This window comes from Topomyia yanbarensis, unplaced genomic scaffold, assembly GCF_030247195.1.
Source record: "Topomyia yanbarensis strain Yona2022 unplaced genomic scaffold, ASM3024719v1 HiC_scaffold_4, whole genome shotgun sequence".
NCBI lineage: Eukaryota > Metazoa > Arthropoda > Insecta > Diptera > Culicidae > Topomyia > Topomyia yanbarensis.
In genome coordinates this window covers 764-208,809 of record NW_026683602.1, presented here as the reverse complement: position 1 = coordinate 208,809, position 208,046 = coordinate 764, and the positions used below count along the sequence as shown (strand labels likewise).

The 208,046-nt window shown below is 40.3% G+C and overlaps 15 protein-coding genes across 23 annotated transcripts; 10 read left to right on the top strand and 5 right to left on the bottom strand.

Annotated features, from left to right (window-relative positions):
• Positions 1-5,175: 5,175 nt before the first annotated feature.
• Positions 5,176-7,805, top strand: LOC131695469 (aspartate aminotransferase, cytoplasmic-like). Its single transcript, XM_058983985.1, has 5 exons — positions 5,176-5,321; positions 5,389-5,678; positions 6,180-6,839; positions 6,904-7,212; positions 7,275-7,805. The coding sequence occupies exons 2-5, from the start codon at positions 5,570-5,572 to the stop codon at positions 7,427-7,429; spliced, it is 1,233 nt and encodes a 410-aa protein (XP_058839968.1). The 5' UTR covers positions 5,176-5,321; positions 5,389-5,569; the 3' UTR covers positions 7,430-7,805.
• A 429-nt stretch (positions 7,806-8,234) lies between these two features.
• On the top strand, positions 8,235-12,777 carry LOC131695466 (synaptic vesicle glycoprotein 2B-like). The gene is made up of 5 exons (XM_058983982.1): positions 8,235-9,396; positions 9,461-9,502; positions 9,556-9,880; positions 9,939-10,916; positions 10,972-12,777. Exons 1-5 carry the CDS (start codon positions 9,366-9,368, stop codon positions 11,258-11,260), a joined length of 1,665 nt encoding a protein of 554 aa, XP_058839965.1. The 5' UTR covers positions 8,235-9,365; the 3' UTR covers positions 11,261-12,777.
• Positions 12,778-37,861, bottom strand: LOC131695465 (probable Rho GTPase-activating protein CG5521). Of its 2 annotated transcripts, XM_058983980.1 has the most exons (7): positions 37,412-37,861; positions 32,531-32,641; positions 31,865-31,882; positions 21,244-22,634; positions 17,103-21,154; positions 16,822-17,039; positions 12,778-14,300 (listed from the first exon to the last, which is right to left on the bottom strand). In XM_058983980.1, exons 1-7 carry the CDS (start codon positions 37,515-37,517, stop codon positions 13,999-14,001), a joined length of 6,198 nt encoding a protein of 2,065 aa, XP_058839963.1. In that variant the 5' UTR covers positions 37,518-37,861; the 3' UTR covers positions 12,778-13,998. The 2 variants fall into 2 exon arrangements, with proteins under 2 accessions (XP_058839963.1, XP_058839964.1); XM_058983981.1 differs by lacking the exon at positions 31,865-31,882.
• LOC131695467 (synaptic vesicle glycoprotein 2B-like) lies at positions 31,696-74,449 on the top strand. 2 transcript variants are annotated; one of them, XM_058983984.1, is made up of 5 exons: positions 31,696-31,711; positions 72,452-72,499; positions 72,562-72,723; positions 72,780-72,942; positions 73,002-74,449. In XM_058983984.1, exons 2-5 carry the CDS (start codon positions 72,493-72,495, stop codon positions 74,194-74,196), a joined length of 1,527 nt encoding a protein of 508 aa, XP_058839967.1. In that variant the 5' UTR covers positions 31,696-31,711; positions 72,452-72,492; the 3' UTR covers positions 74,197-74,449. The 2 variants fall into 2 exon arrangements, with proteins under 2 accessions (XP_058839967.1, XP_058839966.1); XM_058983983.1 differs by lacking the exon at positions 31,696-31,711 and adding an exon at positions 71,988-72,393.
• On the bottom strand, positions 63,841-68,597 carry LOC131695470 (uncharacterized). 2 transcript variants are annotated; one of them, XM_058983986.1, is made up of 4 exons: positions 68,110-68,597; positions 67,806-67,945; positions 67,641-67,737; positions 63,841-64,239 (listed from the first exon to the last, which is right to left on the bottom strand). In XM_058983986.1, the coding sequence occupies exons 1-4, from the start codon at positions 68,222-68,224 to the stop codon at positions 63,899-63,901; spliced, it is 693 nt and encodes a 230-aa protein (XP_058839969.1). In that variant the 5' UTR covers positions 68,225-68,597; the 3' UTR covers positions 63,841-63,898. The 2 variants fall into 2 exon arrangements, with proteins under 2 accessions (XP_058839969.1, XP_058839970.1); XM_058983987.1 differs by having other exon boundaries at positions 67,806-67,927; positions 68,110-68,589.
• Positions 74,450-76,803: 2,354 nt separating the features above from the next.
• Positions 76,804-78,245, top strand: LOC131695461 (uncharacterized). The gene is made up of 3 exons (XM_058983975.1): positions 76,804-77,042; positions 77,430-77,526; positions 77,582-78,245. The coding sequence occupies exons 1-3, from the start codon at positions 76,908-76,910 to the stop codon at positions 78,001-78,003; spliced, it is 654 nt and encodes a 217-aa protein (XP_058839958.1). The 5' UTR covers positions 76,804-76,907; the 3' UTR covers positions 78,004-78,245.
• Positions 78,246-82,371: 4,126 nt separating this feature from the next.
• Positions 82,372-84,096, top strand: LOC131695433 (dimethyladenosine transferase 2, mitochondrial-like). The gene is made up of 3 exons (XM_058983926.1): positions 82,372-83,187; positions 83,253-83,572; positions 83,627-84,096. Exons 1-3 carry the CDS (start codon positions 82,459-82,461, stop codon positions 84,033-84,035), a joined length of 1,458 nt encoding a protein of 485 aa, XP_058839909.1. The 5' UTR covers positions 82,372-82,458; the 3' UTR covers positions 84,036-84,096.
• Positions 84,097-84,103: 7 nt separating this feature from the next.
• On the bottom strand, positions 84,104-86,868 carry LOC131695432 (wee1-like protein kinase). Its single transcript, XM_058983925.1, has 4 exons — positions 86,764-86,868; positions 85,178-86,710; positions 84,965-85,107; positions 84,104-84,898 (listed from the first exon to the last, which is right to left on the bottom strand). The coding sequence occupies exons 2-4, from the start codon at positions 86,704-86,706 to the stop codon at positions 84,759-84,761; spliced, it is 1,812 nt and encodes a 603-aa protein (XP_058839908.1). The 5' UTR covers positions 86,707-86,710; positions 86,764-86,868; the 3' UTR covers positions 84,104-84,758.
• Positions 86,869-89,177: 2,309 nt separating this feature from the next.
• On the bottom strand, positions 89,178-89,913 carry LOC131695425 (huntingtin-interacting protein K-like). Its single transcript, XM_058983918.1, has 3 exons — positions 89,654-89,913; positions 89,469-89,576; positions 89,178-89,413 (listed from the first exon to the last, which is right to left on the bottom strand). Exons 1-3 carry the CDS (start codon positions 89,801-89,803, stop codon positions 89,318-89,320), a joined length of 354 nt encoding a protein of 117 aa, XP_058839901.1. The 5' UTR covers positions 89,804-89,913; the 3' UTR covers positions 89,178-89,317.
• Positions 89,914-92,008: 2,095 nt separating this feature from the next.
• On the top strand, positions 92,009-93,471 carry LOC131695459 (zinc finger protein 830-like). The gene is made up of 2 exons (XM_058983973.1): positions 92,009-92,278; positions 92,538-93,471. Exons 1-2 carry the CDS (start codon positions 92,145-92,147, stop codon positions 93,394-93,396), a joined length of 993 nt encoding a protein of 330 aa, XP_058839956.1. The 5' UTR covers positions 92,009-92,144; the 3' UTR covers positions 93,397-93,471.
• A 7,629-nt stretch (positions 93,472-101,100) lies between these two features.
• On the bottom strand, positions 101,101-202,018 carry LOC131695493 (uncharacterized). The gene is made up of 5 exons (XM_058984033.1): positions 201,967-202,018; positions 197,772-197,912; positions 197,068-197,185; positions 105,270-105,457; positions 101,101-104,416 (listed from the first exon to the last, which is right to left on the bottom strand). The coding sequence occupies exons 1-5, from the start codon at positions 202,016-202,018 to the stop codon at positions 104,274-104,276; spliced, it is 642 nt and encodes a 213-aa protein (XP_058840016.1). The 3' UTR covers positions 101,101-104,273.
• LOC131695474 (ATP-binding cassette sub-family C member 4-like) lies at positions 110,042-119,107 on the top strand. Its single transcript, XM_058983996.1, has 6 exons — positions 110,042-110,150; positions 114,537-115,088; positions 115,253-115,478; positions 115,539-117,445; positions 117,507-118,606; positions 118,667-119,107. The coding sequence occupies exons 2-6, from the start codon at positions 114,567-114,569 to the stop codon at positions 118,932-118,934; spliced, it is 4,023 nt and encodes a 1,340-aa protein (XP_058839979.1). The 5' UTR covers positions 110,042-110,150; positions 114,537-114,566; the 3' UTR covers positions 118,935-119,107.
• LOC131695473 (probable multidrug resistance-associated protein lethal(2)03659) lies at positions 121,853-129,030 on the top strand. Of its 3 annotated transcripts, none has more exons than XM_058983994.1 (6): positions 121,853-121,987; positions 123,940-124,500; positions 124,673-124,898; positions 125,458-127,370; positions 127,432-128,531; positions 128,592-129,030. In XM_058983994.1, exons 2-6 carry the CDS (start codon positions 123,979-123,981, stop codon positions 128,857-128,859), a joined length of 4,029 nt encoding a protein of 1,342 aa, XP_058839977.1. In that variant the 5' UTR covers positions 121,853-121,987; positions 123,940-123,978; the 3' UTR covers positions 128,860-129,030. The 3 variants fall into 3 exon arrangements, with proteins under 3 accessions (XP_058839977.1, XP_058839978.1, XP_058839976.1); XM_058983995.1 differs by lacking the exon at positions 121,853-121,987 and adding an exon at positions 122,571-122,743; XM_058983993.1 differs by lacking the exon at positions 121,853-121,987 and adding an exon at positions 123,163-123,331.
• On the top strand, positions 138,887-176,874 carry LOC131695472 (ATP-binding cassette sub-family C member 4-like). Of its 3 annotated transcripts, none has more exons than XM_058983991.1 (13): positions 138,887-139,194; positions 160,179-160,629; positions 160,700-160,907; positions 161,418-161,640; positions 165,023-165,709; positions 165,771-166,246; positions 166,507-166,737; positions 170,048-170,550; positions 171,102-171,456; positions 171,527-171,677; positions 171,803-172,033; positions 175,594-176,311; positions 176,375-176,874. In XM_058983991.1, exons 2-13 carry the CDS (start codon positions 160,298-160,300, stop codon positions 176,646-176,648), a joined length of 4,389 nt encoding a protein of 1,462 aa, XP_058839974.1. In that variant the 5' UTR covers positions 138,887-139,194; positions 160,179-160,297; the 3' UTR covers positions 176,649-176,874. The 3 variants fall into 3 exon arrangements, with proteins under 3 accessions (XP_058839974.1, XP_058839975.1, XP_058839973.1); XM_058983992.1 differs by lacking the exon at positions 138,887-139,194 and adding an exon at positions 158,849-159,023; XM_058983990.1 differs by lacking the exon at positions 138,887-139,194 and adding an exon at positions 158,849-159,275.
• On the top strand, positions 177,031-192,712 carry LOC131695475 (ATP-binding cassette sub-family C member 4-like). Of its 2 annotated transcripts, XM_058983998.1 has the most exons (12): positions 177,031-177,052; positions 181,783-181,927; positions 182,029-182,325; positions 186,254-186,509; positions 188,667-190,264; positions 190,322-190,619; positions 190,673-190,823; positions 190,881-191,111; positions 191,166-191,458; positions 191,606-191,863; positions 191,963-192,135; positions 192,237-192,712. In XM_058983998.1, the coding sequence occupies exons 2-12, from the start codon at positions 181,851-181,853 to the stop codon at positions 192,466-192,468; spliced, it is 3,864 nt and encodes a 1,287-aa protein (XP_058839981.1). In that variant the 5' UTR covers positions 177,031-177,052; positions 181,783-181,850; the 3' UTR covers positions 192,469-192,712. The 2 variants fall into 2 exon arrangements, with proteins under 2 accessions (XP_058839981.1, XP_058839980.1); XM_058983997.1 differs by lacking the exon at positions 177,031-177,052 and having other exon boundaries at positions 181,665-181,927.
• Positions 202,019-208,046: the final 6,028 nt, after the last annotated feature.

Below are 208,046 nucleotides of genomic sequence, written 5' to 3'. Positions count from 1 at the left end.
TCAAATATTGCTCCCATGTTGAAGGATGCACATGAGAACAGGGATCCCTAAGCCGAAGTGTAGCTCCGTGCCTAAGACTTATTGACTGGAGGGTCTAAAATATGCAAATCCCGAACGCAGCATGATGGGTTTGGCCCCTGTTGTTATGCGAACATGTACGCACTCCAGCCGAACACCTTTAAACGCCACAAATCCGGCTTGATGCCGAATCAGATCTCATACGGCACAGAACAAACCGATGAAGATGGCAGCCGGTTCTGAATGTGCGCCGCCGTGTTCTCCGCTTCCGCCCAAAAACGTCGAGTTAAGTCTGCATCCAACAACATAAATAATCCCATCTCGTTTAACGTCCTCTTTCCACTTTCGACAACGCTGCGAACGTTATCGAGTTGCGAATTCCGCCTTCGAATTCCTTCCGCTGCGTAGAACTTAAGCAAAGCATTTCTGGTGTACTCGCAGGTCTGAACAGATGACCATCGGCTTCCAATTCAAGTTGAGTTTCGGTGAACCTCACATACTCTCGCCGAAGACTGTTGGTAACTTCGAAATTCTCTTTAAAATTAACGACCGTGTAGCGGCTGCGATCATCGATTATCGTCATATAATATCGGCACCCACACGGATACGGCATGGGACCGCAAAAATCACTATGCACGATATTCAACACCGTTTTGGTCTTCTTTTCGGTTGCATGAGGAAACGGGGTCGTGTCATCTTGCCTTCGACGTAACACTAACTGTAGCCTAGCTGTCGGTACCACGTGTGTTAGCAGTTGGCGTTGCGCTACATATCACACCACGAGTATCGGTTTTCCGACTTCATTAAGTTGATAGAAAGCCCACCAGCGCGATCGGCCGTCGCAATTACCAATTAGTCATTAACCAACCGATACTAGTGCACTAATGCCCTATTCAGTAAGTTTGGTCATGAACACCAAATTGCTTTCAGTTTCATGAGCAAAAATTACAACAATCAACGCAATCGGCACTTCTTCATTACGCTCGTTCATGTACTTGATTTTATAGTCACCGACACCTGCCATACGAAGAACAAAATGAAAAGAAGCACTGCTGCTTCACTGCTCTGCATGTCTAACAACGGTTAACGCATACACACAAAAGAAGAAAAAATGCCAAAACCTCGAAGAGGCAGAGAACGCACAAGATAATGCTGAATGCGGATTAGCATTATTCTTTATAGCGTTGCACTACACGGACGGGAATGATCGACTTATCAATCCGAAAGTCACCGTACGAATGAAAGACAACAACATATTGTCAGATGCCTTAGTGATAAAAATGCATCACGTATATCCGATATATGTAACTTGTCTGTCAATAGGCTTATTACCCTAGGCACCTATACACCATCGAAAACTTTTTGACATCAGAATTCCATCCATCTCATCAATCGAACGCAAACACATAACCAGAAAATAATGCACAACTACCGCTTATGTGCAGCATGCACCGTCAGAAACCTATCGTTTCCAAAGCTTGTACGCATCTTACATCAATTCCATTCTTACGAGCTCCAGGCTAAGCACATCTTTGTTTGCGCTTCCTAAGTGAACATCAAAGGATTAAACGACTCTGGGAGTCTTCGCAGCAGTATCAGAGCAATCCTTGAGGCACTCTTGCATCTCGAAACCATAATTTCCGAGATGGGCATACTATTTTTCAATTTCTGCCCGGTAAGTATCCATATTATCATTCACCTTGCAGTTCCGGTTCGTGATCCACAGAAGGGCTTCACGCTGCCCTAACGTAGTTATCGCATAGTGCTCCTTCAGCGCTGTTCGAGTTGCCTTCGTCTTCATCTTGTCATGAATCAGTTCGTATTGGCTCTCATCTACCTTGGTAGTCGAAGTTACAAAAACTTCACAATTTTGGCTCACTGAATCACAGCGAGGAAAAACTCTACTCTAGCGGGGAAATTAAATAGATCAAATGTTTGTTGTATGGTAGCGGCGGTTGTGTGTGAGCTCGCTTTGGAGGCAGTGATACGATCACTGTCCACAATGTGATAATCATGTGTTTTCCTAGGTTTCCCATAGCCCCATAGAGTCCGAAGGGTTGCAGGTTCGAATCCTGCTTCTGGGGTGTTTTTTCACATGATTGCCTTTATTTAACTCACCATTTCGATCTGGTTTCTCTGTTGAATAACTTCAAAAAAGTTTACTAATGAAAAGGTTCTTCTATGTCGTTGCTTTACAGAACGTAGAACACGAAATTTTCGAAAACCTAGTTCTGGGAAGATTTAAACAAACGATGGTGTTTTTAGTAAACTCTACCGCGTGATTCAATGCATTGTATCATTAAGTACTTAATAACAATATTTCACATAGCTCTTGGCAAATCTCAATAACAAAACAGTTTCGATATTTTGAGATATTTTCATGATATTTTTAAGGTATTTTTGTAGTATTTTTATGGCATTTTGAAGGTATGGTATTTAAATAGAATTTTCATGATGCTATTACGGCATTTTTAGGGTACATAGTTTAAAGAGTGGGTCATTTGGTATAAAATTATTTGGCATAAGGTCATTTGGCATACTGAATGTTTAGCATAACGGACATCTGGCATAGCGGATCTGTGCTCCTACATCCAATTCATTATTATCAGAGTAATAGGATCTCACTGTACATACAACATAAGTTCACCATTTTACATACCAAGAAACCATTTTCTAACTCGGAACACATACCGGCGATAATATACTACTGACAAAAAGGCAATTTTGTCTTTACCACAACTACGCTGAATCAATCTGATCTAATTAGATCAGGTTTGCTTGCGAGGGACGATTGCTCAGCGGTCTATTATGCGGCAAAGCCGTATTACACTAGCTACGCCTCAAACACTACAACAGTGAAGCAACCGATGGTTTAGTAGGTGTAAATGTTAATAAATTTGGCAGAACCCATTAATAATAATGCTGTTAATTATCGTACGGGTTAAAGTATATCGTGATTGAGCTGATTGGATAGTATTTTTACACCATATATAATTTGGAAGAACGGCTCATGGCATAAAGAAGGGTAATAAGCAAATAATTTTTGTTATTGACACGCTGTTTTAAAAAGCAACAACTTGCTCTCATAAGGCAAGAGTTTTCGTGATCTGGAGATGTGATACGTTTGCCTACAGCGGGAGCGAGCCGTACGACCATTTCCTGAAGATGCAAATAATTTGCCAAATGACATTTAGTGTGATCATTTAGTAGAATTATGCCAAAAGACCGTTTTCCTTGCCGTTTTCCAGAAATTAAAAATAATTATACAAAATGTCCGTTATGCCAAATCACCCGCAGTGTAGTCACATCTCAAAATTATGCCAAATGTCCGTTATTTGCGCTTACATCCAATCCATTATCATCAGAGTAATAGGGTCCCACTGTACAGACAACATAAAAGCAAAAATTATGCCAAATAACCATTATACCAAATAACCATTATACCAATTAATCGTTATGCCAAATAATATTCTATTTATAATACTTTTGATACATGTTTTCTCAATATTTGTGGTATTTTTGTTATATATTTATGCTACTTTATGGTGTATCGATGGCATGTTTGTTGTATGGTATTTTTATCTTTCTATATTCTCTTCTCATTCAGACCACAACCTAAAAAACGTTCCGCTTGTGAACAGCAAAACAAAAGAACAAATTCTTCCTGTGCCGCTTTGTTACTTACACATTGCAAAAGCAGCAAAGTCCTGCTGCTCACCCCACTGTGAAGTTGAAATAAGCGAACCACAGCGGAAAAACGTATACCCCCTATAGAAAAATATTATTGCGATTGACTGTAAGCAAACTCGCCTTAGACCTACAATACGCGAGGTGAAAATGGAGCTTAAGGAAGTGTTCCACATACAGCTTCATAATACGCGTAATTTTATTCAATACCCTCTAAGAACGGTTGGTTTCAAAATTGTCCAATGAAGGACGTTCGTTGGACCAATTTGGACAACGTCCAAAGAACCGTTCAACGAACGTCCATCGTTGGACCCGTGTTGAACGATTTTGAAACAATTTTTTGGACTTCTCAGTGGGTAGCTTAACTGAGGCAGAGAGCCTAATTGTGAACAACAGCACGCAACACGAGGTCGAGTATGGCAGTATTAAAAGGGCTAAAACCAGGGTCCTCATATATACGAATACGATATATCAACGCGAGCTAACTCAGAGTTTATTAATGTCGTTTTTGCTTGAAGCGAAACTGAATCAGATTCTAACCCCAACTACTGTCAAAATGTATGAACTGGCGTTAGAACCTGACTCAGTTTCAGGGTCAAGCAAAAACGCCATAAAAGAGTCATTCCGAAATATGGTGAAGTGAACTCCGTTACGAAAAATATGTGAAGTCGAAAATGAAAGTTTTCTCCTAATATTGACTATCTCGAGATAATCTAGCATTTTGTCGAGATATTGCTGTATGGGAAACACTCGAGTGCGAACGAAACAAAATGAAACGTCAACATGTTTTCACACTCGCATTGGCGCAAATAGAATGAGCGCGTATTTAGGCGCACGGTCTGATGGCGTATGGCCAAAAAGTCGCAATGTGGATTTTAGAAAAGATTCTCAATAGAAATATTATTTTTTCTCTTCATAAATAATGGTATAAGAATTAGACTAAAATAATGTATATTCAAAAACATATCGAGTTAAGGAGCATATGTGAAAGCGATCGAAATATGAAAGGAAGAGAAAATAAACCAAGAGATGTTTTCAGTTGCAGTTACGCTGATTTGAAAAAAATGGGTTCCATTAGTCGCCAACTGACCAGAAGGTAAGTAGTATACATACTAAAGAATATTTTTAAGCAACCTAATTTTGACCATTTTCAGTTTCGCTAACCTATTGTGAATAGAGCAAATTGGATTTCACAAATCCATACAACCTTCTAGAGCAAATATTTCGTCTTTGTATGTTTTCCGATCTCTCATTCATAAATTCAGCGCCCGGCGTTTTCCACATAGGGTGATGTGCCTATTTTGATAATTTAGCAAGGAAAGTGCTGCACGGTTTCATTAAATACTTGGCCTACACAATTGCTTAGATTTCTAAATAACAATACAATACAATAAGTGGCACAAAAACAACAATAATAAGCTCATCACCCTATTTAGCAGATCACTAACACAATTTGAATACATATATAAATTCTCCAAATTTCGCAAAATCTGTTTTGATTTCATCGGACATTTTATGTTCCATTATAGGTACTACTTGTTATCAGTAAAGTAGCAATTTCTACATTGGTGTGATTCTCGTCATTGTTACCTCACGCTTTGTTGTTATCTAACTTGGTACTGTATAGACTCATTGCTATATACCTATAAATACCAGAGAGTTGATTTGCTTTCTTCTCACCAGTCCGTGTAAGAGCTTCGTGGTTTGGTGTACTATTGTCCGCCCGGAATGCGTACATTCTAGTAAATTTTCTGGATTACTGGAAAAGAAACTTTACTCAGCACAGGCGACCAAATATACAATAGTTTGGCATTTATTTCGATCAATTTATTACCGTCATTCAAACATCAATCTCACCGACAAGATGAGCATTTTCGCTGGAGTAGAAGTTGGGCCACCGATCGAGGTGTTCGCTCTAAATCAGGCCTGCTTAAAGGATACCAACCCGGACAAAGTTAACCTGGGAGTCGGGGGTAAGTTGTAGAAAAAATCGATTGTAAATATGTAAAAGAAAGTGGTCCATTTCTGCCGTATCATATACATATTCTTGGAGTGCGTGAAAACTGTACAAAGGTTATTCAAGGGCAAATACAGGTCAGGTTGGAGAATGAATATGTATATAATTATTATACCACTTTTGCGTAAACTTAATAGCTACTGTTTTGTCACACACTGTGACGAGTATACACAAAAGACTCGAATGCGAATAATAGTCTACCTTGTTTTAAACGAGTATAAATAAGCCAATTGAAATGCCAATAATTGCTGTGTTTAATCATAAATAGATCGGAGAAAAAAGTGACATTCTCTTATCACGCACCTAAGGCCAAACAACAAGTGGGAATTATCATACGGCTTTGACTAAATGAACTCTTCAAGTATCTCCAAATTCTCTGATAAGGTCTAAAATACTCGCACAGAATAACCATAGCAACAAGATGCACTGGATTTTTAATTGCTCTGTTTCATCACAGCTTACCGTACGAATGAAGGTAAACCGTGGATCCTGCCGGTGGTGAAGAAGGCCGAGGCTGCAATCATAGCCGACGGTAGCTTGAATCATGAGTACCTACCGGTGCTAGGAATGGAGAACGTCACGAACGGTGCCAGTACTTTGCTTTTGGGAGATGATTCGGAGGCTATCAAGAGTAAGCGTGCCTTCGGTGTGCAAACACTGTCGGGAACCGGTGCCTTGAGACTGGGCGCCGAGTTTCTGGCGCGGATTCTTCACCGAACCACTTTCTACTATTCATCGCCGACGTGGGAAAACCATCATAAGGTATTTTTGTATGCCGGGTTTACGACGCCGAAGACGTATCGCTACTGGGATCAAGAGCGGCGGGGTATCAACTTTGAAGGCATGATTGCAGATCTGGAAGCGGCACCGGAAGGAGCCGTCATTATACTGCATGCGTGTGCCCATAATCCTACCGGAATTGATCCTACGCGGGAACAGTGGAAACAGATCGCCGATGTTTGTGAACAGAAGAAGCTTTTCCCGTTCTTCGATTCAGCCTACCAAGGATTCGCTAGTGGCGACCCGAATAAGGATGCCTTCGCTGTGCGATATTTTGTGGAACGTGGGTTTGAACTATTTTGCGCTCAGAGTTTCGCCAAGAACTTTGGATTGTATAGTGAGTTATGAATTTTTGTGGTGTCCTGAATATATAATACTAACCCTTGTATCATCTATAACAGACGAACGTATCGGAAATCTTACCGTCGTCCAGAGGGACACAGCAACCAGTTCTGCGGTGGCTTCGCAAATCACACTGTTGGTTCGTGGTATGTACTCCAACCCGCCGGCCTTTGGCAGTAGAATCGTGAGCCGGGTGTTGAATGACCCAACACTACGAGCCGAATGGATGGAGTGTATCAAAACGATGAGTTCCCGTATCATCACCATGCGGCAGGCTCTGTACGATGAACTGGTGGCACTGCAAACTCCTGGAACCTGGGAGCACATCACTCAGCAGATTGGCATGTTCTCATATACGGGATTGAATGGTAGGATCTACTAGATAAATTTTAGCAAATTAATTCCAATTGGACGTATTTGTTTTCGACAGAAAAACAAGTGGAAATTCTGATCAAGGAGTACAGCATCTACCTGCTAAAGACCGGTCGGATCAGCATGTGTGGCCTGAACGAGAACAACGTCAAGTACGTTGCTAAGGCAATAAATGATGCGGTTTGTCGAGGCGGGGCAGCATCCAAGATCTAGTTTAGTTGACGGGGGATAGAGAAGATGTCGGTTTTTCTTCGGCTTCCATATAAATTTATATATCGTACCGCTTTTATTTAAGCAAGCATTTTATGTTTCACTTGTTCCTTGTTACAATTATGTATTAGATTTTTTCCCTGTAAAAACATCGGGAGTTTTGGAAGTATTTTTTAAGCACTGAAAAGCAAAGCTTTCATATCTGATTTAATCAAAGCAACCGTAACAAAAATAAACAACAAAGGTCCTCCATATTAACACTTTGAATACACGCTGAACTCATTTGCAATATGAGACCAACAACAAGTAGCGAAGTTTTATGACAAAGTGTACAAATTTTTCTATGGAAATATGATTAATAAACGTAGGCAGATCCGTTTTTCTTGTAATGCAAATATAAAACAATATCATGCTGGGGTGGGCGTAGCGTATTGGTAAAATCGATTGCTTTGTACGCAGCACACCTGGGTTCGAGTCCCGACCCCGCACATAGGGTTAGAAATTTTTCATAAGAGATTTTTCTAACCCGAAGAGGCGAATGACCATAAGGTTAAAACCTCTATAATCGAAGTAAAAAAAATATGCTGAGAGACAACGATTTATATTCCAAATAATTGCAATGAGCATTTAGATATCTCATAAATAGAAACAGACGAAGGGTAACGGTTTTGTCATTAGTAGTTTAGAGAAATTCCCTGCGCAAATACAGATTTCTTAAACCTTTCGTCATATCAGCGATTCCGCCAAAATTGAGCAAATCATACTTCAAGAGAACTTCAATTTGAGAACAATTCCACCAGAAATCTTGAGAAGCTTTTCTTCAGAATCTTGAGATATGTTTATTTTCCAGAATCCTAAACAATCCAATAGAATTCTGAGCAACAAAACGTAGATATACAGATAAGGATTCCTTCGGAATGCTGAGATAGATTTTATCGAAATGCTAAAAAGAGTCTTTAAAAAGTTTCGAATAGAATCCAAGGAAGGACTACTTCAGAATCCAAAGCAGAGCTCCGACAGAATTATAAGATACATGGTAAGTCAGAATCCTATGCGAGTATCAGAAACCGTCTTCAGAGTAAACGATTTTAAATGACATTTTCTGCGTTGAAAAGATAATATAAAACCTGCATGGAGGTGGCTTGAACCCCCTAAACCAGTCCTGGTGCACGGTTCTGATTGGAGTGATACCCGCAGAGTATAGCTTGAAACGGTTCCAAGATCCCATTTTCCAGCAAATATCCTACCGTAAAACTTCCACCATAATTTTCTTGACATACTGATTCCACAGTAATACACTGTGCACTTTACTCCCAGGTATTTTGTGTCTTCGATAGTACGTCTAGACACACTTTCAGTCTGGTGAAAAGTTTTTGTTACAGATCTTATCTGGTAGCTAGCGGCAGCTCAGCTGGATCATACAACAAGCGTGTGTTTACTATTGTAAGGTGAAAGCTTCCACCGCAGATTGTAGAAGATAATTCAAGATGATGTTGCCATGCATGTGAGTTTTTGATGTTTTGAATTACGATGTGTGTTCAAAGATATAAGAACGCGAGGGATATGAATAGAGACTGATACCTGGAACAGTTGGGAATCTTTTAACCTGGAGGTAGTCAATTTCAAATTAATTAAACAAAACACAATTACTATTGAAGGGAAATCGAATTGATCTTAACTTATGAACATGAACATTTCGAATAATACTTTCAAATCTTCTTGGCCTTGTAATCTGAAAGATTTTCTTCAAACAAATTAAACAATACCAAGTTCAAATAGGGTCAACAGAAACCAAACTCTATTCTGTACATATCCGTAAATCCAACACACAGTCACTCGTTCTAACATCCTATCTGTATGCGCCTTTCAGTAGGAATCTATCTGGAAACAAGATCAGCAAGAAATTTTGATTGGGAATCAAACTAGTTCCCAACCAACCATGGAAAGTTCCAACGATAAAACATCAGGTGGTGAGTTGGAATTTTTTCTTAAATATTTGGGACCCCTAACCAGACTAAAGATAATCCCTTTCAGTATCCAACTCGGTAACTTTCGACGATGCCCTCTCGTTGACAAGTAAGTGACAAGATTGTCATTTATTCCAAAATAATGTGTTAGTTACTTCACAGAGTTCGGCCAACTGAACTACGTTCTAATCATCATAGCGGGGACAATTCTTACAGCATTCCTGCTTGAAACTCTAGGAATCAGCTACGTCATCGCGGTGGCCGAGTGTGACCTACAGTTGTCTACCAAGGAGAAGGGAGTGCTCAGTGGGATAGCTTTCGTGGGAGTTATCATCAGTTCACACCTATGGGGATTTCTAGCGGATACTATGGGCCGCCGGAAGGTGATTGTTCCCACGCTTTGTTTGACGTTCGGGACAACTGCTTTGTCCAGTTTCGCCACAGGCTTTTGGTCGATCGTCATTTTACGTTTCTTTGCCGGCTTCTTGTAAGTTTTCGAATGTTTAGTGTATAATTTGAACTAATTCACTTTGAAAATGTCACAGTGTTTCCGGTTCATCGGCAACCATCTACGCGTATCTTGGCGAGTTTCACAACCACCGCAACCGATCTCGTGCCATTATGGGTGCTTCGTTCGTCTTCGGAATAGGTTGTCTGCTACTACCAGCGATAGCTTACGTCGTAATAAATCGGGAGTGGGCGCTTGTTGTGCCGGTGCTGAACATTGTCTACCGTCCGTGGCGATTGTTTCTCGTCGTTTGCAGTCTGCCATGTCTGGTTAGTGGTCTAGCATTGCTTTGGCTACCGGAGAGTCCTAAGTTTATGCTACATCAGGGTGATATGAAAGCAGCGATCGACACCATCCAGTGGATGCATCGTGTCAACTGTGGTAAAACAGTTTCGCCACTTTTCATTGATTTAATTCTCGCGGATGAGGAGGACAAACAATTCGAGGAACGTCGAGCTGTGCTAAGCAGCTCCAAAGGTTTCAGTGCTATGATGAAACTGGTTTGGGATCAAACTGCTCCTCTCTTTCGGAAACCTTACCTGAACATAACAGCGATTGTGTGCTTTCTTCAATTCGGAACATATTTCACCTCGCATGGGCTATACATGTTCTTTCCGGAGATTCTGAACCAATTGGTAGAATCACATGCTGCTGGTGTTGACCGGACCACCGTGTGCAATGTGGTTTATACGCAAAATAGGCTGATCAATTCGGAGGTTGTCGGTGATCAAAGCTGCACACCACAGATGCTGAATGCTACCACATACGGACTTTCGTTCATACTTGAGGTGATTTACGCACTGGGGTTCGCAGTGATAGGTGTGCTCATCAACGTGGTGGGGAAGCTATCGATTTTGGTGTTCGTTTTCGTGGGTTGTGGTTTATCCGGAGCATTGATGGTTGTAGTGGATACGCCTGTTGGTGGTATGTCACTTTACATGATACTGGTGATGGCAGGGTTTGGTGGAAGTGTGGTTACTGCCGCCACTGTAGATCTGTTTCCAACAAATTTAAGGTGAGAAGTGTTTACTGATATCGTTGCCTAGCTTTATTTTCTTCTTCTACCACAGAGCAATGGCTGTCTGTATCGCGCTAATGTTCGGCCGACTTGGAGGGGTAGTCGGGGCAAACATGCTCGGAATGTTGCTGGACACTCACTGTGAGTGGAGTTTTGGGATGTCAGGTGCTATCCTTATGATCTGTACTGTGCTGTCATTCTTCATACCGAACATCAATGTTTGCACGCGGGGGAACGAACCCCTACCGACACTGTCATCGAAACCAGAAAGCTGCGACGAAGTAGGTTACGTGACTCGCAAATCACATCCAACCTGTGAATCTGTTGAAAATATTCAATAAAAGATTTGATCAACACTTGTTTTTGGACACATTTTATTTCGTAGAAACTCAGATCCAGGAACCCTACTTCCAGAATTTATTTTTATTCATTGATTATAAAAATATTCGACATGCTTTCTTTCATATCAGGCTAATGGAACTGTAGCGTATTACTAGATAGTTTTTCGTCCGTCCAGCTAAAATCCCGGAGTTTATTTCTCTCCTGAAACCGTTGCTCGCTGTTCATCACGCCATTTTCGCTGTAAGGCGGTCATGACCTGCGTCACCAGTCTGTTGACCGCGTTCCACGTGTTTATGTCGCTTGTCATTCTGTAGACGGCATTATTCGGGTTGATATCCGGTCCTCCCGTTTCAAGCATCTCCCTGCGTGTCGCTTCGAACCTTACGCATTCGAAGACCATATGCTCCGGTGTTTCCCCGACGTTTATGCACTCCGGACAAAAGGGTGACACCGAGTGTCCGAACCGATGTAGGTACTGTTCACTATGCCTCCTATTTACCCAGGTCGAGAGAACCGGTATGAATCTTCGAGTCCACCTTCCTTATATCGGCCCCCGAGTCAACTCTCAGTGGTTTCCGTATTCCCCTGGTCTCGTTCCGCTTATAGCATTCGTTAACTTCCACTAGGATGACGCCGATCGGGATCATTCCAGCGATAACACAGACTGAGTGAGATAGTCCTGTACGCGCTTGCGACCCGCATGGCCACGAGCCTGAACGTACTACTCAGCTTTACTCCATTCCGCTGTCTACAGCGCCGCAACACAGACAGTGCCTCTGTACCTCAGTATCGATTTTGATACATTAGCCAGAAGACGCCTGCTTGGCCCGGTGTTCGGCATAATTATGGCTAAAGCATTTATAGCTTGTGTTGGAATTCAGTCGAAACTGCGACATCCATCATTACGCCCAGCTATTTCAGTGCCCGCTTAGAAACTGCGACATGGTTTTCAGGGAGCGAATTATCATTTAAGCAAAATACTCGCCTGAGAAGGAAGTTCGAAAGACCCCCTCACGAACTTCAAACGCAGGACCAGGACGACTAAACTGACAGTATGGTCGACATTAACACCAGAAAGGCGGGACAGGATTGTCAATGTCCACCTAACTTACTTATACAGTATTACGCTTGCAAAATTCGCTACAAAAGGACAGTATGCATTTCTAGACGACAGAGAACTTCGGTGGGATGCTTCCTAATGCGGATGAAGCAATACTACCTTTATTTTTGCGTTCCTTTGCCACCAGTAAAAGGATTAGACGACATGGTAAAGCACATATCTGCGACTAAAATTAGGAACGCGCAATTTGAGTAAATTCATTCTGCATATGCGGAGCCTACCATGTTACCATGAGCCTACCAAATCTGTGATAATCACATGTGAATTAACTCATTCCATAGCCAGTGAATTTGACTTACCTGAATCGATTCCATATTGGTGATATTTACTCGCAGAATATTAAGTTTGAATTCCTGCAAGTAAAAAGAAAGAAATATTAAATGAAACACTCTCCACTAACATATTCATTTGCTGGTTTATTCAGTTAATTTATAAATGTTTAGCTCTTGAAATGCATCCTAACAAACGTCTTTGATCAGTACATGTTTTGGCTGGTAGTAAAGAAGAACAAAAGAAAAAACATTCGCAACAGATTATTTTGCAAGCCGTTTGATATATTATCTTATCTTAAACTCCGTTCCAGTGTCCGACTCATATAAAAAACCACCCACTCGAGCTCATCTCTGCGTCTAACTACCAGTAGACCTCTTTTCTAGTTTCGTATCAAAAGTGCTCTTAAACCTAAATCCTGTCACCATTACCATTTATCTGTGTTAAGACGTTGTTCGTATCCTTACTTCAATGTTACGTTTCTTTAACAATCTTAGTCTATGTTTATGCGATAGAAGAAGGGAAAACATGTCTGGTCATGTAGTTTTATTAATAAATAACGATTAAAGAAAAAAGTTGGAATCAAAGCGATTCTGTTGGTTACAGCAGTTTTGCGTCTCATTCGTAATTTCACTTTTCACTTCCCTAGCAGACCCACGGGACTCCCTCAAAACAATAATAATAAATAAGTAGTAATCTAACAATACTTTTCCAGTGGAGGAAATAAGTGCCTGCAGCGCTCATATAGCATATGTGCATAACGCCGAATATTATAAGTTCTTACTTTCATAAAGGTGATCATTATATGATGTGTTAAAGTGCGTTAACTAGTACTATTTCATTAGTTATCTAACGCGAAGACAAAAGGTCCGAGCTAGCTACCAACTATAAAAAGGGACGTCGAAAAAGGCTTACTCCTAGCAAAAGAAGCATTCGTTAATAAATCAATGGTTAAATTAAATACAACAATGTTAAAAATGAGTTATAAAATCAAACAAAAAAGGACAAAATAGTAATAATAGTAATATTAATGGACGCGTTCATCTCACAATTGTGTAAGTTCTGATACTTGTTTTGATTATTTTTACTCGTGGTGCTTATCAGCAATAAATATTTTCCTTTAATTTTAAAGCTACATCTTTTACGCTTCTCAGCCGTGTCTACACTATACAGGAAGAAGGCTGGTATTCGCGTTTGATAAAAGCAAAAATGGAATCATTTCCCACAGAAGCAAACGGAAATGCCGACCTTTTCCATGATGGGGCTGCGCAGCGTCTGCTGCGTTTGCTCCGTGGCGGTGTACAGATCTTCTTCGCTACTGGTGCTGGCCAGAAGCTACCACCAGTCTCACTTGAACTTGGACCGGCCCGGAAGGGTGGGACTGTCCGGTGGCGTACCGGTGCCGGGTGTGTACTGCTGGTGGTGGGGATGATGGTGTTGATGATGATGGGCTAGCACTGGCCCGACCCCGCCGGTCGATGGAACTGGTGGCGGTGCAGTTTTCGGTGGTTTTGTCACCACCGGCTTGAAAGGGTGGTGCAACTTGCGCAGCGGACGCGGCGAAGGTTGTTCCAGGGAAACCGATGCCATCACGGTTTGTTGAGTGACCTCGCGTGCTGTGGCTACCATCTCCGGATGGTGGATCCAGGCTGATGAAGTATTAGGTTAAATGAACAACAATGCTTCTCCTTTGATTTTCTAAAGGAAACAACTTCAAATGGTTGTTATACTTCTGTCTCGAATTTTTTAATTTTAATCCAGATATTTAGCTGAGGGTGAGTGGAAATAACTAGCTTTGTATTCTGTATAGTACGTTAAAAATAAGATGCGAAGTCAACCCTAACAAAAACTCCCAATCTCACGATGGAATTTGGATCTTCAAGAAGGGTCACAAAATCGAGTGTAATAACGATCTTACATGGTCTATAAAGTACTCTTTCGTGTTCCGTTTAGCAGTCTGCGCCCGTTGGTTAAATCTTTTGTCGGCGAATGCCATAGTGAGTTTCGAGAAGGACGATCAACGAACAACCAGATGTTTACCCTATGACAAATCAGGAATATATTTCGAGAATACAACTTGCGCGCTCTCCAACTGTTTGTGGAATTCCACGCGACGTACGATTCAGTGAGAAGAAACGCACTGTGGAAGAGAATGGTTGAACATGGCTTTCGGATAAACTGATTAGACTGATTCGTGTAACGTTGGGTGAGTCAAAACCAAGCATCAAATTAGCTGGAGAGATATCCGACTTGTTTGTGACGTTAGATGGATTGAGGCAGGGTGATGCACTCTCGAATCTATTGTTCAACATAGCGATCTGATGTGCAAGAGAACGGAACATCACGAAATCTCACATGTTTCTTGGTTTCGCGGACAACATCAACATCATAAGCGTTGAGCGTAGAGCAGTGGAAGAGGCATTTGTGTCTTTAAAAAGGGAGGTTGTGAGAATTGAACTGACTATGAACTCTCAGCCAGCCCCTTTGCCCGGAGTGCGTGAATGTCTTCGAATGCCCTAGGTTCGAAGAAATTCGTATGTCTGGTGTGACAATATTGTCGAGGAGATGTGCCACAACGAGCATATCTGGGACGCTGCCAACAGAGAGTTTACGAATATACTCTCCGAGCTGCAGAGAAAGTGACGAAGGGACCAGTAGCGCCGGTGGATAGAAAGCCACCGTGAAATCACAAATTGGGTTTCGAGAGAAATTTCGCCGCCGGGAAACTCTCCGTCGGTGTAGACTAGGTCCACCGGCGGGAACCAGTTGAGTAGTACGCGACGTAGTAGCGGGTACCAGTAAACCGGACGTCAGACTTCACCAGAATTGCCGGACTGACTTCAACACCCTCCACCGCTGGGACTAGATCGAGTAAATCGGGACGAAGCGTGAAGTTAAATGGCTCACGGAAACAAACATCGATACCGGGAGAAATCTACCGCCGTGGAATTCACAGTAAAGTAGATTCACCACCGTGGATTATCCGACTATATCGCGACAAAAAGGGGAGCCAATTGCCTCACGAAACAGAAATCGTTACCGAGAGAAATTCCGCTGCCAGGGAACTCACCGCCGGATAATATACGAGTAGATCTCGATAAATCTGGGAGCCTAATTGTTCGAGGAAGCGGGTATCGATGTCGGGAGAAATTCCTCCGCCAGGGAACTCTCAGTCGGAGTAGGGTGAGTTCACAGCCGGGGTCTATCCGAGTAGATCGTCACAAGTCAGGGAGCTGAATGACTAACGGAAACAGGAGCTAAATCGCTCATGGAATTAGTTCCTAAACGGCTCATTGAAGCGAGAGCTCAACGGCGACGTAAAAGATGGCTACAAGAAGCATGTGAAGAGTCGAGAGTTAAATCGAAACGAAAAGGTCCAGCCATTTAATGGACCAAGTGAGGTTCCGAGATACAGCAGAAGAAATAGGTGCGACGAAAGCACAATGAGTACTCCCACGAAGTAATACCTCGATATAGTTCATTGAAGGAAAAGGCGAAAAAAGAGTAAGAAGTGTTTTTAGTGGTTAGGCACGAAAGTGAATCGTGAATCCCACACAGTGTCAATGCACTACGGACGAAGATCGGGTAACCAGGAAATCTAATACACTTGGTTGAAATACAGAGTACCCGACTTGCTCGGCCACGATGATGATGATGTTCACTTGCTGGAATAAACTTGCCGCGTTCGTGTCGGAAAACCAGAACGTTATCAGACCTCACTGGAATAAATTACGAAAGCTTTTTAAATCAGGATTAATCAAGACTTTAATCACCCACTCGATACTATGTTGCAATCTTGAGGACTTCCAGCAGTTGGGTCATCCATCAACGAATCGGATCCAGAGTTATAACCGAGTAACATAACGATAGAAATGTTTAAAAATCTTTTCGACCGAATTTTCAGAAGAGAAACTCCTGTACAGTTGACTTTACTCTTATCCAATCCAAATTTTTAGTATGTACTTTTACCTCTGTAGTCTGTGAATTGTACTCTATCCACAAACACGATGCCAACCAGACTTTCTGAGATTCATTTGGTTCAAGTGGTTCCAGGTTACATCCACAAGAACCACACTAGCACCCTTTTTGTACTTTACGATTATTATCTCAACTGACAGTTATTCTGGTTTACCCTGTCCTATGACAACAAACCGCGCACGAGATACTTACTCTTGGAAGATGTCCGACTGTGATGATCGATAAGGGCAGCTGCTAGCGGCGCGCCAGCGCTACTCAATCCGCCCGTGCCGGAACCTCCGATAACCCCTCCGGTCACCGCAATCTGCGGTGGAATCGGACTAAAAATCCTCGCGGTAAAGTCCTCGAAGGTGTTACTTTCTTTGTGCCGTAATGCCACCGTGTCCAACGAGCGGTTCCGTTCCTCATAACTAAAAAAAAATTAAAAACCAACGGTCAATGATCTTCAAAACCAACCAAACTATTCAACTTACTACTGCTGATACAGCGAAAGCGAAGTCCTCTTCGCTCGGCTTGCGTTGATCGCCGAAGCTCGAACCAAGCTCGCCAAACAGGAACCACCCACCACCATCTCGTCGGACAGCGGTCCGAACCATGGAACGTCCGGTTTCTTGCTAATCGTCACCCGAAAAAGACCACTTTTCATTGGATATATCACGATCAGTACATCGCAGAATTCCGTAGGCAAAATGTCTCTCCTATAGTCGCGATTGTGTTCGCTCCACACAATGTGAACCTCGTCATTGCCCAGGTGTCGGGTCTTGTTCAACATCGCCTCCGACGTATCGGATGGCATTCGTGTTGACACGTGGTAGATGACTTCCAGGAACGGTGTCGCATAGTACGGGGCAGTCTGGCCGCAGCCCTGCCTAGGTAAACCTCCGAGGAAGCCATTGTGCGATTCCAACTCCACCTCCCAGCCAAGTGCCGATACGAACATTTCATAAGTGCTACTACCGCATGCATTCCTCAAGATACTTCCTTTATCCTCCTGTCCGTTAGCAACGTAGATTACAGCCATTTTGTGCGTTTCACGACACTTCTGATTGTCCAGATTACGAAGTTCGCGCAGAAGTTTGTCCGTTCGCTGCAGCAGATGAGTTCTTTTACGCCGCTCCCAGCCAGCCAAACCCAGCTGGCTAAATAAGATTCGCCCGAACTGGAATGATTTTGTTTCGCTGGAAGAGTTCGTCGATGATCGGTCAACCGAAGTCGTATTATTGAATCTAGTCGTTAATGTTCCACTTGGTCCAAACGGTACCACAGGTAGGTTATCGTCTATGAACGAAGCGTATGCTACGGATCCTCCGAGGTTGTATGCAGGGGACTCACCTAACAGGCCTACGGATGCGTTTTGCCGGGCGATGTACTCCGTTTCAAGCGCTCGTTGATTTAGGATTATTGAGATGGTTTGTGCTTCTAATGGTGGACCAAGAGGCGAAGGGCCGGCGGTGTTTAGAGGTGAACCGCTGGCATCCAGACACTCCGGGCTAGTGTACCCAATGTATTGAAGCAAATCGTCCAGTTGATCTAGATCAGGTGCTAGGTCTTTGGCCACCGGTAATTGATGAACAGGTCTATGTCGGAGGGTATGACGAAGAGGCGCTATCGGAAGCCCCACAGTGGACATCATTGGGTCAATGGAGGCAGCTGCTCCAGCGAATATCCTTGAGAATCCTCCGTCTGTTCGGAAGGGAAATGCTGAGTTTGGCTTTTCAGTGGAAGGGGAAAAGTCTTTTATTTGTCTACTCGTATCTTCAGCGGTAGGACTTGGTTCTTTGTAGAGGATTGATGCGTCCCAACAGGCTTTACCATTTAGGTCTCGAAGCAATAAACGTACTTGTCGGTTGGCTGTGATCAGACCTGCGGTAGCTCCACCTCCTGGTAACTTGAGAGCAGATAATTCAATAAAACTTGCCACCAGTTCTGGACTTAACATCAACAATTGAAGATTCGGAGAAGCCAAGACCTGTGATGCTCCTAAATCCATTGAATCTCGATTACCCCATGAGTTTTCTCGATGCAAAGTACTGGTACTACCGCCAGTTAGATCGTCCTGTTCATCAACCATCGAGCTGAGCCGTGTCGCACCGATACCCATGGGAAAATGACCCAGATTGGTAATCAAATGCATTGCAACCGTTTTGGCACACAATCTAATCGCAGATTGACAATTGGCAATCCATTCCGAGGTTTGGTAGGTGGGCTCCGTGGGAGAATTCTGCTCCCGAACATCATCTACAGTGATTGTCATGTCGAAGTCTTCATCGGTAGTGAATAGCTTGATCCGCTCGCCGTTGTGAACACCCATGGCGATCTTGTAAAGAGCCTTGAATACTACCTGTATAAGCGGTTCGTCGGAATCGGTGCTCTTGGGTCGCTGAAGGGTTTCCACCGAGAAGGACATACAAAATTCACCAAGCGTTAGAAGCAAAGAAGTTAGTACGGTTTTGTCCGAGTCTTTCGGATATGGAACGTTTTGGATTTCCAATGACAGACATATCGTGTCAATAATCAGCTGTGGTAGGCGGTCTATTCGTTCAATGCGTTTTCCTTGTTCAGCGCAAAGTTTGAGCGTTTCAGAGGCTAGCCGGGCGATGATGCGATGCTTAAACTGAAGCGCTTGCAGAATTACTTGGAAGGCTTCACGAATACGGGGACTGAAGGCGCTTTCTTCGCGCGCTGAATTTGACCCGGAATGGTGCAAAGGAATTCGTTGCTTGAAAGAAGTTGATTCTGAAGCGGTGGAGGAATTAGATGAGGACGGATTGGTAAGGTTTTGAAGAATCCACTGGCCGAGAGAAGCTATTGCGATAGAACGAGCTTTGGCTGTAGGTTCCCGGCGTGCACAACGTAGGACAATATTTAATACGTGTTCCTGCAGATCTGGACATTCCATTAGGTCGATGTTGGGCTCCGATGGCTGCAGAACAGGTCCCGGAAGGGATGTTTTTGGAAAACAAAGCAGGGAACCGAGTAGACCTGCAACCTGGGATCTGGGAGCATGTGGTCCAGTTTCCGACGAAGTCAGAACTATCGTTGAAGCGTGAACCAAATCCAACAAGAGTAAGGAATGTCCCGGAAGTAACAAACTCAAAAATCGTGGCCCTCCGAGATATCTCAAGGCAGTGTAGGCCATCGCTCGATCCTCACCGGAAAGAGCCTGATGAAGCGCATGGTAAAACAACGGCAGCTGATTGTTTCCTAATGATGCCCCTGCCTTGACGATTGTACACAGCAACTGCATAGCGTACAGCTTACCTTGGCTGTATTGGCCATCCAGTGTTAAGGCGCCGTAACACCAAGGTGCAACAAGCGCAATTGGTGGAACAAGATTTACCGGAGTAGGGACTACCTGGCCGTCCAACGAGATTCCTTGATTTATTCGAATCTTGATCAAACTTTCCGTTATGTTTACCAGGTACTGAAAAACCTGCGCGTGTAATTTTGGATTCAAGATCTTGTTAACATCCCCCAAAGCTCCAAGCATTCTCCTCCACATAATAGCGGCCACATCCGGTAGCCAACCGCGAGCGGTTCCACCAGCCAAAATGGATCTCCTGTCAGCGGAAACTGCGCTACTCTCATCTTGAGTATCGATGCTAGAGCTATCGGCTGTCAACACATCTATTTGCATGGGAGAATCCTTGATCGAGCCACTCTCAATTCCACTCGAGGCCGTTGGTGACGGACTTCTGGATCCACACCTATAGCTGTCGCTATCATTTCCTATTGCACGACTTTTACCCGGCGTAGGACGAATGGAGTCCAACGAAAGAGCTCTTCGAATAGTTGGTGGTCCCATCATCAACGATTCGTCGCACTGAGAAAACCTTGATAGTTCCAAATTCTCGTTGCTAATGCTCAATCCACCGCCAGAATTATTGGACAGCATCCGATTCAATGAATGCTCTACCGCCATCGGAAGTGAGGCTACATGTTGCTGATTCTGTGCCTGATTCTTGCTTCTTACCCTTCGTCTTGTTCGAGACTTTCGGAATGGTGCCAAGCTACCCTCGCTGTAGCTTCTATTCAGGGACGGTGTCCCTGGAATACTCCTTACCACTTGACCGTGGCCAACGATCCTCACATCATCGCCGACGGTCTCGTCCATGGACATTTTGCCATTGTTATTGCACTGCGTCACCGAACTGTCCGGCTTGTCATTCTGATTCGCGACCGAGTTCTGAGTCCAATTGGAAGGCGTTCCCCGTTTCCTCTTACCCTTTTGTTCCGCCAACCGATCCAGCGGCAAATCCGACAGATTAATGTTGTATACCTGCCTGGCGAGAACACGCGTCAAAGTTTGCATCGTCTTGTCCCATTCAACGATTAGCTCTTCGCGGTGTGTCAACGAAGACAACACTTTCAGGAACTTGTCCCAGAGGCCCGGATTCACCACCACATTCGTGTGGGCCCGAATCCATGTGACGATCAACGTTTGGAAGATGGGTTGGGCTAACCGGCCGCCCAGGTTGTTTTTCTTTGCGTTCGGCGGTGAATTCTGGAGAATTACGGATGTTACCTACGGAGGAGGAAATGAAATGTATTCAAGAGATAACGCATATATTTCCTAGATTGCTTGTCACCCAGAGTAAACAAAATATAACTCACCTGTAACAACACTAACAGCAGTTGCTCCCACGTCTTGCCTTCCATGCGTGTCTTCATTACCATCGTCCGGTAGATGTTCAATACCCGCTTGCAGATATCGGTTTGCTCATCCAGAGGCGTAGCAAAGCCATCGCTATTTGTCTTTGATTGAAAGTGAATGTTCAAGTGCGCCGTATTGATCATGAACACATTTACCGCGTTCGTAACGAACACCTGCAGAACATTCTGTAGTCCAGCTCGGATCATTACATTTTCCTTACTGATGGCTCCCAGGTAGGAATCGGTTCGAAGCCGCTGACTGTTCGGACGTCCTCCCTGATGGAGCTCACCGGAGCTACCACTTAGCGATGCCTCGCTAGTGTCCGGTTCCAGCAGGAACGGTGGTGGCGGAATCGTACTCATCCAATCCCGGTAGACGGAGATCGCAATTCGCATAGCTTCGATTTGACTTTTAGAAGTGAAAGACATCAGGAACGCCTGCCGGTAGATCTCATGAACAAAGTTTACCGTGTCCCGGCTAGAGTAAAGAACATCTCGGACCAGCTGTGTTTGTGTATAGCCCAAGTGTCGTAGATTCGACAGAAGGGATGCATTTTCTCCAACGACTTCATCATCGATTTGTACGTTATCCAGTTTCGTACTGATGTGCCTTTCATGGGTATACTTGGCGATCCAGATTACCAGAACCACTATGCATGAACTCATTACTTCCTCTCGCTTGGAGATATTTCGCATCGCCGGTAGATCGATTTTGGGTTCGTAGATCGAAGTGGAATAGTCAAAGTTTGGGCAGAACACAGGTAGGTACTGCTCCCGAAACTTTGTCAACAGGAAGTTAAAGGTGCGGATATGTTTCTGCGGGTTGTTATCTCTCCACTTAAGACAACCACAGGACTGCACCATACAGTCCAGCAGGATTTCGAGTCCATCGCGCGGATCAGGAGCGGCCGTTCTCTCGTTCGAGCTGGGTGGAATAACGGGCTGAATCTCCGGTGACTTGACCGGATGTGCACCGGTATCGTGAAAAACGGAACCACCTAGCTCGCCCTTCATGTTCGGATGATTCAGAACATCCGTCGCGATGAACTCCGAATCCGACGACAGTGGACCGTTCTTTCCCTTCTGCGGTACCGTTAGTCCGGGAACCAGCTCGGTAAACATGCCGTGAACAAAGTCCGGTGCATTATCACCGAGTGCTTGATACCAAAGGAGAAAGTACCGGACGCCCTCTCGGCGCAGCTTGACACTGTTGCCATAGTGCAGCAGTTTGGCGAGTATTCGACCGAGCGAGTGCACCTGCCAACGGCGGGCGATCAGTTCCGGCAGCAGACAGAGGATTTTGCTCAGCAGCCATAGTGAACCATCCAGTTCCTCGCGGTGCGTTTTGTGGACTGTGTAATTGGTTGGAGTGGAGAAAAAGGAAAAAGAGATAGTTGTAGCTTAGATAGTGGAATGGTAGGCGGAAGCTTCACAATCGAAATAAAGCCCATAAATGCAAAATACTTCAAAAAATACAATTTAAAAGAATTGAATGCGTTTACGATTAATTATTATTGTGAGTGTTCAATTTAATACTAAATTTGAAGGATTTACGCCTTCAATAATATAAAAAAAACATATCCATGCAATTTTTTTGGAATTACCCATTTTGTCAATTAGGAATTTTTTGTACGAGAGGGCACAATACCTAACTTAAAGTTCGTTTTTTCTTCTTTTCCGATTCTCTTCATCAGTTACTAGCATCATTTTGGATCCAGTTAGATGACAAATTTAAACTTGGCACTATTCAGACGCTAAATTCATAAAGTTTCGTCTTGCTTGAACATAAACAACTGGCTGATTCCAAGTTAGGTCTCGGAAGGCAAACACAGAAATTGTGAACTAAAGAAAAACTAAAAAAAAAAATTAAAACGTCAATGTCATTTTTTTTAAATCAATCATTTTTTTCTAACTGGTACCAAGATCATCTTTATGTTTAGATTTATCATCTTTGGTGGGCGTAGGAGAAGACTCGAGTAAGGTGCCTCCAGATCGACCATCCTGAAAAAGGACACTACTTCCGTCCAGAACAGATATAGTTCATGAAACTTCTTTCAAAAGTATACCTAGAGTAGTCTGGAGTAATTTATGAACGAATGTAGTTTTTCATGAGCGAAATGTTTATTAATTTGGTGTTGATGGGCTTATTTGAGTATTTCAATATTAAATGTGTATTAAAAAACCCGTAAAAATCAAATGGGTCTCGGAAAACTTGAAAACTCCCATACATGAGTCAGTCTATTCCGGGCCGAGCTGCCAATAGAGAGCACCTAAGTGACTCTATTAAATACGGTGAAATTGTAAATAGAGATGCCGCGTGCTCGTTTCAATCATGAGTTGCTCGCATGTCAAGCGAGCAACATCATGACTATAACGTCCGGACGGTACAATGAGGAGTAAGGAGTTATGGATTTTCGGCAGTGGTGGCATTAGCACGCACACAGTTAAACCGTGTACGAATTTTCAGGTGCCAGTACCACTTGGGTAGGGTGGGTTGAGATTAAGTTGAACACTGCATCGTGCGGCCAGTGTAAGCTGTTTGCAGCTTGTGAATTTGCGTTGGGATTAATTAATTTATTTTTATGCTTGTGTGTACGTTGCGTTGGAAAATGGCTACTATATTAAACTGTAATGATGGATTTTTTCCGAAGCAGTAATAAGGGGAAAATGTCTATTTGACTCTATTAGGGAAGATGCCTAATTTGGATGGAATGCGTATAAATTGCCCCAATTATCGCCCTGCCATTTCAAATGGGTTGGGTGAAAATTCGTCAGTATGCGTTCTGGCCTCGTACCAGCCGCTGCGTTGTCGTAATAATCAAAAGAGAAAGTAAACAAAGAGAGGCTCTCGATGTAACTTACGTCCTATTCCAAATTTTCTCCAGAATTGATCACACTGAAGGTCATTTGGCATAATTTAATTTATCTCCAGGATAACGGTCATTTGGCATAATTTCTAATTTTGCGTGATTTCGAATTTTGCGAAGTGATTTCAGGTTATTTGGCGTAACAGGTAAAAGTGTAGTTTATCAGATGAATGACCTATAAGGTTAAAGCTGCACTAATCAATAATAATAATGTGTTGATACCCATTACCTGATATTGATTATGTTTCAAGTGAATACATTTTATAACTGATTTTATCTTCTTTTATATACGAGCAGTTCTTTTGAGTTTCATTTTCGAAATTTTTGTGTTTGTTGACATCAGCCGGTCGAGCTGGCCGCCGACCCGCCATCGGAAGCGGCGGCCCCACGCAAGCAAACCTGTGATCCAATCGTTTGCCCGGATTACTTAAACATAAGGGCTGTACATTAGTTTAAATCCGACGGAGCGACAGTGATGTCGAACATCACGCATCCTGAAGCGATATGGCGTAGCCACATTAGGCATAAATGTTATTTATTAATTGGTAAAGTAGAATAAACTAGTTAATTTTGGTTCAAGTTCAATTTTAGTATTATTGGTAAACAAACTAATTTAAATTCATTTAAATGTTTAGGTAGCAGGCATTATGCTTAAAAATTTTAGCTACATGCCAGCTGCTTACAACTGCATAAGTAACTCACCCTCGAACGATGAACATTATTACCAACATACAATCAAAATGCACAATACATACAGGAAGATATACTCAAAAAATATCCTGGTAATTAATAACGTTATGACTACCAAATGACCTTATGCCCAATGACTTTATGCTAACTGACCCAGACTCAGTATTATTTTACTATACCCGGGGAAACTACTCTGCCTTGGTGCAAACTGGAAAAACGTTTTACGTATCATCGCATACGATGTTCCAGTAATAGTTACACAATGATCCGTAGAACTAGATTAATTGAATAACAGGTAGATGTATCACGGGGATTTGGATATTCACATCTGGACCAGTTTATTTTCTAGTCTATTCTATTAAAAGTAATGTCCTGTAACTACGCTCGTTGTCGATTGTTCGGGGTTCAGGGCTTCTTTGTGCACTTTTTATCAATTATTCTATTTTGACGAATTATAACTCCTTTAATAATCGATGGATTTGTATCATATCAGCCAAGATTCAGCCGTCATCGTGTATGTATTATTGATGCCAAATATGAGCAGAATTGCTATAAAAGTGGTATAGCGTTTTTTAATATTTCATATGGACTTGCTGGCTCACAAATGGAGCTCCTTGGTAGTGGACACATCAGTTCTCAGCGTACAAAAAAGGTAAGCACAACAAAACAAAGTAACGAATCGCGGAAACGCTAAGAACAAAAAAACAATGCTAGACCGACAAACACATAATTTGACAAGAAGTAACTACGGCGAGTACCCAGCGGAAAAAGTTTCCTTTTAAGGGTCCTATCGTAACTTTGCAGGAAGTTTATAATAATTTAAATGTATTTATTTCTAGAAAAAAAATGCATTTATCAATTACTTTTATTAAAAAAATGTTAACCAATTCTTAATAAAGGAATAAGCTCTATTGGTGGTGAACGAAGTTTAAATTAAAAATTCTCTTATTTTGCTTTTAAAAATTATTTTCAATTATTCTTTAATTCGATATAAAATAAAAATTAACCAATTTTATTTACTTTTATGGAAATATCATTAATTTATACTGATATCGGAGTTTTTTTTCAACTATATCTATTTATCGTATTTTCTAAAATGAGGGATTCATTTTAATTTAATATTTATAACGGAACTTGTCAAAAAAGAGTGGGTTGATACTGCATATTGTTTTTCGTTTATCTCTAGTATATCAAAATTGGTTTCTAACAGCATTTAATGATTTTTTGTATTATCAATTCTAAAAACCTGTTTTAATCCACCTAGCGGTGCAATTGTGCCTTTCTCATTTCTCTAAACTATGGCACGGAGGCTTTTTATGTTCAACATAATTGTGGAAATGTCCATTACATTCTTAGTACACTTTGCACTTATACACAATGGCATGCCAGCCACGAACTTGATGAGCTACGTGTCGACGGTGAAACACTTGAAACAAAAAAATATCATACTCCATTAGCCTAATCAGCATTAGATCAATGTTATCTGCTTGCTAACTCATTTTGTCATGCGGGGATGGGTATGTGAGGAGGGCGAAAGTCCCATGAATGAACGACTCCCCAGCTTAAATTGGTATGCTTTGTAATATAGTGCTGGTTTAAAGATGATGGGGTTGTAAGGGAGGGGTATGAGGTGGTGGTCTGAGGGGTGATTTAAGGAGATTTTTAAAGGAGGGGAGTGAACAGTAGAGGGGGGGTGTAACCCCTCTCCGTAAACCATCAACTACGCCCCTGTTAAAATCCAGAAACCTTATGCGAGTCGAAAAAAAAATTTGGCCGGGATTAGGTTGACGTTTTTCAGAGTCATTGCATAACCTTTTCTATGAGAAAGGCAAAAATGTGCAAAATCCAAAAAAGTGAATCTTCGTCAAATTTTTTTCGTGTTTGCATCAAATCTCGACGTTTTATGCACCTTGAATACATTTAGCATCAAAAATAAAAATTCTATTTTTAATTTTTCCTATAGTTTTTATGCGAAATTTCTGTGTGGCCGCACTCTGAAACCCGTAATTCCGGAACCAGAATTCCGATCGATCCAAAATTCAATAGCAGCCGATGGGAAGGTTGCACCTTTCATTTGAGACTAAGTTTGGGCAAATCGGTCCAGCCATCTCTGAGAAAAATGAGTGACATTATTTGACACATACGCACATACATACACACACACATACACACACATACATACACACATACACACACATACAGACTTTTTCCGATCTCGACGAACTGAGTCGAATGGGATATGACACTCGGCCCTCCGGTTTTTCAGAGTGATTGCATAACCTTTCTATATGAGAAAGGCAAAAAGGTGCAAAATCGGCAAAGTCCCAAAAAGTCGATTTCTAAAAAAAAAAAATTTCGTGATAACATAAAATCTCGACGTTTCATGCATTTTAAAGATGTTTGGCATCAAAAATACGAATTCGATTTCTGAAATTTCATGGGGTCCCCCCTTTGAAAAAAATTTTGAGTTCCGGCTTATATGGGAATTTCATGTGTGACCGGACCGTTCAGTCTATATTTCCGGAACCATACAAGCGATCCGTGCGAAATTTTACAGACATCTGTGGGGATAATAGAGCTATCATTTGGGACTAAGTTTGTGAAAATCGGCCCAACCATTTCCGAGAAACTGATATGAGTTTGCTAGTTATGAAAGATGGCCGCTTTTCCCGGGCACTTCCGGAACCGTCTATGGTGGTCAATGTAGTCAACGAAAGTTTGTTTGGCCGTCGGTGACCTAGAACTGCAAAGTTAAGTTATTTGAGAGACAATTTAGCGAAATTTTTACCTTTTTTGCTTCCATCGGGGTATCGGTTTGAATCACAATTTGCTATGTGATCGCACGCCACAACCCGTAACTCCGGAACCGGAAGTCGGTTGGGGATAAAATTTAATAGCCATTTACGGGGACGCAACATCTTTCATTTGAGACTAAGTTTGGTTGATTCGGTCTAGCCACCTCCGAGAAACCGATGTGACTGTTAGTCTGAATTTGGATACTTCCGCCGGGGCTTCCGGAACCGATGATGGTGGCCAATGTGACCAAAGAGACTTTGAATGGCTGTTAATGACCTAGTACTACAAATCGAAGCAGTTGTGGTCACATTTTGGAAAATTTTTCACCATTATACATTCATTGCAGAATTTCTTAAAATCGACGTTTTCTGCGTGATCGTACTCATCACCCTGTAATTCCGGAACCGGAAGTCGGATCCATTAGAAATTCAATAGCAGCCTATGGGAACGTTGCACCTTTCATTTGGGACTAAGTTTGTAAAAATCGGTTCATCCATCTCTGAGAAAAGTGAGTGAGATTGTGTTCGCGTACACACACACACAGACGCACATACACACACACATACATACACACACACATACATACACACACAGACATTTGCCGAACTCGACGAACTGAATCGAATGGTATATGTCACTCGGCCCTCCGGGCCTCCGTTAAAAAGACGGTTTTCAGAGCAATTGCAATACCTTTCTATTGAGAAAGGCAAAACGGTGGGATTAAAAATTTTGTAAAAAAAAATTTAAATAAGGGACTATTTATGATGTTCATTTGATTGCTAACTTGATGGCGTAATTAGTACACAAGGCCACGTTCTCAAGTTATGCACTTTTTCAGTCAAGAATTCTGAAATAAAGGTTTGAAACCTTATTTTTCATGGCCAAGATCACATTATTTCGCAACCACCAACTTTGGAGGTCCAATGTATTGGAAGAATTTATACAATATAATACAGTGCATCTCTTGAAAAAAAAGTAATTTTGGTGATTAATCCTCCTGGAAATAATTGTGGAGAATAAACTCGCAACATTATTTAGAGGCTTGGCATCCTCGGTAAAATTGTTGATAATGATATTAAAACAACCTTTTTGAAGACACAAAAATCTTTAAATGCTCGTAAAAAAGCAATCTTATCGTACTAGAAAGCATTTTTCGCCATTTTTCATCATTTTTCTTCTTTCCAAAAAATAGTATGTTGTCTTAATACACTCAAGATTTTCTGTTCTGTCGAGCGGTCTCATTTTACGAGCCTCCAATCACTTTTATCGACCCTTGAAGTGTTTTGTTTTTTTTGGTAAACAGTGTTAAGAAAAATGACAAAAGTCATACGCAACATGGTTGAAAGACATAGCTCTACAAATGTCAAAAGTATAATAAAACTAATAAAAGTGCGTATGTTAGAAAATATTGAAAAACTAAAGTGTACAAAGTAACTCCACATATCCAAAGTAGCGCCGCACGATGGTACTTATCTTATTACCGTTACTAATCTTTTATCACTAGAGCATGTAGCAACATGCTTCTGTAGGATAAACAGGTCTAATACGCCCCCCTTAAGCAAAAATAGCTATATTTCACCATTCGACACTATGATCTCCGCAATAACTACTCTAATTTATTGTTATATTAGTTAGAAATTAGTACCCGTTTAATTTTTTAATTAAAAACATCCTGATACAAGTATTATTAAACATTTTTCAAAGATACCTAAATTTTTTTCTTTCACCCAGGGCAAAATGCCCCCGGTTAAAGTGTAATATGCCCCACAACAAGAGGATGGTATGCCCCACAGCAATCGGTGAGTATGCCCCACAACAATGGGTGGGGCGTTTTAGCCGGTGATGAGCTGTTGTGAATGTATCAATAATTCTACACGCATACATAGTTTTAAGCCAAGCTAAAAACTAAGATAGTAACTATAACATTCTAGTAAGCTACTTGAAATAGTTCTATCAAATCCGACTGTTTCTAATTGGTTGTAATGCTATTGTAAAAAATGGAAGCTTACGTCAAAGTAGCTCTTTTCAAACTTTTGTGTATATTGTTGTTATGCAACATATTAAAAATACCAAACTAACTTAGTACGTTGATTTCATGAAACGATACTGTTATCAGTTATTTTGACTTTTTAGATAGTTCAGGAATCCTGGGAATTGAAGAGGGGCATTTTGTCCCGGTGGAGCGTATTATACCCTTTTACCCTAGATATTTTATAAAGCACGGGCGGACAGAACTGGGGTTGCGCCTACTGAAACGCGTACGTTAGTAGGAGATTTTGGTAGGCGAGGGAATTAAGTTATATTAGAGCAGTTTTAGCAATAATTTATTAAATAGTTGCGATGCTAATGTATAGCGATTCTTGGTAGTCACACCAAAAGTAACATTAGTCAGTAGTCATTAACATTTCGCAGTGAATTTTCTTATTCATTTGGGATATCTCTTATATTTTTTGTACGCTTGCTTTGTACTGTAAACTTTGGAAATAATCATTGAAGTGTTAATAAGAAGCAATACTCCCAATTGCCGGTTGTTCGGAGTTCAAATTGCTCGTTTAGAATTATGGGAAATTGATCGCGAGCGACTTTCGTACATATTGCGATGATCATATTCCCTAGTAACAATTAAGGTTTTATGGTACTCTTGAAGCCTGCCTTAAAATTTAGATTGCACTTGTAGTGTGCTATAAAACTAGAAATGCTACTTGGGATTGTCTATAGATGAGTAGATACCTCTATTATATTCCACACGGCTTTATCCTTTTATGCAACGTCCCGCGGAATAATAATGCTTTTGATAGATTAAAATTCATTCGCGATTTGTATTGCAAGCTCTTGAAAAAAAGTTACATTTTTAATATCATCATGTCCTGTACATAAGCTTGTAATTTTTTTCGATGCTGCGAAATTTCGAGAATCGAGAATAGATGCACGGAATAGAACTTTTATTATCATTTATGCAGATAATTGAGTGATTTTATATTATATACCTACAGATGTTTGAGAAATAGCACACTGATACTTTACACTATGCAAGGTTATAGATAATATAGCTTCACTAAGAAGTTGTTCAAACAATAATACGACTCCCACCTCAATAGGACCAAAATAGGATTAGTACCCTAAATGAGTTGCGCATGGAATTGCAAACAAGAGAAAAAAAGAGTTAAGGAGCAAAGGCGGCCTACACAGAAAACTTCCATTACTTAGCAGTAGGTAATTTTAAATCTGTGCATCCTACTTCCTCCAACAAAAAACGAAAGAGAGGGAGTCCAAATTTACCCAAAAATAATGTGATCTCGAGTACTTTTGCAAATGGACGTAAGTAACATTGAGAGCCTCTCTTTGTTTATTTTCTCTTTCGTTTATTATAACGTCATTACAACACTTTGGACTAATTTTCCAGTACATATCGAAAGCCGACGGTTTTTACTACAATATTATGCAAAGAGTAGAGTAGTAAATGTTGAAATGGCCGAGTAATGAACAGAAGAGAAAGACCTCAAAGAGAATCTCTCATTGTTACTTACGTCCATTTGAAAAAGTACTCGAGAGATATTCCCCAAAGCCGACTAAACTTCATCCCATTAATTTTGAGTAAAAAAATCATTCCCTCTCGCTTGTTTTCCGGCAGTGAAATAAGGATAGCAAATTAAAATTACCTACTGGTAGGTAATAGATTTTAAGTGTGTAGTTATTGACGGAAGAGAAAGTAAACACAGAGAGGCTCTCATTTGCGACATGCCCTTTTCACATGTTTATCCAGAAGTGACAAAAACATAAATTTGCTGCACTCGTAATAACTTCAATCAACATGTGGACATAAAAATATGAAACGAAATGAATCTACCAAGAAGCGTAAGAATTTACATTTAATTTAATGCGAAGATCGGTGATGTCAAAACAGACAGAGTCAAATCAAAACAGCGAAACCATCATGCAGGCCACATTAGACACTGAAGCTGCAAGTAGCGTCGAAACGAATCATGCTATCAAACGGAACCCATCAAGCCGATGCGGCGGCGGGCAGTCGTGGTGGTGGTTTTGGTGCTGACAGGCTAGATGGATGGGATAAAACGGTAAACAAACGCCAAAAAGCGTGTGGTTCGGTATAATTGTGTGGTGCGGAAAAGAGTGGTGCTTTCAAAATGCAAAACAAAACAAAACACCTCCGCATCTCTTAAGAGACGCAGAACCGATCCGAGCGAAGTAGGTACCAATGCTGCACTTACCGATGTGGAACGATTGTTCTGCAAGGATTTTTTTTGTTTGTTTCAGTTCAATTTTGTTGTTTAGTATTTTTGTGATGCGGCGAAGGCGTTTTTATTCCGTGTTCCGTATTCGGAGTATTCGCCGGGGGCGGTACGGCCACATTTGCATAGAATATCAATTCGACCCGATTCGCCAACGTAGAATTGGTGATGGAAGGCATTTGAATTAAACACCCACGGAAGAAGCAAGAAAGAATAGAACATATAGAACGTATCGCTTCCAGATTATTCGATAAAAGTCGATTTGCGTTTACCCCAAACACATGGAAAATGATGCTGGATAGTTGCACAAATTCGATTACTATAAGAATCAAAAGACACGTTCATATAGACATGGTTTAATATCTTGGTTACTGCGATATTGAGAAAAGTTTGCTTTTTTAATTTCATCGCAGTTAAAACGAATCATGTGGTTTTTAAGTGAGAAAATCACGCATATAGCTATTCTATATGAGTGGGCAATATCAGGAATTAGGCATTAACATTGATTTGAACGGGTTGTACTTGACGCGTCAGGCTTTACAAACAGGTGCGGGACGCAAAAATCTACATCGTATCAGACTGGGGTAAAGAATCGGTTCAATTTAAAATAAACAAAACTTCATAAACTGAAATTGAGTGTCTCACCTCGCTGTCGTAGATTGGTTTCCGCCTGGACGAATGTGTCGTATAGGATGTAGTAGACATGGCTATAGTTGGCTTCAAACAGATTTTTTGCTTCCTCGCCGTCCACGTGCTCTGGGGTTGGGGGAGAGTAAATGATAGGGAAAATAAGTAAATAATTTCACTGGATAGGCAGTTATCATAATTTAATTAATGGGTTGAGGTCGTGATAAAGATTGATTACATCATTTAAAAACAAACAACGGCTCTTATCTTCCTTGTTGACATGTTGTTATCAGACGTAAGAATGTCATAAATCAAGTGTAACTAGCGTGTTCAATTATCGACATCTCCGCTGAGCTATTGATTCTATTCGCCTCACAGTGCTGGTTACAGAAATTTACATAATCACTTTCGTTAAATCAGCCGTTTTCCTTTTATTTGTAAGGCCACAGTTCCTTAAGGTTGGACAGAGAATGGGCAAAAATCGAAAACGAAAAAAGCAGTTTTTTTTCAACACCGTGTGTTAGATCTTCATGAAAATCAATCAGCTTATGCAGAATGTTGTTACAGTACTGCTGATTGATTTTTATGAAGATCTAACACACGGTGTGGAGAAACTACTTTTTTCGTTTTAGATCTTTGGCTATTCTCTGTTCAACCTTAATTCATCTCAACTCCGCAACTCATCTTACCTAACGCATTGGCGCAGATTGTAGAATAAAAAGAGAAGCATTCGATTCGAATTTTTGCTTAACTCAAACACGAGCATTCGACATTATTCACATTAGCTCAGTGCACAGTGGTCCAGGAAGGGAAATTAGCGGGAAACAATCAAAGGAGGACCGGCATGCAATCAAATCACAGATTACCATAAATCGATAGAATAAAAAAAGTTATTCGAACTGATGAGGGGGGAGGGGAAAGAGGCTCTTGGGTAAATCAGAAAAAAAACATTTATAAAGTTCTTTTTACATCAGCCGCATTTGATAGTGTCGATAAAGTAGTTTATTATACACACTCATCACATTTTGCCCATCGCATAGTGTCACTCGAAAACTATAACTGTACTATTCGAGAAATGGTTGTCTGTGGTTAAAATACACCAAATGATCGAAACGATTTGTGGTATGGTACCATGTTTGTTTTGCGTCACGATTTGTCATATTGTAAAAAACATTAAATGAATTGTGTGTAGTGTAAGATTATACTAATCGCACAGCATGGCGAAGAGATGTTTATGGTAGAATGTTTAATGTACCTTGTTATATCCAATAACAATGTAGTACCGCAAAAATGGATTATAAGATCACCATTCCCCTTATAATATACCCTAAAATTTGCTTGAGGAAATTGGCATTTTTGAATGGTAACGTTACTTAACGACCTATTTGGCAAATGGTACAAGTGGCGCTGACCATAAGTGGAATAGTCAATATGATTGCCGGTAGCGTTGGTTCATCGTTTCGCTAATGATAAGAGGAAACTTCAGGGAATGGTTTTTTAAGGTCCAAATACCATCTTACAGGAATGGTCACCAAATATTCGGATGAGAACTGACATGCAAGTAAAGTTTTCAACTTGTGTAAGAAATAAAACTGTCGCTTTGAAATGACAACAGCAAGTAGCAACTTGCCACTGGCCGGCGCTTCGATCGGCCAGCAATCGCTATACGGGACTTGTGTGCAAACTTGGATACAATGGTGACTCACGCATGCGAACCTGTATGCGAGGGTGATTTTCAACGTATTTTCACTTAAATGTTTACACAGGTTTTTCGGGAAAGTTTGTTCAAGCTTATATGTCTGTTCTCTGTGCTTAAAGTTTTCACTTTGTCTAAAATAGATGTCGAACAAGATTCGTCTTCGAATACTTACTATTGAAAATCATACAAATTGACTCCTATATGAGCTTCTTTCAAATCAAAAATAATTCACTAAGTATTCTAAAGAGTTCGAAAGAACTGACGAAAAAATACTCAGTCAAGACGGATACCTCGAAAGTTCACCCAGATAAGCTCTACGTTGTAATATCCAATCTAAAGCAAACAAATTAAATAGCTGTCGACTAGTATTTTATAAAGGGGTTTTCGTGTATATATTCCCGCCCACAAAATTAAGATCGATGGAGAGGTCACCACTTCGAGTTTGTCAGGCGTAGATCTATTGAAGCACGCTGTTTCAAGGACCCCTTCATCAAGTGAGCGAAAGGTTTCGAACGGCAAAGGCTCGGTGTGGCAAGCGCGCAGAGAATCTTTAGAAAGACTCGCATTAGGAATGTTGAAAAACCTGCACTTCTTTGGGGAAAATCCACATGATACATTACCATTCCTCGCGAGCATACACTACCCGGAGAATCTGAAACATTCCCTTAAAAGACACTCAAAGCATTCTTTTGCAGAAAAACTGCAGAATATTTTATGTAGCTAAAATATGCTGCCTTAGCTCAGGAAGAATGAAACTCTGACATCCCCTTGTGGCAACATATGTTACTGCATCTATAATGACATAATTTGATACAAAGCCTAAACAAACAGCCCCTGATCTTAGTAATTCGAAATCCAACGAGGAGTTTTCAGCGCTTCCAGGAACACCCAAAATATCAAATGGCGCAACATTTTATCAAAACATTCAACTTAGTGCAGGCCTGGGAATGCTTAGGTTGAGCTCCGGGCACTTTGTGTTATTACGGAGATTTAAATTCTCAAAGTACGGCATGGAACCTTCTTCACCATTTTTATTTCGATTATAGAAATGTTAATATTAGGGCCATTCGCCCCTTTTTCCGATTGGAAAAATCTCTAAACCCATTGTGCGGATGTGGGAATCAAACCCAGGTGAGCTTGGTACAAGGCAAGCAATTTACCAACTAGGCTATGTTTGTCTCATTTTTTCTCGATGAAGTTTAGTAGGCGGCTTGTTTTGCTGCTCTTGATTGCGGTCTGTCCCATTAGTTTCCGTGAACTTGAGAAAACGAACGATAAATGTTGCAGTAATTGTCGCTATTTTTTTATTTGAAGTCTACATTTGAAATTTTCGTGTCGCGAGACTCAACTACGTTCGTTATTTTTTGTTTATCTATTCTACATTTACATAAATCTGAATGGAAATGACAGGACCGCAACGCGGTCTCCTGGAGCCTTTGGTGGTTGCGCCTTTTTGGTGTTAACATTAGCTGTCTTTCCCAGTTCGGCTTTCGAACATTATTTTAGTGTGTACTTGGAAATGGCTCACTAATTTCGATTTTGTTTAAAACTTATTCCTATTATTATAGGAAAGAGTTTAAGTTTTCAATCAACCCAACTCGTCCCATTTTAGTAAAAATACACTTGTGTCTGTCCTTAACTCCCATTTAATCAGAGATCACTTATGGGTTGTTAACAACAATACATCAGCCGTTATTCTACTCCTCCCAAACAATGCGTATTGCCCATGCATATTAAACTCCCCGGTATCAGTTCCTAGCTTATCGAAGTGAACAACGCTGAATTGTGTACTTTGTGCAGTTGCTTATCAGGTAACTGTCAAGTAATCACTTCTCATTCACAGTTATACATATTAATTTCTATTACATGGCAGGGTGATTGAAACAGAAGATAAGCGACAACCTACCCCCCCCCCCCTCCCAACCGACGGACCACCTACTCATAATGCAAAGAAAACGCAAAAATGTATATTCATAATAAGAAATTTATATTCATAACACGAAATACCTCTAAAATTGTGATCAATCCATACCACAACAAGTTGCTTCGGCTATGACTGTATAGGCATAGCATAACAAATTGAGCAGATTGACGTGACCATCCATCGGTTGGTTGTCGAACGCGAAACATGAATTGGGTGGGTGGCTAGGTAGAGTAGGTTACAAGTATGCGATTGTCCATTCACAGTCTTCTCGTACCACCGTGTATATTTCGTTCTTTGTGTTCCGGACACTTTCAACTATGATTGAGAATTTTGCGTGTGTGCTTTCGATTAATAGTTAGCGTATTTGCGCGAATGCTGGCACTGAACATATGCACACATGAACCGTGTTGGCTATCATTGTTGCCAGTTTTGCTGAAATGATTGTGTTGTGCCCAGAAATTTTTTTTTCGAAGATTCAATCGACCCTGAGTCGATTTCTAGTCCCATTAAGAGAATTTGCTCAAAATTTGAACCATATCAAAAAAGTCGAGCTAGCGGATCAACGTGCGTCATTTGGTATTGATTATGTTCAAAATTACCCAAGCACATTCATTCGTTTCGCAGAACATGAAATACGTCGTCGAATATAATGGCAACAGCAGACACCCTCCAAAAACAATAGAGTAAAACTATGAATAATAAAATCATTAATTGGGCATTCCACGAAACGTTTGGTTTACAATTACAAGAATACATTCAATAAAATAATTTAGCAATATCTAGAAAAAAATAATTCGATTTTTTTTCAATAGATCGTGTTTAACAAAAAAAACGATAGTAATTAACAGAAGATAAACAATAGTTACCCTTACACAAGACGTTAGTAATGTAATTACTGAGCATTTTAATGATCGTGTAAGCCGGGTAATGACAGAATTACCAATGCCAAAAATTCCAGTACTTAGTAATGACACTTTTTGAACTCGTGTAAAGATCCCCTATTTTTTTGGAAAAAAATCATTAAATACGGCTACACTTCTATTCCGTACGGCATCACTGCCTCCAGTCGTTGACGGATAAACCGCGTATACATGTGTGTGTGAAACGCACGGGGAAAAAATCTACATCACAAACATTACACGGGGGCACCGAATCGACGATGCAAAGGGAAAGGTGCGAGAGCCACAATATGTAAATTTTATCCACTTTTGCCAAATATTGGTCCGGATCCGTTTCACTTCGCCCCGAAGGTTCCCCGCATACCGACATGACTCACCTAGGATCGTCTTTAGGTGTCGCAGCCGAGCGGTGGAATCTTTCTTGCTGTCCTGGATTTTCGCCGTCGACTTTTTCAGATCGATGTTTGATTTTTTGGTAAACATCTTTCTTCTCTTCACTTTTCACTGCGAAAACGATGCGTGCAAGTTTCTCAGGACCCCAAATTGCTGCTGTCGACTTTCACATCCTTAACTATCGGACTTCCTGGGTGTTACTTGCGGTTTTCATCGTTTTGCAACCAGCTGCGCGGAAAGGGCAACACAACACACCGAATGTTACGGGATTTTTCACCAGTTTGTGCCGTTTTTTCAATAACACCACTTTCTGCGAAAAAACGCGATTGACATTTTGATGAGCTGCCACACTACTATATCAATAACAGAGAAAAAATCGCTGATCAAAGAGGAGAACGTAAAAAAGTTTCACTTCACGAGTACACACAATAATGCAAGAGCAGGACGAAGACTGGATGTGCTGTCGCGGCGAGTTGTTTTACGAAAAATACTATAGTTTGACAGATCCAATCGGCAGCGATGCCAGATTTACAGACATGTCAGCATTTTTTTTCTGTACTAGACTCTATAATCAAATACAAATTTGTATTTGCCATAATTAACATTGTTTGAACGTGAGTCCTTCCTTTGAAATAGTATTTTGTAAGGGATGCTACATTGAAATCTGTGTTTCGACCAAGAAAATCTTTTTACCATCTATGATGACTAAAACAGGAAAAAAAATCTGTGATAAATTTCCAAAAAATCTGTGAAAAATCACGATAGTTCCAAAAATCTGTGAAATTTTATATTTAAGTGCCAAAAGTCTGGCATCTGTGAAAAAGAATCGTGATCAAAAATTGTGAAAAAAAATCTGCGACATTACAGAAAAATCTGTGAATATGGTAACCCTGATCAAGAGTACTGATTCGAAATGTACAGTCGTGATTCGCTGGTTGGGCCCACCCTTGGTCCAACTAACGAATTCGGTTCTTTAGTTGGACCGACTGGCAGATGTCATGACTGACCAAGGGGTGAGAGTAATAGTACACAATGTACTACAGAAGGTGGAAACATTTTTTATGCGCGTTCGAATTTTTTGTTACATAGTTGACTGTAACTATATGCCTTGAAGTTAACCTTTTTTCAAATCATAGCTAACAAATGTTAACAAACTGAGTTCATTATGCCAATTACAAGCTTTCCTTTTTATCGACTACAAATAATAGAAAAATGTTTACGTGCACATTTAATCGTAAATCCAATTATAGCGTGCTTTGCTTTGCTTCCTGTATTTTATTATCTTCTTTTTTCTTCTGGTTACAAAACTCCGGAACAACTTCCGTGTGTTTGGAACAAACCTAATACATATGTGCCATCTATAAACGGCCGTGTGCTATGTTTATATCTGGGACGATTATATCATCGTCCAATCAATACATGTAGAGGTAATGGTGAAAATAGTCTGTTACGTGCTTTAATTATTTAGTTTAAAAGTTTCATTTTGCACGCTATTTTCTCTTTTTGGTTACACTGAAACTGATAAACAAAAGAAACGAATATGCATCCATGGAAGCGTGAAATAATGTTTTTTGATGTTATGCTAGGTGGCTCGTTTAATGATACATACCAAAATCACAATAACAATGTTCTTGCCACCGACAACCCTAATCTCACTTTGTCATGGGATGTAATTTCTTGGGAATCTGACGTCACAACTTTACTAACCAACACACTTAATGTTACGAATGCTTCCAACCTTTGTCGATCCTTAAGTACAAAATGTAAACACAAATATTATTATTACGTTTTAAAATGGATCGCCCGTCGGGATCAAAGCGAAAACACACAACACTTTCGTTGGTAGAGAAATGGCGAATAATAGAAGAAGCAGAGTCTGGATTAGTTTCTCATGAACAGATTGCTGCAAAACATGGTATTGGAAGGTCATCAGTGAGCAGATTTCTGAAGAACAAAACGGCGATCCAATTTGCAATAGCTAAGTATAGAGAATGTGGACCGAGGATGCAGCGAACACTGAAGGAACAAAGTTTCCCGTTGTTAGAGGAAGCGCTATTCGTGTGGATTCTGCAGCAAAGGGAAGCAAATATCATTGTTCCGTTGGATGTAATGCGAGTGAAGGCAGATTTTTTATTCAAAGCTTTTCAGAGGCATAATTGCTATGTTGACAAGACGTTTCTTGCATCCACCGGATGGGCTCGCCGATTCAAGGATCGTCATGGTTTGCGAATGGTCACAGCTGCAGGAGAGAAAGCATCCGCCGATCTGGAAGCCTATACTAGATTTAAGCCATTGTTGATGCGAAAAATACTCGATATGGGTATTACCGCGTCACAATTATTTAATGCAGATGAATCCGCCATTTTTATTAAACTTATTGCATCTAAAACCGTGGTATTGTGGGATGAAGCAGCAGCCTCTGGTCGGAAACTGAACAGGACCAGGTACACTTTTATGCCTTGTTCCAATCTTGATGGATCCCTTAAACTGAAACTTATGTTCATCGGAAATTCAGAAAATCCTCGAAATTTTGTACGTGGGAAAAATATTGAGCTGCCGGTTTCATATTATTTTTCTAAAAAAGCATGGATGACACGAGTGTTGTTTCGGAAGTGGTTTGAAGGGGAATTTGTACCGTCGGTACGAAAGTTTTGTTGCGAAAAAGGTTTAGAACCAAAGGCGTTGCTAGTTCTTGACAACTGTTCTGCTCACCATGATGCTTGCGATTTGGCGAGTGACGATGGTTTAATTCAGGTAATGTATCTCCCACCAAACGTCACTAGTGAATGTCAACCGATGGATCAGGGTGTTATAAAAGCAATTAAAATGCGTTACAAGAAAAAACTCATGTTGAAACTAGTTTTGGAGGATGAACACTTGTCATTTGATCAGCGCGTGAAAAATATTTCATTAAAAATGTGTCTGGATTGGCTAGCTAGTTCATGGGAGGATATAAGTACTTCAACAATTCGAAATTCGTGGAACAAATTAATTGATGAATTTCCGGGACTCAATGATGAGGAGTTCAGTTTTGACGAACAAGATCTGGTAAAAGAAGATACAAATACTATAAAAGGGCTTATTGCAGCAGCTGATACACTCATTGGTACGCAAACCAGTGAAAATGACATATCTCGATGGTTGAATGACCAAGTTGCAGACTCTAATGGGAATGTGCTCTGTGGGACGAGTCAGATGTACACCGACGAAGAGATAATAAATAATGTTCTTCATGGTTGCGAAGGATCTGGGGACATAAAGGAGGAGTGGTTGGGTGATAGCGACGAGAATATTTCAGGTGACGCATTGGGTTTAGGTCTCATGGCGACCAACGAACAACCACCAACACATCAGAATTTTGGTATCGTACTGCGTTCTCTAGATAACGTTATTGAGTACGTTGAAGACGACGTTTCGGAAGTAATCAGGCTCAAATCACTCCGAAGCAAACTTGTTGAGAGGGAATGGAAAAGACGAAACGAGTAATATGAATTGTTTTTCTTATTTTTCAATAAATTTTTGATGAATTCGACTTAGATCAAATTTCCTAAAACGAAATCCTTGCAATTACTTTTCGGCATACGAAGTGTATAATGCATGTCATTACTCCTTGATATAATCTATGACCGTTCTAGTTAGCACTCCAACTCCACAGACACAACCGGATTCTAATTAAAATCGGTTTTGTCAATGGAGCCGGAATACTAACTAGATGTCAGAATTACGACTCATTTTTCGGCTGAACTTTATTGGGCCAGTTTCACATAAAATTTGGACATTATGTAACTATTAAGTTATTGAATGAGCCGAATATATGTATGTAGTGCATGACGGCGTAACGAGTGCGCATAATGACAAATCACTATGTGAATAATGCCCCCAAACATTGCATCGTTTTGCATCCGCATATAATAACAGGAAAATATATTATCGCAAGCAGAGACTTCGATTTTCAATTGCAATGAAAACAGCTTGTATCTTTGGTATCATTTTTCAATCAAAAAAATTCATCTTAATATTATACCATGTATAAGGAATCTATATATCGATTTTAACATGCAACAATTACCATAGAATATTAAATAATAAAAGGTATTCCACTTAAGGCTTTCTCTTTTCAAAACTTTTGGGTAAATCTCTCTCGGGAATCGGCAACGAATTCCTCTTAATCAGATACTTACATTAACAAGAAAAAAGCCAAGACGCTGAAAAATTATAAATGTTGATACCTTTAGTACTACATCGCGGTAGTATTCTGACATGCAATTGTGCACCCCTTGAGTTGCTGACAGCTTGTTTGTCAAAGTCAATTTGACATGAGATTTTGACATTCAGTTGCTTTTTAGTTGGACGATGGTCCAACCAGCGGAGGTCCAACTAAAAAGCAGTCCAGCTAAAAAGTGTCCAACCAGCGAATCACGACTGTAAAGGTAAACAAAGTTTTTTTTCAGCACATCATGTGATTATTGCATAACTAACGAATACCGGAAACCTGAACTCATTATGCCCTATAACAAGCATTGTACAAAAATTTTGCACTTGAGACCTTTTAAATTAAAAGGACATATGCGTGAAATATTTCAAAACTTCTCCAACTGAATGTTCCAACTCCAACTGAGCTCTATCGGTCAATGAAATAAAAGGAGAATTTTCTGCTTCATTTAATGACCCAATTGATTACTTATACCTGAAATTGCATCATAATATATTTTCAAGTTTATCTTTTAGTTTGGCCGCACTGCATACATACACGCTTAATTAGGTTTTACACAAACCGACGTAACCCCACAAAATGAGCTGGATGAACTTCGTTTGACAATTCTCGGTGGTTTGTTTACATGAAAGTTGCGTGAGTTCGAATCAGAGGGGGAACAACTTGACAGCTCCTATACAAATCGTTGAAACCACTTTTTTTGGGTCTGTGGGTCTAAAATGGCGGATTAATCTTTATTCAAGAGCAATTTCTAAAAAAAACGTAAACTTGTTCACAGTGAAAATTTTCTTGTTCAGATTTTTTTACTTCCGATAATTACGATTTTTGAAGACTTTTTGGATTTGCTGTTGTTTTATTATAAAAATAAAGTATCTTTATTCCGATGCATTATTTTTAAATGATTCATGATTTTTTGGAATCATCAGCAAACAAACAAGCGGCGCTTATGCTAGTTAGTGAGCATCTTCATTTAGTTTTAAGATATTAGGTAATAATATCTGCATTGCAATGCAAACAACACACACAATGATACTGGACTGTTTTTCTCCCTCTCCGATAGAAAATGAGCTGTCATCAGTTCTGAATTTTGTGGAAACCTTTGCACCGTAAATGTCGCATGCTGTCCGAAATAAACAATCGAAGTCAATCCCGCCTTTGTTAAATACGAAGTGAAAAATGATAATCACAAAACTAAATGTATTTAAGATTAACGACAAACTTTCGAGAATTGTCATATACGAAAGATATTTCAAGGGCGGGAGAAGAAAAAGTTCCTACTAGAAGCGCACTCAAATCAAATCATGCATTTTACATTTTACATTCGGCACAATTTGTAATCCTTTTATGAAACTCCAAAATGACGAATTAACTTGTTTGTATTTATATTAAATTATTACGCTGTTTTGAAATGATCATCTTGACTACCGCTTCCGAATATAAATACAGAAAACAAGTTCGTAAAAGACGTCACGGAATTATTTTCACGCATAGAAATTTACAGTATCGCAATTTGTGGACGGCGTTCTATGGTGGCGACATCATTCGAAACACGGTGGTTTCATGCAACTTAGGCTAAACGTCAAGTTGCGGGAGGGTTGGTTCGAATGTAATAGATGAGCACCCGTTGCACTCGCACTCACGCAACTGACAAGGTAAACAAACCACCGAGAATTGTCAAACATGAACTTTATTCACCATGAGTTCATTCGTGTCGTCATCTTGTAGAACTCAATATTGTTCTACCGAACCCCAGCTTTTTCGCAACTTTTACCGAGTTTTATACAGCCGAGCTCTCTGCCAACAAAGCTTTTACCGAGATCTCAGTAGAAGTGACGTTTGATTTGCTGTAGCTCGTAAAATATATCGCTAATAATATAATCAATAAATTAAAGCCAATTTTTACTGATAGCTGTGCGGAAAATACCGAACTGAATTGAGTGTTTATGCTTAGTTCGAAGCCAAGAGGTGCAAAACGGGGTCTCATTAGGCACTACTGCTTCAATAATGTTCAACCTTTAAAACTTCTGAATGATTTTTAATTGATTTTCTAAAAAATGTAAACACGTCTTCGTTTGACACTATCGATCTTCCTTGACAGTGAATTTAGCCACATGGGTTAGCATTTTTGACAATTATCCCAGCAAAAGGATAGAGATCAAGATAGTTTAATGGAAGGTGTTGTTGCGATAATTAAATTTTATTTAAAAAAATATTTGTAATTTTGCGCAGTTAAATTGCGTATCTTTAACGTCAGCTGCATTGGAAAAATCGAGAACAGCAGTCCGGAAGTCGCGCTTATGGCCCACTGAACGAGCAGCCGCTGATGCCTTAAGACGAGTTCGCTAGATTTTCAGAGCAGCGTGCACTCAGTGCAATAGCGCGGCTGCCGGAATGTTAATGCCCAATTATTTCAAGTTATTCAACTGATTGTTGATTGCAGAGATTTTAGTTTCATCTGTCAATAAAATTCGACTCGCGACAATATTGCGTATGCAATGTTTGATGTGAAATATTACAAGATGTTAGCCTTCGCACGATTATTTCCTGAGAGCACAATTCTGGAAGCTTTTCTTCTAACAGCTGATGAGGTTCTTTCGTGTGTGTGATTCGTTTTACAAATCAAAAGATGGTGTCCATAATCAAAGGGCATTGCGTTTCAGATTTTTTTTCGAAGCTAATGCAGGCAGAATAGATGCATAGAATAGAACATTCATTTTCGATAATGCTGAAAGTTTTGAACAATTCTGCCAAATAAGCATTGTATAGTTGTTAAACAGTACACTGATAGTTTATTCTGTGAGATTATAGATAATATAGCTGCATTTAAAAGTTGTTCAAAAAAGTTGGCCCTCTCCCTTCTAGGGTACAAATAGGCTCATTACCCATTACCCAACGTGGTTATCGGAGAGACAAGAAACCACGCATGAAAACACGCACAAGTAAAGTATGTTGGTAAAATATTGTGGATAATCTCTGGTGCCTATACTGCTAATACTAATGTCGTTCTCTTTGAAGCGGAATGAGACTAATGTTTGTTTGAGGCGAAACTGAGTCAGTTCCTAACCCCAACTGCTGTCAAAATGTATGAACTGACATCGGTTGGGGTTAGAACCTGACTCAGTTTCAGGTTCAAGCGAAATCGCCATAAGAAGAATGACATATAGATAATAAATTACAAATATAGAACGAAACGATCAGAAGAGAGTGGATTAGCTTAGGGTGTCTTCCAAAAGCACCTAGAATTAACTTACTGCACACCAAGATGCAGCTCGCATAATTGCTACCTATATATCCCAAAATTTACCAGAGCCACACGTATACAACCTCTCAAAAAAGAATGTGTCGAATGCGTGATGCTGCTGCAGAGAATGCAGGTTACTTGCTTCCTCGTGTTCAATGAAATAAAATCGCTACTTTTAGGGGGTATGGGGGTAACACAAACAGCTGAAGTATATTTTTCTTTAATACCATAGATTATCTTACTCGTCATATTCCAAGAAAAAACAGTTATGATTTAAATTTTGAAATCTATTGAAGCACGCAGCTTTGCGAGCGTCATAAAATTTAAATGATGAACAAGGTTTACTCCCCTTCATGTCATTTATACTTCGTTTACACACATTGAATGATGCAAAGTTCGGATAAGAATGCGCAATAAAAAAACTGCATGTTTATTTTTAAAGCCTTACTAAACCTGGAAATCCATCAAGGGATCATACATAAATGACGTAGCATTTTTGAAGTGATTTTTAACACCCCCTCCCCCATCGTAGCATTTCGTCACAAACCTCTAAATACCCCCCTGGCAATTACGTAGCTTGACGGTAACCCTGCCCCCCCTTGTCTCCGTATTTTTTTTTTAAATTCTATTCTATTTCCCTTTAAAAAAGCTACGTAGCATGACATGACCCCCTACCCCCTGTCGTCACACATCATCACAAAATACAAAACTCTCCCCTCCCCCATATAATGCTACGTCATTTATGGATGTCCCCAACAAAAATTAACACCCAGGCGCTCAAACGCTGTTTTAGTATGATTTTTGCCTTTCTCATATTTTTTACCAATATAAGCGTGAGTTCAATGCGTTCAATGAATCTCGACTTGTTCAAAATAATAAAACAAAAATTTCATTGAGCATCGTCATAAGATGTAGAGCTAACCCCCAGTTCCCCTATCAGAATTTTGATTCAAGTTCATGGACTACCGTAACAACTGCAATGTGGAACACAATTCTGACGAGAAAGTAAGTGAATGTTGTTTCGGCAACTTTCACAATGTGGCACTTTTCGGACGTTTCTGGTTTATTTCAAGCTGAACCGGCGCGCGGGAAAGAACGTTCCCAATTTTAAGCGTTGATATTATTTCAAACGCTAAAATTGTTGTGCATTGTGATAAGTGGATGCTGAAAACTTTTGAAAATGTATGGGAAATATTTTATATTTGTGTTTCTACTGTTCGATTGTGGACCTTTGAAATCTGCTGTGATAAAACCGGGGTTTAGACGAGGTGGACTACATTATTTTCAATATGGTCCTGGAATTCATAATTTGTTTGTATATATTCCTGCAATAACGTCAACCACAATAATGTCGACCACAACTAAGGGATCTACAACAACTGTTCTAACCACATCAACAACAATGGGTAGTACATCCACAACGGTTGCACCTACGACTACTACTGTGGCAACAACATCAACAACTGCAGGAACAACATCTACAATAGAAGAACCAACGACAACAACTGTGGCGACAACATCAACAACTGCAGAACCAACAACTACAACTGCTGGATCAACATCAACAACTGTGGTGACAACATCAACAACTGCAAAACCAACAACTACAACAGTGGCGACAACATCAACAACTGCTGGAACAACATCAACAACTGAAGGAACAACATCAATAACTGCTGGAACAACATCGACAACTGCAGGAACAACTTCAACGACTTCAGGAACAATATCAACAACTACAGAACCAACAACTACAACTGTGGCGACAACATCAACAACTGCAGGCACAACATCTACAACTGCAGGAACAACAACTACAACTGCCGGAACAGCTTCAACGACAGAACCAACCACTACATCAGTGGCGACAACATCAACAACTGCAGGAACAACATCAACGACAGCAGAACCAACGACAACAACTGTGGCGACAACATTAACAACTGCAGGAACAATATCAACGACAGCAGAACCAACAACTACAACAGTGGCGACAACATCAACAACTGCAGGCACAACATCAACAACTGCAGGCACAACATCAACAACTGCAGGCACAACATCTACAACTGCAGGAACAACAACTACAACTGCAGGAACAACAACTACAACTGCCGGAACAGCTTCAACGACAGAACCAACCACTACATCAGTGGCGACAACATCAACAACTGCAGGAACAACATCAACAACTGCAGGAACAACATCAACGACAGCAGAACCAACGACAACAACTGTGGCGACAACATCAACAACTGCAGGAACAACATCAACGACAGCAGAACCAACAACATCAACAGTGGTGACAACATCAACAACTGCAGGAACAACATCAACAACTGAAGGAACAACATCAACAACTGCTGGAACAACATCGACAACTGCAGGAACAACCTCAACGACTTCAGAAACAACATCAACTGCAGGAACAACATCAACAACTGCAGAACCAACAACTACAACTGTGGCGACAACATCAACAACTGCAGGCACAACATCTCCAACTGTAGGAACAACATCTACAACAGAACCAACCACTACAACAGTGGCGACAACATCAACAACTGCAGGAACAACATCAACGACAGCAGAACCAACGACAACAACTGTGACAACATCAACAACTGCTGGAACAACATCAACGATTGCAGAACCAACGACAACAACTGTGGCAACAACATCAACAACTGCAGGAACAACATCAACAACTGCCGGAATATCTTCAACAACAACAGAACCAACCACTACAATAGTAGCTACAACATCAACAACTGCAAGAACAACATCAACAACTGCAGAACCAACAACTACAACTGTGGCAAAAACATCAACAACTGCAGGCACAATATCTACAACTGCCGGAACAACATCTACAACAGAACCAACCACTACAACAGTGGCGACAACATCAACAACTGCAGGAACAACATCAACAACTGCAGAAACAACATCAACGACAGCAGAACCAACGACAACAACTGTGGCGACAACATCAACAACTACTGGAACAACATCAACGACAGCAGAACCAACGACAACAACTGTGGCGACAACATCAACAACTACTGGAACAACATCAACGACAGCAGAACCAACGACAACAACTGTGGCGACAACATCAACAACTACTGGAACAACATCAACGACAGCAGAACCAACGACAACAACAGTGGCGACAACATCAACAACTGCAGAAACAACATCAACGACAGCAGAACCAACGACAACAACTGTGGCGACAACATCAACAACTACTGGAACAACATCAACGACAGCAGAACCAACGACAACAACTGTGGCGACAACATCAACAACTGCTGGAACAACATTAACAACTGCCGGTATATCTTCAACAACAGAACCAACCACTACAATAGTAGCGACAACATCAACAACTGAAGGAACAACATCAACAACAGCAGAACCAACGACAACAACTGCGGTGACAACATCAACAACTGCTGGAACAACATCAACGACAGCAGAACCAACAACTACAACTGTGGCGACAACATCAACAACTGCAGGAACAACATCAAACACAGCAGAACCAATGACAACAACTGTGGCGACAACATCAACAACTTTAGGAAGTACATCAACAACAGCAGAACCAACGACAACTGTGGCGACAATATCAACAACTACAACTGCTGGATCAACATCAACAACTGCAGGAACAACATCAACAACTGAAGGAACAACATCAACAACTGCTGGAACAACATCGACAACTGCAGGAACAACCTCAACGACTTCAGAAACAACATCAACTGCAGGAACAACATCCACAACTGCCGAACCAACAACTACAACTGTGGCGACAACATCAACAACTGCAGGAACAACATCTACAACTGCCGGAACAACTTCAACAACAGAACCACCCACTACAACAGCGGTGACAACATCAACAACTGCTGGAACAACATCAACGACAGCAGAACCAACGACAACAACTGTGGCGACAACATCAACAACTGCAGGAACAACATCAACAACTGAAGGAACAACATCAATAACTGCTGGAACAACATCGACAACTGCAGGAACAACCTCAACGACTTCAGGAACAACATCAACTGCAGGAACAACATCAACAACTACAGAACCAACAACAACTACAACTGTGACGACAACATCAACAACTGCAGGCACAACATCTACAATTGCAGGAACAACAACTACAACTGCCGGAACAGCTTCAACAACAGAACCAACCACTACATCAGTGGCGACAACATCAACAACTGCAGGAACAACATCAACGACAACAGAACCAACGACAACAACTGTGGCGACAACATCAACAACTGCAGGAACAACATCAACGACAGCAGAACCAACGACAACTGTGGCGACAACATCAACAACTGCAGAAACAACATCAACAACTGCAGAACCAACTACTACTGTGGCGACAACATCAACAACTGCAGGAACAACATCTACAACTGCCGGAACAACTTCAACAACAGAACCAACCACTACAACAGTGGCGACAACATCAACAACTGCAGGAACAACATCAACAACAGCAGAACCAACGACAACAACTGTGGCGACAACATCAACAACTGCTGGAACAACATCAACGACAGCAGAACCAACAACTACAGCAGTGGAGACAACATCAACAACTGAAGGAACAACATCAACAACTACTGGAACAACATCGACAACTGCAGGAACAACCTCAACGACTTCAGGAACAACATCAACTGCAGGAACAACATCAACAACTGCAGAACCAACAACGACAACTGTGGCAACAACATCAACAGCTGCAGGCACAACATCTACAACTGCCGGAACAACATCTACAACAGAACCAACCACTACAACAGTGGCGACATCATCAACAACTGCAGAAACAACATCAACGACAGCAGAACCAACGACAACAACTGTGGCGACAACATCAACAACTACTGGAACAACATCAACGACAGCAGAACCAACGACAACAACTGTGGCGACAACATCAACAACTACTGGAACAACATCAACGACAGCAGAACCAACGACAACAACTGTGGCGACAACATCAACACCTGCTGGAACAACATCAACAACTGCCGGTATATCTTCAACAACAACAGAACCAACCACTACAATAGTAGCGACAACATCAACAACTGCAGGAACAACATCAACAACAGTAGAACCAACGACAACAACTGTGGTGACAACATCAACAACTGCAGGAACAACATCAAGCACAGCAGAACCAACGACCACATCAACAACTTCAACTGCTGGATCAACATCAACAACTGTGGTGACAACATCAACAACTGCAGAACCAACAACTACAACAGTGGCGACAACATCAACAACTGCAGGAACAACATCAACAACTGAAGGAACAACATCAACAACTGCTGGAACAACATCGACAACTGCAGGAACAACCTCAACGACTTTTGAAACAACATCAACTGCAGGAACAACATCAACAACTGCGGAACCAACAACTACAACTGTGGCGACAACATCAACAACTGCAGGAACAACATCTACAACTGCCGGAACAACTTCAACAACAGAACCACCCACTACAACAGCGGAGACAACATCAACAACTGCAGGAACAACATCAAGCACAGCAGAACCAACGACCACATCAACAACTTCAACTGCTGGATCAACATCAACAACTGTGGCGACAACATCAACAACTGCAGGAACAACATCTACAACTGCCGGAACAACTTCAACAACAGAACCACCCACTACAACAGCGGTGACAACATCAACAACTGCAGGAACAACATCAACGACAGCAGAACCAACGACAACAACTGTGGCGACATCATCAACAACTGCAGGAACAACATCAACAACAGCAGAACCAACGACAACAACTGTGGTGACAACATCAACAACTGCTGGAACAACATCAACGACAGCAGAACCAACAACTACAACAGCAACACTACAACAGCGGTGACAACATCAATAACTGCTGGAACAACATCGACAACTGCAGGAACAACCTCAACGACTTCAGGAACAACATCAACTGCAGGAACAACATCAACAACTACAGAACCAACAACTACAACTGTGACGACAACATCAACAACTGCAGGCACAACATCTACAATTGCAGGAACAACAACTACAACTGCCGGAACAGCTTCAACAACAGAACCAACCACTACATCAGTGGCGACAACATCAACAACTGCAGGAACAACATCAACGACAACAGAACCAACGACAACAACTGTGGCGACAACATCAACAACTGCAGGAACAACATCAACGACAGCAGAACCAACGACAACTGTGGCGACAACATCAACAACTGCAGAAACAACATCAACAACTGCAGAACCAACTACTACTGTGGCGACAACATCAACAACTGCAGGTAAAACATCTACAACTGCCGGAACAACTTCAACAACAGAACCAACCACTACAACAGTGGCGACAACATCAACAACTGCAGGAACAACATCAACAACAGCAGAACCAACGACAACAACTGTGGCGACAACATCAACAACTGCTGGAACAACATCAACGACAGCAGAACCAACAACTACAGCAGTGGCGACAACATCAACAACTGAAGGAACAACATCAACAACTGCTGGAACAACATCGACAACTGCAGGAACAACCTCAACGACTTCAGGAACAACATCAACTGCAGGAACAACATCAACAACTGCAGAACCAACAACGACAACTGTGGCAACAACATCAACAGCTGCAGGCACAACATCTACAACTGCCGGAACAACATCTACAACAGAACCAACCACTACAACAGTGGCGACAACATCAACAACTGCAGAAACAACATCAACGACAGCAGAACCAACGACAACAACTGTGGCGACAACATCAACAACTACTGGAACAACATCAACGACAGCAGAACCAACGACAACAACTGTGGCGACAACATCAACAACTACTGGAACAACATCAACGACAGCAGAACCAACGACAACAACTGTGGCGACAACATCAACACCTGCTGGAACAACATCAACAACTGCCGGCATATCTTCAACAACAACAGAACCAACCACTACAATAGTAGCGACAACATCAACAACTGCAGGAACAACATCAACAACAGTAGAACCAACGACAACAACTGTGGTGACAACATCAACAACTGCAGGAACAACATCAAGCACAGCAGAACCAACGACAACATCAACAACTTCAACTGCTGGATCAACATCAACAACTGTGGTGACAACATCAACAACTGCAGAACCAACAACTACAACAGTGGCGACAACATCAACAACTGCAGGAACAACATCAACAACTGAAGGAACAACATCAACAACTGCTGGAACAACATCGACAACTGCAGGAACAACCTCAACGACTTTTGAAACAACATCAACTGCAGGAACAACATCAACAACTGCGGAACCAACAACTACAACTGTGGCGACAACATCAACAACTGCAGGAACAACATCTACAACTGCCGGAACAACTTCAACAACAGAACCACCCACTACAACAGCGGTGACAACATCAACAACTGCAGGAACAACATCAACAACAGCAGAACCAACGACAACAACTGTGGTGACAACATCAACAACTGCTGGAACAACATCAACGACAGCAGAACCAACAACTACAACAGTGGCGACAACATCAACAACTGCAGGAACAACATCAAACACAGCAGAACCAATGACAACAACTGTGGCGACAACATCAACAACTTTAGGAAGTACATCAACAACAGCAGAACCAACGACAACTGTGGCGACAATATCAACAACTACAACTGCTGGATCAACAGCAACAACTGCAGGAACAACATCAACAACTGAAGGAACAACATCAACAACTGCTGGAACAACATCGACAACTGCAGGAACAACCTCAACGACTTTTGAAACAACATCAACTGCAGGAACAACATCCACAACTGCCGAACCAACAACTACGACTGTGGCGACAACATCAACAACTGCAGGAACAACATCTACAACTGCCGGAACAACTTCAACAACAGAACCACCCACTACAACAGCGGTGACAACATCAATAACTGCTGGAACAACATCGACAACTGCAGGAACAACCTCAACGACTTCAGGAACAACATCAACTGCAGGAACAACATCAACAACTACAGAACCAACAACTACAACTGTGACGACAACATCAACAACTGCAGGCACAACATCTACAATTGCAGGAACAACAACTACAACTGCCGGAACAGCTTCAACAACAGAACCAACCACTACATCAGTGGCGACAACATCAACAACTGCAGGAACAACATCAACGACAACAGAACCAACGACAACAACTGTGGCGACAACATCAACAACTGCAGGAACAACATCAACGACAGCAGAACCAACGACAACAACTGTGGCGACATCATCAACAACTGCAGGAACAACATCAACAACAGCAGAACCAACGACAACAACTGTGGTGACAACATCAACAACTGCTGGAACAACATCAACGACAGCAGAACCAACAACTACAACAGTGGCGACAACATCAACAACTGCAGGAACAACATCAAACACAGCAGAACCAATGACAACAACTGTGGCGACAACATCAACAACTTTAGGAAGTACATCAACAACAGCAGAACCAACGACAACTGTGGCGACAATATCAACAACTACAACTGCTGGATCAACAGCAACAACTGCAGGAACAACATCAACAACTGAAGGAACAACATCAACAACTGCTGGAACAACATCGACAACTGCAGGAACAACCTCAACGACTTTTGAAACAACATCAACTGCAGGAACAACATCCACAACTGCCGAACCAACAACTACGACTGTGGCGACAACATCAACAACTGCAGGAACAACATCTACAACTGCCGGAACAACTTCAACAACAGAACCACCCACTACAACAGCGGTGACAACATCAATAACTGCTGGAACAACATCGACAACTGCAGGAACAACCTCAACGACTTCAGGAACAACATCAACTGCAGGAACAACATCAACAACTACAGAACCAACAACTACAACTGTGACGACAACATCAACAACTGCAGGCACAACATCTACAATTGCAGGAACAACAACTACAACTGCCGGAACAGCTTCAACAACAGAACCAACCACTACATCAGTGGCGACAACATCAACAACTGCAGGAACAACATCAACGACAACAGAACCAACGACAACAACTGTGGCGACAACATCAACAACTGCAGGAACAACATCAACGACAGCAGAACCAACGACAACTGTGGCGACAACATCAACAACTGCAGAAACAACATCAACAACTGCAGAACCAACTACTACTGTGGCGACAACATCAACAACTGCAGGTAAAACATCTACAACTGCCGGAACAACTTCAACAACAGAACCAACCACTACAACAGTGGCGACAACATCAACAACTGCAGGAACAACATCAACAACAGCAGAACCAACGACAACAACTGTGGCGACAACATCAACAACTGCTGGAACAACATCAACGACAGCAGAACCAACAACTACAGCAGTGGCGACAACATCAACAACTGAAGGAACAACATCAACAACTGCTGGAACAACATCGACAACTGCAGGAACAACCTCAACGACTTCAGGAACAACATCAACTGCAGGAACAACATCAACAACTGCAGAACCAACAACGACAACTGTGGCAACAACATCAACAGCTGCAGGCACAACATCTACAACTGCCGGAACAACATCTACAACAGAACCAACCACTACAACAGTGGCGACAACATCAACAACTGCAGAAACAACATCAACGACAGCAGAACCAACGACAACAACTGTGGCGACAACATCAACAACTACTGGAACAACATCAACGACAGCAGAACCAACGACAACAACTGTGGCGACAACATCAACAACTACTGGAACAACATCAACGACAGCAGAACCAACGACAACAACTGTGGCGACAACATCAACACCTGCTGGAACAACATCAACAACTGCCGGCATATCTTCAACAACAACAGAACCAACCACTACAATAGTAGCGACAACATCAACAACTGCAGGAACAACATCAACAACAGTAGAACCAACGACAACAACTGTGGTGACAACATCAACAACTGCAGGAACAACATCAAGCACAGCAGAACCAACGACAACATCAACAACTTCAACTGCTGGATCAACATCAACAACTGTGGTGACAACATCAACAACTGCAGAACCAACAACTACAACAGTGGCGACAACATCAACAACTGCAGGAACAACATCAACAACTGAAGGAACAACATCAACAACTGCTGGAACAACATCGACAACTGCAGGAACAACCTCAACGACTTTTGAAACAACATCAACTGCAGGAACAACATCAACAACTGCGGAACCAACAACTACAACTGTGGCGACAACATCAACAACTGCAGGAACAACATCTACAACTGCCGGAACAACTTCAACAACAGAACCACCCACTACAACAGCGGTGACAACATCAACAACTGCAGGAACAACATCAACGACAGCAGAACCAACGACAACAACTGTGGCGACATCATCAACAACTGCAGGAACAACATCAACGACAGCAGAACCAACAACTACAACAGTGGCGACATCAACAACTGCTGGAACAACATCAACAACAGAAAGAACAACATCAATAACGGCTGGAACAACATCGACAACTGCAGGAACAACTTCAACGACTTCAGGAAAAACATCAACAACTACAGAACCAACAACTACAACTGTAGCGACAACATCAACAACTGCAGGCACAACATCTACAACTGCAGGAACAACAACTACAACTGCCGGAACAGCTTCAACAACAGAACCAACCACTACATCAGTGGCGACAACATCAACAACTGCAGGAACAACATCAACAACTGCAGGAACAACATCAACGACAGCACAACCAACGACAACAACTGTGGCGACAACATCAACAACTGCAGGCACAACATCAACAACTGCAGGCACAACATCAACAACTGCAGGAACAACATCAACAACTGAAGGAACAACATCAACAACTGCAGAACCAACAACTACAACTGTGACGACAACATCAACAACTGCAGGCACAACATCTACAACTGTAGGAACAACATCTACAACAGAACCAACCACTACAACAGTGGCGACCACATCAACAACTGCAGGAACAACATCAACGACAGCAGAACCAACGACAATAACTGTGACAACATCAACAACTGCTGGAACAACATCAACGATTGCAGAACCAACGACAACAACTGTGGCAACAACATCAACAACTGCAGGAACAACATCAACAACTGCCGGAATATCTTCAACAACAACAGAACCAACCACTACAATAGTAGCTACAACATCAACAACTGCAAGAACAACATCAACAACTGCAGAACCAACAACTACAACTGTGGCAAAAACATCAACAACTGCAGGCACAATATCTACAACTGCCGGAACAACATCTACAACAGAACCAACGACAACAACTGTGGCGACAACATCAACAACTACTGGAACAACATCAACGACAGCAGAACCAACGACAACAACTGTGGCGACAACATCAACAACTACTGGAACAACATCAACGACAGCAGAACCAACGACAACAACTGTGGCGACAACATCAACAACTGCTGGAACAACATCAACAACTGCCGGTATATCTTCAACAACAGAACCAACCACTACAATAGTAGCGACAACATCAACAACTGCAGGAACAACATCAACAACAGCAGAACCAACGACAACAACTGTGGTGACAACATCAACAACTGCTGGAACAACATCAACGACAGCAGAACCAACAACTACAACTGTGGCGACAACATCAACAACTGCAGGAACAACATCAAACACAGCAGAACCAATGACAACAACTGTGGCGACAACATCAACAACTTTAGGAAGTACATCAACAACAGCAGAACCAACGACAACTGTGGCGACAATATCAACAACTACAACTGCTGGATCAACATCAACAACTGCAGGAACAACATCAACAACTGAAGGAACAACATCAACAACTGCTGGAACAACATCGACAACTGCAGGAACAACCTCAACGACTTTTGAAACAACATCAACTGCAGGAACAACATCAACAACTGCCGAACCAACAACTACAACTGTGGCGACAACATCAACAACTGCAGGCACAACATCTACAACTGCAGGAACAACAACTACAACTGCCGGAACAGCTTCAACAACAGAACCAACCACTACATCAGTGGCGACAACATCAACAACTGCAGGAACAACATCAACGACAGCAGAACCAACGACAACAACTGTGGCGACAACATCAACAACTACAGGAACAACATCAAGGACAGCAGAACCAACAACTACAACAGTGGCGACAACATCAACAACTGCTGGACCAATATCAACAACTGAAGGAACAACATCAACAACTGCTGGAACAACATCGACTGCAGGAACAACATCAACAACTGCAGAATCAACAACTACAGCTGTGGCGACAACATCAACTGCAGGAACAACATCTACAACTGCAGGAACAATATCTACAGCTGCCGGAACAACTACAACAACAGAACCAACCACTACAACAGTGGCGACAACATCAACAACTGCAGGAACAACATCAACGACAGCAGAACCAACAACTACAACTTCATCAGTGGCGACAACATCAACAACTGCAGGAACAACATCAACAACTGAAGGAACAACAACAACTGCTGGACCAACATCGACAACTGGAGGAACAACCTCAAAGACTTCAGGAACAACATCAACTGCAGGAACAACATCAACAACTGCAGAACCAACAACTACAACTGTGGCAACAACATCAACAACTGCATGAACAACATCAACAACTGCAGGTACAACATCTACAACTGCCGGAACAACTTCAACAACAGAACCAACAACTACAACAGTGGCGACAACATCAACAACTGCAGGAACAACATCAACGACAGCAGAACCAACGACAACAACTGTGGCGACAACATCAACAACTGCAGGAACAACATCAACGACAGCAGAACCAACAACTACAACAGTGGCGACAACATCAACAATTGCAGGAACAACATCAACAACTGAAGGAACAACATCAACAACTGTTGGAACAACATCGACAACTGGAGGAACAACCTCAAAGACTTCAGGAACAACATCAACTGCAGGAACAACATCAACAACTGCAGAACCAACAACTACTACTGTGGCAACAACATCAACAACTGCAGGAACAACATCAACAACTGCAGGTACAACATCTACAACTGCCGGAACAACTTCAACAACAGAACCAACAACTACAACAGTGGCGACAACATCAACAACTGCAGGAACAACATCAACGACAGCAGAACCAACGACAACAACTGTGGCGACAACATCAACAACTGCAGGAACAACATCAACGACAGCAGAACCAACAACTACAACAGTGGCGACAACATCAACAATTGCAGGAACAACATCAACAACTGAAGGAACAACATCAACAACTGTTGGAACAACATGGACAACTGTAGGAACAACATCAACGACTTCAGGAACAACATCAACTGCAGGAACAACATCAACAACTACAGAACCAACAACTACAACTGTGGCGACAACATCAACAACTGCAGGCGCAACATCAACAACTGCAGGTACAACATCTACAACTGCCGGAACAACTTCAACAACAGAACCAACAACTACAACAGTGGCGACAACATCAACAACTGCAGGAACAACATCAACGACAGCAGAACCAACGACAACAACTGTGGCGACAACATCAACAACTGCAGGAACAACATCAACGACAGCAGAACCAACAACTACAACAGTGGCGACAACATCAACAATTGCAGGAACAACATCAACAACTGAAGGAACAACATCAACAACTGTTGGAACAACATCGACAACTGGAGGAACAACCTCAAAGACTTCAGGAACAACATCAACTGCAGGAACAACATCAACAACTGCAGAACCAACAACTACTACTGTGGCAACAACATCAACAACTGCAGGAACAACATCAACAACTGCAGGAACAACATCTACAACTGCCGGAACATCTTCAACATCAACAGAACTAACCACTACAATAGTAGCTACAACATCAACTGCAGGAACAACATCAACAACAGAAGAACCAACGATAACAACTGTGGCGACATCAACAACTGCAGAACCAACAACTACAACTGCTGGATCAACATCGACAAGTGCAGGAACAACCTCAACGACTTCAGGAACAACATCAACTGCAGGAACAACATCACCAACTGCAGAACCAACAACTACAACTGTGGCGACAACATCAACGACTGCAGGAACGACATCAACGACAGCAGAACCAACGACAACAACTGTGGCGACAACATCAACATCTGCAGGAACAACATCAACGACAGTAGAACCAACAACTACAACAGTGGCGACAACATCAACAACTGCTGGAACAACATCAACAACTGAAGGAACAACATCAACAACTGCTGGAACAACATCGACAACTGCAGGAACAACCTCAACGACTTCAGGAACAACGTCAATTGCTGGAACAACATCAACAACTGCAGAACCAACGACAACAACTGTGGCGACAACATCAACAACTGCAGGAACAACATCAACAACTGCTGGAACAACATCGACAACTGCAGGAACAACCTCAACGACTTCAGGAACAACATCAACTGCAGGAACAACATCAACAACTGCAGAACCAACAACTACAACTGTGGCGACAACATCAACGACTGCCGGAACGACATCAACGGCAGCAGAACCAACGACAACAACTGTGGCGACAACATCAATAACTTTAGGAAGTACACCAACAACAGCAGAACCAACCACTACAACAGTGGTGACAACATCTACAACTGCTGGAACAACATCAACAATAGCCGGATTAACAACAACTGTAGGAACATCAACAACAGCAGAACCAACGACAACAACTGTAGTGACAACATCAACAACTGCTGGAATAATATCAACGACAGCAGAACCAACCACTACAACTGTGGCGACAACATCAACTGCTGGAACGTTATCAACGACAGTAGAACCAACAACTACAACAGTGGCGTTAACATCAACTGCTGGAACATCATCAACAACAGCAGAACCTACAACTACAACCACACTCACAACATCAACAACTGTAGAACCGACAACTACAAGCGCAGGACCAACAACATCTGCTCAACCTACAACTACGACAACTGCTAAACCTATAACTACGACAACTGCCGAACCAACAACTACAACTTTGAGTACAACATCAACGATTGCAGAACCCACAACTACGATAACCGGTGAACCTACTACTACAACCGCAGGCGCAACATCAACGACTGCAGAACCTACAACTACAGCTGAAACAACAACATCAACGGCCGAACCTTCAACTACGACAACAGCTAAACCTACAATTACAACTGTGAGTACAACATCAACGACTGGAGAACCTACAACAACGAACGCAGGCACAACATCAACTGCAGATCCTACAACTACGACAACTTCAGAACCTACAACTACAACCACAGACGCAACCTCAACGACTGCAGAACCTACAACGACAACAGCTGAACCTGCAACTACAAGCACAGCATCAACAACTGCAGAATCTACAACTACGGCAATTGTAGAATCTACAACTGGAACTCTGAGTACAACATCAACAACTGCAGAACCTATAACAACGACAACTGCAGAACCTACGACTACAACCGCATTCACATCAACAACTGCAGAACATACAACTTCTACAACTGTAGAACCTACAACTACAACCGCAGGCACAACATCAACGACTGCAGAACCTACAACTACAACAGCAGGCACAACTTCACCAACTGCAAAACCTACAACACCAACAACTACTGAACCTACAACTACAACTACAGCCTCAACGACGACTGCAGAACCAACAACTGTGACAACTGTAGAACCTACAACTACAACTGTAGCAACACCATCATCAACGGCCGAGCCTACAACTACGACAACAGCTGGACCTACAACTACAACAGTGAGTACATCAACGACTGTAGAAACTACAACTACGACAACTGCAGCACCTACAACTACAACCGCAGGCACAACATCGATGACTGCAAAACCTACAATAACGACAACAGCAGAACTTACATCTACAACTGCAGCCGCAACCTCAACAACTGTAGAACCTACAACGACGACAACTGCAGCATTTACAACTACAGCCACAACCTCAACGACTGCAGAACCTACGACATCGACTGAAGCTATAACTACAGTAACCGGCACAACATCAACGACTGCAGAACCTACAACTACGACAACTGCAGAACCTACGACTACAACCGCATTCACATCAACAACTGCAGAACCTACTACTACTACAACTGTAGAACCTACAACTACAACCGCAGGCACAACATCAACGACTGCAGAACCTACAACTACAACAGCAGGCACAACTTCACCAACTGCAGAACCTACAACGACAACAACTACTGAACCTACAACTACAACCGCTGGTGCAACATCAACAACTGCAGAACCTACAACTACGACAACTGCAGAACCTATGACTACAACCGCAGGAACATCATCAACAACTGCAGAACCTACAACTACGACCGCAAGCGCAACATCAACAACTGCAGAAACTACGACTTCAACCGCAGGCACATCATCAACTGTTGAACCTACAACTACGAAAACTGCAGAACTTACAACTACGACCACAGAGACAACCTCAACGAGTGCAGAACCTACAACGACGATATCTGCTGAAGCTATAACTACAACCGCAGGAACAACATCAACAACTGCAGAATCTACAACTGCAGAACCTATAACTACAGCCGCAGGCACATCAACAACAACAACAGAACCTACAACTACTACAACTGTAGAACCTACAACTACAACCGCAGGCTCAACATCAACGACTGCAGAACCTACAACATCAACAACTGCGGAACCTACAACTACGACAACTGCAGAACCTACGACTACAACAGCAGGCACATCATCAACAACTGCAGAACCTACAACTACAACCGTAGGCGCAACATCAACAACTGCAGAATCTACAACTATTACAACTGTAGAACCTACGACTACAACTACAGCCGCAACAACGACTGCAGAACCAACAACTACGCCTACAACTACAACTGTAGTAACACCATAATCAAGTGCCGAGCCTACAACTACGACAACAGCTGGACCTACAACTACGACAGTGAGTACATGAACGACTGTAGAATCTACGACTACAACAAATGTAGAACTTACAACTACAACCATTGGTACAACATCAACGGCCGAACCTACAACTTCGACAACTACCGAGCCTACAACTACAACCGCAGGCACAACATCAACGACTACAGAACCTGCAACTACGATAACAGCTGAACCTTCAACTACAACCGTAGGCGCAACATCGTCGACTGCAGATCCTACAACCACAGTCACAAGCTCAACGACTGCAGAACCTACAACTAAACCATACACCGGCGCCGATAATGTCTGCTCAAATGCCTCAGGCCAAATATGAGCACATTTCGTTTTCTTGTTGTTCGCTCACCTATATTTAGTTTTCACGGTATTATGTATATAAAATCGGAATATAATCGATCAAACAATAAAAAGTTACATAGATAAAATTCACATCTTTAATCTACAATCCGGATAGTTCACATTTGTTTAACTTTGCATATTGATTCTAGACTACAGGTAAAAGTAGTTCATAACCTCCAACCTTATGTGCTGGTTTGGGAATCGGGCTTATATTTTCACTTGCAAAACAAAAACATTTGTGAGCGCACCAGCATGGTGATTGCGATTGGCACAAGATTTACAGAACCCATTTATTCTCAATTGAAAAAAATTAATGTTTGTGTCCTGCTGCAAACGCATCCTCAGACGCAACATTAACGACTACAGAACCTACAATAGCAACAACGGCGGAGCAGAAAACTGCGACAACTTTTTCATTGATAAAAATTCCAACAAGAACCACTCATACAAGTGATTTGAAAATATTGCAGTATTCACAGTTTCACCGAGTTAACCCTGTTTCATTTCGACAAAATATGTCGACAAAGATAGTAATTATTGTTTATTGCGTTGAGTATTATTTATTTAAACTTTGAAGTATGTTTGTTAGTTACCAAAACTCAGAAAAAAATAGCTGAAAATGACTATTCTCGGGTATATAAAGAATGCATCATTGAGAAAGTTTGACATCCAATGTGAACATTTATGTCGCTGTATAGTTATATGTCATAGTGTGCTCGAGCTCTACCAACATTCAGAATTTTTCGATCACTTTGAAAAATTACATACATTTCCCATACAAATCTTCAATCACTTTGGGGCACATGTTAAAATGCTCCAATTTCACACAAGGAACTCGATTCGAAACGCTTTTAAGTGCTAACACCTTGTAAAGAAGCTCGCTGAACTGTAATTTTGTTCCAATCCAGACTATTCCAATCCCAATCTTATTAATTTTTATTTTGAAGGGATTGTTTATTCAAAATAATAAATATTAAGTTTATTGCATCAGAAAATTATGGAGCGTCGTTCCCCGCGGATTGGATAGATTTGTTGTACAGTCGTGATTCGCTGGTTTGCTACGTTTTAAATGGGCCGCTTTTTAGTTGGATCATCGCTAGTTGGGCCGTTAACCAACTAACAAGCTTCTGAACGGCAAATTCATTTTGACAAGCAAATTGTTAGAGATGTGACCAGATGCATATAAACTACTAACATCCCCTTATTGCAGTGGTTGACATATCTTGGTCGGCAGCGCGAAATTAGCGAATCAAATTCATTAGTTGGACAGAGGCTGAGGCCCAACTAGGAAATCACGATTCTAAATCATATATGTAGGTTACTACCGAGGTATTACGGGGATTCTTCAAACATGTTAACGCTAAGCAATTTTCGGTAACCTCCAAATACTACAATTTTACAAAAAGGTTGCTTTATTGCACGCTAAATCTGGGCGCTTATTTGAACTTTACGATCTATCCAGGCTCGACTGACTACCGGTCGATCCCATCAGTTCTTTCACCTTGACGCCGGAAATGTTCAAACAACCCAGTTCGTGAGTCGTCTCGTTAATTCCGACGACCTGTCTAAGCTGACCGATGTTGCAACTGGGATGGTACTCGTTCAACAGGACGCAACTTCCGTTGTAGAACACCAGTGAACCGTTCGGATACCGTGGGTTGTAGCACTGGTTCGGGATGCAATCTGGATGTTTCGCTTTTGGGGCCAGATAAATCATGGTACCGTTCTCGCAGTATCCCTGGGTGTACATTTCGTAGCACTGGCGCGTCGGTGGATGGTAGACGTAGGCTGGTTGGAAAAAAGAATGATCATAGAATTAAACGTGCTATCAGGCATTCGCATGTATGTACACTCAAGAAGCTGTTCACGCGGGGAAAACATTCAAAACCTTAAAAAACAGTTCAAAAACTTTTCATTGGCTAAAAATCTAAAAAACGAAAAACTAACTCGGAAATAACCGCGTTGAAAGCAACTTGAGTATCGTACCGATGATGGAATGATAGAAATATGCCTTTATAAAAATTTCTCATGAAAATGAAGTATGTACTTGAATACCTATTATAAGAATTGGAAAAATAGGAGTGTGTGCGTAAGATTTCCACCCAATTTAACTCCATTTGTCAAAAATTCCACCTGATTTAACCTATTCTCGCACTAAAATAACTGCACGGGGATTGTCATGGCTCTAAACACGGCACACAGTAAAAGTCAATTTGTTTCGACTTATCAGTCGACATCGTCGCCATGCAAATCGATGTTTCACATTCATCCAATGCAGGTACTTTGTTCGACGTTGTGCGACTTTCAATAGATCGTTCAACAAGTCTCCATTATAGGACCTGTGTTAAACGATTTTGAAACTATTTTTCGGGCAGTGGTTACGAACTTAAGAAAATTTTCTCTACTATAGGCTCTAGCGAAAAACTAGCAAGCAACCATCGTTGCCAGAACCTTTTTGCATGCTTTTCACAATTACTGAAAATGATTGTACCTCAAAGATCGCACCTAAACCAAGGATTCATAAATCTAGCTGCATTTAAAAATCAAATTTTATTTTTATTCGTCTCTCTTAACAATATACTATGTATATCGTCGTTTAAGATTTTCATTCACTTTAAATAATATGTTAATGTGCATGAAAAGTGCCCAGAATAAATCCAGCAAAACCGTTATATAACCCTTTTGTAAATATAATCAACGCTCTTGATTGACAAAACGACCAATCAGAAACTGGTTCAATATTGAGGATAGGACTTGATCAAACTAGCTCGCGGTTGTCTTCTCTTCTCTTAGGTAGAAACAAGGCAATGTAGGCGATTATCAAAATTAGGATTGTTTACGTATTAAGAACAGTATTTCTGTTCAACACATCGACACAAATGTTTGGATGAAAAGAGAAGGTTTTAAAGTCGAATTTTCGCTTCACTCAAACAAGAGCGTTAGAAAAAAACTGCATGCGCTTAAAATCGAGCCCGTATGGGCAGATCACAGTATTGACTACTTTATTCATCCAACCATAATATCAGATAGTTATCAGTAGATAAAAGTCATATATAAACACTCGGACGATTTCACGAATAATGAAAAAAGTGATGGGACGCACACCAGATTTGAACTCATGCTCTTGCGCATCATAGCATTGACTATTGGCACTGTTCTATTCTTGCACATGAGAATGGAGTGTTAAAACTCGTACAATCAGCACATCCGCGATTCGACGCTATCTTGTGTGTAATGAATGAGCCTCAATAGTGCGATTAATGACGTTGGTGAGGAATGAATAAAAAGCAGACGGTAAATAAAAACTCGCGGTGCGTTGCTATACCAACCAGCATAGGCACGTGAATGTGGTGACAATCCTTTGACAGTTGTGTTGAAGAAACGCATATACATATAGCAAGAGATGAAGTGTTTTTATATGCTTGCAAAAATTGCTAGCGATGCTAACATTATTTATAAGTGATTGTCGCTTGCAATTATTGTAAGAGATTTTAGTGTTGGGTGTAGGGATACCAAATGGGCTAAGAGCAATCCAGAATTTTAACCGATTTTCGCCGGTATTTCGGTTCATAGGACACAGAGAAAGAGACGTTCACATTATGTGTAAAAAAATTGTGTTCTTCACTTTATTGACAAAAAAGTGCTGGAAGAAAGTGGCCAATAAAAGAACACAGAATATTGCTAATCTTTTCTAACAACCATATCGCGACTTTTTAGACATGCGCCACCGGGCTGTGCTCCGAATTACGCGCCCATGCATTTTGTATCAGTACAACCGAAAAACGTTATGACTGTGCTTTATTTCTCCTTAGTGGAGAAAAAAATTAGGTAACAAATATTACAGTTCCACTAAAGAGTGAATTGTTCTGAATCACATTTGAGATTCAAAGACACAAAGTCTATAAATAAATTAAATATGGAATTTGCGTTTCGACTTCACTAAGTTAGTGTCGGATTATGATGAGACGAAGCTTCGTCTCATCAGAACTCGCCACTTACTTTGCGACAGGACTAGACTAGTGCCGGATTGACGCTACCTCTGAAAACGAAAACACTATTAGCGATGTCCAGCAAGAAAAGGAGTTCTGATTAAGCTGATGAGCATAAATGAAGTCAAAACTTGTCCTTAGTGCGCAAATGTGGTTGAAAACAATTTTGTCCTTGGTAGAAAATAGTTTTTACATGCATTTTTCTCCGCTAAGGAGAAATATAGCATAGTGCATATTGCATTGGCTTGCTAAGCCAAACCAAGTTTCGACTTCATTAATTCTCATTAGCTTAATCGGAACTCCTTTTCTTGATGAATATCATGCAGGAGTAGGGGTTTGCTCAGAAACACAAATAGTGTTTTCGTTTTTGGAGCTAGCGTCAATCCAGCGCTAGATTAGTCCCGTCACTAGGTTAGTATCGGATTCTGATGAGACGACATTTGAATGTTTATTTTCGCTTCGCTCGCAGTCCAATCTTTCCCATACTACAAAAACTCTGTGCAATGCTAGATTCTCGCAGTGTTGACAATATTGATACCAATTTAAACGCAATCTATTGGTTAAAGGTTGAGTGGTTAATGGTAAAATAAGGCACTCCTACTGGTGAGATGAGTAAGGGACCATCTACCGTACATAACAAACATCCAACTTTTGTTGGATTTTACTTATTATTGAGAATGAAATTCATATTCGTATACGTGCCTAATCACACTGTTTACTCGGTTTACTCAAACGCCTGACTAATGCCATAAATAAATGATTCATTATGTTTTAACGTGGTCTTTTCGCAATCAATATTTCACAGCACAAACTCAAAACCAAATCAGATACCTACTCAATTAAAGTGCCAAATAGTCCTCAGTTGAAGAACTATATCAACAAAATGACTCAATATACATATAAGTATGATAGTGTTGATAATTAAGACAAACACAATTAAGTCTCGTAGCCATCGTAGCACGTTAAGATAAATTTGCTTGCGAAATGAAACATTACTATCTGCCATCCGGAATACGCTAATTTTCGTTACCCGAATCCAGGCGAACCATCTTGTTTGTAATTAACGAAATATGCGTTAAATTCCAGTACAGAATATTTCAAAGAGTAACGAAACAGAAACAATCGGAGATTACAGAGTTCAGGTCATGGTGGTATAAGCAGTCAGTCACTCAGCGGCAATGTAGTAGTGTTATTACTTACTTGGTTTGCAATCACAGACCCAGTCTCTTTCCTGGTCGCCTGGGTAAAGTATTTCATTTTTCTGACATTTGTTCGGGATATACACCGGGGTTCGATTCTGCAACAAACTTTCGTGACCTTAGCACCTCATTAGATTATCATCGATGCGAATTAATTGATACTTACTCTAGCATTGTGCATCGATTCGATCATTGACGGATCAGCAGGAAATGCAAACAATTCCGAATTCCCGTCCGGTCCCTCACGTTGTCCGTCCTTGTACGGTGATTGAGGACGGCTAGGAGTCACTAAAACATACAACAGTGCTAAAGTAAGATGCAATAAGTCAGAATATTCAACCTGAAATCGGTAGAGAAGCCACATTTCAAGGTTTAGAAAAGGTATGATATGAATCACCGCTTTGATCGCGTCTGCGATAAGAAGAGAAGGCTTCGGAGTCGTTGTTTTACTACGTCTGTTTTGCACTTACGAAAATTCCCTTGAATTTGGCCGTTAAATTGTGCTCTGGGAGCAGGCGAGACCGTGCACAAATTGATAACAACGACACAGGCTGCGATGAAGCATAATATGTCGCACCGGATCATCTCGACTTGCTTCCGTGTGTTCCGTCACTTTGCACTGACGTTGGTTGCTGACTAGAATCGATTAAGCGGTGGTATACTTGCCGCTCTGGGTTTTCCCCAAACCGATCACTACTTGCACAGTATAATTGTATTGAACTTGATCGTGCGGCGAGACGAACCTGCCTAACTTGATTCGATCGTTCGTGCTGTCGAGGATGACGGAGATGGGAAGAGAGAAAAAAAGAATGAGCGCGGACGATCGTGCGTAAAGAAAAGAGCCTTCTCCCGACTAGATCTGCGACATTACTGAAGGCCTGACCGGACTAGATCGTCCATCCACCGGACGACAAAAAAAATTCGCTCGACCGGAGCAATCGTCCCATCTTTATCAATCAATTTCTTGTCCACCGAAGTAAACAACAACAAAAACAATGCTGATGATGATGATGATCATCTATAGGGAGTCGAGAGCGTTCTTTTCGGTCGATGCTGCTGCCCGATTCCAGGTACGTCACAGTACAAACGGTTTCAGTTGTGAAAAACGAGATTTTTGATGTGGGTAGAAGAGCTATTCGGATAATTTCAATAGTAATAGTAAAAGCAACTTTTACATTCTGTCATCGAACTTGGTCTAGTGCAACAATTTTATTTACACTAAGAATACTGTCTGAGCAGAATTCGTACATATGGCGAACATTCGCAGAGTAACAGTCCGGGTGCTCCGACTCGGTGAGATTCTAATCAAATTACAAATTACAGCAGGTTTGTACACTTGACATACTACCGCTCTACGCATAATTGTCCCATGTTCTATAGGATTCCCTATATATATATATATATATATATATATATATATATATATATATATATATATATATATATATATATATATATATATATATATATATATATATATATATATATATATATATATATATATATATATATATATATATATATATATATATATATATATATATATAATTTTGAATTTTGACAACGCAAGCAATTTGATGCTATGAACAAAATGGCGCTCATTTTAATCTAAATAGTTTACAGCTTTGTTCGGTGGATATTATAACGGGTGAACGCTTTGATATGTTACTGGTTGTTCAGTAGGTATAATTTTTACTGATTTTTCTACATTACAAAAGTTATGTCAAAACATATTTGGTACTCAATAACAACGAGCTCAATTTTAGCAGAACATCCGATGTTTATCAGTTAATAAGAAAATAGCGGAAGCAGTAATTGCCGATCTGCAAAATAAAGAAAATAAGTGTGTACGCAGCTGACTAAATATAACAAAGCACATTATTTTTTTTACTGCACTTTGTTCATTACGATATTCAAAGACGCGAAATTATCGTGCTCGAAGCTGTATCTTCTCGTAGTTTCTTCATAGATTAAAAAAAAATTGGTTATTGTCCTGCTACTAATAAAGAAAAAGATGTGCGACAAACTGCTTGCCATGGTAATGGGCACAAAAACGATCAGAATTAATTGAATACAAAGAATGTAATATTTTACATGAATTACTTAGAGATGACCTAAGTGTAATTGAATCCCATATTGGCAATGCCCGTAGTTATATTTTTTCCTTATGTCCCGAAACTTAGTAGGATCTAGTACCGAATGTCAGGGTACGTAATAGCAAATAGACAATTCGTCAAGCTGGATGAGAATGGCCATTTGTTTGGAATTAGAGTATCATGGGCTTCAATAAGTGCCAATACCTTAAAATGATTTAGAAGCCAGCGTACAACGCAGAGAAGAGGCGATGAAAATGTCTATCAAAACAAGCAACGTATCGTCATAAAACCGGACTAGAAGGGATTTCTGGTTGGTAGATACGCGAGTCATGGTTATCACGTTTCCTACATTCGCTGGAAATTCACACAGACAAAGCCGAGAGAGTCATTAGTTCGGTCAGCGAGCAAGTAATATAGCTTCTCACCATAAACGATCGTTGATGACGACATGTTTGCCAGAATACCGGATTGGCGATGGATTTCGTCAGAAAGTTGTGAAGATTTGAATTTATGAATAGTTTCCAGCATCAATATGGACTTCTTTTGGAGCATCGCTCAAACAAATGCAGTGAGTTCCACAATTATTTGGAGAAAGATAAACTCGTTCCAATACAATGTTTACTAACTAGATTATCAAAATTTGTGCTTATGTGAAAATATATGGAAAATCGATGAAGAAAATTTGGTTAGAATTTGCAAGCTTAAACCGAAATTATCCGCCTATACGGAAGCACGATAATCATATACCAATAGTCGCGTGCTGTATGGAATAAATATTCTTTCAAAAATCCCTGTTACTCATTCAATTGAATAAAGGTCTATTTACACCCTCGGTGAAAACGAACGTGAACTTTATGCGCGACAAATTGTTTTTTTTAATATCTCAATTATAAGTGCATAGAAATTGATTAAAATGGAACTAAACGATATGTACTGTACACTTTGGGAATTTGATCACGCAGTTTGGGCCGGGATTTTCTGCCGGATTTTGATCGCGAACATTTTTTCGCCGTTTTCTCTCCTCGGTTGCTTCTAAAAATTACTACAGGTTTCAGGAAGACGCAGATTTTCAAATAAAATAAAAAGCAACAATTTTTCCGTTGTAAACAATTCATGTTGAATTGTTTCCGACCGGATTGTTGGTTTGGAAAAAAATTAAAATCCGTGGCGTTTGTCGCGGTTGGGTTCACACTTCGGGAATCTTAATTTTCCGTGTAGACTTTTTCCGCCACGGAAAATCGAATAATCTAAGATTCCTGAAAAGTAAATCTAATTTTGATAAATCTCCAAATTAAAATTCCGACCGGAAACAATTCAACGTGAATTATTTCCGACGGGAAAATTGTTGGATTTATTATGTTTGAAAATCTGCACTGTTCTAAATATAAAATACCTGCCTTTTTAGAAGCAGCAGAAGTTCTATTTTGACAGTTTGGAGGGATCACGGCGGAAAATTTGCCGTGATCAAAAGCCGGCACAAAGTCCTGGCCTAGGGGCAGATCACTCTAGGAATGTATAACAAATTTGCATCAAATTAATAAAAATCTCGACAAACATATTACGGTTTAAAAGCCAACTGTCAAAATTCACTTCGAGTGGAAATTCTGGACAAACCGTTACTCACCAATCACATATGTTGGTAGTAAACAAAAGAGAAACGTTTTCTCTTTCATCAACTGCTGTGAACTGTGTGTGACCAGATACTGTTTGCCCGGAATTTCCTTTCAAAGAGAATTTTGACAGTTGACTTGCAGAAATGAATTTAATTTCCATTTTTGCATCAACTTTGCACTCCCTCGCAGAAAAGTTTGTTTAACAAACGTCCTACGCTGATCCACTTTGCTCGACCCAATGTGTGGAAAGCTCTACAGTCGTAATTCGCTGGTTGGGTCACGCCTCTGTCCAACTAACGAATTTGATTCGCTAGTTGATTCGACTGTTGATTGTTAGATAGATTGTCACAGTAAATTTGACGTGAAATTTTGGCGTTCAGATACTTTTTAGTTGGACAATGGTCCAACTAGCGGAGGTCCAACTAAAAAGTGTCCAAGCAGCAAATCACGACTGTATTCTAAGTTTTATCTTTTTCAGATTGAAACTGCTCAGATTTTTTTTGCAGATTCAGATTTAATAGATTCAAATTACCTAGTACAGTCGTGGTACGCTGGTTTGGCCACAATCTCTGTCCAACGAACGAATTTCAGTCGGTAGGTGGGACAACTGATAAATGTCAAAAACTGGTATAAGGGGAGTTTAAATGTAAGCGCACGTATCAATTTGAGAAAGTCATGCAAAGCATCCGAATAATCTCGAAAGTTGCCAGTGTACATAATATTTTTTGATCATAGATACGAATATCCTGCCTATCACATGTTTGCTATGTAAATCCGTCAGATAGCACTGCATTGAATTTTCTCCACAACGAAATAAGCTAGGATCGTAAATAATCATGATAAGGCCACAGCTTGGTCAACTATTATGTTCACGATCCAAACGACAGGATGAGTGAGAGGTCAACTTTATTACGAAATCTGATGTAATTCTGAACTATTTACTGTAATAAATGCAAGTTAATGGAAAGCTCCAGAAACAGTAAGGCTTTCGACATTGCCGGAGTAACTTAGTCTAGTGTGGCAGATCACAACGTAAAGATGCCAGGCAAGTAAAAATCCGAGAGACTAATAGTCGTATTCTGTAATATGATGTTTGTTTTCAGAGGAGAAGCAGATCAGTGTAACATTCGACGAAGCCCTCTCTATGGGAAGTGAGTTTAAATACGTTTCGACAGTTATGGATACCTAAAGTTAAATGAGCTGTACATTCCAGAGTTTGGCAAGTGCAACTACATCCTTATTCTAGTTGCGGGAGCGATCGTATCTGCTGTTTTGTTCGAAACTATAGGTACAAGTTTCGTGATAGCAGTCGCAGGATGCGACCTACAAATGACTACACTACAGAAAGGAGTGCTCAGTGCCGTAGTGTTCTTAGGTTGGCATCACCTCAACTACAGTGAAGCTTGTCGATTATTAATCCCTCATTTACAGGCATCATCGTCAGCTCTCACCTCTGGGGATTTCTGGCAGATACCCAGGGCCGAAAAAAGGTTATCGTTTCAACACTATTTCTGACATTCGCTACGACTTTCGTCTCCAGTTTTGCCAACTCCTTTTGGACGATAACTGTTGGTCGATTTTTTGCTGGATTTTTGTGAGTATACACGCCGTTAGGCAGCGATCGTATAAGTAACGGAACGTTAACACAAATAGCATCTCTGGACCATCGGCAACTATTTACGCCTACCTCGGAGAATTTCACAACCATCGCAACGGGTCTCGAGCCATTATGGGGGCAGCTTTCGTATCGGGGATCGGATGCCTATTTTTGCCCGTGATCGCATGGCTCATAATCAACCAGAATTGGGAACTTCCGATTCCTTTTCTTGACATTGTTTACCGTCCGTGGCGCTTGTTTCTGGTAGCCTGTGGTCTTCTAGGTCTGATAAGTGGTTTTGCTTTACTGTGGCTACCGGAAAGTCCAAAATTTGTGTACCACCATGGTAATCTAGAGCAAACTATCCGAACTATCCAGTGGATGCATCGTATGAATTTAGGTCGGAGGGAACCATCTCTCCAGATCAACTCGATCGTAGTGGACGAAGAGGATCAACAGTTCGAGGAACGTCTACGTCAGATGAGCAACGCCAAAGGATTCCGAGCTTTTATGAAATTAATCTGGGATAAGACCGCTCCATTGTTTAGAGTCCCGTACTGGACAAAAACAGTACTCGTGTGTTTCCTTCACTTCGGTGCATATTTGACCTCTCACGGCATGTTTATGTTCTATCCGGATATAGTGAACCAGCTGATGGAAATTCACGAAACCGGTATCAATAGGACGACTGTGTGCGAAGCCGTCTACACTCGTAGGTATCTGGCTCAGTCGGAATTCGCAGAGCTAGGTTGCTCGCAGCAGTTGGACCTGGCCGCGTACGAATATACACTGATACTGGAGGTGCTATTTACTGTGCTATTCGTACTGATCTGGATGTTGATTAACGTAGTGCAGAAACTTACCATTTTGGCAGTTAGTTTCTCCTGTTGCGGTCTCGCGGGACTGATGATAATTTTTGTTGACATTCCGGTAGTTTCCATATGGTTGTACACTGTGATGCTCTTAGCTGCCGCTTGCGGGTATGTGATAAATGCCTTCATAGTGGAACTGTTCCCGACTAACATTAGGGCATTGGCCGTGTGTATTTCCTTGATGTTTGGACGGCTGGGAACTGTCGTTGGAACGAATATGCTCGGGCTGTTGCTGGACAGTTACTGCGAGTTCACTTTTGCGATTAATGGGATGTTATTGCTGGTGTGTGCTGTACTATCCTTTTGCATCTCTAAAAGTCATAATCGCAAAGAATCTGAGTTTAAGCCGAACTCGAAGCAGAATTCTTCGGGGGATTAGCAAATACATTTCAATGAGTGATCATTTAAATGCAACAATACTTAAGTGGTTTGCACTCATTCCAAATTTACTACATGTTACCGCAACGTAGATGAAATCGTTTGGAAACTTCGTCCGGCAATAAGATATCCGTGTGAATAGGGTCGTTAAGCCACGTGTTTTTGTTCATTTCCGATGCATCCAACACTAATGATATTAATCAATTTTTTGTGTATGAAGTGATAAATAATAAATATTTTTTGTAATTCAATAACCATTCAACTCCCTTGATGCCTTTGTTTTTACAGTCGTGATTCGCTGATTGGACACTTTTGAACTGGACTGCTTTTTAGTTGCACCTCCGCTAGTTAGACCATTGTCCAATTAAAAAGCATCTAAATGTCAACATCTCATGTCAAATTCAATTTGACAAGCAAACTGACGAGAGTGATCAGACACATTTAAACTACACGCAGCCATAAAATAACCTACAGAATAAGTTCTTTTAACTTAAATTTAGGTACTTTTGAGCTGTGCGTCGCTTTCGCACTTATTAGTGTTGTCAAAAACAAAACGAGAGATTCGACTCAGTCGAGGTCTTCCGTGCAATAAGGTACTTTTAAGTTGTTTGTGGTATACTCAAAATTAGGTAAATTCAACTTAAATTTAAGTAAATTAAACTCAAGGTTGAGTTATTATTTTTGCCGTAGTTAAATGGAAACTACCTTCAACACAGTTTTTACCTTCCTGCACGATACCACGAGATTGAGTCAAAAGTACTGAATTATAGGTAGTTTATCGGTGGCGTGTAGAGTCTGTGGTATTATAAGGTCTGTTCCAGTACCAGGAGAAACTGGAAGTACTCCGGAGCAAGCATGGGAAAAATCGCATCGTGAACCGATCGTTCGCGCTTCGCAAGCAAGCTTTCTTCAGTTGTGATGCATTCTGTTAGCTTCGAAAATGATACCTAGCAACCTGTCGTTACGGACACATGCGATTCAAAGCTATAACAACCAACGAAGAAGCACATCAGTTTTGCTTTAATTCTTTCCTTCCCCAACGCGGATGGCTTCGTTCGCGAAGCTCTTCTCGAGCGGTTCGCGGTTTGCATAGGATTTCCATTATACAGTTTTATTTCATTTTCATATTCGCACAATATAATTAATACTTAGAAAACCATACACCATTTTAAAACTAGCTGATAATCAATGGTTTTAAAAATTTGCAACAATGCACTGCTAACAAATAGGCCGCAAGGAACTTCAGTAGATCAAATTGCTAGTAGTGTATCACAACACTACCCATAACGCGATCTGTCAGCAAAAAATCCAGTGCAAAAATAGATACTATGTTTTAATCATGCATGAAGAAACCTTTGTGAGCTTCGCGAAGCTACGTGACAAACATTCACGAGCGAAGAATTGACGCTGCTTTTAAATTTTTTAAGCTTCACTTTTGATTCGCAGTTTGCCCATCTAGTGACCTGCTCTGAAGTTATTAGACTTCTCCCTTCGTGCGTTGATTATGGTTAATTAGTGAGCACAAAATTTTGACTACTTTGTGATCCACAGTTAGCAACAGTCGCGCGAGTGAACGAATTTTCCCATGCCTGCTCCGGAGAAAATCGTTCCTGTACTCTCTTCTTCTCTTTTTTCTTCTTCTGGTAGCAAACCGGAGTAAAAAGGAGCAAAGATTTTTTGCTCCTGTTTACTCCGGAGTGACTTCCGTGTACTGGAACAAACCTATAGAGTCCCGCGCAACAGTGCTTAAAATGATGCCCTCTTCTTTGTTCCTGGCACCCACAGTTTTTGCTGTAACTTTGAGTGACTTCACCAGAGTTAAAAAATGGAGTTAATTGAAAACCTACTGCTTCATGGCTTATAGCACTTTATTCATAATACTATTCCATGTAATTTATTTTATATTGTTACTAAAAAGTAAAATAAACTGTATACAGTTCAGGCGGTTGAAATATTTCGCCATGATATTATTTTGCTCAACACAAATACTTTTCTTGCATGTTCTCCGAAAGAAGAATGTTTGTTTACTTTGCACGATAGGTAGCCATCTGACTGTTCGATAGGTAAATCCCCTCATACCAGTTTTTGACATTTATTAGTTCTTATTACACTGAGAAATAAAAATATTCACAGTTAGCATACTTTCTATGCCCGTCTCTTTTCTTCTGCTGTGATTTTTCTGCATTCTCTAGCATATACTTCTAGTAAGCATACAATGAGTGGATAGACCGAATATGTCCAATGCATAAAATTTACAGCAGAAGAAACGAGAGGCCGATAGAAAAGTATACTATCGATGCATAAATAAAAATCAGCGTGTAGCGAATCGTCTCTACTAGTTGGACAGAGTCTGTGGCCCAACCAGCGAATAACGACTGTACTTCCTGTTCCTCCTGGTACTGGAACAAACCTATAACTACCCCATCAGCAAAGTAAATATTAAACATAAAATATTCATATTTCAAAAGCTACAAACATTTTTGGCCACACTTTTTCGAGAAGATCGGCGTTCACTGATAGCAATCGATCGACCAATGAAACAGCGATTAAATGAGAAAGAGAGAATACCACAAGAACCGATTACTTCTGATGGCTTCGTTTTCGATCGTTGCCAGCCCACCATCGTCATAATCATCATTGATGGCAACGACGATCGGTCGGGAACTTCGAATCTAATGAGGATTGTGGTAGTGCTTAGTGCATATTTGGAAGATGACCCAAAAGGAAGTGTTGCTCGCTGCCGTCGTAGTTATTCTTCTAGTCACCGGGATCGGTTTGGCATCCGGGGACGACCTATTTGGGTACAAGGAGGATCCAGAAGACAATCCTTCTCGAATTAATACCGAGGTAAGTGTAATAGATGCTAGAATTAGTACTTTTACATCTAGAACGGTGTGATGGCTGAGAACTAAAGTTCTATCTTTTCCTTTTATAAGAATGATATTCTGTTTTGTTTAAACAGTACGATCATGATCGCAAGCTCATCTGTTTAGATTGGGGTATTTACTATACGTTCAGCTAGGGATGGCGAGTTTAGCAGGCGACAAAGGTCATGCTGATAGCCCTGGTAATGATATGGTTTGACAACATCACAGATCGACAGAAGGCGCAACCGAAATCACATTAGTAAAACAGTTATGTACCTATATAATTATAAAAATGTGCCCGGCGATATTTTTTTAAACCGAAAAATCTTTATTTGAATTAAAATAAGCTCATCGCAAACATTTTCAGGGTCGAGCTCCTATCTACATTCCGAACCATTGCGGCGAAAACGAAATCCTTTATCCAGGGGACCGAGGCAATGATTGGGTCTGCGACTGCCGCCCAGGTAAAAATCCTTTTTTGTACAGAGAAAAAGCAAATTTCTATCCGTTCTATTTTAGCGCACGTTTACCATCCTGCCACGCGTTCTTGCTTTCCACTGTACACCAAAGCCTACTGCGAAAGTGGACAGTATGTTGAAATACCGAGCGGTGCTAAGTTGCCCCAGTGCACCGACAATATTTGCAAGGAGAGAGAAGTTCCGTACAATGGAAAGTGCGTCTTGTTGAACAAAAACAACGAGGGAACCTGTCCAACGGTTCAGCGAATTCGGTATGTGATCGGTGTCAACGAAACCACCCTGCAGCTAGGCTGTATCGCTCATGGTCCGATTGACCTGAAGCGAGCCACGTCACAACGTGGAGACTACACCACTATTGGCGAGCAGACGATTCTAACCAATGAGGGAACGATACTATTCCTGGCGGCGGTTAAGTGTGCCCCGGGATCAGCTGCCCGGTTTAATGGGACTTGTTCCGAGTGATTTTTAAAATTAATTTGATTGCCGTGGGCCTGGTTTGGTGTGGTGTATGTCGTACTTCCTGACAAATGAAGTCGTGGTCATAGAATTATGGTAAACTATCAATAAAGCTATAACTGAGCAAATGATCCAGACTATCCATGCAGGAGTAATATTACTGATCTTTAAACAAGTTGACATTCAAAGAGTTCAATAATCGCTAATCATTTCGATAAAGTATCAGTTCCTACTTTTACAGAAACTAACTCAACTTTTTCTCATTTTTTCATCAAACGCCCTTGAATTTATAAGTAGATATTCGCAGGAGTTTCAGTTCTTCTCAATTGTGGAACCACCACAGAACTACCACTTTTGTAACACTGGGAATTTATCTCTCCCGAGAACACATTTTCATTCGCTTCAAATACAAAGAACATACCCACAAATCGTGGTGGTTTGATTTACCCCTGTTAAATAATTTTTAGGAAAAGTACGGCGAATTCAATCGCCGCTCGTCTCTCTTTGATTAGCCTATGACAATACGATTAACTCTCCTCTAAACCGATTCTTGGAGGATTCTAAAATAACTGTGGATCCAACTAAAACGATTTTTGGAATTTATGAGATTTCAGTAACATTTTAACAACGTGGCGAATGTACCGAAAATCGAACTAATAAAATAATTATGATTCTACTTTGATCCGACTGATAAAATCATTTAGAGGGATTACAATATAATGAAGAAAACTAAGTAACATATATCTGAGGGTAAATACGCAGCCTGAGACTTTCCGTGTTTTTTGTAGAATTTTGTTTTCCCACAGGATAACAGACGTTCGATCAGCAGCGTGTGATTTTATACCAGGAATTTCACAAGTAGAACTAAAGCTTAACCCTTAAATGCATGAATTCCATTTTTATTTGGCGCCTATTTTTCACAACAAATAATACTTTTTTTTGCATTTTGGCAATTACTTTTCACCATATCCAAAATATTAATCAACATAACTGTTTTGCATGAGCATGATGACCGTACAATTTATAGTTGCTATACCTTGATTGCCCAGAATAAGAAAAAAATGTACAGCGAATCAACGAATGGAGCCTGAGAGTAGCTGTCCATACTCAATGTGCCCGGTTGGAGGGTTCTATAGGGAAGACTGAGGACACTTGATCACCGGGGAGACTTGATCCCATCATCGTAACTCAAAGGTGGATCAGAATTCATTAATAGAATATACTATAAAGTTGCGTAGTTTTATCTGAACATATATTTCATTAATTGAAAAAAAGAAATTGTATGGATCTGAAAAAGATTTATTTTCTAAATTTTCAAACTTTTATTGAATTGATTAAATCATACATACTATACTTTTGCATGCAGAATTACAGGAGAATGCCAATTATGTGAATTCGTTATGATTGAGTTGATATTTTAGTTCAACTATATTTTTACTAAAGTTTGCCGAAATAAATGCTATGGGTTCACTTGATCCCTTCAAATTCATGGATTCGCCATGATTCATACACACAACTGAACATAACGGCAAACGCTATTATAACCAAAGGCTTCAAATGGGTAGGGTGATAATAGAAGTAGGGCAAACATATACTCATTACCCTACATGCTCTTTTAAACACGTTTTCAAAGAGGAATCAAGTATCCCCAAATTATGGATCGAGTCTTCACTAATCTAAGAATTTTCCATTTGTTTGTGTTTTCCAGAAATGCTCATAGCTCCTGTCATGTGTAATATTTCCATGTAATTTTTTAATGATTATCAGTCATCGCTAGAAACTACATAAAACTACAAAAATACTTAGTTTTTTTTTATCATTTCACGGAGTTGGATTGAAAAATAAAAAAGGAGATCAAGTCTCCTCAGTCTCCTCTACAGTTTGCACTTAAAACGTATGTTTTACGCTTGAGGAATATACACGGATACGAAAAACTACCCAAAGTTAAGCTCTTTTGACTGAATCTCGGGGTATCGTGGAATAAGGTAAAATAAGGTAAACCGTGCTGAAGGTAGTTTCCCTTTAACCAAGCCAAAAATCACAACTCATTGATAGGTTTTTATACTCAACCTTGAGTTAAATATACTTAAATTTAAGTTTAATCTACCTAATTTTGAGTATACCTCAAACAACTCAAAAGTACCTTATTCCACGGAAGACCTCTGCTTTGTTTTTGACAACACTAATAAGTGCGAAAGCGATGCAAAACTCAAAAATACCTAAATTTAAGTTAAAGGAACTTATTCTGTGGGTTGTTTCATTTTTCCCTGTACAGTCTAGATTCGCTGGTTAGGGCATGTTCAGGAGCGTTTTATTTTATATAGGAGTTTCAAAGTAGAACTGGAACTGAAACTTTCACATCCCCAGCAGAGCGTTTTGTTTTATTATTTCGAACAGATTTGTTTCAAAATTTAAAACTGTTATACGACGCCGTTCTATTTGTTGCTGATTTTAAAACACGTTTAGAACTGTGTTTTAAATACATGCAAAGTTTTCAGCAGAGACACTTAGAACAGATGGACTGGGGAAAATAAATTTGAATGCAGTAACGCTGAACGCATGGCGAGCCATGAATTTTAAAGTGAATAGAACACCCGCTAAAACTGCTGCTGGGGAGAGAAAGTTCCAGTTTTAAAATTTTCAGTTTTATATTATAGAACTGTCAAAATTATAAATCTAAAACTGAGACTCTCCTGAACATGCTCTTAGGCACTTTTTAACTGGACCGCTTTTTATTTGGACCTCCGCTAGTTGGACTATTGTTCAATTAAAAAGCATTTAAATGTCAAAATCTCATGTCAAATTCACTTTGATAAGCAGACTGACAAGAGTTAGAGATGTGATCAGATACATTTAAACTAAAGTCGTAATTCGTTGACTAGGCCACAGCCTATGTTCAACTAACGAGGTTGACTCGCTAATTGGAACAATTGACAAATGTCAAAACCTGGTTTAAAGGATGTTAGTAGTTTAAATGCATCTGATTACATCTTTATCTTCTGTCAGTTTGCTTGTCAAAACGAATTTGACATGAGATTTTGACCTTCACATGCTTTTTAATTGGACAATGGAACTAGCTGAGTCCTAACTAAAAAGGGGTCCAGTTAAAAAGTTACAACCAGCGAATCAGTGCTGTACCCGAGGCGAACGACACTCCGTGATTTGTTGATGAAATAAAGTTACAATTTGATATTCTGATTGGATTGATAAAGATTGGCATTAGTTCGGAATATATTCTAATATTCTATTCTAATTACTATAAAATGGTAAACAACAATAGTAATTGTAACCATCTAGCAATTTTTAAAACACCAGTTATATAGTACTTCTGACCATTGGATGGTAATGTAGAAATTGTACAAAATACCAAAAATAGTATCACAACATAGTAAGAAATACCATGTCTCTATGCCAGAATGAGCATGGTATAAATGACAGGAATCATATTTAACCCATTCATGCCCATGTTGTTTGTGGACAACAACGTTTTTAAACAGCTATAACTTTTAATTGAGGCGAGATTTGTTCACAAAAACAAGTAAGACTCATTAATGTGATTATTGCCTTTAATTTGAGTATTAACAGTTACAAGGATCAGCTCTAGAACTGAAGTTATTGCAATTAGTCTGATTGGATTCCGATAGAGCAGTGCTGCCAGAGACAGTTTACGTTGACGACGGAAAATGATTTTTTCATATGTCTTCGTTATGATTCAATATTATTAAAAACTGATAAAACTTATCAATTTAGACTGTCGTTGGCTACGTTTTCCACGTAATTGGACTATTGTAAATATTCTATGAGAATTGTATTGAGCATTAGAAGGTAAAAATTGACCAGCTTCTAGCACTGACATGGAAGCACCTAACTTTATGAAAATAGGCTTTTCGTGTGTCTTGACCCCACCGTTTTCAAGGAAAAATAGTTTTGAAGCCCTACATGCGCTAGAAAAAAGTTGGGCATGAAAGGGTTAAGTCAAGCATGATATATTGTCTACCAAAATTCACTGGAACACCCTTTTTAATTTGAACCTCTAATATAGTAGTTTATACCATGATCTTTGTTTCAGTGTACTTTTGAGTCGAAAGAAAAACTTTTAAATTATTCTATAATAATAATCAAAATAAAAGTTTTCCTTTCAAGTTATAGCATAATAGTAATCAAAATAAACGTTTTATTTTAAAACTAAGCATGTGTTGGTTGTTTTTGCTAAGAGCAAAAAATTCTTATTTTTACTAACATTTTTTTTTCTGTGTGTAGGGAGAGCAAATTCCGAAACGCATACAAAAAAGATAAGTCCAATTGTCTGAGAATCTGTCAAACGTGTTATAAATCTGGAATCACTGCATCACATCAGCTGATTTCAAAATTTGATTGGTTATGTTCTGAGAGGTTGAAATTATGCTCAGTTATGTTTTTGTTTACATACGTATCGGCTAGTGAGGCATATTGTGCATCAAAATGCATTCTAGAATTTCGGTGGTAAAATTACTTTTCAGGATAAACGCTGTCCCTGAGAACATTCGAAGACAGCTCGCCTCGGAACCGTTGAGGCAGAAAAAGAAAAAATCATTTATAAATGAACCTGTTGATGGAACATCAACAACGACCAACGGAAGTCGTATCCTGAAGGAAATGAAAGAATATTTCAAATCCATTGGAAACATAACGATACTAGGGAAATTTCCGCCCGAGCTGCTCACAAGAAATAAAAAACACCTCGAGCGGTTTTACCTAGCACATACGGAAAGTGCGGAACTAGTAGCGAAGCACATCACCGCAGGTCTCTCCCCGGATATGCTACTGGTCGAGATAAATCCCGGTCCGGGTTTGCTTACCCGAGAGCTGCTAAAGTGCGATATCAAGAAGCTACTGCTAGTAGAAAGCGAAAGCCACTTCGAAAGTGACCTACAAAAACTGATGGCCACCAAAATGAAAAGCGAGTGGGACTTGATGCTAGCTCATTTCAATGGAAACTGTAAACTGTCGTATCAAAACAGAGGAATAAAACTAGAACAACTTTTAGCAGAACAATCACAGAAGCAAGATGAGGTGAAATTTAAGCTGTTTTCCGCCGTGGATTCACTTAAGTTTTTCAAATCGCTCACTGGTTCCGTAGCTTCCCAAACGGGACTTTTCTCGTTGGCCAGGTGGGAGATGGTGGTAGCAGTTCCACCGCTCATTTTTATGGTAGCAAACATCTAGCGTAAATTTGGGTTCAATTTAAAATTTACTGATTATTTTTACGGTTCCAGCAATTGACGTGTAGCAGAAACGCCGGTTACGGAATGTACCGCAGGCACACGGTATTGTTTCAGATATTTTTCGAGCATGAGTTGCTGGCCACAATTCCACGACGGCACATGCTTCCGTGGCCACCGAGGGCAATGAAACGAAAACCGTACACCGTTCGCATGCGATACGAGCTGGAACACGCGGATGAGTGGTATTTGGTGCGAATAATTCCTCGAGGAAATCTTCTAGATCTATGCCCACCGGATGACTTAAAAGCGCTAGTTTTTTTCATCAGTCAAAGTCTGGCCTGTCGGACGAACCGCATTATTCCGACGATGGAGTAAGAATTCATTGATTCAGTGCGCATTATTTTTTTAACTCGTTTTATTTTCAGACAATGGATCCCCTATAGCGGAGCCCGATTGATTCTGAATCAAAACTACGTTCCATCGACAACGGAGGCACCCGTCATCGAAGCGGAAGATTCGCAACCAACAGTTAATCGAAAATCGTCATTCTTTCGGAAGAATGACCTTCCCGAACGGATAACGATTTTTACCGAGTTTGGTGAACTTACTCCCTCACAGATGCTCAGCTTATTCAACGAGTTCAAAAGTTGGCCCGAATACCGACAGTCACACTTTCTAACGACGATGGAACAACACGATTCGAAAGATCATGCACTTTCGAATGTCGAAGGGGCAACTGAGACAGACACAGCGGAGGCAGCTGACGTCGAAGATACGGGGATTGTAAAGCCGTCGGTGGTTAAGCAAGCGAAAATTGAAGATCCTGACTCGTAGGAAATGTACTCGGTTGTTGCGAATAAAACGTTTAATGTTGATTACTGGTTGATTTACTCAATACGTAGTTTGATTGTATTTATGTTATTGATTTTATTTTCTTTTGCTCTTACGTAGTAAAATCACAAACTTTTTTACTTTCAACTTTCTCACTTCGGTTATCCCTTTTTGGTTTGGTTCTTGTATTTCTTTACTCTGTAGGGATTGTGTCAGTTTTTTATGTCCGTCACAAGAAATAATGGTCGATTTTTTGCTTATTCTCTTTTATATTAATGCATTAATCCGCAACATCGTGACAACGGGTTGTGTTGCAACAGTTCTAATAGTTTCGACAGGCACACGTACCGTCAACTTAATCACAGTACAGCTCGTATCTCTTATCTTGGTTTTTAAACCTTTGCATTTTTATTTTTTTTTGTTGAAAAATTCAAACATTTACCGCCATACGATAACTACACTGAAGCACTTCATTGCAATTAGGGTTAGCTCATAATGGCCAATTCAAATAAATTTAAAGTGAAAATAAAAAAAAAGAAAATAGGATGTCGAAAAATGAGTGATAAAAAATGTTTCCAAAACGTGCTTCGATATCTAAAAACCCTTAAACATAATTTCGATAGCAAAACAAAAAATAAAACCTTTTTTCTGCTTCCGGTGGTATTGGATAGGTAAAGTTTGCTGTTCGCCTGAACATTTCTTTTTTTTTCCTTAGACTTTCCAGACTCAGTAATCTTTGCTCTTCGTGTTATCCCGGATCCCCCGTCGTGTGGTAATAAGATTCGTTGAACGTTTCTTGCGAGAGTAGGACCGTAGCTTACGATCCGACACGGTTACTTCCCGCAAATTTCGAAATTTCCGAGTATCTACAACAGATTCAAAATTATTTAAAAATAACGTTATTATTCATTGGGGACGGCTAATTAACTTACTTGGGGTCTGCGCTTGCTCGTACGACTTAAGCATTTTACTTTGTTCCTTTAGTTTCCGTAAAAGAACTTCATTCTTCTGTCGCTCCATGCTAAGCTCTAGACAGAGCTGGGCTTTACTTTTGGAGTCAATGGGAGACAGAACTCTGAGAAAAAAATAAAACAGAATTACCATCACAATTCACGAACTTTTCAAAATGCAGTCGATATACTCACGAATGATTGAAAATAGTAGACGACGTTGGTCGCTTGTCCGGATCCGGATGCATCATCAACTTGATTAGTTCATTGAACTCACGACTGATCCTGGGTAAATCGGGAAAGGTCCCATTCCGCAGCACATGCCACCCGAGACCGTTTTTCGGCAGAGGACCACCACCCGCTGCTTCGTAGAGGGTGATTCCCAGCGAAAAAATATCCGCTTTCGGTAGATGGGAAAAGTCCTCCTGCAGAATTTCGTTCGGCAGGTAGCGACAATCACCCTCCTCCACCTGTGGATCGTTAACCGAGGTTACGTGGCCAAGGTCACCGATTTTAAACGTGATCAGGTACTCATTATCCAGATCTTCATAGATGTCTTCAAACCCATCGTCCGTGCTGTCAGGATGATGGACCGTTCCGGAGCAAGACGAGCGAATTGGCACTTTGGTGAGGAAAATGTTTCCTGCCTTCAGATCCATGTGAACGAGCTCATTCGAGTGAATGTATTTCAGTCCTTCGGCGACGTGCAGCAACAGCATACGGAGCTCCGATTCTTTCAAGGACCTTTCCTGTAGTAAAGTTTGTAAACTCCCTCCATTGCAGTACTCATTCTGAATTAGCATGTGATTGTTTTCCGCCCATGCTGAGTAATATCGCACGACGTTGTCATGTTTTCCCAGAACCGCATGGGCATACACTTCGTTCAAAGCCGTCTTTTCAAAGGAACTTCCTGCTACCGGTTTAATGCTTTTCTTGATTGCATAAACGCAGCCATCCAACCGATTTATACACTGGTAAACTTCTCCAAACTCTCCGACGCCGAGCAGGGACAGCTCGAGGAACTCTTTCTCATACCGGGAGATGTTCGAATCTTGAAGTGCCAATCGCTTTGGAGCCTGGCGTACTTCACCGAAATCATCCTGTAGCAAGTTGCACGTTTTAAGTGCAGTATCAACATTTTTCTCCGTCTGAAAAAAGCCCCAACTCTGCCGTGTCGATTGTCTGACAACCTTGTTGCAGGGGAAAGCTGATGGGAAGCTAACATTCATCAGATTTTCGTTCCCATCCTGACCGGAACGCGTCCGTTTTTTTGTTCTCATAAACATCCCCGGAGGCGTAAAAGGATTGACGTTTGCCGATGGAATCACATTCTCATAATTTCGGTGCAACGGAACCGCTCGAGGTTTCTCGTAAATCACTTGCCCATTAGTGTCGATTGGTTTGACCAACAAGTCCCCATCTTTGGTGGAAGCATCGGCCAGTGCTTTCGCAAAGTTACTTTCCGACTTTTGAATGATGGTTTTTGGTGTAGCTGGCGAATCGAATAGCCGCAGTGCACGAACTTTCCGGTACGGTGGTGATATTGACGGTTGCTTCCGAGGGCTGACGGCCAACGCAGTACGACGGAAATTGCCACCGTCGGGCGAAGTTCCAAAGGTTAACTTTCGGGGTATTACGGTAAATCGATCTGGGGACGGTAGCTCGACGCTTGAATTCATATCAGGCGACGAATTGACGCCTCTGCTTTCGTTAAAAATATCCATTGACCTGAAAGTAATTGTTTAGATACTTGATATTTTCCGGGTGGAGTAATTACTTACTTCTTATATTTGTGTGAATTCAGAAATTTAACAATTAACAATAATTATTATTTAACAAAGGAAGCCTGGCTACGAAGCAAGCAAAACATCTTCCGTGAACTAACCGAACAGAAAACGAAATGTTCGACGCTATCGCTAATGACGTCTAGTGGTGAGCACACAAGTTCGCCGTCTGACGACAAAACCACACACAGATGGTGCGACAACTATCCCATGATATCCCAGTCAAAAAGAAGGCGGAGAAACACATGCGATTTGCGTATGCAATTAAAAAGCGATTTCAACACTTAAGCGGACCCTACACGAGACAGAAATATTATCAATAAATATATTGACAAGACTGCTTCAATCCATCAATCCCATTTAAATTCTACAGAATCAATATTTTCAACATGACCTTACACCAGGTGGTTATGTATCTTAACATTAAAAAAATCAATTTTTCTACATACATTTTTTCTCGAAAACAGTAAAATTTAATGTGAATGCACTGTATCAGTTTTTTGCTGAACAGTGAAATTTATTGTTACATGAAATTTTATTGTAAATCTACTTTGTTTGTAGGGTAAATGCTATTGTAAAATTCTATCCGGGCCGCTTTACGACCGATTTTCACCGAAAACCAATTTTCAGATTGCCGGTTAATCATTGGCCGAAAATCGGTTTTCAGCAAAAACCGGGTTTCATCCAGGTTAAACCAATTCTCTGGCGTTTGAAATTTTTTCGTAAATAATTGTTATTTGCACTTTCCATACAGGTGATTTAAATTGGTGCGATAAAGGGCGCATTCGGAAGGCGATTTAAGGGCGTGTAGCGTGGCTAAAAAATTTCGGCGGCAAATTGCCCAAATGTTGCAGTTGAGATCGCCCCCTATTTGCCGACAAATCCGAGTTGGCAAAAAGCACCCGTTAGCCAGCAACTTGCCCTTTTTGACAAAACAACATGACAAACTGGATGAATTTCCGTATAAATTCGATCGTGAACCGACAAATGCGCGAAACTAACAAATGTACACAAACAGAGATTTGATTAATATCTGAAAGAGGAGTAAAAATACTTTATAAAAAATATAAAAAACTCATTTATAAATATTTCACACTTCATGAAAATCAATAAAAAACAAAACGGCGGATCCGACTTTCGACTGTAAACAAAAAGCCAGGCGGGTTACGCCTCTGCATTTCTAAGGTAGTGTATACAGGCGAAATTGACAGCATCATTGTTTACAAGGTCCGTAAACAGAATCGCCCTAAAGAAAAACCAAGTGCTTGTTACGCCCAGGGGGAATAACAAATTTTCCCCTCCAGCGAGCACGGCGAAAGCCACATTTGATTTTTGATTTTTGGCGACACTGCAGGGCGAAATTGAGAGTCGTCAAAACAAGAGGGCGACTCAAAAATGGCCTAATCAACATTTCATAACAACACTCGGCGAAATAATCTGTTTTCAATTTTATCAACGAAAACGTTATTATATAAAACATTTTAGTTATGCTTCCGAAAACTAGTATTGTTTCAAAGTGTTTCAATACATTTGAAGGCGCAGTATGCAAACACTGTTAAAATACGATTTAATTTTCTGAACCGAATTTTCAAAGCTATTTTTCTCGATTCGATATCATTGCGACTTCGGCCCTTTGGTCGATTCATGAGCGAATTATTTGCAGATATTGACCACACTGTTAAAGATCTGAACATAAGCTTTATGTACTCCATGCACAAGATAGGAATGAGTGTAAAAATAAAAAAAAAGATTAGTCGCTCACATAAATTTGTTGCGGAATCTGCTATATGTTTTTATGTGATAAACACAGGAGTGACTGTATCGATTTTGTTGGCTATTTTCGGCAAATTTAAGACTAAGAGAAACGAAAGTAATGCAGTTGAAACACATACTAACAGACATAACACTATGAGGGAATTCCCACAAAAACATCGATCCGGCCGTTTTCCCAACACAACACTAGCTCCACCTTTTATTCACAGTCCCAAACACTCATTTGGTTTGGGAACAATTTTTCACTAGTTGTCTATCCCCCATATGCTTGTTCATATGTCGGTGGCGCCATAATTTCAAATGTGGCCACAGTCCCAACTACAAATATATTTAAAATGACCGTTAAAGCGGGCGAAGCATTGTTTTCGAGTGTTATGTCTGTTAGTCTGTGGTCAAACTGTTTAAATCGCCTGACCATGTTCGTCCGCATTTTTTTGACCGGGCAGATTATAAAACATTTCGACTACAGCGCCGCCTATGTGTTGTTTCGTCCTTTGGCAGCAAAGCAATTGAACAAAAACATCGCACACTGTTTACATATTGAAACACTTTTAGATGAAAATTCAATTTAAATACTGAGTTAAAATGATTAATAGAAATTTGGCAATTCTCATTATTTCTGACTGAAACAACTTGCGTCAAATTACCTACTGATATATTATTGGTACCGAATCTCCTCGTAACAAAACACATTGTTTAGCTGGAAACTTTGCAGCCCATAATAAGCAATTATAGGTGTACCTGTTCAATCGGTTACTTGTTGACAAAGCTCCCAGAGCTAGTTTGTCAGAGCCTCCAAGGCAGCAACAACATCACCTCGATGTACCCGCAATGTTTCCTCCGCTTTCGACCGACTAATTTCCATCTCCTTTATCTGAAATGTTTATGTTCAGCGGAATCTTATAGTCAAGAGCACCTTTACAACTTACTATCAGCTCTATATCCTCTTTTTTAACGTGCACTTTCTGAAGTTCTCGTTCTTTGGCTAATTTTTCCTCGTTTTCCTTGATTCGCTTTTCCTCAAACATATTAGCCGCCTGAAAAGAAGGCAATATTTGGATTCCAGTTTGTCCATCACCGAACAAAAATAAGGTTAGGTTTGCTGCTTACTTACATTAGTGATCTCCTTGGATGTGATTTCTTTTTCCTCGGCATAGTCAGTCACTCGCTCAAGATCCGCTGCCCCGCTATCGTGTTTGGAGGCTTTCTTTTGTTTCTTATCGCCAGCATCATCGATACCGTTGACTTCTTCCTGATCGGCCATGGTTTTCACAGAAAACGTAAGAAAACTATTCCAGCTGAAGAATTTGTTGAAGAACACTTCGAATTTTTCGTGTCCTGGTGGTTTATTATTACTTTACTACACTGAACCAAAGCGCCCATTAAATTTTAGCGAAAATAGAACACTGTGCGATGTTTTAACACGTGCGTCAGCTGTCTAGAATAGGGTGACCAGACGTATCGATAGTTTCTTAACCTTAACCTGCCCTGCCGGCCTAACACAACATGAGACTAGAAAACTCTACATGCCACCGAAAAACTACCTAAAATTTAGTACTTTTGACTAGAAAAACTCTAGAAAGCGAACTGCGGAGACTCCATTTTGGATCGATTGGATTCGCGTTTAGCTGTCAAAAAACGAATCCAATCGAACATTGCCTATCCTTATAACATTGGACGTGTTGCCATACAATGCCGGGGCATACGTTGCCAAAAATGCTGTTTTTCTCTCCGCAGTTCTCTTACTATGAGTTTATCTACTTTTGACTCAATTTCGTGGTATCGTGCAGGAAGGTAAAATTAGGTAAACCGTGTTGAAGGTAGTTTCCATTTAACTATGGCAAAAATAATAATCCAACCTTGAGTTTAATTTACTTAAATTTAAGTTGAATTTACCTAATTTTGAGTATACCCCAAACAACTTAAAAGTACCTTACTGCACGGAAGACCTCGACTGAGTCGAATCTCTCGTTTTGTTTTTGACAACACTAATAAGTGCGAAAGAGACGCACAGCTCAAAAGGACCAAAATTTAAGCTAAAAGAACTTATTCTGTAGGTTATTTAATGGTTGCGTGAACTAAGGAGACTCCATTTTGGATCGATTGGATTGGCGTTTAGCTGCCAAAAATCAAATCCAATCAAACATTGCCTATCCTTCTTATTATAACATTGGACGTGTTGCCATACAATGCCGGGGTATAAGTTGCCAAAAATGCTGTTTTTCTCTCCGCAGTTCTCTTATTAGTTTTTTTTAAACTGTGCCAAAAAAAAAATTATATTTGAATATTTCAATTATTAAGCGAAAAAATCGAAGAAAGTATATGAAAATCGAAATTTATTACATAATAAAGTTACACAAGTCGAGCGAGTGAGTAATAGCATTGGCTTTTTATTTTGCATATTTTTGTTTCTCAGTGTAGGTCAGTATTGACCTTTCTATTCCCGTTGAAAAAGAAAAGGCGCTGAATATTATTTCGTGATGAAAACAAAATATTTTGCACTGCAAAAATCGATTGAGGTTAGGTATTTTGTGATGAAAACAAACCAATTTCCTTTGACTTGCATCTGTGGTTGCAAATGAGTTGTCAGAAATCTTAATAGTACAACACTCAAATTCAAAGACGCCAGATGGCTCCCAAAATCTCATTACTAGTCGTCTACTCTTAGTTTCTACCGAAAACTACGTAAATTAATTTTGGGTACATCATATTACACCATTATTTATTTTTTATTCAGGTTCGGTTTAAAATCTCAATTATTTGAGCGTCTTCAATGGGTCAGTTATCGTTTTCGCGGTTTCAATATTTTAACCCATTCATGCCCATGTTGTTTGTGGACAACAACGTTTTTAAATAGCTATAACTTTTTATTGAGGCAAGATTTGCTCAGAAAAACAAGTAAGACTAATAAATTTGTTTATTGCCTTTTATTTGAGCATTAACAGTTACAAGGATCAGCTCTACAACTGAAGTTATTGCAATTAGTCTGATTGGATTCCGATGAAACAGTGCTGCCAGGGACAGTTTCCGTTGACGACGGAAAACGATTTTTTCATATATCTTCGTTACGGTGCAATATTTTTGAAAACTGATTAAACTTATCAATTTAGATTGTCTTTGGCTACGTTTTCCAGGCAATTGTACTATTGTAAATATTCTAGGAGAATTGTATTGAGCATTGGAAGGTAAAAACTCAGCAGCTTCTAGCACTGCAAGAGAAGCACCTATCTTTATGAAAAAAGGCTTTTCGTGTTTCTTAATCTCACTGTTTTCAGGGGAAAAAGTTTTTGAAACCCTACATGCACTAGGAAAAAGTTGGGCATGAAAGGGTTAAATGCCATGTCAATACTGCATTTTTGGAACAAAAATACTTCTTTCGATAACTATTTATCGATAAACTTTATAAGTCTACCGATATAACGAATTCAGTCTGGCCACCCTGGTATAAAATCGTCGATTTGTTTTTTTAAACTGTCAAACGTTGATTGCGCTATTATAACGAGTGAAACATAAACAACACATTAACATTATTTGAGAATTTACGATTTTTCCGCTGTGTCCTGTAGGATTTAGTTAAAAAGTGATACTAAAGCATTTTTGCAAACATGTCAGCTGCGTTCAGATTGGCAAAGAAAAAATATACGCAGCAAGATCTGCGGCGGATTATGAATGAAACTAAAGCTGGTTCTGGAAAACAGACGGATACTACGACTAAAAAGATCGATTCTCCACTGGCTAAATATCCTTTTGAAAGATTTTTTTTATAGATAATAATATTTGTAATTATAATTTTATTAAATACGATATTGTAATTTATTTATCAGCAGAACGAAAACTTGTCAGTTACATAAACTTTGTATCAAGTCAAGGAAAAATATTTGATATTCTGTCGGTTTACACCTAGTATTAGGACAAGGAAATGTACTTTGTACGATATAAGTTAGTAGGTTAGAGAAAAATTTTAAAACTATTTTCCTTAACCAATTATAAACCTACACGTACAACGAGGCCGGTCAACTCACTTGTGTTTTGTGTCGATCGATTGTCCGCTCGGAAGCTGTGTGGAAGGTTCACATCAACTCAAAACAACACAAGGAAAACATCGAGGAAGCCAAGAAACTGAAAAATAAAACGGCACAATCTGCATCTGCTGCTGCCCAGTTAAAATCACAACCAACTCCAGGATCAACTCCACCACCACCTGGTGCCTTCAAGCGACCATCATCACCTTCAGTCTCCCAGATAAATGCCAACAGTAGCAAGAAGCTGAAAGGAATTCTGAAACATTCGACCAATGAGCCGAAACATCCCGATGCTGGCGTTCTTCCTGAGGATTTTTTCGAATCAGGTGCACCCATCAGAAAAGATCTAGTCAACATTCGACTGCCGAGCGGCAGTAGGCTGAAAGAGGAAACTAAAGAAACGGAAGCAGTCCCGGTAGAGCCCCCGCTGGAAGATGAAAAGATCCCGGAGGGTTTCTTCGATGATCCGAAGGCGGACGCGAAGGCGAGGAACATCGAGTACAAGGATCCTAACGATGAGGAGTGGGATCGCTTCCAGAAGGAAATCAAGGAAGCAACGACCGAATCGATGGCTATCATCAGTGAGGAGCAGGAGGAATCTACGGTTGAGCGCCAGATAAGCGAAATCGATGAACAGATTCGGAACTGGTCACGGGTGCTGAGTTTGGAGAAGAAGAAGGATGAGGTAAGACACAGGACGGCGACGGCACTGGAAGCCGGCGAAAGGATGGTCAATGTGAAGAAGGAGAAACGCGAGCGTGACAGTGAGGATGAAGATGATGACGGGGATTTTGACGAGTTTCCGGACTGGAGAGCGAAAAAGTCGTTCAAATGATTGTCGTTAACGTTTATCAGTATATATGAGGTTGTAATTATATAAGAATAAAACTGTTGCATAGAAAGGTTAGAACATGAATGTCTCGATTTTATCGGTCCTCCTTTCTGACGATTTTACCTACTTTTGCGCCAATATTCAAATTCTAGGATTCGTCACCTAGTGACGAGTAAATTTTGTTGTTTTGTTTTGTTCCCGAGCCAAAAGACAAGAGTTCGTTTTCGCTTTCTCGTCAGCAAACCTAAGCTTCTGTGCTTGCTTCCCGGGACATCACTCGGGACAAGTCAGTTGCTTTGAAGTTCACATGTGTCGTGGAACTGTTTGGAATTTTTTTTGTGTCATAACTAGTGCTAATTTGGGTACTAGTTTAGATACATCGTCTAACTAGACACCCAGATGGTGCTAGTTACTGACGAGATGAATTCGAAACACAAAAAATAAAACTTAATTTAAGGAAATGTTGTTCTAGTCACTGGGTGACGTGACTGTGAGAATAGGGCCCCTGCATATCAATCCTTAGAAGGAATCTATCACGCAGAGAATATGTCGTTGTCATTGTCATTTATCAGTCCTCGCTCTTGCAGATCTTGGCATTCTCTATATAACCTTTTGTTTGATAGCCCGTTTGACAGCAATGATGACACTTCGTTAGTCTATGTGTAAAGAGTATGCAGAGTAATGAAATTCTTCATTTTCTACTGTGCTGTCGAGTACTGAACTCAGAATTTTCCTCTCAAACACACCCAGCAGTAGGTAGTCTGCTCCCTTCAATGCCATACAGAGCAAAAGGGAGTACCAGCGATTTGTATAGAGCAAGTTTCGAGCACACTTAAACAATTTTCGTATGTATTCTGGTTGCAGTTGAAAATCGAAATATTAAACCTTTCGCTTTTTTTCCTTATTTGCAGATAAGGCAACTAATGCGCATATTGTGTACATGTTAGAGAATCAACTTGTGCATCACCTACATCAGTTACGCTTTAGTTGCGTACGCTGAAAATAGGAGAAAAACAAAAAGGCCCAAGTTCACTATTTTGATTTTCAACTGCAACCAGAATATAATTAAACACCTGAAAATTCTAAGTATTTTTATTTTTAGAGATTTATTATGAAAACTTCTAGGAAAACTGAGTTTTTTACCTTTTTTTCAGAGTAATTACACACTAATTTTTTTATGTACTAGTGGCATATTTGATTTTCCATAACCATTTAAGAGTCATTTGACTCTTGTACTCCACGCGTGAGTTTAACTTCTTTCGCCAGCTCTGGTTCTATTCGCAGACGTTACGCGGCTAGTCACTATTGCTCCGTCATATGCTTTTCACCGAAGATTAGCACGCGACGGAATCGAACCAAAATAGCGAAAGAATTGAAAATATATGCTGTTGGCTCCAACCGCAAAGTTTAGAACAAACATCGGGCAAAATAGAGGCCCTGTTGGTCAGAAATCGGATGGTCATGAATTGACAGTTCATGGATTTATTCACATCTTTACTACCTGCTGATCGAAAATTTGAAACTACTTGTTACTATTTATTCAGTACCCATGTAATTTATTGATACCCCATTATTGAGCTTTTTTCATTCCCCACACGATTCCTTTGCATCCTCTTAAGCTTTTTTCTTGGTTCAAGACCAATAGTCGTTCGAGAACTGATCGTATATCGATCTTTTTTTCTGCTTTGTAACATTGCGGAATTGAATGGTTAAATCTTTAAAATTGCCTTGTACGCAGCTCACCTGGGTTCTATCCCCAAGCCAGCACGTGGGGTTAGATATTTTTCTACAGAGATTGTTTTAACCCGAAAAAAGCGATGAATGAGCCTAAAGTTCAAACTTTAATTAAAATAATAAGAAAATCGAGAGAACAACTCCATGCCATACCGTGAGAATTGAAGTTTTTCCGAGTATCGGAAGGTGTTTCGCAATAACACAATGTGGCCGGTGTCTAAGCTTAGCCCATCGGGTTCTGCGCTAGGTTGAATCTCTGATTGAAATTTGAGGTTTTTGGTGTTCCTGGAAGCACTGGAAGCTCCTCGTTTGATCTAGAATTACTAAGATCAGAGACGGTTTTCTTATGATTGTATCAGTGTTTCCTCGAACTGTTATATTTAGTGCACCACCCCTCCCGCTTATTATTTTTGGGTACAGTAAAAAGGGGATGTCAGATTCGCATTCTCGCTGATCCAACAGCTCATAATATTGTACCGAGGTTGAAGCGGCTTATAAATATTATTTAACGTTAGCCGGTGATGGCGCCGTTGATCTATACTTTGTAGGCTGAACTGTAGACACGGTAGCCCTCTATACAATACTTGTTATCAGTAATATAGTTTACTTGCTTTAGATAAAACATAGCTTATTTGTGATATCCGTCGCGATTGAATATTTCTGTATCAGCTCTTTGGAATATCTCTTTTTCCGGCTAGTTCATTCATGCACGAACCCTGAGCCCGGTGCATTGTTTAGGAGACAGGGGACGAGAGATATAAGAAATTGAAAGACGAGTCAGGCGATAGTACAGCAAAAATGTGGTCATCGATCTTTCGACTAGATGCTACCGATAAAGATGGACGGCTAGATGCTACCGATATCAAATGGCATAACCGACAACAAATGGTGTGAAGAAAGTGGTCTTGATAGGCGCCCTTATTTTTGTTTACGACGAATGCGAGATTCGTTCAAAAGTGGCTCGAACGAATAGTGAGCCCATTTGATTTTGCTGTCGTAAACGATAATACGAACCACTTCCGTTCGAATCCCACTTTTGACGTAAACAAGAGTAAGGTTAGCGCTGAACTGAGGTGCGAACAGGAACAAATATTTTTAAAAATCTCTTCGATTTTTTCTACGATTGAGGCGGGTTTAATTGCCCAATAAATAGTCTACTCAGTTAAGGTTGGACAGAGAAAAGGTAAAATTCGCAAACGAAAAAAGCAGTTTTTTTCCACACTGTATGTCAGATCTTCATAAAAATCAATCAGCAGTACAGTAACAACATTCTACATACGCTGATTGATTTTTATGAAGATCTGACATACGGTGTGGAAAAAAACTGCTTTTTTCGTTTGCGAATTTTACGCATTCTCTGTGCAACCTTAATCGATTTACCTGTAGGCTCCAGAAAAATTGCTTTGTTCGTCGCCGTCAGACACTTTGCGTCAACTGATTTCACAGTCTTCCTAGAAAATGGCCGCCTAGTAGGGGTAGGATTGTCTAGTAAACTGCATAGTAACGATGCTTTTACTGCTCCTCCTAATTCACGAATGATCTTTGTCCTATCGAAGTGAAAGTCTTGTTCATCCATTTTGTGTCAGTGGAATGTTATTCATAAAATATGATTCATGTATACCTAGTATGATAGTCATGACTTACCATCCGTGGTTGTAAAATAGTTCACGAAATCATCCATGTATTCGGGAACTGGATCATAATTCATAGTACATGCTTTATAATCTATTTTATTTACTAGTGATATTTAGAAGATATCCCTAATCATTTTCAATTTCATGTAACACAGTAATGAAATTTTCATGTTAACTACTTCACAAAATTTGAAGTAATATTCGTGGAATCATTTTTGTTCGTTGCGCTTTTTCATGAAATGATTGATTGATTGTATATTGTCTTCGATTAAAATATTACATCGCACAGACGAAAGAACTATAATCTAACTATAAACTATTTTTTAATTTGAAAGACTCTTTACTTATACTAAAATCAAAAAGTGGATAAACGTTGTTGAAGAGCTGGCAGCAAACATCCAAAGGATTATTGTGGCCGTATAAAGGGGGGAACACGAACGTATTGCTACACCGAAAATGTCATTCCAATTTTCTTATAATGTTTAAAATCAAACCAAAATTTTAGGGTAGTTTTATACATATATTTACTTCAAAAATCAGAAGAAAAGTTAGTCGATGGAGCCTTGAGTGTAAAATTGAACGCATTTTCGCTTGATGCCCTCCATCAAAGTCTTTACAGTGTCATCCGGTACCAGTTTCTCAGTTTTTTTTCCATTTTCTTAACATGTCCTTCTCGTCTTTGACTGTCTTCTTGCTCCTCCGAAGTTCCCGCTTCATCATTGCCCAGTCCTGCTCCACCGGGCGCAGCTCCGGACAGTTTGGCGGATTCATGTCCTGTGGAACAAAATGGACAGAATTGGCTTCATACCACTCCAGGACACTTTTAGAAAAGTGGCATGATGCCAAATCTGGCCAAAATAGCGGAGCATCGTCGTGCTGTTGCAAGAACTGCAAAAGGCGCTTCTCGAGGCACTCAGATTTGTAGATCTCGCCATTTACTGTGCCCTTTGTCACGAAAGGTTAACTCCTCAGTCCGCAAGAGCAGATGGCCTGCCAAATGAGATATTTGGAGGCGAACTTCGACATTTTCTTCTTCTTAAATTTGTCGTCCACATAGAACTTGCTCTTGCCTATGAAAAACTCCAACCCCGGAATTTGCTTATATACGTTTCGTCGTCCATCACACAGCATCCATATTTTGTCAGCATCTTCTCGTAGAGCTTCCGTGCCCTAGTTTTAGCCGTCGATTGTTGCCGCTCATCGCGGTTTGGGAAGTTCGGTACCTTTTATGTATGTAGTCCAGCTCTCTTCTTTGCATTCTGGACGTAGCTCTGCGACGTGCCGATATTTTTAGCCAAATCACGGCTTGAGACGTTGGGATTTGCTTTCACCATCCGCTTCACCTTTCCCTCCGTCTTGTTGTTCGCCGGTCCCGGTTTTCTTCCAGCTCCTTTACCGTGGTCCAACGTCAACCGCTCCTGGAACCGCTTCAACACTCTGGAGACGGTTGAATGGTGAATGTTCAACATTTTTCCCAACTGCCGGTGCGACAGGTCAGGAAATTCCAGGTGTTTGGAAAGAATTTCCATATCAACTTTTGAATAGGGCTAATAAGATTTGTAAACAAACTTTTGTTTTGCTGATTTCTCTTATTTTGTTATAATTTCAACACAGAAAACATTTGAAATTGAATCTACCAAGGGTAAATATGTTGATTCAAGTATATTTTTCATGAAATTCAACTCGGCAGCGGAATAATGAGCGAAAACAGTTTGTTTACAAAAATCTCATTAGCCCTTTTGAAGAATTAATATTGATTTGTTCTCTCGACTCGCGTTGGTTCACCTCCATTTTCGTTGAATCGAAAAACACGACTTCGAGAAAGTGTGCAAAATTTGGTTGATTTTTACGCAATGGTAAAAAAAGTTATGCCCTGTTGAATGTGTCGCAATAATTTCGTGTTCGCCCTTTAGCGTACCATGTGTTGAGCGCCGAAAAAAATCATTTCTCCGGAAAGATCTTCCTGGAACGCTTAAGTCACGCTTTGCTAAGAGCGCAGGGCAATCTATATTGTCTGTAAGTAAGTCGAAGATGAAGAGTCGTTGAAGAAAGATTCGCCCATTTCGCAGCGTAGGGAGATTAATGAGAGCGCAGCGAACTTCGTATGGAGGTAGTTGTAATCGATTTTGCCAGGGCAAACCTGATGAAGTTCTTCTGTACCCCCGTTCAAGACGATTAATGTGGACGGTGTGATACGGGGCCCAATCAGTAACCCCATATTCCAGAATACTGCGTACCAGTGCGATGTATAGAGATTTTAGACAGTCAGTGAAATCACGGGTGTTGGTGCTTGATGAGTCCAAGTACAGCGTAGGAAAAAATATGCGCGGTAAACCGTAGTTTGCAGTCGAGAGTGATACCTAGATCCTTGACAGATGCGACTCGTTCTACAGGAGCAGAACACATCAGGTATTCGAAAACAATGGGCTCGTGCGAAAGTGCTTATGCTGCATTTCTGGATGTTCACACTCATGCCGTTTCTGTCACACCAATCCATAACCCTTTCGAGGTCCATTTGCAAAGTGCAACAGTCAACCATAGTTTTTATAACACGGTACATTTTCATATTATCAGCATACATGACTTTAGTCGACGACAATTCACTGCAGAGGTCGTTCACGAAGAGTACAAAAAGAAGAAGTCCAATATGGCTTCCTTGAGGAACACCCGATGTAATGTGGAAGGGATCCGATAGTGTAGCTCCAAGTCGCACCGAGGCGCTACGGTTGGCAAGGTACGAGGAGATCCAATTAGTCAGCCGGTCCGGCAATCCAGTCCGCCTTAGCTTTTCCACAGCAAGCTGATGAGGAACACGGTCGAAAGTTCATGAAATCGTGAATTTATGAACGGATTTTTTGCCGTGAAAAGAGGTGTCAAACTGGGGCCTCGCCAAGGGCACCGGAAGACTACGTTACGGCCCTGCCTGCAGCCTGCAGGACACAAATATCTCCTTTACTAGTCTGCGATCAAGTCCAACGATTTCGATGTCATACCCGAAGCATGTGGGAAAGCGTGATGACGGATCCATTTTTTTGCAGGTCAAAACTTCGAATCGTGCACTATGTTGAACAATAAATAATAGAGTGCATCACTCTTCTTCGATTCATCTAACGTCAAAACCCAAAGACGATGTTTTAAATCAAAAGACAGGCGGAGAGAAACAGTAAATTTGGCTGACAATTTTAACTGTTAGTTTTGGCAACCAACAATTTTGTGTAAACATCGAGTGACTAGTAGTTGTGGATGAATGGAGAACAGTGAATCAAGTTATGTACGGTATGCAAAGTAGGCTCGATGGCGTTGTCTAGAATCATATACATTTGGAACAACATCAGATGTTGCTGCAAGCTGTTCTGAACTCTCATTAGACAGTTTGCACGATACCACCCACGTTACTGCTTGGTAAGACCAAACTGGTGTCGATTGTGGTTGTCCGGCGTATCCTTGATGATCACATCATTAGAATTTCGGCCAAAGATCGGCAAACAGCCTCAACTGATTATTGGAATAGAATACAGTAAAGACCCGTTTTTATCAGCCCCTTGGTGAATTTTAGGCTGATAAAACGGGGACATTGACAAAATCGGGACATATATTTTTCTTTGTTTTAAATAAACCGAAGCACTTAAAATATTCTTCTTTTGTCCCTAGATATAGCCTCATAACCTTTTCTGTTTATTTAGTTCAAATTTCCATTAAGGGGGTCTGACAGTGCAAAATTAAAATTTCTCTTTTTGCATATTTCGGATCTTTAAGATAAGAAAAATATGCTCAAGAAAGGATTTATTCGAAATCAACTTGGTTCGTCCTCTAGAGCCCATCCAACTACCAACTACCAATTTTCGTATAAGGCTGACAAAATGGGGTCAAAAAAGCTGATAAAATCGGAGGTAGACAAAATCGGGGGCTGATAAAATCGGATGCTGATAAAATCGGATCTTCACTGTATTAATGTTCAATGAAGAAATTAATTGCATCATCGTTTCAGATAACGTTAAAATGAATTTGACATTCAGATGCTTGTTACTTGGACAATGGTCCAACTAGTGGAGGTCCAACTAAAAAGCGGTCCAGTTAAAAAGTAACCAGCCAGCGAATCACGACTATATTTTATGACTAAGGCCCTGCGGAAAGATCTGCGTCGAAACGACATTTGGACAGGAATTATCACTTTTTGTCAATTAAAACTATTTGTATTAAACTTTTCCTACTACTTTCATATAAAATCAAAAATGCACATTTCAATATAATGCAATAAATACAACTGTTGACGCCTAACAGTCGTCAGACTGCACTACGGAGGAAACATTTCGGCACAAATAAGACTAGACATCGTAGCTGTTTTGTTAGTTTATGTAAAGTAAATATGTTTTTAATAAAAGTTTTAAGTTCTGTAAAGTGATACATCTTAGCTAGTATATATTGTTTTTTTGTTCAACTCATACTTGAATTAATGTCGGTTCTTGATTTAATGTTGTTGTTTTTTTGCTACATGATCTTTGCCTCTACAATATTTTGAAAGTAGAAGTTTTTCGCTTACATTTCCATGTTCAGCTCATCTGCGTGTATCTGTGTAGGTGTGTTTCTTTTGATGCTTCATTTTGTTTGTTCATTGAGAACAAATCTTGATTTTTTGTGTAGCATTGTTTTTGTATTTTTTATCTTTTTTTTTCATTTGTTATAAATAGAAGATAGAACAAGAATAGTCTCAAGATTTTAAATTCATTTTTTTTTGGTTTCGTGTTTTTTAATAATCATAGAAAATAGTTCGATAGCGCATTTGGAGCTAGTATTCTTTGTAGTAAATAAAAGCTTTCGCGCATTTCATATTACATTCGTCGCTTGTCGTAATCCTAATCTATGGCTTCTGATTTCTATTTTAACGTGTGTGGGTGTGTTTTTGTGAGAGTGTTTGCGTGAGAGCTATTGAAACAATCTAAGGATGAGTGAATTCTCGACTATTCAGTGCGAGTGTGTTGTTGCACACGCTAATATTCTATTGTATCTCAAGTCACGCTAATTACCTTCATTTTTGCTTGGAGCAAAACGTGCCAATTTTGAAATTCTTCCCCAAATTTCAAAATTTTAACGTTTTCAACTCAGATTGATGCAGTTTTTTTTTTGGTTCGTGCCTTAGAACTAAACTATTTTCAATTTATATAAGAGAGCTTATTTCTACGAAGCTATTTTGTTTGCTCGCTAGGCAAATCGAGTTGTGGCGTCTTTATTTTCATTTCTTTACTAAGTTAATTATTCTGTTCATAACGAATATTATTTAAATTGATACAGGATAAGGGTTTTAACTCGGTAAGGGAGGTGGTGTTTAACATTGAAAAGGTAATAAGAGTTTTTATGAGTTTCGCCGCTGCGAAAATGAAAGGTATTTAATCTATTTAATGAAATTAGATGTTGATCTCACAATCACAAGATGCTGCTACAATTGAGTCATCTACTGTTTTGTTAGAGTTTCTGTCAAAGCTTTTGTTTTTTTTTATCAACATTTTATCTCTATTAATCAGTTATTCACCATCGATTAAAGCATTTTCGTTCTGTTATTATTTGGTCGATTATTTCTAAAGAATGGAATTAATATACACACACAATTGGAAAAGCATTTGGTAACTGAAGCTGGGTATGGGGGAGTTCGATGCAATAACGTACGGACAGTTGTGTTTACGTCACTGAGATCGATTAGCTCGCTACGGCTGCAATATTGCAATACATATGACTCCGTGGGTTTCGTGAATGATCGAGCACGAGCGAACAAAGCGCATACGGACACAGCAAAGTGCGAAATATTTCTTCCAAAATCTTCCCCTATTTTGGGAGAAACATTCCAGAGATGGCGCTCCGGTTTTGTTTTGTTTGGTCTGTTCATATCGCGGCTTGCTACGGAATGAAGTTTGATGTTTGTGTGAAATTCAATCTGAACTATAGGTAGATTTATTTTTATAATATCACATGCGCTCCACATTGCCAATAGAGTAGTCGTTTTTATAATGTTTTTGCTTAATCAGTGGTAACCAAAGCGCAATTTAAATCAGCGACAAATGAATGTATCTTAAATATTATGTATAGGTTTTCATATTTATCAAAATTTGTTCTTAATTAGAAGTATTTGAACCTTGAAGCACTAGTGCTAAATGTTTTATGCTGTATGTTCACTTTTATGTGACTCTAGGTGTAAAGCAGTCATTGTTCTGTTGTTTAATATACTTTTGTTTTTTTATACAAATAATTTCATATAATTTGTTATGTCCTAGAATCTTTCCATTCAAACGCTATATCAGTAGAAGTAAAAATGTGGTTCTGGTATTAGTTTAAATCATTTTTTTCCATCTTCTGACCTTCCATGTGCGGCATTGCGGCGGTGCTGCCATCTTTCCATCTTGCTATTCCTGTTCGGTAATTCTATAGTTCAGTTGTTGTTTTTATCATGTAATTCGAAGCTTCTGCTACGGACACTACTTCAAAATTGCACTAATTGTTGTCTAGTTGTAATATTTTTTGTTGTATTTTTTTCAAACCGTACCCTACGTAATTCATCTCTTTTCGGATCAATATTAATATGGAATGTCCATTTATTTTTTTGTTTGTTTACACACGATGATGGATTGTCATTTCGATTTGCGCGTGTTTTATCTTTCTGTTCAAGCTTTAAAATGGATCAATATTTACCGCTGCATAAAATATGTCAGCGCATCTAATCTTTTTGGTTTTGTTTCAGATAACAAAACAAACTAGATTCTACATGAATTGGCTGAAGAAAATATATTTGCCCCTACTGATTTTAAATTTTTTTCAATGTCACTAATGGTGCTACCTCTCTCTGGTGATCTGACAGCTAATATATGTTTTACTCTTCTTTTATGGTTTTCAAGATACAATGGCGAGAAACACAAAAACAAACCAAAACTGTTCTAACAATTTTTGTAATAAATTCTGACGCGTAGTCCACTCTAGTACTTCACTAAGGTTCTACTGCCATACTGACTGTGGCCTACTACTACTTGGATAGGCTCAAAACTGGATTACTTGACAAATACAATTCATTCATTTGATGCTACGATATGACGATGATTCTTCGCATCCTACGGTCTAGTACCACTTTATTTATTGCGGTATGCTTTTATCATTTCATAGACTACACACTTCGGAAGATGCCAAGGATAGTTTGTCTCTAGAAATAGCGTTTGTATTCTGTCTATATTTATACTGACAGTTGTTCCTTCGAGTTTCGTGGAAAAAGGTTTCTCTTTGTCGGTCTTTTTACTTAGTAAGCCACGTGGTAAGGATTTCACGATTAGAATTTCTCACTTCGTCGTTAAAGATCACTTGATTGGTTGTGGTGCCTGTTAAAATGGTAGTAGAATGTTATCTATCAGTAAGAATAGCGGTTCGAAACTCTTTTTCTTGCTTCTTCTCTATATCTGTTCTAGGATAATTAGGAATCTAGTATTATAATGGTCCCTAACGAGTCGCGACAAAGTTGATGCAGTCGTAATAGATCGCTTAGGATCGAATCTCGGAAATCTCCACGGTGACGCTTTCATTGTGGTGGTTCGTTCCGTTGTCCTTAGCATGTTGGCTACGATTCGAGCGCATGGAAGCCGCCGAAACGTTACTGCTACCACGTGAACCTCGGCGAGATCCTGCTGTATGAAGTTTCGGGTAACGGTGAAAAAAGAATAAAATAACAGATAGTACAGATTAGAAAAATTTGGTTCAACTACCGAGAATCTCTACTGTTAGAAAATAGAAGTGTGCTGGTCCTGGTTGAAGCATAGCGGAAACATCTACTGAAAACATCTCAACAGGATCATACGCTAGCTGAGTCTTAATCTAGTACTACAATTTACGATAGCAGTTTAGTACGTTACAGAGAGACTAATTATATTGGATAGACTTAGTAAAAAAAGACCACTAGTTTAGAAGAAGTTGTAAAACGATTTTTTCTTATGAAAGTACACTATACTGGCCTCATTGTTCATCCTTTGTTCTTCGATTTGCCGGTATTTCGACAGCCACTGTGTGTGTCGTGTTCGAATTCTCCCCGTTGGGTAGTTTACTTCCTAGAAACGCGTTGACAGTCACAAAATTGTTAGTAAATTTAACCAGTAGGAACCAAAAATAAACACACAACTAGATCACTCAAGACTACAGCTACGGATAGCTGAGTAACTGACAACTGGTACTGTTACATCATCAAAACAGGCTCGAAAAAGATTCAGCTAGCGTTGCAATGTGAGAAGAGCAGCCGCTAGTCGACTTGAAGTGCCGGAGCTTACCAAAACCCACACTACCTGCTAGGATTCCAAATCACGCAAAACGCTCACAGTGCTAGACAACAAACAACCTAAATAACGTCAGTCGGTAACAGTACGCAGTTAGTTCTACGGTAGAAGAACACCAATCTCGAAACTCGCCACAACAAGAACAACAACGAACGATTTGACAGAACAACAATCGGTAGTAGAAATCGGCTTCCCGCATACAGACCTAGCTTACCTATCGATGCGTTCGGTGAGTGGGGACGTAGCGAGGCCATGCTCGGTTGTCGCGACGGCATCCGTACGGACATTCGGGAACCACGGCGTTCCTGGCCGTGGAGCAGCTTGTTCTCCCGTAGTAGCGATACGTTCATCAGCCGGGGGTTCGGGGTGTTGAAGATGGTACGGTTGTCGCGCCAGCGGGCCCTGCAGGAGAAAGAAGATAACATCAGATGATGTTAGAAGCAGGTAAGGGATGACCAGGTGGGCGACATCTATGGTTGTCGATAACTCATTAATTAGTATAGTAATTTGGGAATATATGTTGTCACAAGATGGAATGAACAGCAAACTCCAATTCTGCGCAAGCCGTCATTCATGTTTAATTCTGAGCGTACGGTTCAAATAATGGAAGGAAATTAGCTCCCCTATCGCATTGGCGTCTTCAACTATGCTGCCCATGATCGCATATTTGTCCTATTTTCTATGGGATTTCCTATCTTTATGGGACTGTTTTGCGATCATGGGCAGTATGACACCCTAAGACTTAGTGTCTGGCATGTTCTGTATTTTAGAATTAGAGCTCCTGAACGGTGGCGACTCTTGATCGGGTGGGAACGGGCGTTTGTATGTTGGTGTTTCAGACCGCGTTTTCAATTCGTAAGTGTTAATATGATCAAACCGCCAGGGCGTTTTTATGATAGCGAGTTCGTAGGCGTTGGTATGCGCGAATGACTGCGTTTGCGGCCGCTGTTGTATTATAGCAAAAACATCGAGCGTTTGTATGTTATTATGCGCATTGTTTTTTTCGCGTGAGTGTTTGTATGTCGCGTATGCGCTAGCAAGTTTGTAATTCTGCATGTACCAATGCATTTTTATAATCGTGCGGTCCGATTCACCACTATCAAGACGTATTGCAATCAACATCTTAAAGCAACTTTCTGTTAGAGATCAACATGAAAAGCTACAATTATGTTCAATGACTATTTTTTTGCTGACAAATTAAATTGATATTTACTAGTATTTATTGTTGATAATTGATGCAGTATATCCAATCTGATGCATGCCATATAGGGTGATGAGCCTATTTTCACCATACTAAGCAAGGTGCCTCACTAATTCGGTAATTTCTTGCCTTACAATCAATGAAATGCGTAAAAATTGACATCAACCGCTTTGCTTAGTTGTTAAGAACCAATATAATAACACAAATGCGTTGAAAACAGTAAAATTCTCGTGTTTGAACCCAATGAAAACTCGAATCGAAAACCCCTATTGTTGCGCTACCATTTGACTCAATGCGTTGAACAAAGATGGCAGACACTGCTCTAACCAACGGCTTCAAATGGGTAGGGTGATGATAGAAACATGCCGCAAATAAGCTCATCACCCTATACAACCAAGGGAAGGATTCCAATTTGGTGGCCTATCTTTGAAAAAATAAACCCATGGCAACAACACAGAAACATGAAGATCAACATTTCCTCAACGATAATCTTTTTTTTTGTTTAGACCAGCAAATGCGAAATCCATCCCAACTTCATCAAACCAGGTTTCATTGACGGAAAGAAAAGCTGGTAGGTAAATAATATGGACACAACAACAGCACACTCCGGCTAAGAATGAACATATTTATTCAGTGCGAGATAAATCTGCGGCGATTGTGTGAAATTTGTCAAAAGCTTATCAAGCGGGATTTATTGCGAATGCGAACGAACTAGCTACTAATGCAATATTGTGAAATCCTAAAGCCAGCTAGCATAAACACGACCAAAACAAAATCAGCAAGTGCTGTGGTTAACCAGTTGGAACCACGATTCTATTATGTATACTGTATGGGGAACTGTGGATAAAATTAACCGGTTGTGGGGAAGTAAATAGGTAGCCAAGTGTTGGAAATATTTGTTGAATTATGAAAAAACTAATCAATCTAGTTTACATTTTAACGACATTCAATTAGCTAGAGATTACTGGGTAGGGAAAGTTATGAAAATTAGAGCCATAGTACTCAAGTGAGAGCAAGGATGTGAAGTAAACAGATCGGAAAACTAGAAGTGGCAGTGTCATTATAACAGGCTTAATATCGTACGGGCTTAACTTTTGTCTTTTGCTAATGAGGGTCGAGCTTAGGCAGCATAACTACAAATCACAAGTCCATCTTTACCGTGACAACCGACATAATAGTAAATACCGCTACTTCCATATGGAATACCATACTTTGCAGTATACATCACCAAAAATGGCAACGGCTATTTTAGAGCCACCCTACCCACAATTTAAAATAATAGAAAAGTCTTGTACAGTGACAAATTTTATCGTGAGAACGAAACTATATCTTTTATATTGTATCCCGCGAAATAATTTAAACATATTACCAAGGCTTAATTCAATAAGAACCTAACTTTTGACATTACTTTTGCTGTTTTCTTGTCTTACTAGCATATCCTTTAGATGATTTTCAGAGTTTTTGAAGACGGACATTTTCTTCTAATAAATAAAAACTCTAGCTTCTATTATTAAAAAGACATAAATAGGAGAAACCGGGGCTATTCGAATCTACCTAGGCAAATCGCCATTTTAGGTGGATCGATGTGAAACAATTTATCGGTCAAAGGTCTTAATTGTTAGTTTGAAGCCTCAGCTACATCATCTGAATCATCTGTCAAAATTAATGTTTCAAAATGGCGCTTCCACGAATATGTATGGCAGTCAGAAAGTCTTACGAATTCCTGAGAAATCGAGGTAGTCTGAAATAGCCCCACGGTCTTAATAGCCCCACGCTCCCCTACTTATAATTTCAAAAATTGATTTGTTTAAATAAATGTGAAATCAAAAGAAACAATTTGCAATCGCCTTTTTTGTTCAAATATGTCTCGAATCATGACCTGATATGTATTTGAAAAAAATATGTTTCTTTTAGTCCAATTAGTGATAGTAGAATTGAAGAAAAAAATTGTTAGATATGTTGTACAATGAAAAAAATATTCGCCCTGAAACAATCTTAAAGTTGTCTGAAGATTGCTTCAGTTTTAAATCAATACAGCAAACGTTATATTAATAAAACAGTTTTACTAAGAAACACTACGAAATAGCCTAATTTTAAATATCTTGTAAAATGAAAAGTATTACATAGGGCTAACATGTTTTCAACATACTTTTTTTTAAATTTATTGCTGCTACAACTTTACTGAAGGTAATATGGCTCTATCTAGAATGATCACTAGGTTATTTTTTATCTTGGTGAAATTAGAACCACCCTAACTGTAGTTTTAACAAAATGAAGGAGCTCACAAACTACGAAAACTTTTCCAAAGACTGACCAAAACACTGGATGTGGCGAAGCAAGAATCCTAGATCCAACTCTCTGGTACTGACGGAAGCGTTTCTGAGTCGGTGGCATTACATTAAGTAGGCACTATTTTAACATTCCTGGCCTCCTTTCCTTTTCGAGCGACTTAGTGGAATGACTTATAGCTACTAACGAGATAATCATCAATCGGATACCAAGGCAAAGCATTGTGCTTCGCCACGTAAAGCGTTTAAATGGGCCCAGTTCACGTTGTTATCCAGATTGATTGAGCTATGAATGAAAAATCATTTGTACTTTTATTGAAGTATACCAGTTTGTAAATAAAGGTTTTTGTTTCGGGAAAATATTTGTGATGGAAACTTCATACAAATGTTTCCAGAGAACAACTGATCTGATGTTTTTTTAATGTGCCGTGCGACAGGAATTATCAAGAAATATTCTGCAGTTCTGGAAATCTGAAATTTTACCAGGCGTAGAAAATGCATAGATGAAGCAATTCAACAAATTTAAACTAATACAATTCGAAATAGCATCAATTTAATTTTTTATTAAACGTTTTATTTACTTTAATATTTAAGGTCAACTGAGAAAGCCTTAAAAATGTATTTTTTGCTACTCTTTTTGGGTTAATCGCGAAAATCAATGTATTCGGAGTATTGTTAGAACTCAGCTGATTGGTTTTGAGCCGTCAATGTTTTATTAGCTTAACTCAATTAAAGGCACTTCTTGAATTAACACTCGTAACTTCAAGCCTCAAAATTAGTCGTAACACTATTTCGAGTATCTATATCACCACTGTAGATGGCGTATGACTATCTTTGAGGATTGGGTTAGAAGGTTTCTGCAATTACGCAACGATCTACTCATTATTCAGAGTCTTTGCGTTTTCGAGACATCAGTTGTTTACTTGTACACACAAGTAGTGTTACGTTTTCGATTTAGCGTCCTGAATGATCAAGTCGGTCAGCCAGACACTGACGAGACGAAATAGATGTCCATCACTTACTATACTTTTTTGTACTAAACGTTTGGCAAGCATAGATTCAATTATTTATTATTGTATTTGAAACAACAAGACAACCAATAAAATGTACTTTGTTTCAGATTGTGATCTTTATAGTGAGAATAAGATTCATGAAAAACTGCAAAGAAAGGCTACGTTTTTTGTTTACATGCTTTCGATTTTTCTCTGCCATTCAAATATCTACTGATTGACTCTTCTTATGAAAGCGTTCGCAAGGTCTTTTTCGGTCGGTACCGGCACAAAGTCACTAACCAACGCGCATGGAAACAGATCGGTTCGATTTTTTTATCTTTTCAACAGAAACAGCTCGATGCTTACCATTTGATTGGCAAAAACATGGTGACCGATGAACGTCGGTAAGCACCGAGCCCAGTTGTGTCATTTGCTAGTGGTTAGTTTGCATCGTGCGACCATTGGAATCGGACGTTTCGTTTAGGACGTTTATCTACTACATACAGTCTTCTGTGACGAAGGGGAGTGACCGCGCAACGGCCTGTCAACTTTGTTTCAACGAGTGGTGAAATCAGTATTATAGTACATAGAAGCATTTTTTCGGCTGCCACGAGGTATACCGTTTGGTTTCTGGAGATTAGATATTAATGCGCGGGGTGTTGGTTTGTGACGAGTGTTCACGTCTTAACATAATTAGTATGTAATTGTTGAGACTATTCTGACGATTTGGATGATTGCCAATACGTAGACAGGAGGCACAATTCTTACCGGTTTTTGGATTAGTGAATGAATTAAGAGAAGAGCAGAATGTTTCGTGTTTTTGGGTGTTCCAAAAATCACTTAAATCAGCATACGTTCAAGAAATAAACTTCTTTAGAAGAATGGTTACACTCCAAGATTATTGGCCCTCGTGAAAATAAAGACGTGGGTGAGTGAAAACCGACAAAAAAAATTCTAATGAGGGGTCATAAATAAAATTCAGAAGGGCAGACGATGCTTCGTAAAATTTCTTTAAACTCTATTACAGTGTCCCATTAAAGTCGGCATAAAATGTAGACTGGTTTTCTTCAACAAAAAAATTGCTTAAGCAGCGTGCATTCACAACCGTCAGACTGGAAGAACCTTCATAGTAAAATCCGATTGTCGTCTCAGCCGCATGTCACGGCGGTCGTACGGACCGCTAGCCTTGCGAGCATGTTACGACATGTTTTAACTGGCAATTGTTTTTTGTTTTATCAAAATTGACTTTTTGGAAGTTACCTGATCTAACACCATTTTGACGAAACAAAAGTGGTAGAAGCTCTACCACTTTTGTTTCGTAATCAGCGGTGTGGTGTGGTTCTCACGAACCCATACTGCAATGGAAACATGGTTTGGATGCACGAGAAAGGCACAATCGCACCCCTAGGTGGACCAAAACTGTTTTTTTAATATCTTTACGATACTTATACTTATCTTTACGATACTTTACGATACAATTGATAGGAAACGTAAAACAAATAAACTTTTTCTCGTGCATTATTCGGTGATTTAGTAGCGGTTGATGTTGAAAAAAATGGTTATCAACAAAGTGTGTTAATCAAGGTGTACGCCAATCTATTGCAAACGCATCAATTTTAACATTTATTTTTCTCCACTAGGCTATGTTCTCACGAGGAACTCCAAGTTTCGACTAGTAGCAACATTGAAGACGCTCTTTATCATTACCTATTGATATTCATTTTGCAGAACGCATGCGTGACTGAGATACATCAATATTTAATCATGAAAGGCGACTAAAATGTTGTTTTACAAAAAAAATCAAAGGTCGTAGCAAATTTAGCAAATTCACTCCGAAGGAGAAAGTGGTCCTATCACACTAACCTTTCATGTAAGAAGTGAGCACGATGACTTCTTTTGACATGATGACATTTTGTAACACAATGATGTGGAGATGTAGAGAATTCTCTGGTAGCGACATGTATCGGACTAACATTCCTTCCTTCCCCAAAAGATCTGCATTCGAACATAGCTGGTGTCGGTATTGATCACCATTCACATTTTGTTCTTCTTCGCATATTCTGGTTCTTTTGAAAAAAAACCTAGATCCAATTGGTGCATGTTTTATTCCAAGCACTGGCAGCATGATGCTCTGCCAATGGTTCTTTGTTGCCTTTAGTAATTTGCCAACAACTGATCACAGCATAAAAAGCGCTCTCTTCTGACACTGAAAAAAAAAAAAATTAAAGGGTTGTGTACAGGACACGACCACGGTGACATTAAAAATGTAGCTTTTTTCAAGAGCGTGCAAATGAATTTTATCTATCACACATATCGACTCAAGTTCTTGCTCACTCGCCTGTTTTTTATGTTACAATTTGCTATATACCCTCCCCATTAAAACATAATTTATTGAAGGTCTTTTAACGGTAATCTATTAATTAATCAAGTATCTCACTAGGTCATTGGCATTATTTGGCTAATCCATCTAGTAAAAATAGGCTGGTCTGTCCAGAAAATATATTTAAAAGAAAAGTTCCATATTTAGAACCGTGACGAGGAAGCCCACGCCCAGCAACGGAAATATACAGATTCTTCATGAAATATGAAATTTCATTTTCCATTTAAATTTTCAATAATGTATTAATGAACTTAAGTAAACAATCTTAAGGTTAAGTATTTCTTGATCGATTAGTGGTGAAAAAAATGAAAATATTTGATAAATTACATTGTTATGCAACGTTCGCACTACCAGTTAAAACGGGTTTTATGCTATCTTGGTGACATTTTCTCTTGTTGCTAATTATTAAAACGTGTTATAACTCTGTAGTGTAAACATTGTATTATTAAACCAATTCTGCAGCGTTTTATGTTATATAGGTGTTTTATGTGGTAATAGGACTGACATAATTATATCTTCAGTACAGCGGTTTGTTGCATAATTTCAAACAGATATATTTTAAAATTTAAATTAGTATACCTAACCGTTCTATTTGTTGTATACTTTAAAACGCAATTAGAACTGTGTTTTAACTACATAGGACAGGACAGATACTCTGACTGGATAAACTGGGAAAACAATTAAACAAAAGTGTTTGAAATTAGAAAACAAAAAGTTCTGCTGGGAATGTGATTGTTTCCGATGCAATTACACTCAGGTTTTTTTACGCAGGGGATACAGGCCGTGCAAATGAAAACCGCCTAAATTTCAAAAAAACGCGTAAATGAAAACCGCGGAAATTTCAAAATTCGCGTAAAAAATACCGCGTAATAAAACCTGAGTGTACTCCCCTATATAAAATACTACGCTGCTGAACAGTGCAATAACTACAGAAGCACGTTGTCAGATGCCTTACTGATAAAAAACATATAACCAAAATATGAAACATATGAAAACCAATAGGCTCTTTACCCTAGGCAGCTACAATGCGCCGTAAACATGGATTAACAAGTTACAACGCACCCGCATGCATAAAAATAAATATATTTTATTCAAACGCAACACTCTTAAGCAGCACACACCGTATTGAATTAAATCCAAACCACCCCACCCACCCACTTTGCAAATCATTCTGTGACACCGTGCTGGTACCCGAAAAATCCGCACACGGCCACCGCTGCCGAAAATGCATAGCGTCTACCGCTTATTGTAGTGCCCACACGCTGCAGCCATGATCTTACCCGTTCGACATAAGAATAAAAACTGATTCAAACGGGTACGCGTCACCTCTATTTATAAACTAACCGTATATGGTTTAGTCACATAGGTGCGAGTGTGTGCAAATGCCAACGTTGCCGAAAATCGATAGCGCTTATTGCATCGCCCGGAGACGATGTTGTTCGTATGAGACAAGAGCAACAACTGATTTAAACGGACATGCGTTGCTTCTATTTATGACTTTTCGTGTTTCATTGAGCAACTAAGCTGCCCTCTTTTGACGGCTGTGTCTGAGAAATCTGCCTCACGAATGGTATTTTTCCCGTTTTTCGTGAACTTTTTAATTTTACCAATTTCCAAAAGTCTACTTTTATTGGGGAGATATTAAATTATTACCAATATTTAAGTTAGGTGTTTCTGAATCGGTTGGTGTATGAATGATTAAAATCCATCTAGTAATATCGGAGTTATAAGCGTGCAAACCTTACATAGTTTCGTTACATGGGAGATAGTTTAGATTTTAGAATGACACCTAGCCCCAGATAGTGGAGTAAGACATTTTTAATGTCAAAAGTTCAATGTTCTCTCATAAACGCAACGCCTGCTTCTCTCCATCTCTCAACTGTAACGCGCGTATGAATGAGAGAATGGAGTATTTATGCTGCTCGCTCTATTCACTTGCTATGCCGTAGCTATATTTTGAGGTGGCGTCGCTCTTACCGCAAAACGGTCAGCCAGTCATAGTGCAGTCATCGTTCGCCGAGGTAAGACAGAGTAGATTTTAGCTGGTGGCTCGTCTGTTCGGTTTTCTCCGTCTGACCCATTTTATGATGGGCTAAGAAATCGAAAGTGTTTTTTTGTTGTAAATAACTGTAGATGTAGAAAGATTTGTTATTTTTCAGGAAACAAAGTGGACATTTTTTTAATCTTCTTTTAAAACAATAATTGAATCAAGAAATCAAGTTCAAGCCGAGTCATGCTCACAGGAATACATTTCATAACTGAAACAGTAGATTCAGTGAATTAATTGACATGCTTTTTCGTATAGTTGTTCAGTTAACACGGCTCAATGCACGAGCTTTACGGAGCCGTACTTTGCTTACATATTTGCATTGGTGAATAATTTTCTTAACTTCATCAGTTCAGCGTGACATTATTCATGCAATTTAAATATGCTGTATTTCATATAAATGATTTTTTTGTTTTGTCATACCGAACTCAACTAACCCAAACAACTCACATGAGTCGTGTAGGTGCAAACAAGCACACCCGCCTAACTATAATTGCTTTCCATGTGTAACAATGTGATTCCCACAACATTCAATGACATACTTAACCGGTAGTTTCCCATCTATTCACACAGATCATTTGCCAGTAGTCGCCACAACACACGATGAACCGGGACAAAGAATTCAGCAAAAACAAAAAGGAAAACCCAGTTCGAAATGCGTCCTTCCTGTCGCGGCGGACCTTCTGGTGGTTGAAGGAAATTTTCCGAGCCGGTTTACGGAACGAGATCACGGAAGATCTACTGTACGCCACACTACCCGAACACAAAAGTAACCGCTTGTCGGTCAAATTCCAGCGACTGTGGACCGAGGAGCTTCAGCGGCCCCAACCTAGCCTGTTGCGAACGTTTTTCCGAGCGTACGGAAAGGCTACGCTATTCTGGGGATTGTTGGTCTCGGCAATCGAAATTGCCAATCAAGTGGCTCAACCGCTCTTCCTCGGTGCGCTGGTTTCCTACTTTTCACCGGGACAGACGGAGATTAGTGAACGTGAGGCGTACTTTTATGCTGCCGGAGTGATTTTCTGGTCGCTCGTTCCTGTACTGACATTCCATCCGTATATGTTATACATTTCCGAGATCGGCATGAAGCTTCGCATCGGTAGCTCCAGCTTGATTTACAGCAAGGTTAGTAAGGTTATCTAAATAATCCATGGTGTCGCGTGTCAGTCAACCGAAGATAACGCGCACGGTAAATATTAAAGTTCTGTGCAAATTATGAACTCGTTGTTGACTGAACCGTACTGGAAGTTATCTGTATCTTCTACCAACTAAAACTACCTGTTTTTCAGTCGATGAAGCTGACGAAGTCGGCAGCCGGCACCGATGGTCTTAGCGGAAAGATCATCAACCTTCTATCCAATGATGTTAGTAGATTCGACATCGCTCTCTTCTTCCTTCACGATCTTTGGAAAGGACCGATCGCATGTCTGTTGTTGGGATATTTCATCTATCTGGAGATAGGCTACTCCGGTCTGCTCGGAATGGCATTCCTGCTTAGTTTTATTCCCCTGCAAGGTAAGTTCTCGGATCTTGACTGATTTTCTTTTGTCACTTATTGTTGTTGTTTTCCCTCAGCCTGGATCGGTAAAATGGCCGCCACCTACAGGATGAAGGCAGCCAAACGAACGGACAGCCGGGTGCGCTTCATGAATGAAATCATCCAGGGTATTCAGGTGATTAAAATGTACACCTGGGAGAGTTCTTTCGCTAAGATGGTGAAACAGGTTCGACGCAAAGAAATCAACGCCATCCGGGGTGGAGCCTACGTACGAGCTACGCTGACCTCCTTCTTTGTGATATCACGAGTTTCGATCTTTCTTAGCTTGCTTTCCTACACGTACACGGGAAATCTAATCACGGCTCGTAAGGTGTACATCGTTTCCAGTTACTACAACTTTTTAAATGAATCTATGGTGTTCTTCTGGCCGCTGGCAATCACTTTCTGTGCGGAAGGCTACATTTCGGTGAAACGAATTAAGGATTTCCTGCTGATGGTGGAGGGAAAACCAAAAAGCGACGCAGCTTCGAACGGTCAAGAGCCTACGGTGAAAAGTAGTGTGTTGATTGAGAATGAAGAGAAGAAGTCTGCGGCGAATAATGGAATGGTTGAGCATAGTGAGGAAGCAGAACGGTTACTCATAGCGAGGAGGGTTGTGAATTTGAATAGCGAGAAGAAAGGGATTGTAATGGAAGACGTTACGGCTAGATGGTTTATGAGTGAAGAAGAGTCAAACGTTGGCGTAACTTCGGTGACTACTACGATCGAAGCAGGCCGGCTATGCGTAGTGATTGGACCGGTTGGTTCAGGAAAGACCACTCTTCTACAAGTTATGTTAGGAGAGTTGGAGGTAGATGAGGGATTGGTACAGATAAATGGAACGATAAGTTATGCAGCACAGGAACCGTGGCTGTTTGGAGATAGCATACGGAACAATATTCTGTTTGTTGAAGAGTACGACGAACAAAGGTACTTAACAGTGATCAAGATATGTGCATTGGAGCGAGACTTTGAGATGTTACCGCATGGAGATCAAACGATCGTCGGAGAACGTGGCATTAGTCTCAGTGGAGGACAGAAGGCAAGAGTCAGTCTGGCACGGGCTGTCTACAAAAAGAGCGACATCTACTTACTAGATGATCCACTATCGGCTGTCGATACTCATGTTGGCAAGCACATATTTGAAATGTGCATCCGCGATTTTCTAGCCGATAAGGTTTGCGTGTTGGTGACGCATCAATTGCAGTATTTAAAGGACGTACAGCACGTTTTACTAATGGAATCAGGAACGGTAGAGACACAGGGAACGTTCCGAGAGTTAAAAAGGACACGGCTCGATTCAATCACGTCGCTGAGTTCGGAGGAATCGGAAAATAAATTTGAGGAAGACTTCAAAAAAGTGACAGCTCATAGCGAAACCACGGCTCTGGATGAAGAAAAGCAAGAAGAAGAAAAAGAATCTCAAGGAGAGGGTACAGTGAAGCTGTCAGTGTACAAAACCTACATCACAGCGATCGACAGCTACTTGTGGATATTTTTCATCACATTATTTATAATCTTAGCACAATTGGCTATGAGCGGGCTTGACTACTTCGTAGCTGAGTGGGTCAACTGGGAGGAATCACTGGGTGCCAACTCAATCTCGCTAAAGGATAATCAAACCATTGAGGGTCTACTAGATACCAACGTAACACTAGAAACGGAAGCTTCGCCCAATCACGATGAAGAAAGGCAACAGTATATACTAATATATGCGGTCCTACTTGGGGCGTTTGTTTATCTGATAGTTCAGCGCACTTTCTCATTCTACTATGGATGTTTACGAATCTCAAAGAGACTTCACGATCGTATGTTCCGTGGCTTAACCCGAGCAACAATGCATTTCTTCAACACTAACCCTTCGGGGCGAATCCTGAACCGCTTTTCCAAGGATATTGGAGCAATCGACACCTCCTTACCATTGTCTCTTTTCGAATGTTGTGTGGTAAGTATATGGACCAAGTTATTATTTATTAAGTTGGTACTTACCCATTTATTCCAAACAGTTCATACTGGACATGATCACCGTAATATCACTAGTCTCGATCGTCAACTATTGGTTCCTTCTACCCACGGTTATCGCTGCCGTCATCATGTACTACTTCCGCCGGATTTACCTCACCAGTTCGCGGGTTGTCAAACGCATCGAATCGGTCAACCGATCGCCACTCTTCTCCCAGACGAACGCAACTCTACAGGGTCTGTCGACGATTCGCGCCTTTCAAGCACAGGACACGCTGATCCATGAATTCAACGAACAAATGGATGTCAACACGTCCGCCTGGTACATTTTCATTACCACAACGAGGGCGTTTGCTTTCTGGCTGGACTTTCTATGTGTGATGTATATAGCGGTTGTCACTTTAACCTTCGTCAAGTGGGGACAGAATGTACTTGGAGGAAGCGTTGGTCTAGCGATTACCCAATCGATGGGCTTGATAGGAATGTGTCAGTGGGGTATGCGGCAATCGGCCGAGCTCGAGAATCAAATGGTTTCGGTAGAGAGGGTAATTGAATATACGCAGCTGAAATCAGAACCTCCGCTGGAGACGGAATCCAAATACAAACCGCAAAGGAATTGGCCCGAGGGCGGCGTCGTGAAGTTTGTGGATGTGGAGCTAAGCTACTCGGATGACGGGGAAAAGGTTTTGAAGGATTTGAACTTTTCCATTCAGCCAAATGAGAAGATTGGGATAGTCGGTCGGACAGGAGCTGGAAAATCTTCGCTTATTCAGGCGCTGTTCCGGCTCGCTCCCTATGAAGGAGTGATAGAGATCGATGGTATCGACACGAAAACGCTTGGTCTGAAGGATTTGAGAAGCAAAATATCGATCATTCCACAGGATCCAATTTTGTTTTCCGGGACTCTACGCAGTAATTTGGATCCGTTTGAGGAGAAGAACGATGAAGAACTATGGAATGCTTTGGATCAGGTGGAATTGAAAGAGGCTGTTACCTCTCTGGCAGGTGGATTGGAATGTAAGATGTCCGACGGGGGCAGTAACTTCAGCATGGGCCAACGACAGCTGGTTTGTCTAGCCAGAGCAATGCTTAGGAGGAACAAAATTCTAGTTTTAGATGAAGCTACCGCCAACGTAGACCCGGAGTAAGTATTCCTACTGCTTAATACTTTTGATATGAAAATAACCAATTCGATCACCCGTAGGACGGATAAACTAATTCAAACTACGATTCGCACTCAATTCGCGGACTGCACAGTATTAACCATCGCTCACCGGTTGCACACGGTCATGGATAGTGACAGGGTACTGGTGATGGATGCCGGTCGAATGGTGGAGTTCGGCCACCCTCACAGTTTGATGCAAGAAGCGACCGGCTATCTGAGGAGGCTGGTGGAACAAACCGGAGTTGCAACGGCCGCTTTGTTGATGCGGATTGCCGACGAGAACCATAAAATTAAAGTTAAAATGTAGTCACTAAATAGTAGCACAGCTGAACATAACTTGAACACAGGAGCTGCCTTTATTAATCAGGATAGGTAAAGGACAAAAGTGCTTAAAAATTGTTACGAATTTGTTTTATAGAACCTCAATTTTACACTGTCTTAAGACATAGAAAGTATGATCATCAATATAGTTTAAATGAACCTGTCAATTATTGAATGTACAATACATAAATAGTAGTCAAAAAACAGACAATAAGCTTTTTTCCTTTTTATACGAAATACACGACACGGTGTAATTTGGTTAATATTTACATTTATTTCTGGAAACTTTTCCGTTGTACTGTGCTATATCTCTCACTGAGAAGAACATTGGGTTGAACTAGTTGTGCAGGTCGTTGGAGACTCATCAGTACTTCCACCGTCTACATTGCCGTACAGTCTAGGTGGCCATGCGGTTGAGTCGAGCTTCAGGAAAAGGCCATTCACGATAATTTTCAATTTGTCAGCGAAAATTTCAGCTGGCGTCTTTGGACCCTTGATCTTGGCCGTTACGACATGGTATGCGTTGCCCCAGGGTTTAGCGTGTGCTTCTCTGCATTCAAAAAAAATTCATCTCGGGTTTTTGGAAATCCCAAACATCGGGTAGTTACGATTTTTATTCGGAGCCAAACAAAAATTTCTTCAGTTTGGTTTCGAGGAGCCTGGGCCCTTCGGGCTCTGTGACTGGCTACGTCCTTTCCCGATTTGGCTCAAATTTGAAGCAGACGCAATCGACTCATCATCACATTATTATCACTTTATCATAGCCCAGTATGTCCATTTCAGATAGATTTAGAAATGATACTGTATTATACTTATACCGAAAACTCGGCCGTAATACCTCTATGGTAATAAGAAAAAATGCTCTAATATCAAGACTGTTAATACTAAAACGGTCCCAACAAAAATTCAAAGTCAAATCCTCTCTGCGTCGCGCTCATGTTTTATCAGTTCTTATACACAAAATATTATTGTCATTGTACGGCGCATCAAGCAAAGCGAACACAATGTGGATAAAGACGAGTTTCGATTTTCTCTACACGACATTTTTCGTATTTGAAGATCGGCTCACACTCGGCTATCGTCAAAGCACAGTCAGAAAAAACCGACTCGGAATAATAGTGGTGATGCTACTAGTACAGATTTATCTAGAAAAGTAGAGATTTTTTAAGCGTTTTTGATACAGATTCTGTACGGTACAGATTACAGATATTTGTACGAAAGTAAAGATTAGAACAGATTTCTTTACATTACATTAGGGTAAAAAAATTAACCCCGCGTTGCATTCCAGTAAACAGCAGATAAAGCCGGTTGTCACGGTAAAGATAGATACGTCTACCTTTATCAGGACACATGTTAGTGAACTCGGGCGATTCGTAGTTATGCTGCCTAAGCTCGACCCTCATTATCAGAAGGCAAAGATTAAGCCTGTACGATATTAAGCCTGTTCTAATGACCCTGCCACTTCTAGTTTTCCGATCTGTTTACTTCACATCCTTGCTCTCACTTGAGTACTATGGCTCTAAGTTTCATAACTTTCCCTACCCATTAATCTCTAGCTAATTGAATGTCGTTAAAACGTAAAAAAGAAAATGTGACTAACATAGTCGAAATAAAAAAGGAAAAAAGATAAACGTTGAGTAAGACAGCTGACAGAGTGATGGCGAGAATCTGAAGTGTAGCTGGTACTGACTGAGCTGGAATTAAAGCTGACATTAGAATGCGATATGCGAGAAGCCTGTTTCCAGTAAATCAAAAGGATGAAGTCTGAGTGAAAGCTGAGCGAATCTTCTCGGAGTGCCTACGTTTACTCTGACATGCTCCATTTGATTTACTGCAAGCAGGTTTCTCGCACCTTTTGATATTGCCCGCCCCATCTCAGCTTCTTGCAGCCACTCTGTTGGCCACCTTAGGTTGCGAACAAAGTGGCGGCGAGAATTTGAGCTGGAGCTGATATCGACATTACCTAGGCAAACTCATCCCGCATTCTGACTGGTTTCTTGTGGAATTCCAGTGCAAATAAAACAATCGAGTCGCCTTGTCATTGTATGGGTACAGAATCCGGTACAGATTTTTCTATAGAAGAGTACAGATAGAAAAGATTTTTCAGCTCCCGATGCAGATTTAATTGTGGCAACACTGTGGGGTATTTCGGTCGGTGTTCAATTGAAATTTCTTTTCTACCCCGGACAACAACAGCAAGGTGGTGACTGCACACCACATGAACAGTCTTTCCCGTCATGTACGGGAAGCAAGACCTACGGTTTGGATCCACGTATCCGAACCGAGCACCAAGTTTGGGCCTGGTTCAGGTCCGGACTTGGTAAGGGAAAAAAGGGATGGGCTAGATTAGGGGGCTGGTCCGGATCCGGGAACTTATCCAGATCAGGGTACTGGTTTATATCCGAAAACTGCCTAAAATTTTTATTTCACGATCCAATCTACACAGTAAAAAAGTAATCCTACATGCACTCGAAAAATACCGTTAATACCGCAATGCAAAATTGCGTGGTCTGTTACCAAAAAGACAATAGAATATTACCCAAAAGTAAAAGAAACATACCCGTCGGATTTTGGGTGTTGTTAATCGACACTTTAGTACTTTCAAACACTGGCTTTAGTGTTTTCAAAAATTCTAACGGAGATCCTTGAAAATGAATACAAGCTCCATTCAAAGGCGTGTTGTAACGTACTATTATAAACAACGAGCATCCAGCTCAAACCGGTTCCCCAAATAAATGTGTATCTTATCAGCAGAACTGCCCGATTGCTGTTATTTGAACGGCATAAACAAGGTGACGGCTGTACATAAATACGTAGCTGCCAACAATGGGAGAGCCCATTTGTGAGCATTATTCTATAGTGGGGTCAGTTTGCATCATTCCACGAACGGAATCGGTCACGTTCAGAAAGTATTTGTCTACAAGCTGTTGGATATCTACGTTGTTTCAGCGAGTTGTGAAATCCGATAGGAACACATTCGCGATTCTTTTGGCACGTGATAAGTAGCGAGCTAATAGATGTTAAAGAAAGTAGTTCTAGGTATGCATCAAAAGTGTGTCTTTATAGTTATTGTTGAGTATTGCTTCCGCTGTAAATTAGCTGTACCATAGTGCATTTCGACGATTGTCAATATGAGTGATAAGAGAACAGCATTCTTATCAGCTGTCATCAGATAAGTTAATCGATTATGAGCAACTAGGATCCGTGAGTTCAAAGAAGAATAATATCTTCATAATAGATAGGAATTCTCGGTTAAACCCATTCCAGTGGTGTTGAACCAGAAATGCGGTTGGTCAACACACCGAGTGGCGAACCAAAAACTTGTTGGACCAGGCTGCAATATATGTACTGTTTCCAAAAGTTAAATTTGGGCGCCAACCCGAGAAGTCCTTCTTCGGGACATTTCAAATCATTCTTTGTTTAAATTAAGAAATAAAATCTCGAAATGAAAAAATATATAACAAATCTTAATTTGTGAAATTGAATTTTCAATGTCACCCTATCGAACGACGGAATGAAAATAGCATCAACAAGAAGTGTTGCCAACACGAACGCTACACTAGTTGCGTCGTCGGTGTCGGCGGCGGCAGAAGACAGAGCAACTTCGTTCGTCGTTGGTTCAACCGGTGAATTCCAGATCTGTGTGAAGCGACGACGCCTGCTACGGAACAATCCTGCCTCCAGACTTGGTTGGAAATCGCGTCGCAGTAGCCGAAACGAATTGTGAATCGTGATTTGTTAGGATTTCGCTAACAAGTTTGGTGATGATAAAATTAGTTCTACAGTGATTTGGAGGTGAATTGTTTTTTTCGCTCAAAAAGATGAAATTTCAAATTTTTACTATGCTGCGATATCCGACTACAGGTCAGATGTATTCCGCGATGATGGGAATTTTCACCAACAAAGAACAGCTCCCTTCCTTGGAGTAAGCAAGATGCTAAGGGCACAACAAAAAAGGTTTTGCGCTGCTTTCGCCAGTTGAACGTGAAAAAGCCGGCCCAAACCAGCGCAAGGCGAAAACTATGCAACCGGGCAGCATGAATGCAGCATAGAAAGAGAGCGCTCGTCTGACCCTGAAAAAAAGTTCAATGTTCTCTCAAAACACTACGCCTTCTTTGTATTCTCACCCGTGCGTGAGAATGAGAGAATGGGGCGCATTTATGCTACTCGCTTGCTACGTCCGGTGTATGCTACACACAGTGGGGTGGCGTCGCTCTTGCCGCGAGCACGACACAGTCAGTCAGTCATAGTGAAGTTATCGTTCGCCGAGGCAAGACCGAGTGAATTTTTGCGCGTGCTCGTCAGTCCGGTTTCCTCCGGTTCGACCCATATTCTGATGGGTTTAGGGATAGACAGCTGTTTCTCTTTTCTGCTAGACTGCGTGTAAGTGCAATGACTTTCCAAGTATCAACAAATCGGCGCAGTGGCGACGTTTATAGCTTTGCGGGCTGGCAGGGGATGGGATGTGAAGTGAACCTTTCTAAACGCAGACAAAACATGTGGGGAAGTGTGTGAGGCGTGTTTGGTATGACGACGCGTCATTCGAACGCAAGAATTTTCTTTCACAGAATGATTTAATCGATAAGCGGAGTCGTGATTCGGGGTGCAATTTTCGTGTAAACGGCAAACTATTGGGAACGGGAACAATTATTCAGCATAATACTGCGAAATCCAGTGCTGTTGTAATGATGAGCTTCCGCATTGAAACGAGTGAAAAAGTAGTGGTCAGCAAATCGGTTCGATCCAGTAGTCCAAACGAGTGCACATCACTGATGGCGATTGCATGTATTTCGCGGAATTCAGTCAAATCGCCGCTCCCGCGTCCACTCGTGGCAATGAACTTATGGATGATGCTTTTATGTCTGTTATATCGTACCGTGCCTACCGTTGTGTACAATCGGTCACACCTATCTAATTACCATTGCTTTTCAATTGTAAAAAATGTGATTGCCATAACATCTAATGCCGAACCTCTCCATCTATTCGCGTAGATCAATCACCCGTACCAATAGCCGCCATTTCACCACACAATGAACCGGGACAAAGAATACAACAAGAACAAACCGGAAAACCCGATTCGTAATGCGTCCTTCCTGTCGCGACAGACCTTCTGGTGGTTGAAGGAAATTTTCCGGGCCGGTTTGCGGAACGAGATCACGGAAGATCTACTGTATGCTACACTGCCCGAGCATAAAAGTGGCCGCCTGACGATCAAATTCGAGCGACTGTGGGCCGAGGAGCTTCAGCGGCAGCAACCTAGCCTGTTGCGGACGTTTTTCCGAGCGTACGGGAAGGCTACGCTGTTCTGGGGACTGCTGTTCTCTGTGCTTGAAACGGCCAATCGGGTGGCTCAAGTGTTGTTCCTCGGGGCGTTGGTATCGTACTTTTCGCCCGGTCAAACGGACATCAGTGAACGCCATGCCTACTACTACGCTGCGGGAGTGATTTTCTGCTCGCTTGTTCCTGTAATTACATTCCATCCATTTATTCTGTACATTTTCGAGATCGGTATGAAGCTTCGCATCGGTGCCTCCTGCCTGATCTACAGCAAGGTGAGTAACCGAGTAAGCTTATCTAAATAATAGCCTGGTGTCGCGTGTCATCAATCATGTGCGTAGATAAAGCGAATGGTAAATATTGCAGATTCTCGGAAATTAGAGCACCGTTGCTAACTGGGCCGTGTTGGGAGTTATTATCTAACAGCTTTTTTTTTGTTATTTCCAGTCAATGAAGCTAACGAAATCGGCAGCCAATACCGACGGGCTAAGTGGAAAAATCATCAATCTCCTATCCAATGATGTGGGCCGATTCGATATTGCTCTCTGCTTCGTTCACGATCTTTGGAAAGGACCCGCCGAATGTTTTCTGCTGGGATACTTCATCTATCTGGAGGTGGGATATTCCGGCTTGCTCGGGATGGCATTCCTGCTCAGTTTTATTCCACTGCAAGGTATGATGTACATTATGAATAAGGTATGCATTAAAAATGGACTTATTTCGGATGGCGATGAAAAAACAACAACAAAAGATAGTTCAATGGATCAAATTTTCCTTAAAACTTACACTTGTTACGCCTGCTACAATAAAATTTTGCCCTGCCGAGTAGTCTTGCGGTAGTTAGCTGGAACCTTAGCCGTGACCGACGAAAAGATGGATGTCAGCAGGTTCTCAGGTCATCCGTGGCCTCTGCGATCAGCGATATTGGAGTAGATCTAGAAAGAGGAAGCTATAAAAGCCGGGTCGACCGTATCCGGCGGACACGCTGTTCCTCACGATGTCCAACTTCTTCACTCAGGGGTGGATCTGGCACTACGAACAATCCATCGAACGTAGTTGTTCCTCGTCATTACAGCTGAATATATCGTCGTGGTTCGTCAAGGCTGTTGAAAATTAACTGATAACTTTTTGATTTTTTCCGCACAAAATAGGATTGCTACGAATCCATTTTTTAATGCATGCCTTACCAGCACATTCCGATTGTCACTCTAACTGTCGTTATTCTCCCGCAGCCTGGATCGGTAAAAAGGCCGCCACCTACAGGATGAAGGCAGCCAAACGAACGGACAGCCGGGTGCGCTTCATGAATGAAATCATCCAGGGTATTCAGGTGATTAAGATGTACACCTGGGAAAGCTCATTCGCTAAGATGGTGAAGCAGATTCGGCGCAAAGAAATCAACGCCATCCGGGGTGGAGCCTACGTACGAGCTACGCTGACCTCGTTCTTTGTGATATCACGAGTTTCGATCTTCCTTAGCTTGCTATCTTACACGTACACGGGAAATCTAATCACTGCTCGGAAGGTGTTCATCGTGTCCAGGTTCTACACTATCTTGAATGATTCGATGGTGCATTTTTGGCCGATGGCAATTACTTTCTGTGCGGAAGGATACATTTCGGTGAAACGAACGCAGGATTTCCTGCTGACGATGGAGGGAAAGGCGAAAACCAAAGCGACAGAAATTGCCCAGAAAATTACGGCTAATAGTAGTGTTTTGATTGAGAATGAAGAGAAGAAGTCTGCGGCGAATAATGGAATGGTTGAGCACAGTGAGGAAGCAGAACGGTTACTCATAGCGAGGAGGGTTGTGAATTTCAATAGCGAGAAGAAAGGGATTGTAATGGAAGACGTTACGGCTAGATGGTTTATGAGTGAAGAAGAGTCAAACGTTGGCGTGACTTCGGTGACTACTACGATCGAAGCAGGCCGGCTATGCGTAGTGATTGGACCGGTTGGTTCAGGAAAGACCACTCTTCTACAAGTTATGTTAGGAGAGTTGGAGGTAGATGAGGGATTGGTACAGATAAATGGAACGATAAGTTATGCAGCACAGGAACCGTGGCTGTTTGGAGATAGCATACGGAACAATATTCTGTTTGTTGAAGAGTACGACGAACAAAGGTACTTAACAGTGATCAAGATATGTGCATTGGAGCGAGACTTTGAGATGTTACCGCATGGAGATCAAACGATCGTCGGAGAACGTGGCATTAGTCTCAGTGGAGGACAGAAGGCAAGAGTCAGTCTGGCACGGGCTGTCTACAAAAAGAGCGACATCTACCTCCTGGACGATCCACTATCGGCTGTTGACACTCATGTTGGCAAACACATATTCGAAATGTGCATCCGCGATTTTCTAGCCGATAAAGTTTGCGTGTTGGTGACGCATCAGTTGCAGTATTTAAAGGACGTACAACACGTTTTGTTAATGGAAGCAGGATCGGTAGAGACACAGGGAACGTTCCGAGAGTTGAAAAGGACACGGCTCGATTCAATCACGTCGCTGAGTTCGGAGGACTCTTCGACGGAGAATAAATTTGAGGAAGACTTCAAAAAAGTGACAGCTCACAGCGAAAGCATGGTTCTGGATGATGAAAAGCAAGAGGAAGAGAAAGAATCTCAAGGACAGGGTACAGTGAAGCTGTCAGTGTACAAAACCTACATCACAGCGATCGACAGCTACTTGTGGATATTTTTCATTGCATTGTTTATAATCCTAGCACAATTCGCTACGAGTGGTGTTGACTACTTCGTAGCTGAGTGGGTTAACTGGGAAGAATCGTTGGGTGCCAGCACAGTCTCGTTTAAGAATAATCAATCCATTGGGGATCTACTAGATACCAACGAAACACTAGACACGGAAGCGACGGGAAATCACAACGATGAAAGATGGGAGTACATTCACACTTACGCCATTCTACTTGGTCTGTTTGTTTATCTGATTGTCCAGCGCACCTTCTCATTCTATCACGCGTGCTTACGAATCTCAATGAAATTTCACGATCGAATGTTCCGTGGCTTAACCCGAGCAACAATGCGGTTCTTTAATACTAACCCTTCGGGGCGAATTTTAAATCGCTTTTCCAAGGATATTGGATCAATCGATACCTCCCTACCATTATCTCTATTCGAATGTTGTGTGGTAAGTATGCGGAACAAGTTATCATTCAATACGTTGACACTTATCCATTTATTCTAAACAGTTCATACTGGACATGATTACCGTAGTATCACTAGTGTCGATCGTCAATTACTGGTTCCTTCTACCGACGGTTATAGCTGCCATCGTCATGTACTACTTCCGCCGGATTTACCTCACCAGTTCGCGGGTTGTCAAACGCATCGAATCGGTCAATCGATCGCCACTCTTCTCCCAGACGAACGCAACACTCCAGGGCCTGTCGACGATTCGTGCCTTTCAGGCGCAGGACACGCTGGTCCGAGAATTCAACGAACAAATGGATGCTAACACATCCGCCTGGTACATTTTCATTACCACAACAAGGGCGTTCGCTTTCTGGTTGGACTTTCTGTGTGTGATCTACATAGCGGTTATCACCTTAACCTTCGTCATGTGGGGACAGAACGTACTTGGAGGAAGCGTTGGTTTAGCGATTACCCAAACTATGGGCCTGATAGGAATGTGCCAGTGGGGTTTTCGACAATCGGCCGAGCTTGAAAATCAAATGGTCTCAGTGGAGAGAGCGGTCGAGTATACGAACTTAAAATCAGAGCCGCCGCTGGAATCAGCACATAAGTACAGACCGCAAAGGAATTGGCCCGAGGACGGTATGGTGAAGTTTGTGAATGTGGAGCTAAGCTACTCGGAAGACGGGGAAAAGGTTTTGAAGGATTTGAACTTTTCCATTCAGCCTAATGAGAAGATTGGGATAGTCGGTCGGACAGGAGCTGGCAAGTCTTCACTCATTCAGGCATTGTTCCGACTAGCTCCCTATGAAGGAGTGATCGAGATCGATGGTATTGATACGAAGACACTTGGGTTGAAGGATCTGAGAAGCAAGATATCGATCATTCCGCAGGATCCGATTTTGTTTTCCGGGACTCTACGAAGTAATTTGGATCCGTGCGAGGAGAAGACCGACGAAGAACTGTGGAATGCTTTGGATCAGGTGGAATTGAAAGAGGCTGTTTCCTCTCTGGCTGGCGGATTGGAATGTAAGATGTCCGACGGTGGCAGCAACTTCAGCATGGGCCAACGACAGCTGGTTTGTCTAGCTAGAGCCATACTTAGGAAGAACAAAATTCTAGTTTTAGATGAAGCTACCGCCAACGTTGACCCGGAGTAAGTATTTCTACTGCTATATACTGTTGATATGAAAATAACCAAATCGATCATCCGTAGGACGGATAAACTAATTCAAACTACGATTCGCACACAATTCGCCGACTGCACAGTATTAACCATCGCTCACCGGCTGCACACGGTCATGGATAGTGACAGGGTGCTGGTGATGGATGCCGGTCGAGTGGTAGAATTTGGACACCCTCATAAGTTAATGCACGGAGCAACCGGCTATCTGCGAAGGCTGGTAGAGCAAACCGGAGTGGCAACGGCCGCTTCGTTGATACGGATTGCCGACGAGAGCCATAAAATTAAAATCAAAATGTAGTGGCGAAGTAGAAGCGTACCCTGACACCACTTAAAAACAGGAACTGCCTCAATCAACTAGAAAACTTAAGGGACTAAAGTGCTTACAAACTTTTTTTACGAAATTTAGCTGCTAGCTTTTACAACCTAGACCACAATTTTATACTGTTAGAGAAGAGATAAATAATTAGTACAAAAATGGCGTCGTTTCTAATGTCACAGCCTTTACCGCAGTGCATTTTTGTATTAATTGAATCCGTCGTTCTGTTCTGGCGATTCATAGAGTAAGGCACTCATCATGTGCGCGTACGATCGTAGCACTACTCCTACAATTGTCCTTTATACTAATAACCGGCTGTCGAAATAGAAGGTATTGTAGTACCAAGGTTTTGCCTTTTAAATCCGTCAATCATTGAATTTGTTCCCGTTCAAATGGTACTGATGGACCTTTGATACCATGTCAGTAGTTTCACTTTCAGAATGACGAAGTTTGCCAACAAACAACAATCATTCATTCGGTCCTTGATTGGCATGCGATTAATAGGCTGTAATTGGCTTTGTCTCCCGTTTTTTTAGTGGATGGATGTGAGTTTCATTTGTCTGCGCACAGTTCATGGCGAACACAACGGATTCGTGTGTGATGATCGTACATGTAGAAAGAGCGTATGAATGAATGGAAGCCAGGACCGGTTCGAAAACAAATAACAAGATAACCTTTTGATTTCCTCTTTGCTATGGTTCGCCGCCGCATTACGAATGGTATCTCGTTTAGGCGGAAAATCTACGCACAATGGAATTGCTATTTTTAGAAATATTACACTGTGTTTGGCAGCCGAAGCGCGCTTTGGTTTGGCTCTGTTTATCGGAAATTCTTCTTGACCCTTTAAGCACCAGTTGCATCATATTTTGGGGGAAAACGTAGTTGAATGTTCCGCGGCCTCAGGGACCAGATGGGGATACGGCACTAAAGCCCCACTTCGAAATTTTTCAAAAATAACAACAAACAAATTATTTCCAGCCACCAAAGACAACATCACGCTTCTGTTTCTGCTCGAGTCATCGCGAAACGAACGATAAAGGCAGTTACTTTTATATGTGCCTTGTCACACTGACAAAAGAAACTGTTACTTTGTTTCGTCCCGATTCTCGTGATTTATCGAAAAAGGATGAAAAAATATAAAAAAAAACTGAGGCCATAATAAAGTTTGATATTAAAATGACAAGTTTTTAAATTGCACACAAAACCGTGATGTTTTTAACAATCAGGGCCAAAAGTGGTAAAACTTCGTTTTTACTGAGATGCTAGTTCTTTTACTCACGAATTAAATACATTGGTACATCGGATGCCAATTGCTGCTAAAACATATTAATCAATCAATCAAATATGTATCTATCAATGTTTGGTTCCCATTTTCGCTCTTGGATTTCGGTCGATTTCTACAGTTAATATTTAATGTCGGTAGAAGTTTCAAAACAACATGACGATATAGCAAACAGACATCAATAAGCGACCAAGGAGAGCGACTAAAATGTTGCGACTGGTTGAATCTATAAGACAATAATGTTTGGATTCTATGTATCCAGTATGTGATAGTCTCTAGTTTTTTATGCTTTATGGAATAAAAAGAGAAAGTTGGATACTGTCGAAAATTGAAGATCTTTTCATGCCAACAGCATAAAAAACAAAGCTTTAAGACTACCTTATTTTATTAGCTACAGGAGACAGAGTTTTTATGCGTACTACAATGTTGCTGGATTTTAATTCTTCTAAAATTTTGCACGTTGTATCTCTTCGAACAAAAAGCTTGTTTCTGCCACGTCTTTTCAATAATATCTGGAATATGATCGTAAACTCCAAAGGAAGCTCTACAAACTCTTGTTATGATACCAAATAGCTAAAATTAGTAGTTCGGACACAGTGAGGGAAAGTTAAAAAAATTGTATATAATTTCTGGAGAAATTTTAGAATAGGACGTAAGTAACGATGAGAGATTCTCTTTGAGGTATTTCTCTTTTCCTCATTACACCGTCATTTCGCCATTTACTACTCCACTCTTGGTGTAATATTCTGATAAAAACCGTCGGTGTTCGATATATACTGGAAAATTAGTGCACAGTGACGTTGTAATAATCGAAAGAGAAGGAAACAAAGAGAGGCTCTGAAGGTTACTTACGTCCTATTTTGAATTTTCTCCAGATTTGACCACCATTAGCAGTGGTATCAGAATAATTGAATATTTCGCCAATAGGTTTTTGCTTATTATCTTCTTCCGCAAGCGTTGGAGCGTTTTACGGTCTTCGAAACTGCGTTTTCTTATTAAATCTCATATGAATAGCATATATCGATTTATTTTTAGGAGGCAATGGGAGGAATTATTTTGTAAAAGTTAATTTTCTCGAGCGAAATCCCATGTAGCAAATAATTTTACCAGTCATGCTCAAATTTTGCACAGATATTCTAGGACCCAAATTCAATGTAGTATGATTTAGATTACAAATATCAAAAAAACGAGTAAGCGCCAAATTCACGCGATTGCACAGAATAGGAGTAAAGCCATGTCAAGTGATCCTCGATTTTTTCGCAAAATCACCGATCTTCTTAAGGTATATTTTATTGTATAGGGATTATGGTGAATAGCTTTTGGTATTAATATTTCGTTACAATTCCTTTTTTTCTTTAAGATATTAACCCTTAAACTTTATTGCATGATAAAATTGAAAATTTTATATCTCAAAAACTACTGAAGATAATTCAATGAATTTTTGCATACTTATGGAATGATATTTGCACTATCTTATAAAAATATTTTTACTTTATAATTGCGTGAATAACGGTACTTTGCATCTATTTAAAATTTTCAATTGTATTTTTTCTTGTGTTCTTCACGCTAAAAATTTTCAAAACGTATGTTAAGTTATGCGGCAATCTTTCACCTTCAATAATCTGTATTTATAATTTTTCATTTTTGTTCCTATCGAGAGTTATGGAGGATTTTGTAACAGTGCGCTGTTTCAACGCACGGCCCACTTTGATGCAGCCCGCGAGAACGTTCATATTGGCAACGTCGCACGTCACTACGTCAGAAAGCGCATCGTGTAGGAAGTGCGCATCGCATGACTAAAAGAAACCATATCTCTCGATTAGCGCAAAAGGGCAAACTTTTCAATACGAATTATCGAAGGTAATTTTTTTCCGGATATTTTGAGATGCGTTAAATTTTTTTGACTGAAGTGCACAACGAAAATTATAGTTGTTAAATATATTTTATATTATTATAATTTAACGCTACTAACGATTAACATCTTTAAAAACACTTTTGTTAGTCAAAATACATCTACGTTATATCCAAATTCTTTTTTAGTCTACAACATTACTATATGAAAGTGGAAAATCTTATGCCAACAGCATTTTATTTCACGTTTTTATTTTCACCGAGTGAACAACGATGTGTCTTTTGAAAAAAGTTTACGTAAAATCTGTTGTTCAATCGCATCGATGTTGGGGTTTTTTATCACTATTGCTTCTGTTAATTCTGTTGATTGGTGGTTCTCCAAGTTCTGGTACGATATTATTTATTTTTGTCGAATTTCAATTATTCATCAACGATCTTTATTTCAAAATCCTCGTTACAGTTTTCCGCATGTACCTGTTGAGTCATCGAATATTCCAGTTCCATTACTTTGGCAAACACTATAAGAAGAAAAATTAAACGCGTAAATTTTCCTATATTTTAAACGCGTTATAGAGGAACCCATTACTATAAACATTGGATGTAAAATCGAAAATTTAAGGAAAATTGTGTTTTGTTCATGTCCATATTTATTTTCGTTGTATTTTTTGCGCCCATTACGACATATGCTACACATGTGTTGACCAATATAATTTTTAAATTTATCACTCCACATGGATGCCATAAAAACAAGATACGACGAACATATTTATGAATTTTTTTTAACGGAATACATCATTCGTGTGATCGACCCATATTTATAACATAAATCAATCGAATGTTTTTTTGAGCAAATATTGTATATCTTGAGATAATATAGCATTTCGTCCAGTTCTCTCTATATGGGAAACGCCCAAGTGCGATCGAAACAAAAACAAACGTCAAAACGTTTTCTCACTCGCACTGATGCAAATTAAATGAGCGCGTAATTTAACGCACGACCCGATGACGCATGGCTGAAAAGGCGCTATGTGGATTTAAGAAAAGATTCACAATCTACCTCTTAGACAAAACCAAGTGAAAATAAAACGTGGTGAAATATGTCAATTTGTGAAAAATATGCTAACGCAGATTAAAACATGCCCACTGCTCAACTTTGCTCATCGGCTGGCAATAACCGAGCGCACTTGTCCGAGGTATTGAGTGACAGAAAATTAAATAACTCTTGAACAATATAATAACGCTAAAGAGCATGCAAATTACTCAGAAAAAATTCACTTTCAATTATCCATAAAGAAAAGCTTGTCTTTTTGCTTTAATCTCAGAGATGCCATTTTTGAACATGAGATACGCTCCTTCAAAGCGATGCGCATTAGGACGTTGCGACGTGCGGCATTGCCAATAGGTACGTTCTCGCGGGTTGCATCAAAATGAGCCATGCGTTGAAACAGCGCACAGTTACAAAATCCTCTATAACTCTCGATAGGAACAAAAATGAAAAATTATAAATACAGATTATTGAAGGTAAAAGATTTTCGCATAATTTGACATAAGTTTTGAAAATTTTTAGCGTGAAGAACACAAGCAGAAATACAACTGAAAACTTTAAATAGATGCAAAGTACCGTTATTTACACAATTATAAACCAAAAACATTTTTATAAGATAGTGCAAATATCATTCCATAAGTGTGCAAAAATTCATTGAATTATCTTCAGTAGTTTTTGAGATACAAAATTTTCAATTTTATCATGCAATAAAGTTTAAGGGTTAATATCTTAAAGAAAAAAAGGAATTGTAACGAAATATTTATACCAAAAGCTAATCACCATAATCCCTATACAATAAATTATACCTCATGAAGATCGGTGATTTTGCGAAAAATTCGAGGATCACTTGACATGGCTTTACTCATAGGTAAAATAAGCGTTGAATCGTTCCTCCACCTCTACAAATCGCCTACGAGAGCAGAAATTTCCGGGCAAATTTGACATTCTCTTCTCTCGGACATTCAGCATCAGAATTGATACATTTTCGCATTAATTTTTTAAACCGCGCAGTTTTTAAAAAAATCTGCACACATTAGGTATTGTTTTAAATAACACTTGAAGACGAGAAACGTCAGAATATTTATCACAATTCTTCGTCCACTTGGATTTTGAATCATTTAATTTCAACAGCAGCGTGGTTGTCATCCCCTAGGAGATAGATAACATTCCATTGTCTTTCTTCGTGTAGTACTCGGCGGTTAGAAATATCACAGCCAAGAATTGATCCATTGCTGGATTGCTACTTCTATGCCGTAGAAGCGGGCCCGTAGCATTATTATAAAATTGTTACAGCCCTACCCAGAGCCAACCAGTCCTACACTAACTTCAATCCCTGGTTGAAATGTCACCTGAGATTTTTGATGTCTCTGGAAATGAATTGTTTCATTTTAAATTTCCAAGACCTGGAACTGTTTCTTCGACTGCTTCCTTGGGCTAGTATACTTACAAGCACTCTCATCTGCTTATTACTTTAAGCAGCAGTAAAAGATGTCCCCACATGGTGGATATCCTGTGCCAAGAGAACATAATAATTTGTCATGGTGAGTGGTGAATCTCTTTTCAATATTTCTGCAAAATAGTATTAGAGCGTTGTGTAAAGGAACGTTTACGATTCCTCGAGTGCCGTGTTGGATGGGAAATATCAATTTCTTCTATTCAGTACGATTGCAATTCAAAATCTGCGCTCACTGGAGCAAGCAGGTTTTGATACAGGCAACCCGGTGCCTCCGTAGATGCATGCATTAAAAACTGGAATCGGTGACGACACCGTCGATCGCCACGTTGTGAACGGGCATGTACACGTGGTAGTCCTTCATAGAGGGCTTGGCGTCAGTAACGTCATTTGCTTGATTTTTGTGATGGTATCCAACGGGGAAAACAGATCGAAATGGTGAGTTAAACATAAGCAATTATGTGAAAACATTCCCCCTAGAGGCAGGATTCAAATCTGCAACCCTCGAAACTCCGGCCCAATGCAGAAGCCCTTATGTGATCTGTGGACTATGATGACGTCCCAGAAAGAACACATGATGATCGCATTGGCGACAGTGATCGTGTGACCTCGCTCTAGACACGGACAAAAAACACCGATTGACTCTTTGAATATTCATAAAACAATTTCGCCGATGAAATATGTTGGAGTTGAGTTGAGACTAGGGCTTGCAAAGACAGCTTTTAATATTTTTGTTGCCAAATGTTTTTCTGAAAAATGTTCCCCGCTTAGTGCTTTTAATATTTAAAGTGAGATTTTCAAAAGATTTTTTTTTCTTGAATTGACACGTTTAAAGCGTTTTTAAAACAATTGGCATACAAACATTAAAAGCTGCATTTCCAAGCTCAAGTCTCATTTTAACTCAAAAAAAATTCCATATCCCAGACAGGCATTTTTTTAGAGATTATGTGAAAAAATTTCCCGCAGGGTATCTAGCGGGAAAATTAAATAGATGTAATGCGTTGGGTGGCCGCGGCTACCCAACACATTACATCTATTTAATTTTCCCGCTAGATAGAATTTTTTCACATAATCTCTAAAAAATGCCTGTCTGGGATATGGAAATTTTTTGAGTTAAGATGAGACTTGAGCTTGGGAATGCAGCTTTTAATGTTTGTATGCCAATTGTTTTAAAAACGCTTTAAACGTGTCAATTCAAGAAAAAAACTCAGTTTAAATATTAAAAACAACATTTTTCAGAAAAACATTTGGCAACAAAAATATTAAAAGCTGTCTCCTAAAACCCAAGTCTCAACTCAACTCCAACATATTTCATGGACGAAATTGTTTTATGAATATTCAAAGAGTCAATTGGTGTTTTTCACAAGTGAAAATTTATGCACGACCACTTTGCTCAACCCCTTAATCATGTCTGATTGAGCTCAACTTTTTCATAGAGACTGTTTTCTAGATGCTAATGCTGCTGATGTGTGTCCGGTTACAAAATTCGATGATCACTTTTTCCTCATACATGCCATTGGCATCCTAATATATACAGTTTCCTGAATAGATGCACACTCTGTCGCCTTCAAACACCTAGCGTCGAATGATTTTGTGAATATACAGTTGAAGATTTGCGGCTGGAATTAACATAAAATGAGCGACAAACTAACACGAACATCGGTCGAATTAGTTTGAAATATGGCGTGGGAATTTATGGAAATAAACATAACAATTGGTGAAGAAACAAATATTCAAATAAATTCTTCGTATTTTTGTGTAGCCTCTATGATGGATTGCCCTTAATGCGCAAATTGGTCTCATTCAATTTTCCCTTTTGGGAATTAATATTGCATAGTGCTAGGCGTTTGGTTCCCTAACCAAACAACAGAAGTTCGTTCCCGCTTTCTCATCGGCTAACCAGTGCTTCTGTGTTTACTTCCCGGGACATCACTAGGGACAAACAAGTTGCTTTAGGCGTTTACGCGTGTTGTGTGAACTGTTTTTGTGTCTAACTAGTGTTCATTTGGGTACTAGTTTAGATACATTGTGTAACTAGAGACCCAGTTGGTGCTATTTACCACCCTACTTGGGACCAGCCAGTTGATTAAGTGTTCACACAAGACATGTGATTTTTTGAATTTAGTGTGTAAGTGGTGCCAAGATTGTGTCAGTTACTGAAGAGGAGTCGCAGAAACTTTCATGTGTAGATCTGAAAAAAGCACATTTGGTACATATTGATATGACGTTTTACAGAAGAAATACGTCCAATTTTTCATGCAAGGTACATGAATACATCAACAAAAGGACGTACCACATCTGAATAAAATTCACATAAAAAGTCATAGTAGAATCAAAAAAACATTTTCTCCGCTCCCATGACTGCAAGGGTTGACCGGAATGATTTGGTAAACCAAGCGCACACGGAAGCTTGCTGAACCCCACCCTCTGTCCGCACAGCTCGGAAGTGGGGCACGCGAAATCCAACATGACGCCACTCGGAATCGATTCGAACCCGTTTCGGACCAGTCAAAATAGTGCTTGATGTTGATGTGTGCACTATTGCTCTTCATGTTTGCTGCTAGCTACAGTAGGGAAGTAGGGTTGATGTACCAATTGTCACATGCTTATGGAAAACTTTTGTTAAAATCGATGAAAAGATCTACGGTCACTGTTTATATGTTAAACGAAACGCTTTCAATCCCTATTTCCTAGAAAAAAATATAAAGACTGCTTACTAAGCAATTTATGTATTTGAAACCGCTTGTACTGCTATAGGAATGCATGTACCAATAGTTGTCCCATAGCTAATTTCGGTTCCTATTGTTCCTTAATTAGGCATACTATTGGTACACCTCAACTGTAGGAGCACCCACCCTACTAAAAAGTTGAGAATGATTTTTGTACCACTGCCACTTTGACTGTGGATTACGCCCCGATCAAGTCGACCTTGACTGAGTGATGACGAGTAGATTTCGGGTGGAATAAAATTGACGTATACATTCGGTAGGTAGATACAGAACAACACACCTACACAGACGAACGGATGGTGACTTTGTTGTCGTCGTCGTCGTTGGTCGTGAGGAACGAACACGGTGAAGGTCGCGCTCGCGGATCAACGCATTCCGAAACGGTGGGTGATGGGTTTCATTAACAGTATTTTTTGTTTTGGGTTTTTATCGGGCAGGTATCAACCGGGCCGCCGGTGGCACAATCCCACCGATACTATCAGCTCTTGTGCTTCGGATTTATGCGTAATTGGTGTTGATGGTTGGATTTGACAGCGGAACGCGATAATGAATTTATAGATTGGAATAATTTGGACTTGGAGGATTATTGCGTGTATGTAGGTGGGAAGGTGGATTGTGATGGCCATCTAAGCGGTTTCTGGACATTAAACGCATTGATTGAGACGGCGTCGATTCTATTGTTCTTCATGGCATCAAAAACTGAATTTTGTTCTGGTAACTGTATGTCACCAACCGAAATGTAGGGGATGCATGCTCATCTTACCTCCAGTTTCCCTAGGACGTGATACGGTTAAACAATGCTATCTCAAAATACCGCGAGTTCTAAATACGCTTGAACGTTGATAATTAACCAACCGAAATCAGCAGGACAATTAAGGCGGGTGAATTAAAATGAGGTTAATTAAAAAAATATGTAAAATTTGTAGATAGTGTATAAGTTGCCCTACCGTACCTCTCGGCCCTTTCCGATGGAAACGCATGGCCGTTCACTGACCAACTGTGGTTCCAAGCGTCTCCATCCGAGTTAAGTAGAGAAAAAACTTATCGCATCATATTTCAACGAGTGGATAGCGAAAGTACATCACTATGCAGAAAGTCACTGCTCGTTGAGAATGAGTCGGGTCGGAAGTCCTGTAAATCAAGCTTAAAAATGGTGCCCTCAATTGAGCTCTCGTACATCTGCCAAAGTTGCGATATCTTCTCGTCCCATTCCTTCAACATCAGTGGTTTTCCTATGGTCTTACATTGGCGGACGAAAGAGGATACATGGTAGGAGAGGGTCTGGTTTGCACGTAGAAATCACAAACATACAAAAAAATAGCTGCAATGCGACATTCGTTTTCCCGTACGTTCGGAGTTCGTTTCAGCGGTGGCAGTGGCAAGTAGTCAGTGTAGTTTCAACGTGCTACCAACTGGCGCCACGTGTTTGCCAGGGAGTTTGTGCATGGTGACAGTTTCTTTGTGTTCAAACATGACTCAAAATGACACGAGTGTGTGTACGTGAGCTGCACCCATACCAAAAAACGAGCAAAAGTCTGCTTTCCCGTCGATGGCTTATATTAGAATGAATTTAGTGAAAATAGACAAACAACAAATCAGCTGTTTTTAGCGAACAATGTAAGATCTTCATTCGCTCTCAAACAACCATCAGTGGAGCTCAGACAAACAGCTCAGCGACCGTTTGTATTTTCGCACTCGCTGAACAAAAGAGCGAGAGAGTATCCAGACACCGCAATCTGCGAGAGCGATGATTAGTCGCAGCTCTTCCTTCGCTGGGAGCTGGATGGTGAAGAGGGTCCACACCGGTCGACTATGAGTTAGTTGCTATTAATAAGCGGTTCCGAATTCGCGCATTTTTCGTGACACCGTTTCACGCGATTTCGCGGAGCCGCGAAGACAATTTTCGTAGGAAACAAAAACCAAAAAAAAACACCCTTATCACATCTTCGGCGAATGAGTACGTAGTGTTAAAATCTTATTATTTGCAGATCATATTAAACAAAAACAGGCTGGTATCTGCAGTGGCTTCAGCAGCTTCATTCGTGTGAAAGTGACCCTCATGTTGTGCACCAAAAAAAAAAAGAATGGAATTTCGATTCTACTAATTAATTTGTTGTGACGCTGTAGATTGGATCACAAGACATAGCAATTAGATTCAATTGATTCGCGACGATTGACTGAATCAACAACCGATGATGGTTTTGGTGGCCGGCATGCCCGCATGGTTGCGCACATCTACGAAGTGAAGATGACAGATGAGCAGAGGTCACTCTGTGCGGTTATGGTCTGTGGTCACATAATTTCGCAGAGAAATTTCGGTCCGTCTCGTTATCAACTGCGCCGATGGGATGGGATGGTTTGGAAATGCGTTAACGAAATTCTAGCTTTCTGTAGATAATTGAAATGGAAAAAACCGTAAATGTGTGTGTGATAATTCGAGCAGGAAGAGTAATTAAGACCTCTTTTTTTATCGTGGTGACGTGCAGTATGAAGGGGTATTTTTTGGATAAGCAGCTTTATCTGGTGCACGGCGGCTTTAACCGGTTGTTTGGGTGTTAGGAATGCGGTGATGCTGTTTTTCCAGAGAAATGATTTTCTTATGGGAGCTGCGCATTCTTTTTTGTTTGAATAAATTGCGTTATAAAACCGGTCTTCTTAGTAGATAAAATAACAACCAATTGTAGCAAGAATCAACGGGAGAAACAGTTTGGATCGCTTTTGATTGCGATATTATCCAATCACTTGAAAATTAGATAATATTTTCCAATGTTAGGCCCGATTGTTGTCATGAAAGAAGGACGTATTATTCGATTTGAAGTATATGAGCGTAACGTTTTAGATATTCTTTGCACCGGAAGAATGCGTGTAAATGTCTCTGTTTACGAGTCCACTTACCCTACTTTAACCTTTTGATAATGTGGATAATATGAAAGTTACCTGATAAACAAACTCAAACAAACTTTCATCCACTGGTAATGCATATACAAGATCCGATGGACAGATAGCTAAATTCGATTTATGTATTTTTATTTACACATCGCAAGTATTAAAAGAACCACGGCTCAGTAAAGGTAATACATTAAGACGTGTCAAATGAATGAACTTTAAAAAAACAAGCTCCCAAGTAAAAATTCATATCCGTGCTTGAGTCCAAACCTAACTACAAGTTCGAGTTCGAATCCAAGTTCAAATCCAAGTATGAGACCAAATCCGGGTTGAAATTAAAATCCAAGCACAAATCTAAGTCCGAGTCCGATTGCAAACCGGTACGTAGTTCGTGCCGAGTTGAAATTCGAGTTCCGATCCAAGTATAAGCCAAAGCTCAAGTGCAAGCAGAGTTACAAATATTCATATTCACTGAATGAAAATTGAAGATATTCAACCGCATTCATTTTCAATGTTCAGTGGCGCTACCGAATACGTCAAACAAGCCAACTGTCCATTCACTCACTGCAGGTTTTCATTCGTCTCCGTTTATTGCACGAAGCGAACGTGCAACAAGGAATCGAACGCATCAAAGTAGGCGCAGGCACAATGTAAGCGATGATAATTATAAATTTATATACCTTTCCAACTTTTGAAACATTTTCCTAGATGCTCAGTGAAATGAATATTATTGTACGATATTCGATTGAATGAATAACATGGATTTTTGAATGAATAATTTTTCTGTTCATCACGAGTAGCATCATGTTCATTTTCAGCCGTCAAAAAAGTGTTTCGATTGTTTTTAACTCTGGGTCCGATTCCAAGTCCGAGTGCGTGTCTACTCGGTGTCTAAGTCCAACGAAGTTCAAGTCCAAGTCCATGTTCAAGTCCAGATCCATTTTCAAGTTCAAACTCAAATCCAATACCAACTCCATGTTCAAATCTGAGTCAAAGTCCACGTTCTAGTCCCAGTGTAAGTCCATGTCTAAGCCGCTGTCGAAGTCCTATTTTAAATCTGAATCTAGTCCGAGTCCGTGTTCATGTCCAAATTTAAAACTGATCCCCCGTCTATGTTGAAAGCCGAGTTCGATTCCATACCGGAGCCGAGTTCGTCTCAAGTTCAAGAATGACGTGCAATATCCCAGCCCAGCTTCATATCCATGGCCAACTCCAAATCCAAGTCCATGTCCATGTTCAAGTCGCAATCCAAGACAAAGACCAAGTTTAGGTTCAAGACCAAGTCAGAGTCCACGTTCCAGTACAAGTCCGAATCTAAGTTCAAGTCCAAATTCGTATCCTAGACTAACTTCAAGTTCAAATCTGAATCCAAGTTGAAATACAAGTCTAAATGTAAGTCTAATTCCAAATCCAAGTTCATATCCAAGTCCAAGTTCAAGTTCAAATTCAAGTTCAAGTCTCAGTTCAAGTCCAAGTCAAAGTCGAAGTCCAAGTCTAAATCCAAGCGGAAGCCCAAGTCCTAGTCCAAGTTCGAGTCCAAGTCCAAGTTCGAGTCCATGTTCGAGTCCAAGTTCGAGTCCAAGTCCAAGTCCAAGTCTAAGTCGAAATCTAAGTCCAAGTCTAAGTACAAACCCAAGATCGAATCCAAATCCAAGTCCAAGACCAACCCGTAGGCTATATCCAAGTCCACATCCAATTCCGAGTTCAAATTCGAATCCCAATTGCAACCTGGACCGAAATCATGTCCAATTTCGATTTCAGTTCCAAGTCTAAGTTCGAGACCGATTCTAAGTTTGAGTCCGTGTTCAAGTCCAAATTCATGTTCAAATCTGAGTCAACGTTCAAGTTCTAGTCGTAGTGTAAGTCCATGCCCAAGCCACTGTCTAAATTCTTCTTTCAATCCGAGTCTGTCCAAATTCAAACCTTAGCCCACGTACAAGTCCAAGGCAAAATCCGATTCCGAACCCGAGCCTGTGTTGTGTCAAGTTCGAGAGCAGATCGAAGTCTGAGTCTAAGAGGCCTGAGATCAGGAGTTCAAGACCCATTTCACAGAGCCACACATATGAATGTTCCAAGAGTAGACGTCCAACCATTTCCATGTCGAGGTACGCCGCGGGGAACACGATAACTCTTAACAAAATTGTCTGAAAATTCAATAAGATTTGTAAAGATTAGACTTGTAGTTACTCGATGAACCAAAAAAAAAAAATAGAAAAAAAGTTCGAGTTTCGGAAAATGGCTTCGTAAAAACCGAAACATCTCTTATTCTACTGCAAAATTTAAATTAAAGGGTGACCCACATCAAATTGCATCACGCAGTAAACCATAAATCTTGAAAATGTGGGTAGAAGTAGTTAAGAGTGTATTGTTTAAACTGTATTTTTATCGCTGTCAGTTTTCCAAAAATTGTTACCGATAGATTGAAATCTGCGTGCGTTATAGCAAATACGGGCGAGGAATGCATGGTTGTTTAAAACAAAAGAAGTTCAGCATGGCAACCGAGATTGTGGGAGACTATTTTAGAGGTTCAATACTAACAATTAGGTGGATAAAAGAGAAGTAAATTTTTTGCCCACGATCACCAGACGCCCCCTTAAACCAATTTGTGCATTGAGGGTACAGGACCTAACATAAATTGAGTTGGATTTTTGTGTTTCGAGTTCCTTTCTTCGGTAACTAGCATCAACTTGGGGCCAAATTAGACGATGTATCTGAACTCGTACCGAAATTAACACTATTTAGACAGTATCACTCATTGTTGGCAAAAGTAAAACAAGAGACACGATCCAGTTCCGATATTCAGCAAAGCCGGAAGCGATTCATTTCATTCTTCGGTTTTTGTGATTGTTTAGAAAAATGACTCTTTTTCAATTATTCGCTTTTTTAACCCATTCATGCCCATGTTGTTTGTGAACAGTTATAACATTTGATTGAGGCAAGATTTTCGCAAAAAAAAACCAAAATAGCTCATAAATGTGACTATTGCCTTTCGTTACAAGGATCAGCCCTAGAACTAAAGTTATTGTAATTAGTCTGATTGGATACCGATGAAGCAGTGCTGCCAGACAGTTTACTTTGACGACTGAACATGAATTTTTCATATATCTTCGTTATGTAGCAATATTATTGAAAACTGATAAAATCTATCACTTTAGACCGTCTTTGGCTTCGTTTTCTACGCAATTGAACTATTGTAAATATTTTAGGAGAATTGTATTGAGCATTGGAAGGTAAAAATTGAGCAGCTTCTATCACTGCGAGGAAAGCACCTATCTTTATGAAAAAAAGGCCTTTCGTGTTGCTTGACCTCACCGTTTTTAAGGAAAAATAATTTTGAAACCCTACATGCGCTAGAAAAAATTGGGCATGAAAGGGTTAATTTATAATTCACTATTGTTGTGTTCCTTATATGTCGTTTAATTTTTAAACTTTATTCATATCTTCTTTTTTCGTTTAAGTTATTATTCAATAAGATAAATTTAGGTGGTCCTCATGAAAGGTAGTTTATTTTCAACTACGGCAAAGCACAACCCGTTGTTAAGTTCCTTTATACTCACCTTTGGGTTAATTGATCTCAAAATTCAGTTAAATTGTGTGTGCGTGCAAACCTTCCAAATCCTACTGTGCGTGAGAAATTTTTTTTGAATCTGGTCTAGCTATCTCATGTAAACAACCTAGGTTCGGGACGTAGTAGATGTTAGCGCTATCGATTTTCCAATGACTCATCGCTGCAAACGCCGAGGCCATTTTACCGTTGGCAAACCCCAATTATTTATAATACGAGAGTCAAATTTCACCATTCTAATATCACAATGGATGTTATGTTGGATGCGATAGTGTTTTTAAAGCACGTGTCTCAAAATGGCTCTTGGTCCTCTTTGACTTAATACAGGCCATTTATTACAAGCATAATATTCAGTATATTCATGATACGCTTGTATCTATGTTGCTAATTAGTTTTATTACAATCTAAACATGCATTAGGGAACACTCATAAATTACATAACGCAAAAATTGATCAAGATTGACTCCCACCTCCCCCCTTGTAACAAATTGTCACAAATTTATCTATCCTGCTCTCCCCTATTACGACACGAATTCCTAAAAAAATTTCTTCACTAAAAACATGTTACGTAATGTTCTAGCTTACTCCCCCACCCCCAAATGTCACAACACGTAACACTTTGTCATAGACCACCCCCCCCCCCCCCCAAAAGCGTTACGTAATTTATCGTAATTTATTTTAAATCAATCATTCCATGCAATTTCATTATATTTACACGCGCACCACAACTGAAAAACCGAAAGGAAATGGATCAAAACTGTACTATATCAACACAGTAGTGATCAATTTCAAGCAAATTTAATCCGTTCAACAGTCCGTGCACAGTTACTGATGACAGAAATCCGCGTAGAGATGGATAAAGTCTTCGCTCCAACACTATTTCCCATTAGGAATGTAAAACCTATACGTTCGCGTCATATAACCAGCACGAAAGTCTGCGCTGATTTTGCCCGGATTCGGTCGGCGTTTAAGTTCGGCTCGGATCGGAACACATTTTTCTATATCATACGCTCCCAGCTGCTGTTTACCGTACTTGACGTCGGTGCTTTCTACCTCGAATTAGTAGGTCTGAAAGTATCGCACATTCATCTTTGCATTTTGTTTTGTGCATTAAATAGCCACATCGACGTTTTGATTACTCCGTTTTTTTTGTATTTCTCGAGTATCTATTCTCATTGGCAGTTTTCCATCATACTGGAAATCTGCGTACATATTTCTGGAGTTCTCATTGTGCTTTCAACGAGAGAGGACGCGTAGCACCGTGGATTCGCGTCGTTTCTAGTTAGATCAGGGAAGTGGTGTTCCGGATAGTGCGTTTGAGGTTTAAGAATAAAAAAAACTGACATCTTTCGGTTTTGGAGCACTGAGATTGTCAAGTGTAGAAATATGGCAAATATTGTTGCCAAGTGTTGTGTTTGGCGGTTTTGGTTGTGTGTCCAGTGGCGCCATGCATGAAGAACATAAACCAACTGTGAATATTGAGTGATATGGAGTGCAAAAGGGAGTATTTTTCTATGATTTTTTTATATTGTATATGTACACTATTTCTTAGCTCGATCTAAAGTAGGATGATGACATGAATATGTGGTGTCGTGGAAGTTTTTTTTTTCTAAAAAAAGAGTGGCGTTGGAGATACGGTACGCAAGAGCTTCAATCTTTTGTTTCTGCTTTACATACCATTTACACGATTCGTTGGTGTTCTGCCACCGGCACAGCACGCCAAAAGTAGTTGCATGCACCGCTCATGTAAGCGTCGAACACGATCGATTTTTTTAACGTACGTAACGTGTAAGTGCGCGCAAGAGAAATATAACCTTATCCTGGCGGAACTGTGACGTGACGTGCGACGCTCTGTTCCATTGAGGGAAATGTATGTGTAGTGTGAAGCGTACTTTGAGCGTTGCTAGCTGCGCGGAAGAAATCGTATTTTTTGCTTGGTCTTCTTCGGATTGCTGTGGTCTAGTACACGTGTGATGGTGTTGGTGCCATTGTGATTGAATCGAAGGAAAATTGGAGAGGGTTTGATGGAATGGGCTCGAGCGCTCTCACTTCGTGTGCATGCGTGCTCAGTCACTGCAACAGTGTTCAGTCCATGGAAGCGAGACATCGTGTGCGTAACGTGGAAGAGATGATAGAGAGAGTACGTCTGTGTATGTATGTATGTATTGAGTGGTTTAAACCGAACTCTTACCGAGTGTGATAATATTGAGTGCGTGTTCGGGCTTGCAGTGAACACTTTTCGAGTTTTGTATGATTTTTGTACCATTTTTTTCACGTAGGGTAGGCGTATGTACATGATGTTTCGGCTTATGAGAGGGATTTTGCCAGAGCCCGCTCTGCTTCGAGCATGTACCATACCATAGCTTTGCTGAGATCATATGTACAGTACAAGCGTGTGGTTGAGACGGTCCAAGTCGCGAGGCAAGTGTGCGTTGAAAATGCGGGAGTTAATTTTGCTTTTGTTTCTACTGCAAGCGAGGATTGAGTGATTGTGCTGGTTGTGTATGTCAACGAGTGAACGCGAAGAACGCCGTTGCTACGGCCACTTTATACACAGACTGCACTGGCAAAGTGTCAGGGAGTGCATCACTCAATATTTTATCTCCACAAGCTGAATCTGTAACGATTACCGTTAGCTTTGGGTAGTTTATAGTGTGCGTCATTTGGGGTACCAATGAGTTTTTGCGATGTGTGTTACCACTGAGTGTCGAAGCTTAATATACAGGCATGTCATTAGGGCCCCTTACACGAGACGTTAGTAATGTCATTACTGAGCAGTAATGTCACTTTTAATGAACGTGTAAGGCGAGTAATGATGGAATTCCCATACGATTCCAGTAATGATACTACTTAGTAATGACACTTTTATTGCGCGTGTAAGGGCCCCTATTGGAATAACAGTTTTCACTTTCTGTTGGAAGTTATCGTGTGGGGTATACAGTGTCATTGTTCTTTCACAACAATGAAATTGGGTGTAAACCTTTATAATAAACCGATGAACAGTTTCCACTCTATTGCCTGATTCGATCTGTTCCTTTTATCTGAAAATCTTGCATTCATGCGATTATCTATCTTGATAGTAGTTTAAAAACTGTATCTGTATCTACTATCTTGTTACACCGGAAGTAGTTGTGTTAATGCAAACTGCTATGTGGCAGAATGCGCTCTTTCTTACCTCTCGACATTCTTATTGGAAAAGGAACCATCCGAGACATGAGACGAGTTACTCTTTTTTCGAACTGCATTTGTTTTCCGTTTCTTAAATTTAGTTCTCAAAAGTCTCCCATCTCATGCCTCCACACGAGTTTAAGTCTATTGATGACATTTTGTCCTTAGACCGGCGACGCCTGGGTGCTATCAGCCTTCTGCCGATAGTAGCAGAATGAGAGGGTGCGAACAAGATCTAATCAAGGAAACACAGCCGTAAAAATGAATATCTGATCGGAAATCAGCCGCAACATGACTTTAATTTGATTAATATCAATCATCGCGCGTCAATACAACTGAAAATTCGCCGTATCTGTTTTTATTAATCTAATTTCAAGTTTCGTCATTGCTAACCAGCCCGTGTATCAGGTTAACAAGTCCTTGTATTTCCCTTCATGGTCGTTATTATCGCTCGTATACGTGTATTTACAAATCATTCGATACGTAAAATAGGAAATACATACCTTGATTTATAACATCTCGCGCTATCATAACTCGTCTGTATAAAGTGTTATCACTCGGTAGTTTTCAACTAAATAAATATATCGTAGAGGAGAAGTAGCGAATTCTGTCTAAATACCGTTATAATAGATAATGATTCGGCCCATATATGATTAGCTTTTCTAGGCAATACTCCCACGGTCGGCTGTGTGGAGTTCAAATTGCTTTTATTTAGGGAACATAGGATACTTTCGGTAGCCGGCTACCCAGAGTTTAAAAAAACCATAAACTAAACAAAATATTTTCTTTTTCGAGTGATCGCGTACTCGAAGACTAACTAAACAGCTACCTAATAAAATATGCTTTTTAGGTCGCATCGCTTGCTTGGAGCGAATCCTAGACCTTATACCCTCCTAAACCACCAACTCCGCGACACCTATGGAAGAGTCTGATGAATCGTCGTCCTTCCGTTAAGTAGGTGGAGCATCAACACTTCCCGTCTACCTTATCCTTTATCCTTCCCCGTGAACGATGGAGATGGGGGCGGCCGGCAATGATGGCTATCATGTGTTGAGGTTTTAATCAGTGTTGCTGAACTCGTAAAAATAACTCCTATATTTCTCATTCGCGTGTTCTCATTGCGCCCAACACTCATATCCGAGTGTTCTCCATGCATGCTTTTCTTTCGTTCACTCCCCAGCCGGGTAGAATTTCTGCGAGTGCCAGTCGGCCAAAAGCCACTCAAATTGCACATATTGAAACCCACTCTTTCGTTCGCACCCACCCACTGGCGCGCACTCCTACTGCTGCTACCACTCGTCCATGCTCTCGCTCGCCCATGCTCCCACTCGCCCATGCTCCCACTCGTCCGTACTCCCACTCGTAGCCACTCGCGCTCTTTAACACAATCGTATCCACTCGCACTCTTTCAGTCGCTAGCGCTCTCGCTCCCACTCGCATTTCGTTCTTCGGTGGTAGACCAAGAATGTTAAATGAAAATGAATTTATTCGTATATTTTATGTACAAAGTACAAGCCGCGGCTGTTCGAAGATCGATTTGCACAATACGTCTGGCTTTCGTCACCGGTACAGCACGTCACGGGAACGTCAAAATTAGTTAAATGGAGGTATTCACACACAACATCAACAGCACGGAATGCTTTGACGTACGGAAAGTGTGAACGAGAGACGCATTCAACTCATCTTGATGGAACGGTGACGTGGCGTTGAGGGACATTTACGTTGATGGAAGCTGATGTATCGTCTGGATCGAGGTTGATATGACACTGGTATAACGGAAAAGGAAATGGCGCGGGAAATTCTCGATTCATCGATTCACTTTTTGTACAACGAAGTCATAAACGTATCCGTTTTTAAATTTACGTAATGCGGTCGCATTAAAACGTAAATTTAAAAAAAAAACTGCAGAATCGCTTGGATTACCACTTGTAAATATGTGGAACCTAAACATGTCAAATATGTACAATTCCCTTCAATGTTACAGGGAAAAAAATATTTTATAATTTTAAATTTATTTTCATGCACATATTTGGAGCATGAATAAAATTGTAAAATTAAGTTCCACCACAAATTCACACAACTTGTGGTGCTTTCTTCAACAAATTTTATTATAATTTTACACGTTGATTGAAGATTACAGTTTCATTAAACGGGATGCCAATGGACTTTAATGTATTTTTAATCCAACATTGCTGTAAAATAAATGACATGTAATATTATACGAACGAAAGTGTAAAATCATATGCTTTTTGATGCTCCAATTGAGTGCAACGAATTCAACTTAACTTTCAATCAAATTTTTGATTCAAGCTTTGTGTGTTTACATACGTATTGGTTTACATGTCGTTTAAATTTCATTATTTTTTGGTGTGGTATGCATTAGTTTATTGATCAAAAATACCTGTATTGAAGTTTGAGATTTTTTGTGGGATAATGAAGTCCAGTTTTTATTGTCAAATCTGTCACTGAAAGAATATATGCATAAAATTGAATAGTTACTACAAGAGTGAAGCTAATTTTTCATGATTATCGCGAACAAAAAATACCGCATTCAATCAAGTACTCAATAATGGTGAGATGTTTGAAATAAAATCCATTTTTCCAGATCGATCCCTTTAATTAAATAAAAAAATGGTATTGTCAAACATCGACCTTAAAAGATCGAGGAAAAAAATATTTATAATTGAACACGAAAACTTTTCTAAGATGAACGAAAATAAATTCGTGCAAACAACGATATCGTTAGTAATACACACAAACCTTTTTTTAAATAACGAATCATTTCGTTTCATTCACGAAATATAATTTCTATATCGTGCAACGTACACGTAATATGCAAAATTTAACAAAAATTAAAATTTGTAAATGAAATGAACGAAATCTACTATTTACAATGCACGAAAATAATTCGTTGTAGAAAACGACGAATGAACACTGCCTATGATCGCAAGTCAGTCCCATAAAGATAGGAAATCCCATATAAAACGGGACAAATATGCGATCATGGGTAGTATACATCTATGACCATTCCTGGTACATTCTGCATAAAATGAATCGGATCAAGACCTGTGCTTGATATTCGGATTAAATACATGGTTTCTAGATAAACGCATTTAATGCGGTTCACTACAAAAAATCAGACCCAATAACAAACATTGGCTTGTATAGAATATGTATGTAGGAGATCGACTACCGTCATAAAGTGAATTTCTAAACATAAGTACTTAATTTCTTGAAAATTTTGTGACCAATACCAATATACGCTGTACTTATCCTCCAAATTACGCGGACTCAGAGCAAATCTATCAGCTGTAAGAAAAGTACTGTATGCGTTATATATTTTAAAGAATTCGTTCACAGTCCCAAATTGAAACAGCCAGCAGACTGTATTAGAAGAAATCTCTAGTAAATGATTTTGCGCACTTCTCATTAACTTGAACTCCACACTGTGCGAGTAATCAAGCTGCTACTGAAAACTGCGACCTGTCAAAACACATGTATTTGAAGTTATAGAGATGGTACTCTCATAGATAGGCCAGTCGAACTAACCAGTCTATGAGCTAAATTTATTAGTAGAATGTTAAGTGCGTAATACGGTTCGAATCGAGTTTTTGTGCCACAAGCAATACTAGCATTAAAATAGTAATTTTTACTTGCTCGTCGACTTCTCACGCTAGCTTTCCCAGATATTTTTTTGCCGAATTAAGTAAAAAAAGTCATTTTCAATGGTAATGAAATAGTATAATGGATGATTTAATATTTAAATTTGACCAAAAGCATGGATGCGGGATGAAAAATTATAGAATTAATTGTCAAATTGTAAAGAATAGTTAAGGGAATTATTAAAATCAAACTTAAATGAAAATAGTTTCTCTTAGAGCGTCTTGGTAGGGTACTGAAAATGAAAATTTTGAAAATGCTGAATTTAAATGAAAATCAAAATGCCTGAAGAAACGAAATATCTCTGAATTAATTCCTACTATCGTGATTCACTTGCTTCTCTTATTCATACACATAATCTTAGGATTAGATAATTTTAACAAACATATAGCAAAAGTTTTGTAAATTTGTACTAATTGAGATTTGAACCTGACTGAACAACATTGTTTTCGGTAATACTGATTCTTCTTGACGAAAACAACAGTTTGCACAATACTGTTAAAATAATTATTCACGATAATTTACTATATACTAATGAGACGGAACTTTATTCCATTTACCATCTCAGTAAAATTGGTAGTAGCAGATTATTTTGTTTAACTTTTGCAATAAATTATATTGAATTCATGTTTCCAATTTTCATTGTTCAAAAAAGAAACTATCCTTAAAAAGTTTTAGATTTCATTGCTGGATATCACATACATCCTTCCCTTCTGCTCAGAAGTGCGTAATATACGCCCGTCACTTCTACTCAGAAGTGCATAATCGTTACAAACATGCAAACCGATTAGCCAGTATGGGCTGTTATAGAATATGTGGTATCATTTTCTTAAGGTGGTGTAGTGGGAAAAACATCAATATTTTTTTATTCGTTTAATTGTTAGTATTGAACCTCTAGAAAAGCCCGGCGGAATCTCGGTGGCCACACTGATCTTCTTTTGTACTAAACAACGATGCGTTTCAATGATTTCAGTCTATCGCCAACTTTAATAGCGTCTTTCTCGAAACCGCCTTTTTCAAATTGCCGATGACTCAAAAACCATTCAACGAATTGACTTGATTATTTATGAGAATGCATAACATGTGTAGTCAGTCGATGAACTAAGGGAAAATGGAATACAAAAATCTTCCTCGTTATTTTGAAGAAAAGTGAACGAATTTTATTTTTCGGGTTTTCTTATGCCATTTTCCGAAATTCCAACGGTTTTTTTTGGTTCATAGAGTAACTACAAGTCTATGTTTCAAAAATCTTATTGAATTTCCTATTTCAGACAATTGTATCAAGAGTTATCATGCCCACCGCGGCACTCCTTGATATGGAAATGGTTGAACGTCTTCTCTTAGAACGCTCGTGTGTGGCTTTGCCTGACTTCAAATTTGTCATTCATAATGAATGTATATTGTGCCTTGCAGGATAATCGCTCGATATGCGATTATATGAAAGCTCAATTGAGATAGGCGCGTGACAGCCGCCTATATAAATGTATAGGCAGCTTTTTCCTTGAAGCTTTCGAAAAGCACACAGTTGGCAGAAAAATAAAGCTCCACTGAAATCTGCTTGCGGAGCAACTGCGGCTATATTTGATGCGCCTTTCAGACGCCCGCAATGTGAGATTTTATTATAAGCGCGACAATACATAAACCTTAACGAGAGGTCCATTGTCACCTTGCCATCAAAATCGTATAACAAAATTACTTTCAGTTTGAGCTGTTTATAGTAGTCGCCCCTTAAAAGACAAGTTTTATTTAAGACACCGCACTTATAATTTGTTTACATATTTAAAAAAAAAATAAGAAAAACAATATATTTAATTTGTTCTTTAAATACGACCGGCATAAACCTGTATAGACAGATAACGTATGTAATGCAATAACAATTTAATGCGAACACGCGCACTGTTAGTTTAGTTAGTTTTTGCTTGCACTGTTCTAGGATTTCATCAGAATGCCGTATTCGTTCCCTTCGCTCCTTTACGAGCGCTCCCAGTTGCTAAAAGAGTGTATGCGTGCTGTTCTAATAAACATCTTCAGAGCTGTAAAGAGTGCTTAGCACACGGGAGTGGCTGGCATGCAGTAAAAACTCGCTGCCGAGGAGTCCCATCATGGGAACCCACTCGCCGTTAGAGCTGATATGCAGCGAGCGGACAAGAGTGCGAGTGACACACGAGCCTATAGTGAAGGCAGATAACTCACATGAATCAAACATAATTGCCACTCGTGCTGATTGTCACATAGTTGAGAGTTCTTCGAAAACGTGTGTACAGCAGTAGGGAGCATACAGTGTGAGTCTCGCGCTCGCAGGCGAACGAGGAGGATATGTTGGCTTCTCGCTCTTTTAGCAACACTGGTTTTAATATGAGTCGGATTGGTATGAATTCCTACTTATCTCTTCCTAAGCAACTCTTATTAGATAATTAGCAGTCATACATGATGAAGTCAGTGTGCAATCCGCCAAAATCATCGTCACAACGCAACGCAACGCAACGCAATACTGGAAATCTGCGTACATATTTCTAGTCCACAAAGAAAAGCTAAACGAGATGTCGGTGATTGTTTTGGAATTGATTTATCGAGTCGATCAGCATGCCTTTAAATATAGATGTTCGACTAATCTGTTGTTTAATTTATACATAACAGAGAGTATGGAACGTCAAGCTCAAACCGATGGTATTAAACCCGATTTATTTTTTCAGTAAAATGGAGACAGTTTGAAGCAACATTAGTTTTTTGCAGTTTCTTCCTACGTGGCAGATGTAGTGATTGTCATTGGTGATTGCCAGGCACCCACAGTACAGTTACTTCTATGTCAGGAATACCTCAAGGAAGCCACTTGGGACCAGTGATGTTTCTGCTTTAATTCAATGCGTGCATCTAGTACTGAAGATTTCAAGCTTTGCCATCGAAGACTCCAGTTTTTTCGTCTCATCTACTCAATTGAAGATACTGTATCGATTTTGTTGGTTATTTTCGGCAAATTTGTTTAATCCTACTTAGCAGAAGGCAAATAATTCTTCACATTTCCTTTCGATCATGTCCATATGAGCCTGCCTAGTCCTAGTTTTCCGTTCTAAGTTTATAACTGATTCGCTCTAGAATACCTATCCGTCTTTCAATTTCATTGCTTTCGTTTCTCTTAGTCTCAAATTTGCCGAAAATAACCAACAAAATCGATACAGTAGAACCTTGCGGCAATTAAAACATAGTAATCAATTGAAGATAGCAGATTTCCCAAAATAGCTTGAAACCTATGATCCGGTTTGTTTTGACTATCGTCCACTGGATGCACCGTTCTTTGTCGCGGTCAATGCTGGAAGATTACCCAAATTAATAGCTAAATAGCAGCATTAAGGAAAATGAGTCAGTGTATCGTAGCTGTGCACGTTTTTTCGCAGCCCCAGCTACGAAAGCCAATGTCAGCTGATGCACTGATTCCGAACCCCTGTTTGTTCGAAGGAATACAGCAAACCTGACACTTTACAAGGTCACCTAGGACGCGCAGCTATTTTGAAATAGAATAACATAAGCGTCACAACTATATTCTATCCAGTTACTAAAATTTTCCAATTATAAGATTAGTGAATATTTTTTAAAGATTTTTGTGTTTGTCTATATTTCTTATATTTTCACATACAAATTCTAGAAAATTTTGTACGAAAACCCACCGGTAACGAAGGAAGTTCATATTCTGCATATCGTTTGGGTAATCTATTTCCATTCGAATTAACCGCATTCCGAAAGTCAATATTTGTACTGATCCAATTATAATTGTATTCTTTGTGTGGCTCATCCCTTAGAACGATTGCTTTGGTGCGGTGTTTGATAACAGCAATGCTAAGATTAAGTAAATCTAAATTTAATTAATATTACACAGTATGCTGAGCCGATTCAAAGGAAAAATAAACACAAAATCGTTCGAAAAACACCGGAAGTTTGCTAATCTGAAATAAGCCCAACTTGTTGAAATATGCAGTTTGACGAGTTAGCAAAATTTTCGCAGTGGTTGAATGTGCTAATTATTTTTGGTTTGCGGTGGACTTAACCCTCAACAGTCCCGTCGGTAATTGATTCAATGAATAAAAACTTGAATCAAATTCCACTTAGGACTTAAACAAATTCTCTACATTGAAAATTAACGTTTGGAGTATACTTCGAAAAGATATCTTCTTATGTGCATTGACTTGTAAAAAGCCTGATTGCAAACAGAAGCGATTTTCGCGTGATCAGCTTAAACTTTTAGATCAATATTTTCAATTAACAAGTTTCAAAAAGCAGAACCAACCGTGAAAAATTTGCCATCTGATGAATGGTTTGAGGAGGCACCATTATAATAGCAGTCTGCTAACAGATAAAGTCTATAAAAAAATCCAAGCCAAATATGAAAGCGTTACTTAATTTAATGACACGAAACCCCGTCCAACAACCCACAACATCTGGGGACTAATCTAAATATTCCAGCAATAAGTCACCGACGAATCTGCTACTATCACATCAGTTGAAAAACCATTTTCAATGCCGGCCGGTCGGGACGGTGCGGTGCAGTGAAGCGTGCGTTTAATTTCTCCCCAAAAAGAAACGCTCAATTGGTGTTGGTATTAATAATTCAGTGAAGTAATTGTGTGTTTGTAAAGCTCTGATAGGGCAGCGCATCGAGCACTGCGCATCCCGCGGATTGTTTACTACGCAACTAACATCAGCACCGTTACCACCACCGCTCCGGGGACCATCTTTGTATGCTCACAGCAAGCATGCTGTTGTGGTTGGACAGCGAAGGGGAAAACACGGCGCACAGTGGGCTAAATCGAAAATAATATGGACAATGTACTTTTCATGGTTTCAATAGTAAAATGCTATTATTTGGGTGTCTTTAGAAAAAAATTTATGAAAAAGTTTTGCGCATATTTCGTATTGTTTAGGATTCAATTCTCATTTGGAAAATTGTTGTTTAAACCCCTAGTAACAATTAAGGTTTTATGATAGTTTTATAGCCACTGATTAATCTTAGATTGCACTTATAGCGTGCTATAAAACTTCAATTGTTACTTGGGACGTTATGTGGACGTACCTTTTAAGGTTTCAATTAATGAAATTCCCATATCCATAGGTGGAAATTGAAACTTTGTGACAACCCAGAAGTCAAGCTTTTGGGTTAATAACATTGTTGATATAGTAAGGAGGGAGTGAGGAGGGCTCCTGAATTTTTCTACTACGTAACACGTAATTTTCCTATATATTGCGGGATAAGCTTAAACATGTGAAGTTCATATGAGCGACCGAAAATAAAAGTCGCAAGGACAGAGCATGCCTCATAAAACCCACTTTCAATATTTTAGGATATAAAAATCGGAAATAACCTTCAGGCGTAAAAATCGGACAGATATCGTACACCTATTAAAAAGTTCTCATCCGCAAAGCTCGGCAAGAATGAACCTCTAGTGCAGTTGTTTTCAACCTTTTTCGTTCCATGTACCCCTTTCCGAACATTGATCACCATGATGTACCCCTTTCTGAAAGTTGTTTACCATCACTACCCTGCTAGAAAAAATGGTTTTCAATTGGCTGAAAACCATAATTTTACAATAATAGACTTATTCCTGAGCACTCGCAGTGACCATCTCAATTCTTGACAGACTGAAAAAAATATAAAAACAAATAGCCGACGGGAATGTTAGGATAACTAGTAAAAAATTTTCCCGCATTATTCACCCCCTACATTAGTCTAATTTACCGCTGGGGGTGAATTAACCGCCGGTTGAACACCACTGTTTTAAAGGTTCGAATCTAGCAATAGCTCTATGCATATTGGTCTCATGTGTATAGGGAGTTTCCATAGCACATGGGTCACTAGGTGACTCAGATTATCATGAATTTCGAGATATTTTCGAAATGATCACACGAGAGCACGATAACGTTAAGGCCAAGATCCCCATGTATATAGAGGATAGTGCAGTCGGGGTACGATTACACGATCTGTCTCCGCGTACACCTGTTGGCGCAGAGGTGCAGACAATAAGGAAGGTTTCACGACTGTAGTCAGTAAATCTAGACAGCAGTAGCGCCGATAGTGTCGGCAAATGCTACCAAATGATCTTTAGGCGACGCTGAAAATGCTTCACCATCATGAAAAAGAATCACCACACGCAATGATAAGTTGCATGCGCAGGATTTAATGACCACACATTGAGCTTGTTTTAATATTTATTTGTTGCAAATATACAACCGGACAACCGGTTCTTTTAAAATCCGACCATATCTAATCTGCTTTCGGATCAACAATAATTCGCTGATATTCTAAAGATTTCGAAAGAACTGTCGCAGAAATATTCAGCCATGACAGGTATCTTGAAAGTTCGCCTAGATCATAAGCTGTGTGATATCTTGTCTAAAGCAAGCAAATTATGTTAATTGGCGACAAGACGCGTCTAGATACCCGCTCACAAAGTTGCGATCGACGGTGTGGTCACCGATTCGAGTTTATTGGTTCAGTGAGTGAAGATTTCGCAAGATTTCGCATTGCATGGGACAAAATTGTGTGACCCTTCAAACTTACATCGGGGATCTTTTGTCGGACTGCTTTACCTGTTTATGTCTTCGTTGGCAAAGGTCGACAGCCTGTTCGGCTGTTTGTGTCGCACACCATGCATTGAACTAAATACAAGCAAAGGGGCCACTGCAGCGATATGGACCGTTGTGGTAAATGCGCAGAGAATCATGAGGATGACTTTTGCATTGAGAATGCTGAAAAGTGTGCCTATTGTGGGTAGTATCCACATGATAAATAACAACGCCCGAAGAATCTGAAGCATTCCCTTGAAAAACGTTCATTTGCACAAATACTAAAAAGAGTTATTCTACTGACTACGATAATGAAGGGGCTGGACTGCTTTATTGCACATTATCCCAGCTTTGTCCCATTTGTGCTTATATGAAGCACTTTCGTTAACTATTCTTTTATCAACTTAATATTTGAGAATAACACCATGAATTGTGAATATTGTGACTGATAGGGCCGTAGCGTGTTCTTCTGGTGCTTAAAGTAAAGTCAACAGAACATTGGCTTTCTCTTTCAGTTCGACTTTCACATAATAATTTGGTGTGAATATGGAAATGGCACACTTATCCTAACTTATTGCATAACTTATCCTCAATTATTTTAGAGAGCAAATCAAATTAGACACCCTTGGCGGTAGCCACCCCGGCCAATAGCACGCTACGGGCCTAAGTGAACATATACAACAAACCTTTCGTTCGGGATTCGAGATATACTTGCACACGAATAGGACATCAACCGGACTATAAGTTCGAAATATTCAAGCACAGTAATAAATTGTATAGGTATTAGACCGGAAACTTTTTTGAGCTTTTTTCGAAACACTGCTAAATAAAGTGGTAATAAGCTCTACAAACTATATGTCAAATATGAGCTTTTCCTACAGCTCTAGTTTAGATGTTTCTATGGTGAAATATATGGAAAATCGGCAATAAAAATCAAAATTCAATCAAAACTCCCACCGTTTTTCTGATTACCTCAAAACTTCAGGTGGTGCAGCCTTTTCAATAACGAGTAACTTTGTTGAAAGTTGTATAATGGTTGAAGGTTACTGGACAAAGTTATTTAGCTTCGAAGATTAAAAGAATTTTTGAAAATGTCTTATTCTAAATATGTGCGAGAAAGAGAGAGGCAGCATTTAACATTATATTAGAATATCTTTTTACCACAAAGTCGGATCAATTTGCAGTCTTCTGCAATGTTGATACTTTCATTTCCAGCTGTACATCTGAGAATTTTGGGGTGCATTAGATGATTCTGGCATTTACTACTAAATTTGTTTCCATTGCCGATATTTCATGTATTTTTACATACAAAAAATATAAAATATCGGCAATGGAAACAAAAAAAGTCAATTTTTGTACCGGGTGTTCCAAAAAAGTCAATTTTTGTACCGGTCTAATAGGTATGCCAATTAAGTCCCGAAATGGGTCGATAGTTTTGATAGATGTGTTCTATTTTTAATGTCACCATGGTCGTATCTTGTACACAACTCCTTTATTTTTTTATTGTTTGTCAACGAAAGTTTTTCTTACAACAGCTTTAAACAAATTTTTAAATTTTAACTTTGCGGGACAAAAATATTTTAAATTTAATTTCAACAAACATAATCAGTTCGTGAACAACAACCTAAAAGTAACTTTAAAAATTTAGAGTACTCGCAAATAAAAAAAATTTATATGATGATTCCAAAAATTATTTAATTTTTTCCAAGAATATACCCTTTTTTAATGTGATTATGTATTTTTTTCAAATCTACAGCTGATCAGCTTTTTCAATTGACTTTTGACCACCTTGTTTTTATTTTTTTAATTGGGCCCACTGTGCCGCCATCGCCCCGCGTCCGCCGTTGACTATAGTGAAAATTTTGTTTACTTTCGTTCCATCGGCGGCACAGCAGTGTTATTATTTAATCGGTAGAGATAGGAGTGCTTCGCTGCTCTGTACAGAATAGTAGTAGGTACAAAATTTAGTGTAATGTGCGCGGCTAGGTTAGTGTGGTCTTTGACATTGAACCGAACGTTGAATATCATTGCGATAGCACAAAAAAATCCCAGTTTCCGGGGACATCTGTAGCACGGACAACGGCGTGGCGAAATTTGGCAGGACGCTATCGTTTTTTATTTTGGTTTTCTTATATGTTACACGCTAGCGCTCAGCTAGCATCGTCAAGTCCATTATGTTCAAGGCGATTGATTGCTAGGCTGAGAAGGTAGGATTCAAGAAGAGATAGAGGGTGGTACTTCAAGGTGATAATTTACGGTAATATGTGGATGTGACAGTGAGAATTTTGAATTGAACGCTTAAAAGGCAAATATGGTTTGAAACGCCTTCTAACTGCTTGGAAAGGCGTCAAAAGACTTGAAAAGATTTAAAGAGCCTAAATCGCTTAAAAGAACTGAACTGAAGGAAAAGAGGTGTGGAATTTTTAAATTCATCTCATCAGTAACTAGTACCTACTAGGGGCGAGTTAGACGACAAATCCAAACAAGCACCGAATTGGCATCATTTAAACACTTAATCCAAACAGTCACACAACTTGTGTGAATGCCTAAAGCAATTGGCTGGTTTTGACTGATGTCTCGGATGTAAAGCTCTGGTTTGCTTATCAGAAAGTAAAAACGAAATATTGTTGTTTGGCTTGGAATCTAAACGTGCTCGCAAAAGCGAAGAACGTTAGATTAAACCAATTGGTGCATAAAAGCAGAACGCCTAACTTGGACAATGGTGGACTTATGAGTTTCAAACTTATATCTTCAGTAATTAGCACCAAGTTGGTGCTAGTTACTGTTGAGTTGAGTTCAAAACACGAAATTGTTTATAAACATAGCCAATTTGTTTTCTCATGAGGGATTAATCACTGTAACGACAACATCTAATTGGAGGTCTTGAATCATCAGAAGACATCAATCTTGTAAATTTTGCCTCCTGGCGTAAGTGAAGTTTAAAAAAATTGCGATGAGCGTTTTGTCAAATGAGTAAAAATTGCGATACCTGATAACAGCCTGCATAAAGTTCATTTGCGATGATCGTTTATCTCTCGTCTTAACCTGCACGCGAAACCGCCCTGATAAGAGCTCTTTCTTTACATATTTCCCACTTTGCACGCGGACAGAAAGTTGCATAATCCCGAACAGCTGGAAGCTTTACCAGATCACGTAGGGAGATGAACCTAGCCAGTGTTGAATATCTTCATCAATCTCATCACCAACAGCAGCAGCACTACAAGCAGCAATGAATCCAACTCAGTACGCCGAAGATCCCAGCATCCACCAGCTTCGCCGATTGGTGAACCCGGTTAGCAAAGCAAATCCCGTGGCTCGTTTTACCTTCTGGTGGCTGCGGGAGGTATTTCAAACGGGCCTCAAACGCCCCATCGAAGAATCGGACATCTACGAAACGTTGTCTTCGCACCAAAGCGAACAGCTGTCCTATCTGTTCGATAACCGATGGCGGCTGGAACTGAAGAAGCAGAAGGCCAGTTTCCTGCGGGTGATCTGTGGCATCTATGGCTGGACGATGATTACCCGCGGGTTGATGTACACTACGGTGGATTCGTTTTCAAGGTAAGATTAGCTCCGATGAACCGTTGCAGTGCTTGGGTTGGGGTTGAAAGATTTTGCTTTCGATTAACAGAGTATTCCAACCGTTGTGTCTCGGTGGGCTGGTGTCCTACTTTGCGCCCGGTCAGACCACGATCAGCCGGACGGAGGCGTACTACTATGCGGCCGGAATCGTTTTCTGCTCACTGGTACCGGTGGTGATTTTTCATCACTTCATTCTGTACATCTACCAGATTGGGATGAAGATCCGCGTGGCGTGCTGTTCGCTGCTGTACAAGAAGGTGAGATTATTTTGGGTGTTTATTCGTTTTTGGGTTACTACTTCAAGATTGACGTATGACGGCGCTGGTAGTTGAGTGGTAAGCGTTACCGCTTCTCGCACCAGTGGGTCTGGGTTCAATCCCAGGCGAGGTCAGCTCTCTGGCGTCGGTGATCGGCACTCAGTGCGGACAGAGGTCGACGATAAATAAACATTAAATATATTGATGTTTTGTTATTTACTTGTCTTAAAAACAATAGTTATCTGATGTGGAATCATTCTTCGAAATAGTTTCAAAGCATCAAATAATTCAGAACGAAGCCAAAAGTTTGAATGGATTAAAAAACAAAATAAAAGTTGAATCAAATCATGTATCAATTGATAGGAACAATACACTACTCAAAAAACAAAATCTGAACCTGTCGGCACGACCACCGTCGAATGGCCATAGCAAGCAAAGGGGCCGGCATGTTTTTGATAAATAAGTTATTACCAGCCTCCATTTGTGTTTTTTTTTCGCTCTCTCTCACAGGCCCTCCGGATCACGAAAGCGGCCGGCACGGACGGACTGACCGGACAGGTGATCAACTTGATGTCCAACGATGTCGCTAAATTTGATACGGCCGCCAGCTTCGTGCATGACACCTGGAAGGGACCAATCGAGCTGGTGGTGTTCGGGTACCTGATCTACCGGCAGATTGGTGTGGCGGGACTAATCGGCATCGCCTTCCTGCTGAGTTTCATCCCACTGCAAGGTGAGTACAGAATTGAAACAATCGATTGAAAGTGAAACGTAACTTTTCAACCTACTTCACACCTCTCGGAAGCAGACACGGGATTCTCTAGTGAACGCTTCCCAAGAGGATAGAGGGTGCCAATTTACGGAATTAACACCCTCTTCAGATGCTTGTAGTTTTTAATAATTCAGAGAGAATGATCCGAGTTTTTATTGACCAACTTTGGGAGCACGTTTGAGAGCGTCACGTTTCGCTAATGGTTGAAAATGGGTGGTGAATAGTGGAAATATAAAACCGAGTCACAGCGGTTGTTTTGTGATGCTATTTTATTTTATGTGCTTTCTTCTGGCTATGTTATGACACAACCAAAGTGCTTTTCGCAAACAAACTTGAAGATATTTGTTTCACACAAATATTGCTATTAGCTTCTAGAAAGAAAAATTTGAAAGATAACTTCTTTGGTCGAAATTATTAACAACCAGTACAGCTCACAATTAAAATATGCCGAACACAAACAAAACACTCTTGTACAGCTGAAAAAAATCGTTAAAATTTTTGTTAAACTCAGAACCGACAAACAACTCAGACAAAGGCAGAATATGAGCGTCAGCGAGACGCATTAAATTGGTATAAGGCTAAAAATTGACATACACCGGTTGGCAAGGGGTTACAGCTGATGCCCGACCCCGCCATTTGGTGGGTTACGGGAAAATCGCTACAAAATATTCAAAATACGATTGTATGTTGTCACTCCTACGAACACTTCTTTGCAATATTCGCACCAATCATAAAAATCTCTATTGTTCGCCATAAAATCGTTATATTGAAACCATTCAACGTTGAAAGTTGCCTATTTGAAGAAATCAACAAAACTATATTTTGGATGGCAGCGCGGTTTAGTTAAAAAAAATACAGTTTTATAAAACTTTTTGAGAAAATATGAAAATCTTTCTAAGAGGTTAACCGGTAGTAAATACGTACTTCTAGTGGTTCTCTGTAGTTGTGAAGTTCTGTTGTGAACGGTGTGGTAATAAAAATCTCCAGCAAAATGTCTTAACCCGTCAAGTACCAGTGTTGGGCTTTTTTTAATGGAAAGTCCGTAACTTTCATGTACTGGCAAGAAGTTTTTCGGTTTTCTCATTACAAAAACAATTTACAATAGCTTTTTCAACCAAAACTAAAAATTAGGGTTAACTATATCGACTAGAATAGCTAAAAATAAGAAGATGTTGATGATTTCAGGAGGTTAGTCACGATTACCGTAACTTCTCTGTGCGTTGGACATACTGATCCTTGAGTTCGAATGTGGGGTAAGGTGACTCATGTTCAATATTTTAGAAGTTTTTCTTATTATTATTTAAAAAATTTGAATTCCACGAAGATCTGTTCGAAAATCTTTAAAATCCTGTCCGACCATCTTAGATTCCGATGAAACTTTACACGTCTCACCGGTATGGAATAATAAATATTTTCCACAGTCAATCAGATTATTTTGACTCAAGAGCATGTTGGCGTGAAAGTTTCTACTTGTAGCATTTTCGACAAAAAATGTTCGATTACCGTATTTTATATAACAAAACTATCTGAGAACGGGTTACAGGGGATGAATACTTCTGTATGAAAAACATACACTGAAAAAAAAGTATCATTTTTCACAACAATTTATGTTAAAAATTTAAATGGCAAAAACCCATGTTTTTAATTGTTTTTATTTTATCAACAAAAACCTAAAGAGAAAAGAAACCTTCTAAATGTGATTGCATGATGGAGAACTTATCGGTAAAAAAGTTTTTTAGCGATAACTTTATACATGGTTTTAAATTTCATACTAATTATTGACATAGAAAACTATAATTTTATTACAGAATATGATTCTAAATATCATTATAATTCAAAATAGATTTAACAAAAATCTTCCAAAATGCAATAGTTGTCGAGGAATTTCGCTCGAACAAAATTCGTGTAATTATGCCCTTTTAAAAAGTTATTCGCGTTTACCCACCTTAAAGTGTCAACAATCTAATGTTTATCGTTTTAAATACGTAAAAGAGGAGCTAATGGGATAGGTAAAGGTCCATGTTCCCCTATCCTGGGTTTTTACTCGACTGATATGGTCACCTTAATCTACTATTACAATTTTACTTTCTTGATCGAATTGAATTTGTTTCAATTATCGAGTTGCCCTATCGGATTCTAAAAAACAAAGCAAAACCTTGTTAGAGCTACATTGTCCTCCTATTTGGATAGACTGAACAGCTGGACAGTGGTAGCGCCAGGACAATGTACTATGATCCTTCTTTCTGGTTGACGCTATAATGCGATAAAACATCGAAAAGTTAAGCAGCTTGTTTCTTTTTAGCTGGAAGGCAGGCGGCGGGAAGTTTGTCTACAACTGCGAGACCAAAGTGCAAAGTGAAATAAAAATCCACTTCAACGTACAACGAACAACAAAGTACGAAAAGTCATTCGACGCTGCCCAGCCATTTTACGACTAGGGTTAGAATATGGGGTAGTGGAAAGCTTTAAGCTCAAAGCTAGTACAACTGACGACCCGTATTAGGACAGTGCCCAAATCAGCACCCGAATTTAGAGCGTGCAGTAAGTTTATTTTCCAAATCCGGCCAGTCTATACTGGGGGAAATGGGTGTAGCGGCGAGCGGGAGCTGTGAAATAAATGAATTGCGTGTCCGTTCAAAGTTGGCCTATCTAGTTTCGGTGGCGGCAAATTGAATGCCGATTAAATGAGGGTAGTTATTAGCTTCCGATGAATTTTGTTTTTGTTTGTTTTCGTCGGAAAGGTTCCCCATTTGCTTGTTTTTTATGAGGTACCCAAAGTCTGTTGTCTCGCAGCCCTAGCGAAGATCCGCCTTCATATAAGTGTTATTTTGTTTTGCTAACAGAAATGTTACACGAAGGGACGGTAGTTGAATCCTGTTTATCATATTTGAGAACCCAACGAACATGCTTACGTATTAAGTAAAGACGCTGAATCTCTGAATAAAGACCAGGCATCTCAATCGATTGTTTACTATTCTTCTGTCAGTGTTATTTCAATCGAGCATGAGATCTGTCACTCAACCCTAGGAAAATTTCTCCAAATCCTCGTTCCGGCGGGGTCTATTGGCAGGTTTCGTGCTCGATTGGAATGACACTGTCAGATAAATGGTAAACAAACGATAGTGATGGTGAGTCTTTATACCAGAAAGATTCAGCCCTACACAATACAAAAACATTGTCAATATTGACAAGAGTGCCGTAATATCCTTTTGCATTCGTTAGAAAAAAAAAATGTTTCCATATACCCTCACACCACCAAAATACATATTGATCAATAAATTGTTTTTATTTTGAGTTCTAGTTCTATAATTCATGCGGCCTTCTTTCTCCCCCTCCATTGCAGCATGGGTCGGCAAAAAGGCAGCCTCCTATCGGCTGAAAACGGCCATTCGCACGGATCGGCGCGTACGCTTCATGAATGAAATCATCCAGGGCATCCAGGTGATTAAGATGTACGCGTGGGAGCATAGCTTCAGCCGCATGGTGGACACCATTCGCCGCAAGGAGATCACCGGTATCCGGGGCACGTTGTTCATACGTGCCGGGCTGCTGTCGTTCAATCTGGTATCGAGGCTGTCGATTTTCCTCAGCCTGGTAGGCTACTGCTATTCGGGCAATGTGTTCACCGCCAAGCAGGTATTCATTGTGACGTCCTACTTCAATCTGCTGTACAGCTCGATGCTACACTTTTGGCCTCTGTCGTTGACTTCCGTGGCCGAGGGGCTGATCTCGATTAGGCGGATTGAGGAGTTTTTGCTGCTACCGGAACGGAAAATGGTGCAGGTGCCGATGGGGAGGGCGGCAGCCGCTAATGGACACTCGGGTACCGAGGAAAGTGAAATTAAGCTGATGGAAAACGTGAAGATGGCCAACGGCGATGGTGCGATAAAGCTTGACAGTTTGGCGCTGGCAACGGGGAAGGTTCACAGTAAGCGGTTTGTCAATAAGAAGGGATTCGCTCGGAGGGGTATTTTCATGCGTGATGGAACTGCTTGCTGGAGCAAGGAGTCGAGTGGAGAGCGAAGGAAGGGTGAGTTTTAATTAATAATTTTTCAGAAATGGATGGTGTTGATTTCAAAGAATTTATTTAGTTGTAGGGATTCGGGAGGTGAACCTGTCGGTAGAGAAGTCGAAAATGTGTGCCATTGTTGGCCCGGTTGGAAGTGGCAAATCAACCCTGCTCCAGGTTATTCTTGGGGAGTTGGAGCTGGACGATGGACGACTGGAAATCAGCGGCGATATCAGCTATGCATCACAGGAACCTTGGCTTTTCGAGGGATCGGTGAAGAACAACATTGTGTTTACGGAAGACTTTCACGAGAAACGATATCGAGAAGTGGTGAAGGTATGTGCCCTGGAAAAGGATTTTCAGTTACTGCCGCATGGTGATGATACTATTGTGGGTGAACGAGGAATCAGTCTAAGTGGAGGACAGCGTGCCCGAGTAGGTTTGGCACGGGCGATCTATAGAAAAGCTGATATTTATTTGCTAGATGATCCGCTGTCTGCGGTGGACACCCACGTGGGGAAACACATCTTCGAGGAGTGTATAAGAGATTACTTGAACGTGAGTAGTTATGACTGTCTTTTGTCTATCTCGGGTGTTGAAGAAAGTTTTAATTAAGTAATGCCAACAGTTCTAACACTAAAAACTCCACCCGTCATCATCATCTCATAGGCCAATCCTATCCCTTATCGCCGTGAGCTAACTTTCATTCAATTTAGAGTGTGTTCCGTGAACGTTTCACCTTGCACGGCATTTACTATTGTGTTCGTGTTTTTTTTTTCCTTTTTCTTTTCTTCCTCTCTGCTGCCGCCGGTTTGCAGGATAAGGTTTGCGTGTTGGTGACCCACCAGCTCCAGTACCTGAAGAACGTCGAGCATATCGTGCTAATGAATATGGGATCGGCGGAGGCCCAGGGAACGTACCGTAGCCTGGAGGCGGCCAACACGTTTCCCATGCTGGCCGCTATGGAGCAGGAGCAGCTGGCACAGCGGGACAAACAGATGGCGGATTTCGTTGATCCCGAAGGAGAACGGGAGCGGCAGCAGCGGAAGGTAAGGAAAGGTTGCTTGTCTTGCTGTGATTTTTTTTGCACAAGATTGACGACAACGGCATGGCTATGAGAGGCTTTACTTACAAAATGGAGTTTAAAACTGTCTATGTTCACAGTATCAATTAAACTGCGGATCATTAACTAGTTCAAACAAATAGCTTGCTTTACTTACATATGCGTATGTGTTAGTACCGTAAAAAAGAGCACACTCACCTGAAAAGAAAAAAAAGAAAAATGGTTGTTACAGTAGTGATAATGACAAACAAATAAATTTCATAGTTGAAAAAATGTCTTCAAAATTACTCTCAAAGAGCTCAATTTTATTCAGAATCTAGACTAATACAAAAGCTTTAACCGCCTTAAAGGGCCCAAATCATTTTCAATTGGTTTAAATGTTTTAAAATATAAAATAAAAATGATCCACTTGGACATAATACTGCGTATTTTCTCGCATATTTGACATTAAAAGCGTATTTAACAAACAATGAGACGATTTTGGATGCATTCTTTCAAGTGCATCAGCCCCTTGACCGTTCTGGTTGTCATGCTTTCCACACGAGACAATTGCCTGCCAAATCGTGTTTTTTTTTTTTTGAAAACTCAGGTGTCTAAATTTGTCAAAAATTACACGATCTGCTATCTAACTTTCTCAGGGACGCGTTAGTTATGACAAGAAGCGAAAAAAGGAGCCCAGCAAGCTGCCGGAAGTCTGATTTCACATAAATCTCGTCATCCAAGACGAGACAATGCAGTAGCTTCCACAGCTGAGTATAGAGCTTCCAAGCACGCGATCTCCCCACTGTATTCTACCATTCTTTGCTATTCCCTTTTAGACTTTGTAAGTGTGTCATCTCTTACGTTCATTTACATCTTGAACAAAAGTTTTGCTTATGCAGTTTTGTCACCACCTCTTTCATTGAACTATTGGGATTCCTCTTGAAAACTTCGGCTATACACTTGATATCCGTCACACAATATGGAGACCTATTTTGGTATCTTTTTTCCTTCCTATCGGCGGTCAAACGTTCGTTTGACCGTTTCAAAACACGACTTAACGTAGATTGGATCATTTACTATTTTTTTTATTGTTTATTTGACACGGTTCAATGCGTTAGCATAACTGAGCCGTGGGTCACTTAAGCTTTTTACAATAAGTAAAAATTAAAATTAAGTTTCAACTGTCCATCCTGAAATCCTTTTCCATGGTGGTGAAACGTTAGGTGCGTTGTCTGCCGCGCCTTGGGGGTCATTTGGTCCGTCTTCTCTCGCGTTTTCGTTCACGTCCATGTCGTCATCTGTATTGCATTCATGATGCTCACGGTCGAATGTTCTTGTTTGTTTCTTGTACTTATGGGCAGCTGTTTTAGTGGTACTGGGCCCGATCGTTGTTGTATTGGTGTTTGTTGCTGCCCGGTCCGCAGTCGTTGGTTTTGTCGGACGCATTCTCACCACACGAACGCCGTTGCGAAGTCCTGGGAGGTAGTTCCTCGTGAGCAATATTTGTTTACGCCACTGATACTCTTCTGACTCCATTTTCGCAATGATTGTTTGACTTACAGAATGTAAATTTCAACCAAAATTCCAATAAATGGTAATAGCAATTTGACACCCTTTAGGTGTCCAGATCATGCACGCCAACGTATGATTGGTAAAACGAATCATTCTACTTTTTTCAGCCGATCAAAACAAACTTTAACATCATGAGCCTCACCAGCTGTTAGAAAATGAGTGCCCAGTATTGCACTCGTAGAAAATAATCATGCGAAGGCTAATGACTAGTTTCACATCAAACATTGCATTGTCCCGAGTCTATTTTTATATCCAGATTTACCTGAAATTACATTACAATATATTTTGGTTTGATCTCACTGCTGATTCTTTCCTGTGTGCAGAATGCAAGAAGATTTTTTGATTGTGGTAGAGTATCGGAAAAAAACATGGCGATAATATGTACCACCGTTTTCCTGTATAACTCATATTGCTACACGAGGCCTATCCAAGCGTTTAACGCATTTAAAGTGCAACAATTGTAAATGGATAGTTCTGGCGGAATAACGAGATATAAGGTGTTGATTGTCGGCTCATAGCACATAATTTTACTAAGCACCGTTGCATCCTGTTTCGGTTTACTGTGAATGGGGTGAATTAGACGATATTTCAAGAAAGTGATTTTATTTTAATTAAAAGTTGGATTTAAAGGTTAGTTGTAAATAAATATGGACACATAATACGCACATTACTTTAATCCATGGGTGGTTGCGTAAGTGCGACGGTTGAGATTAAATAAAATAGTGACTTTTTTGTTGGAGACGAACCACTGCGACCAGTATTTAGATCTACTGTGGTAGTGTCTTTAAGTTGAATTAAAGTTTCTGTACGCACACATTCTCATTCCATGTAGGTATTTGTGAAAGCACTTAAAATCCGTGTGCATTTCGTTAGGATTAACTAACTCAATTCTCGACAAACATACGATTCGGGCGAATAAGCGAAATGCCAAAATACTCTTTTCGGACAAATCGTGAAAGAGAAAACTTTTCTTTTTTGTTTACGACCAACGGCTGTAATTGGCGACTAACGGTTTGTCCGTTCTACTCAAAATGAAGTTTGACATTTGGCTTATACGCCCTAATCATATATATGACGAAAATTGATTTTTGGAGAACACCTATCATGTGCACCAAGAGGGTAAACGCATAATATTTCGATTATTATTATACATACAAATATGCTAACAAGTGTATTGATGTTATAATCAAAACATTCTGTATTTAGAAGCGTAGTTCTACGTCACCAGTACATACATCCCCATTGAGGTGTTTTCAATTAGATACCTTCTTTATTTCGTTTTAACCTTAGGATCATTCGCCCCTGTTTTAGGGTTAGAAAAATCCATTTTCGAAAAATCTAACCCTATCTGTGGGGTTAGGAATCGAACACAGGTGAGCTGCGTACAAGGCAATTGATTTACCAACTACGCAATACCTGTCTTTAATTAGATACCCGTTCCTAAACACTCTCAACCAGCATCTTAATTCTTGACTCACTGAAGTAATATATATAAGGCAAATATGCGCCGGAAATGTTCGGAAAATAAGTTATAATATACTTTGCATAATTAACAACCCCAACAATAGACTAAAACACGCCTGGTGGTGAATTAATCCCCCGTTGAAAACCACTGCAATAGTTGGTTGTCAAAAAGTTTTATCAATAGCCAATAGATTAATTCATTCTTTCACTACTCCTGTCCAGATTAATTAACGTTACTTACTACATCCTTTCTATTCTTTCTACATCCCTCTCATCAGCCCCTGATCAGAATGTCCGCCACCGTGCCGCGTTTCAACATTGACAAAGGCTATCAACAGTCCGCGGCGGCATCTACGCCGATAATACCGCCGGCCTACCGAATGGCCCATTCCAACCAATCACTCTACCACCCGTCCCCGTTCTCCTCGTGCAGTATGGTATTCGATGGGTTCGATGATTACCAGGAAAGCACTACTACTGCTGCCGCAGGTCGCCGGCGCCGGAAGGCAAAGCGCCCGGGAACGTCCACCAGTGGTTCCGAAACTGCGGACGACCAACAGCGGGACGAGTGCAATCATTTGGCAACGGAAGGGAGCGGCGGTGGCGATGGCGGAGGAGGAGGAGCAAGCAAGGAATCTCAAATAACCGGAACTATTGGGTTTTCCGTGTACAGGAGCTACTTTGCCTCGGTTGAAAGCGTGACGCTGATCGCACTGGTGGCGGCACTTTTCCTGCTGGCGCAATGTACCATGAGTGGTATCGATTACTTCGTTTCGCAGTGGTGAGTATTGGGGTGTTTTTGGGGAATGGTGAGAGATGAATCCACAATGAAGGCGAGAGTGGGGTGGGGTTTGAGGAAATTGATGTACGATGATAACGCAAAAAGGATTATTTCATCGTGCGTGCGTAAGGAATTGAGAGGAAGGGTAATTTATCAAAGGTTAGCTTGAGTAAGCTGGAGGAGTATCAATTTCAATCGCAAATTTTCCGAGAAAAGTATTCCATTAATGCAGTGAACATTTTTACGGAATAATGACAAACGAATTTTGTCCAAATAGAAATTTGTCAAATTAAACCCAAAAACTGACTCAGTCGTAATTGAATATTCATTTCGTTTGATAGGGTAGCTATCCTTCTCGAAATTTGCTACTTAATGTTGTATATGTTATCTAAAGTGGATTTTTATGCATAGTTATTTCAAGAACAAAATCATCTGAAAACGTGACAGAACGTTCGAATCCTAGATTTGACACCCTTCATCGTACCGGAACATGCCTCGAGTGCTTCTTTCGAAGTAGAGAACAAATAAATAAACAGTCTTCTTTTTTCCAGGGTCAACCAAGAGGAGCATCTTAGCCAGAACGTTACCGGTAGTGACAATTCCACTGCTGTCCCGTCCAAGCTGGAGGGAACCGTTTTCGCAGCCCTCGCCCGTGAACAGTACCTGATGATCTACTCGGGAGCTATGGCCATTATGCTGTGCCTATCGTTGAATCGTTCATTCTCATTTTTTTACCTCTGCCTGCGGGCATCAATTAGGCTACACGATCAACTGTTTCGGGGCATTACCCGAGCCACCATGTACTTCTTCAACACGAATCCTTCCGGCAGAATTTTGAACCGGTTCTCGCGGGATATCGGTTGCATCGATATTTTTCTACCGTCCGCCATGATGGATTGCATTTTGGTAGGCATCATTTGTTGAAACGGGTCAATGGTTCCAGAGCTGGATTGATTTTCCTCCGTTCATTCTATAGTTCTTCGTGGAATTCACTGCCATTATCAGTCTGGTTGCTGTCGTCAACTGCTGGCTGCTGTTGCCAACGGCCGTCATGGGCATCATGTTCTACGGACTGCGGCACATTTACACAAACACGGCTCGCAGTATCAAACGGGTGGAAGCGCTGAGTGAGTACCCACCCACAAGGTCGCGATGCCTTGGATATCATATTCAGTTCACAGTGATAATCTCGACTAATTTTGTTTGTCGTTTTTCTGCTCTTTACTTTTTTCTTATCCCTATAACGACGCAGCACGCAGCCCAATTTTCTCCCACGCAAATGCTTCCTTCCAGGGCCTGACAACGATCCGGGCCTTTGAGGCGGAGAAAATTCTTGCCTACGAGTTCGATAAGCATCAGGATTTAAACACATCGGCGTGGTATTTATTTCTGGCGACGACCCGGGCCTTCGCGCTCTGGCTGGAGTTGGTGTGTGTGCTGTACATCGCCGCTGTCACGTTCAGTTTTTTGATGATGGAAAATAGTGAGTATATGCTGGTTGGTTTAATCTGGGTAGCATGGGCAGGGCCGGCGTAACATTTTTCGCGGCCCGAGGGGGAAGTAAGGTACACATAGGATGGGGGTGACTGTATTACTAGAACTTTGTCGCATTTTTGCTTGCATTACAAACATAAAAAATCATTCGCAATGCGTTTGTTCGATTTAAATCAGTCCACATGATATCTTCGACTTCCGACATCCCCTCAGGCGCAATGAAGGTCGATTTGAATAATCCTATAACGACAAAAATTATGCTGATAAGTGTCCTTTTCGATACAAGTTATATCCATCCAATATAACCTGCCTCTGGATGGTCTACCTCCGAATCAAAGAAAAGCCATTTAACATCATCGATGAATCGCGTGATCTAACTACACAATACGCGGTAGAAGAAGTATCTTGTCTACATGCCTACCTGAGAAGTAGAGATTGATGGTGTAGTCAGACAGGGGTCTTAATTGCGAAGATCGATTGAAGTATGTGATTGGCCCTTTGAAGTATCCATTGCTTCCACTTCAGTGAAAATTCTGGATTGGAAGCAATTGCATTCAACAAAAATCTAGAAATATAAGAAAACAAGTTATTTTGCATCAGCCTTATTTCGAGCCTTTCACTGGATCTGATCTACCGAAAGTTGTTCTTTCAAACTGGAATCGTTTAGCTTGTTCGCCGTTTTTGTGTCCTGAAGCATGAACTGCCGTCATTGCAAATAATTGGGCCATACAGCTACTCAATGTAGAAACAAGGCACGGGGTGTTGAAAATGCGGAGAGAATCATTAAAAGTCTTCCTAGTGTGGAGAGACTCCGCATGATCCCTCGACATATCTCGACGAATTATGTGTGGGAAAAACTGAAGAAATGCTACCATAACTAATTTCTACGCTCCCTTGTTCACTAAACAGCGACAATCCTATTGAGGAAACATCTTCTTATGTGCTTATTCATTTTTGAAAGAGAGAAATAATTTCCTCTCCTAAGCTTCTTCGTAAAGACCAGATAATGTCCCTTCATGGGCCTCCAAATACAATAACTCGAGGAGCTGCGGCCGAAGAAGTATCTTGTCTACATGTCCGCCCAAGAAGTAGAGATTGATGGTGTAGTCTCCGACAGGGGCCTTAATTGCGAACATCTGTTGAAGTATGGGGTTGGTTTTTTCAAGAAACTTTTGCAATTTTCAGTTTTCTACTAAATGGCTCTCTTAGAGAGATCATATCCAACAATGGCTAATTCATCCAGCGAAGTCACGGATTTGATCACTATTTACAGAAGATAATACACTTATTTGAAACATTCAATAAACAACCTGGTTAACTTCCTCAATTTTGACGTTTTTCGCCAGGACCCAGAAAACACAATGGAGGAGTTTTTTGTGGGATCAAAACGTGCAATTCTTTCATTATTGAAGGGAGTTGAAGTAGTCACTTGTCAAGTCTGAATCAAAAGCAAAAACTTATGCATTGCTTCCATATACATTCCACAGTAGCCTTTCAGACAGCACCGAAACCCTGCTCGCACCTCAGCTGGTTTTAGAAGACTTCAATTCTCCCGGTATGGTATGGGGTTGTCTTTACTATGATAACCTTTCTGCATGACCAGCTGAAAAAGGCGATTATTGGCACCGGTTCATCGACGGATTAACGAGAGAAACATTGTTTCGTCTGGTAGTTAGGCCATCCGTTATGTATGTCAAGCTTTGATCGGAATGCACGGAACCATGAAAGCCAGCAGCATTCTATTCGAATCCACATTCGAACAAAAGACGTTCTGCGATGAAAGGATGATACTGTATATAAATGTAATGATTATTCGTTAAACACACACATTTATCTGACAACAAAGATGCTCGTGCTGAGCATTTTAGTGAGCATATCACTGTAACGTTCATCAGATGCATATCTCCGGCATATATGGATCGTGGAGAACGGTCCCTGTGCTCGTGTTGGCTGTTATTGTGACATTAAACATGTTGTCTGGTCGTGTGCCGTGTTCTAGCACCAGATCTCCGTTCGGCCTCGTTCCAGTGCGAGATGTACTGCTAATCCTCGATCTCCTTAATAAGTCTCTCATATACATATGTTTAAATACGATAAATAGCCAAATTTAGTTATCTCTTCACTTTTGGTTAATTTACTAACAGCTACCTGGAAAATGTGGTCCCATAAGAGTTCCCAGTAGATCCATAGAGGACAAGTCGACGATTCGGTTCATGATGTCCTGACAGTGACCTTCCGTTTGTTAAAAAGCTGCAAGTTTGATTTCTTCTTTTCCCTATCATTGTTGTTCACCTTCCCTGATACAGTCTATATCTCGTCTTTTAAAATATTTCTAGCTGCTTCCTTCAGTCTGAAAACCTTATTTAATATTTTTTGGTTAAGGGGAGCTTCTGGTATAAAGTGCTCAAACCGAAGGTTATTTTGTTTTATGATGTTGAAGGCAAGGCAACAATGGATCTTTTATGTAATATCAAGATCTATTTATACATTCATTGTGCACGAAAAAACAATATTTTCAGTTACGCTGAGCCTTACATCCAAGAGTAGACGTCCAACCATTTACACGTCGAACTCTTGATAAAATTGTCTGACACAGAAAATTCAATAAGAATTAGGCTTATAGTTACTCGATGAACCAAGAAAAACAATGTAAAAAAATTCAAGTTTCGGAAAATGGCTCCATGAAAACTTAAAAATCTCATATTTTACTGAAAAATTCGCTAATATTTTTCTTCAAAATCATAGAGAAATATTTTTTTTTTCGATTTTCTGTGGTTCATCGACAGGCTACAAATATTGAAATTTTTTTATTCGAAACCGCTGTAGAAAATGACCCATACGTTATTTTCTCTTGAAAATTTGGGTATAAGTGGTTCAGAATGTATTGTTTACAGTATATTTTTATTGCTGTCAGTTTTTCAAAAATTGTTGCTAATAGATTGCAATCTGCGTGTGTTATAGCAAATACGCGCGAGGAGTGCATGGCTGTTTAAGACAAAAGAAGTTCAGCGTAGCCACCGATATTGCGGGAGACTATTTTAAAAGTTCAATACTAACAATTAAGCGGATAAAAAAGAATTCGTTTTTTGGCCCTCTACACCAGACGTCCCCCTTAAGCGAATTGCTTTCGATTAACTCACAACTTCGATCTATTTTTCCCCGTTGGATGCCACCAGAAAGTCTTAAATAAGGTAGCATAAAGGTTTGTGTATTGGGCCAGAGTCCCAAGGGTTGCATGTTCGAGTATTGTCTCTGGAGGATTTTTTTCACATAAATGCTATAAAAACGTGGATGACCCTAAGGGTTAAATCTATTTAAACAGGCATCTATGAGAAGGTCCATAATAAACAAAAATGAATCATAAAGTTGCTAAATACTCCATAAAATGGAACAGAAAATTCCTGAAATTGTCTTGTATCCATAGAAAACATTTCAACACACACAAAACAAATCCAGAAAATAACATGAATGCTTAACTTATCAACCCACATACCGGTAGATTGTAACATCTCTTTCAAACCCCTTTTCTCTTCCCACCCCGCCAACCAGCAATGAGCGGTAACGTCGGTCTCGCCATCACCCAGGTGTTCAATCTGATCTTCATGTGCCAGTGGGGCATGCGGCAAACGGCCGAGCTGGAGAATCAGATGACCTCGGTCGAACGGGTCGTCGAGTATGCCGAGGTTGAGCCGGAACCACCGCTGGAAACGGTGGATCCGCTGAGAAAACCGGCCGATAATTGGCCCGCCCAGGGGGCTATCAAGTTCGAGTACTTCTCGCTCCGGTACTCGCCGGATAGCGAGCCGGTGCTGAAGGATCTGAATCTGGCAATCGAGGCGAAGGAGAAGATCGGCATAGTGGGAAGGACGGGAGCTGGCAAATCGTCCATCATTCAGGCACTGTTCCGATTGGCCGTCAACGAGGGACTGATCAAGGTGGATGGCGTAGACATTGGAGTGCTGGGGCTGCATGATCTACGGAAGAAGATTTCCATCATTCCGCAGGATCCGGTTCTGTTTTCCGGGCGAGTGCGCGAGAACTTGGATCCATTCGGACAGCACAGCGATGAGGATATGTGGCGGGCACTGGAACAAGTGGAACTGCGCGATTCGGTTCAACGGATGGATGGAGGACTAGACGGAAAGATGTCGGACGGGGGCTCCAATTTCAGTATGGGTCAAAGGCAACTGGTCTGTTTAGCGAGAGCCATTCTCCGAAACAACAAAATTTTAATTTTGGACGAGGCCACTGCCAATGTCGATCCGGAGTGCGTCTTGTACTAAGAACTTGTGTTCATAAATTAAACATTCTCTCTTTCTTTTTATATTAGAACGGACAAACTAATACAAAAAACAATCCGGGTCCAGTTCGGCGACTGCACCGTACTGACGATCGCGCATCGTTTGCACACGGTCATGGACAGCGACCGGGTGCTGGTGATGGATGCCGGCAGGGCGGTAGAATTCGGACATCCGCACGAACTCCTACGACAGTCCAACGGGTTTCTACGAAAGCTGGTCAATCAGACGGGAGAGACGACTGCTGCTCAGTTGACAGCTGTAGCGGAGCGTAACTTCCGGAAGCGCTGCACGGCCGACAGCTAGTTGTCGATTCCGGTTCCGATTACGGGTAGCAGCAAGATAATACCAAAGAATGTGACAGGGAGCGCAATGTTTGATTTGTAATATTCGTGTACTTAGGGCGATAAGATGCTTAGCTAGATTAAGTAAGATTCATATTGTACAAACTGAACGATTCCAATTATTCCACTTTTCTACTGCATGTACAATTTGATACGAATATAGCAATAAAATTAGCTTTTTTGCACGATGAGAAGTCTTATAAAGCGGGGAACCAGTTTCGGCTTTTTTTATCAGATTTGAACTAGCACGTAGCTCTGACTTCTGTGATAACGATTATGCCATCCGAGGAGATACGTCGGCTACGAGGAATGATTTGATTGATTGCATGGTTTAGTAGTGGGGCTGCTGTTGAAGACTTAAGAATTGTAAGTATTCGAAATTTCTAAACAAATATAATTATGTGAAAGATAAAGTGGCAGAAATTTTGACGGGAATTGGTAAGTAAATCGATCACGGCGAAAAACTGATGCTATGATTCAAAGAAAAAAAAATTTGACAAGGAATCAAGGACTGAACAACAGGCGATCTATCTTCACGATTTAAAGGATTTCTCGAACACGCTCAACTCTTTTTAAACACGAGCAAGCTTGTCGTATACGATGTATTTGTACAGATAAGCCAGCTGTTCCCATTTGAACACTTTAGCTAAATCAGCGTTTACTATCTTCATTTTCGTGGGCTCAAATGGTAGGACAAAAATTTGTCCGCTTTTTAAACTTCTGGGTCTTCAGGAGGTCGCCGAGCTGCTCACTTCTAACCTCAAACTTCTTATCTCTCACCCCTCAACTATTACCCTCACTTCACATCATATCTCTCACTTCTTACCTCTCATATTGTTCTCCTCAGATTTGTCATTGCTCTCTTTTTCAGTATTTCAAATTGCGTCGCTCACATCGCATTTCGCAAATTTCTTCTTTTGCCTCTTACCTCTCTTGCTGCATTTCTCATGTATGTGGTAAGACGTATCACTTTGAACTTCTAATCTCTCATATCTTTTTTACATGTTACCGCTCGCTTTCAACACTCAATTCCCATTGCCCGCTGACCACCTTTCTCCTATCATTTATATTGACTAACTCAGCATTCATCTCTCATTACACACTTCTAAAGTCCGTCCTTACAATATATTTCCTAGCTTCACATGTCACTTACTACTCGTAGGGTACCCTAGAAATTCTAGGTTGAGAATCCTTGATTTCGGTGATCAAGGATCATTGAGGTTCAGGATCAACGATCCTTTTGTTTCAAAATCCCCACTACATATACCCGCCCGGCAGCATCAGTCTTCGACATACCGGGTGAGCCCAATGCAGTGGTGTAGTTAATTTTAAAAAGGAAGAGGGGTAGCCAAGGGCTAAAGCCTTGTGCTCCAAGATCGACGACTTTTTAATTTCAAGATCTAGATCCTTGGGGCCCATGATCTAGGATTCATTAGTTTTGGGATCAAGGATCGTTGAGTTGCAAAATAAAATATTTTTTCAATTCCTTGGATTAAGAGCCCGTCAATTCCAAGATGAAGGGTCCTTGAGTCCGATTCCAGGATTAACTCAATGGTGGAAAGCCTTATCAATTAAGTGACGTACATTATTGATTTGACGCAATTTGGAAGTCTGAGATGGTGGCAACCAACAGTATGAATGTCATGGGAGTGGTCAGTAGATGACAAAAATGGATGATTCATGCCATTATGAAATTCAAAATTTAAAATTACTTCAATTGGCTGGGGCCAACTGTTTAACCGGAAGTCGCCTTCTTGGATTTCAAATTCGCTATTGGTCTACATTTCCGTCATCTATTACATTTAAGGAGTTACACTGTCAAATTTAAAAAAAATCGAATTTGTACTTTTGTATACCCTGAGCATGCTAAAACTGAGACCGCCCAAAACAAGGTTTTTGGGCTGGCCGGAAGTGTAGCTCGAACAAATCAGTTGCAATGAAAAAACGTCTTTTTGGGTGTTTGTTCCTAAATCTCCATAGCAAAATATTGAAAATTAAACAAGTAACAGTGAATCTCCGGAAGCACCTCGAAAAAATGCAGTGTACATGACTCAAAATCTACTGAACAAATCGTTTTGAAATTTTACACAGTCCTTTACATCATTTCACATATGACTAAGAAAGCTTTTTACAAAATTATTATTGTTATTACTATGTTTAGTATAAGATTTAAGTCGATCTATTTAGCTAAAATCGGCTTTTTGGCTTCAAATTGCTACGAAAATTCAGAAATTGAAAAAAAGAAAAACTTCCGTGGCTATCTGGGGAATCATGTATACAAATACTGCGCAAAATTTCAAACTATTGGTCCAGTAGATTTTGAATTAAAACAAGTTCTTTCAAGACCCACCTGAAAATATTGTTCAAATGTTGGAATCTAATATGGAATGAATGTATTACCAAAACAAACTTTTAAAAAATGTGTCTTCTAATGAACTTCTCCCTTACACCACACAAACGGCGTCAGACTTCGATTTCCGTCATCCACTCGTCAACCACACTCTGGAAATACCCATGTCGATACACACAAAAAACGATCACGTCGATTTCAGCAAAATTTTACCGAAATTTCATCAGTTGACAGACATAGCAATGACAAAAATGTTGTCAAGTTTCGAGTTCGCTGGCTTTCATCAACTTAAACAGAACATCTTTTTTGCTTGACTAAGAGTTTGCTAAGAAACACAAATCATGTCTCCGTCTTTGGAGCTAGTGTCGGATTCTGATGAGACAAAGTTAAAACGCAAATTCTATAACTAATTTAGCTGTCAATTTGACAATTTCAAATGCTGAATTTTCAGTAAAATAAATCTGTCAAGTGGGATAAATTCAAATTGCTGAGCTTTCGGCATCTTGGATTGCTGAAACTTTCAGCTGATGAAAATTCAGCAAAATTTCACTGACATTTGGAAAAAAATATGAAAAGCTATAAGCTCAACCGGAATTAGGAAATCGGTATACTTTGTGCAATAAACCTTTAAGAAATATAAAGAAACAAAACATGTTATTTATTACGCTTAGATCCAAAATCCTGTACTTCAAGGAGTTTTTAGTTATTTGAATGAACGTCAATGGAACAAACAATCCCATTCCGCTTAGAACTATAATTCTCCGTGAGTGCTCCACGTATCGCATCCATAAATGACTAGTTGCGCGCGTAGATCTTGAGACCTTTACACCAAGGAGATTTTAGATTACTTGAGAGAATATAACGTATCCATTTACTTGTTAAATTCTTTCACAAAAACTCAGTAAACTGAAACCTCCCTTTACGAGTCACATCTATTTTCGGAAAAGTTCTCTTGACATTTTAATAAAAATTTTAATGAAAATGGCAAGATAACTTTTTACGGACTAGATTTAGTTCGTAAAGGGAGGTTCCAGTTCACTGAGTTTTCGAGAGGAAAGTCTATTATAAATTCAGACGGACGGTTTCTACCCTCTTTTTTCCTGTTTTTTATAATCTGTGTTTTGTTTATTTTCTACATTCTGTCCTCGACCTTCCGTTTTCTTTCTTTTAATAATCTACCTTCTGTTTTCTGGTCTATCGTCTTCCGTCTCCTGCCTCTGTCTGCTGTGTCATTCTAAAAAATCTAAAATATCGCCTTTGTACCGAAACTATGTAAGGTTTGCTAGCTTTAACTCCAGCCGATTCAGGAACGCCTACTAATAATTTCATATGTGTGCGATAAAAGTAGTCTATTGAAAATTGGTAAAATTGAAGTTCTCAAAAAAAAGCAAAAAATTTACATCAACGAGGCAGCTATTTCAGGCAGAGCCGTCAATAGGAAGCACCTAAGTGGCTCAATTAAACCTCAAAATTTATAAATAGAGGTGCCACGAGTCTGTTTCAATCAGCTGTTGCTCTTATGCCAAACGACCAACATCATGGCTACGTCTGGACGCTACAATTAGCGGTAGACGCTACGGATGGTAGCGGTGGCATTAACTCGCACGCAGCTAAACCGAAATGAATTTTTCCGGTGCCAGCACGCTGTCACCGGATGATTTGCAAAATAGGTAGGATGAAAGTTTGCGTTTGAAAACGAAAATTTATTTTTACGCTTGTTGGTGCGTTGGATTGACGATGTCTTCGGCGGTTTCTAGGTACGTAGGATAATGAGCCAATCAACACACGTTCTATATTTCGGATATATGTGATACGTTTATCACTAAGGCATATGAAAACATGCCATTGCAGTTGTTTCTAAAGCACGGGCGGTTTTTATCACTGGTTTGCATTATTGTTATTTTACCGACGGTTCTTACGGTAAAGAGAAACAAGTCTGTCTTTGCCGTGAGACATGTTGGTAGATTTGAGCGATTCGTTGTAATTCTGCCTAAGCTCGACTCCTGCCAGCAGAAGACAAAACATTAGTCCGTAAGACTTTAAGCCTGTTTCTAATCACCCTGCCACTTCTAGTTTTCCGATCTGACTGTGGCTCTAAATTTTCATGACTTTCCCTACTCACTAATCTCTAACTAATTGAATGTCGTTTAAATGTAAACGAAAACCAAACCGAAATACTGGGGATGTAATTGTTTCAGTTCTGGTTCACTTCGAAATACCTATATAAAATAAAACGCTGCAGAACATGTACTAAGTTCGTTTTTTTTGTGTTTCAAAGTGAAGCCGTTTTAATAATCACATATTTAATCATTTTATTTGTTTGGTCATCTCCTTCTTTCTTTGAATTCTGTATTTTATTTTCTGTCATCCAGTTTTTGTTTTAAATCTATAAGTAAATATTTAATTTGATTGACATTGAAATAACACAACGAAGTTAAACGGGTGTGTGCATCAGCAAAGCTGACATGGGAATCAAAACCAAAACCTTGATGCTAAACAAATGTCAAACCCATCACACTGTGTCCATTTGTTATCATCGAGAAAAACCTGTTTAGATTAGATATCTACGGCATCTCTTCTTATCAAAACGGCAAATTGTTTCACTTGGATGCACTTTAGCACCACATACCGACATATGCTTGGTTGCAAAAGTTGATCTCATTTCACGCTTTCGGTTCAACTCGACTCGACTCAACACCCATCTGGTATCCGATTCTCATTAATTGCAAACCTTTCCACCCCGCAGTCGTTGCGATGCTGTGCGGCACTTCGCTACAACGCAGAGAAAGTCCATAAAATGCAACCACCACCACAATGGATTTCAACAAAACAACCTCCCGCCCGGTGCATCCGTACGCCCAGGCGAACCTCTTCAGCAAGTACTTTTTCTGGTAAGTCGCACAGATCCACTTACGGGATTGTTATACTACTTCCGCATCATTTTCATTGTTGACTTTTATTTTCCTGCTTTCCCTCCCCCCTTGGCATCCAGGTGGCTGTTTGGATTATTACGAACCGGGCTGCGAAGGCAGATTTCCACCGAGGATATCTACGAGACGCTGCCGGTTCATCGAAGCGAACGACTAGGAAAACGATTTGCGGAATGCTGGTGGAAACTGCAATTGCAGCATTGCTCCTACCGGAAATGGCTACCGCCTGAGCCGTCGTCGCCCGATGTATTACCACGCCAGCAAAAACCTTGGAAACTGCTCAAGGTGGTGTTGAAAATTTATGGCACAAGTGTTCTGATGTTCGGGGGAATCTACAGCTGCCTGGAATCGGCTTGCAGGTGAGGGCCTGCGGTTTTTTTTTTCAATTGGCATTGCCAATTCCAAGCTGCTATTGATTTTTCGGTAAACATTTGGATGGATGCTTTATATTTGCTTTCTGAACGCGCGCTCTACGATGTGCCCGTAGAGTACAAAAGTCATAAAATGCAAAAGCTATCGAAACAAATATCCAAGGCGCCCTTCACAACCGTCACCATGCTCTGTCGGGTATATGTGGCCATAGTAGTGGTTTTCTATGCGAAAAGAACGGAACATAGAGCTTAAGGAAACCGGAACTTCATCGCCTTTTATGCGCACTGTTGGCGGCGTCGTTAGCTTCCCGCCACATGAACACTTTCTTCTGTTGTTGTTTGTTGCTTTTGTGTCGTCTGTGCAGTTCCCTCTTTGAAAGCCACTCTACAAGAAAACACGCATATAGGTTCACCACGTGTGGATGCATTAGCACAGCATCAACATTGTTCGCGGTTCGTTGGTGAGATGTTTTGCACACTTCAGTAGAGTAGGTGAGAATCCCGAGAGTATCGACCTATAGCCCCTTAGTGACGTGGTCGGAATGCAGCGTGTTGGTAGAGAAGACAAAACTGGTTGAAAGGTTTTACAGGAATGTTGTTGCTTTTTCATCGGCATCTTCCGGTATGATTGTTCTAAGCTCCTGAACGATGCTGTCTTTTCCCGGTTGGGTAAGGTTTTTTGCTGTATCGGAGCAGGCAGGGGTTTTTACATTGGCTTCGTTTGTTCGTTCTCTTAACTCTGTGTACTGGAAGTAAAACTTTTGACACTGTTGTTGAATCGTGAAATGCTTTGACTAAGTAATCGTTGAAATTAATCATAATAATAATAAGCACATACTAACTGGGTTCGTTTTGGTTGTAGGTAGAAGTTTTTCCGGAGTAGTAAAAACTATGGCACTGGGGTCGATTAAATATTATCACAAGTAGGGTAATTTGGAATAGTTATTCTTCTGTCGGCGCTTTCACCTTACTTATAATGAAGTAGAAGGAACGTGAACAAAATACTAAGAATCTCCGTCGTGCGTTTAAAAATGCCTCTGCTTCACTAGTCAGCTTTTCAATGTTTGTATATTTTTGCAAAAAAAAACTGATGACTTCAATACTATGAAAAAGAACCTAGTCATGTATAATAGGAAAAAGGTAGTGTTTTCGGATGATGCTACCACCACATTTCGTATATGGTGGAACTGGAGACATATGACTTCCACATCACTGAATCACTTTTTATCTTTAAATACACACTATACATTTTACGACCAGAAGGACGAACTACGCAAGATTTAAAATCAACCACACCGGTGTCGACTTAAAATTTAAGCACTTGTTGCTTTTGAGTTGAAGCTATTGATCAAAAACAACTCAACTTATATATCCGGACAATTAGGTTAGGTTTCCAGCAAAACGCGTTTAAAGTTTTCAGTGCGCTCGGGGTATGCATAGGAGGTTATGCTGCTGAATTGAAAATTTTGACATTTGTACACTATTGCTGACTTCCATTATTTGGAATATAATTTTTAGGACTCTACAGCATTCGTAAGGTGACTACCGGACCGCTGAGACGCTCTTCCCAGATCGTGCAGTGTAACACTAACGGTTCGTTTGTGTTTTTCTCATGAAAAAGGGTTTAGCATTATGCTTTGTTTGAATAATCGTTGTTCGAACGGGTAAAGTGTTATTTTGTGAGTCGCCAGGATAGCGTGGAACGTAGATAGGTGGTACCACCATCCTCATTTCTGTGTCTCCAACCATCCTGCGCTGAACTTTAGATGCGTGAAAAGATGACTTCCTCTGGCAGATTCCCCTGAAGATCAAATGGACGTCGAAAGAAAATCGACATCTTGGCTCAAATTCTACCCAAGCTCTACAATCGGGCCCTTTTTGACATTTTTACGGGACAAAGACAATAATGATGCATTTTTCAAGAGCCCTCACGCAACGATATTCGGCCGTAAGCGAAATATCAATGATTCCCACGATAAGCTTCGGGGTGATTGTAACCAATCTTCAACAAACAAATGATTTGGCTAGCTACGAGCATTTTACGAAAGAGTTCCGCGTCTACGTACCTGTCAAAAGAGGTTAGATCAATGGCGTGGCTACCGATACGAGTTTCTATTTCGCGGATTTGCTGATGCACGGTGTTGACTGTTTTAGGACCCCATTCTTCAGTCGGTGAAGATACTGGACTGCGAACGATTGCATTCAGCATCGGTGGCAGCTAACAGGAATAGATCCTATATCAACTCAGACCCGTATTGGACGACCTTTGCCGGGTCTGCTTTACCCAACCATCTCCCATTTTGCTTTGACTGGCTGTTCGCCTTCTTGTGTCGTAGATCATGAACCGCAGGTATGCAATTGGAACACACAGCACCTCATTGAGCATGGGCATGAGCATGATGACCATACAATTCGTAGTTGCTACTCCGTGATTGACCAGAACAAGCGAAATTGCACAGAGAATCAACGAATGGGGCCTGGGAGTAACTTTCCATTCTCAATGTGCACGTTTCGAGAGTTCAACATTTTGAAGTGTCAATAACGGCGCCGACCACGTCCTTACAGTAATCGGGGAAGGGAAGAAACGATAGTGTAACAACCGTTGTTATGGAGACCGTGTATACCTCTGCATCTCCACGGTGCCACGGGAAGGTGATTTTGTTAGAGGGATGGGATAGTTACATAAATCGGGATTCACCTATGATCTACGCAACTCTCATAAATGTTATCATGTGTTAATTTATCTGGGCAGCCGGCTGCCGAGAATTTTTAAAAGATTTATCGTTTGTTTTATTATTTGGAAACTCGGTGTGAAATGTGCAATTCAAACTCCGGACAGCCGGGCGTCGGGAGTGTTGGTTATATTTAGAAGATAGGAGACCGGCAAAGCTCATCAATTCTAGAGCAATAAAATAGAATGTTATGCAGTTGTCTTTACTGGCTCGAGATATTCATTGTAATAGAATTGATAATACTTCGTTGAATCTTACTATTCTGATATCTTAGTGTGATTATCGTGATCAAAACGTGTTAATTATATGCTTTCTCCATAAACGAATTTATATCATGCCGACTCTTTTGCTATCCGCCCACGACAAGTAAATTTTCTCTAAACAGGTTGACGAAAACCCCCATAAAACTTTCAAGCACATTGGTCCGAGTAGCTATACTCGATTTATTAGGCTTAAAATTGGACCAGTTATTCCTGATTGGACTAGGAATCGTATTAAATTGCTACGCATTGGTTTGCTAAACGAAACGACGTTTTGATCTCGCTATGTTTTTCATCGACAAACAGGACTTCTATATTTCCAGAATATCTCTCGTGATCTAGTTGTGAACATAAGTACACACTACACTTTTACATCTATCTGGCGTCTAAGTTGGTCTGCTACGATACTGATGAGAGGAAATCAAAACGCGAATTCCTCGATTTCCAAAAATGTGTATTTTTCAAAATGTCATCTTTTTGGATATTTTTTGTTGGGCGTGGAATCAAGATCTCCGGCACATTGACTCTTTTGTCACAAAATTATCCACTTTTCTGTTTGAAAATGACCAACCCGACGATTCGTGTTGGACGAATTTGAGTTTTCATTTGGCTTCTGAGTAACTTAATAGTGAACGAGTGACACGCAGAAACGTGCAAAAATATCTCAGAAGGTAGAAAACCATCGATTTAAAATTACCACCCATGCACAATCTACAGCTGGCGAAGGGCCATTATTCAAACAATTAAATGCCAATTTGCATGTGCACAAAAGCTCAACGCAATCCAATCAAATCAGTCAGTGGCAACAAAAATATACAAAGCCAGTCCCTTTTCTGATACCCATCGCTATCACGCTCGCCCCACAATAACCGATTTAAATTCAACCCTCTAACCACCAATTTCACAATCGTTCCATTCCGACAGAATTATTCAACCGTTTCTACTGGGCCAATTGATCCTGTACTTCGATCAGTTCCGGTTGCCGACGACTAGCGACGAGGTAGCAGGCGAGAATAATGGTACCCCAACAGCGATACCGCCAACCACAGCTTACCTGTATGCAGCTGGAATTCTGCTCAGTGTGCTGCTCCCGTCGGCCATTTTTCACCTGTACCAACTGTTTCTGCTCCAGGTCGGGATGAAAATTCGCATCGGATGCTGTGCGCTTATCTATCGGAAGGTAATTTTCTGTCCTCGTGCAAAAACACCATTAAACGGTGTGAGATAATATTATGGATGATATCTGACGTTTAAACGTGGACACCCCTGTTAGTTTTTCAAGCCTAACAGCCTAACATCTGCTTTTGTAAATATCAAAATTAAAAGTCGAAAATAAGCCTCCTGGGCAGTGTTACGAAATTTCAAAATCAGTTACCTATTTCTGCTTGCGTTTACCGAAACCGCCATTCAGATTCAACGCCTCCCTCATTCATTCACTTTCCAGCTGACTGAAATTTCATGCAGAATCGAATGCTTGAGTGCAGACGAAATATAAATTCATTCACCAACCAAAGCATTAATTTGTTATTATGTGGACAGTTTCAAGGCAGAAGTTAGCATCTTCTACATTTTCGAGCATAAGGGAACTGCGTAATCTATATTTGGTGCACTTTTGATCAATAATCCCTCTCAGAGCTAGAATAGAAATAAAATTCACTTTGCTTCTGAAACCGAACATGTCCGTACCTGAAAGCGCTGCGTCGGCCGAACGAATGACGATTGAAACGAACCAAAAATTTCATTCATCGCTGCGGGCGTGAATTGAATTTTGTTTTCTTTCAAGTTCAAACAACGATGTCAATTTTTTTAAGCTCTGCTCCTGGGTCTCGCTTTTTTACACTAACAATCTTCACTTCAGTCCAGAAGTGGTTTTTTGCCTCAAAATTTGCCGTGGAAGAGATTTGTTTTCCTCCAAATTAATCTGTATGAGTAAAGATTTTTAGTTGAGTTGTTTGTTTTGAAGCTTAAGTTTGCAGGATAATAAATTGTTTACACTACGATTTTGGACCACTTCTGCGCACAATACTGTAGAATGTAATGTTTGGACAGTTTCGATATGTCAATAGCTCATATAGAGTACTTGACAATCTGTAACTCCCTAGTGTGTTCAACGATTTGTTTTCCTCTACCTGTCATAATTTCTGATAGGTGAAGGAAAACGAATCGAAAAAAAAGCTTTTCGGTCAGATTATTTGCATGGTGGATCCAACCCAACCGGTATTGTAGTTTTCGGAATAAGTTTCACAGTGACACAAAGGATTTAAACACCATTATAAATAGTTTGGGCAAGCGATTTCAAATGTTTCAATTGACAGTTGACAGTTTTACATATGACAGCTGGAGAAAAACAAACCCCCAAGTAGTGTGAGTGAAATCATTTGCATAGACGCACACGATACATAACACAAACATTATTTCAAAACGCGGAGGAAAATAATACACAAAGATAGCAAAAACAAATGGGATTGTTTTCAACGAAGAAATAGCATTAGTGTTTGTAAGACCGGTCGGCAAGAACACACACGGTTAACATTAAAAATTCGAAAACAAATTATCAAAAAGAAAAACGCAAACACGGGCCGATACTTGTGTCCAGCACTCCCTATATTTATTTATTATATCACGTGCTCATTTGTCTATTATTTTAACTTTCTAATGCCTGTGCTGGAACAGAGCACAATTTGTTTGTGGTTCTTCAAGCAGAAATCTTTTCCTAATTTCGCTACGAACGCGGAATGTTTGTATTTTTGCATCGCTTTTAACGATCGAAAGTAAACAACAGAACGCAGCCAACAAAATGGCAGCGTATTTTAAGTGCGTTACTTCGATCCGTTCTACAAGCCACAGTAATGTTAAACCTAACGAATAACGTACGTGCATCCCTTTGTATTCCGATGATCACGTAAGTTCGAAATATTCCAGGTCACGTTTTATAACGTTAGTGTCGGTCAGTATCATTATCGTGTGTGAGTTGGTGAGTCCGGCGATTTTGCTAGATATAGGGACCTATTCTCACAGTCGCGTCACCTAGAAGAAAATTTCCTTCTAGTCACTAAGTCACGTTACTGTGAGAATAGGGCCCATGAATAAACACAGCTCTCGGCAAACGTACCATTAAGGCGTAAAAACCAACTGCCATTTTGAGGAGAAATACCAGTCTACTCGCTAACAGTTAACGAAAGAGGCAACTTCTCAACGTCAACGGCAGTTATTGGCACTTACTGATTTAATCGAAATTTTAGCATTATTATTTTCCCTTCAATCACATCTTATTCAAATTTTTTCAAGCATTTACCAGATTCACCACATTCCTTCTCCTCGTATTCCCATGTACTAGATTTTCCAAATGACCACCACCCTCTCGGCGGATGGACTGAGCGGACGTGTAATCAACCTAATGTCCAACGACGCCAGCCGGTTCGACTATGCCGTGATCTTTTTCCACGATCTCTGGAAGGGTCCCGTCGAGTTGGTGATCGTTTCGGTACTAGTCTATCGACTGATCGGTCCAGCAGGTCTCATTGGAATAGGTCTGCTGCTGCTGTTCATACCCGGGCAGGGTTGGTTGGGGAAGAGAGCGGCCGGATACCAACTGCGCGCTGCCCTCGCCAGCGACGAACGGTTCAAGTTTATGACCGAAGTGATCCGCGGAATTCAGGTCATCAAAATGTACGTGTGGGAGAAACCGTTCGAGGAGATCGTGCGGAAGTTGCGGCGTAAGGAAATTCAAGCACTTCGCGGTAGTGCGTACGTGAAATCTACACTGTTTGCGCTACGCATCATTCCGAAGATTTCGATCTTTCTTAGCCTGATCGCTTACGTGTACACCGGACACGCTCTTACGGCGATGCGTGTCTACATGCTGATATCGTTTTTCAGCGTGATTCACCATTCGATGGTGGAGTTCTGGCCGCTGGCAGTTACTTCGTGTGCCGAAGCTTGGGTTTCGTTGAAACGAATACAGGAGTTTTTGCTGGAGGAAGGACAGATGCAGGACATTGGCGGCTCAGTCGAAGATCCAAAGCAGTCCTCGGGTAAGATAACGCTTCAGAACGTTTCTGCTAGATGGCCGCAATCTAGTTTTGAGCTACGAGCCCTAAACTGGATCATCACCGAAGGTCAGACTTGGGCGGTTATCGGTGAAGTCGGTTCCGGAAAATCGACTCTTCTCAATCTTATCATGAAGGAGCTGCTCCCGTTGGAAGGATCAGTATTTGTTGGTGGTACGGTTAGCTACTGTTCACAGAAACCGTGGGTGTTCGAAGGAACGGTGCGAGACAATATTGTTTTCATAGAACCCTTCGATGAAGATCGTTACAACGAAGTGGTAAGGGTTTGTGCGCTTAGAAGAGATTTTCAACTGTGGCCAAGTGGCGATCTTACCATTGTTGGAGAACGAGGAGTTAGCTTGAGTGGAGGACAGAAAGCTAGGGTTAATCTAGCTAGGGCGATCTATCGAAAGGCGAACATTTATCTGCTGGACGATCCTCTGTCAGCGGTGGATGCTCACGTAGGGAAGTTGATCTACAAAGACTGTGTTCAGGGGTTCCTGAAGAAAGAGGTCTGCGTTCTGGTAACTCATCAGTTGCAGTGTTTAAGAGGATTGAACAACATTCTGATCATGAGGGGAGGTCACATTGAAGCTAGTGGATCGTATGAGCAGTTGCACAATCACTTCGTTGATTTAGGGTTCAGTGAAATTGCTGTGGAAGATCAAGAGGTTTCAAGTGACCAATTTACAGGTGAGAATAGTTTTCTGGATTCACAGCAGCAGAACAAAGTCGAAGAACTTCAGCTGGACGGAAATGTAGGTTTTAAAGTGTACCTAGACTTCCTCAGGTCTGTGAAGAGCGGTATATTCGTAGCGTGTGTAGGCTTGCTTCTACTAACTTGGCAGATATCTTCCATGGGAACTGATTACTTCGTGTTTCTATGGTAAGCTAATAGTGTAAGCTTCTTATTTAGTAAACGTAAACCACGACATATTTCTAGGGTCACGTGGGAAGAAAACTACTCGCAAACGGCAACGTCATGGACCACAGAACATCACGTGTTTGTCTACACGGGACTCATTATTCTGAACCTTCTGTTATCCGTAAACTCATTGACCTTCTTCGAGATATGCCTACGAGCGTCACTACATCTCCACACGGACTTATATCGGGGTATCTCCCGTGCCACAATGTACTTCTTTAACACCAACTCATCCGGTCGAATTATGAATCGTTTCTCAAAAGATATTGGCCTTATCGACTCTAGTCTCCCGGTTGTGCTTATCGACAGCCTGTACGTGAGTGTTAAAAGCGTATTTTTCCGGGGATCTTAAGAAAACCTAAGATGTAGTTCTTTCTAGAATTGGCTGGAATTATTGCGATCGTCTCGCTGGCTAACTACTGGCTATTGGTACCAACGGCCGGCATGGGTCTCATATTCTACTTGCTGCGATTCGTCTTTCTGAAGACGGCACGGAACGTCAAACGGGTGGAAGCAATCAGTGAGTCAGAGTCTGAATTATCGCTTACATGTTGATAATGGCACATTCTATTTTCAGCACGCAGCCCAGTGATTACCCATACGAACGCTACCATCGAGGGGTTGAGTACTGTTCGGGCTTTCGGCGCCGAACGTCAACTGCTGGCAGCGTTCGACGCCAAACAGGATTTGAATAGTTCGGCTTCGTTCATGTTTGGTGCCGTCACCAGAGGTTTCGCCTTCTGGTTGGATTTGATTTGCTGTCTCTACATTGGAGTGATTGTGTTTAGTTTTTTGGTTCTGGGAACAGGTGGGTTCATTTCTTTCGTACTAAATTTAACTCAACTCTTTCTTTCGAAACTAGAAATTGTCAGCGGAAATGTCGGCCTGGTAATAACCCAGGTGTTGAATCTGATCGGAATGTGTAATTGGGGCCTACGACAGACTGCCGAGCTGGAAAATCAGATGACTTCCGTGGAACGAGTGCTAGAGTACGCTAGGCTTGAACCGGAAAAGGATGTGACGGAAGACGGTCTGGAAACACTTGCCAAAGATTGGCCCCAGGCTGGAACAATAGCGTTTCACGATGTGTCCCTTCGGTACGCTCCCAATGCTGAACCCGTTCTGAAAGAAATCAGCTTCAAGATTAAAGCAAAGGTTGGTCAATTTTTGCAAGTTCAAATATATAATTTAAGGATCTTCAACACCTTCCTGCTGTAGTCAATAAACTTTTCTCATTAAACCAAGCAATCGAATCAATTTTTAGTAGGTTCACTCACTCGTTGCCAATTTAAACTTTCACAGGAACGAGTGGGCATCGTTGGTCGTACCGGAGCGGGCAAGTCATCAATAATTCAGGCTCTCTTTCGGCTGGTGCCAGCGGAATCGACGGGTCGCATCGAAATCGATCGCAGCAACATAGGGAGTGTTCCGTTGGACCGACTACGGGCTGCCATTTCAATTATTCCCCAGGAGCCGGTGATATTTTCCGGCACTTTGCGCAACAATCTAGACCCCTTCGGGGTGCTGGAGGATAGCCGGATTTTGAAAGCACTCGAGCAGGTAGGAGCATCAATAAGTTTGCCGAAAATAGTTTCTAAGTCTAAATCAAAGAAATATTTAAACGTTATCATTATTTATTAATGTATCCCCGGGTGGTAGGTTGAGCTGAAACACGTGGTTTCAAATTGCGCTGCCGGACTGAACACCAGGTTGGTCGAGGGAGGAGTGAATTTTAGCGTCGGCCAACGGCAGCTGATCTGCCTCGCGAGAGCCATTCTTCGCGACAGTCGGATTTTAATCATGGACGAAGCGACGGCCAGTGTGGATCCAGAGTAGGTTTATCTGTTCTTTACGTTTTGCTACTAAACTAGCAGCCACAATCTCGAATTCAGTATTTTAAATTATGATTAGTCCATTCCATTTACGGTAACAGAACCGACCGGCTGATTCAGCGCACCATAAGACAACAATTTCAGAACTGCACCATACTCACCATCGCCCACCGACTGCACACCATAATGGACAACGACCGGGTCCTGGTGATGGACGCTGGCCGTCTGGTGGAGCTCGGTAGCCCAGCGAACCTACTGCGCCAACAGGATGGCTACTTTCGGCGGTTGTTCGATGAAACCGGTATGGACGCGAGAGGATATCTAACACCGTGAGAAGGATGGGGAATCCAGATGTATTTTCGGGTATTGATTGAGGAATAAATTTAGTTTCGGTTGGGTACAAGCCGTTGCCTTCATTGTATAACCGAGATGGTAACAAATATGGAGAGCATCGGAAGTTGTTTGTCATAATCCTTAAGGATAAATCTCATATGACGTTTAAATTGGAAATCAATATATTTAGCGATAACGGTACAAAACGAAAAGATGTTGTTCATGGTTGTGAAAAAAGTTTAAGAACCGATTTTATAATTTAAGTCTAGAAAAGGTCACATGTAGTGATAAAAAGAAATAGCCTGCAGTTATGCAATTATGACGACATTCTACTCCATGTTCGTATTTTTCTCCACACTACTGTGTCCATTTGACCCAACATGATATCAAATTTCAAAAACGATCTTAAATCCTGAGAGTAGAGCCGTAGCGTGGTCTTTTAGCACCCTTAACAAAGTTTTAGTTTTGCGCCCCTCTTGGGTTTACTTAGGCTTTCTTTTTCAGTTCGACCTTCAAACATGAAACACCTACCCTGTACTTCATTCATGTTTGACTGTCGTTCACTTCATGTAAACACCAGACTAAAATCTTTTACTGTAGATTCATGAAATCAGTTGACGCTCTTTACAAAATTTTTATACTGAAAAAAATTACGAAAATAAATTTTTTCGAATTGACTCCAGGATTTCGACATTTCATGGATTTCTAAAACATTTGGCATACAAAAAACAGAATCTGCATTTCCAAACTGAAATCCCATCTAAATTTAATTTTTTTCTCTATTCAAAATTCACTTAGATACGCACAGAATTGTGATATTTTGTCTAAAGTAAACAAGTGACGTTACGGACAAGAATTGTATAGAACTAACGCGTTTACATACCCGCTCACAAAGCTGAGATCGATGGTGTAGTTATCGATTCGAGCTTGGCACGCGTGGGTCTACTGAAGGACAGAATTGGCTGTTTCAAAGACCCCTTGCTCCAGTAAGCGAGGATTTTGAATGGCAATCGCACCAGACGGGACAAAATGGTGTGTCCCTTCAAACTAGTGTCGGGTGGCCTTTGGCGAGACTGCTTTACGTCTTCTTCGACAAGGATCGTCAGCATGATCGTTTGGTTGTGTCGTACATCATGCATGCAGTAATGCACTAATTACAAGCGAATAGGTCTTTGTAGCATTTTTTTTCTCTCTTGAGAGACCATCAATATAGCAGCAAGAGGAAGCTCTGCCACAAATCTGAAGCGAAGGTGCTGTACACCGGGTCTTAGACATTTGGAAAGAAAGGAGTTTCCAACGCTTCCAGTAACACCGAAAATCTCATGTGATATTTCAATCAGAGATTCATCGTAGTGCACCATTAGACCTAGGTTAGGAACGGGCAACTTTATGATATTGTGGAGCTACTGCCGGTATCGAGGAGACCTCAATTTTCACCGCACTGGCATGGAATTATTTTGTCGATGATAATTAATCTAGCTCAAAAAGCTGGCCTGCTTACTGTCCATGAGCACATTTTCGTTCCGCTTGTTTCTATTAGCGGAAAAAGTTAGCAATAATTTTCCCTATTTTTGTTGAAATTTGAAGTCTTTGTCTTGTTCGTTGTTATTTTGGACTAACAAGACCGCAGCGCAGTCTTATGGCGCCTTTGGTAGAGTCTCAGTTATGCGCTTTCTTGCTGTCTACTTTGACTTTCTTTTGCAGTTCGACTTTCGAACAATAATTTTGTGGAATGATACTCCTATCCTGACTTATTTTATGACTTAATCTCACTTATTTTATAAAGCAGAGATTGGCCTTGGCGGGGCCAAGCTGGCCATCCGCACGCTGAAGCTCTGCCTGAGAGATTAAATATTGTTTCTGTTCTTTTAATAGTTGTTAAATATCTCGTCCATTTGTTGAGTTGGGCACTATAAGACTTTTCTGAGATCTTACTTTTCAAACGTTATTTTCCTTGTATCAAACATTTATGTCTTCTAGTCTCTTGACAAAGTTAACTTCTCTGCAATATCAATTTTCGTCTTCTACTGATCACTACCTTTCCAATGACACCCATATTGATGGTAGTTTTCAATGTTCTGTGGTAACCGGAAGCTTCCATCTTTGGTTTCAAAATGGCGTCAACCATCGGTTTTCGCCTTCTACTGACCATTACCTTTCAAATAACACCCATATTGACGGTGATTTTCAGTGTTGTAAGGAAACCGTAAGCCGCCATCTTGGATTTCCAAATCGCGTAAATCATCAATATTCGTCTTCTACTAATTATTTCCTTTCAAATAACACCCATATTGATTATGGTTTCCAGTGTTTTAATCAATAGTTTATTACTTCAATTACGCCTGTTGATAGACAACACGACAATACTTTATAAATGTCCGGGAGAGCAACAGCAGATTTTTGCACTTTTCCCTACAAGTAAATGGATTCCACTGTAGCCAACGACTGCACTGCGAACTGCATCGATTTTGACAGTTCGTCCTGTTCCGCGAATCATCAATGCCATGCTGAAAACGTGAATCCTCTCATAATCTCATTTACCGCTTTGATAGACAGAAGTATAATTATAGGGGTAACATAAAAACGGTTCTGCGTAATTAATTGCAAATGATGTGTCAGGAAAATGGAAATTTCCAGGAAATTATATGTGTTGAACGGGGTGGTCACCGGCATAAAGTTAAGCTACAGACAAGCAGATATAGCACTAGGACAAGGTAAAAAATATCTCGCTGTTCCGTGATGCATGAACTCGTCCACAAACTCGTACAGTACCCCATCCAATGTCACGTTGAAACTAACTCCATTCTGTGTTCCGTGTACTCTTTCATACCCGTGTTTATAGTTAGTCTGATTTGGGCATATTTTATTTTAAAATGAAACAAACGCCTCCTCCACTACTCTGAGATCAACCGATGCCGATGATGGCAGTATCAACCTCGAAGTCAAAAATTATGTGAGATTTTGAGATGAAAATTTCGTTATTTTGTGCACTAGATCTTCGTTTCCCACCTTCGAGCTATCTTCTATATATATAAAAGTCAATGTTTGTATAAATATGATTTATAGACCCCAAACGGCTTAACCTTTTTACTGTCAAAATGTGTACATAGTAGGCATTTGTTATGGAGCGTGTTTATGTGCTATTGGTTGGGGATTGTCTGCCCGCCAGATGGCGCTTCGAAACAAATTGTGTTTTCTTTCTATTTCGTTAAAAGTCGCAGCAACGCGCGATGGGTATTAGCTAGTTTGATATATAATTTTGACCCATACAACGCCATATGAATCCACTTAATCGGTTTTATCAGAAAGCCATATTCTAGAGTTAGCTACAACGGATTACATCGTTTTACTGAATCCCACGCTGCTTTTAAATCAACAAACAGATGATAAGTGCGTAACTTGTATTCCCGGGATTTGTCACGTCCGACGTTGCGTTGGACGCCCTTCTCAATACCCGCTTCGGTATTTTCCTGCGAAGGTATCAGCCAATGAGTACAGTCTGCTAAACAGAACACTGGAGAGTATGAGGATTAATCTTATACCACGATAGTTATTACACCCGTGTTTATGGCCATTTTTTAGATGGGTATATGAGTATATCTAACCTTGTACGAGGGCAATTCTTGTTCCACCCAAATCATCTCGATTACGATGCGTGTTGCTTCGAAGTGCAGTATCTTTCGACTTTTAGAAGCTCGGCCGAAATTCCATCCTTAATTAAGGCCTTACTGTTTTACGAATCTCAAATAGCCTACCGTACTCTCTCTGAATCCACATCTTGTGAATCAGCGTTTTGAAGGTTGATCATGATAGGTACCGGGACGTTTTTCTTCTCCATGTTGTGGATCGTTTTGTACAACATTTATGCCTTGTTCTTGGCCTGCTCTCCGTACCCATATTTCTAACGCCGAAGAAACTTTTTGTCGACTACTCTCATCTCACCATGTCATTTCTTAATCTGTCGTGTAACCGCTGCATGCATTCGGCTCCTAGCTTGATTTCCTTCATTTATCGCTCTTTGGCACGTCTTACCAAACCGCTTACTTAATCTTGTCGTGAACAACACTTCTGTAGCTGTTATACTGACATCGAAAGCCTGATAAAGCACGACAGACTACAGTGAGCTGCACATGTAGCGCGAGTACCGGAAGAAAGATCAGCTAAAGTTGTCTTCAGCAGAGAACTTGTAAGTGTTTGTTGCTTTCGGAGCAGATACTGCACTCGTTGACTGTACGCAATCGAGGCAAAGTCAAGTCATCTGGAAATTTGAAAAACATTCATGAAGCGTAACACCCGGATCACCATGATGATGTTGACTTTCTCAACAGCTTTTTAAATTGACCAAACCTTCTAGTACATTGTTCTAGCTTCAGTCCCTAAACTTTCAAATCTCTTTAAAATTTTGAACAAAAATCAACATATTGCAACCACGTAGATTGTAATTGTACGCATTGCATTGGTTATATGTTTGTATAGAGGATCGTATTATACCGATTGTCAAAATTTTGTTGTACCATTTAATCCAACTGCTAATTGATTATCGTCATGTTACACGCTAGTTTTTTTATCACACCAGAAAACAAAAGTACAGCTACTCACTTGCTAAACAGTCGCAGCACCACGCAGATGATGATGAACATGACAGCCATGGCCACCAGCACGCCGATCATGGCCGGATCGATGTACTTTTCCGGTTCGATGGGTTTGTTCATGGTGGCTGAATCCATTCCGGCACGTATGGAGGTGGTGAATGTGGAGAAATGAAAAGATAAAATTCGTCAGGGTGAGTAATTCAGGAAGTAATAAAAAGTGAATGACGCTAAAAGTTTCATAACGATATCCAGTACTGGCTGGAAATATTTGAGAATTGGGGTTTGGGTTCGCCAGGTGGGTAAGCCGGGTTTGCAGTCTCTATTTTGATGGAAAGTAAAAGGAAAAGATAATTGATTTCGTCGCACGAAGGAAGCCATCGAAACCCATTACCGATTTTGAGAGAAAAACTATGAATATGGAAGTGGAATTTCCATAGTGAAATCAAGGTCATTTGCTTGCATTAACCTTATTAACCCTTCAGCAGTCGCGTCATTATCTACGTTTAGGGGACCATCTGGTGCTCTAAGATGTTTTTGATAGAATTCCATAATAATGTGCATTCAGTGCACTGCCCGAATTTCCGCAGGATTAATACACCTAGTTTGCAGACATGTTTCAGTACACAAAATTGCGCTAATATAATGTTGCCTAGAAATAATAATAAATCCATGTGTCTAAAATCGAACAACATATTTATATACACAACTTACCTCGACACTCGATGGATCCATCGGGCTTGAAAATAGGATTCATCTCGAAGCGGCAAATACAGCGTCCATCGCGACATTCGGTTTGCTCGGTCATCTGCTCGCATTGTTCCGTGAAAAAGCAGCTTTCGTTCACCTGAGCCTCTGAAAGTATGCAAATGAAATAAACCCATCAGTTCCATAGTAAAAAAAATTTCAAATTTGGAAAAATATTTCAATTTATGTAAAAATAAACAACAAGCTCATTAAAATGATTGTGAAAACGGCAACCCTGCTCACATCTCTGCCTAGATGCTGGCCTACCTTCAAGGCGTTTTTCTCTACCTCTATTACAATTCCATTCATTTGCTTACCCTGGGGCCAAAAGAGTGACATTCTACCCGAGTCGTTCCGATTGGTTACCGAATTTATTTCCAATTATCTGTACACTCGCAACACAACAAACAAGAATCAAACTCAACCAAGCATACGGACAGGAACAAATCGAATACAATTTTCATTGAATGAGGTTAACCTCAAAGAAATTACACTTGCTCGCAATGAATGCAATTTCGCTCTGTTTTTTATGGCAAATGTGATGTAATTCTGCACCATCGCCGTTCGTATTCCGTTCTTGGGTTGCGTGCGTGTCCCAGATGCTGCTGGATATTATGCCGCATTTTTTCTCTCCCACACGCTAAGTTCTAATGGATCTTATCGTGCGGTTCGCACTCGTACTACACAGACGACGGGTTCAGCTTCGATCGATTTGCTCCGGACAGGGTGCACGTCAGCATAGGTCGGGGGTATATGAAAAATGGAGAATTTCTTCGCAAAGGGACCCTTAACCCAAGAAACCATATTTATGGAAAATGAAACTGCCGCAATTTTGCAGCTCTTTCAAACCTGAGAATCTCGGAAAGTGCTTGTTCCGCATTTATTTCATCCGACAATGTTAAATTTATAATTCAATTCTCCCAAACAATCGGTCGTCCCCGCATGTCTGTGTGCTTGTTTCAACTTTAGCAGTTTGTGGTGGGGTTTATTGAATTAGATGATTTCGGGATTGGCGAAAACCCAGCTCAACATCACTTAGCCTACCCGCCCTCCTCCCGTTTGCAACAAGTTTGTGGGGACCTTTTGATGAGTTGTCGAGCTCAGTTCGGTTCACTTCCATTAATTGAAAAAAATAATGTTTCATATCATGCTAATAATGTTCTGTTTACTGGTTTGAGTCTAAAACTATAATTGGCAGCTGTCAATTAAAGATGCCTCTATAGATTAAAGATATCCGATCCTAGGTTGTACCTTCTAACTTCTAACTGGGATATTTAATAACCTTTACCTTTCGTAAGGCTTAGAAGATTGATGAAACGCATCTTTCAAAACTAAAGAAGACTGGCGCTGCCAGGACCTCACTCTCTTAGTCATAAAAAATTTTAATAACGCTTCCTGTTTTTATTCTTGGCGGTTTTTTATGAACTCGTTGCACCAAAAATAGCAATCCATCAAGCGAGTGTCATAATTTTCCTACTAAATAATAGTTCAAATTTCCCTAGGACATTACACTGCTTGAATCGTCGTTGTGAGGCTTGTGCTTTTTCAAGCTTTCTTTCCGCCTTATGGATGCACAGGTATTTGATCATATTTCCGTCTTTGGTCTTGCTAGGAGCACGGCTAGGAAACCTGTGCAATTTCATGGCCTGCTGGAACGCAGAATTTAAACAAAAGTATTTCTTTTACTGGTGGCAATTTCAAATTGAAATTGATCTTGTTATTTTGAAATTCCTATATTCATTTCATTCAAGGATCTCTAGATTTGATATTTTTTGGATTATTTAATTATCGATTTTTTTTTTCTTATTTGCCTTACTTCTGAAGCCAATTTTTTGGAATTAGAAGTACGCGTTTCATGTTAAAATACCTTTCTGACTGAGATTGTTATTTAGACAAACGACCTTGGAATCTAAGAAGAGGCATGTCTCGAATATAGGTTACTAAAGGGTGTTACGGTCAGACTTTTTATTAAAAAATCAATTCATGTTTCTTTTTCAAGTTTCATTCATACGGAATAAAGAAAAACTATTCACTAAAGTTTGCTTTATAGCGAATGCGGATTGCCGGTCCTTTTGTTTGATTTCTTCCATCAAGTTTTGATGGAGGCGCTTGGTCACTTTCCGTGCCGCAGAGCGCTAGTTTGTCTTGTACTGCATCTCGCTAACAACTATCTTTCGCGTCTTCTTGAGGTTCCGCTTGACGTTTGATCAATACTTTTCAATTGGGCGGAACTCTGGTGTGCTGGAAGGGTTCATTTCCTTGGGCATCACTTGTAGGTTGTCTGCGGCATACCATTCCATAGCCTTTTTTCCGTAATGGCAAGATGCCAAATCCCGAAAAAACCGAAACGGAACAATTGTGTTGCTTGAGGGACCTTGTTTATTTCAATACTTTGTTTCCAGAGGTTAGAGATTAGTCGCATCTTTGGTAGCAAGTTGATGGTTCTCGTTGCAAACGTGTTGACTTGAAGTGATGTGATGTTCCTTTTAACGTAGTTTTTTCGCCTTTTGTTGTTTCTGCGATGTATTCTTTGAAACTGATTTATAAATTCCTTTTCGTTTGTCCGATATAAATTTTGTTACAATGGGGATATGTTATTTAGTAGATTGCTGATTTATTAAATACTTCGATCGTTTTTGGGTGGGTCCTATTCTTGTTTTGAGTTGGCTATTTCTGCTCTTGAATGCCGAATTTTCGGGCGAAGTATTCTTATTATGGGCCCGTTATATTCTATTAATATCCTCTGTAGTTGGAATGTTTTGCGTTTCGGATTCTCCTCATCAGTAACCAGCAGCCAGACTTTGGGCTAGCTAGACAATAAATCTAAACTAGCACCAAAGCTGGCACTTTTCAGACGCTTAATTCAAAAGTCATGCGTCTGGCTGGTTTCGAATGATGTCTCGGGTAGCCAAGCACACAAGTTCTTGTTTGCTGATGGGAATACGGAATCCGAACTTGCTTTTTGTGATAGGACTCAGTATGGTCAGGAATTTTTTAGATTGGATCGTGCCAATGCTTCTTTGGATGCTATTCTCGATGTAACCATATTTTAAAATAGTTTTCGTCTTTCCTTGGTAGCTAATGCTGTCATTTCATGTTGATAAGAATGCTTTGACGTTCTGGGTATAACGCGTCTATTTGTTGACATTCTGTAGATTTTGAATTCCTAATTGTTTGTTTCTTCTATAATAAAAGCGTCTAAAAACGGAAGATTTCCATGTCGTTCATGCTCTAACGTAAACGAATGTCGTGAATCGACAGATAGATTCTTATAATTCTGATAGCTACTCACGTTTGATGATGTCAAATATATCGTCGACGAATCTCCACCAGCTATCAGGCAGCAGATATTTTTCTTCCATGTTTTCTCAATGTTTTCCATGTTCCTCTTCGTATAACAACAGTGACTGCGAGTTCCCCAGCGGTGCTCCTATTGTTTGTTTATAGAAGTTGTCTCTAAACCTGAAGTAGTTCAAAACCGCATCAGCTTCAGTTAATACCGTATACATCAAAATTTGGTCAACGATTTCAGCAAAATTTCACCAAGTGTTCGCCAGTTCAAAGGCTCAGCAATTTGCATGTAATCCAGTTGGCAGATTATCTTGGCTAAAAATCCAGCAATTGCAATTATCAAATTGACAGCGCAATTACCGAACTTACAGTAATCCAACCTGAAACACTGGGAATTCGGTATTTTTGTCGATTCGAAAATTTCAATTCTTGAGTTTCAGCATAGAAAAGCTGTCAAATTGGATAAATTCTAATAATTCCTGAATTTTAGGCCTCCTGGATTTCTGAATCTTTCAGCTGATGAAAACAGTAAAATTTTGCCGACTTTTGGTGAACTTGTTGTGTGTACCTTGTTTCTCCATCCGTTGTCATTGCTTTGTTGAAGTAACCACTCTTCTAAAAGTATGATGAACTCTTACCGGAATACTGGGAAATAATGCTGCGACGAAAAGGGAAACCATCCATCCGGTACGTTTTTGATCGTTCGTATCGCCTTGGTATTTATCCATAAAGATATCAACCAACAAGCGCAGTTTGTGAAACAGAATTCATGGGATGAGCTTCGTTAGTTATTGCACTCGAATTTGTAGCAATTCTTGTAAATAGGGCATATGAGGCTATCATAACGATCCGAAGGTATATTTGCTCATACCCAGATCACCCCGACCACGCAGTGGATTGCTTCGTACAGCCGCTAGCTCCATTATCGTTAAAGCTTATTCTAATTGTGATTTCTCTACTTTTTTGTCGATTCCGTAATAATCCAAAGTGTTTACACCAACAGGCAGCCACTCTTGTACGATCAGAAAACATATTCACATCGTTTTGTAAAACTTTAAATTGTTGTTTCTGAAAAGCGTCTCTCTGCTTCTATCAGCACTTTTTCATCGAAACCACGTTCCTTTCTCGGCTGCCTGAGCTAAACATTTCGTATCCTATTCTGCAGTGTAGTTCGCTGCAAAATTTAGCCTTTGGATGTGACGAGAAGGATCAAACTTAGACCGTTATCGTTGGTGGTTGCGTGGAAACTCTCCATGCAAATAAATGAACGAAAAAATTCTTCACTAATGATTTGAGCATGTGTGTTCCCGACGATGCGTTTTACGTCATATTTTGGGCACTCTCTGTGGGTTTTGTATAGGCGCTCAAAGAATTTATCTAACCACAATAGGGGTTTTCACTTGATGACGCATATGCATTAATCAAGCTATAGTTGAGGAACTTGCCCTTCATCCTTTACACACTGATACGGTCACTCACCGACCACCATTTGATGACCAGACGTTGCTGCTTACTAACCACAACAAAGCCCACCACTTTAACGAGGTAACCGCAGGTTTGGTTTACTACGCGGAATGTTTGTGTACCTGTGTCGCGCCATTGAATTTTTCCACCTTCGCTTTTCGCAGTGCTCAAGCATGCGGAGGGGTTTCCGACGTTTCAAGTACCGAATTTCCAACCAGTTTCCGTTGAACATTGTCGTGTGCTCTGTCGATTGTTCCATGCTGTATCTCTATCTACATTTTTCGGATTCTGTAGACCGCCTCATGGGACTGTCATGTTGAATATAGTTAACGAGCCACCGTATTTCTGTCAGGCAACCTGCACCAGGACAGACACTGCTTCGAACCGCTTCTAAAACGAATAAAAAGTAAAAAATAATAGACAAAACTGAAAAACATAAAAATAGACAAAATATCCTGAATGAAATACAACGGAAAAAAAAATGGAAAAAACTGTTAAATGAACAAAAGATAAAAGAATGAAACAATACAATGATTTGAAGAACTATAAACAATCGAGGATTATGGAGATTATTTGATAAAATATGGATAACGATGAGAATAATTTAAAATTAAATTTAAAGATATAATGACGAAATTTAAAATGTTTTCAATTGCATAAAAAGAAAAATGAATAAAGAAAAATCTAAATAAAACCTATCAAATTAAAATACAGATAAATTTGAGTTTCTACGAAGACTTGTAACGAATGAACGACTTGTAGACAATTCATCTTTCCTATTAAAAAAAAATTCTTTCGATTCGAAAATTATAGTTTTGGCATCAAAATAGTTAAATTTTATAAACATTCTTTTTGAGTGTGAAATTAAATATTTAAATAAAAACTCATACAATTGCCTAAGCATCACTCATTAGTCATTTTTCGTGGGTCTTGACTAAGTTTTTGTTTGTGTTCTTCTCATTTCACTATGTTCATAGCTCTGTCAGTTTACACTTCAGCTTGCGAAGTGAAGGAATTTGAAACTTCGTACTCTCATAATAACTTATTCCTAAACCTGTACCAAACTGAGCCTTTTTGTAGTCAGTTTTCGAAAGAAAAAGTACAAAATCTATCCAAATACAACTGAACATGTGGAAACACTGCACTCTGCTTCGGACACATCCATGAAAAATTACACCAATGAAGGACATCTCAGCAATCACCGAAAACTCGCTGTCATTTGTTACCAAGCTACAAAATTAGCTAAACTGAATCGAACCGGCATTGAAAACATCAAATCTATCGTCGCTCTCGCCGAATGAGTAAACATAACCCCTTAGTCCCGACATGGGAGCGCGACCTTTACCTCTACACGGGTTCCATGCTGCCAGCTACAAATCCGCAATGCGGACAGATGGCTAAATGCACTTCCTGCGAGTACCGGCAGCGTCACCACCCCACCAACACGCCATTTTGAGCCAACCAAAGTTGCTACTGCTGCCTACCTGTGCGCTCTAGCTATATGTATGTAGGTACCTTTAACTGTATCCCCCTACGTAGGCCGTCACGGTCGCCATATCGCCGCGTGCAGAAATTCCATCGCTGCGAGCATAAAATCATGGCTTCGCCTCCTTCCCACATACGGACATGATTACGCCCGGACAGCGAACAGGGAAGATATCATGACGCCAATTGAGCACCCGGAATGGCTATGTACTATTTGCGGTACCGTTGTTATTTTTGTTTGATCTGATGCCACCGCCTCTCCTCTGCAATGTATGGGCCAACATCCGGTTGCTGACTGGTGCGGGGAAGATTCGTCGCTGGTTCACGCAGCCAACTATTTGCTTCGGCTGGAACAATTGCAATAACACCGCGAAAATTGATCAATTTAGAAGCGGGTGATTTCTGTATTTCATTCTGTATTGTTTGGAGATTTGTGGAAAGCTGACGAGTAGCAGTCATAGTGTTTAATGATTTTATGATACTAGATAATAGAAAATCCGTCGAACGAAACTCTCGTATTTTTTCTACCTCTGAATTCCGATGAGGGAGTTTGTGTTTTTTGCGGTTTAAATTCTTCCTTATCAAAATGTCACGCATTGAAAATGGATCGAAAATTAAGGTTTTGGGCGCATGTCTAAGTGACAAGGATATAACTATGCGAAAGTTGGCGAAGCACTATGGAATCCATCACGCGAGTGTCATAATTAAACTGGTTTTGATAAACTTGCAGGTAGAGGGCAGAAAACCTGGATCTTTCAACTCAAAACAGGACCAGAAAATGGTATTTCTAATTAGGAGATAATGATTTGGAACGACTGTCGGATTGATCAAACGTGCTGGTATGGCAAGCAATATGTTCCTGCGGCTTGAACTCTATCCATTTTGCACACTACCGGAACTATCAATGCGGATGTCTATCGACCTGAGTGTCTGCAGCAGATTTTGCTTCCTCCTTATTGGAAACATGGTATCGATTATGAAGAAAGTACTCAAAAAGAGTGGTATAGCAGCTGGGAATGACGAACAGTGTTCGATCAAAAATCGAAACCGTGAAAGAATAAAATTTATTTCATCTGGTCGTTTCAATGTTCTTGTTCAATCTCGTACAACAAAAGATGAAATGCTTGTTTGAATAAGAAGGAATGATTTTCCATGCCAGTGACCTCTTTGATCACGTCCAATGCTATTGAGTTCAAAATCAAAACAGATACTCGCAACAGGGAACAGGGATCATTTGCGTTTCGAATTCGTCTCATCAGAATCCGACACAAACTTGGTATCGGGTTGACGCTAGCTCCAAAAACGGAGACACAAATTGTGTTGCTGAACAAACCTCTAATCAAGCGCGATGTCCTGCAAGAAAAAGAGTTCATTTTTAAGCCGATAAGAACTACTGAAAAGTTTCTTTTTCTCCACTAAGAAGAAATATAGCATAGTGAACAGGGATCAACTAATCGACGATCGATGGTCATAACTGCATCAAAATCATCACACTTCCTTCAATCTTAACAAACAAGCAAATTAAATCATTATTAGGGATACTATGAAAATCCCACTTGATTCAGTCTGTGTATCGTTGCTCCTGGCCGATAACATCTATAACGACACAGCGAATAAACGCGCACCTTACCGTTCGTGAGTTTGTCCCACTCTCGACGACAGTGATAGCAGCATTAAAGTGATAAATGGATTGTGATGAGAGTTTGATAGGAGCCCCGTTCCGAAGCAGCCAGTCCTATTGTTTGTCACAGGCCGGCGCGGCAGGAGAAAGAATTTCTTTCATGTCACAAGGTATAAAAATAGCACGCCAACATGTGTGTGTGTGCAGGTATGAAACGGATACCGCGTCTACATTTACTATAGGGAATTGTTGTCAGTTTTATTTTTCTTTCACGGGATTTCCTAAGCAAACGTAACGTGACAGACAGTATCGCAATTCAATCGAAACATATCGGAGCTGCTCCGGAGCTCTTGGAATGAGGAACGTCTGATAATACCCCGAAGTGAAACAGATATCCGATGTGATTTTATTTCCGCGTTGAGCATTCTGTGGAGAGCTGCAGCGTGAAGGGTTCTGCGTGTCACAGATGGAATTGATAATGACATATCAATTCAGGGGATTTGTTGAGTCGTTTGTAGTTTGGAGCTCTAGATGTCTACGGCACATTGAGTGTCGTATCTAAGATGTTCTATTTTTGAAACGTTGCAATCGAGTAGTTCGACACAAAATGGTCGTGATTGCAACAAACATTATTGGTGTGGGAGTGTTGAAATCACGGCTGCAGAACCTTTTCCTTACCTTGTTGTCTCGCGTCCCGATTATATCTGTGGTCAGACCACGCTGCGTACAATCAATCCCCATGTTTAGACTGCGTGTCATCAGAATCCGACACTAAGTTAGAGCCGGAATAATCTAGCGTCGGATTGACGCTAGATCCAAAACGGAAACAATATTTGTCTTTCGAATCAAACGACTGGTCAAAGGTAATGTCCCGTTAGAGTAGAAGTTCTGATATGCCGATGAGACTCAGCAAAGCCGAAACTTGTCTTGGATTAACAGACTAATGCGAAAGCACTATGCTATATTTCACCCTAGGGAGATTATGAGAGACAAAGTTCTCCGCTGCGGAAAAAATCTCCGCAAGCACTGTTAAATTGCGTCAATTTAAATGTCAATTGTAGATAGTGATTTGAAGCCCCTTGTTCGTGCACAAGTAAAAGAGCGTGGTGTCGGTTCCCCAAAAAGGGGTTAGCTAATCGAAAATGAGTTCTTTCGCAACCCCGGCTAATCAGCAAGGAACCGAACACCGACCGTTCTCACTGTGGAGGCTCACAGAAACGAGTCAAGCTCTTCCCCATAGTTAATCGCAAAGCAGGGCGGACATAGGTTCACCTTGGGAAGTTCACTGCGATGACTTCCGGAACCGTTTACGGCGAGTAGACGATTCGGCACTAATTCGCCCCGTCGTACACTATTTTTAAAGCCAAAATCGTGCCTAAATTGTTAAATTCAGGCCAACGATGCCTTCGGAGGAATTTGTGGACATCACAAGCTTTTTTATACGGTGTTGCTATTTCAATGATTAATCTCCCTAAAAGTGAAGCATATTTACTATTCTTCTTGTGAATATGTTGAAATTATGTCTTCGGCAAAGTTGTAGAGCAAGCTTTTGCCAGCAACTTTGCTGAAGACACAAAGTCTTTATCTTTAATATCTTCAACATGATTGCTGGTTGTCGATGATCCCTTTAAAGTTAATTTATTAATACAACTTGTTAAATATCATCCGGACAAGTTCGGTATGTTCCGTAAAAACGTTTGAATTGTCAAAATGGGCAACTTTCTATATTACAACAATGGCTTATCAAGTGTATTTTCAAAATAACTTGGTAATTTTTGAAAAATAAACTGTTTCAAATGGTGATTGATTATTAACGTGGTAACGACTGAGTTTTTGTCAATAGTGTTTTCGGGCTTCGTATCAAAAATAGCAAGGTTTGTCATTGGCTGATTTTTGTGATTAATCATCCTACAAGTGAGATTTTTAAACTACATTTTTTTAGTAAAACGTCTTTGGAAAAATTGCGGAGATTGCTTTTACGAATATCTTTGCTGAATACATGAAGTCTCTTCTTTAAATGCTTAAGAAGTTATAGCTCGTTATATTTGAATAACCCCTAAAAATATTTTTTTAAATATCTTTTCAATTACCATTCAAATAGGTTTCATATATTCTAGTTATTTCAATCGTAAAAAACACAAGTTTTATAACCACATACTTTTCTTGTCTCGAATATTTTCGAAGATATTGGACATTTTTTGAAAAACAATATTTTTCTCACACCATCTGTAACTCTACTGGATACAACGAGAGGCAAGTGAACTCTATTGAGTTTTATAGTGTTCATAATGCATTGCTAATTGCAACTAGAACTGGCTGTTCGTTTTTTCCCGTTCAAAAGTTATTACTTTTAAAAATTTTGCTGATTTTACCAAAAAATA

Excerpts from the sequence above, each read along its gene's own strand:
- LOC131695459 (XM_058983973.1), top strand. The coding sequence starts at position 92,145 with ATGTCAGCTGCGTTCAGATTGGCAAAGAAAAAATATACGCAGCAAGAT. Across the intron at positions 92,279-92,537 it reads ATCGATTCTCCACTGGCTAA|GTACAACGAGGCCGGTCAAC; the intron begins ATATCCTTTTGA and ends ATAAACCTACAC.
- LOC131695493 (XM_058984033.1), bottom strand. The coding sequence starts at position 202,018 with ATGGAGCTAGCGGCTGTACGAAGCAATCCACTGCGTGGTCGGGGTGAT. Across the intron at positions 197,913-201,966 it reads GCGTGGTCGGGGTGATCTGG|AGGCTCAGGTGAACGAAAGC; the intron begins GTATGAGCAAAT and ends GCATACTTTCAG. Across the intron at positions 105,458-197,067 it reads GTGCTGCGACTGTTTAGCAA|GGCCCGCTGGCGCGACAACC; the intron begins GTGAGTAGCTGT and ends TTTCTCCTGCAG.
- LOC131695432 (XM_058983925.1), bottom strand. The coding sequence starts at position 86,706 with ATGGATATTTTTAACGAAAGCAGAGGCGTCAATTCGTCGCCTGATATG. Across the intron at positions 85,108-85,177 it reads TCTACTATTTTCAATCATTC|AGTTCTGTCTCCCATTGACT; the intron begins GTGAGTATATCG and ends TTTTTTTCTCAG. Across the intron at positions 84,899-84,964 it reads CGAGCAAGCGCAGACCCCAA|ATACTCGGAAATTTCGAAAT; the intron begins GTAAGTTAATTA and ends AATCTGTTGTAG.
- LOC131695466 (XM_058983982.1), top strand. The coding sequence starts at position 9,366 with ATGGAAAGTTCCAACGATAAAACATCAGGTG. Across the intron at positions 9,881-9,938 it reads CGTTTCTTTGCCGGCTTCTT|TGTTTCCGGTTCATCGGCAA; the intron begins GTAAGTTTTCGA and ends AAAATGTCACAG. Across the intron at positions 10,917-10,971 it reads CTGTTTCCAACAAATTTAAG|AGCAATGGCTGTCTGTATCG; the intron begins GTGAGAAGTGTT and ends CTTCTACCACAG.
- LOC131695470 (XM_058983986.1), bottom strand. The coding sequence starts at position 68,224 with ATGATCCGGTGCGACATATTATGCTTCATCGCAGCCTGTGTCGTTGTT. Across the intron at positions 67,946-68,109 it reads CCAAATTCAAGGGAATTTTC|CACTGTTGTATGTTTTAGTG; the intron begins GTAAGTGCAAAA and ends ATCTTACTTTAG. Across the intron at positions 67,738-67,805 it reads AATCGATGCACAATGCTAGA|AATCGAACCCCGGTGTATAT; the intron begins GTAAGTATCAAT and ends AGTTTGTTGCAG.
- LOC131695461 (XM_058983975.1), top strand. The coding sequence starts at position 76,908 with ATGACCCAAAAGGAAGTGTTGCTCGCTGCCGTCGTAGTTATTCTTCTA. Across the intron at positions 77,043-77,429 it reads CTTCTCGAATTAATACCGAG|GGTCGAGCTCCTATCTACAT; the intron begins GTAAGTGTAATA and ends AAACATTTTCAG. Across the intron at positions 77,527-77,581 it reads GGTCTGCGACTGCCGCCCAG|CGCACGTTTACCATCCTGCC; the intron begins GTAAAAATCCTT and ends GTTCTATTTTAG.
- LOC131695469 (XM_058983985.1), top strand. The coding sequence starts at position 5,570 with ATGAGCATTTTCGCTGGAGTAGAAGTTGGGCCACCGATCGAGGTGTTC. Across the intron at positions 5,679-6,179 it reads AGTTAACCTGGGAGTCGGGG|CTTACCGTACGAATGAAGGT; the intron begins GTAAGTTGTAGA and ends GTTTCATCACAG. Across the intron at positions 6,840-6,903 it reads CAAGAACTTTGGATTGTATA|ACGAACGTATCGGAAATCTT; the intron begins GTGAGTTATGAA and ends CATCTATAACAG.
- LOC131695472 (XM_058983991.1), top strand. The coding sequence starts at position 160,298 with ATGAATCCAACTCAGTACGCCGAAGATCCCAGCATCCACCAGCTTCGC. Across the intron at positions 161,641-165,022 it reads GAGTTTCATCCCACTGCAAG|CATGGGTCGGCAAAAAGGCA; the intron begins GTGAGTACAGAA and ends CCTCCATTGCAG. Across the intron at positions 165,710-165,770 it reads GAGTGGAGAGCGAAGGAAGG|TTGTAGGGATTCGGGAGGTG; the intron begins GTGAGTTTTAAT and ends GAATTTATTTAG.
- LOC131695474 (XM_058983996.1), top strand. The coding sequence starts at position 114,567 with ATGAACCGGGACAAAGAATTCAGCAAAAACAAAAAGGAAAACCCAGTT. Across the intron at positions 115,089-115,252 it reads CCAGCTTGATTTACAGCAAG|TCGATGAAGCTGACGAAGTC; the intron begins GTTAGTAAGGTT and ends CCTGTTTTTCAG. Across the intron at positions 115,479-115,538 it reads TAGTTTTATTCCCCTGCAAG|CCTGGATCGGTAAAATGGCC; the intron begins GTAAGTTCTCGG and ends GTTTTCCCTCAG.
- LOC131695425 (XM_058983918.1), bottom strand. The coding sequence starts at position 89,803 with ATGGCCGATCAGGAAGAAGTCAACGGTATCGATGATGCTGGCGATAAG. Across the intron at positions 89,577-89,653 it reads CATCCAAGGAGATCACTAAT|GCGGCTAATATGTTTGAGGA; the intron begins GTAAGTAAGCAG and ends CCTTCTTTTCAG. Across the intron at positions 89,414-89,468 it reads AAGAGGATATAGAGCTGATA|ATAAAGGAGATGGAAATTAG; the intron begins GTAAGTTGTAAA and ends TAAACATTTCAG.
- LOC131695433 (XM_058983926.1), top strand. The coding sequence starts at position 82,459 with ATGCATTCTAGAATTTCGGTGGTAAAATTACTTTTCAGGATAAACGCT. Across the intron at positions 83,188-83,252 it reads TTCCACCGCTCATTTTTATG|CAATTGACGTGTAGCAGAAA; the intron begins GTAGCAAACATC and ends TTACGGTTCCAG. Across the intron at positions 83,573-83,626 it reads CGCATTATTCCGACGATGGA|ACAATGGATCCCCTATAGCG; the intron begins GTAAGAATTCAT and ends TTTTATTTTCAG.
- LOC131695475 (XM_058983998.1), top strand. The coding sequence starts at position 181,851 with ATGGATTTCAACAAAACAACCTCCCGCCCGGTGCATCCGTACGCCCAG. Across the intron at positions 181,928-182,028 it reads TTCAGCAAGTACTTTTTCTG|GTGGCTGTTTGGATTATTAC; the intron begins GTAAGTCGCACA and ends CTTGGCATCCAG. Across the intron at positions 186,510-188,666 it reads GTGCGCTTATCTATCGGAAG|ATTTTCCAAATGACCACCAC; the intron begins GTAATTTTCTGT and ends CCCATGTACTAG.
- LOC131695473 (XM_058983994.1), top strand. The coding sequence starts at position 123,979 with ATGAACCGGGACAAAGAATACAACAAGAACAAACCGGAAAACCCGATT. Across the intron at positions 127,371-127,431 it reads CTCTATTCGAATGTTGTGTG|TTCATACTGGACATGATTAC; the intron begins GTAAGTATGCGG and ends TATTCTAAACAG. Across the intron at positions 128,532-128,591 it reads ACCGCCAACGTTGACCCGGA|GACGGATAAACTAATTCAAA; the intron begins GTAAGTATTTCT and ends GATCATCCGTAG.
- LOC131695467 (XM_058983983.1), top strand. Across the intron at positions 72,500-72,561 it reads CGAAGCCCTCTCTATGGGAA|AGTTTGGCAAGTGCAACTAC; the intron begins GTGAGTTTAAAT and ends TGTACATTCCAG. Across the intron at positions 72,943-73,001 it reads CGATTTTTTGCTGGATTTTT|CATCTCTGGACCATCGGCAA; the intron begins GTGAGTATACAC and ends TAACACAAATAG.
- LOC131695465 (XM_058983980.1), bottom strand. The coding sequence starts at position 37,517 with ATGTTTACCAAAAAATCAAACATCGATCTGAAAAAGTCGACGGCGAAA. Across the intron at positions 32,642-37,411 it reads ACACCTAAAGACGATCCTAG|AGCACGTGGACGGCGAGGAA; the intron begins GTGAGTCATGTC and ends CCCCAACCCCAG. Across the intron at positions 21,155-21,243 it reads TGCTGTTAGTGTTGTTACAG|GTAACATCCGTAATTCTCCA; the intron begins GTGAGTTATATT and ends CCTCCTCCGTAG.